This window comes from Polypterus senegalus, chromosome 5, assembly GCF_016835505.1.
Source record: "Polypterus senegalus isolate Bchr_013 chromosome 5, ASM1683550v1, whole genome shotgun sequence".
Classification (NCBI taxonomy): Eukaryota; Metazoa; Chordata; class Cladistia; order Polypteriformes; family Polypteridae; genus Polypterus; species Polypterus senegalus.
The window spans coordinates 3104241-3376872 of NC_053158.1; the positions used below are offsets into that span (position 1 = coordinate 3104241).

The 272632-nt window shown below is 43.2% G+C and overlaps 5 protein-coding genes and 2 long non-coding RNA genes across 14 annotated transcripts in view; 3 read left to right on the forward strand and 4 right to left on the reverse strand.

The window, feature by feature from the left end:
• Nucleotides 1–54516: 54516 nt before the first annotated feature.
• On the reverse strand, nucleotides 54517–84721 carry LOC120530109. 4 transcript variants are annotated; one of them, XM_039754279.1, is made up of 6 exons: nucleotides 74908–75042; nucleotides 74538–74683; nucleotides 66552–66657; nucleotides 60105–60224; nucleotides 58280–58358; nucleotides 54517–54770 (listed from the first exon to the last, which is right to left on the reverse strand). In XM_039754279.1, the coding sequence occupies exons 1-6, from the start codon at nucleotides 74995–74997 to the stop codon at nucleotides 54679–54681; spliced, it is 633 nt and encodes a 210-aa protein (XP_039610213.1). In that variant the 5' UTR covers nucleotides 74998–75042; the 3' UTR covers nucleotides 54517–54678. The 4 variants fall into 4 exon arrangements, with proteins under 4 accessions (XP_039610213.1, XP_039610216.1, XP_039610217.1 ...); XM_039754282.1 differs by lacking the exons at nucleotides 74538–74683; nucleotides 74908–75042 and adding an exon at nucleotides 84629–84721; XM_039754283.1 differs by lacking the exons at nucleotides 74538–74683; nucleotides 74908–75042 and adding an exon at nucleotides 84070–84199.
• Nucleotides 84722–85835: 1114 nt separating this feature from the next.
• Nucleotides 85836–88062, reverse strand: LOC120529951. 2 transcript variants are annotated; one of them, XR_005633823.1, is made up of 5 exons: nucleotides 87999–88062; nucleotides 87794–87916; nucleotides 87642–87683; nucleotides 86742–86911; nucleotides 85836–85906 (listed from the first exon to the last, which is right to left on the reverse strand). It is a non-coding gene; the product is annotated as an uncharacterized LOC120529951 (long non-coding RNA). The 2 variants fall into 2 exon arrangements; XR_005633824.1 differs by lacking the exon at nucleotides 85836–85906 and adding an exon at nucleotides 86363–86377.
• A 3026-nt stretch (nucleotides 88063–91088) lies between these two features.
• On the forward strand, nucleotides 91089–127273 carry LOC120530110 (metalloreductase STEAP1-like). Of its 2 annotated transcripts, none has more exons than XM_039754284.1 (5): nucleotides 91089–91513; nucleotides 101177–101266; nucleotides 113820–114335; nucleotides 123936–124100; nucleotides 126314–127273. In XM_039754284.1, exons 2-5 carry the CDS (start codon nucleotides 101183–101185, stop codon nucleotides 126560–126562), a joined length of 1014 nt encoding a protein of 337 aa, XP_039610218.1. In that variant the 5' UTR covers nucleotides 91089–91513; nucleotides 101177–101182; the 3' UTR covers nucleotides 126563–127273. The 2 variants fall into 2 exon arrangements, with proteins under 2 accessions (XP_039610218.1, XP_039610219.1); XM_039754285.1 differs by having other exon boundaries at nucleotides 91089–91235.
• Nucleotides 127274–131422: 4149 nt separating this feature from the next.
• LOC120530111 (metalloreductase STEAP2-like) lies at nucleotides 131423–180697 on the forward strand. The gene is made up of 5 exons (XM_039754287.1): nucleotides 131423–131529; nucleotides 143435–143953; nucleotides 153089–153616; nucleotides 158396–158560; nucleotides 179610–180697. Exons 2-5 carry the CDS (start codon nucleotides 143459–143461, stop codon nucleotides 179892–179894), a joined length of 1473 nt encoding a protein of 490 aa, XP_039610221.1. The 5' UTR covers nucleotides 131423–131529; nucleotides 143435–143458; the 3' UTR covers nucleotides 179895–180697.
• A 508-nt stretch (nucleotides 180698–181205) lies between these two features.
• On the reverse strand, nucleotides 181206–236142 carry LOC120530112 (Y+L amino acid transporter 2-like). Of its 3 annotated transcripts, none has more exons than XM_039754289.1 (10): nucleotides 235993–236142; nucleotides 225177–225718; nucleotides 218046–218171; nucleotides 213109–213253; nucleotides 209861–209984; nucleotides 205108–205211; nucleotides 201336–201432; nucleotides 201088–201237; nucleotides 194627–194810; nucleotides 181206–181385 (listed from the first exon to the last, which is right to left on the reverse strand). In XM_039754289.1, the coding sequence occupies exons 1-10, from the start codon at nucleotides 236031–236033 to the stop codon at nucleotides 181321–181323; spliced, it is 1578 nt and encodes a 525-aa protein (XP_039610223.1). In that variant the 5' UTR covers nucleotides 236034–236142; the 3' UTR covers nucleotides 181206–181320. The 3 variants fall into 3 exon arrangements, with proteins under 3 accessions (XP_039610223.1, XP_039610222.1, XP_039610224.1); XM_039754288.1 differs by lacking the exon at nucleotides 181206–181385 and adding an exon at nucleotides 188912–189173; XM_039754290.1 differs by lacking the exons at nucleotides 181206–181385; nucleotides 235993–236142 and adding exons at nucleotides 188912–189173; nucleotides 235915–235937.
• A 2-nt stretch (nucleotides 236143–236144) lies between these two features.
• On the forward strand, nucleotides 236145–238235 carry LOC120530114. The gene is made up of 2 exons (XR_005633906.1): nucleotides 236145–236372; nucleotides 237942–238235. It is a non-coding gene; the product is annotated as an uncharacterized LOC120530114 (long non-coding RNA).
• A 27913-nt stretch (nucleotides 238236–266148) lies between these two features.
• Nucleotides 266149–272632, reverse strand: part of ripk2 (receptor-interacting serine-threonine kinase 2) — an 86312-nt gene continuing 79828 nt past the window's right edge. Inside the window, exon 12 of the mRNA XM_039754291.1 lies at nucleotides 266149–266728. Within this exon, the coding sequence (XP_039610225.1) occupies nucleotides 266361–266728 (368 nt within the window). The 3' untranslated portion in view covers nucleotides 266149–266360. The remainder of the gene's footprint in view (nucleotides 266729–272632) is intronic.

Sequence of the window (272632 nt, forward strand, 5' to 3'; positions counted from 1 at the left end):
AACTCTTCTCACTGTGACTCTGCAAAATAAAGCTGCTTTATAACCACACCTGCTGTCTGGTCTTCGTCCACAAGCCTTATCTTCATCTTAGGAAATAAAAAAAAAATCAGACAGCGAGGGTGGGGAATGGCAGTAAACTTTGTAGAAGCCAAACATTTGTGCACAATCAGGGATTTGTGAGCTGGTGCATTGTCGTGATGCAAAAGAAATGACTTGTCAGCCCACATCTGAGGATATGTTCGGCGAATTCGATTTCGCAAATGCCTTAGAACATCCCAGTAGAATGCTCCATTCATCTTCTGTCCTTGTGGCACAAATTCCTTGTGGATGACACCCTTCACATAAGAGAAACAAATGAGCAATGACTTGGTGCTGCTGTGAACTTGCCGAGCTTTTCTGGGTCTTTCAAATCACTCATTATCACGAACAACCCTTCACAGACACAACCGAAGTTTAAACGACTTGAGAAACAACTACGCTGACGTTATAAAGCGTGATAACAGCTCTCAAGGACAACTTGAACTGCTATCTAGCGGCGATTGATATAACCAAACCCTTCTGGCTGCAGAATAAATGCATTCCGGGAACTTTTGGATCGCACATCGTATATATATATATATTGTAAAAAGACAAGAAACAATCATAAAGGTTTAGGGTTTCCGCCCCGTATACTGTAGAAATATAGCTTTGTTTGCAAAATATATCCACAACGTCAAATATAACAGCACGTCAGTTTTGACCGCCCAAAGATGGCGGAGGAGGAACATTTATGGAGGAGGGACCAGAAGAAGAGGGGTATGCTGGGTAGGAGCCGAGTTGAATGGTGGGATTGCTGACGCCATGGGTTGAATACTGAGGAAGGGCGGAAGTAACGTGAAGCGGGTAGTGGTGCAGGCAGATTCATGGCGGTGCGTCTTTCTTTCTGTGGAAAATAAAGAGAGAAAGGTTAGTACCCGCCACTCCCTCCTGGCATATGATTTTGCGATATCACTTGGGTCCGTCCGCTGCCCCCCACTCACACGCGCGTTACAATATATATATACTGTGGCATCCGGCCGGGCTGGAGCCTGGCCGGGACACCCAGGAGGACCGGAGGAGGTTTGTGCCTCCTCCAGACCGAGGCGTCCGCCCTGGTTATGTTGGGGCCTCGGGTAAAGGGCTTGGAAGCCCAGCCCTGTAGGGACCCGTGGCCACCGCCAGCGCCGCACCGGTGCCTGTAGAAGTCTGGAGCCCAGCAGGAAGTGCTGGGGAGAAGACTTGGGACACCCGGAGGGCTTCCGGTGCGCAGCCGGCATTTCCGCCACACTGGGGCGTGTCTTTAGAGGAATGCCGGGAAGCAGCTGGAGCCCATCCGGGTTCCTATTTAAGGGGCCGCCTCCCTCCAGTCATTGGTGAATGTCGGGTGGAAGAGGACAGAGCTAGAGTGAGGACTGGAGGCGGCCAGGAGAGAGGCACGGAGAACTGTGAGGCCTGGACTTTGGGGGATCGGTGCAAGAGGCACTGGGGTTTGAGAGCACGTTAAAACTGTAAATATTGTGTGAATAAAGAGTGTGTGGTGGAACTAACGATGTCCATCTGTGTGTGTCCGGCTAGCGTCCACAATATATATATATATATAGTGAGAATAATGACCAAAAACATCATGAAGGTTTGGGGCAGCCACCAAGATAATATATCCTGGCTGGAAAATGGGTTTAAATAATTGTTATATGTTCACGAGTCGGAGTCCTAAACAGAACTGAAGTCTTTGAGTTAAGATGGCAGCTTTAAAGGCCGGTTAAGGAAGTGACATCATTTCTAGGACCAGACCGGAAATGATGCAATCTCCAGGGCTGAAACCTGGTGGGAGTTCCCAAGAGTGGCCTGCAAGGAATTGAGAGAGACAGTCAGTGTACCCCGCCTCCCAGGTCTGTCATGGAATTACTATTACATACTGTAGGCCCTTTAGCTGCCTCCTAATCGCACGTGTGACAATATATATATATCCCCCATCAAACCCCCTCCCCACCTAATTTTGCTATATATTGCCTTTGATTCTTGCATGTCTAATCATTATCCTTGATGACGGCTCCTGCCAGGAGCTGAAAGCTCATGAATAGAAACTACTTTATGATACGTGATTCATTTTCTCCCTTTGTGGATCTCCAGCTGCTAATATGCAAACCGTATCACAGACCTTTGCTTCCAAGGTGGAGTGGTGGCTCTGAGGCCAGGGATCTGCACTGGCAATGGAAGGTTGCCGGTTTGAATCCCGTAAATGCCAATAGGGACTCTGTTGGGCCCTTGGCGAGGCCCTTAACCTGCTATTGCTGAGCGCTTTGAGTAGTGAGAAAAGCGCTATATAAATACAAAGAATTATTATTATTCCATCTATATATATAATATATGCATCTGCCAAATAATGCAAAGAGTACACAACATATTCACCCTTAGTGGCGCTCGTCCCCTTACAGGGATCAAACCTGGGATGTCAGCACCTGAGCCCCAATTTGGGTGAAACATATGTCATGTACTCTTTGTATTTTTTGGCAGATACTGCAACACGTACAGTATCTAAAAGTTGCTTCTCACAACTGAGAGGATGTTTCTGGTGTTTGCTGACTGGCCGACCAACCACAAGTGTTGCCAGGTAGGTAACCACCTAATAATCAGATGCCACTTCAGACTTAAAAAAGGACATAAATTATCGTCTGCTTTTCACTACGCCTCACCATTTTATTGTCAGTTAAGATGAAACACAAAAGCGTATTGCATTTTAATTCACGTCCATACATTGTGTGTTATAACTAAAAACAAAGCAGACGTACCGCATTTCACATGCTTGCAATTTTAACAAGTACAATGAACATGTGAGTGATGTGTGCTATAAAACTGAACATGTGAGTGGGGCGTGCTGTTATTAAAAATGCAGGTAAATATGGGGAAAGAAAGGGAAAAACATGGAGACATGATTATGAAAATGAAAATGAACATGTGAGTAATGCAGAGTGTTATAAAACGAACCTATGAAGGGAATAAGCTATTGTAAAAATGAGCACGTGAGTGGCTGGTGTTATAAAAGTGAACGTGGTAGTGATGTTTGTCAATATAAAAATAAACAGGAACATTGAGTGGCGTGTGCTGTAAAGATGAACATATCTGTGCTGCATGTTATACATACAAAGATGTGCGTGTTGTGTTATGAAAATGAAAATGTGAGTGACATGTATTCTAAGAGTTATCATGTTAGTGCCGTGTGCTACCTAAAATTAACCTAAACCTAATACCTGGGAGTGCAGCTGGATGATAAACTGGACTGGACTGCCAACACTGATGGTCTGTGTAAGAGAGGACAGAGCCGACTATACTTCATTAGAAGGTCGGCGTCCTTCAACATCTGCAATAAGATGCTGCAGATGTTCTACCAGACGGTTGTGGCAGCGCCTCTTCTATGCGGTGGTGTGCTGGGGAGGCAGCATAAAGAAGAAGGACGCCTCACACCTGGACAAACTGGTGAGGAAGGCAGGCTCTATTGTAGGCACAGAGCTGGACAGTCTGACATCCGTGGCAGAGCGACGGGCACTGAGCAGACTCCTGTCAATCATGGAGAATCCACTGCATCCACTGAACAGGATCATCTCCAGACAGAGGAGCAGCTTCAGCAACAGACTGCTGTCACCGTCCTGCTCCACTGACAGACTGAGGAGACCCCACACTATAAGACTCTTCAATTCCACCTGGGGGTAAATGTTAACATTATACAAAGTTATTGTCTGTTATACCTGCATTGTTATCGCTTTTAATTTAATATTGTGTTTTATCAGTATGCTGCTGCTGGAGTATGGGAATTTCCACTTGGGATTAATAAAGGGTGAGCTAAACTGAAGTAGTGGGTCTTTAGCCGGGATTTAAAAGCTGAGACCGAAGGGGCATCTCTTATAGTAGCAGGCAGACCAGTCCACAGTTTAGGGGGTCCTGTAACTAAAAGCTTGACCGGCATCTTGAGATCTTAATGTGCGCTCAGGTTTGTAGGTCATGATAAGTTCAGACAAGAAATGTGAATTTCCCCTTGGGATTAATAAAGTATCTATCTATCTATCTATCTATCTATCTATCTATCTATCTATCTATCTATCTATCATATAGTGCCTTTACACTATCTATCTATCTATCTATCTATCTATCTATCTATCTATCTATCTATCTATCTATCTATCATATAGTGCCTTTCACACTATCTATCTATCTATCTATCTATCTATCTATCTATCTATATATAGTGCCTTTCACACTATCTATCTATCTATCTATCTATCTATCTATCTATCTATCTATCTATCATATTGTGCCTTTCATCTATCTATCTATCTATCTATCTATCTATCAGGACTCAAGGTCTGAGCATTCCACACATGAGTCTGCCTTATCACGTTGTCCCTTAGCTTACATCTGAACGCCATAACAAAAGGGGCCAAGAAATCAAGTTGCCCAAGGGGCGTTGAAGGGGCTCAAGGATTGTGTATAATAAAGTGTTGACTGTTACATTTTATAATGATATTAAATCACAAATTCTAGAGGTATAAAAACTGGACCCCACCCAACAGACGGGGTTCAGAAGAGCCCTGACGCTGTCATGTATGTTTTATTGTCTGCTTTTCTGAAACTCTTCTCACTGTGATTCTGCAAAATAAAGCTGCTTTATAACCACACCTGCTGTCTGGTCTTCGTCCACAAGCCTTATCTTCATCTTAGGAAATAAAAAAAAAATCAGACAGCGAGGGTGGGGAATGGCAGTAAACTTTGTAGAAGCCAAACATTTGTGCACAATCAGGGATTTGTGAGCTGGTGCATTGTCGTGATGCAAAAGAAATGACTTGTCAGCCCACATCTGAGGATATGTTCGGCGAATTCGATTTCGCAAATGCCTTAGAACATCCCAGTAGAATGCTCCATTCATCTTCTGTCCTTGTGGCACAAATTCCTTGTGGATGACACCCTTCACATAAGAGAAACAAATGAGCAATGACTTGGTGTTGCTGTGAACTTGCCGAGCTTTTCTGGGTCTTTCAAATCACTCGTTATCACGAACAACCCTTCACAGACACAACCGAAGTTTAAACGACTTGAGAAACAACTACGCTGACGTTATAAAGCGTGATAACAGCTCTCAAGGACAACTTGAACTGCTATCTAGCGGCGATTGATATAACCAAACCCTTCTGGCTGCAGAATAAAGGCATTCCAGGAACTTTTGGATCGCACATCGTATATATATATATATATATATATATATTGTAAAAAAGACAAGAAACAATCATAAAGGTTTTGGGTTTCCGGCCCCGTATACTGTGGAAATACAGCTTTGTTTGCAAAATATATCCACAACGGTCAAATATAACAGCACGTCAGTTTTTGACCGCCCAAAGATGGCGGAGGAGGAACATTTATGGAGGAGGGACCGGAAGAAGAGGGGTATGCTGGGTAGGAGCCGAGTTAAATGGTGGGATTGCTGACATCATGGGTTGAATACTGAGGAAGGGCGGAAGTAACATTTTCATGGCGGCGGTGCGTCTTTCTTTCTGTGGAAAATAAAGAGAGAAAGGTTAGTACCCCGCCACTTCCTCCTGGCATATGATTTTGCGATATCACTTGGGTCTGTCCGCGGCCCCCCACTCACACGTGTGTTACAATATATATATACTGTGGCATCCAGCCGGGGCTAGAGCCTGGCAGAGACGCCCAGGAGGACCGGAGGAGGGCTTGTGCCTCCTCCAGACCGCGAGGGGGAGTCCACCCTGGTTATGTTGGGGACCTCGGAAGCCCAGCCCTGTAGGGACCCGTGGACACCGCCAGGCGGTGCCCCGGTGCCTGTAGAAGTCTGGAGCCCAGCACTTCCGCCACACCAGGAAGTGCTGAGGGGAAGAAGACAGGAGACACTTGGAGGGCTTCCGGGTGCGCGGTCGGCATTTCCGCCACACTGGGGCGTGTCTTCAGAGGAATGCCGGGAAGCAGCTGGGGCCCATCTGATTTCCTATTTAAGGGGCAGCCTCCCTCCAGTCATTGGTGGATGTCGGGTGGAAGAGGACGGAGCTAGAGTGAGGACTGGAGGCGGCCAGGAGAGAGGCACGGAGAACTGTGAGGCCTGGACTTTGGGGGATCGGTACTGGAGGCACTGGGGTTTGAGAGCACGTTAAAACTGTAAATATTGTGTGAATAAAGAGTGTGTAGTGGAACTTACGATGTCCATCTGTGTGTGTCCGGGCCAGCGTCCACAATATATATATATATATATATAGTGAGAATAATGACCAAAAAACATCATGAAGGTTTGGGGCAGCCACCAAGATAATATACCCTGGCTGGAAAATGGGTTTAAATAATTGTTATATGTTCACAAGTCGGAGTCCTAAACAGAACTGAAGTCTTTTGAGTTAAGATGGCAGCTTTAAAGGCCGGTTAAGGAAGTGACATCATTTCTAGGGCCAGACTCGGAAATGATGCAATCTCCAGGGCTGAAACCTGGTGGGAGTTCCCAAGAGTGGCCTGCAAGGAATTGAGAGAGACAGTCGGTGTATCCCGCCTCCCAGGTCTGTCATGGAATTACTACTACATAGGCCCTTTAGCTGCCTCCTAATCGCACGTGTGTGACAATATATATATATCCCCCCACCAAACCCCCCTCTCCCCACCTAATTTTGCTATATATTGCCTTTGATTCTTGTACGTCTAATCATTATTCTTGATGACGGCTCCTGCCAGGAGCTGCAAGCTCATGAATAGAAACTACTTTATGATACGTGATTCATTTTCTCCCTTTGTGAATCTCCTGCTGCTAATATGCAAACCGTATCACAGACCTTTGCTTCCAAGGTGGAGTGGTGGCTCTGAGGCTAAGGATCTGCACTGGCAATGGGAAGGTTGCCGGTTCGAATCCCGTAAATGCCAATAGGGACTCTGCTCTGTTGGGCCCTTGAGCGAGGCCTTTAACCTGCAATTGCTGAGCGCTTTGAGTAGTGAGAAAAGCACTATATAAATGCAAAGAATTATTATTATTCCATCTATATATATATATATATATATATATATATATATATATATATATATATATATATATGCATCTGCAAATAATGCAAAGAGTACACAACATATTCACCCTTAGTGGCGCTCGTCCCCTTACAGGGATCAAACCTGGGATGTCAGCACCTGAGCCCCAATTTGGGTGAAACATATGTCATGTACTCTTTGTATTTTTTGGCAGATACTGCAACACGTATCTAAAAGCTGCTTCTCACAACTGAGAGGATGTTTCTGGTGTTTGCTGACTGGCCGACCAACCACAAGTGTTGCCAGGTAGGTAACCACCTAATAATCAGATGCCACTTCAGACTTAAAAAAGGACATAAATTATCGTCTGCTTTTCACTACGCCTCACCATTTTATTGTCAGTTAAGATGAAACACAAAAGCGTATTGCATTTTAATTCACGTCCATACATTGTGTGTTATAACTAAAAACAAAGCAGACGTACCGCATTTCACATGCTTGCAATTTTAACAAGTACAATGAACATGTGAGTGATGTGTGCTATAAAACTGAACATGTGAGTGGGGCGTGCTGTTATTAAAAAATGCAGGTAAATATGGGGAAAGAAAGGGAAAAACATGGAGACATGATTATGAAAATGAAAATGAACGTGTGAGTAATGCAGAGTGTTAAAAAAATGAACATATGAAGGGAATATGCTATTGTAAAAATGAGCACGTGAGTGGCTGGTGTTATAAAAGTGAACGTGGTAGTGATGTTTGTCAATATAAAAATAAACAGGAACATTGAGTGGCGTGTGCTGTAAAGATGAACATATCTGTGCTGCATGTTATACATACAAAGATGTGCGTGTTGTGTTATGAAAATGAAAATGAACATGTGAGTGACATGTATTCTAAGTTACCATGTTAGTGCCGTGTGCTACCTAAACATTAACCTAAACCTAATACCTGGGAGTGCAGCAGGATGATAAACTGGACTGGACTGCCAATACTGATGGTCTGTGTAAGAAAGGACAGAGTCGACTATACTTCATCAGAAGGCTGGCGTCCTTCAACATCTGCAATAAGATGCTGCAGATGTTCTATCAGACAGTTGTGGTGAGCGTCTTCTTCTACGCGGTGGTGTGCTGGGGAGGCAGCATAAAGAAGAAGGACACCTCACGCGTGGACAAACTGGTGAGGAAGGCAGGCTCTATTGTAGGCACGGAGCTGGGCAGTTTGACATCCGTGGCAGAGCGACGGGCGCTGAGCAGACTCCTGTCAATCATGGAGAATCCACTGCATCCACTGAACAGGATCATCTCCAGACAGAGGAGCAGCTTCAGCGACAGACTGCTGTCACCGTCCTGCTCCACTGACAGACTGAGGAGACCCCACACTATGAGACTCTTCAATTCCACCTGGGGGGTAAACGTTAACATTATACAAAGTTATTGTCTGTTATACCTGCATTGTTATCACTCTTTAATTTAATATTGTTTTTTGTATCAGTATGCTGCTGCTGGAGTATGTGAATTTCCCCTTGGGATTAATAAAGGGTGAGCTAAACTGAAGTAGTGGGTCTTTAGCCGGGATTTAAAAGCTGAGACCGAAGGGGCATCTCTTATAGTAGCAGGCAGACCAGTCCACAGTTTAGGGGGTCCTGTAACTAAAAGCTTGACCGGCATCTTGAGATCTTAATGTGCGCTCAGGTTTGTAGGTCATGATAAGTTCAGACAAGAAATGTGAATTTCCCCTTGGGATTAATAAAGTATCTATCTATCTATCTATCTATCTATCTATCTATCTATCTATCTATCTATCTATCTATCTATCTATCTATCTATCTATCTATCTATCTATCTATCTATCTATCATAGAGAGCCTTTCATATCTATCTATCTATCTATCTATCTATCTATCTATTATAAAGTGCCTTTCACATCTATCTATCTATCTATCTATCTATCTATCTATCTATCTATCTATCTATCTATCTATCTATCTATCTATCATAGAGAGCCTTTCACTCTATCTATCTATCTATCTATCTATCTATCTATCTATCTATCTATCTATCTATCTATCTATCATATAGTGCCTTTCATCTATCTATCTATCTATCTATCTATCTATCTATCTATCTATCTATCTATCTATCTATCTATCTATCTATCTATTATATAGTGCCTTTCACATCTATCTATCTATCTATCTATCTATCTATCTATCATATAGTGCCTTTCACATCTATCTATCTATCTATCTATCTATCTATCTATCTATCTATCTATCTATCTATCTATCTATCTATCTATCTATCTATCTAAACCTGTGAGTGGTGCGTGTTATACCTAGGAGTGGGAGTGTCATGTTACTAAAATGAAGATTAACACGTGAGTTATAAAAGTGAACGTGGTTGTGGTGTGTGTTATTCTAAAAACGACCATGTCATGACATGTGAGTGGTGCTTGTTAGACAAATGAACACATGATTGCCGTGTGCGTCATAGACATGAACCTGTGATTTTTGTGTGCCATCGTAAATGGGCCCCACGAGTGCTGCGTGTTTTCACTTCCTCATCACACACAACTCGACGTCCCCCCTTTTCTTCATGTTGGTGGGCACAGGTGAAGCCGCTCTGTCTTGTCAGCTTAGCTGCTGGATTTTAATTTCCAGGCATTTATGGATGGATTTTAATTTCGAAGCCCTTTAAGACACTTGCTCTTCTTAATTTTCTTCAGCGGAGGCCCACTTTAGGACGGCAATAATGATATTCAAATATTAATGTAAGCAAGAAATGAACGCAAAGGATGAGTAATGGTCGTATATTTTGAAACTGTCTGACCGGTCATATTAAAATGACAAATAATTGCAATTTCTTTCCAGAGAAACTGTGTGAGTCTCCCCGCCGAAAAGCACATTAGGGACCAACTGCGTCCATTTGTTATCCTTTGTCAGGGAAACATGGGGCTTAATGAAAGTGAATGAAAGGCCTCAGATGGAGGACGGTGACACCGGAGCTCAGGCATGACGTGCGTATCAATAAGCAGATTGGGAGCTTTAGCCTCTGCTCCGACGACAGGACAAAGCGGGGGGATTTTAAAGAGCGCGGCTTCCAGGCTAATGAAATGTCACAGACGGGAGGGCCGCGCGACTCAGCTTATTATCCACACAAGGCCACCGCGCCGCGCAGGAAGGCCAGCCTCTCGTTGAACGCTATAAAAGCTCTTCGATCCCAAAAAGCAAATACCATCTCAATAAAAAGATGAAATGCGCCATTTCATTTATGGGTGTAATGGGCAGCGCTGGGCTTGAAAATAAAAGCTGTGGTTTTACTTTTACGCTCTACGGTGACGGTGACTTGTGTCTGCCATAAGCCACAAGCCATTCGCATCATAAAACTTTATCATATCTCCATCCATTTTCTGATGCAAAGTTATTCAGTGGAAGCTGCCGTCAATCCCGAAACAAACGCTGAACGGCATGCCAATACTCTGAAAGGCACTGGAGGGTCATTTAGAGACCGAAGGGCACAAACATTTGACAAATCAGAACCAGTGTGCCACCCCAAGCTTAAAAGGGTCTGATCAAACATTGCATCCATCCATTCATTTTGTAAACCTGCTTATCAAGAGTAGAGTCTTAGGGAAGCTGGAGTCTCTCCCAGTAGGCATCAGGCACAAGGCAGGAATGATACCTGGACAGGGTGCCAGTCCATCGCAGAGTGAAGACACACACGAAGTGAGCACCATTTTAGCAGTGCCAATCCACACATCTTTAGGAGGAAACCCTGACAGACACGGGCTTATAACGTGCAAACACACAATATGAGTGCTGGCAAGTGAAGTGACTCAGGCAGAGTCACGAGGGAATTTATCCTTTAAAATTTTATATAGCGCCTTTCATAATGAACTCCATCACTGAGTACTTTGATGTTACCATGCAGATGTTTCCATATTAATACAATATGAGGGACTGGAGGTAAACTGAGCCATACAGTGAGTTAATAAAGGGGATTTACCTTTTCAAAATTGTATATAGCGCCTTTCATATTGTATTCCAGCACAAGGAGCTTTAAAGACAATATACAGGACATGTGGGATGGATCATTTAAAATTGTATGTAGCACCTTTCATACTGCTCTTTTACAGATGGTCCCATATTTATACAGTATGAACGCTGGTAAGTGAAGTGACTCAGTCAGAGTCACATGGGGATTTGTAATTTCAAATTTTATATAGGGCCTTTCAGATTAAACTCCATCATGGGGTGCTTTATAGTTACCATCCAGATGTTTCCACAGTAATACAATGTGAGGGACTGAAGGTAAATTGAGCCACACAGTGAGTTAATAAAGGGGATTTATCTTTTAAAATTTTATATAGCGCCTTTCATATTGTATTCCACCACAAGGGGCTTTAAAGCCACTCTATAGGTCATATACAGTGGTGTGAAAAACTATTTGCCCCCTTCCTGCTTTCTTATTCTTTTGCATGTTTGTCACACAAAATGTTTCTGATCATCAAACACATTTAACCATTAGTCAAATATAACACAAGTAAACACAAAATGCAGTTTTTAAATGTTGGTTTTATTATTTAGGGAGAAAAAATCCAAACCTACATGGCCCTGTGTGAAAAAGTAATTGTCCCCTGAACCTAATAACTGGTTGGGCCACCCTTAGCAGCAATAACTGCAATCAAGCTGCTTATGATAACTTGCAATGAGTCTTTTACAGGCTCTGGAGGAATTTTGGCCCACTCATCTTTGCAGAATTGTTGTAATTCAGCTTTATTTGAGGGTTTTCTAGCATGAAGCGCCTTTTTAAGGTCATGCCATAGCATCTCAATTGATTCAGGTCAGGACTTTGACTAGGCCACCCAAAGTCTTCATTTTGTTTTTCTTCAGCCATTCAGAGGTGGATTTGCTGGTGTGTTTTGGGTCATTGTCCTGTTGCAGCACCCAAGATCGCTTCAGCTTGAGTTGACGAACAGATGGCCGGACATTCTCCTTCAGGATTTTTGGTAGACAGTAGAATTCATGGTTCCATCTATCACAGCAAGCCTTCCAGGTCCTGAAGCAGCAAACAACCCCAGACCATCACACTACCACCACCATATTTTACTGTTGGTATGATGTTCTCTTTCTGAAATGCTGTGTTCCTTTGACGCCAGATGTAACGGGACATTTGCCTTCCAAAAAGTTCAACTTTTATCTCATCAGTCCACAAGGTATTTTCCCAAAAGTCTTGGCAATCATTGAGATGTTTCTTAGCACAATTGAGACGAGCCCTAATGTTCTTTTGCTTAACAGTGGTTTGCGCCTTGGAAATCTGCCATGCAGGCCGTTTTGCCCAGTCTCTTTCTTTATGGTGGAGTCGTGAACACTGACCTTAATTGAGGCAAGTGAGGCCTGCAGTTCTTTAGACGTTGTCCTGGGGTCTTTTGTGACCTCTCGGATGAGTCGCCTCTGCGCCTTGGGGTCATTTTGGTCGGCCGCCACTCCTGGGAAGGTTCACCACTGTTCCATGTTTTTGCCATTTGTGGATAATGGCTCTCACTGTGGTTCGCTGGAGTCCCAAAGCTTTAGAAATGGCTTTATAATCTTTACCAGACTGATAGATCTCAATTACTTCTGTTCTCATTTGTTCCTGAATTTCTTTGGATCTTGGCATGATGTCTAGCTTTTGAGGTGCTTTTGGTCTACTTCTCTGTGTCAGGCAGCTCCTATTGAAGTGATTTCTTGATTGAAACAGGTGTGGCAGTAATCAGGAAATTGAACTCAGGTGTGATACACCACAGTTAGGTTAGTTTTTAATAAGGGGGCAATTACTTTTTCACACAGGGTCATGTAGGTTTGGATTTTTTTTCTCCCTAAATAATAAAAACCATCATTTAAAAACTGCATTTTGTGTTTACTTGTGTTATATTTGACTGATGGTTAAATGTGTTTGATGATCAGAAACATTTTGTGTGACAAACATGCAAAAGAATAAGAAATCAGGAAGGGGGCAAATAGTTTTTCACACCACTGTATATAAAATGAGGATTGATCGTTTAATATTGTATGTAGCACCTTTCATATTGCTCTTTTACAGATGTTCCCATAGTTATACAATATAAGCGCTGGTCAGGCAGAGTCACATGGGGATTTCATCCATCCATCCATCCATTTTCTAACCCGCTGAATCCGAACACAGGTTCACAGAGGTCTGCTGGAGCCAATCCCAGCGAACACAGGGCACAAGGCAGGAACCAATCCCGAGCTGGGTGCCAACCCACCGCAGGACACTCACAAACAGGCCAATTGAGAATCGCCAACCCACCTAACCTGCATGTCTTTGGACTGTGGGAGGAAACCCACGCAGACACGGGGAGAACATGCAAACTCCACGCAGGGAGGACCCGGGAAGTGAACGCATGGGGATTTATATTTTCAAATGTTGTATAGCGCCTTTCATATTGAACTCCATCACAGGGTGTATACAGATATTTCCATATTTTCACAATATAACAGGTTAAGTGTGTCCCACAGTGAGTTAGCAAAGGGAATTCATCCTTTCACAATGCACTCCACCACAGGGTGCCGTAAAAGTCGCTGTACAGGTGATAGAAAGTAAACTGACTCATGCTAAGGCACATGAGGATTAAAAACTTTTATAAAGCACCTTTTGCTTTGCACAGGGAATTGTAAAACCACTGTATGTAAAGTGAGTCTTGCTGAGTCACATGGGGATTTATTCTTTAAACTTATATAGTGCCTTTCATATTGCACCCCACCACAGAGTGCTTTACTGCTGTTATACAGATGTTTCCATATTTGTGGAGTATAAAGATTGGTATGGAAAATAAGTCATGCAGGCTCACATGGAGGTTTATCCTTTAAAGTTTTCTATAGAGCACTTTTCATATTGCACTCCAACAAAGGGCGCTGGTATGTAATGCGGATTCATGCAGAGTCACCTGAGGATTTCTTTTTCTAAATTGTATGTAGTGTCTTTCATATCACAGCCCACCACAGATCGCTGGTCCCTGCAGCTCAGTCAGGCTCATCTCAACAGTCACTGGTGGTGATTTTTTCAGACCCTTTTAACACCAAGTAGTCCAGTGGGTTTAACTGGTAGGCTGCAGTCAAGGAGGTCCAATTTGTGTATCCAATCTTGTGATCTCCTCATTTCAGCTTCTCCATTTCAAATGGCCCAGACCTGCCAGTTCCTTTCTTCTCTCATTTTTCACTTTCCCAGCTTCACACTCATTGGATTTGTCACATACTTCAAACTAAGGATTGCCTCATTTATGGTGGCAAAACAGAAGCGAAGCTGCCACAGCAGATACAGAGGCGCCCGTCTCTTTTAAGTACCGAGGAACATCTTGACGGGAAAAAAAAAAACACAATTTCAGGAACAATTAAGGTGTTGGAAGGAGAAAGTGCCCCCTACAGGTCAGTCAAGCAGGTGTTTGGCTGTGGATGGGTAGGGCTGCTTGTTCTTCTGCCTCACTTCTCCACACTCTACTGACCTCCCTAAGGCAGGTAAATCATGTCAATGGAAAACGGCTGTGTACTCTGGATTGAAAGAGGAAATGCAGCAGAACACGACGTCTCAGGCAAACTTAATGGGAGTCCCACTATGGTGGTGCAGCTAAGCCTGGGAACTTCAGATTCACAAAGCACTAGCAGTGAGGACCCCAAACAAGTCACTTGACCCGCCCGTGTGCTCCAATTGAAAAAGAAAGAAGGAAGTAAACAAATGAAGCACATGTTGAGTGGTGTGAAAAAGTACGTGCACCTCATGGACTATATCAGCATATGTGAAGAAGCAAACATGAGGTCTTCATGCCAACTGTGCATACAGATACAGGTGATCTGCCTGAAAAAATGACATGATGTATCCATTCTCGTGATCTGAATTGGCAAAAATGCAGATTGGTCACGTGGAAAAAAGTAAGTCGGCCCCTCATTCATCATCACTTCAAATTCATCAGATTAGAACTCGATGTCCCTGATGAGGTGTCAATGATTAGAACCTCCTCAGGGAGTCTACAGGTTGTCACACATGTGTGACTGGGAGACAGTTTCTTCTTCTTCTTTTGGCTGCGCCCGCTAGAGGCTGCCACAGCAAATCATATTCTTCCATATTTTCCTGTCCTAGCCATCTTGTTCTGTCACACCCGTCACCTTCATGTCTTCTTTCAGCACATCCATAAACCTTCTCTTAGGCCTTCCTCTTCTCCTCTTCCCTGGCAGCTCTATCCTTAGTACCCTTCTCCCAATATACCCCTCATCTCTCTTCCTCACATGTCCAAACCAACACAATCTCGCCTCTCTGACTTTGTCTCCCAACCATCCAACCTGAGCTGACCCTCCAATGTCCTCATTTCTAATCCTGTCCATCCTCGTCACACCCAATGTACATCTTATCATCTTTAACTCTGCCACCTCCAGCTCTGTCTCCTGTGCCACCGTCTCCAGCCCATATAACATAGCTGGTCTCACTACCATCCTGTAGACCTTCCCTTTCACTCTTGCTGATACCCGTCTTTCACAAATCACTCCTGACTCTTTTTCTCCACCCACTCCACCCCACCTGCACTCTCTTCTTCACTTCTCTTCCACACTCCCCATTACTCTGTACTGTTAATCCCAAGTATTCAAACTCCTCCACCTTCGCCAACTCTACTCCCATCATCCTCACCATTCCTCTAACCTCCTTCTCATTCACACACATTTATTCTGTCTTGGTGGTCCTACTGACCTTCATTCCTCTCCTCTCCACTCATATCTCCACCACTCCAGGGTCTCCTTAACCTGTTCCCCACTCTCACTACAGATCACAATGTCATCACCAAACATCACAGTCCACGGGGACTCCTGTCTAATCTCGTCTGTCAGCCTGTCCATCACCATTGCAAATAAGAAAGGGCTCAGAGTCGATCCCTGATGTAATCCCACCTCCGTCACTCCTACCGCAGTCCTCACCACTGTCACACTTCCCTATGTGATTGGGAGACAGCTGAAGGGCCTAAATGATAGTAATTCCATGCCAGACCAGGGGGCGGCGGAGTACGCTGACTGCCTCTCTCAATTTCTTGCATACCATCCACGGAAAATCCCACAAGGTACCGGCGCCACTGAAGACTTCACTTCCTGTCCTGAGTATATCACTTCTGGTTCCGGCCCTGATGAAATAATTTACTTTACTGGCCTTTAAAGCCACCATCTTACCTCAGTAACATCAGTTCTGTTTTGGACTTGAATCTGTGAACATCTCTGTTCAATTTAACTCATTTTTGCAACCTTGGAACAATATATGGGTGGTTGCCCCAAACCTTCATGATGTCTGTGACTCTTTCTTGTGACAAGGTGGACCTGACTTTCTTCTTCTTCTTCTTCTTTCCATTGCTCCCTTTAGGGCTTGCCACAGCAGATCATCTTCTTCCATATCTTCCTGTCTTCGTCATCTTGTTCTGTCACCCCCATCACCTGCATGTCCTCTTTCACCACATCCATAAACTTCCTCATAGGCCTTCCTCTTCTCTTCTTACCTGGCAGCTCTATCCTTAGCGCCCTTCTTCCAATATACCCAGCATCTCTCCTCTGCACATGTCCAAACCAATTCCACCTCGCTTCTCTGACTTTGTCTCCCAACCGTCCCACCTGAGCTGACCCTCTAATGTCCTCATTTCTAATCCTGTCCATCTTCATCACACTCAATGCAAATCTTAGCATCTTTAACTCTGCCACCTCCAGCTCTGTCTCCTGTGCCACCGTCTCCAGCCCATATACCATAGCTGGTCTCATTACCGTCCTGTAGACCTTCCCTGTCACTCTTGCTGATACCTGTCTGTCATCAATCCCTCATGTCAGTCCTCTCCTGACTGACTGTCCATCCATGCTCTTCTCCTGACTGTCTTATTTCAATCACACCTGACGAGGGTCTGCTGTCCTCTCTGGCATTGACGTATGAGGTCTCGTCAGGCCATGAGCGGGATAGCTGACTGACTTTTTAAAGAACTCACCAATTCAAGCCTGAGGAGGACATTTTAAAGATGTGAACTTTCATTGGACATTTATTTTTTGGTGGTCTTACAATTTATTTTAAAGGTTCTTATTTTTTAATGTCCTGTTTTCACAAAAGGGGCTTGGGTTGGGTTTTAGAAATGGGTTGTTTTAGTGCTTTTATTATTTATTGGTTTTAGTGCAGAATAGGGCCTGGCTGCAGACATGGCTGGGGCTTCCTGTGCAAATGGGGTCTTGTAGAGGGTGGCAGAGTGTGTGTGTGTGTGAAGAGTGGTCCGGGGCGTTGTGCTGATTTTAAATATTCATGCCCCATAAGGTGCAGGCTCTGTTTGGGTGGGGTGCTAACAGGGTGCCTGGCTGATTGTGAGTGTCAGTCAGAGGCCTCATTGATTCCATTGAGGATGCAGGGTGGACAGAAAAAAAAAAAAAAACTCCAAAAGCTGGAGCTGTAGGGGTTCACACCTGTTCCTGATTTGAAGCGATAGTATATGAGGAGTCCATCAATGTCAGTATATGAGGACAGGACAGGAAGGTGGAAAAAAATAAATGGAAAGAAGAATGGAGATTAAAGAAGAAAGGTGAGGCACTTCTCACGGGTTAGCACAACGTGACAAAGATGGGTGTATGAGAAGGGAATTGATTGTTGATTCCACAGTTTGAGAGGGCGGCTCGCTACAACGTCAAATTGAATCAAGGGCCTGTTTGTCCGAAGGGTTGACATATTTATTTTGCTAAAGCCAAAGTGAGACATTCTGAAGGGGCTCCTCTGTGGTCCCAAGTGACATCCGTCCAACCTGCTTATTCCGTTCCATGTCGTGGGGGTCGGTGCTAAGCGTAGCGCCATTGAGGACAAGGGGCAGGATGGCCAATTAAGAAATCAATGTGGCTTGGTGGCTTGAATTAAGTCAGGATTGTAGAATTCATTCTATTTAAATTTACTCCTTTACCTGATTCATTGTCATTAATGCAATATAAATGAAAACTATATATATATATATATATATATATATATATATATATATATATATATATATATATATATATATATATATATATATATATATATATATATGCTGGTGGGCTGGTGGTTTGTTTCCTGCCTTGCGCCTGTGTTGGGTGGAATTGGCTCTAGCAGACCCCCGTGACCCTGTAGTTAGGATATAGTGGGTTGGATAATGGATGGATAGATGGATATATATATATATATATATATATATATAGTCGGAGATGGCTGGGGTGACGCCTAGGAATACCGGAAGAGGGTTTATGACTTCCCCAGACCATGTGGGGGTGACCGCCCTGGTTCCTTTGGGGCCCATGGGTACAGATCTTAGAGGTTCAACCCTGTAGGGGTCCGTGGTCACTGCCCGGGGGCGCCCGCATGCCTTTGGAGCCCTGGACCTTGTCACTTCCGTCACACCCAGAAGGGCCGGGGGGGAAGAAGACTGGGGACACCCGGATTGCTTTCAGGTACGCAGCCGGTGTTCTAACGAAACATCCTACCCATCGAAATGATCTACTCACTGATACTACGCATGCGCAGACCAAAATTACGCAACTTAGGCTTACTACATTAATGCATTTATTACAGTTTACTGCATAGGTATTTATTGTCAACATTTTATAAGTTGTATATTTTGCAAGTGTGACTTTTAATCTTGTACAGGCCATTGTATCCATGCACGAGTAATGACCGTCTTGTGAAACCTTTGCATCATGTGTCTCTTTCGGGCATTAAATGATGCATATAGATGAAATTGAGAAATGTTAACATTTCCATAAATTTGACAGACAACTTCTAAATACAACATGTTAAATGATGATATGGTATAACGTTATAAGTTTAATGTTACGACTTACAATAAACTACGGTAGGATACTTCAACAAAGTAGGACAAATCGTCAGAACACCGGCACTTCCGCCACACTGGGGCGTGTTGGTGGGAGATTGCCTGGAAGCACCTGGAGCACATCCGGGTGTGTATAAAAGGGGCCGCCCCCCTCCGTACGATGGCAAGAGTCGGGAGGTGGAGTGGACGGAGCTCTGGAGGAGAGAAAGAGGCGGCCTGAAGAAGTGAGGCACAGTGTTGTGGCCAGGACTTTGGGGTTTGTGTGGCACTTTTGTAAATATGGCACTTCGTAATAGACGTGTTGTGGGTGACATTGGCGTGTCTGCCTGTCTGTGTCCGGGCCAGCTTCCACAATATATATATATATATATATATATATATAAATAGCTATCCCCTGCGGTTTCGCCCACGTATTAGTGAAACAGGACAGTGAGGAGGCCTCGCCCACCCAGCTCTCTACTCCTGATGTCACTCCTCCCCCCGGCCCCCCACAGCCTCTGTCATGGATTAGCATGAATATCTCGCCCCTGCAAGTGAGCTCTGATTCTTAGCACAATTACAGAAGTCACAAAATCAACCGGAATGTTCAAGCAAATTCTAGAAAAAAAAAGATCTAAACCCGTGAAGTAGTTCTCTCGTTTGCTAACTAGGCGGAGTTAAGGTTACGCCCCGATGCAGACGCGTGAGTGAGGAGGGCCCCGCCCCCCTCCCTGTAGCCCGATGAGTCTCTCTCGGATTCACGCTAATAAATTGGTACCGCAAGCAAACTACGATACTTGACACAATGAGAAAGTCGCAAAATCAATGGAGCGTTCATGCAAATTATAGGAAATAAACAGTCTAAATCTGTGAAGTCGTTCTCTCGTGAAAAGCAGGCAGACATACAAACGGGTCTAAAAAACTATAAGAAATTACACGCCTGGACCATGAAATTTTTAAAACCGTTTCTTAGCGAACACCTATGGGCCAAGGGTAACCTACACTCCAAATTTCAAGTCCCAAGTCCTCCTGGTTCAGGAGATTTTGTGACGAGTGAGTCAGTGCTGTTTGGCTTTTATATAGATATTGATTAAAAAAAAAAAAGGATGAAAGGTAAATGAAAATAAAGCAGACGGACAGGTTTGGGGAGGATTGATCCTGCTGAGGTGGGGGTTCCCTCGGGTTTACATTCAGTAACGGCCCCAATTATATGCATAGTCTAAGCACCAGGAGAGTTCCCCTCAATGTCTGACGTGTGAACCTCTTCAGATCCAGAAATGGCACCCCTTTGTGTACATGTGTACAATGATATCATATTTCTGTAACCCAGGGGTGTGGGTTTCCCTCGGCGGCCAGAGAGCTCGGCCCTTAACTTTCATAAATGGCGCTGCACTTATACCACCTAATGGATTGACCGGCTCTACTCCAAGGTAGGGCCATTCCAAGGAGTCATTCTGAGACACTCAGCCAAGAGAGGCACTGAGCTCGTTATCACAGTGTTGGGTGTAAAGTAATAAGAAGCCCGCCAGGGGGCGCTGATGCAGGCTCTACACATTGTCACACACGTGCGCTTAGGAGGCAGCCGACAAGCCCAGAGGTGAGTGGAAGTTCACGGAACAAAAGGGTTGTTTTAGGTATTAACGCCTCTCTCATTTTTCTATTAGAATTCAAGAAGGACTCACCGGGTATTCTGGATTCCCAAAATGGCTCCTCTTCCGATACATCATCTGCACTTCCGACTCCCACAGATGACATCACTTCCGGGTGCCCTCTGATGACAACACTTTTCGGTCGCACCCTGATGACGTCACTTCCGGGCTCATCCCGACAACATTAATTCCGGTATCCTTCTGATGTTGTCATTTCCAGTCCCACAGTTATGATGTCATTTCCACTAACACTTCCTTCCGGTTGCCATTTTGTATAAATACCACCTTTCAATGTATTGTATCATCACCTGTTATGCCTTTGATTCTCATTTTTTCAAACATTTAAAAAGAAGATCACTGGATATTATACGGGGACAATTCCCCAACTCTTATTGTTGTCTCTGAGACTAACTATTCCTACAACATCTACACTCACTGAGCGCAGCAGGCCAGTCAGACCCAGCAGCTTGTATTCAGATTGTGGAAGAACTTAAACAGGAGCACCAGGAGAACATCGAAACAGATGCCCCACTCCCACCATTTCATATTTCGTAAAGCAATTCCATTTTTGTTCCTTTTTAATTTCTTTCATTCCTTTTCCTCAAGTTTAGTTTAACACAATTCAAATAAGTCATCGATACCAAACGAAACAAGTTCAGTTTTGAAGAGTAGCAACTTGGCCAGCGGCTGCCCTTGGCACGATGGGGAAATTTTAATGAAGATCTGTGAGTCGGACTTGAAGTGGAAACCCTGCTGGGAATTCCATTTGGAGGAATGATGGTGTGTTGTATGTGAATGACCCCTGGTGCCGAGTGGCCACTTGACGCAGTATGGTGTCCCTGACAGCCACATGCCGCAGTGTGTCTTAAACAGAGATAAGCTGAACATGTCTTAGGGGACGAGCCCTTCAGGGTGGCACACTTATGTGAGCCCAAGCGCCAGGGAACACTTCTGTATCTCAATTATTTCTGCAGATTGAACTACGGGGTTTACAAAAATCACTCTTTCTAAACCAATTATGCCAGTTTACCCCCTGTGGAACTGGCCAGCACAACAGAGGCAAGAAGGTCAGCATCGGGCATCAATGAGGACAGCCGCTTAGGCCCTCCTGTCAGGAAACCTCTCAGCTTTCAAGGACACTCACGTCTTCATATTCTACTCTGTAGTTAAACTGAAATAATATTTGAATTATAAAAGGGGCATGCAAAAGAAGGGCACTGTCGTGGCAGAGAAATCTCTAGAACATTAGAACACTCTGGATGTGAACAGGACAATCAGCCCTGCAAAGCTTGCCGGTCCTGGTCACTTCATTCTTCTAAAATAACATCAAGTCAGGTTTTGGGGGTCACTAAAGTCCTCCTGTCCATCGCACTACTTTGTCGCTTATTCCAAATGTCTGTCGTTCTCTGTGAGAAGAAAAACTTTGTAATGTTTGTGTGAAATTTACCCTTCACAAGTTTCCAACTGTGTCCCCGTGTCCTTGATGAACTCATTTTAAACTCATCGTCTCGATCCACTGGACTAATTCACTTATTTTAAACACTTCAGTCAGGTCTCCTCTTCATCTTCTTTTCCTTAAACTGTAAATTCTCAGCTCTTTTAATCTTTCCTCATAACTCATCCCCTGTAGCCTTGAATCAGCCTCGTCGCTCTTCTCTGGACCTTCTCTTGTGATGTTATGTCCTTTTTGTAGTCTTTTGACCAAAACTGCACACAGGACTCCAGATGAGGCCTCACCAGTGTGTTATAAAGCTTGAGCAGAACCTCCTGTGACTTGCACTCCACACATTAAGGCGCTATATATCCTGAAATTCTGTTAGCCTTATTAATGGCTTCTGAACACTGTCTGGAAGTCGATAGCTTAGAGTCCACTATGACTCCTAAAACCTTCTCATAAGGTGGACTCTCGATTTCCAGACCGCCCATTGTGTATTCAAACCTCACATTTTTACTTCCTGTGTGTAATTCTTTACATTTACTGACATTCAATTTCATCTGCCCAAGCCTGTCTGCTGTCCATGTCCTTCTGTAATACATTACAATACAATACAATTTATTTTTGTATAGCCCAAAATCACACAAGAAGTGCCGCAATGGGCTTTAACAGACCCTGCCTCTTGACAGCCCCCCAGCCTTGACTCTCTAAGAAGACAAGGAAAAACTCCCAAAAAAACCCTTGTAGGGAAAAATGGAAGAAACCTTAGGAAAGGCAGTTTAAAGAGAGACCTCTTTCCAGGTAGGTTGGGCGTGCAGTGGGTGTCAAAAAGTAAAAAGGGGGTCAATACAATACACAGAACAGAACAAATCCTCAATACAGTATAAAAAATAAAAAATGTACGGAGCAGAATTTAACAGTAGATGATATCCCATAATATGATTTGGATTTGATCAGAGTCCTGGAGACCTCAGCCATCAAGCTGCCTCCCCCATTTGGCCATTCCATAGATAGACAGATCTTTATTGTCATTGTCACTTTTACAAAGGAACAACGACATTGAAGGTGCAGTCGACTCAGTGTGAGACATAAGAGTTAAAAAGACAAGAAGAGAGAAAACAATAACAAACAGAATAGCACTGGGCCAGCCAATCCGATGACAGGACCCCTCTACCCGATGATTCCTACAATCCTCCATCAGAGATGACTTTACCACAGGCAGGCAAAACAACTTGGCAGGTGGGCCGTGGCACCGAGTGGCACATTGGAGTACTGAGAAGAGAAACAGAATAGGTGAGCGTTAGTAACAAATTCTAACTATCATGTTACTTCTGTTTTAGTGCTAATGACTAACAACTGAGATGAAGTCTGTACAGTTAATCAGCAGCTCTAGTCAGGGTGTGCTAAACTGAAGTCGTGAGATTTGAAAGCTGTGACTGAAGGGGCATCTCTTATAGTAGCAGGCAGACCAGTCCACAGTTTAGGGGCCCTGTAACTAAAAGCTCGACCTCCCACTGTTATTTTATTAATTCTTGGAATCCTAAGCAGACTGGCATCTTGAGATCTTAATGTGCGCTCAGGTTTGTAAGTCATGATGAGTTCAGATAAGTAAGCCCGACCTCGGCCATTTAATGCTTTATATATTAAAAGGAGGATTTTGAAATCTGCCCTGAACTTAACCGGGAGTCAGTTAAGAATTTAAGAACTGGAGTTATGTGTTCGTATTTCCTTGTTCTTGTAATAATTCTTACAGCAGCATTTTGATTTAACTGGAGGCTGAATAAAGAACAGTTTGAACATCCAGTGAACACCGCATTGCAGTAGTCAATCCTACTAGAGATAAATGCAGGAATTAATTTCTCAGAATCCTGTTTATTTAGAAAGCGCCTTCATTTCCCAGCATGTTTAAGATGGAAGACGCCTGATTTGGACAACTTTGTAATGTGCACTTTAAATGACATGCTAGAGTCAAAGAGAACTCCGAGATTGCGGGCTGATTTAGTAAAATTAATGATGGATTCCAAATTATCTGCCAATCCAATTATCTTGGTATCCAAGTTATTTATTGTGCTGGTCACCACTCTTAACGTTACCCAATTCTGATGAGGTTCCTCACACCATCACCCTCTTCTTCCTCTGTCTGAGCCAATTCTGCGCCCATCTAAAAACATCACTCTTAACTCCCACTTCTTTTAATTTGATGCCCACCCTCTCATGTGGCACCTCATCAAATGCTTTCTGAAAGTCCACATCAATAATCTCTTCTGGTTGTATCCTTTTGTTTCTCCTCATAGAATTCCAGCCTGTTAGTAAAACACGACCTCCCTCTTCTGACCCCATGCTGACTGTTCCTAACAACTCCTGTCCTTGCCAGGAGGTTGCTCAACCTTATCCTTAATAATTCCATTCATCCATCCATCCATTGTCCTCCACTTATCCGAGGTAAGGTCGTTGGGGCAGCAGCCTAAGCTGGGAAGCCCAGACCTCCCTCTTCCCGGCCACCTCCTCCAGCTCCACTGGGAGGACAACGAGGTGTTCCCAGGCCAGACGGGAGATATAATCACTCCAGTGTGTCCAGTGGGGCACCCCCCAGGAAGGCATCCAGGGGGCATCCTGACCAGATGCCTGAACCACCTCAACTGACTCCTCTCAATGCGGAGGAGCAGCGACTCTACTCCGAGTCTCTCCCAGATAACTGAACTCCTCGTCCTATCTCTAAGGGAAAGTCCAGCAATCCTGCAGAGAAAACTCATTTTGGCTGCTTGTATCCGCGATCATACTCTTTCGTTCACTACTCAAAGCTCGTGGCCATAGGTGAGGGTAGGAGCGTAGATCGACTGGTAAATCGACAGCCTCGCCTTTTGGCTCAGCTCTCTGTTCACCACGACGGACCGTTACAGAGCCTGCATTACTGCGGATGCCGCACCAATCCGTCTGTCAACCTTCTGCTCCATTCTTCTCTCACTCATGAACAAGACCCCGAGATACTTGAACTCCTCCACTCAAAGCAGTAATGTGTTCCCAACCCGGAGAGAGCATTCCACCCTTTTCCGGCTGAGAACCATGGCCTCGGATTTAGAGGTGCTGACTCTCATCCCCGCCACTTCACACTCGACTGCAAACCGCTCCAGTGAGATAATTAATAATTTCTTCTATTCATTTTCCTGTGATGCACGTTAAGCTTCCTGGCCCACAGTTACTTGGATCTGCCCGGTCACCCTTTATATAATACCAGCAGGAGTACCCTGCGTCGCCCGGGAATGTATAACTGGTGAATTTCATAAATGAAAGAAACAGAACATAGAAATAGAACAAACAGTTTTCTGATTGACATTTTATTGTAAGTTCCTCCACTCTGGATTCTGTCTGCTGTGGCGTTTCAGACGCCCTTGAAATAGACTTTGTTGTGGCATCTGAAGTGGACCTTCCAATTCTACGTCTTTTTTTCGGTGACATGGGTATATTAGAGAAAAGCAGGACAATTATAATGTGTTACATGGTATTACGTATGGAATAAGCACCAGAGTGAGATGAATTTACGTTATTTACAATACATCGGAAAGCGAACAAATAACACTAGTCAGTCAGAAAGAGCATCACTGAAATTGTACTGTGAGTCGGAAAGTGAGCAAATAGCACCACAAATACGAAAAGCCAGTGAGAAAGAGTAGCTCTGAAACCATACTGGGAAAAATGGCGCGGAGGGATGCTCTGTTCGTAAGGGGTATCTGTGTTGAACTGTGATGCCATCTAACGGACATTGGCAATGGTAACTACAGAGAGAAGTGACATTCAACTGGTGCTGCATTTGGCAAAAAATAGTGGGGAAGGATGCTGTCTATTTAAGGCGAGACTCGGTTCAAACGTGCTTGCACATAACAAACGTTGGCGAATGAAATACAGCACTATCAGTGCATGTGGGAGTGTGACCCATGGAAACGCATCTGTGTTAGCCGGTCACGCGCACTGGGGTCATTCACGTTTTACATCCATATGGCAGCACCTCTTCACCCAATGAAAGCAGTTGGCCTTCTCATACTTGGACACTTCCGCCATCTCTTGGCAATTTAAAGAAACATGGGTAAAGAGCGAAGCACAGAGACCCAAGCTGCAGCTAGATGGCACTGCGGTGAAGTTCTGTTGCAAAGTGCGGCCATCTTAAGTATGGGGACGTGTGTTTATTGTAAGTTCCTCCACTCTGGATTCTGTCTGCTGTGGCGTTTCAGATGCCTTTGAAACAGACTTTCTTCTGGCATCTGCAATGGACCTTAAAATTCTACACCTTTTTTTGGTGGCATGGGTATATTAGCGAAAAGCAGGACAATTATAATGTGTTACATGGTATTACGTATGGAATAAGCACCAGAGTGAGATGAATTTACGTTATTTACAATATGACGGAAAGTGAACAGATAGCACCAGTCAGTCAGAAAGAGCAACGCTGAAATCGCACTGTGAGTCGGAAAGCGAGCAAATACCACCACAAATACGGAAAGCCAGTGAGAAAGAGTAGCACTGAAACCATACTGGGAAAAATGGCGGCACACCCGCGAAAAGCACCTGTTTCAGCCAGTCACGCACACTGGGTCGTTCACGTTTTACATCCATGCGGCAGTTCCCTTTCACCTGATCAAAGCAGTCGGCCTTCTCATACTTGGATACTTCCGCCATCTCTTGGCAATTTAAAGAAACATGAGTAAGGAGCGAAGCACAGAGGCCAAAGCTGCTGCTAGATGACACCGCGGTGAAGTTCTGTTGCAACGTGTGGCCATCTTAAGTATGGGGACTTGTGCCGAACGTTGTATCGGTGAAAAGGTGCCCTGCGCTTCGCCACGAACATTTTTCCCAACCAAATATACCCCATGACCTCCTCCTTGTCACAAAGGAGCCCCATCCACAGTTTGGTGGCAATCGGACACCCGGTGCAGATTTGTATGGTGGACAAACAAACATACACACGCACATACACATATCGACTCTGCTTTCTAGTCCTTCAGAACTTCCTCAGTGTGAAGTGACTTCCTAAAAATGTGCCTCACGAGTTATCACGAGACTTATCTGTCCTCGCTAACCTTCCTAAGAACTCGAGGATAAAAATGATCAGGCCCCGGTGTTCATTTTATTTCAGCCTATTTAATCTCAGCAGCTCTTCTCTGTCTCTACAGTTTTCAAATCCTCCTTAGTTGTTACAGCAGACAACACAGGAGAGGCTTAGGGACAACTCTGGGAATGCCCTTGCTTTGCTTAGCCAGAGCCCCGACTTGAAACCCAATCAAGATGTGAAAACAGCTGTCCACTGATGTTCTCCATCCAGCCTGAGAGAGCTTGAGAGCATCTGCAGAGAGAGAAGAAGGGCAGAATATGTCCCAATCCAGGTGTGCAAAGCTTGTCATGTCAAACACAAGACGATTCCAGGCTGGTGTAGCTGCCAGAGGGGTTTCAGCCACTGTATCTCCCAAAAATGAAGGAGGATCTCCAATGCTCCAGGTTACCTTTTGCTGTCTTTTGAATTATGGATAACTGCTTGCTTTATGGCTGCTGTTTTTTATTTCATTCCTTTATTTTATACCTGACCGCCTGCCTGTTTTGTGGATTATGATGGGTCAAAATTGTATTGATCTCCTGGCACCGACCTTGGCCTTATTCCTTCATCCCTCTGCCTAAAGTGCATTTCTGAATCCACCATTAACATTCATATCAAAGCTCCCTCTTATGCTCCCAAAGGTGTTCACCACTGGCTGGTCTCTGCTTTAGTGGGGAGCCACTCCAAGTGCAATTGTGTGTGTGTGTGGCATGCCTGATTACTGCTAAGGTGGCAGCAATCCTAGCGAATTCCCACGAGACCTTCGTCCAGCAGCGAAATAAAATCCCTGCAGCATGTCCTGCAGCTGAAGTCTTCTCTCAAAAGGGATGTCATCTCCAGATTCCCAAACTACGTCATTTCTTTCTGGTCAGCCTGGAGGCACATCAGCTTAACTCACACAGTTACAACATGTGACCATGGGACTTGGACAATGTCAGCACGGTGGACATTCTGATACAGTAAATGGGGAAGAACAACTCAGCAGCAGAATAAGAGACATGAAATGGAGCTCAGGAGTCCTTACGCTTGCCTGCCATGAAGGCTGCCACCCAGTACGATCTGCTAACATTGCCAGTAATTGGGGACCAGGAGGAGAACGCAGGTCTTGTACACTTTCAAGTTAATGCTTTGAATGTTCTTAGATGGCATTTGAGCTGCAGTGCAGCTGGGAGCCACTGGGGTGCAAAATAAGAAATGGCCACCAGGAACCTGTAGAAGGCCAGCATGACTCCTAATGACAGATAGGTGGCAGCAGCGAGTTTTCATGGTGCGTATGTGGAGCTTTCCAGAACCCCACAAGGGATCCAAAGAAGATTCACCGCCAGTAGCTGCGAGGCCCACTCCATTCTACAAGCACACTCAGCCGGGATTGTCTTTAATTGAATTTATCTTCTACCTTTAGTATTTTTACATGGGTTTGGTATATATATATATATATACTGTATATTATAAAAAAGAAACACAAAACCAGGATTAAGGGTTGGGGGTTCCGTCTCCGTATTCTGTAGTATCTTCTCAAAATGCAAATTCTAATGGTCAGTTTTGTAGAGTGTACAACACATAGAACATTAACGGCAACACGGACAATTTATGCAGTGGGAACGGAAATGGGGAAACAGTGCACTGAGGGATGTGGGATGGTGACGTCATCACTGGTGGACCGGAGGAAGCGGAGGAACCCGGAAGTGACCTGGACGTCTGGCGAAGAAGTCAAGGGACTGTTATCTCGTCTTTCCTGCCAAAATAAAGAGAGATCGATTAGTACATTATGGTAGTCCCCTGCCTTTGAGGTTTCATGCTGCTCATCGGGTCCGTAAGCTGCTCCCTAATCGCTCATGTGTGACAATATATATATTTATGTATATATATATATATATATATATATATATATATATATATATATATATATATATATATATATATTCTGAATGCTTTTGAGTTATTTGTTGTTTCTGAGATCCATCCATCAATCTATCCATCCATTTTCTTAATCCTGTCATTCTGGGAAAGGGTCAATGGGAAGGTGGAGGAAACAGAATTGTTTTTATTTCTACACAAATAGATATGAAAGACATGATACAATAGATATATAGATATGGAAGACAATGTACTGTATAGTAGATAGATATGAAAGGCACTATATAATAGACAGACATGATAGATAACTTGACAGCCCCGCTAGATTGCAACAGCCCCTCGGATTCCCACAGGGCTGTATGGGAATTATTATTTGTCGGCACTGCCCTGTTGGGTTCTGTGGATGCTGCCAGGAGAAGAGGGACAAGGCTTGCCTATGGAGGAGTTGAGGTGAAGGAAGGAAGGAAGGAGAGAGAAAGAGACAGAGAGAGAAAGAAGAAGTGCTGTGTGCTGTATTCTTGGGCTATACTGTGATTGGTGCTAGTGGGAAACAACTGGAAAATGTTTCCCATGGAATAAAAGTCTTTATTACGGCATTTGTATCTGTGTCTGTCGTGTTGATTGTTTGGGTGGCTGGTGCACCCCGTGGTGGTCCACAATATTATATATATATATATATATATATATATAGAGAACGATAGCGCTTTTGCCTATGAACCCCTATCCACGACTCCAGACACCAGGTAAAAGTCAAATGTTGACTTTATTTTTCTCCCACAGTGCACAAAGCACACTCTTCTCCACAATACTCATATAATTACAATAATAACCAATAAACCAATCCTCCCCCCAGACGGGTTGCCACCCTTCCACCCAGCTCAGCTCATTGTTCTGTGAGTTCCCATAGTCCTTTTATACCTCCTGACCCGGAAGTGTTTCTGCCCAATAGTCCACAAGTCCTTATTCCTTCTGGGTCAGGGTAAATAGTCCTTTTCTTCAACCCGGAAGTCCGTCACTCTTCCTGTGACGAACCTCCGGGTCACAGGGCACGAAGAAGCCCTCGGTCCTCCCTGCAGCTCCCTCCTGTGGCCCCACGGCATCCAGCAGGGCTTTGCATAAAACTCCAATGTCCATGATGCCCTGCTGGTCTTCTGGGGACCTCCACGCTGCAAGGAGGGCTCCACCTGGCTTGGGGGTATTGGCGGGATAAATGGCGGCCATCCATCACAATATATATATATATATATATATATATATATATATATATATATATATATATATATATATATATATATATATATATATATATATATATATATATATATATATATTATATACAGTGCATTTGGAAAGTATTCACAGCGCATCACTTTTTTCACATTTTATGTTACAGCCTTATTCCAAAATGGATTAAATTCATTTTTTTCCTCAGAATTCTACACACAACACCCCATAATGACAACATGAAAAAGTTTACTTGAGATTTTTGCAAATTTATTAAAAATAAAAAAACTGAGAAAGCACATGTCCATAAGTATTCACAGTCTTTGCCATGAAGTGCCAAATTAAGCTCAGGTCCATCCTATTTCCCCTGATCATCCTTGAGATGTTTCTGCAGCTTACTTGGAGTCCACCTGTGGTCAATTCAGTTGACTGGACATGATTTGGAAAGGCACACACCTGTCTATAGAAGGTCCCACAGTTGACAGTTCATGTCAGAGCACAAACCAAGCATGAAGTCAAAGGAATTGTCTGTAGACCTCCGAGACAGGATTGTCTCGAGGCACAAATCTGGGGAAGGTTACAGAAAATTTCTGCTGCTTTGAAGGTCCCAATGAGCACAGTGGCCTCCATCATCCGTAAGTGGAAGAAGTTCAAACCACCAGGACTCTTTCTAGAGCTGGCCGGCCATCTAAACTGCATGATCGGGGGAGAAGGGCCTTAGTCAGGGAGGTGACCAAGAACCCGATGGTCACTCTGTCAGAGCTCCAGAGGTCCTCTGTGGAGAGAGGAGAACCGTCCAAAGGACAACCATCTCTGCAGCAATCCACCAATCAGGCCTGTATGGTAGAGTGGCCAGACGGAAGCCACTCCTTAGTAAAAGGCACATGGCAGCCCGCCTGGAGTTTGCCAAAAGGCACCTGAAGGACTCTCAGACCATGAGAAACAAAATTCTCTGGTCTGATGAGACAAAGATTGAACTCTTTGGTGTGAATGCCAGGTGTCACGTTTGGAGGAAACCAGGCACCGCTCATCACCAGGCCAATACCATCCCTACAGTGAAGCATGGTGGTGGCAGCATCAGGAACTGGGAGACTAGTCAGGATAAAGGGAAAGATGACTGCAGCAATGTACAGAGACATCCTGGATGAAAACCTGCTCCAGAGCGCTCTTGACCTCAGACTGGGGCGACGGTTCATCTTTCAGCAGGACAACGACCCTAAGCACACAGCCAAGATATCAAAGGAGTGGCTTCAGGACAACTCTGTGAATGTCCTTGAGTGGCCCAGCCAGAGCCCAGACTTGAATCGATTGAACATCTCTGGAGAGATCTTAAAATGGCTGTGCACCGACGCTTCCCATCCAACCTGATGGAGCTTGAGAGGTGCTGCAAAGAGGAATGGGCGAAACTGGCCAAGGATAGGTGTGCCAAGCTTGTGGCATCATATTCAAAAAGACTTGAGGCTGGAATTGCTGCCAAAGGTGCATCGACAAAGTATTGAGCAAAGGCTGTGAATACTTATGGACATGGATTTCTCAGTTTTTGTATTTTTAATAAATTTGCAAAAACCTCAAGTAAACTTTTTTCATGTTGTCATTATGGGGTGTTGTGTGTAGAATTTTGAGGAACAAAATAAATTTAATCCATTTTGGAATAAGGCTGTAACATAAAATGTTAAAAAACTGGTGCGCTGTGAATACTTTCCGGATTAACTGTGTATACTGTAATATATATCTATGTAAGGAACTATAGAATAGATACAGAAATAGAAGATACTATTTAATATACTGTATCTAAACAATACCTGATGATATACAGAGATGTATAAATGGTACTAGAAAACAAATATATAGATATAAAAGGCCCTGTATGATAGATAGATAGAGTGAGTGAAAGGCACTATATAATAGATAGATAGATAGATAGATAGATAGATAGATAGATAGATAGATAGATAGATAGATAGATAGATAGATAGATAGATAGATAGATGTGGAAGGCACTATATAATAGATAGATAGATAGATAGATAGATAGATAGATAGATAGATAGATAGATAGATAGATGTGGAAGGCACTATATAATAGATAGATATGTTTTTAAGGCACTGTACATTAGATACATAGATATAAGTGAAACTATATAGTAGACAAATAGACTTGAAATGCACTACATAATAGCTAAAGAGACAATAACAGACTATACAATCGATATACAGATATGAACAGAAGGATATAGTAGACAAAGATATGAAAGGCTCTTTACAACAGACAGCTAAGATGGGGGATACAGATGTGTAAGTTGCTATATAATTCAAGGATTTTATTCTTTTTTTTAATTTAAAATTCTGATGTTTGCAGCTTTGGAAGGACTAAACCTAAAAGTAAAGAAAGTCCCAGAATGTCTGCCTGAACACAAACGTCTCCTTTGCTTTGTGTGTGGCCCCCTCTGGTTTACTTGACGTCTGTGTTAACGCCAAAGCTCATTCTCTAATTACTGATTCCTTCAGCAGCATTGGTGTCGCTCACAGCTGTGCCACGCAGACTTTTCTTCTCTTGTATTTTGTCACTTGTGAAGGACCTTCTTTTCCTAGCTGGGATCTGAACTCCAATGCCCTGTTCCTGTGTAACTGGCACTTCATTTCTCCTTTTGTGATTTGTCCTCCGGCCCCCCGGCTGCCACCCTTTCATGTTGTCTCCAGAAGTGGCTGCCAAGTGACAAGCAACTTAAACAGTAAACAGGATCACTCCGAGTCAGAGCAGGCAGACGAAATGAAAGATTTCACTTGCTCCTGCTGAACCTGTGTCTTCATGTGCCAGCGAAGTGACAGAACTCTCAGAGCTGGCATGGCGAGTTGTTTTTCTCGCTTGGCCAGTGAAGTGCAGTATTTAGATCGGCATGTGGCTCACCTACAGGAGAACATCAGTGAACAACAGTTTGCTTCACATAGGTGGCAGGTACTGTGGTGCAGTAAGGTGCGTGTTGAGGGCACTGCTTACATGCGCAGGTGGCACATCATTCCAACAGCAGTGCCTTTACACATGTCTACTGTGTTCACAAACATGGCCTGCTGCAGTTCCCTATGGTTCTGATTCTAGTTGTTGACACACTGGGTAGCTGGCATCCTGGGTCTGAGTACCACTTCAAGTCTCTCAGTATGTGTGTTACTTTTTCAGCAGGTACTCTAGTTTTATTCCCTCATGCCAAGAAAATAAGCAGGATTTACAATTAATATGAATCAGAAATTAACAACCAAGTTAGTAGAGCAAATCAACCATTTGTCTTGCTGAAGAACATCTGGAGATATAGCAATGTGAGCGTCCTCACTAACATCAAGACTTTTAAGGGGAACGTCCTCACCATCCTCCTGTATGACTAAGATAGTTGGAAGATCATCACCGCAAATGAATGAAACATAAGGTATTCTAAACTAAGTGCCTGTGATGAATATTGTGGATCCTCTGGCCAAACGCCATCACAAACGAGGACCTCAGGAGCAGGACTGGAATGGGAACCATCTTCAGAGATCATGATAGAAATGTCCGGGCCATGTGTGCCAAATGCCATCCAATTTGCTGTGAAGGTCAGTCCTCCATTGGACACCACAAAGGAAAAGAAACTGAACTCCAGAGAGTCCCCGATAGACATAAGTGGTGCTCCATTTCCATCACCATAATTACTAGAACGGTCAGAATGAGCTATGGAACGTCAGGGTGCTGCCACCAGGGCAAAGGGCATCTGTACTGTGTGATTAGGGCCACCAAGGTTCATATGCAACAAGGGGTGTGTGGGCAACGGTTAACAGATACCAATGGGCCAACCTGATGGCGAACCAGAAGAGAAAATGAGATTTTAAGTAGTTGTGTTAGTGAGATAAAGGAGTGGATGGATGAGAACTACTTATCGTTAAAGACCAGTAAAACAGAGATGTTGATTATTGGAGGGAATGATACTATAATAATATTCTGTCATCATTTAACTCAGTTGGAATCTCCATTAATTTTACTGAATCAGCCCGCAATCTTGGAGTTCTCTTTGACTCTAGCACGTCATTTAAAGGGCATATTACAAAGTTGTCCAAATCAGGTTTCTTCCATCTTAAAAATGTTAGGAAATTCAGGTGCTTTCTAAATAAACAGGATTCTGAGAAATTAATTCCTGCATTTACTTCTAGTAGGATTGACTACTGCATTCTTCTCTCACTCATGAACAAGACCCCGAGATACTTGAACTCCTCCACTCAAAGCAGTAATGTGTTCCCAACCCAGAGAGAGCATTCCATCCTTTTCCGGCTGAGAACCATGGCCTCGGATTTAGAGGTGCTGACTCTCATCCCCGCCACTTCACACTCGACTGCGAACCGCTCCAGTGAGATAATTAATAATTTCTTCTATTCATTTTCCTGTGATGCACGTTAAGCTTCCTGGCCCACAGTTACTTGGATCTGCCCGGTCACCCTTTATATAATACCAGCAGGAGTACCCTGCGTTGCCCGGGAATGTATAACTGGTGAATTTCATAAATGAAAGAAACAGAACATAGAAATAGAACAAACAGTTTTCTGATTGACATTTTATTGTAAGTTCCTCCACTCTGGATTCTGTCTGCTGTGGCGTTTCTGACGCCCTTGAAATAGACTTTGTTGTGGCATCTGAAGTGGACCTTCCAATTCTACGTCTTTTTTTCGGTGGCATGGGTATATTAGAGAAAAGCAGGACAATTATATTGTGTTACATGGTATTACGTATGGAATAAGCACCAGAGTGAGATGAATTTACGTTATTTACAATACGTTGGAAAGCGAACAAATAACACCAGTCAGTCAGAAAGAGTAACACTGAAATCATACTTGGAAAAATGGCGCGGAGGGATGCTCTGTTTGTAAGGGGTATCTGTGTTGAACTGTGATGCCATCTAACGGACATTGGCAATGGTAACTACAGAGAGAAGTGACATTCAACTGGTGCTGCATTTGGGGAAAATAGTGGGGAAGGATGCTGACTATTTAAGGCGAGACTCGGTTCAAACGTGCTTGCACATAACAAACGTTGGCAAATGAAATACAGCACTATCAGTGCATGTGGGAGTGTGACCCGCGGAAACTCATCTGTGTCAGCCAGTCACGCACACTGGGTCGTTCACGTTTTACATCCATGCGGCAGTTCCCTTTCACCCGATCAAAGCAGTCGGCCTTCTCATACTTGGACACTTCCGCCATCTCTTGGCAATTTAAAGAAACATGGGTAAGGAGCGAAGCACAGAGGCCAAAGCTGCTGCTAGATGACACCGCGGTGAAGTTCTGTTGCAACGTGTGGCCATCTTAAGTATGGGGACTTGTGCCGAACGTTGTATCGGTGAAAAGGTGCCCTGCGCTTCACCACAAACATTTTTCCCAACCAAACATACCCCATGACCTCCTCTTTGTCACAAAGGAACCCCATCCACAGTTTGGTGGCAATTGGACACCCGGTGCAGATTTGTATGGTGGACAAACAAACATACACACACACATACACATATCGACTCTGCTTTCTAGTCCTTCAGAACCTCCTCAGTGTGAAGTGACTTCCTAAAACTGTGCCTCACGAGTTATCACGAGATTTATCTGTCCTCGCTAACCTTCCTAAGAACTCGAGGATAAAAATGATCAGGCCCCGGTGTTCATTTTTATTTCAGCCTATTTAATCTGAGCAGCTCTTCTCTCTCTCTTTCATGTAGACATGAATCTGAAATTAACAACCAAGTTAGTAGAGCAAATCAACCATTTGTCTTGCTGAAGAACATCTGGAGATATAGCAATGTGAGCGTCCTCACTAACATCAAGACTTTTAAGGGGAACGTCCTCACCATCCTCCTGTATGACTAAGATAGTTGGAAGATCATCACCGCAAATGAATGAAACATAAGGTATTCTAAACTAAGTGCCTGTGATGAATATTGTGGATCCTCTGGCCAAACACCATCACAAACGAGGACCTCAGGAGCAGGACTGGAATGGGAACCATCTTCAGAGATCATGATAGAAATGTCTGGGCCATGTGTGCCAAATGCCATCCAATTTGCTGTGAAGGTCATTCCTCCATTGGACACCACAAAGGAAAAGAAACTGAACTCCAGAGAGTTCCCGATAGACATAAGTGGTGCTCCATTTCCATCACCATAATTACTAGAACGGTCAGAATGAGCTATGGAACGTCAGGGTGCTGCCACCGGGGCAAAGGGCATCTGTACTGTGTGATTAGGGCCACCAAGGTTCATATGCAACAAGGGGTGTGTGGGCAACGGTTAACAGATACCAATGGGCCAACCTGATGGCGAACCAGAAGAGAAAATGAGATTTTAAGTAGTTGTGTTAGTGAGATAAAGGAGTGGATGGATGAGAACTACTTATCGTTAAAGACCAGTAAAACAGAGATATTGATTATTGGAGAGAATGATACTATAATAATATTCTGTCATCATTTAACTCAGTTGGAATCTCCATTAATTTTACTGAATCAGCCCGCAATCTTGGAGTTCTCTTTGACTCTAGCAGGTCATTTAAAGCGCACATTACAAAGTTGTCCAAATCAGGTTTCTTCCATCTTAAAAATGTTAGAAAATTCAGGTGCTTTCTAAATAAACAGGATTCTGAGAAATTAATTCCTGCATTTACTTCAAGTAGGATTGACTACTGCAATGCGGTGTTCACTGGATGTTCAAACTGTTTTTTAGTCAGCCTCCAGTTAATCCAAAATGCTGCTGCAAAAATTATTACAAGAACTAGAAAATACGAACACATAACTCCAGTCCTAAAGTCCTTACAGTGGCACCCGGTTAAGTTTAGGGCAGATTTCAAAATCCTCCTTTTAACACGTAAAGCATTAAATGGCCGAGGTCCGACTTACGATAGATAGATAGATAGATAGATAGATAGATAGATAGATAGATAGATAGATAGATAGATAGATAGATAGATAGATAATGAAAGGTGCTATATGATAGATTGATAGATAGATAGATAGATAGATAGATAGATAGATAGATAGATAGATAGATAGATAGATATGAAAGGCACTATATAATAGATAGATAGATAGATAGATAGATAGATAGATAGATAGATAGATAGATAGATAGATAGATAGATAAGGCACTATATAATAGATAAATAGATAGGTTGACGGCTGAGTTCTCCAGGACTCTGAACAAATCCAAGTCATATTATAGGATGTCATTTACTGTTGAATTCTCCTTCATACTTGTACATTTTTTATTTTTATACTGTATAGAGGATTTCTTGTGTTATGTGTATTGTACTGAATTGTATTGACCCCCCTTTTTCTTTTTGACAGCCACTGCTCGGCCAACCTACCTGACAGGGGTCTCTTTTTGAACTGCCTTTCCCAAGGTTTCTTCCAGTTTTTCCTTGTCCTCTTAGAGAGTCGAGGCTGGGGGGCTGTCATGAGGCAGGGTCTGTTAAAGCCCATTGTGACACTTCTTTTATGATTTTGGGCTATACATAAAATAAATTGTATTGTATTGTATCGTATTTTGGTACCTTGACTTGCTAGGACTGGAACACCCCCAAAAATAAAAAGAACAGTCCATACAGCTTCTAAAATCATTGAGGCTGACCTTCCACCGCTTCATACCATCTGCTCCACCAGCTGCCTGAGGAAGGCCGATTCCATCATCTCAGGTCATAGCCACCCAGGTCATCTTCTGGTGAATGCTATACTGGAGTCTCCTCACATGCTCTACCCCCGTCATGGACACCTTCTCACAGCGTTTGTGGCAATAAAGATCTCTAATCCAGAATCTAATCTTCAAAAATTTCAACCAGTGGAGGAGACAGAAGGTGGCATGGAAACAATCAACTGAAAATGATGAGTATCAGATATGAAATAAGTGAACTACGTACAGCAGGGGTGTGGCCAAAAGTGAGAAAGGGGTGGAGCCTACCCAGTGGAGAGTCACTTACTGTAAGTGCGTTTTAGCTTACTTTGGTATTTATTTGCCCTCTCTGCATATCTGAATGCCCATCTCAGGGTGACATAAGTGCAATCCACCAGTGAATATCAAATATCTACAGACCCTCATTCAGATTTCCACCCTTATAGCTGTAAATGAGACAAATCACAACAGCAGATAGAATTCTCAAATTTGCTTGATTCAAATCAGAGTCATCTGGTGCCCGGGACTATTCAGTAGACACAGGGCACAAGGCTGGATGGGACACTGGTTCATAGCACACCCACTGGGCCAGGCTGGAGTTGACTGGGACACCTACCTTTGGGCTAATGTATCTGGTCAGATCACGTTTGTGACATTTAGCGGAGACCTGCATGTTTGAGATAAAGCAATGCAAGAATATGGTGGGGGAGAAATTAAAAAAGGGCATTTTTAAGAGTTCTGCTGGGAGCCAGTGCCACCTAGTGGTCATTGTTTTAAACCTGAGAGTCTGAAAAATAAATCCAAACATAGAAATGTTACTTGGATCACTAAACTGCAACAATGCAAAAAATAAATTCAAAGAATTGTGCATTGATGGATGACGTTTGCCTAAAGCATCTATCCTTGTCCAAATAATCCATTGGCAGTCAGGCTTACTTGCTTGTTTTCTAGATTTTAGGGGAAAATCCGCTTATGGTGTTTGTGTATTATTTTTGGTCTTCCATCCACGTTATCTGTTTTATCCTACAAAAAGAATTTCAAGGAGCTGCGGAAAGTTCTAGAAAGCCTGTGGTAACCTGTGCCTCAGAAGGGTGCTGGAACATGGCGTTTTGGGTTTTACTTCATAGGTGAGCAAATATACTGTATCTGTTGATGCTTCTGGACCCATCTTCAGTGATATTCCTGGAGTCACTGGTCATTCAACATCATACACCCTCCTCCAGTTGACCCAGATGAAGATGATCAGTTTGTGTACAGGTGGCTAGTTGGCTACATTGCCCCAGTGGTTCTCCTCTTTTGATCCACAGCCATCTAGAAGCTTTCTCTTTGGTGGCATCTGCCTTTCCATGCCCGGTGCCCTGAAAGCTCTGGCCAAAGATCACACAACGAAGCCCCTGCAACTGATTCTTTTTGGGTAGCCCCCTGCCTTCCACCCAACTTCGCCACACACATGATTGCAATATTTCCTTTCAAAGACCTCATACAGAGTGATCTACCCACAGGACTGTAAACTCCAATGAGATGACATGCTTAGTGGATTCAGTCTCAAAGGGCTGACCATAATGTGCAGCTGGAATGCGAGCTGCTTCTCCAGGTATGCCCATACTGAGGCTGATTCATACAGATGTTTTTCCTGATGGTCTTGGTTGCTCCACAGCTCTAATAAATGTGATTAATAGTTTCATGGGGTGATAAATCTTCCTCCACTTGACTCCTTCTCTAATAGTTTTCACCACTTCCTTAAGGAATTTGCTTAGATAGATAGATAGATAGATAGATAGATAGATAGATAGATAGATAGATAGATAGATAGATAGATAGATAGATAGATAGATAGATAGATAGATAGATATGAAGGGCACTATATGATAGATAGATAGATAGATAGATAGATAGATAGATAGATAGATAGATAGATAGATAGATAGATAGATAGATAGTGTCAGGGATGCCAGGGGCAACGACCCGGCCGGGATTCCGTGAGGGACCGGATATGGGTCTGCGCCCTCCCTGGATCATGTGGGGGCCGCCATCCTGGTTGCTTTGGGGGCGACGGGTTGAGGGCATGGAAGCCCCACCCTGTAGGGGCCCGTGGTCACCGCCAGGAGGCGCCCCAATGCCTTAGGGACCTGTTACCTCAGCACTTACGCCACACCAGTAAGTGCTGGGGGGAAGATTAAGGAGGACACCCGGTGAGCTGCCGGGAGAACAGCCGGCACTTCCGCCATGCTGGGGCGTGGCCAACGGGGGAGTGTCGGAAACCACCTGGAGCTCATTCGGGAGTGTATAAAAGGGTCCGTCTCCCTTCATTCAGGGCTGGAGTCGGGTGGAAGCAGGACGAGGCAGAAGAGAGTGTGGAGGCGGCCCAAAGAGAAGGCATTTGTGGCCAGGACTGTGTGTGCACGGGACTGGGTCTAAGTGACCATAAATATTGTAAATATTTGTAAATAAACATGTGGTGGTGAGTAACAACATGTGGTGGTGAGTAACAACATGTCCGCCTGTCTGTGTCCGGGTCGGCTCCACAATAGATAGATAGATAAATAGATAGATAGATAGAGTGAAAGGCACTATATAATAGATAGATAGATAAGGCACTATATAATAGATAGATAGATAGATAGATAGATAGATAGATAGATAGATAGATATGAAAGGCACTATATGATAGATAGATAGATAGATAGATAGATAGATAGATAGATAGATAGATAGATAGATAGATAGATAGAGTGAAAGGCACTATATAATATATAGATAGATAGATAGATAGATAGATAGATAGATAGATAGATAGATAGATAGATAGACTCCATCTAACCCAACAGAACATGGGAGGGTCTGCAGAGAAGAACCAAAATTCCAAACTGCACAAGAGTAATGACCAGGTATGGTATTATAATCCAGAATGCTGGATCTGGGTGGTGGCACCAGAACATTGCTGTGACTTTGCGGAAGCCCCATAAGTAAAGACAATATATTAAAAATAATTGTGGCTTAATAAACCAAGTGTTTTCTCCATTCTATAAGAACTAAATTCCTTCAGATATGAGGTCTCGATGATTTGTAGTCATCACCACAAATGGAATGAATAAAACGATGCAGCTGAATTTTTTCTATAAAACGCTGTCTAATCGCTGAATCCAGGGACATATTGAAAGATAAAATCCGTATCTCTCCTTTATGATGCACTGGACAATAAACCCAGATATGCGTCACATATTTGATCTGCCACAAACAGACGACACTTGCATGTTTAGATTGGGCCACAGAGGAGGAGAGACAGAGACGGCTGCAGGACACCATATTATAGTAGACGGCTCCTGTAGCAGAATTCAGGAAAGTTACGAAGATGATTCAAAATTCTTCAAAGAGAGTTTGAAGTTGTTCAGAATTGCAACTCCGTATTTTACCTTGTGGACCACCAGGGGGAGCATCGCTGCCCAAACCCAACACAGACAAGCGTGGGATACAAGTTCAAGGCACGCGCATTTCTCATTTTTCTTTATCTTCGTGGGAAACGCCTTCCCCTGTTTCCCACAAGCACAGCACAACCCAAATTTTCTTTTTTTCCCCCTCCACTACTCCAGACAAGCTTCGTCTCCGTCCTCCACTCCTCCAGACGGCTCACGGAGTACTGTCTGCTGGCTGGCTTTATAAGACACCCGGAAGTGCTCCAGGTGTTTGTTGACACGTTTCTCACGTCCTGAGAAGGGCTCAGCAGCAGCTGCAGCACCCTCTGACAGCGCCCACGGATCCCAACAGGGCTGTTTCAAACTCCAACTCCCATGGAGCCCTGCAGGAGTCCAAGGCACCACTGAAACCCAGGGGTGGCTGCCACCTAGTGCTCGGGGGAAGGTAATGCTCTGGATACACTCCCTCCCATGGTCTTTCAGCGTGGAGGTGTCCTGGTCCGGCCGTACGCCACAGCCTATAATCAGATCTGCCTCGTCATGTAATGGATTCAGATATCTACCAACAAATAATTACTCCATGACGCTCTCCTTAATTGTTCACGCTCTACCATATTCTGAACAAAAGTGAGCCTGAAGCAAACCAGGAATTGGTGTGTGGAGTTTCAATTCAATTTATTGAAGGATAACTCTGTCCTATTATGGTCAACATAGACATTTACAAACTTTAATTCCATAAGTTATGATGTTAAAATAATCAGAAACAGAAAAGTTAACGTTTGTCTTTATTTAATGGATCACATTTTCAGTGGTTTTCCATACACGTTGTTGGTGTTTGGTAGCATTGCCAAACACCAAATGTGACAATGTGGGTTCGGCTCCTTGCTCCCATCGCTGTTTGGGAGCCCTTGAACCCAACACCGTCGGTAATGTCACCGATGAGCTAGACAGTTGAGGCAATGCCAATTGAGCAAGGGGATGGTAAAGATGTGCAAAATTGCTTTTATTAAAAATTCAACAAAAACAAAGTGTCCATAAAGAGCAGTGATTCAAAAAGAGTCATTAAATAAATAATCCCATAAAAGAAATGTGGAGGTTAAAAACATACCAAAAAAACAATCCTTTTAAAACGAGGTTAAAAAGTTCATACTTGAAGCAATCTTTAAAAACAAGCTCGGTGCTTCTTCTATGCTGGCGTCTCACCTGCTTCTCCCGACTAGGCTTTGCAGCTGCACTTTTCCATAACACATCCACACAAGACTGGAAACCTCCCGATCCCTGGCTTTGAGATGGCACTCATCCCAGCTCCGAGACTTGGTTCGCACCAACGGCCAGGACGCACACATTGGGGAATCCACCACCAAGCCTCACGACTCCCGCTGCCTTTCCAGCCTTCCGCGACCAGTCGTCTTTCCCTGGTCACTCCTGCTACCTGTTCGCTCATCAACTACAACCCCTGAGTGCAGGCCTAACACCCAGGCTTCCTCGCAGCTGCCCGCGAGCGCTCGTTCGCTCGTTCACCCACACGCTCTTTGTGGCTCTCTCTCTTGCTCCGACATGCTTCCCTGTAAGCTCCGGCTCCTTCTCTTTTCTTTTCTCTCGTTCTTTCTCATCTCCCTCCCAACCGACTCGCGCTTCTTTTATACAGCGAGGGGCCATAGCAGCTGCAGCACATTAGCCACGGGAACAATCACGGATGTGGGCAGTCCCTCACCTGTGCACTCGGTGAGAAATGCCCACACCGCAGATCGCCCCGCGGCTTGCTACGACTGCTACACCCTCTCACAAAGCCGCGAGCACGGTGATTATTTAAAAACTGATCCTTGCTGAGAGCGCTGTGGACCCGCTATACCACGCCAACCCGCTACATCCTATCTACAGGGTCACGGGTGTCTGATGGAGCCAATCCCAGCCAACACAGGGTGCAAGGCAGGAAACAAACCCCAGGCAGGGCGCCAGCCCACCACAGGGCACACACACACACATTAGGGACAATTTGGTCTGTGGGAGGAAACCGGACAGCACGTTGGACTGTGGGAGGAAACCGGAGCAGACACGGGGAGAACATGCAAACTCCACATGGGGAGGACCCGGGAAGCGAACCTGGGTCTCCTAATTGCGAGGCAGCAGCGCTACCCACTGCACCACCGTGCCACCCAGTATCAGAATGTAGTTTAAGTTAATTTGTTTTGGTTTCAATAGATGTATTTTTCATATTTTTGATTCCTGTTTTCTTTTTTTCACATCTTCGTGCCCCCCTTTTTGTTACTTCGCGCCCCCCTAGAGGGGCTCGCCCCACAGATTGAAAACCACTGCACTAAACCAATATAGCACTGGCGCAGAGTCCCAGAATGGATTCTCTTGCCCTTTACATGGCTTTCCTTAGAAGTACATTGTGCCATTGCCACAGTAAATGGAATTCTGTTTGGCACATATTGACAGGGGTGAGGGTGGGGGGGTATGGGATGGCAGGGTGTTAGTTTCTGTGCTTACACAGCCCCTTTTACTGCATTACTTTTCCATTTTATCAATACAAATTTGGTCACAAAATTATAAGAAAAAGAATTCTGTGTGTGACATTGCAGGCTTTCTGGTTTTATAGGTGCACCTGCTGCTGGTTTTGAAGCTGCTAATTGGCATCATTGAATGCCAGCTCATACTACAGGTGACTCATCCCTGGCAGCACCATTACAATGTATAGCATATGTGAAAAGGCGCTATATAGGTGCCCGACCCGACACAGATGGACACGGAGATACACGTAAGAATAAAACACAAATTTATTTTTCTTCAGCTTGGGGAACATCTTCCCCGTGTTCCCCAGCCACAGCACAGTCCCAAAAACAGTAACACAAAAACCACACTAATTCTGTTCTTCTTCCTCCACCACTCCTCCCAGGCAACCTCCTCCTCCTCCTCCTCTTGATTCTGGCTCCCGGAGTGGTGGCTGCTGATAGTTCACCCAGAAGTGCTCCAGGTGCTTGATTGCCGAGTTCTGGCCACACTTCCGGTTGTGGTGAATACGCTGCCCATACGGGCTCAGGAGTCCCAGCTGCAGCACCCCCTGGCACAACCCAACAGGGCTGCACCCAACTCCAATCCCCATGGAGCCCTGTGGGAAACCAAGGCACCGCTCCTACTCAGAGGGGTGGCCATCTAGCGTCCAGGGGGAGGTATTGCACTGCCCAGGGCTGTTACCCCTGAATACAGAGTGCAGGGGCGTTTTGGCCAGGCATGGACCCCCGTCCGCCTGCCACACATGCCTAAAATTTATTCACATATGTGATTTTACATCATAATGTCCCAGTTGCCACGTTGACTCTTATAGTGCCCAGTGGCACTGAGTAATGGACCACCCTCGGCAGTACAGTTAAGGTAAGGGGGACACCATGTTCCAGGTCTTTTTATGAGTCTTGAATTGGGACTTTTCAGGAGGAGAAGGAAGCGCGGCAGCTTCGTCCCAACCATAAACATTAATAAAAGTTTAAATGGACTGCACGCGGTACTAAGCGACTGCCCGCTCTGCCTTAGCCTGAAGTGTCGGATCTGATTAAGCCTCTACTCAATAGTGCAGCCACAGGATATTCTCAAGTGGAAATGCAAAACATATTAGGTGTCATGAAAGGGGCTGCGCGGTAACGACGGCAGGGCAGCTCTACTGCCAAGACAAATGAGGGGCTCTTAAAAAGGCTGGCAACGTGGCGCAATATACAGAGTGGGGACTGTAATAATTAGAATAATTGGAATAATTATCCTGGTTTTAGAAATACCAGCATGAAGATAAATTTAAGTGGGCAAAAATACAATGAGAACAATGAAGTGTACAGCGGTGCACACGGTGGCGTACGAAGTCCGGGTTCAACAATAAAGGCAGCAGAGCTGCCGGCGTTCACTTCGGCAGACTAATATTAAAAATGATCTTGGAGTTGTAATTAAGCAGTCTGGGATTAACGGCAGAAAGTCACCTTTTATTTTTGGAACATAAAGAAAAGAAGCGACTCAGACTGCCGCCTTCTCCTTATGGTAAACCTGCCGCTGTATCGCTGACAACAGCCTGCAGCACGACATTAGACAATCCCAGGAATTCGTGAAATGAGCAACGAGGAGACAAGCTGACAGGCTGGACATGCTGGGTGAAAATAGCGACACCTTATTAAACTTGGGACAACACCGTTAAAGGAATATGGGGATACATAAGACTGGACATTGATCTTTCCTCTATTGTATGAACTGTCACAGGGGTAGGGTGGAAAATCCAACTCATCGCACAAAGACTCACCCTCTGGGTCAGCGTGTGGTGAACGTTTATTGCGTGTTTTGGTTTTGTAAATCTTCAATTATAAGTGGCCACCAAGCTGGTACCCCAACTCTTTATCGGGATCTTGTCCTTCTCTAACGATTGTTACCATGAGTGTTGTCAAGTGCATGCTCATTGGGGCAGCTTAAAGGCTCAGATAATGATAAATAACCGACAAATCACAAGAGGGCGCTGTTAACTGGTACCTTACCTCTTCCTCTCTCTGTAGACCGGAGGATTGACGGCTTTAACACTAGAATCCCTGGAGCCGACGAAAAAAGTCGTAATCCCTGGCAACCTTAAATTCCCTCGTAGTCTTCATCAGCATCTCTGATTTGCAAATGTGTCGATCAAGCAGCCTGCTATTCCATCCCTCGCCGAGGAAGCTGAAGTCAGTCGCAAAATTCACAGAGCTCAAGTGTGTTTATCTGGGTGTGAGGTGCCTGGAGTTGTAGAGGGTAAATAATATCTCGTATACAGAACACATACATTTCACGTGTGTTCCATGTCTACAATGATCAGGGTAAGTGTAGGATGACAGGAAATGCAGAACACATAACCAGAACAGAAATTTTTTCAAGTTATACTAACAATTGACCAAATATGTGAAGCCCAAATATCAAATACAGTGGATCCTTGGATTGCGAGAATAATTCCTTCCGGAAATGTGCTTGTAATCCAAAGCACTCGTATATCAAAGCAAATTTCCCCCTAAGCAATAATGGAAACTCAGATGATTCGTTCCATAACCCAAAACTATTAATATAAAAATGATTAATACAAAATCTAAAGTAAAAATACATCAAAGAAATTAATCTGTGTGACAGGTAGGGGGCGCTGTCGTCCCCTTGAACCCTCAGACCAGACGACAGACAACAGATAAAAGTCCAAAAGTTGACTTTATTATAATTAATATGTGCACAAAGCACCCTACACTCCACAATACTCATACTTTTACAATTAATAATCAAACAATAATCAATCCTCCACTCTCCCAGACGCATTGTCCCTCTGCCACCCGACTCATCTCGCCCATCTGGGATCTCTCACAGTCTTTTATAGTCCAGGACCCGGAAGTGCTTCTGATCCCTCAGGTCATGTGATTACCCAGCACTTCCGGGTCAGCTGAAAACTCTGCTATCTGTCGGCTCACTGGAATCTTCTTCTTTTTTTGCGACTTTAACAAGATAACGTTTCCAATGACAGTTGCTTTTGCCTGAAGAGACACTAAATAAAAAAATGCTCTTCGCACTGTAAGGTTTCTAAACTCTTTTGGGATTCCATCTAACGGGACGACACGCGGAAGAGCATCCCGAAGCAACTGTAAAGGCTCCCAGCGCTGTAGCAGTTTGCCATAAAAGTGAATCCGAAAAGATCGTGGTTATAAAGCGCCTGCCGTTGGTGGGTGATACGAGGAACATTATAAATGCAGGGCACAGGATTACTTGGCCACTTGGCCCTGCCTGATTGCTGTGTCTGTGTATAGGAGGCCGGTAGATCCCGCTACAATAAATAACCGTGCTGTTCCTGTTTCAAGCTGAATAAAGCTGGTGTCACTAAAGTACTGAGACTCAGCTTCGTGTTTTGGGGTGCAAGACAGGGACTCGCACGTTACAACACACACACGTTGTCACAATGCTATAGTAAACAGTATACGCTCGTCCGGATGTTAACTATACGAGTGAGGCACACTGACTGAGCCTGAGAATGGGAGACGATTACCCACAATCCCGCAGTGAGAGAGAGAAGAACCCTCAATTCAGTTGTGATCACGTGACCCTCGGTAGACAAAGCGTATACGGATTACTCATATTGCAAGACCTCGCTCGTTTATCAAATTTTAGCTCGTCTTGCAAAACACTCGCAGACCAAGTTACTCGCAATCCAAGGTTTTACTGTTAAACTTTCTCAAAAGGCACAGTATAACAAAACAAGCACGCCTTCATTCAAGAATATATATTGTCACCGATGGCCAGGGTCCTTACAGTACAGAACAGTACCTCCCCCAGGAAGCTAAATGGCAGACCCCCACGGGTTGCAGTGGTGCCTCGGACTCCAGCAGGGCTTCATGGGAGATGGAGTTATCTACAGCCCTGTTGGGATCCAGGGGTGTGGCTAGGGGGCGCTGCAGCTGTTCCAGAACCCATGTGGGCGGTTCTTCCGCCACACCCGAAAGTGCAGCCGGAAGTGGGGCAACGAGCACCTGGAACACTTCTGGGTGGCTTATATAAAAGGAGCTAGCAGACACCACCCTCTACATCTCCAGGCACCTCACACCATGTGAAAAAGGCTCCTGTGCCGTGGCGTGTGCAGTGAGCATGTGCGTTTGTTAGATGTACCTCGTGAAAGCCGGAACTACTGGAGCCACTAGAGAAAGTTTAAGTTTGTGCGTTGTTGACCAAATGTAAGTTCTTATGTACATATTTAGAAGTTAAGTGTTAAAGTTAGAGAGAAAACTGTTCTGAATTAGTAGTTAGGTTAATATTTTACGTTACCACAGAGAAACATTGCAAACACTTTACGTTGAAAGTGTGAAGCTATAGTGCCACCTATTGGACATTTGTGTATAGCATAGTGAGATAACATGTACTGTATATATGTACTAAATGTCTTATTTTGTTGTTTGCCTGTTAGAACCACACATACACCTACTCACCTACCTGTACAGTTGTTCTACTTCATGTGAAATTTTGGCATCTCAACATTTAAGAGTTATGTTCCTGAAATGGTTGGATTAGTTCCTGTGTTCTAACCGACACACCACAGCGACTACAGCGTATTGCAAGTCTGCCTTCTGCCTTTCTTCATAACACACCACGATAAAGAGACTTGAGCTGGGAGAACTTCAGCTGCGTTGGTTGGTGTCGGTGAGCTGATCGGCACTTTTGCAAAACAAAGACGCTGATGAGGAGGTGCAAGGGAATTTAAGGTGGCCCGGAATTGTGACTTTTTTCGTAGGCTTCAGGGATTCTAGTGTTAACACCTTTGACGTCACTTCCAGTGTATGCCTGCCTGGACCCGCTCCCTTCCTGCTGGAAGACCTTATAACCGGAAACTCCGCCATCTTGAGGCAGACTATTTTGAAGACTCGCATCAATGCAGAATTTCTTTTTCTTTTCAATGTTGTCACACATGTGGGAGTAGGAGGCAGCTAAAGCGTCTGAGTAATAAATGTAATAAAACATCCGACCAGGGGGCAGCGGAGTGCGCTGACTGTCTTTCTCAGTTCCCTACAGACCTTTCCTGGGACATCCTGCAAAGTTACGGCACCTCAGAAGACATCACTTCCAGTACCGGCCCCACTGCTGACATCACTTCCAGTGCCGGTCCCCTTGCTGACATCACTTCTGGCACTGGGCCCTTATGATGATGTCACTGATTCTGGCCCTTATGATGACGTCACTTCCTGTATGGGCCTCCATCTTTGTCTCGTGTGATCAGTTCTGTTTTGGACTCTGTTCTATGCACATCATGCTACTTATTTCGACTTTTACAGCCGGGAAAAACAATTTATGGGTGGCTGCCCCAAATGTTTATGATGTCTTGGACTCTTTATTGTCACAGTGTCTTTATAACCCACGTCTTCTTTATATTACACGGGATTTGCCTATACTGTAGGTCCCCCAGTTCTTCATAATTGTTGGTGTTTGTCCTTACAGTCGTTAACCGTTTTTGTGCTCAGTGCTTGTCAGGTGTTTGCGCATCACCATCAGAGTGATTAGAGGGGGCTTTTGTATACATTTTACTTGTCTATTAATTGTTTTTTTTTTCTTCTTTATTTGTTTACCATATACCTTATCATCAATTCATTTGATCCTCTTTATATGTGTGTGCGTGTGTGTGTGAGTGTCAGGTTGAGGCTGGGTTTGTTCCTGGGGTCCCCTTAATTAAATAAAACAATTGCCATTTTCAAACGGTGAGAGTCTTCGAGTTTCGTAACATCCTACACCCTAATGTGCGTCAAGGTGCACCCGTCACTTCTTTTCATGGCCGATTGTTACAAGGTGACCTCACCTGTGTGCTGTTTGGAGATGTTGGAGTAAAACCCCCACTCTGTCACAGGAAGAACCTGCAGAGGCCACCCAGATGAAGATCAGCTAATGGATTTGAACTCAGGATGCTGGAACTGTGCGGCAGCAGACGGTACCACCTCACTGTGCCAGCATAAGAAGATGTTGTTCCTGTGCCAGTGTGGCTGTTCTAACTATCTAGGGAGTCCTGGTGCAGTTGGATGGCAGCAGAGACCATCCTAGCACACTGTGGTGGGCTCAGCCAGTGACTAAAGGTGCTCAAGGATGACACATCGTTGGGAGGATGGCCAGCCCTTCTCATAACTTTGCTATCATCTTCTTCTTTGTCACCATCTCTGGTGACATCGGGATAACTGCATTATGTCCAGTAGCTTTTTCAAGGTAAGGTTTAAGCCAGTGCAGTCCATACTTTTTTCCAGCCACTCCTCCAAGGTTATTCCTGCAATTAATGGAGAGCACACTGGGATGGAGCAGTGACTCTCACCTCACCAGAAGGCCAGTATAAGGGAAGGACTAGGGGGAGATGTTGCCTGGTGAATACTGGAGACACTCAATGGCAGCATCCCTAAGTTTCACTACCCATTCTGTTCCGCACAGGGCATGCTGGGAACTGGAGTCCCTGTTGTGTCCTGTGGGTGCCACCAGGGGGTTCTGCAGGTGGGTTACTGACCCAGAAGTGCTTCCAATAGACCGTGTCCTAGCACCAGAAGTACTCCCGGGTCTGAGATTAAAGGAGCCACACCGACTCACCTCGATGAGGAGACAGTGGACAGCAATCATCAGATGGATGACAGGTGGGAGAAAATCTTTAATTAAATATGTCGCTCCCTCTCACTATGAGTAGTGAGAAAAGTGCTATATAAATGTAAAGAATTATTATTTGTGTCAAAAGACAAAACTGAGTGACATTATGAACAATGGTGCCCTTCCTCTCGGTAACAGACCAGCATTGAAGACTTTCACCTAATGAATCACTCAGTAGACTTGTGTCTTGAAATGCTAGCTGGCCTGCCTTTAGAGAGCCTCGGTGGGACTGCTCTCTTATCAAGACAGGCATTTTAACTTCTTTATGGAATATTTTTCTTTTTATTTGGGATGGAGGGGTAGGGGTGATTGTTGTTGACTCCTAAATCCTTCTTATTACTCTCGATTTTTTTAATAATATTTCTGTAAAAAGAGAAGAGCCCAGCTGATCCTTTTTTTGGTGTTTGATGTTTTGCTATGGTGAACTGCAGGTCTTTCACGTATCCCACTTCTGACACCAATCTGGCACTGCACAGTGCTTGCCAGTGCACACTCTATGGTTTATTATTCACTTTACTCCTCTTTTAAGTAGCTATGGTGGCAAAATGGTAGCACTGCTATCTCACAGTAAGTAGACCAGGGTTCGTGTCCCCGGTCCTCCCTGCATGAAATTTGCTTGTTCTCCCTGTGTTTGTGGGGTTTTTCTCCAGATGTTTACTTCCATAGTCCAAAGACATGCTAAATTAGCCCAAGTGTGTGTTTGCTGTGTGTGTGTGTTTGTCCTGGTACGGACTGGTGTGCTGTCCAGGGTTTGTTTTGCCTTATGCCCTATGCTAGATACCCTATACCCACAAATAATCACCTTTTTGTATTGATTTGTTTTAAAATATGAACTGATCTTCATCTAAGGTACAATAATGAACAAACTCAGTTGGTGTTAACTAATAACACACAAATTCTCGTATTGTTCATGTACAGTAGGTATGGAATACGTCATTCAAACATACACAGTGAAGACTGGAAAACGTTTGTGAAGCCCTTGGCTGAAGAGTCAGCAGTTACCAAATCTGGAGTGCAGCCAATGAAACTAGATTGGAGGTGTGGCTTCGAGATGCATTGACCAATAAAAAAAGACTCCGACTTTTAGAGTTGTGTATTCACAAGAAGAATCTGCTGATGTGCAGCAACCCTCACTGAGAAGAGACCTCAGAAGACCTCCAGTCAAGAATTGCTGACTTGTATGAAGCTGGAAACGAGTACAAAGTCATTTCACAGACTGGGATGTTTGCTGATGACATCATGATTTGTAACTAGAGAAGGAGATGCTCGATGAAACCCTGGAGTGGTGGAGATCTGCTCTATAGAGGAGAGGAATGAAGGTCAGTAGGACCATCAAGACAGAATACATGAGTGTGAATGAGAGGGTGGTCAGTTGGGAGTGGCAGAGAAGTACGTAAGAGTGGCACAGGATATGAAGGAGGGAAGTGTAACCGTGGTGAGGTCTGCGGTAGGAGTGACGGAGGTGGGATTACATCAGGGATCGGCTCTGAGCCCTTTCTTATTTGCAATGCTGATGGACAGGCTGACAAACGAGATTAGACAGGATTCCCCGTGGACTGTGATGTTTGCTGATGACATTGTGATCTGTAGTGAGAGTAGGAAGCAGATTGAGGAGACCCTGGAGAGGTGGAGATATGAGAGGAGAGGAATGAAGGTCAGTAGGACCACCAAGACAGAATACATGTGTGTGAATGAGAGGGTGGACAGGGGAATGGTGAGGATGAGGGGAGTAGAGTTAGCGAAGGTGGAGGAGTTTAAATACTTGGGATCAACAGAACAGAGTAACGGGGATTGTGGAAGAAAAGTGAAAAAGAGAGTGCAGGCAGGGTGGAGTGGGTGGAGAAGAGTGTCAGGAGTGATTTGTAACAGACGGGTATCAGCAAGAGTGACAGGGAAGGTCTACAGGACGGTAGTGAGACCAGCTATGTTATATGGGCTGGAGACGGTGGCACAGGAGACAGAGCTGGAAGTGGCAGAGCTAAAGATGCTAAGATTGGCATTGGATGTGACGAGGATGGACAGGATTAGAAACGAGGACACTAGAGGGTCAGCTCAACTTGGATGGTTGGGAGACAAAATCAGAGAGGCGAGATTGTATTGGTTTGGACATGTGCAGAGGAGAGATGCTGAGTATATTGGGAGAAGGATGTTAAGGATAGAGCTGACAGGGAAGAGGAGAAGAGGAAAGCTTAAAAGAGAAGGTTTATAGGAGGTGGAGAAAGAGGACTTGCAGGTGACGGGTGAGACAGAACAAGATGACAAGGACAGAAAGAGACGGGAAAAGATGATTCATTATGGTGACCCATAACGGGAGCAGTCAAAGGAAGAAGAAAATGAAAAAGATGAGGTTCCTCAATCCACAGTTTGACAAACAGTGCATCAAAGGAGATGATTGTATATGTTGGTTACTCTCCCTGGAAGTGGACTCCAAGCCAAGATGACTCGAAAGACACAACTCAGAGTGATGAGTGAAGCAAAAAAGAAACCCAGCGGAACAGCTGAAGGCATGAAAGAATCCTTGGAAGAGGTGAACATCTCGGTTCAAGAGTCCACCATACACATCTCTTGAATAGGCATGGTGTCCATGGCAAAACATGGAAGCCAATGCTCTCTAAAAAAAACAAAGTATCACCAGATTCCTAACATTGGCCCAAGACCACCTTGACACTCCACCATGCTACTGGAAAACATTTATGAGGACTGATGAAACTAAAGTTTAATTGTTCAAGAAGTAGCAGCAGTACATATAACATGAAATGGGCACCGCATACCAACATGATGAAGTCCAGTAGGGGAACATCATGATTTGGGGCTGCTACAATACCTTGAAGCCTGGACAGTTTGCTATGTTCTGAGACAAATTCATTTCTCAAATTATCCTACAGAATAATATCTGGGTGGCTGTCAACCAGTTGAAGTTCAGTAGAAGTTGGGTGATACCCTAAACATTAAAGTAACTCTTCTAAAAAATGGCTTTGAAAGAAGATAATCCACGTTTTGGAGCAGCCCAGTAAGAGCTCAGATCTTAACCCAATGGAGATGCTGTGGAAGACCTCAAGAGAGTCGTTCACACTAGAAATATGGCTGAACTGAAGCGGTTCTGTAACCAAGAATGGTCCAAAGTTCCCCCGAATGTTGATCTGCAGCCACCAGAAGCTCTTGTTTGAGGTTATTGTTGCCAAAGGAGGTTCTAGCAGTTATTAAATCTAAGGGTTGTGGGTGACATGAGGGGTCCCGGTGAGCCGTTTGCCTTCTCCTTCCATTATAGCCTCCTGGCTGGGCATGGATCCTTCTTTTATCCTTGCCAGGAGGCCATAATGGAAGGAGCAGGTAAACAGGCTCACCTTGGAGCAGTTCATTCCCCGACAGGTGGCAGGGTTCCTCGAAGCTGGACCAGTTTAAAAGACTCGCAGGGTGGCATGAGAGTTGGAGTCCAGAAAGGCAGTCCTTTTGGGATCTTTGTAGAGGGCACTGATGTGGAGGACCCGGAAATAATCAGGACGACCTGGCCAGGGAGCAGTCACTGGGTCTAGTTTAAAAGGAAGCTTAAATTGAGTCCGAGTCGGGAGGCAGCGGGCAACGCTCTTTAGGAGGAAAATTATTTATTTAAACCTGGAGTTGTGTTGGGTATTACTGTGTGTGTGTGTGTTGTGGGGCTCAGTGGTGCCCCCTAGTGGTTGCAGGGTCCACATATATTTTCACAACACACTGTGAGTATTTGATGGGTTAAAGACATGAGAGCTTAGAGCTGTTTGTGTGTTATTAGCGTAAGTGTATGGTGTTTACCTAGAATTGTGACCTATGTGAAGATCTGACCCAGTTTTATCAACGGGTAATGCAGAACACCCAGGGTCATTCCTAGGAGCTCCCATACTTTTTCTTGCCTCTGCACATGCAGTTTCGTGGACTGTTGTCAGTGTCACTTTCTGCCCACTATGTGCAACCCCACAGCTTATCACCTGTCTGTTTGCCTTTCGGGGTCAGCCGTGTGTGGTGAGCTGTTGCTCTTGTGGTCCAGGAGCTGGAGGACCTCAGAGGTCAGTCGCTGTGTCTATCAGATATAAAGCAAAGGATCCTGTGGCTGCCCACTCCCTCCCACAGTATGTGTGTGTGACACAATTTGTGAGTCTCACATCTGGTGCCCACCGTCACACATCATCACAATAATAACAGCTGCAGCTGTGGCCTGACACACACTGACTTCTACTTCAGACATTTGAGAGAGCTCAGCCTTCATTTCTGCTAATAAGTAATTTATAAATGTGCCATCAAAGCAAAAAGATCAGCAGACGCAAGAAGCAGATGAGAGCCGAGGTTAATGATTAAGGGCAGCGCCAGGCAGGGAGATGTGCTGATGGGCCATCCGCCGGTGAAACCTCAGAAAATGGTGCAATTAGCCGAGGAGTGCTGAGTGCAGATGAAGTCGTTGGTCATCTCCTTGTATCCCGGGACCGTGTTCAGCCCGCTGCCTGCAAGAAAATAAAGCAGGTTTAAAATGAAGCGTATGGTGAGGAGCCATGAAAACTCTTAAGGATGACATGAGGGCAGAAGGACGGCGAGGTACAACAAAGAGCCTGGCCTGCCCCCTGCTGGCCAACCAGACCTGGAACTGATAATAAGACCACCACTCTGTCCAAGAAGGCCTACGCAGTGCTAAGTACGGAAGATACGATCTGCTCATCACAAACAGAGTGCCGTATGGGGAACTTAGTCGTTAATTCATATAGCGCCTTTCATAGTAAAATCTCTAATAATGCCATTGGACTCATTTTGTTTTACTGTGAGTTAACAAAATATTAATATTGTCCATTAATTTATATGTAGAACTCCTAAGTTGCTTTCACTCTTAGTGTTTAAGAGAGGTAACTCCATATAACTGCTAAGCCTGAACTTAGTGAATGAATCAAACTGAATCTAACTTAATTTTATAATGTGCTTTTAGTAATGAGTACCATCCATCCAGGGCTTTAAACAACAATCTGACTTTCACAAAGTGTCCTACAAAGTAATCAGTCATAGCAAAATGCCTGTTCATTAAAATGGGCATAATGGTATTAATAATAATAATAATAATAATACATTTTATTTATATAGTGCCTTTCCCATGCTCAAGGTACAATGGCAGGTATGTCTGTTTTGATCACGTCCGGTGTTTAGTAACCTCTGTTCACTGGATATGCTAGCCCTTACATCCCTTTTACTTTCTGCTTCTTGTTGGCTTTTTTAGCGAGTGGCTGGGGCTGCTACCCAGCCGGGACGCCCAGGAGGACCGGAGGAGGGCTTGCGCCTCATCCTGACCACGAGGGGGCGACCGCCCAGGTTGCTTGGAAGCTCAACCCTGTAGGGGCCCGTGTTCACCGCCAGGGGGCAACACCAATGCCTGGAGAGGCCTGGAGCTCAGTACTTCCGCCACACCCGGAAGTGCTGGGGGGAAGAGGAGCAGGGACACCCGGCGTGCTTCCGGGTGCACAGCCGGTACTTCCGCCACACAGGGGAGTGTCAGCGGAAGATTACTGGAGGACACCTGGAGCACATCCGGGTGGAAATAAAAGGGGCCGCCTCCCTCGATTCGATGGCTGGAGTCGGGTGGAAGAGGACAGAGCTCGGAGGAGAGGAGTGGAGGCGGACCAGAGACGGTGAAAGGCATTGTGAAAGGCCAGGACTTAAGGGGTGATTGGTGCTGCGGCACTGGGTTTGTGCACTTTGATTCTTGTATAATATTGTAAATAAACGTGTGTGGTGCTAAAACATCATGTCTACCTGTCATCAGACATTGACGTCCACTTGGATGACCTTATGCCCAGGCATGGATGCCAGCCACCAGACACCACACATGTTGTCATTTCATATAGAAAGACTAGTTGTGCTAGACATCTAAGATGGGATGAAATCTAAATAATCATCACAGACCTCAATGCTAACATTTGCAGTTCACCATCTTTTGGAATGCATTTTGTAATACACATAGTAAGGTGGAAAATTGGCCCATTTCAATTGTTGGCTGGGATTGGCTCCAGCAGACTCCAGATGGCACATCACAAACAGTTGTAGAAATAGAATGCTTAACTGCAAATATTTGTGATGCACCATCTGAAAGACAATTTAGATGTCAGAATGAGGTATGCAAAGACTATGTCTCTGTTATGTGCCATTTGGGATGGGATTCATAAAAGCAGCGTTAACATTTGTGATGTGCCATTTGTTGAAATAACAAATGCAATGCATATGTCTCTTTATGTACCATTTGGTCTGGGATTCGTTAAAGCAGTGTTAACGTTGCTGATGGGCCACCTGTTGGAAATACAGAGGAGATATAGCACTTGAACAGACATACAGATACACAGACACAAAAGACAATAATTTTTTTATTAAGGTGGACTAGCTATGCTGTGTCTGAGACAGGTTGGAATCTATGTAATCAAGGTATAGGTAGACCTCAGCATTAACGTTTGCAGTGCGCCATCTATTGTGATATATTTTGTAATACAATTAGTCATAAAACGCATTGCATTTGTCAATCCAACAGAGGGTGCATCATAAACATTTGTAGAAATAAAATGCATTGCTGCAAATGTTAGCAATGCACCTTCTGTTGGAGTGACAATTTCAATGCATGTGTCTCGGTTACATACAATTTGATACAGATTCATAAAAGCATTGTTAACAAGGCGATGCACCATCTGTTGGAATGACAGAGACATAGATCCCAGATGGACATACAGGTACACAGGCACACAGACACGTGTTCTTTTATTAAGGTGAGCTAGTGGTGCTATTTGTCTGAGAAGGGTTGAAATCCAAGTAATCAAGGTCGACCTCAGCCTTAATGTTTGCAGTACACCATCTATTGAGATTATTTTGTAATACATGTAGTATAAAAAGCGCATTGCAATTTTCATTCCAACCGATGGCGCATCACAAATATTTTCAGAAACAGAATGCATTATAGCAGATGTTTGTAATGCACCATCTGTTGAAATGACCAATGCAATGCAAATGTCTCCGTTATGCACCATTTCATACAGGATTCATAAAAGCAGTGCTAATATCTGTGGTCCGCCATCTGTTGGAAAGACAAATGTACTGCATTTTGGTGCTACAAATGTTATGATGCACCCTCTGTTGGAATGAATGAGAGGTTACAACTGGACGGACACACAGACAGGCACACAGACGCTTATCCTTTTATTAAGAATGGATATCATAGTGAGTCCTACAATGAAGTCATATACTGTAAATGACAATCAATCTTTATGTACAATATTACTTTTCATCACATGCATTTCTACAACACGTCCTTCGTGCTCTTGATTTCACATAAAGAGCGTTTTCTTTATTTTATAGAGTGCCTGTCTTAATAGGCGCTATAATAAATTGTTACAAATGAAAGTCAATCTTTGTTATGGCGCACACATTTATGAATTTCAATGAATTCTGCATGTGTGACATTAATGACCCGGTAAAAGTACATCATTTACATTGTCTTTCATAATGTGCAATTTTATATCCTGTCATCAGAACAAAATGCCATAAACAGGAATCTTTGTTTTATGTTTGCTCTTTACATTCTTAGGAGTTGATATCAATATGAAGACATAGGTTTGTAGTTTTTAATTCTGGTAGCATGTGCCTGATAAAATAAAGATTGTGCTCTTCCTGAAAGTCGCTATATACAAGTAAGACTGGGAAAAACATATATACAAATAAAGAGTGCTGTTTATAGCATTTTACTACGAGAAGCACCTCACCCTGTGAGGCACAAGGGTACTTCTAACCAAAGACCACCCAAAAGCTCCTTCTCCAATCATCCATCCATATCCTGCACTCAGCTTGTCCTGTTAGAGAAAAGCTGTATCTGTATTTGTATCGCCACAGACTCCATCTCCTCCACGGCATTCCCAGCTGATCCCACACAAACAGTGACACATAAGCCCTCCATCGGCTGCCAAAAGTCTGGGTGGTCTCCGGCGGGACTTACCTTCAATCAGGTTGTACAGGTTGCAGTAGTTGGTGCCGTAATCCACGAGGGTGTACCACGCTTCAGAGACAGAAAAGGCCTTTTATAAATGTAAAAAAGAAGAAAAAAATTAAATTGAAAGTCCACTCGCTCCACTCACAATATTCTTTTTTTATGAACACGGCCTAAAATGTCCATCTTGGACTGATCAAGTGAGAGGAGGACTTAGCAAAAAATGGTTGTGCAAAACTGAGTTATCCTCACTGTTGAATCAGCATTTAAGCCAAGGAGGCACTGACCGCCTCATCATGACCATCCAGCAGATGGCGATGTTGTGCCAAACTTAAATACATTTTATAATTTTGTAATCAGGCGGCATGGTGGCATTAGTATAGTATCTCAGTCTTTCCTGAATTCAACTGCAGGTAATTACTACTGAGCCAGTCGTTAACCTGAGACAGACAATCAACCAGTGTGACCAAAGTATTAACTTGGTTAGGTTTAAATGAAAAGTAAAGCTGTATATCATCTGCATAGAGATGGTCCGCGATGTCCTTAAAAGAGTTAAGATTCTGTGATAGGAGACGAATATATAAAGAGTAAAGTCCAGGTCCAAGAACCGAGCGCTGTGGCACTCCACATGTCAAAGGAGCAGAGTTGGATGAAAAGCCAGCCACACCGACAGAGAAACTCCTATTTGACAAATAAGAGGAGAACCGGTCCAAAGCAGAGCCAGAGACACCTAACAGCTCTGATCTATTAATTAAGATCCGATGGTCAACCATATCAAAAGCTGCGGTAAGATCTTCTTTGTTCTTTTTTTGTCTTATACGATTTCTTGTATTAGGAATTTGTTAGTTTTCGCATACCCCTTGGGGTCAGAGCGCAGGGTCAGTCAGGAGCAATTACAGGTTAAGGGTCTTGCTCAAGGGCCCAGCAGAGTAGGATCTCTTTTGGTAGTGACGGGGATTCAAACCGGCAACCTTCGGGATACCAGCGCAGACCCTTAGCCTCAGAGCCACCACTCCACCCAACAGGACAAGCACAGGGCACCGGCCTGCATTAGCAGCAATTAAAAGATCATTACAAACTTTTAGAAGAGGTGTTTCTGTAGAATGTTGTCTCCGAAAACAAGACTGAAAAGAATCCAAGAACCGCCGCTCCCCTAAGAAGGCACAGAGTTGCTGTTCAACCACCTTTTCCAAAACTTTGGCAATAAAAGGTAGCCCAAGTTAATGCCAGGAGATCATGCCAGGATTGTTATTCCATATAAAACAAGCCAAAATTGATTTAAAAGTTGTACATGGGAGGCAGCTGAAGGGCTCAAAAGAAAGTAATTCCATGACAGGCCAGGGGGTGGCAGAGTGCAATAATCTTTTATCCCTGTAGATCAAACGCGGGACATTCTGCCTGGACCCGATGACATCACTTCAGTTTCTGGACCTGATGACATCACTTCCAGTTCTGGGCCTGATGACATCACTTCCAGTTCTGGGCCTGATGACATCACTTCCCCTGACCCCGCCATCTTCCCTCTGTTAATCAGTTCTGTTTTGGACTCAAATCTGTAAACACGTAGTTGCCTATTCTTGCAGCCGTATTTCAAGTATATGGTGGCAGCCCCAAACCTTTTTCTTGTGTCAAGGCGTATTCTTCCACAAACTAAACATAATGGGAGTTATTTGATTTAAGTGATGTCTTATTGCATAGCAACAGCAAAATAAATGTTCATTTATTTATGGAGGAATATGAGCCCCAAAGTCGGCAGGCAAGGATGGGCACAGCACTAGCAAGAAACACATTTCAGTTAATTCAGAAATTAAATGCATTTTTAAAACAGACTTACGGGAACATGACACCCAATGTCCAGCAGGTATGGGATGAGTCTGAAGTTCAGGTCCTCAATGTACTTCTTCACTGGTGTAGTATGCTTGGCTTTTATGAAGTGGGCATTAGCAGATTCCAGCTGAAGATAAATAAATTAATAAATACATTAATATATTCACAGTAGCCAAAGTATTTGTCATTGCCTAGGTATATTTGTAAAATGAATTCAGGTAAGAAAGCAAATATTGATTTTATTTTCATATTTATATATATATATATATATATATATATCTTCTGCACTCTGAAGTAGTAAGCAGTTCCACCCTGAGACAAGACGGGCCGCTGATGCCAACAGTATCTCCTCTTTCTCTCATAACACTGAAAAGCTGCTCAAGATGATTGCCTAGTCCCGCCCACAGTGCCCAGAGAAGGCTCCACCCCTTCTAAAACTGACACCATAAAACAGAGCCAATCCTGGAAGATGGCATCAGATACTGACATGGTGTTTGAGGAGGGCAGCGCGCCAGCTCTTTGCTGTTTTGTTTTATTTGACTGAGGTCGCCTTTTGTGTTCTAAGTAAATAGGGGTGACCCAGTTGGTACCCCTAACTTTTTCTCTGTGTACTTTGGTCTGCTTCCCGGCTACATTCCATGACCCTTTTGTCACTGCTGGCTGTCCCATCTGTCATCTCCACTGCTTCTCCGTTAATGCCTCTGCTCTCAGGAGTCGAGAGTTTAAGTATAAGTGGGTCATAAAATGAACTTGAATAAATGTCTACCAACAAGAACATTCTGTGTTATAGTCACCAACTTCAAGTAAACTGTAAACAAAATCAAAAATCAGAAGTGAAAACTGAGATGAAAACTGGAGAAGGCAAAAACAAAAGGCTTTGAAAAATTTTCAACCATAAGATGTATCTGCAAACTCGGATACAAAATGGCCGCCGAGACGATCTTTAAACCCCTCACCTAACTGACTGCTCAGTGTTGTGACTTTTGAGGCCACACCCCTGATACCCGGGATCTGCGCCACAACGACGACCACAGTAAAAACAAAATGGTGTCACGACCAACTGCTAATGAGGGATACGTTCTTCAAAAACATGTTAAGTATCAAATTTGGATACCTGAGCTTCGAAACCCCAGAAGTGACACACGGACAGTCAGAATCCATTCAGGACAAAGCACAAAAATCTTAATGAAGAATATCCTTTACGAGAGCCGCAAAGCCTGCTTCTTGAGTTTGGGGCCTCCCTCCTCTGTGAATTTTGTGAGCGGGCGAAATCGTACAAAGCAGGCTGTTATGATTAGGTCACTTTTAAAATTTTTACAATATTTCTTCTAATCGGTGCCAGAAGTAGAAACACACAAGTGCCGACACCCTAAGTAATCGCTAGCTTTGTGATCCAGCAAATAAAATGTGAGTTTTAAGCGACGCGACAGAGTAGAAGTCTGCCGTGATTTGATTCCGTGTTGCATATCTGTAATGTTCTTGTTTTGTTTTGCAACATCGTGTACGCCATTTTCAGTCCTCAAATGCCGCCATCTTGATTTCTGTTGTTAGGGCCACTTCCTGCATTTCTAGGGGTGTGGCCTCCAAGGTCCGTGACTGTTGACGTGATAGGATGAAAGGATGGCTTTGAGCTCATTTCTTTATTCAATCTGCTTTTACCGAAGACCGTTATAAAAAAGAAGAAGAATCAACCTTGTAAACCCTCATCTCGTGTGTTAGTTTCGTCTTTGTCCCTTTATGATCTTTCAAATTCGAATTTTTAATTCTCGTTTTGGGCTTCGGTTTTATTTTGCTGTTAACCTTTTATTTGTTTGCCTTTGTTTTTTGTAGCTTATCTGTCATTGTGGTGACAGAACAAAGTCGAGTGAAGATTGAGTGTCTTTGATCCCTAGCAGGTGTTTGGTTTGGATTGGCTCCTAAATCCGTACACTGCTGTGGGTGCCAATTGTTGTCGGATTTCCATGCCCGGTGGTCTATGACCATGTTTCTGGCCTCCTCGATGTTAAGTCTACAATTTCTCACGTCTTCTTCGACTTGTTGATCCAGGATTTCTTTGTTGCTGATTGTTGGACTTTCCACTGGATGGATTGATTTCGCCAGGGCAGTTTGTGAGCTAGTCAGTTGTGGTTCATTCATCACACGTGACCAAACCAATGTAGTTGGCACTTCTGGATCTGCTCATCGATGCTTGGCAATTTCTCGCACACCAGTGTCCAATTAATCCATTTTGGATGTGATCACATAGAGAGACACATTGAATCTGGTGTAGACAACGCAATTGGAAGATATTGAGCTTCTCTAAATCTGATTTGAGTAGGATCCATTCACAAGGATTGGCAGAATCAGAGTCCGGAATAGGCGAACTTTAATCTTGGTTGAGATCTTGGTTCGCTTCCACAGACACGACTTCTGGGAGGCAAACGCTGCGGCTGCTTGTCCAATTCAGCAGTGGATTTCTGCTGTTGACGCAATTTTCTTTCCCTGCACCAACGACGGCAAGTATTTGAACCCTTGGAACTGCTCTGGATGCCATAGAGTTGATCAATGATTGGTGATCCATCGATTGCCAGTACTTTCTTATCAAGTGCTGTAACCCATGCTTAAAAGGCTTTGGTGATGAAAATTACCCACCGGGCCAGGTGGCGCTGTGTGTTAATGCCTTCTCTGCTCCTCCAGCCACTCCATTGCTGACATCACACTTGTCTATTCACCTGGGCCCGCCCGCCACTTTCTGCCTCATGACCTCATAACCCGAGAACCCATAGATATGAAATTACTAGATGCCACACGACCAGCAGCATCGTGCGTCAATGTCACCACCATATTGTGAGTGGCACTGCTGAGGAGTGAAGTAATGAATTATGTGCTGCTTGGGATTGTACAAACCGCTGTACGCTCCAAACCAGATCCCGGGGGATTACATCTCATAGGTAAGGCTGAGCAAGTGTTTTGGTTATATTGGGCCATTAGAAAATCCTGTTTTATAATCTTAGCACTCAAGGTCACCTTACAATAAAATTACACAACATTAGTAAAATTAAAACAAGAGAATAATAAATCAAAAAGCAATGATTAGCAAACCAACAAAGAGAACTGGCAGTAACAGCGCAGAATTCACAATTGACATGCCAGTTTAAAAAGATAAGTTTTGAGGGCAGTTTTTAAATGTGTTATTGAATCGAGCTGACGGATATGAGAGGGAAGAGAATTCGAGAATTGAGGAGCACCAGGAGAGACGCTCGAGTTTGATGTGTGGTACAGAAAGTCGAGCAAGTCGAGCTGCAGAGGAGGAGGATCTGAGTGAGCGAGAGGAGTGCCAGTCTGGAGGAGATCAGTGAGGTTGTGGAGAGCTTTAAATGTTCAGAGCGGGATTTAGTATTGTATTCTGTAGTGAACAACGAGCCAGTGACGTTGAGAAAGAATCGGTGTGATATGTTCAGTGGATTTACAACAGCAGGTTATTATCCTGGCAGCAGAATTTGAAGAAGTTGTAAGCGATGGGTACGTTTTTGTGGGATGCCAGATAGAATAGCATTACAGTAATCTATAGGTGAGGTGACTCGGGCATTAACTGATACTTCAGTACTGTGTTGTGTAAGAACAGGACGGCGTCTGGAAATGTTTCAGAGATGGAAGAAGGCAGTCCGAGAAATGTTACATATACGAGAGGAATTATTTAATAATAATTATTATTATCTATATACAGGGTGTCCCACAACTTTAAAAATGTGAATTACTCTGCAATGCGTGCATGTATCATCATGCAACAAGGTTCAAAATATTCCTTATTTAATGAAGAATTGATTCTGTGTCATAAAGAGGCAGGCACTATAGTGGGCGCCGCTACGGTGGCCCCAGATGTGGCAGCGGGCGGGCTGCGCCACGGCTGTCTAGCCCCAGACACCAACCCTGCAGAGTGGCGAAAGCAAGCATGCAATACGTGTCCATATTTGATGAATTTGTGAAACAACTTACGACTACGAACTTCAAGTAGGTTACTTCCAACAGGACGGGGCAACGTGCCATACCTCTCATGCCAGTATGGAAGAGATCCGATCGTTTTTTGGAGGAAGGGTGATCTCGAAAGGTTTGTGGCCACCTCGATCGCCCGATTTAACTCCCCCAGATTTTTTTTTCTATGGGGATATTTAAAGGGCAAGGTTTATGCAAGCAAACCCAGGACCATCGAACAATTGAAAGCAAACATCGAGCGTGAAATTGCTGCCATCGACAGTGACATGTTGCAGAGGACATTCTCAAATATGGAGCGTCGTGTTTCCTTGTCTTGGACGCGTTGGGGAGGATATTTTCAGCACCTTTTGTAATGTGGGCTTGTTTTCCACTAAATACAGGTATGTTCAGTTCTTACAGCTCGCCTTTACGTTCACGCATTCGTGAGTAATTCACATTTTTAAAGTTGTACTCCCGAGTGGGACACCCTGTATATAATTCACTAAGGGCACGCAAGACAGGGAGCGCAAGCAAGACAGAGCCCCGCCCGCCAACTCTAAGACCATGGGATACGCTCGACAGAGCCCCGCCCACCATCTCTAAGACCATGGGATACGCTTGACAGAGCCCCGCCCACCATTGCTAACCCTCCTACCGCGTCATGGGAAACGCACGACACAGCCATGCACGCCAACTGTAACCGTCCTCTCGAGTCCAGCGTCGCTCTCGAGGCACGCAACAACTCACCAAACACAGTCTAAGTCACTTTCGTCTGTGCAAAAGTCCACATGCACCTCTGAGCCACTTTGACTTTACACCGCATGCATGACAAGCAAGACAGAGAGACACGCCCACAAGACAGAGAGCCACGCCTGCCAACTCACAGAGCCCCACCCGCCAACTCTAACTAAGGGCAAGCAAGACAGAGAGCCACACCCGCCAACTCACAGAGCCCCGCTCGCCAACTCTAAGACCATGGGATAGAGAGCCCCGCCCACCATGCCTGCCAACTCACAGAGCCCCACCCGCCAACTCTAACTAAGGGCAAGACAGAAGACAGAGAGCCACGCCTGCCAACTCACAGAGCCCCGCCCACCAACTCTAAGACCATGGGATACACATGCATTTAGTGTATAAATGGATATAAATAATTGCATGTAAACAGCTCGCCAAAATCTATTGTATGTAAACGATACTGTTTTCAACGTTATTGTTTTTCACGTCTACCTGTATTAATTTAAATGGCACTTTTGCCACTCGCAATGTGACGGATGCGCTGACGTATCGTGTCAACGGGGCAACACAGTGAATGTGGCGTCTGTCTATATATGTCTATGTAAAAACCAGCCATTTTGTTTTCCAGTTCCAGATTAACCTCCCATCTGAAAAGATGACTCTATAATTATTGTGTGTTTTCTGTTATTGTTTCATTAGGTTATAGGGGCTTACCAAGGTGGTGCCCCTACTTGTCGCAACTTTAACAGTGGACATTTAAAGATCTGGGGGGATTGGGGGGGGGTTTCAGATCTGAACGATTCAAATTGGTACACTCAAAAACACTACCAGTACATAACTGCTAAAAACAGAGACATGCCAGTTATCCATACTGGTGGGTGCTGGGCCACTTCGAGCCCTGCCTGGAGTGGTCATTTAGTGGTCATTTTAATCTCAGAAAAGTCAAATCAAATCTTGCTTCGGAGAACAGCCAGGGGTGCGTGGCACGTGACGTCAAACGACACAAGGACCAGCGCCGTGCACTTCCCGGGTTATCAAAGCAAATCTACTCACTGGTGTGCATATGTGTGTGTGTGTGTGTGTGCGCCTAGCTTTTCAAACTTGTCTCACGGTTTGAGGACGTAGTGCTGTGACCACGACCAGGGTAACCGATTTGACGTTTGGGCACTGGATTTCGGCTCAGTGCTTGGTAACGTTTTCTCATCTGGTCATCACCATTAAAACCAAACTCTGCCTTATTGTTCCAAATGTATAAAATGGTTGAGCCGCCGCCACACCAGGCAGCTAGAAGATGGCAGGCTTTGGTTTTGGAGGCCAGAATGTCTTTTCCAAAATGATGTTCCGTGTTTTTCCATATAATATTTCTAATTAAATTGCAGCGTGTGGGGCTTGCATGTGGAGATGCGCTCGATAAGAATACATGGAATTGAGTTGATGACTTGGGGATCTCCCTCCTCATGCCTACAATGGCACTGTCTTTAGCTCCTTTTTTTTTTTTGCCGATTTATTTCATTTATTCTCCATGACATCTTTTCCATTGCAGGACTGCAGGTACATACAAACACAAGGCCAGAGGTGACCACTCAGTCCAGCAAGCTCACCACAGCCTATGCTGGCAGCGTTGGGCACACAGCCAAAACCTGTCCTGTATATGGCACCCTCACTCAGTAAAGCTGTGCCAGCCTCACTGGCCTTGAATGAGACCGGGTCGATACCAGGACTGGCTGGCAGGACGGACCTTAAACTGACAGATACTTCAGGTACTTACTTTGTACATGCACTTCTCTCCTCCATCGACGCAGTCTGCCTTGCTCCACTTCTTTATTTGGCTGACCAGTGCTTCATAGACATCATGGCATGGAATTCCAAAGTACCTGAAAAACAGACACATGGGCACAGTCCACACTGTCTGCTATCTGAGCCTTTAATGCGAGTCCGGTTTTTGTTTCTTTTGCTTTTTACTGCACATTTCAGTTTGTACTTCATTACCCAGTAGGAAGATTGTCCTACAGCACCATCTAGTGGGACTGCCGAGGAAAGTGCAGCCTTTATCCTAGTTGGATTAAAAAAAATCAAAGTTCAAGTTTGTCATGTGTTCAGAGTATCGACATAATTAAATAAGAGTTTGACAAACACGGAACACGTCCAGCACTGGCAAGATCTAGGAGTCAAAGATGGACCCCCACCTTCAAATCTCGGGGGTCTCCATTTCCTAAATGTGATCTGTTCAAAGGGTAATTAAAGGAAAACACTTTATTTATACTATCAGTTTATTATTTGGTGCCCTTCATATCAGACATATAGTTTCTTTCATATGTATTTATCTATTTCTTTCATAAATGTCTATCTAGGCAACTACCATATAGTGGTTCTCATATTGTCACACACGCACGATTAGGGGGCAGCCCAAAGGTCCAATGGAGCGCGAAAACTCACGGGATGAGGATATCAGACAGCGTACTAACGCTGCTCTCCTTTTTTCATCGGAAAGGGCGAAGAGCAAACGAATGCCGATATGTGACATCTCCGCTAAAAAACGAACATAAACAAGGAAGACCTTCCACATTCCAGCAGTCCCCACATGACACTTCAACCCGGTCGCCCTCTGATGACATCTTCTCCATCCCATCCCATCCACATTATTTCACCTGTACTCCAATTTCCGGTAAAATCAGCCGCATTTCCAATGTTTTGCTGAATGTGTGTGCTAATTCTTACACTGAATTCTAATTCTGGAAAAGAAGCAGCAAATATTCTGGTTCGCGACAGTATATGGGGATGGTTCCCCAACCCTTTATCTGTCTCTTTGGTCTCTTTATCACAATATCTGTTTATTATTTACACTTTCTATACATCTGTCTACTGTCTAGCACATTTCATATTAATCTGTCATACAGTTATTTAGTTCTCTTTATATTGATCTGTCTCTTATATAGTGCCTTTCATTTGTGTTGTGAACGTTACCCGGGCACAGGCAGGCAGACATGTTCTTTTCCACCACCACTTGTTTATTTACAAGGATTTTTACAAGGACAGTGCACACAAACCCCAAGTCCCCAAAGTCCTGGCCAACACACAATGCCTCCTCTCTCCTCTGCTTAGTCCTTCTTCCACCCAACTCCAGCCTCGAATGAAGGGAGGCGGCCGCTTTTATCCGTACCCGGATGTGTTCCAGGTGCTCCCCGGCAATCTCCCGCTGACACGCCCCAGTGTGTCGGAAGTGCCAGCTGTTCTTCCGGAAGCTCCCTGGGTGTCCCTGCTTCTCTTCCTGGTGTGGCGGAAGTGCTGAGGTCCAGGGTACCCAAGGCATTGGGGCGCCCCCTTGGCAGTGACCACGGGCCCCTACAGGGTTGGGCTTCCAAGCCCTCAACCCGTGGCCTCCAAAGCAACCAGGGTGGTGGCCCCATGTGATCCAGGGTCGGCATAGACCCTCTTCCGGTCCTTCAGGGCGTCCCTGACAGTGTCCATCTCTTGAATAACGCTTTTCATATTGCTCTTCCTAGTTTCTATTATACAGTGGCCTCTACATCTGTCTACTGTGTCACAAATTTAGTATCTACCTAATATTTAGTATAGTGCTCTTCATGTCAATCTACAGTTTGTGTGTTTCTATTATACAATAGAGTGTTATTTACTACCTACCTGTTACATATTATATCTATTACAAAGTGATTTTTATATGTACTCCTGCCATCCAAAAACAAACCAACATATATACATATACACATATATATATATATATATATATATATATATATATATATATATATATATATATATATATATATATATATATATATATATGTGTATATATACAAACCAGATTCCAAAAAAGTTGGGACACTATACAAATCGTGAATAAAAACTGAATGCAATGATGTGGAGGTGCCAACTTCTAATATTTTATTCAGAATAGAACATAAATCACGGAACAAAAGTTTAAACTGAGAAAATGTATCATTTTAAGGGAAAAATATGTTGATTCAGAATTTCATGGTGTCAACAAATCGGCCGTTTTCACCACTGTGTGGCATCTCCCTTCTTCTTACAACACTCAACAGACGTCTGGGGACCGAGGAGACCAGTTTCTCAAGTTTAGAAATAGGAATGCTCTCCCATTCTTGTCTAATACAGGCCTCGAACTGTTCAATCGTCTTGGGCCTTCTTTGTCGCACCTTCCTCTTTATGATGCGCCAAATGTTCTCTATAGGTGAAAGATCTGGACTGCAGACTGGCCATTTCAGTACCGGATCCTTCTCCTCACGCAGCCATGATGTTGTGATTGATGCAGAATGTGGTCTGGCATTATCTTGTTGAAAAATGCAGGGTCTTCCCTGAAAGAGATGACGCCTGGATGGGAGCATATGTTGTTCTAGAACCTGAATATATTTTTCTACATTGATGGTGCCTTTCCAGACATGCAAGCTGCCCATGCCACACGCACTCATGCAACCCCATACCATCAGAGATGCAGGCTTCTGAACTGAGCGTTGATAACAACGTGGGTTGTCCTTGTCCTCTTTGGTCCGGATGACATGGCGTCCCAGATTTCCAAAAAGAACTTTGAATCGTGACTCGTCTGACCACAGAACAGTCTTCCATTTTGCCACACTCCATTTTAAATGATCCCTGGCCAAGTGACAACGCCTGAGCTTGTGGATCTTGCTTAGAAATGGCTTCTTCTTTGCACTGTAGAGTTTCAGCTGGCAACGGCGGATGGCACGGTGGATTGTGTGATTTCCTTTACAGTAGCATTCCTGTTTGTGGTGCAGTGTCGTTTAAGGACCCGGAGATCACGGGCATCCAGTATGGTTTTACGGCCTTGACCCTTACGCACAGAGATTGTTCCAGATTCTCTGAATCTTCGGATGATGTTATGCACAGTTGATGATGATAGATGAAAAGTCTTTGCAATTTTTCGCTGGGTAACACCTTTCTGATATTGCTCCACTATCTTTCTGCACAACATTGTGGGAATTGGTGATCCTCTACCCATCTTGGCTTCTGAGAGACACTGCCACTCTGAGAAGCTCTTTTTATACCCAATCATGTTGCCAATTGACCTAATTAGTGTTTATTGGTCTTCCAGCTCTTCGTTATGCTCAAATTTACTTTTCCAGCCTCTTATTGCTACTTGTCCCAACTTTTTTGGAATTTGTTGACACCGTGAAATTTTGAATCAACATATTTTTCCTTTAAAGCGATACATTTACTCGGATTAAGCGTTTGATCTGTCATCTACGTTCTATTACAAATAAAATATTGACATTTGCCATCTCCACATCATTGCATTCAGTTTTTATTCACAATTTGTTTAGTGTCCCAACTTTTTGGAATCCGGTTTGTATATATGTATATGGATAATATATATATATATATATATATATATATATGTTGGTTTGTTTTTGGGTGGCAGGAGTACATATAAAAATCACTTTGTAATAGATATAATATGTAACAGGTAGGTAGTAAATAACACTCTATTGTATAATAGAAACACACAAACTGTAGATTGACATGAAAGGCACTATACTAAATATTAGGTAGATACTAAATTTGTGACACAGTAGACAGATGTAGAGGCCACTGTATAATAGAAACTAGGAAGAGCAATATGAAAAGCGTTATTCAAGAGATGGACACTGTCAGGGATGCCAGGGGCAACGACCCGGCCGGGACGGCGTGAGGGACCGGATGTTGGTCTACGCCCACCCTGGATCACGTGGGGCCGCCTTCCTGGTTGCTTTGGGGTCACGGGTTGAGGGCATGGAAGCCCCACCCTGTAGGGGCCCGTGGTCACCGCCAGGGCGCCCAATGCCTTGGGACCTGTTACCTCAGCACTTCCGCCACACCAGGAAGTGCTGGGGGGAAGAATTAAAAGGGCGCCCGGAGAGCTGCCGGGAGAACAGCCGGCACTTCCGCCACGCTGGGGCGTGGCCAATGAAGGAGTGTCGGGAATCACCTGGAGCTCATCCGGGAGAATATAAAAGGGGCCGTCTCCCTTCATTCAGGGCTAGAGTCGGGTGGAAGCAGGACGAGGCAGAAGAGAGTGTGGAGCGGCATATACATATATATACACATATATACATATATATACATATATATATGCCCTACATCAGTGACTTTCTCCATCACTATGCTCCTGTTCGCCTACTAAGCCCCTCTGATTCTGTGCCCCACACTAACCTACACTCCATGGGTGACAGCAGGGCCTTCAGCTGTATAGCGAGTGCCCAGACTCTGGAATGACCAACGAAATGAATCAGGTCAGCTGACTCCATGAATTCTTTTAAAACTCATCTGTTCAGGAAGGCGCTCAGCTCTACCTGACTTTATTACCCTTCTTTCAGTTTACCTCTCTTGTCAAGATGCTCATGTAACCTGTATGTGTGAGTGTGTGTGTGTGTGTGTGTGTGCCAGGCCATCAATTATGTTGTCTGTTAGGCTTTTCTTTGAATCTACTATCTTACTCTTCTTTATTCATTTACAGTCATATGAAAAAGTTTGTGAACCCTCTTAATTCTTTTGGATTTTTGTTTCTCATTGGCTGAGCTTTCAAAGCAGCAACTTCCTTTAATATCTGACATGCCTTATGGAGACAGTACAGGGTGGTCCAGATCTAATTATGCAGATCCAGATCATCTGGATGACTTTGATTTATGCGGGACGATTCCAGTTCGGCTCTAAGACGATTCTTCATGTCGTGAGTTTGCACACTTCTCGATGGTCTGGGATTATTCAGGTGATTTTCTATGTAATAAACTTAATAAGTTTTAGTGTAATGAAAATTTCCATAATTAGATCTGGACCACCCTATAGTATTTCAGCAGTGACATTAAGTGTATTGGATTAACAGAAAATATTCAATATGCATCATAACAAAATTAGACAGGTGTATAAATGTGGGCACCCAACAGAAATATGACATCAATACTTAGTTGAGCCTCCTTTTGCTCCTTTGAGCCTCTCAACGCTGTCCTCCTATAGCCTGTGATGAGTGTCTGGATTCTGGATGGAGGTATTTCTGACCATTCTTCATACAAAATCTCTCCAGTTCAGTTCAATGTGATGGACAGCCTGCTTCAAATCATGATATTCAAGTCAGGGGACTGTGACGGCCATTCCAGAACATTGTACTTCTCCCTCTGCATGAATGCCTTTGGAGATTTCCAACTGTGTTTTGGGTCGTTGTCTTGTTGGAATATCGGTATACTGGTATCTGATCCTTTTGGCAAGGAGGAACAGGATGGGCACTGGCAGAGCCTACAAAATGACCTCTAGCAGGCGGGCGCTGGTGTGAATGTCTCTGACCAAACAATCAGAAACAGACTTCATGAGGGTAGCCTGAGGGCCCGACGACCTCTAGTGGGCACCTTGGAGCTCGATTGGCATTTGCCATTGAATACCAGAATTGGAAGGTGCACCACTGGTGTCCTGTGCTTTTCATAGATGAGAGCAGGTTCACCCTGAGCACATGTGACAGACATGAAAGGGTCTAGAGAAGCCATGGAGACCATTATGCTGCCTGTAACATCATTCTGCATCACCGCTTTGCTGGTGGGTCAGTGATGGTCTGCGGAGGCATATTCATGGAGGGACGCTCAGACCTCTACAGGCTAGACAACGGCACCTTGACTGCCATTAGGTATCGGAATGAAATCCTTGGACCCATTGTCAGACCCTATGCTGGGTCCTCCTGGTGCACGACAATGCCCGGCCTCATGTGGCAAGAGGATGGAGGAGTTCATATATTTGACATATATATTGTGACGGATGGCCAGGGCGCCTGCAACATATGTACCAGGGGACAAGGATGGGAATCCCAGTATCTCCCTGGACACTAGATGGCAGCCTCGCTAGGTTGCATCGGTGCCTCAGACTCCCCAAAGCTTCATGGGTGTTGGAGTTCTGTGCAGCCCTGTTGGGTTCCAGGCACTGCCAGTGGGTACTGCAGCAGGAGCTGCTGGCCCTTTGGGCACTGGTTTCGCTACACCCAGAAGTGCAGCCGGATATTGGCAATCAAGCACCTTGAGCAGTTCCGGTACCCAATAAAGGAGGTAACGACCACCACTCAGTGGCCAGAGTCGGGCAGAGGAGGACAAGGTTGTCTGGGAGGAGTGGTGGTAGGAGAGGAGTGTTTTGGTTGGTGAATTGTGCTTTTTATGAATGTGTTGTGCCTGGGGTTCACGGGAAGATGTGCCCCACAGGTGAAGAAAAGAAATATTTGTTTAATTTTTATACATGCCTCCATGTGAATCTGTGTTGGGTCAGGCACTATATAGCACCTTTCTTACAATATATATATATATATATATATATAAATTTAAATGTCATTCAGTCAGTCATCTTCCAACCCACTATATCCTAACTATAGGGTCACGGGGGTCTGCTGGAGCCAATCCCAGCTAGCACAGGGTGCAAGGCAGGAACAAATCCCGGCAGTAAATTTAAATGTATGTACTGTATATCTATTTATGTATGTGTCTCTCTATTATAAAGGAAAATCTTGAGACGAGACGAGACTTTGGCCATGAGATTTTTTCACTTCATGCCCTCCTCTCAAACATATCCGGTTCACGGCCCACTCACACGGTCCTCTCACCTCTCATTCATGTGAATGCTTTTGTCAGACACAGTTCCCGCGCTCTCAGCTCGTTTTCCTCACTTTAAGTTCCCAATAAAAGAAGATTGATGTCCAAATCTAATTGAAGAATTTTATCCAATAGGTTTATCAACAGAAGAAATGAGTACACGAGCAATCCTAGCACCAAGAAACGATGGAGTCAAACAAATTAACATGAAAACTGTCGATTGGTAACACGTCAAATTGGTTAAATGCGTATCAATAGAATCTGCTGACACAGTTGGTGGTGATGGTGCGGAAGATGACAACATCAACTTACAGCATCACGAAAAATATCTACAACCTTTAACACCTCCTGGAGTACTGTTGAAAGAAGGATGTATCGTATATGACAATTAACAAATCACAGGGACAAACAGTCAAAATATTTGGTTTATTTATTAGAGAGAAAGAAACGAAATTCACTCATGGGCTGGCGTTGTCACGATGAGAGTCCAAAAACAGAATCAAACTTCAATGCAATATTGAGGAAAAGTTAATTCCAAATATTGTTTTTGCTTAAGTTTTACAGTAAAAGTGTAAGCTTAAAAAGTATTTGCATCTTAATTTCAAAGCCAAACAGAACAAAAACATACAACGCAAACAAATAACTGTAACGCATAACATGAAACATAATAATATTCTTTCAATTCATTACGTGTTACTATTTTTTACTATGGTTAATTACTTGCTGTAATGTAAAATAGTTCTATTATGCATATGTAACAATTCCCATGAAAATAACAATCTGTTTAAATTGTACATCCGCTTCACCACATGCGAGCAGCAGAGCCATAAAGAGGCTAACGTGTTGTGCCAGCCTGGGGGTTGGCGAGTGAAGATCATTTAAAAGAACTTCTGTAAAATGCCAAATGTCTTTGTGTGGACACTATCTATCTATCTATCAATCATATCGTGCCTTTCATATCTATCTATCTATCTATTATATAGTGCCTTTCACATCTATCTATCTATCTATCTATCTATCTATCTATCTATCTATTATATAGTGCCTTTCATATCTATCTATCTATCTATCTATCTATCTATCTATCTATGTGAAGCCTGTTACTGATCTAAAGCAAGAAATAAAGGGATCAATAAAGTAAATAATAAAACAAGAAATCAAACCTTCCTGTGACTGTTTCTTTAAAGAACCCAATCTGGTTGCCCTGTGGTGTCGCTCTGGCACTTTTATTTTTCAGACTGTGGGTGCAGACCAGGGGTGCCTGTCCTAAGAATACCATGCGATGTCCATGGGCACTGCCCGTCATAAACTGAGAGGTGTTAAAAACAAATTATAGGTTACAGCATACATAATAATCTAAGCAACAACGACAGGAATGATAATACCACTTAACTTGCCACGGCATAGGAGACACAGACGTGACAAAGTAAAATGAAATGATCCACACGGCAACACGATAACATCAAGAGATTATGAATGTATTTATTGTTAAAGATTTAGCTCCAGATACGAGCATTTCTCAAATGGGCTTACATTAAAACTCGTGTCAAAACTCCGCACATCTCGTCCTCTTTTCACCACCATCACGACTTTTCTCTTGCGCTGTTCTGGTATTTCTCGCATTTTTTAAGTTAGTATATAAAGGAGGCCCTCGATGTTCATGCAGTCCGTAGCGTTCACATTTTGTTTTGTTTTATCACTTTTCAAACAAATTAAAATGTAATGACCTCAAGGTGGCGCTAAGTCACAACGCCGCTATCATGACGATCACTGAGGTGAACTGTGACGGTCACGCGAAGCGCCGCACCTCAATGACAGCTAAACGGGAGTTTCTCAACCTTTTAAGCGATCGAGCGGGTTATTTAATCGACCGTCTGAATTGTTTGAATGTCCCTCGCGCCGCGTTGTTGAGGGGTCCCCTCTTTTTCCGCGAGAATGGATTTCTGCAATGCGAGATTATACTACTTGGGAAGGGGTCGCCTTTTCCCGTATTTACTAAACGTGTGTACACTTATTTATGAGAATTTCACCGCCCGCACATCCGCCATTTCCGAGCCCTTATTATTACTATTTTTTTTCTTAACACTTTAATGGAGGAGAAAATTGCGACATGTTCATTTAGCAAAGCATTTCAAGATTGCCACGGGTGTGCTCGTCATTTTCAGGGTAAACGGATCCCCTCAGTGTGGTCCTGCATTACAATTAAAGATTAACCTCCCATTTATCATGGAAACGTACAGCTTAAACAGCTTTACACACATTAAAGAAAGAAAACCACAATGGCCCCCCATCTTTAAATAAGTCACTTCCGTAACATTTATCTGGCATGTCAGTACCAGGCAATCTCAAAATAGCCGCCCTCTTTACTCAGTAAATCAGAAAGCTTTTTTTTATAATAAGCGGCCTCCTCGAAGAGCTCTTAATTGGTGTTGTGCTTCTTTGAGTTGGATCGTAGGCTGCCATTAAAGCTGGTGCTGCTTATTATCTCTGCCTTATGTTGAAAGTGCCCCCCTACTTATTTATGTTTTCACCGGCGTGTGAACGCGGCTCTTTCCCACCTATTTTCCTTTTTGGAAGGACGCCCAAGTGTGAGAGGCTGTTGAAGCCCACCTGCTTATAATGTCCACCTGTCCATTTTAGAATCATTTCTCTCAAGACCCTCGTCGGACATGCTAAGACCCTCGATTTTACGTTTAAACATTACTTCCAATTAATTTTGTATTGCACCTCTGTAATTTATTGAATCTACTTCGATCGGTAAATCACGATTATATGGTGCGCTTTTATTCGATCGGTAAATCACGATTATATGGTGCGCTTTTATTCTATCTATATAAAAGCCAAATACAGTATGTCTCGCTTGTCCAATATTCCGTATTATCCGACGTCCCACCGCAAAAAACAAACAAAAAAAAAAAAAAGAAATACGCATCAATCAGCAACAAGAACTACGGAAGCGTATTAGGGCCACGTGAAAAAAATACTGACACAGCGAAAAAAAAGACTAAATGTCGAGATTAAAGTCGACATGCTGACTTTATTCTCGACATTTCCACTTTATTCTATTGTTTATTTTGTCAGTAGAATGTCGCAAACTAAACTTCATCTTTAAATGAATGTTCAATTTACTAGATTTTCTCAAACCCCTTCATTAATTAATGTAGCACATTAAATGCTTTATATTAAGTGTTCCCCGACCCAGTTTTTAATCTCTATGCGCTTCTTCAACTGACTTCCTCTTGCACTGTGAGGCGCAGACAGCGATCGCCGCACATTGACTTCATGATGTTCCTGCTCTAAGAACATTCAGAATACTAAGAGAAATACTTGATATCTTCTTCACGATGAAATGCACTAAAGCATGTATTAAACATGGGTGGCGGGGCACGGTGGCGTGGCTATAGAGCTGCTCCCTTGCATTAAGGGGTCCCCAGTTGTATGTTCAATGTAGTACAAAGTCCCACAAACTGAATATATGAATGGGTGTCGCACAGGTTTAACTTAAATATTGTGTAAATATTGGGCTTGGTGGGTCGGAGACACGAACACAGGATTAAATGGATGTTCTTCTGAGCGGGCTTTCTTTATTGCATGCGTGCTGTCTCTATCTGACGTACTAAACCTCCAGTTTCTATCCTTGCTTTTTCTTTCTGCACATAACCAATCACCACAAGATAAACGTCTTTGTGAAATTAAAACAAGTTATAAACTTAGACCTCGGAGTTTTCAGAACTTTAAATTATTAAAGCATGTGGGGGCACGGTGCTTGCTGGGATGGAGTTTTCAGAAATTAAAAAAATCTTCATTATACATGTTAATTATGCCATCCATTCAGGGTTGCGCCCATCCCAGCAAGCATCTTGTGCGAGGCAGGAGTAAATCCTGAATGAGGCGCCAACACATCGCAGGGTGAATATGAGCAACATATAAAGTAGCAGGGTCAATAATACATAACAAAACCCCACATCCTACATGTCTTTGAAAGGAAACTGAAACACGCCGAGTAGACCCACCAGAAAAACATGCAAACTCAAGGCAGGGAACACCCGGGACCCCCTTGCTGCTGCGAAGCAGCAGTGCAACCACCACGCCACCGTGCCCCCATATGCTTTAATACATTTTAAGTTCTGTACATTTTAAGTTTTGAAAACTCTGGGGTCTAGGTTTATAACTTGTTTTAATTTCACAAAGACGTTTATCGTGTGGTGATTGGTTATGTGCAGAAAGAAAAAACAAGGATTGGAACTGGAAGTTTAGTACGCTAGATAGAGACAGCGCGCATGTAATAAAGAAAGCCCGCTCAGAAGAACATCCATTGAATTCTGCGTTCGTGTCTCCGACCACCACATCACGAACCCAACATTTACACGATATTCCAGTTAAACCTGTGCGATACCCATTTATATATCCAGTTTTTTGGAGCCTCGTCACACTTGCCATAAAGTTCACTACACAGAACATACAACTAGGAACCCCTTAATGCAAGGGATCAGCTCTATAGCCACGCCACCGTGCCCCCCGCCAACCTTGTTTAATACATGCTTTAATGCATTTCATCGTGAAGAAGATATCAAGTATTTCTTTTAGTATTCTGAATGTTCTTAGAGCAGGAACATCATGAAGTCAATGTGCGGCGATCGCTGTCTGCGCCTCACAGTGCAAGAGGAAGTCAGTTGAAGAAGCGCATAGAGATTAAAAACTGGGTCGGGGAACACTTAATATAAAGCATTTAATGTGCTACATTAATTAATGAAGGGTTTGAGAAAATCTAGTAAATTGAACATTCATTTAAAGATGAAGTTTAGTTTGCGACATTCTACTGACAAAATAAACAATAGAATAAAGTGTAAATGTCGACTTTAATCTCGACATAAATGGCGAGAATAAAGTGGAAATGTCGAGAATAAAGTCAACATGTCGACTTTAATCTCGACATTTAGACTTTTTTTTTCTTCGCTGTGTCCGTATTTTTTTTTTCACCGTGGCCCTAATACGCTTCCGTAAAAAACTGCAAGTTGTGAGCGTGAGCGTAGTCTATTTTTGTTGCTCCCGACTCTGCCGCAGCTAATTACAGTGGAACCTCGGCTTTGCGAGCATAATTCGTTCTGGAAAAGTGCTTGCAGTCCAAAGCACTCGTACAGTATATCAAAACGAATTTCCCCATAAGAAATAATGGAAACTCAGATAATTCATTTCACATCCCAAAACTATTCATATAAAAATGATTAATACAAAATATAAAGTAAAAATACATCCATCCATCCATTTTCTAACCCGCTGAATCCGAATACAGGGTCACGGGGTCTGCTGGAGCCAATCCCAGCCAACACAGGGCACAAGGCAGGAACCAATCCTGGGCAGGGTGCCAACCCACCGCAGAAAGTAAAAATACATAAAGCAATTTAACCTGCACTTTACCATTGAAAAGAATCATGGCTGGTGTGAGTGAGTTTCTAAACTCTTGTGGGATTCCACCCAACGGGCGACACGCGGAAGAGCGTCCCAAAGCAATCGTATTCTCCCAGCGCTAGCGGACATGCTATAAGCGCCTGCCGTTGATGGGTGATGCAAGGAACAAGGGACATTATAAATGCGCTGGGCTCAGTATTACTTTCCCCCCGACCCTGCCTGACTGCTGTGTCTGTGTATAGGAGAATGAAAGATCCGGCTACATTAAATAACCTCGCTGTTGCTGTTTCAAGCTTAATAAAGCTGGTGTTGCTAAAAGTACTGAGACTCAGCTTCGAGTTTTCGGGTGCAAGACGGGGACTCGCACGTCACAGCACAAACACACACACACACACACACACACACACGCAGTCACAATGCTGTAGTAAACAGTATACGCTCGTACGGATGTTGACTATATTAGTGACGGAGTTAAGGCTAGAAACTGCAATTAATTACATTGAGCAACAAGAAGAAGCTACAGGAATCGACATAATGATGCTGCAAAGATGGCGAGACTTCACAGCGAAGAAACGGCACTCGTCAGGAAAGCAGACTATGATCAAAAATGTCTTTAAATCATCACAAGACTGAACTTTTTAAGTACAGTACATACTGTAGCCTATTTAACGTCAGACAATTCTATATCTGTAAGTTCAATTTTTCAGTTAATTTATTCTGTTGTTTAGTTTTAAAACATGATTATTAGGTTCGTAATGTGTAAAATTATAACATAGTTTGACGTTTAATAATGTTTTTCTTAACACCTGCCATTATCCAACATTTTCGCTTATCCAACGTTCGGCCGACCCGTTTATGTCGGATAAGCAAGACTCTACTGTACCACTGACTCATTCATCACGAAATCTCCCGAACCGTGAGGACTTGGGACTTGAAATTTGGAATGATGGTTACTCTTGGCCAATAGGTGCTCTGTAAGAAACAGCTTTTAAAATTTTGTGGTCCAAGTGCGAAATTGCTTATACTATTTTAGACCTGTTTGTATGCCTGTCCGCTTTTCACGAGAGAACTACTCAGCGGATTTAGATCGGGTTGTTTTGCTATAATTTGCTTGAAAGTTCCGTTGATTATGATAATTTCTCATCGCGCTAAGTATCACTATTACGGTACCGATTTGTTGGCGCGAATCCCAGAGGGACTCATCTGGCTGCTGGGCCCTCCTCACTCACGTGTCTGCCTCGGTGTATAACCTTGACTCCGCTTAGTTGGCGAACGAGAGAACTACTTAACAGATTTAGATCTTTTTTTATATAATTTGCTGGAACATTCCAGTTGATTTTGCGACTTCTCTCATTGCGCTAAGAATCTTAGTTCACTTGGAGGAGCGATATTATCACACTAATCTGAGAAAGCAGGGGCGGGCCGCAGGGAGTGGGTAGAGTGACGTCAGGAGTAGAGAGCTGGGCGGGGCCTCCTCACTGTCCTGTTTCACTAATACACGGGTGAAGCCACAGGGGATTGGCTAGTAAATCATATGCGGCAGCACCGAGCGGGAGGCAGGAACCAAACCAAGACAGGACGCCAGTCCAGTGTAGAGCCCACATAGGCACACACCCAGACTGGCCCGATTTAATATTATCACTTAACATAGCCAATACATGTTTGCTGTTGTGAAGGAATAATAATAATAATAATAATAATAATAATAATAATAATAATAAACTAAGCAATTTGGGATGAGAACCAAGCAGACACACAGAGAACGTGTGGACTTCACAATGAGTGCGGTTTGATATGGCAATCTGTTCTAACATTTAATTCCTTTAATTTGATATCTGCTTTTAAAATGTGGATATCATGAGTTTTACTTTTGATATCAGCACTTAGAAATTTGATACTGAGCATACAAAATTTTTATATCATGCTTTTAAAATTTGATATCGAGCTTTTGAATTTTGATGTCACTTTTTTAATTTGATTTGTTTTTAAAATCTGATTTTGCATTTTTGAAATTTGATATGATTGCTTAAATGCTAATATACTGTATATGCATTTTAAACTCTCATATCTATTTTGTCATTTTGAGATCATGTTTGTAATTTTTGCTATTAGGCTTATAAAATTTGTGTTTAAAATGTGAAATTGTGCTTTGGAAATTAGAAATTTTTCATACAAAGGATAAATAGGATTAAATGTTAAAACGGCCTGCCATAATACATTAGCATTTAATTTCTCTTTTTCGAAATTTCAAAAGCATGTTATCAAATTTTAAAATCTTAATGTCAAATTTTAAAAACTGGATATCAAATTTCAAAACGTCTCTACCAAATTTTAAAAACTTATTTGAACCTAGTTTTGTAAAATGTGACTTGCTTGTATGGAATGTTGTTTGATTTTAATAAATTCAATAAAATTGTGAAAAATAAAAACCGTTAAACTTGATATCAAATTTAAAATCGACATTATCAGTGTTCTAACTACTGATATCAAGGAAGACTGATTAAATGTTAAAATGGCCTGCCATAGTCTGATGTAGTAGTGAGACCACTGGATGGACCGTATGTGGTTATTGTTGGACTTGTGAGGCAGGAGCGGTAGGCACTGTGCCAACGTGATATGATAAACTGAGGAATAAAAGTGTTAGTTGTCTTCATATCACAAAATGTTTAAAATGACAACTGGCATCTGAATCTGAAATTACATTTTCATCAAATGGAACAAGAACAGTTCACCACATAGAGTCATTGTATATTCATATTAATTATCTGTGTGGTTCAACAGCAGCCAGCAACAAACACCATCAGATTGAATCAGCACAAAACAAAACATGATAGATAGATAGATAGATAGATAGATAGATAGATATGAAAGGCACTATATAATAGATAGATAGATAGATAGATAGATAGATAGATATGAAAGACACTATATGATCAACAGAGAGCCAGATATGAAAGATGAACCCTGGTCTCCTTACTTCAAGGCACAGGTTGGTTGTGTGAACATTTCAATAGCACATTTCTAGCTACTCAAACACTTTTACACACTGAGTGCAGAGCCATTAATGTGTAGCATCCACCAGGATGATGCGAGGGCAGCCATTTTTGTGCCAGTATGCTCACCACACATGAGCTGTTAGGTGGTGAAGTGGCAAGAGAGAGATAGCCAATTAGAGACAGGGTATGATTTAGGTGGCAGAATGACCAGGGCATGGTGGGCAATTTAGCCAGGATACCTGGATACACACTACTGTTTACAAAGGATGCCAAGAGATCTTTTATGACCACAGAGAGTCAGGACCTCACTTATATGTCTTATCTGAAGGATGGCGGCATCATTACAGCACTGTGTCCTCCTCACTGAGCTGGGGAATTGACATGCACTTTCACACCACAGGGTAAGCGCCCCCTGTTGGCCTCATCAACACCTCTTCCAGCAGCAACCAAGTTTATTCCTAGTACTGCCTGCCCCCCAACATGCTTAGCGTCAGGTGGATGACATCTTCTGCAGTGCATGTACGATTGATTTCATAAAGAGATAAGCAACAATAAGTATTTTTCGTGACACGTTCTATGTATGCTAACATTTCATGATGATGTTATTCACAGTGCTTGCACTTCTATTAATTTGCATATTGATTTTTCCATCCATCCATTATCCAACCCGTTGAATCCGAACATAGGGTCACGGGGGTCTGCTGGAGCCAATCCCAGCCCACACAGGGTGCAAGGCAGGAACCAATCCCGGGTAGGGTGCAAACCCAACGCAGATTTTGAAATATGTATGTATTTAATTTTGTAAGAAAAATACCTCCATGCGTAAGGAGGACCCGGGACGCGAGCCTTGGTCTCCTTACTGCGCCACCGTGCCTCCCCAATCTATCCCGCCCGGCTTTGCTCGCTCCTGCGCCCTTAGCTGTAACCCTGTGCTGGTTCAGATGAGAAGGAAAGACTACCATTTGCGGGATGATCTCCCTCACAATTACAATACAACAACTGCTAAATTATCCAATGAATGAAAGAGTAAATGAACACGTCCATACCAGTCCACTTTGCACTGGGCGTGAAGCGGTCCCGCCGCGGCACAAGCGAAAAGCCCGAAGGTGATTATAGCGCCCCACTTGAGCTCCATGTCCTCCGCTTGAACTCGAACGAGCGGCCACAGCGCACTCAGAATCCGGTGGGTCGACTGAGGAGGGAGGGCGCCTTTTAAATTCATTTATAAGGAGGAAACGGAGCGCATTGCGTGATCTCCTTTGCGATCACAGGACTTGCTCGAGTCCACCATAAGTGGAGCGGCGTGAAAGCAATTTGCACGGGCAATCGCCCGATCCGCACCGGTACGCGCCTCAGCGGCCGTCAAATGAAGAAAGCGAAACACGACGGTGAGGCGGCGCTGCTTTCGGAAAAGTCGTTCATGGAGCCGAAAGTGAAATAAAAAAATCGGGACTGCCCACTCCCCCCATCGCCCCCCAAACCCACCCGTCGACTTTCTAGCACACTGAGAATGGAGGAAACGGTCATCAGAAGCACTTTCAGTTGGCAGTATTTCTAAAATATCACATCTCTTTGTTTCTCATCATAACTAATTGATAATATCGATACAAAGTCATTTATCTCTATTTATGATCAAACTTTATATTAAAATGATATTTTCGCACTTAGGGAGGTCGAAAAAGGTGGTGATATTTTTTTCATGATTACATATTATAGTTATAGGGAGCCTCAGAGTTATACTTACATAAAATATAGAAAAAGTGTTAGTGTATTTGTTGCAGTGAATTGCTATAGGTAAAACTGCATTTAGCTAAATTAATTATGAAAATGATGGCGGAAATAATGAAAAAAAAATCATAAAATAAAATGTATTAGCAGGAACATGACGGGGACGTAGCAGCTTATTATTCCCATTACATCTTTATATTTATTTACATGGCATGTTCAGTGTTTACACGTTATTATTAAACTGAAGATGTATACATTAAAATAAAATGAACAATAGTTGTTGAAAGAATATGCGTTATATTGAATACAGTTTTTAATATCGTGTACACATTTATATTTCCGTGAAACAAAAAAGTTGGAGTTTAAATAAAATATTACTTCCGGTGGAGCATTTTTTTTCTCAAATGTCATATCTGCTTGCTTTTTATCGTTGTAAATATTTATACAAAATTTTGAATCATCTATCTAATTATAACCATCGTTTATTCACGAAAGTATTCAGTTTAAAGTTGATAGGATTCCTTATTTGTGATATAAAGCGGATTTAGAAAATCTCACTCACTGACTCACTGAATTGTCAGCCATGGTGTGCCCACCAGGCAGATGGCGCTTCAGTCGCTAAGGTCCCAGCCTCGCCTACAGTATGGTGCTCTTCATCCAAGACTTCGATATCCACAAACTGTGTGTTTGAATTTCCGCTTACCAGACACGAGGATCTCCAGCCTTAGCATTTCCATTGCCTTTTGCTGACTGAGCAGAGGCTTTTATCCAAAACGACTTACAAAAAAGTTCAACATAATCGAGTAAACATCAGTCTGGGGACGGTTTAAGAACAAATGTGACAGGAGAAGGTGACAGAATTGATCATCACCCCTGAAAAGCCTGCAGAGCAAAATACACGTCGGCTACAATTCCTTTACAAGAAGAACCAATCAAAGCCACCACCAGTTAGACAGAAATTCACAAAGCAAGGGGGTCGTCGAAAGCTGAACCACACATACACACGCACACACACATACTGGGGGACTCTGCGATTGCAATGAAGGTGGGCAACTCATTGCAACAGCTAGGGGGCTACACAGGAGAGGAGTCTGCATTGAGATTTGATCGCATCACCAGACCTGAGTGGTCGAGAAGGAGCAGAGGACCTCAGGAGTGTCTCCATATATGACGACTCTGTAGGCAGGCGACAAGGATTTGAAATGAAGACGTTCGATCGCCATTCCACGATCTGCTTACTGCACTTTTCACACTGCAGTGGACGTGAAGGCAGGTTTAAAGTCCCTAGTGATCTGGGACACGCTGGAGTGAATAATTAACAACTCGGAAAAATCAGAAACCCTCTAAAGCCAAGGGAGAAGTTTGTCTTCTTCGCTATTCTGATGTAAGCTTGAGAGGGACTCTGTTGATCGTCATAATATAATAATTATTTACTTATATACACTGTAAAATTTTTGTTGTAATTTAACAGTAAAATACCGGGCAGCAGAGTTGCCCAGCCACTTACTGTATGTTTACAGAGAAGCTGCTGTAGTTAACATTTACAGTATTACACTGTAATTTCATAATACAGTATGAGAGAAGCTGCTGTAGTTAACATTTACAGTATTACACTGTAATTTCATAATACAGTATGAGAAAGTGCTGTAGTTAACATGTATAGTATTACACTGTAATTTCATAATATAGTATGATACTGTAATATGAAATTACAGTGTAATACTGTAAATGTTAACTACAGCAGCTTCTCTGTAAACATACAGTAAGTGGCTGGCAACTCTGCTGCCAGTATTTTACTGTAAAATTACATGAGAAAATGTTAGAACTGTATTTTCTATAGTTATGTATTGTATTTTTACATTGGGCATGCTGTGAATACCATTTTATAGTGTCACTACAGCATTGATAAGGACATTATTCTGCAATATTTACTTACAGATTAATTTAAACAAATAATGCTTCTTTCATTTGAAACATTCCAATAAACATTTATTTTTATGGTCTTGATTAGCTTTTTACATTACCAGTTTTTTTAATTGTTAGCAGTCTTTCATTATTTCAGATAAACACAAATGGTTGCAACAGAGGTGGGAAACACTGGCAATAAACATAGTGCAGCATTCAATACTAAATTTAAAAGTATAACACCAATGTTGACTTTCACATTAAAATAGAATAAGAACACCATGTTAGACAAAAATTGCCTAAACTGTCAAAATTAAAAGTGAACAAAGTGGTCTTGAATGAATTCCGTTCAAAGTCCATTATCTTACAAAGTGGATAGGAAAAATGAGGGTTTACTGTTCTTCTTGTTATGGACTACTTGGCTAGTCTTCTTGGATGTAGCTTTTCCTTGATTGGCCTTGAACATTTGTTCAGGGTTGATGTCAATATATCATCTAAATGACAAAAAGAAAGAAAAACACATGTACTTAATTATTTATAAAATAAAAAAAAATCATTCACTTTGTCATGACTACAATGGTTCCTCTTCAGGTTCATGTGGGAAAGTGAAGCCATAACACATCTTCAGAACAGTTCCTTAGTTCCTGCACTCTCAACAATTTGCATTCTCTTAAAAAGATTCAAGCACATAACTGAATTTGCCAATATTTACTTTTAACCAATTTAATTTATAGAAAAAATATCATGGTGTGTGTCAGGGTGGTTAATAGTGTGTCACAAAAATTTAATAGGGTATGAGAAGGAGAATAAGCTTACTGTATGTCTAAGAGGAAGGTGCAAACAGGTGCAGGCAGTGTGTAATAAAGTCTGATGGAAGTGTAAGCCAGTTTTAATGAAAATGTATGTATGGAAAATAAGCCAATGTTTTACCTTTGAACAAAATCGAGGGTGCTTGCAGTCTCTTCCTATATTGGAGGTTAAAAATAATAAAAAATACCAGTCAATAACTTGTGCTTGACAAATCTGATGTATGTGACAGAAAGCATGTTCTATGGGGTGTGTGGTAGGAGTCATGCAGACCCTGCATGTTTACAGTGTACAAAAACAAGTGCTGCTTCTTGGGCGTCTAACGGGTGTGGACTTATCAGGCCCCAACAGATGTACTCCACCCTTAGATTATTTGATAATGTTTATGTAACTAAAGTCTTAAAGCCCTACACGAATGGGGGACACGGGCCCCTCGGTGCAGATGAAGGGCAGTGTCCTAGGGCTGTGTTTCTCTGTCATTTAACCTTTGCCTGGTGTGTATGAATAAAGAATATTTCTAACTTTAATTTTGCTTTCTCTGTCTTCAGTCACAAGAAACGACACCAAAGAAAAAGTGTCCACACATGAAGCAAACACAGCAGTACGGCCACAGACAAAGCTGAGTTGTGTTCCCTCACATACAACGTGACCTTCAATGCTCACCATCCACTGCTGGTTGCTTAGAGTTTGACCTGAAAATAAAAATTACAAAATGACATTCATTAAAGAGTACTCTGAAACATGAGAAACTTTTATCAGGTACAATTAGATATCTGCACTATTATGTCTACATACCATTACCGCCAGGATTTAATTCAGGGGTGCATAAAGAGATTTTTTCTTTCTACGCCCCCGCAACAAAAACTTTTTGTATATGTATGTGCCCATTAAATACCTGCCAATACAGTCGCTAAGATGTGGAAAAATAAAAACATTGCAAACGAAATTACCGATTGCATGAGTTTAATTGAAGAGGCTACGAAGTTTTATCCGGCTGTTTCCGAGGCACTCAAGACTGGCATGACACTTCCTGCAACAACCTGCAGTATTGAAAGATCTTTTAGCACATTACGGCGTCAAAACTTGGAACCGATCTACAATGAGTGACGATAGATTAAGTGGATTATGTATGCTTAGTGTACACAAAAAGAATAAATAATTGTCCAAAATTTATCGACAAAGTTGTAGACAAGTTTGGACAACAAAAAAGAAGGCTTGAGATGCTCTTTTAGAAACAAAGTGAATGATTGTTTATGTATAGTTGTAAAATGTAAACGTCTAATTGTAATTTAAAAATTTAAAATAAAAACTATTTTTTCGCGTTTTTCTTATTATTGAAAGATTTATTTTTTCTCCATTTCCTTTTTTCAAAGCTAGGGGTGCACGTGCACCTACTTGCACCCTGCCGCCCATGCTACATACCAAGAATTATAATGCAAGGACTGTCAGGCAAGTTGAGTGTTCCTTGGACATAAAAGTAAAAGAAAAAAATGGACACAGCATGTAAACAGACATTACAACATATAAGTCACGCATGCAATAATACATATGATTTTCAAAAATATTTAACTCACATCTGCTTGAAGCGTGAGCCCATCCATTTTCTTACTGAGGAGCCTGAGGAGCTCATTTGTGGTGAATTTTGAGGAGACCTATAGGTCAAACTAATTACTGAACCAAAATGCTGTTTCTTTGTTCTGAAAAATGTAATGAGATATCAGTTCTAGAGTGTCACAACAAACAATGTGCACAACATAATTAGCTTATTGTCTGACTTACCATGTGAACAGTTTGGCACTGAACAGGTTGTATGAACTCTTAAGATGTCCTCTTCTTTCACGTACATTAAGTCTTCTACTCCTCCGCCTACACATTTCTCAACTGACTGATTGAGTGGCTCGTCAGGAAGGCCTGGTATTACCCACAGTAAGGTTTGCTTAATCTCTTTTGTAACTCAGACATCATTCTAGTAATAGAAAATAATGACGAAGAACCATTACAGTCAGACTACACAAGGCAGGCAGATTATTTTGATTAATGCATAAGTGACCAACATTTTGTGATGTCAATCAGTGAACTCCCTGGTCTACAAGAAAGTTATTTCTTTGTGACAACATGTACTGTACATTGGAATTGCTGTGAATGAGAATCGACTGAATTTTCCCAGATACAACACCTTCGTCATTTCTGTCCAGAACAACACGCTTGTTCTTTTGTAAAGTGTTTCCTGACTGGAATGTTTGACCGTCACAATATCTGCAAAAGTTGCTACTCCTACTAAAATTTGCAACAGATCCACCAATGTAGTGTGAGCTGAGACTGTCTCCTGCTCTGGCACTTGACCCAAGTATTTAAAATCCTGCACAACTAAACTAACGGCATGTGCTCAATGCTTGACCTACAGAAAAGTAACGGATTGCACGCATGACACAAACAACAAGAATCTCAGGTTTTTTTCTTTTTTGATCCAAGTCAATTGGCAACTTGATATAAGATTAAACCTAACGATTCTGAATCAGTATTAACACACTGTTCTCATAAATGTATCTACCATTGGAAAAATCAGAGAATATATTTTGTTCTGATTTCAGCTTTTGTTTCCTTATATTGTTTCCTGAATAATAAAACAGTGCTTCTAAAGTTTGTTTAATAGGAATGTACTGAGAAAAGTTTTCCTTGCGTGATTCATTTTTTCTAAGGTAGATGGATACATGATCTATAAAATAACAGGAACATAACTATAAATTTTAATGTGCTGACAAAACGGCAATATTGTTTCAAAATCATGATCACAAAATTGACGCTGCAGCATTTTAGGTCAGTTGGTTAATCTATTTAAGTCAGAAAAATATGCAATAACTCATTGCTTTAAGCAGGTTCCTTAGCTGACACTAACTGGTAACCAAATAGCTAAGCTGCCACAACTGCTTTGACTAACTTTAAAGGTTACTGAGTTAAAAGAGTTTGGAACTTGTGTACTTTGTGCAAAATCACTTTGTCCTTATATGTAAAATGATAGCACGGTAACATCTGTTATTTTATAATGCCAGGATGTCTAACTGACATTTTACTTTAGAATGAATGTATGTGGTCTAATGACACACTGAGCAAAAACGTATACTGTATGCAGAGTACTTTGTGATAATTTAAAAATAAAGATATTGTTTAAACATTAACTGGACGAAATGACTTTCCACTACAAGCAAGGCAAAATAGTTGTGGGCTATACAGGCTATTTGATACTTTAAGTACAAACTAACTAATAAAGTTATGCAATTATACACACATACAAACACAAATGCTGAGGATGTGAAACGACTGTCAAATGAATAACTAATGAACTCACTCACATAGACAAAAAAAATGCACAAAAATAAAAGAGACAGAGGCTCACCAAGTCAAAACGGTAATGAATTGTTTCTGGAACTTTCAATTCTCCGCCTCACACTCTGTTCCCAGTCTCACTCAGCAATGGAAAGTGCAAAACGAATAATATTAAAAATAAATAACTGAATAGGCGGAGTGATAAAAAGATAAATAATTATAAGCTATAACATAATTAACAGGACGTAAGAGAAGTTCTAAAAGTTTTAATGTGGTTTTCTGAACCAAAACCTCTGCTCAGCTTGCACCGTTCTTACTTCCTCGTTCAAACCAATCCCAGAATGCCTTGCTTGTACAGTATGTTACTGTACCTTAACTAGTTTACAGTATGTTACTGTATTTTGATATATTACTGTATTAAGTTTTGAAAACAGCTCTTTGCTGTAGATGTACAGCCATTCTTTAAAATATTACAGCATGTTACTGTGTAAATAAAATACAGGAAAATACTGTAGGAAACTTGCTGTAAATTTACAGCAATCCTTTACAGTGTATTTCTTTATTGCGCTTCTGTAAAAGACATTTCCCAGGGGCAACAAAAATATCTATTAGATAGAAGGCACTATCTATCCGTTAATTATCCAACCCGCTGAATCCGAACACAGGGTCACGGGGTCTGCTGGAGCCAATCCCAGCCAATACAGGGCACAAGGCAGGGTGCCAACCCACCACAGGACACACACTAACACACCAAGCACACACTAGGGCCAATTTAGAATCACCAATCCACCTAACCAGCATGTCTTTGGACTGTGGGAGGAAACCCACGCAGACACGGGAGAACATGCAAACTCCACGCAGGGAGGACCGGGAAGCGGTGGCGCCACCGTGCGCCCTATCTATCTATCTATCTATCTATCTATCTATCATATAGTGCCTTTAATATCTATCTATCTATCTATCTATCTATTAGTTCCATTCATGCCTCTCTATCAATCATTTGCTAAAATGGCCTTTCTCTAGCTCAGCCACCCTAAGTTGGCATAAGTGGGTTCATAAAATGGTCAGTGTGCTATAGAAAACAAATCAATTAATGGATCCCTTGAACAGCTCCTTGACAAACCAACTTGGAAAGTTACTTCCTTAATTAAAGGTGAGGACCCTGGGGAGCAGACCCCTATCCCTTGCCATTACCATACTATGTCATGAACCAACCCTGGAGTGGGCCGTCCTCTGTAATGATTATAGTGGCATGGTGACACAGTGATTAGTCCCACTGCCACATGCACGGTCTCTTTGTCCAGGTGCTGATATTTTAGATTTACCCCTCGTGGGTTGTGCAGGTTGGATTAGCTGGTGACGCATGTTAGTGGGTGTGAGTTTCAGGTTGCCCTGTCATGCAATGGCCATCAGTCTGGTGCTTTCTGTCGATATCACTATAGATCGATGACTAGGCTCTGTTGTTTGTGTACCTTGACAGCCACTGTAGTTATGGAAATAGGAGGGCGGTATTAAGGAAGGTTTGAATGGGTGTGCAGATTTTTTTTTTTTTTTTTTTGGGTGTACAATAAACTGCTACTAACTTTCAATATCTGTGATCACTCGCCATTCAACAAACACTACACCTAGCCTGGCCCCGAATTTGGTTTTGCTGGCACTAAAGTCGGTCCTGGCAGGCAGCATCAGCCACAGGTACGGCACCAAGTCTGGACAGCCAGCCAGATCCCTTTAGCGCGTGCGAAATGGATTAGAAAGTGGAGTGTGTAGCCATCGTTTGGACGAATTTTTCTTTTAGTTTATGTATAACCTGCGACCGATGGCGCTCCCTGGTGCTCCGAATCGCCGCGCTCCTCAGGTATGCAGGCTGCGTCCTCCTCCGTTCAAGCCTGCAGGCCGGCGGGTCCGAGCACGAGCTTCTCAGAGGGCAGGAGTGGTCGAGCACGAGCACGAGCACGGCGTGCGGCTTCAGGGTGAGTTTATCTCTCTCTCCCTCTCTCTCTTACGGTCTAACCGGCTTTTTGGATTAATCTTGTTATTTTTGCGCACATTTATTTTCGTTTTGCGCAGTCGTTTGCCCCGACTACCCGAGCGGCTTTTGTCCGGGGCTGGTCCGCACGATTTGTCGTCCCTCGATTCTCTTTCTCCAACCAGTCCACGCCGTTCTACTGCTTTAACGGTCAGCACAAAATTCATGAAAAGTACATGGATTACCCGGTCGGCTCGAGTTATTTGGCGCTCGGACGAAACCGGCGGGTATTCGGGCGCTCGGGAGAATTGTGGAGGAAAGAAATAGAAAAGTGTGACACGTGGAGCGCGCGTGACACACGGAAGGAGTAGCGCGACAGGCAGCAGGGTCACGGGCGACACTTCTGTGAGTCATTGGGGCACCGGAGTCCACCGAAGAAGCCATCACAACATTATAACGAGACAATTTGACATTCGTTCTCTGTCCACTGTGCGCTTAATTGATTTTTAAATGAGAGCCATCGAGCCAGGCTGGGATCTTCATGCAGATGCGTAAAGCGCCCCTCAAAGCCGCGACACGCATATCAGAAATCATCACTGAGGGACTGCCAGATGAGTCGAACTGGTTTGTTGCCTTTGTGTTTATTTATTATATAGTGCCTTTCCATCTGTCTACCGTGTTGACGGGCATTCACTGGTATAGCGCGTTGCTGCACCCAGTTGGTGACCCCCAGGCAGACACATGGTCCCATCCCACCCTCTATCTACCGCAGCCTGGTGTTACTGTATATGGAAGTTCCCTTGCCCTGGTCCAGCCACTCGGGTCTTCAGCAGTGAGGGTCTTGTGAGCCTGGTAACCCTCAGGCAGTCACACCACATGGCCGTAGTGCCATAACTGAGGCTCCCTCACAATGCAGGTAATGTGCCTCATTGAGGACTCCATGAGCAACACAAAGCAACACAAAGTCAAACCAGCGGGCCCATTGATTCTCAGAAGAGACACAGTACTGAAGAAACCATATTGTGCAGTAACTATTATCAGTATCACTTTATTACACAGTAAGTACAAGGTAATAAGACCTTGTTACTCTAATTATACAGGTAATTAATTACATGGTAAGCACATCATATTAGGGACACCTAATCTGAAGTGATACCTTATTATCTGTTATTATAGTACCTGAGATCCAATTGGTTACACGTCTTTTGTTTTTCCATTTGAAGTACAGGCAGTTGAAGTGACCTCCTCATGGCAGGATTAGGACCCTGACCTCAGGGTCCAGAGACCACAGCCTAACCGATCTGCCACACTGCCTGCCAACACAGTATCTACTGCATCTTACATGTCTGTTGGTTATTTTAGTGCCTTTATGTTTTATATCACTTATTCTATCCATTATGTCATTTATTCAACAACTACTCATCTATCAGTACATCTGCACATTACTGTATTTTATTCCTTTTATAACTATCTATTATATAGTGCCTTTCACACCTGTCAAACTCCTTATTATATAGTGTCTTTCACATTACTTCTCCAACTTATCAAGCTGTATGTATTTCATGGTGACATTTACATCTAGTTTTTATTAGATAAATGTGAAAAGCACCATAAATCTAACCATTATATGACACCTTTCATATCTGTCCATCTATCAATCCAGCTATCCATTATATAGTGCATTTAACATCTGTCCATCTACATATTTTTACTCCTTGTATGAGATGCTTCCCAGTATCCAAAAACAACAACCTTTGTTTCTATAGCACATGTTCATATGCAGGATGGAGCTCAAAGTGCTTTAGAAAAGATCAGAGAAATAGAAAAATACATTATAATCAGATAAGAATAACAGTGAATAAATACAAAAGATACATTATAATCAAATAAGAATAATAATGAATAAATGACATTCAAAAACAAATCAATATACACTTACATAACGCAGATATATAATTAACTAGCCTTAGAAGGGATGAAATCTAAGTAATCAATGGATACCTCAGTGGGCTCAGTATTAATGTGTTGCAGTGCATCACCTCTTGGAATGTACTTTGTAATGCATGTAGTAGAGTAATGCATTTCATTTGTCATTCCAACAGATGGCACTTCACAAAAATTTGAAGTAATAAAATGCATTTCAACAGATGGTGCACCACAAACATTTGCAGTAATAACAGTAATTGAATTTTTCATTCCAACAGATGGCACCTAAAAACATTTGCACTAATAAAATGCCTTGCATTTGTTATTCTAACAGATGGCACTTCACAAACATTTGAAGTAATGCATTTCAAAAGATGGTGCACCACAAAAATTTGAAGTAATAAAATGCATTTCAACAGATGGTGCACCACAAACATTTGCAGTAATAAAATGCATTGCATTTTTCATTCCAACAGATGGCACATCACAAACATTGGGACTGTTTTTATGAATCTCTTGCAAAGTTGTATTTAACAGAGACAGACAAAGGGGACAGACATCCACAAAGACATGGACACTTGTCCTTTTATTAATATGGATACATAAGTAGAGTTTTTATGTAAAGAATCGATTTCTAAGTCTCTAAAGATGCATCAAATAATGTCTGGGGAGGACAGAAAAAATAAAAAGTAAACTCCAGATAAGCTGGTGAAAAAACATAATCTGCAGGGGTTTAAAGCCAACTGATCAGCCAGCCACCATTGGACATTCTACCTAACATAAATGTACTGAAGCTGTCCCTGAATTATTTAGGCTTTGTCCTTGAAGATTCAATGTAGTGGGTCTTGCAGATAGTCGGGGCCTCACTTTCATCTGAGCATCTGAGAGGGCTGCACAGGGACTTTGTTCAGGTGGTGGTGTCACAAAACTGCACCACAGAAAACCTGGAAAAGAATGCAGAGAAAAGAATCATGGAGAATATGATAAGGCTGTGCATGTCTAGTTTATTAGGTGTAGATCTAGAACAGGGGTCTCCAGCTCCGGTCCTCAAGTGCTGCTGTGGCTGCAGATTTTCATTCTAACCATTTTCTAAATTGGTGACCCGTTTTGCTGCTAATTAACTCTTTTGTCTTCATTGAGACTCAGACCACTTAATTATTTCTTTTTTCTGTAATTAGCAACCATAGAATAATGAGACACAACAGGAGCCAAACCATGACCGGCTAACCTGTGTCTATCATACAATATCTGAAAATAAAGAATGGCGAAGGTCTCAGTAATAACATTTTTCAGTGCTCTTAGAAAAATGAAAACCAACAGTTTTGGGGAAAAAAACCGTTTTGGCAGAATGAGAGCACCAAAAAAAAAACTGCAAACATTCACTGACGACATGGCTATGGTGGGCTGCATCAGGAGTGGGCAGGAGGAGGAGTATAGGAACCTAATCAAGGACTTTGTTAAATGGTGCGACTCAAACCACCTACACCTGAACACCAGCAAAACCAAGGAGCTGGTGGTGGATTTTAGGAGGCCCAGGCCCCTCATGGACCTCATGATCATCAGAGGTGACTGTGCAGAGGGTGCAGACCTATAAATACCTGGGAGTGCAGCTGGATGACAAATTGGACTGGACTGCCAATACTGATGCTCTATGCAAGAGAGGACGGAGACCACTATACTTTATTAGAAGGCTGGCGTCCTTCAACATCTGCAATAAGATGCTGCAGATGTTCTATCAGACGGTTGTGGCGAGCGCCCTCTTCTACACGGTGGTGTGCTGGGGAGGCAGCATAAAGAAGAGGGACAAACTGGTGAGGAAGGCAGGCTCTATTGTAGGCACGGAGCTGGACAGTTTGACATCCGTGGCAGAGCGACGGGCGCTGAGCAGACTCCTGTCAATCATGGAGAGTCCACTGAACAGGATCATCTCCAGACAGAGGAGCAGCTTCAGAGACAGACTGCTGTCACCGTCCTGCTCCACTGACAGACTGAGGAGACCGTACGCTATGCGACTCTTCAGTTTCACCTGGGGTAAACGTTAACATTATACAAAGTTATTGTCTGTTATACCTGCATTGTTATCACTCTTTAATTTAATATTGTTTCTTTGTATCAGTATGCTGCTGCTGGAGTATGGGAATTTATAAAGTATCTATCTATCTATCTATCTATCTATCTATCTATCTATCTATCTATCTATCTATCTATCTATCTATCTATCTATCTATCTATCTATCTATCTATCTATCTATCTATCTATCTATCTATCTATCTATCTATCTATCAGCAAGCTATGGAATTAAACAATGGGTTTAATTAACAAAATAATCTAATTAAGAAACTGGTTGGAATGAAAAGAAGGTCATCTGTTGGCTTGCTTCACACCTCATTTCTGTTTGGGTGCCGATTAAGGAATAAAATGAAGCAATTCAGAGAACCAAATCTTAAAAAAAAAACAAGACAATTAAAATGAAGGGAACATAAGTTAATTAGCACCAAAAACTGGTCACAAATTAACAAAAGAGTTAGAATGAAAACCAGCAGCTTCAGTAGCTCTCCAGGACTGGAGTGAAAGACCCCTGTACTAGAATGTAGCTATGAAAAAGCTAAGGTGGTTTCTAGTTTTTTGTTATTTTAACGATTCACGGTATTAGCCTGACATATTTCTACTGTTGAAGTTTTCCAGATTGTCGGTGAATAAAAGCAAAGGTCACCTTTTCACTTTTTTTATGCGCTTAGTGTTTGGAATAATAAGCAGACCACCACTAGAAGATCTAAGGTTACAACTTAGAATGTTAGGGAACAGGCACTCCAAAATGCAGTAAGTAGCGAGATTATCAAAAGCTTTATCAACCATTCATACTATTTCAAAGTCAGGTCTATAGGACACGGGTAACCAATGTAATAATGCTAAGGCTGGTGTGATTTGCTCAAATGTTCCCTTTTTGGTTAAGATTCTTGGCGACGCATTCTTTGGGCTGTATTATGAACTCACTTGGGAAAAATTCCCACTCGTACATTCAGTAATAGATTGGGTCAGAGATTCCAGAGTGTCTGGATCATCAAGTAATATGGAGAAGTAAAGCTGTGTGTCATCTGCAGAGCTCTGATAGTTCACTTTGGGTTGTCAGATCATCTGACCTAATGGGAGTGTGGAGACTGAAAACAATGGTGGGCCCAGAACAGATTCTTGTGGTACATTGTGTTCTCTGAACTACGATCACCACAACTGATAAAGATTTGTCTGTCTGTTAAACAAAACTGAAACCAATTTAAGCCACTGCCTGGGAAACCAACCCGATGTTTTAGATAGATAGATAGGCACTTTATTAATCCCAAGGGGAAATTCACAAAATTCACATTCAGATGATTCATGCCGCACGGCCTGTGGCCGTGATTCTCAACCACTGGGTCATAGGCTGCAACCACTGGGTGTGTGAGTGGGTCATGGTGGGTGGCAAGAGGTCACTCAATGCAACTGACCTCACTGCGTGACAACAAGGGCTCTTATGGTTTGTCCTTGTCTCCCATAGGTTTGAATCTGCCCCACTCCCTGCTGTTATGATGGCACTCGTTTCATCGATTGAGGACCCCACCGCTTATGGGTGGTCAATGAACATGATAAGTGTGATAGACAGCCCAAGCACAGACAAACAGACACCGGATGTCACTGCCACAGACGTTTATTAAACTATTTGTTCTCCACAAATGTCCCACACGGCACACAGTGCTCCCACACTAAACACCCCTCAACACGGGCTTCTTCAATGTCCGTGGGCCATCTTTCTTACTCCTGTCCCGAGAGCTTCGTCCTGCTCCCGCACCTGACTGTAGGAAGGTGGCCCCTTTTATGTTCACCCGGACGTGCTCCAGGTGCCTGATGACGCACTTCCTGGTGTGGCGGAAGTGCTGCCCTTGCACCCGGAAGCACCCTGGGTGTCGCTAGAAGGATCTTCCCCCACCTTTCCTGGTGTGGTGGAAGTGCAAAGCTTTAGGAGACTTGGGGCACCCCCTAGCAGAAGCCATGGGCTCCCATGGGTTTGTGCCTCCTTGCTCCATCCATCCATCCATCCTTGCTTATCCAGGGTGGTTGGCCCCCTTCGCGGTCCAGGGGACGTACTGACTGCCTCCCCGTCCTTCCAGGCATCCCAGCTGGGTCTGGCCCCCAGCCTCCTGTGACATAAGGTAAAACCGGGTTGTGATACCATCAAAGCTGAAAAACGCTGGTCTGTGGTGTCAAATGCTAAGCTCAGGTCTAACGGAATGAGAAGAGTCCTGTGGCCTGTGTCCGCATTAACCCACAAGTCATGTTTTATCTTACTGGCGCAGCTTCTGTACTGTGATTTGTACTAAAACCAGACCAAATGTTTATTTAGACATCCATTTAATTGCTGAAAAATTACTTTTCCGGATTTTTACATAAGAAAGACAGGTTAGAAATCAGTCTCGAGTCATCAAGTACAGAGGAGTCGCAGTGGTATAGCAAGATCTAGGAAGACCCCTGTGTCTAATGAGCTCACCATGACAGGTACACCATCTGTTACTGGTGCATCTGGGACTTCTTTACAAAAGCCTGTTTGGAATGGTCAAGGGCACAAGTGGGGGGCTTTACTTGAGAAATTCTTGTACGCAGTTCAGGTAAACCTGCGTGGGTGAAGGAATTTAGTTTGCTAAAAAGGGCATGCTGGGCATTCATCTTAAACGCACTTCCATTAGTCTCCACTAGGTGTCTTTGACCACTTGATTCACTATTTCCTAGCGTTTGACCCGCCTTTGCCAGTTGATCACGCCAGTCTCGTCTAATTCTGGCCTAGGGTGATGTCATCTTTCAGCTGGTTGAGCCACCATGTCATTTGGGCCTGTAGGGCCATGCCATTCGGAGGCATCTTCTCTGCCATTAACGCAACATTTGTGATCATCCCCACGTCTTTGAGAGTGGACAGTCTGCCGCTTCCTGTCTTTTGTTCATGATGTGGTTGAGTCGAGAGAGGCCTAGTGACCACTGGAGCCTGCACATCTCCATGACACGTGGCATTTGTTTGTGCTTTACAGATGCCAGCCAGTACTCCTTTCTATACAGTTGTGCTTGAAAGTTTGTGAACCCTTTAGAATTTTCTATATTTCTGCATAAATATGACCTAAAACATCATCAGATCTTCACTCAAGTCCTAAAAGTAGATAAAGAGAAACCAGTTAAACAAATGAGACAAAAATATTATACTTGGTCATTTATTTATTGAGGAAAATCATCGAATCTATACTAATAAAAGGCAAAGCCCTCACTGACTGACAGTCTGACTCACTCACTCACTGACGGACGGACTGACTGACTGACTCATCACTAATTCTCCAACTTCCCGTGTAGGTAGAAAGCTGAAATTTGGCAGGCTCATTCCTTACAGCTTACTTACAAAAGTTAAGCAGGTTTCATTTCGAAATTCTACACGTACGGTTATAACGTTCAACAACGCCCGCCATGTTGAACTTTCTTATTTATGGCCCCATCTTCACGAAATTTGGTAGGTGGCTTCCCTGCGTTAACCAAAACCGATGTACGTACAGTAATCCCTCGCTATATCGCGCTTCGACTTTCGGCTTCACTCCATCTGGATTTTAAATGTAAGCATATCTAAATATATATCACGGATTTTTCTGTGGTTCGTGGATTTCTGCATACAATGGGTCTTTTAATTTATGGTACATGCTTCCTCAGTTTGATTGCCCAGTTGATTTCATACAAGGGACGCTATTGGCGGATGGCTTAGAAGCTACCCAATCAGAGCATGTATTACATATTAACTAAAACTCCTCAATGATATACGATGTGCTTCCCGAGCGGTGCTTGATTGTTTGCTTTTCTCTGTCTCTCTCACTCTCTCTGCCTGACGGAGGAGGTGTGAGCAGAGGGGCTGTTTGCACAGAGGATATGGACGCTCCTCTACAAAATGGCGCTTTATTGCGGTGCTTCTGTATACTTAAAAGCACGTATTGATTTTTGATTGTTTGCTTTTCTCTCTCTCTCTCTCTCTCTCTCTTGGACATTCTCTGCTCCTGGCGCTCCTTTGAAGAGAAGATATGTTTGCATTCTTTTAATTGTGAGAAAGAACTGTCATCTCTGTCTTGTCATGGAGCACAGTTTAAACGTTTGGCTAAAGGGTGTTATTTCATGTCTAGAGGGCTCTAATAATATTAACAGTGTGGGAGAGTTTATAAGGGCTTAAAATATATAAAAATAACTACACAAACATATGGTTTCTACTTGTGGATTTTCACCTATAGCGGGGGTCTGGAAGCAACCCCGCGATCGAGGAGGGATTACTGTATATAAAATCTAACATCTGTCAGTCAGTCTGTCTGTCCACTTTTTACGAGAAAACTACTTAACGAATTTAGATTGGGTTTTTTTTCTATAATCTGCTTGAACATTCTGGTTGATTTTGTAACTTCTCTCATCATGCTAAAAATCATAGTTTGGTGGCGGCACTGTCACCGAGATGAGCTGACATATAGGGACAAATCTCTCAAGGCCAGGGGATATTCCATAAAATGCTTTTATTTAAAAGCAATACTCAAATCTAAAAGTGCAAAGTCAAAGTTCAATAAATAATTCCATAAAATCAAGTGTCCAGTGGGGTTAAAATCAACAATAAATAAATCCTTTAAAACGCAAGATTAATATATGCAGCAATTAAAACGCAGTCTCTCTCTCCGTTTACTCTCCAGCTCAGCTCCATCTTTTTCTCCCCGGCTCTCCATTATTCGCGGCCAGCGGAGACCAACAACCACGAGCTCCTTCAGTTAACCTCCGTCTTGGCCTTCATCGGGAAGTCACTGCCAGACCGGCGAGTTCAACTCTCCTCCCTCGATCCTTTGCGCACCCGCAGTCGCTCCTCAGATGCTTCGGGAGGGCACCTCTCCTGCTCACCCCACTCACTGGTACATTCAGTGGGGCAAACTAGCCCCTAGAGCGCAACAGAATAACGCTCCTTTGCGGGACCCCAGCTCACAGAGTTTCCACCTTCCAGGTTGCCAGATCGTCTCCACCTGACTGCTGTTTTCCGACCTCTTACTGCATCTGCTTTTTTTCTCTCCGTCAGCCTTTCGCCTTTCTCTCTCTTCCTCTCCGATTTCTCTTATCTTTTTCAACGATTTATCTTCTCTTTCTGGTGTACCTTCATTTATATATACACACATATACACCTCTGCCTCCGTGAGCACAGTGTATTAATTACACACCGCAGGAAGCCAATGAGGCAAACAAGAACGACCGCACCCTCACGTGCAGGTGCGACTTGCTCCAATCACCCCATTAACTCCCGCGGTTGTGCAATCGCCCCACGGAGAACGACACGGCTATACGGATTTAAAAAACCTTTTTTCGGAAGCCGCTGACCCGCTACACCACAGGCACCAATTTATGAGAGATTGGCTCTGGGCCAAGGGGAGGGGGAAGCGTGACGTCAGGAGTGGGGAGCCAGGTGGGCGGGGCCCGCCTCACTCAACGTTGCCAGCCTCCATTGGAGTCACTCTACCTCTCGTCACATGTTGGATCGTACCTCGCCTCCGCTTAGCTATCGATACCTGTTTGCTCAGTAGACATTATCATCAAGAGATTATTAAGGAGTAACGTATGACGTTTTTGAGAGAGAGATCAGAGCTCCATGTGTTTTAGAGGGAGAGTTCCCACTGTCAAACCCCATATGTGAGTAAGCTAAACCAACCTCTGCTCTGTTTCACCTAGGAACCGATGGCTGGGATCACAGAAGAGCTTTGTGAAGATCACTGCAGGGACAGTCGGAGAATGAGGAGCATGGAGTCCACTTGTCATATGGTAAAGTGCAGCATCACAGCCGGCTTAACTAAGGCACAGAGACCCTTTAATGGCAGGCTAACTCCTCAGAAGGGCATTGAATAAATGAGACAGACAATAGTCACACAAACGTCTACTGCCTTATCAGAAGCTTTGGTCTAAAAATAAAATGACTGTGTGTGATGATTAGTGTGAAGTATGAGGACAGAAAAATATAAAGACAAGCTGGGATAGGTGAAACGAAATAGGACACCGAAAATTGAGGTGTAAATGAAATAGAAACACAGAGTGGGACTGATTGGAGATGTCTCACTCCCCAACCTCAGGATGTATTTACAGATTCAGTCAGATTTGGTGCCCGGGGATCAGTCTGCCAAGGCACTTGCCTCTGAGTACCACCTAAGCCACAATGCACTGGACCCTTGCAGCTCCTCCTACAGGTGGTGGGCTCACTGGATATCAGACCCATGTTGCTCTTTTGGGCCGTGCCCAGCTGGGTTCCATGGGTAAATGCCTGACCACCAGGCGCTCGCCAATGAGAAGGCTTGGCTCTGTATGAACCGCTCTTTGTCTGATCCATCACCTAGGACCAGTTTTCCTCAGGTGACCCCAGCAGGAGGCAACTGCCCCGAACAACATATCTCTTAGGGTCATTGGAACACACAGACCTGTCCACCATTATAAGGTGACAATTCATAAAGAGACTTCTCCGCATTGAAAGGATCCTGTTGAGGTGGTCCGGATATCTGATTCCTCCTGGATGCTTTCCTGGGGAGGGGTTTTGGGCATATCCAACCTGGAGTAGACCTCTGGGCAGACACAGGGTATGCTGGAGAGAATATATTTTTGGGCTGCCCTTGGAATGCCTCAGTTATCCCCCAAGAGGAGTTAGAGGAGGTGGTGGGGTAAAGGGATGTCTGGGCCTTACTGCTTCAAGTGCTGCCCCCGTGACCCGGACCCAGATAACTGTCAGAAAATGGACAGGTGGATTCTGAAACTCCTAGGACCTCTCCATTTTCTGCACACTTTATTGTGTTGCAAATTTCATTTTAAATGAATACATTCAGTACCCCATAATAACAAGGACATTCAGTACCCCATAATAACAAGGTGAACATGTGTTTTCAGAAAGGTTTGCAAATTGATTAAAAATCAAAACTGAAATATTCAGACCCTTCATTCACTACTTTTCAATAGCGTCTTTGTTAGGAATTCCTGCTTTTAGTCCTCTTGGGTGAGTCTCTACAAGCTTGGCATACCAGGCTTTAAGGCATCTTATCCCCATCTAATCCTGCCAGGCTCATCAGAATAGATAGGAGGCATCTGTAACACTGCCATCTTCTGGCCTCTCCTCGTATGTCCTATGGAGTTTACGTCTGGGCTTTGGTTGGGCCACTCATGTACACTCAGAGAGACTTGTCCCCAGGTCAGTCTAGCATTGTCATGGCTGTGTGTTTCAGGTCATTGTTGTACTGAAAAGTGAACTGTTGCCCCGGTTTGAGGTGACATGCACTCTGGAGTAGATTTCCTTCAAAGACCTCTCTGTATTTGGTAGAATTCATTCTTCCCTTAATGCTGACCAGTCCTCCTGTCCCCATAGCACAATGCCGCCGCCACCACCATGCGTCACCAAAGGGGTGATATTAGGCAGGTGTTGAGCAGTGCCAGGTCTCAGATCTTCCTTTAGGCTGTAACATGTGTTTTTCTCAAGAGTAAGTTCGGTTAAAATATCTGATTGATGGAGTGCTACTGAGATGGTCTTTCTTCCAACAGGTTCTCCCATCTCAGTAGGGGACTTCTGAAGTTCTGTTAAATTGACCATTGAGTTCTTGGTCACCTCACTTAGCTCGGCCCTTCTTGCTCGATTACTCAGTTTAGACAAGGCGGACAACTCTAAGAAGAGTTCTGGTGGTTGCAGACTTTGGTAGCACTTTAGTTGAGGTTCTGCATCTGTTACTCATTTACTGCTATGTAACAAAGAGTTCTTTTGGTCTTAATGACACTTATAAGACACTTATAAAGTGTAACTGAATGGATACACTGGTAAAATTGTTTATGAATGTGAAGGATTCACACATCTCATACTGAAGAATGCAATATCAAGAGAAACAGATCTGAGTTAAGCCACCTCTAACCATTCCACAGTCAAGTTACTTTACTAGGCCATATTGCACTGGTGAATAACAGCTTTACTGATGCTTTGTAAGCATTATGAAGACCAAAAGAAAGCTTTAAGATCTTGGTAAGTAAGAGTAAATGAACAATAGAGGCATTTTTCAGTACCTAAACTGAAGTGCTACTCAGACTGCTGCCTGTCTCCCAGCTCATCCTTTCCCACATTCATCTGGGGTCAATGTTTCTGATGAACCTTCTCCGAACAGCTTGGTCCTGCATCTCCTCGCCAGTCAGGCCCTTTTCCTTCAGATCTTCTTCTACTTTATTTGTTCACCTTTGCTTTGAGCCTCCTTGAATTTTTCTCTTCCCCTGGACTTCCACTCCCATCACTCTTTGGGCCTGCATCTTTCTTGTCTCTCCTCATCACGTCTCCATACCACTTCATCCTACTTTCCTGTCCTTTCTTAGATATCTCTCCTGCTTTTGTTGTTCCTCTAATGGTCTCATTTGTTATTCAGGACTTTTTTGGAACTCCAAGCATCCATCTTAACGTTCTCATTTCTGCCACATCCAACATCTTCTCCTGCTGTGCTCCCTTTAACTGTCCGTGTCTCAGCTCCATACATCATTGCTGGTCCTACTGATGTTTGAAAAACCTGACCTTGACCTTCATCTTAATCCTTGGATCTCGAGATTCAAGATTCGTTATTCGTCACATTCATAGTTATACAGGACAACACACAGTGAAATGCATCCTGATCCGTTTATCAAAACTGTGCAAAGTTAGAAGAATTTCAGTTAGATTAACAAATGTCCTAAATTGAAAGATAACAATATAGTAGGGCATAAATCAATAAGTAAAATTATGTGAATAAAGTAGAATTAAGTGTTCAGTTGCAACAGTGCAGTGATTATTGTGCAAAACCAAAGTTAGACAGGTGCAAAGTGTTAAAGGACAGACCAATTCCAAAACAAGGTAAGGGTAGACGCGTGGTACAATTACAGTCCAGTCTAAGTATGTGGAGGGTCGTGAATGAGATGGCATCTTCTGATTTCACAGTCTTATGGCTTGAGGATAGAAGCTCCTTCTGAGTCTCTCTGTCCTGGCCTGGATGCTACAAAACCTTTTGCCTGATTTTAACAGATGAAACAGCCTATTGCTGGGATGAGAGGAGTCTTTGATAATCCTGAGAGCTCTGGTCCTACATCTTCTGGTGTAAATGTCCTGCAGAGATGGTAGAGCTGACCTGCAGCAGCGTTACGCTTCACGGATCACTCTCTGTAGGGCTTTACGGTCCTGAACACAGCAGTTTCCAAACCAGGATGTAATGTTCTGTGTCAGGATACTTTCCACAGCGCTAGAGTAGAAAGTCTTTAGAATTCCTGAAGAGACCCCAAACTTCCTAAGCTTTCTGAGATGGTAGAGTCTCCGCTTTGCCCTTTTGGTCTGAACTTGGATGTGTTCAGACTATGTCAGGTCCTCAGAGATGTTATCCCCCAGGTATTTAAAACTGTTCACCCTTTCCACTGGAGTCCTGTTAATGATGAGGGGCTGTTAGTCCCGCTGCTGTCTCCTGCTGAAGTCCACCACCAGCTCCTTGGTTTCGCTGACGTTGAACTGGAGGCAGTTTTCCTGACACCACAATGTCAGGTTCGCAACGTCATCCATGTAGGCCATCTCATCATTGTTCGTGATGAAGCCCAGTACCACCGTGTCATCTGCAAACTTCACGATAGTGTTGGAGGAATGTGTGGCCGTGCAGTCGTGGGTGTAGAGGGAGTACAGCAGGGGGCTAAGAACACACCCTTGTGGAGCTCCTGTGTTGGTGGTGATGCTGTTGGAAACACAGTTAACAACCCTCACTGCCTGTGTTCTACCTGTGAGGAAGTCCAGCACCCACATACACAAGCGGTTGTCGAGTCCACAGTCTACAGGGTGTTATCGTATTGAATGGTGAACTACAGTCAATGAACAACAACCTCACATAGTTCACGTGTTTCTGGTCAACATAGCTGAGGGTGGTGTGCAGTACGTGAGAAATGGCATCCTCCGTCGATCTGTTAGGACGGTAGGCAAACTGGAGTGGGTCAACGTTGCTTAGGATGGAGGATGAGATGATGTCTATCAGTAGTCTCTCGAACACCTTCATGACTACTGATGTCAGTGCAACAGGTCGGTAGTCATTCAGGCACGTGGGCTTATTGTTCTTTTGAGCAGAAACAATTGTGGATCTTTTGAAGCACATTAAAACCACAGGCTGTGTTAGAGACTCGTTGAAGATGGTGGTGAGAACTCCAGCTAGTTGGTCAGCACAGCAACGCAGCAGGTGTCCAGAAATGCCATCTGGTCCCGCTGCCTTCCTGATGTTTATTAGCTTCAGTGCTGCGCGCAATACTGATGCCGTCACCATCCTCCGTAGTGAGGCAGTAGTTAGCGTTAGCTACGTAACCAGCCTCAAAACGAGCGTAAAACGCGTTGAGTTCGTTAGCAAATGCAAATGCAGAGTCTGCGCTTAGCGTCGCGTGAGATTTTCCTTTGTAGTCTGTGATGGTGTGCAGTCCATGCCACATGCTCCGTATGTCGCCCTGTTGAAAGCGCAGCTCTACTCGCTCCTGATACCGGTGTTTGGCTACTTTCACCGCACGTACTTCTGACAGCTTCTTACAATTGTTCCATCCACAATGCACACTATGGGTACAGTAAATGATTTCAATTTGTTCAGAAGCAATTTGTTGGAACACATTATATTGTTTTTGGATGGATTATTGCTTTTATATTTGAAATTTTATTATGGTCCTACATTTGGGGGTTGGTGGCAGGATTTGCACTCCAGCCGCTGTTAAAAACCTGGAGCTGAGGTGTCCCCCAGTTGTACATCTGCACTCGGGTCCTACGCATAATTTGGGATCCTGAGATGGCTCGTCTGTATCAGTGCATGCTCCCGACCCACCTACCCTACGTTTAGGTGTTAATTTACTTAATTTCTTGAAAAAACATGTAAAAAGCATTGGATTTTTTTGGCTTGAAAAATTTTATATTTATTAAATCTCATTCTTCTACCGTAAATTGTGCAAAACACTAAAAGAACAAAGTCAGAAGTGTAGAAAATACAGGGTGGCCCACAAAAAAGTGTCCCGCCTCCACCCAAGACGACTGCATTACATGATGAAGAGAAAAAAAAAGATCAAATTTGGAACTCACATTAGCAGAAGATCTTCTTGGGCATCAATACATCTCACATGTCCCAAAAACCTGTTTAGTCTCGAGCAGAGGAGTCTGAATGAGGACCTCATCCAAATCCTTGAAATCCTCAAAGACATTGATGAAGAAGATCCCACAGAATTCTTTCAGCTTAACAGTGAATCACATTATTGTGGATATCAGGGAAGTGCATTAAGGACTGAAGCCAGGAAGCTCTTCATTATACAAACAGTTGTGGGAATTTGGAACAAACTACAGAGACACAGAGTTGAAGCAGAAACCTTGATGATCTTCGGACGGATCTGGAGGCGATACTGGCACAACTTAGCTAAACACAGGCGTGTGATGGACTAGGAGGGCTCTTCTCACATTTCAAACATCTTATGTTCATAATAAATCTTTGCTGCGCTTTTCCCCTGTCAGAACATTAACAAGAAGAAGTGTCTCTACACCCCCTCTGATAGGACATCCTCTGGCCTGTATCCTATTTTCTGCAGCTCACGCTGAGCTTCTTTATGTTCTTTTATGAGCACAAATGAACCTCTAGGGCAGAGTCACACATTTCATTTAAATTGTCCCATTTCATTAACAACTGTCATGCACACTCGATGCGGTAAAATCTGCTTGGGATTTGGATTTGGAGGTCTCATGAATTCCTTCTGGGTGACAGCCAATTTAGTGGGAGGCAAAAGCTAAAAATGAATGAGATTTCATGTGAATTTTAACACTTTATGGAGATCCTCGTCTGCTGTCCTCCCTCGCAGGTCAGGGCGATGGAGTTCAAGGTGTCCACCATCACTAATATATTTCAAACTAGCCATCCCCTGTGGCTCCGCCCATGTATTAGTGAAACAGGACAGTGAGGAGGGACAGTGAGGAGGGTCCCACCCACCCAGCTCCCCACTCCTGACCTCCCCTCGGCCCGCAGCCTCTGTCTAGGATTAGCGCGTGAATATATCGCTCCTGCAAGCAAACTATGATGAGAAAAGTCACAAAATCAACCGGAATGTTCAAGCAAATTCTAGAAATAAAACCCAATCTAAATCTGTTAAGTAGTTCTCTCATTCTGTAGCTAAATGGATGTAAGATACGCCCTGAGCCTGGTGCATGAGTGAGGAGGGCCCCGCCCCTCTCTACTCAGCTCTCTGCGTCTCTCTTGGATTTGTGTGAATAAATCGGTACTGCAAGCGAACTATAACGAGAGAAGTCGCAAAATCAACCGGAATGTTCACGCAAATTATAGAATAAAACCAGATCTAAATCCATTAAGTAGTTCTCTCATTTGCTAGCTAAGTGGATGTAAGGTACACCCCAAGGCTGGCACGTGAGTGAAGATGGACCCGCCCCCCTCTACTCAGCTCACTGTGTCTCTCTTGGATTTACGTGAATAAATTGTTATTGCAAGAAAACTATGATGAGAGAAGTCACAAAATCAACCGGAATGTTCAAGCAAATTCTAGAAATAAACCCGATCTAAATCCGTTAAGTAGTTCTCTCATTTGCTAGATAAGTGAAGGTAAGGAACGACCCTGAGCCTGGTGCATGAGTGAGGAGGGCCCCGCCCCCCTCTACTTAGCTCAATGCGTCTCTCTTGGCTTTGTGCGAATAATTCGGTAACGCAAGCGAACTATGATACTTAGCACGATGAGGGAAGACGCAAAATCAACCGGAATGTTCAAGCAAATTATAGAATAAAACCAGATCTAAATCCGTTAAGTAGTTCTGTCATTCGCTAGATAAGTGAAGGTAAGGTACGCGCCTGAGGCCCCATCTCCCTCCCCTAGGCTCTCTGCGTCTCTTTCAGATTCACGCAAATAAATCAGTACCGTAAGCGAACTATGATACATAGCAGCAATGAGAGAAGTCGCAAAATCAACCGGAATGTTCAAGCAAATTCTAGAAATAAACCCGATCTAAATCCGTTAAGTAGTTCTCTCATTTGCTAGATAAGTGAAGGTAAGGTACACCTTGAGCCTGGTGCATGAGTGAGGAGGGCCCCGCCCCCCTCTACTTAGCTCAACGCGTCTCTCTTGGATTTGTGCGAATAAATCGGTAACGCAAGCGAACTATGATACTTAGCGATGAGAGAAGTTGCAAAATCAACGGAATGTTCACGCAAATTATAGAATAAAACCAGATCTAAATCCGTTAAGTAGTTCTGTCATTCGCTAGATAAGTGAAGGTAAGGTACGGCCTGAGGCCCCATCTCCCTCCCCTAGGCTCTCTGCGTCTCTTTCAGATTCACGCAAATAAATCAGTACCGTAAGCGAACTATAATACTTAGAGCGATGAGAGAAGTCGCAAAATCAACCGGAATGTTCAAGCAAATTCTAGAAATAAACCCGATCTAAATCCGTTAAGTAGTTCTCTCATTTGCTAGATAAGTGAAGGTAAGTGCATTGAGCCTGGTGCATGAGTGAGGAGGCCCCCCCTCTACTTAGCTCACTGCGTCTCTCTTGGATTTGTGCGAATAAATCGGTAACGCAAGCGAACTATGATACTTAGCACGATGAGGGAAGTCGCAAAATCAACCGGAATGTTCACGCAAATTATAGAATAAAACCAGATCTAAATCCGTTAAGTAGTTCTGTCATTCGCTAGATAAGTGAAGGTAAGGTACGGCCTGAGGCCCCATCTCCCTCCCCTAGGCTCTCTGCGTCTCTTTCAGATTCACGCAAATAAATCAGTACCGTAAGCGAACTATGATACTTAGAGCGATGAGAGAAGTCGCAAAATCAACCGGAATGTTCAAGCAAATTATAGAATAAAACCCGATCTAAATTCATGAAGTAGTTCTCTCGTAAAAAGCGGGCAGACAGGCAGACGTTGGATTTTATATATAGAGAGAGATGGAAAGCCTTTCATGGCCCATCAGCCTCTCTGTCTGTCATGGGTGGGGGTAAAATTGGCACATGGCAAATACCAGACCTTAGGAGGGAGAGTGGAAGAACAACAAGTTGATAAAAGGGCCAGCTAGAGGGCAGGATATCCTGTAAACGTACCAGGAGTGCCCAAAAGGGTATCAGACAGAGAAAGTGGCATCCTGTGTGGCAGTATTCCTGCAGAGAATATTTCAGAGCAAGGAAGCTGTGGGTGACATTAAAAAACAGAACAGTGACACAATGGAGGGTTAGTGACAAGACAAACAACTTCCTGACCAGTAGGGGAATTGAAGACACTTCCCCATCAGGAGAACCTGGACCGCGTCGTTCTTTTGAAGGCGAGTTCTGGTCAAAGGCTAGAAATGAGCCACCCGGGTGTCTTGGGGTGCACAAAGTTCAGAACATTAGAAACATTTTCATGAGAACAGGCCATTCAGCCCAGCCCAGCTCGCCAGGTTACAAAGTTAGAAACTTGTTAAGGGTGAATTTCGCACAAACATTAGGAGGTTTATCTTCACACAGAGAACCACAGACACTTGGAATAAGAAACCAGATAGTGTGGTAGAAAGGAGGAATTCAGGGACTTGATGTTCTTTTGGAAGAGAACTAGCAGTTTGGAAATGAGTAAAATCCGTTTTGTCATTCTGGGGTACTGAGTGTTGCTTGATGTGGAGAGAAATGAATTTATGCGAATGGCTGCAACGTGGTAAATTGTAAAATAAATAAATGTGGAAAGGTCTTTAACTCTCTCAGGGCGGGTGTTGATTTATGTGGACACTTTGGGTTGAGGTGGGTAATCAGCTGTGAATGGCGACAAAACCTGCTGCTCTATTGTAGTTTGATTCTCTTTGCTAGCGGTATGCTACTTGCAGAATGGTGCCGCTGTTTCAGGCATCCATTACTGCAAAATGTTTCTGTTATGCTTCTTTGGCAAGTATGGCAGCAACACTGGGGGTCCATTGCTGTCTGATCTGGGCCAGCTTCTCGATGGCTTCTGGTATTTATCTCAACCTTCACAATGCCCTGCCGTGAATTCCTGGGCTGTCCTCCCTTCAGTTTTGTTGATGGAGCTGCCTTCGCTTCTGATGACCTGGCCAATCCATCATCTCCTTATCTTCATGGTGACCATGCCTACTTGACATCACTGACCAAGCAGTTCTACGCTGGAGAAGATTCTTGCCACAAAATGCGTAGGACTTTTTTTTTTTTGCAGACTTTTATTCTGGAATGTGGTCATCTTAGTCATGTCATCCTCCAACACTGAGAAGACTTCTTAAGGCACAGCTCTGGTCCAGCCTTGGCTTAGCGTGGAGATTTCCACACATCTTTGCCAGTCTGCTCTGGAAGTCGTTATCTGCTCCTCCATCATATTTTACTGTGCTGCCCAGATAAGTGAAGGTGCCAGCCATAGGGTCGGTTTTCTCCATCAACCTGAATAGGTGTCCCTTAGAGATAGGGTGAGGAGTTCAGTTCTCGGGAGAGACTCGGAGTAGAGTCTATCTATCTATCTATCTATCTATCTATCTATCTATCTATCTATCTATCTATCTATCTATCTAGAGTCGCTGCTCCTCCGCACTAAGAGGAGTCAGTTGAGGTGGTTCGGGCATCTGGGCAGGATGCCCCTGGGCGCCTCCTGGGAGAAGGCCACGGGCAGACCCAGGACACGCTAGAGATTATACCTCCCGGATGGCCTGGGAACCCCACGGGATCCACCCAGAGGAGGTGGCCGTGGAGAGGAAGGACTGGGCTTCCCTGCTTAGGCTGCTGCCCCCGCTGACCCGACCTCGGATAAGCGGTGCATAATGGATGGATGGATCCTGAATAGGTGTTGGTCTGTCCACATGAAATGTTAAGACCTCCTTTTAGGTTCAGCTGATCTGTAGTCAAGCCTTCTGTCTGAGTGTGTTGATGGATTAAAGGCCAGAAGTCCACATGACCGTCATCATCACCAAGTTCTTCCATGTGAACCCTGAATACAATGAGGACTGATTGAGGTCATTTATGTTAGGTAGAATGAGGGGCTGGGTGGTCTCGGCCTCTGAACCTCTGCAGATTTTATTTTTTCTCCAGCCGTCTGGAGTTTTTTTTGTTTTTCTGTCCTCCTGGCCATTGGACCTTACTTTTATACTATGTTAATTGGTGTCCCCTAATTCGATTTTCTTATTTATTTTGTCTTTTTCTCTTTCTTCATCATGTAAAGTACTTTGAGCTCCAGCATTTGTATGAAAATGTGCAATAGAAATAAATGTTGTTGTTGAGACAATTTATTATTTTCTTACACATGATGGTGCAAGGCAAGGCATATCAACAAAATCGAGGTCTTCGTTATATCGTTACAGAAGGACTTGGATAGCATACAAACTTGGGCAGATTGGTGGCAGATGAAACTTAATGTTAGTAAATGTAAAGAATTACACATAGGAAGTAAAAATGTGAGGTTTAACTACACAATGGGGTGGTCGGAAAATCGAGAGTCCGCCTTATGAGAAGGATTTAGGAGTCATAGTGGAGGATGAACCCCAATTGGGGACAATTGTGCATGGGTACACTAGATAAGAGTATTAAAATTAAGAAGGATTTAGGAGTCATAGTGGACTCTAAGCTATCGACTTCCAGACAGTGTTCAGAAGTCATTAAAAGGCTAACAGAATGTCAGGTTATATAGCGCCTTGATGTGTGGAGTACAAGCACAGGAGGTTCTGCTCAAGCTTTATAACACACGGGTGAGGCCTCATCTGGAGTCCTGGGTGCAGTTTTAGTCTACAGGCTACAAAAAGGACATAACAGCACTAGAGAAGGTCCAGAGAAGAGCGACAAGGCTGATTCAGGGCTACAGGGGATGAGTTATGAGGAAAGATTAAAAGAGCTGAGCCTTTACAGTTTAAGTAAAAGAAGATTAAAAGGTCACCTGAATGAAGTGTTTAAAATTATGAAGGGAATTAGTCCAGTGGATCGAGACTTGTATTTTAAAATGAGTTCATCAAGAACACGGGGACACAGTTGGAAACTTGTTAAGGGTAAATTTCACACAAACATTAGGAAGTTTTCAATGACACAAAGAACAATAGACACTTGGAATAAGCGACCAAGTAGTGTGGTGGACAGTAAGACTTTAGGGACTTCAAAACTGTGTGAGGGACGGCCGGTGTTTCAGTCTGGCCGGGACGTCCCTCAACCAAAAGAAAGAGCCTTTTTTGGGCAGTACATCCCCCGGGACATTAGATGGCAGCTCCCCTGGACAGAAATGGTTCCCCATATTCCCGCAGGGCAGCATGGGACATTGCGTCCAGTTCTTCAGCCCTGTTGGGTGCCACCAGGGGGAGCTCACCAAGAACCCAGGGACTATTATGGTGATGTTAACCCGGAAGTACTTAGGAGTCAAGAGGATGAAAACCCGCCATACTTCCGGGACACCTGAAGAATGAGTTTGACCCAGAGATGGAATACTTCCAGGTCAGAGACTTTAAATGGACTATGGGAAACCCTAGCAGATAGAGCCGAGTTGGGAGGAAGGGTAATTGACCTGCTGGGAGTGGAGGATTAGGAATTGTGTATTGATTGTTTATTGAGTATTGTGGAGTGTAGGTGCTTTGTGCACATTGTTATCATAATAAATAATAATATTGGACTTTTACCTGGTGTCAGAATGTGTTGTCTGAGGGTTTAAGGGGACGACAGCGCCCCCTATCTGTCACAACTGTTTTTTTGGAAGAAATAAGTGGATAGGACTGGCGAGCTTTGTTGGGCTGAATGTCCTGTTCTCATCTCGAGTGTTCTAATGTTCTAATGTTCTTCAGAGGTGGAAAAGAGCGTCCACTTGGTGCCTGTTGGTTCACCCTCAGCCTCGTTGGGTCAATGACACAGCTGAAGAGCAAAGCAGGCATCACACAGCGTCTCCTAAGCCCGGCCTTCACTTTGAAGGAAATATCTCTGCTCCATGTTCTGCTACGTGAGCCCATGCTACACACAAGTGAAATCAATTTTAATCTTCACATAGATAGTTAAGATTACTCACTATTTGGTTTATATAGTGCCTTTTGCATAGTCACAAGTCTTCCCAAAGCAGTGAGCACCACAAAGCCCCTTCATTCCATAGTAGATGGCTGCCTTGAGCGGAGCCACGGCCAATCCATTCATTTTTATTTCATGGCCGTGTAACGGCACAGCAACATCCGTCATATTCAAGCCTCCTGGCAGATGAGTGGTGTTGCCATTTGTGCTCAGCGTCTCCCAGTGATTCGTCACGCTAGCTGGGAAGCTAAATGAAGTTTTAAATGGGAGGAACTGCATGGCCGCTTGCCACTCTCATTAGACACACACGTCTCTGCGCCTCACTTCTAACCTTTCGGTTTTCGCTTCTTTTCTCTTTCAGGATGGAGATGTGCAGAGGTCCTCTTTGCCCTCGCAGTCCCTCCAGACCTTTGATCCCCCGACCTTTGCTTTTGAAGAATGGGAGTGCCCTCCGAGTGCGACCAGATCTGGTGGTGTGCTGTTTCCACAGTGGCGTTTGCCCCTGAAAGTGGCCGCCGGACTTTTTTCAGCCGTGTTCCTTTACACCTTTGTACGAGACGTCCTCCATGCGCGGCTGATTCAGAGTAAGGACAAGTTCTACACGATGCCTGTTTTAGTCATGAACAAGGCTTTGCCCGTCACAGCTATCACCCTTCTCGCTCTGGTTTATCTGCCTGGAATATTGGCAGCCGTGATTCAGCTGCATAGAGGAACAAAATATGGCGACTTTCCTGCGTGGTTACACCGCTGGCTGCTCGGCCGAAAACAGCTCGGTCTTCTCAGCTTCTTCTTCGCCACGCTGCATGCTGCCTACAGTCTGTGCTACCCGATGAGACGCTCCTATGAGTACAAGGTGATGAACTGGGCATATCAACAGGTAAGATGAGGCAACACAGGGAACGGCGTATTACACGAGAACTCGAGGAGTCTCATTCCTGTGGTTTGGATTTTGAGTTGGCTCAGCTTTATTAATCATTCAAAATGTAATTAGATTGACTCAACTGTGTGGGTGTGTGTGCCCTGTGGTGGGCTGGCACCCTGTCCGGGGTTTGTTTCTTGCCTTGCGCCCTGTGTTGGCTGGGATTGGCTCCAGCAGACCCCAGTGACCCAGTAGTTAGGATACAGTGGGTTTGATAATGGATGGATGGATGACTCGACATTCAGTTTTCAGGTGACCCCAACTTTACAATTTTCCCCCGGGTTAAATTTTTGCAATGCCATAAATTGGACCAACGGCAGCCTACGTGCGAAATTTCATGAAAGTCAGTTCATCCATTTTTTGCGTGATTGGCAGACAAACAGACAGACAAAATGCATTCTGAGATAGAATGAGGTCCTCAGTGTAGAAAATGGATAACTAACTTAGGCGAACTTAGCTGTGTGGCGCATTGGGCACCAAGTGATCGCAGTCGAGCTTGGTCATCAGCAGCACCCTCAGTTTCTTCCCTTGTCAAGTTGACTGCATGAGAAAGGCACTCCACCAGGTTTGCCTCGGTCACCCTTGCTTCCGTTTCCCATGCCATGGCATCTACAGCATGGCCATGTATGGTAGGCATTCTGGAAGCATGCATAGAATGTGGCCCGCAAACCAATACTGGCGTTCAGTGACAATATCGGCTAGAGGGTGAGTAGCGCTTCAACGATATACTTCTTCATTTCTGACATGGTCACGGTATGAGATATGAAGGATCTGTTGGAGGTACCGCTGTTGGAACACTTTCAGGCGTTTCACGGTGGTTGCAGTTGCTTTCCATGTTTCACTCGCAAAGATAGAGGTAGGAATTACAATCAGATTCAGAAAGTGAATTTTATTTGATGAGGTGATGCTGTTGGATTTCCAGATAGGCCTCAAATGGCACATAACTGTCATCGCCTTCCCAATCCAACATAAGGTGTCTTGGTCAAACAGACCTTCTGTTGCCACAATGCTACCATGGTAGGTGAGGTGATCCATTTCCTCTTGGCGCTGTTGTAGATGAGGCTGCTGACTTTGGAATACACTAGACGTAGAATCTTGCTTTTCAATGGTTTTCTGCCACCTCATGCACCAACTCCACTGTGTACCCACTGAGCGCTCGATCGGTGACTCTGAACAAGGTGATAGCGTCTGCAAAATCCAATTCTGCAAGCTTCAGCCCATCTTGTTGTGGCAGGCCAAAGTCACTGTGAACAAGAGAGTGTCATGTGGTGAAATCCATGGCCAGGAAGAAGAGGAACGATGATAGCACACACCCTTGGCTCACGCCTGTATCGATCTGGAAGAAATTGAAGATGCCTTGGTCAGTGCGAATACAGCAGCTCGACTGGTTGTAGATATTCTGGAAGATGCCAACGAATCATTGAGGGATACCGTATGAGTGTTCAGTATTCCATAACGTTCCTCGATGGATACTATCGAAAGCCTTAATAAAGTCGATGAAATTGAACGACAACTTTTGTTGCAGTTCAATACTTGGTACCTGAAAATGGATAAGTAACATTAAATGAAGCGGAGAAAATCGAGAGATAGACGGTACAGTACAGTAATCCCATGTGCCCGTAGCAACCATTAATGTGAAAATCCTCAAATACATTTTGGGCCCCTGTGAGCAGACACAGTTGTGTAAAGTTTTGACCTACCGTGATGATGATAGATAGATAGACTGAAAGGCACTGTATGATAGATAGATAGAGTGAAAGGCACTATATGATAGATAGATAGATAGATAGATAGAGTGAAAGGCACTATATAATAGATAGATAGATAGATGGGTGTGAAAGCCACTATATGATAGATAGATAGATACTTTATAAATTCACATAGTCCAGCAGCAGCATACTGATAAAGAACAATATTAAATTAAAGAGTGATAACAATGCAGGTATAACAGACAATAACTTTGTAGAATGTTAACGTTTACCCCCCCGGGTGGAATTGAAGAGTCGCATAGTGTGGGGTCTCCTCAGTCTGTCAGTGGAGCAGGACGGTGACAGCAGTCTGTCGCAGAAACTGCTCCTCTGTCTGGAGATGATCCTGTTCAGTTGGATTCTCCATGATTCTCCAGGAGTCTGACAGCCCATCGCTCTACCATGGATGTCAGACTGTCCAGCTCCGTGCCTACAATAGAGCCTGCCTTCTTCACCAGTTTGTCCAGGCGTGAGGCGTTCCTGTTCTTTATGCTGCCTCCCGCATAGAAGAGGGCACTCTCCACAACCGTCTGACAGAACATCTGCAGCATCTTATTGCAGATGTTGAAGGATGCCAGTCTTCTAAGGAAGTATAGTCAGCTCTGTCCTCTCTTACACAGACCATCAGTATTGGCAGTCCATTCCAATTTATCATCCAGCTGCACTCCCAGGTATTTATAGGTCTGTACCATCTGAACAGTCACCTCTGATGATCACGGGGTCCATGGTGGGCCTGGTCCTCCTAAAATCCACCACTAGCTCCATGGTTTTGCTGGTGTTTAGATGTAAGTAGTTTGAGTCGCACCATTTAATAAAGTCCTTGATTAGGTTCCTATACTCCTCCTCCTGCCCACTCCTGATGCAGCCCACCATAGCAGTGTCGTCAGTGAACTTTTGTATGTGGCAGGACTCTAAGTTGTATTGGAAGTCTGATGTATGTTGGCTGAACAGGACCAGAGAAAGTCCAGTCCCCTGCAGCGCTCCTGTGCTGCTGACCACAATGTCAGACCTGCAGTTCCCGAGATGCACATACTGAGGTCTGTCTGTAAGATAATCCACGATCCATGCCACCAGGTATGAATCTACTCCCATCTCAGTCAGCTTGTCCCAAGGAGCAGAGGTTGGATGGTGTTGAAGGCGCTAGAGAAGTCCAGAAACATAATTCTTACAGCACCACTGCCTCTGTCCAAGTGGGAGAGGGGTCGGTGTAGCATATAGATGATGGCATCCTCCACTCCCACATTCTCCTGGTATGCAAACTGCAGAGGGTCGAGGGCATGGCGGACCTGTGGCCTCAGGTGGTAAAGCAGCAGGCGTTCCATGGTCTTCATCACATGTGACGTCAGAGCGACAGGCCGGAAGTCATTCAGCTCACTAGGACGTGATACCTTTGGGACTGGGGTGATGCAAGATGTTTTCCAAAGCCTCGGGACTCTCCCCTGTTCCAGGCTCAGGTTGAAGATGCGCTGTAGAGGACTGCCCAGCTCCAATGCACAGGAGTCATGGCGATACTCCATCTGTACCCACTGCTTTGCTGGCACGGAGTCTCCTCAGCTCTCTGCTTACCTGGGCTGCTGTAATTGTGGGTGGGGATGTCTCTCCTATGCTGGTGGGTGGAGGGTGCAGCACTCTGAGATGAGAGTGGGTTATGGTGGTCAAACCTATTAAAGAAGTTGTTCATTTGGTTTGCTCTCCCCACGTCTCTCTTGATGGTGGCACCCCACTTCGAGCTGCAGCCAGTGATGATCTTCATCCCATCCCACACTTCCTTCATGCTGTTATTCTGCAACTTCTGCTCCAGCTTTCTCCTGTACTGCTCTTTTGCCGCCCTGAGCTGGACTCGGAGTTCCTTCTGCACGCACTTGAGCTCATGCTGATCACCGCCTTTAAAAGCCCTTTTCTTCTGGTTCAAAAGGCCTTTGATGTCACTTGTAATCCATGGCTTGTTGTTAGCATAGCGGCGTACTGTTCTTACTGGAACTACAATGTCCATACAGAAGTTGATGTAGTCAGTAGTGCAGTCAACAACCTCCTCAGTGTTCTCACTATAAGATCCCTGCAGGATATCCCAGCCTCTCAGAGCCTGCTCTGCCTCAGGGGGCTACTTCCTGAATGAGCGTGTGGTTGTAGGTAGCTCTCTCAGTCTTGGTTTGTAGTGAGGCTGAAGTAGGACCAGGTTATGATCTGTTTTCCCAAGATTTGTAGATTTGAAGATTTGTAGAAGTTGAGATCGCTCCCAGATGAAGATGTTTCCTAGACAGAATCACACGAACAAGCGGGCACAGGACGAGAACAAAACTGTAATCTGATGGGCGGAATTGTAATCCAGTTGTACAGTAGTGATGGGTCGTTCTTGAACGATTCGTTCATTTTGAACGAATCTTTAATGTGACTAGATCTTGGGAGTGATTGTTCAAGATTTGTAACTTTCTATAGTTTCTGTATTGGAATTGATTCAAGTCTTCGGTTTTTCGAGCTCTCCAGACTGCCCCATAAGCTTAACCAACTCAGTCTGAACTGGAAACAGAATTGATTAGTTCATCTCTCGAGTCTTCAGGTTCGAGTCGTTCATCACATGACAGCCCCATAAGCTTAACCTATGCAGTCTGAGCCGGAAACAGAATTGAACGAAATGATTCGAAAAATGATTCTTTCATTTTGCTGAACGAGACTCAAAGGTCCGAGTCGGTAAAATGATCCGAACTTCCCATCACTATTGTACAGTGCATTACTTTTAAAGCCAACACCCTCATTCCAGCATCACCAGGGCTGCTGGGATGTACAGTCCATTTAAGGATGAATTGAAAGAGGAACCCCTAAGGAGCTGCATCTGCACTGTATCACATAACCCCATGAGAGCCATAAACATGATGTCACGGGTCGCTAATGACCCAAGGTGTGTGTATACAAAGGTTAAGAGTTGAATATTGTGGCTTCTTGAAACATCTCTCTATTATAAAATAAAATCTTGGGCGGGAGACAAGACGTGATCTTCTCGGAAGACAATTTGACGTCCCGCGAGACGAGGCAGTGAGACAAAATGACAGCTACTGTACAGGCTTTTAAATGATTGATGCGCAGCACAACAAGCAGAACACGCACCTCGGCAGCAGCAGCTGATCCGTCCGCATCCCCTAAGTGAGTGTTCAGCTCCCCCCATTTCATAACGCGAGCAGGAGAGACACGAAGTGGCAGGACCGTAGCGCGCCTCCATTGAGCGAAGCGATCGAGACGTGATCATCTCTGAGAGACACTTTGACGTAACGCGAAACTAGACATTACAACTTTAGGAAGTAAAACCCGTGAGACGGTGACTTTTGCATGTCACAACCTACAAACAATTTAAAAAATGTTCACGGGCATCCAACCTAGCAGTGGTTGGAATGCTTTTGGCAGACACACTTCATGTGCTCCCAGCTCTTGAAACAACGACAAGCAGAACACATGTTTATTGGGGTTTGTTTACTGTGTGTGCTTTGGAAAAGAAGAATAACCATGTGTGGTTTTGGATTTGTGAATCTGTGTGTCTGTCTGGATCGGGCTGGTCTTCTACAATGGAAATTCAGAACCAGAACAGTGAAGAAAATCTCACAAACACTTAAATCACTAAAAGTCCTGTATTTTAAGCACAAAGCCAAACAAAATCAAATAGTAAATTTTAGAAAAACACAGCTCAAAACAATTGTGGAACACAGTTTGCTTTAAGAAGACAGTAACAAGTGCCTGAATGTTGAAATACGATCATTTGTTTAACAGATAAACCTGCTTCAGCAATATCATAGAATCAGCTGACAGGAAAGCAGAATGTTTCCAGGCTATCAAAGTGGTGGGGCACATTCTAGAAAATCGCTAGTTCTGTGTAAAAAAGATACAGACAAATCTGATGCCCGTAAAAACGTCAATCCTACGAGGCAATAAACCTTTATTAAACCAGATGTGTCCCAATGATCCATACCAACTGTTGGAAGTAGACTTCTGTGTGCTAACTCGAGTTAGTTATTTTGTGAAGGGCATTGATGAGTGCCAGTTTGCCAGTTTTTTGTAAAGCACCACACGTAAAGCATAAAAAATCTTAGGTAAAGTAGAGACCACTTCTGGTTGTCCGATTATAATGAAACGTCATATCTGTGTGTTTCTTACAAAATTTCAATCACTTATCTTTGTTTATTATGCAGGTTTGCATGGCAAAGAACTGCTTCTGGTAATCTGATCAAACTGAAATTTCAAATCTGATTGTTTTTTGTGGTCAGTAATATACCAATTACGGTCACCTGATCAAGATCAAATTTTATATCTAACAATAAGTAATGATCATACAAATTTTAAATTATTTATCTCTACAGTGGAACCTTGGGTCACGACCGTAACTCTGGTCGCAACCCGATTTGGTTGTGACCCGAACTAATTTCCTCCATAGGATTGTATGTAAATACAATTAATCCGTTGCAGACCGTACAAAATGTATGTAAATATATACTCAGCAAAAAGAAACGTCCTCTGACTTTCAACTGTTTTACTTTCAGTAAACTTAATGTGTAAATATTTGTATGAACACTAAAAGAGTCAACACCATAAGACATAAACTAAAAATGTTTCACAATGTGTCCCTGAATGAAGGAAGGGAGGCTCAAAATCAAAGTACCAGTCAGTATGTATCTGGTGTGGCCACCAGCTGCTTGAAGTACTGCAGTGCATCTCCTCCTCATGGACTGGACCAGATTTGTCAGTTCTTGCTGTGAGATGTTACCCCACTCTTCCACCAAGGCACCTGCAAGTTCCTGGACATTTCTGGGGGAATGGCTAGCCCTCACCCTGCGATCCAACAGGTCCCAGACGTGCTCAATGGGATTGAGATCCGGGCTCTTCCACTGCGAGGATGATCAGCTGTCCTTCCTGTCTCCCTGTAGCTGTCTTAGGCGTCTCACAGTGCGGACATGGCAATTTATTGCCCTAGCCACATCAGCAGTCCTCATGCCTCCCTGCAGCATGCCTAATGCACGTTCACGCAGATGAGCAGGGACCCTGGGCATCTTTCTTTGGGTGTTTTCACAGTCTCTTTAGTGTCCTGCGTTTTAGAACTGTGACCTTAAATGTCTACTTTCTGTAAGCTGTTAAGGTCTTCACGACCATTCCACAGGTGCATGTTAATTCATTGATTATGGTTAATTGAACATGCATGGAAAACATTGTTTAAACCCTTCACAATGAAGATCTGTAAAGTTATTTGGATTTTAAAACATTATTGTTGAAATACACAGTCCTGAAAAAGGGACGTTTCTTTTTGCTGAGTATATATATATTTTTTAAAGATTTTTAAGCACAAAAATAGTTAATTATACCATAGAATGCACAGTGTAATAGTAAACTAAATGTAAAAACATTGAATAACACTGAGAAAACCTTGAAACAGAGAAAAGTAACATTGCAAGAATTCACGCTACAGCCTTACGAACCTCTCGCTGCAAGCACAGGGGAAAAAAAAAAAAAATTGAAAAATCCTTAATTTATACAAAAACTAACCATAAACAACCAAGAAAACTAACCTTGCAGCAAATCGCCATGAATCATCCTGGCTTTCTCACATAAAATCGCCTCACTTACGCTATCCCCTGCAAGTTGCTTCTCGTTCAGCCACACTAACTACAGTTTTTCCACCTCTTCCAGCACTTGAGGACTCTGCTCAGTTAACACTGTAACTCCTTTTGCAACATCAGCTGCTTTAATGGCCTCTTTCTGCTTTAGAATAGTCGAAATCATAGATTTTGACTTCTTGTACTCGGCGGCAAGATCAGTAACACAAATGCCACGCTCATACTATTGAATAATTTCTTTCTTTAATTCGATTTCAGTTTTCTTTGAACCTTTCTTCTCACCAACACTACCACTCTTCACTTGCTTAGAGGTCATGGTTAATTGCAAAATTAATGCAAAAGCACACGAAATAGAGCACAAAGAGTTCACAGCGAATGCACGCACGTCATGACCGAGAACAATGTATAACACGTGCGGAAATCAGCGGCTTGTACGAACCAGAAGGGAAACTGGCTTGTTCGTCACCCGAGTGTGTGGTCGTGAACAGATGCAAAAGTTTGGCAAACTCTTTGGTCGTAACCTGATTTGTACGTGTTCCGAGACGCTCATGACCCGAGGTTCTACGGTATTTATATAATGGTAGTAATGCATATGTAATAGTGCTAATACCTGTTAAGATATCATTTACGATTATCCGATTAAGGTGAAACTCTAAATTTATGCTTTTCTTACCCTAACTAACGATGATATCAAATTTTGACTTAAGATGCAACTTCACATGAAAACTACTATACAAAATTTCAATGAATTGTTTATTTAAACTATGTACCAGATTATTTTTGAAGAATTTTGAAAAGTGTTTAGGTAAAATAACACTTCCGGTTGACGTATGTTGCCAAAAAGTTGATAGAAAAGTAACATTTTGATAGAACACCCATGTGCCAAGTTTCATTCATCTAGCTCAAAGCGTTCTCAAGTTATCGTGTTTCCATACTGTGAGGTTTCTGAACTCCTTTAGGACCTTCCGCAAACCAACAGAAGTGGAAGACTGCTTGTCCATTGCCGAGGCAACCACAAGTTTGCAGCGCAGCAGCAGAGCACCTCAGAAACAAATCCGAGCTGATCGAGATCACGCTATCTGTGCCCGTCGCCGATGGGTGACACAAGGGACATCATAAATTCAGGGAACAGCATAACTTGACCACTGACCTGGCCCCGACTCTACTCGTTTGCTGAGTGGTAGCTCCCTCTTCAAAAAATAACCATGCAGTTCCTATTTAAAGTTGAACAAAGCTGGTTTTTCTAAAGTACTGAGACTCATCGTTGTGTTTTGGGGTGCAAAACAGGGACTCACGTGTCACAGTACACACACACACACACACACAGACATAATTGCTAAAATAGTCAAAACGTGTTCAGGAGCGCATGAAATGTAGAGATTCATCAAAATCTCGAGGTCAGATTTTTTCATGATTACTATGCTTTCTCTATACTAACTAGAAGATAAAGAACGCAAGGCTCTATTTAATAACATTGTTTTAACTGACAATAGAAATCTAAAGTATTTGGGGGTGACCCTGGATAGAACCTTGAGCTATAAATATAAATGCTGCTAAACTCCAAGCTAGGAATAACATTCTTCAAAACCTCAGAGTGCACATTATTCCGGTCCCATGGCTTGTCTTTTTAGACCCCTTGTATACCATCAGACCTTTCAGTTGATCCGTGAGAGCCTTTGAAGGCCCAACCATTTCCAGTTTTTGTTATACCCAGAGGAGATGCAGATATGTGGATACAGATGTCCGTGTCAACTCCAACTGGGTGACCAGTGCCAACAACTGAATCACAAATCGTCTACCAGGCTAGCGTAGACATCATATGTCATCACCTCACATCGTTGCCTGGGGTGTCCTGGAGCTTGCATGTATTCCCAATTTTTGTTGTGGGTTGACCTTTCTTGGAATTCTACTTTCCACAAAAAGTCCAGTGACACACACTCAGGTTGATTTTTGACTAAAATTGTGTGTGAACTTAATTGTGCTGTGTGGAGTGCTGACTCTGCCCCCCGTATACGTCAAGTTTGAATGTTCCTCGCATGTTCTCATTTGTTTGATTAACCTTTACTTCTAAACTGATGTGGAGGTAGTGAGTGCTGCCTGTGATAGACTGGAAACCCCATACTACCAGGAAAGGACCCCCAAAATGACATTGTGAACCCATATTGAATTGAACAGATGAATGCAGTTCCTAATGATTTCCTAATCCCTTCTTCTTTCAGGTGAAGGAGAATAAGGAAAACGCCTGGGTGGAGGATGACGTTTGGAGAATGGAAATCTACGTGTGCTTTGGGATTCTCGCTTTGGCCATCCTCTCTCTGTTAGCCATCAGCTCCATTCCTTCTGTTCGCAACTCCTTAACATGGAAAGAAATTCACTGTCTTCAGGTAAAGGCTTTCTGGAAATGTTATATTCTCATTGGAACTGGAAGACTAACTCCATGTTGTCCCACAGATTTCCTGTGTGTGGCCTCCTCAGTTGTCTTCTCACTTTGTCACCAATTATGGGCAGACTGTGCCGATTGGTCAGAGGTGGACTCATCAACAACCATACCAGTTAAAACCAGTTCAGCCTGTCTTTGATGTAGACCATTCCCCAAGAACATGTATCAGTTGACCAACTCTACATCCACTCCCTTAATTGTGACTGGACATGGAGGCTCTTTGGTGCGGCAGTTCCATGACTTGGCTGAGGTTTAGTTGCAGACAGTTCTCAAAGTTCTCCCCCCAACTCCTCCCTGCTGTCTCATCCCCTTTATTGATACCCCCCATAAGTGCAGAAACAACTCAGCCTTTCTGCAAGTCACATGACCTGCAGTTATTACATTTATGAAAATGTTTTAAAAAATAAATTAATTATTGGTGTTGCTGAGTTTACACTTCCGATGGGAGAAATATATACATTAAGGACGGTGTAACCCACCTCACTCGGTAGAAAACGTGAAAAGATTACAAATTTTATTTTGTTGTACACCACTTCTCATTCTCATACAGTCGTGGCCAAAAGTTTTGAGAATGACCCAAGTGTTGGTTTTCACAAAGTCTGCTTCTTCAGTCTTTTTAGATCTTTGTGTCAGATGTGTCTCTGGGATACTGAAGTAGAATTACAAGCAGTTCAGAAGTTTCAAAGGCTTTTATTGACAATGACATGAAGTTTATGTGCAGAGTCCATATTTTCAGTGTTGGCCTTTCTGTCTTTTTCAAGACTTCTGCAGTTTGCCCTGGCAGGCTGATGGCCACCGGCCATTCTTGCAGAATCAATGTCAGAATTGGTGGGTTTGTGTTTGTCCACCCGCCTTTCGAGGATTGACCACAAGTTCTCAATGGGATTAAGGTCTGGGGAGTTTCCTGGCCATAGACCCCAAATTTTGATGTTTTGTTTCGATGTGCTCCATCATGTTGGTCACCAAACTGTTGTTGGATGGTTGGGAGAAGTTCCTCTCAAAGGATGTTTTGGTTAGATTCTTTATTCATGGCTGTGTTCTTAGGCCACATTGCGAGCAAGAAGCATCCCCATGTGACATGAATAGTCTCAGGATGCTTTACAGTTGGCATGACACAGGACTGATGGTAGCGCCGCTCACCTTTTCTTTTTTCCAGATGCCCCAAACAATCGGAAAGGGGATTCATCAGAAAAAATGACTTGACCCCAGCAGTCCAATCCCAGAATATTAGTCAGTCCCTGATGTTTTTCTTGGCTTCTTTGCTGCCCTTCTTGACACCCACCAGGCCATCCTCCAAAGATCTTCGCCTCACTCACACCTGCGTGCTGCCATTCCTGAACAAGCTCTGCACTGGTGGTGCCCCAATCCCGATCCATGAATAAAGATCGGGACCAAAACATCCTCCGAGAGCAACTTCTCCCAACCATCCAAAAACAGTTTGGTGACCAACATGATGGAGCACTGGGCCATAAGGCAAAAGTGAGAACTAAGTGGCTTGGGGAACATAACATCAACATTTGGGGTCCATGGCCAGGAAACTCCCCAGACCTTAATCTTATTGAGAACTTGTGGTCAATCCTCGAAAGGCGGGTGGACAAACAAAAACCCACAAATTCTGACAAACTCCAAGCATTAATTCTGCAAGAATGGGCTGCCATCGTCAAGATTGGGCCCACAAGTTGATTGACAGACAGCAGGTCAGGTTGAATTGAGGAGGTCTTGAAAAAGAAAGAAGGGCCAACACTGCAAATACTGTATTGACTATTTGCATAAACTTCATGTCATTGTCCATGAAAGCCCTTCAAACTTCTGAAATGCTTGTAATTCTACTTCAGTATACCAGAGAAACATCTGACACAAAGATCTTAAAACACTGAAGCAGCAAACATTGTGAAAACCAACACTTGTTGTCTTTCTCCAAACCTTTGGTCATAACTGTAGATGCCCAGACACCCTTTTTTTCCGCATCACATTGGCTCTCTGTCTGCACAAATAGAAATTGTGGAAGTTTACTGTGGTTATAAAGTGGACAATATCCAAACAGAAGGTCTCAAATTCACCTGCTCAGCACTCCTGCCCTCATCTTGTCCTGCTGATGCGTTGTCTCCTCGTCCGTATCCCATAATCCCGTTTTCTTTTTTTTTTTTTCTTTTGCAGAGTCAGATGGGATATTGTGCCTTGCTGCTGTGCACTGCGCACACGCTGGTGTTTGCGTGGAGGAAGTGGGTGGAGCCTCAGCATTACGTGTGGTACACCCCGCCATCTTTCATTCTCGCTCTGCTGCTCCCTCTTTTGGTGCTGGTGTGTAAGTTCATGTTGGTCCTGCCCTGCTTAAACAAGCAGCTCCAGAGGATTCGGCGTGGCTGGGAAGCGAGAAGGACCCAAGCAGAGAGCGTGTATTTGTAAATTATTCCTGGAACACGTGCAATTTGTTAAGGGTGCTGCTTAACTAAACAGGAATGGATGCTGAATTTGAACGTATGACAAGATCACTTGACGCCATTCAAAATAGACACGAAAAAGCAGTAACAGTGGGAGTCAAGTCGTGATTCCTGGCTTGAGACTAGACTCTATGATAAACGTCTGTATTATTGCGTTCTCTATGACTTCTTCAAGATTTTTCTACGGCCTTCCCTTTTCTGGACCACAAATGGAATGTCATCAGTGGTAGGGTCTCAACCATGAATAAAAACGTCTTCCGCACAGACACACATTTCAAATGGCTGTTCAGTTTTTGCTTTCTCCGTATGTTGTACAAGAAGAGGCCTGCAATGCGGTTAAAATTTTGACGTTGAGTTTTTCGGCAGACTTGAACGTTTTGGGCGTCTCTAAATTCAGGATGAGCTCCGATGGTCTACTGGGATGAAGAGTGTGCAGCAGCTCAGCTGAGGGTTTACGATTACTTGGGAACAAGCAGATTCTCCAAAAAATTAAATAGCAGGTACAATGGCTTCAGACCCCGCACCTGTTTTCACATTTTGTTATGTTGCAAGTTTGTGCTCAAGTGTTGTAAATTAATTTTCCCCCCATCAACCAACACTCAAGGCCCCAGAAATGCAAAGTGGAAGCGGGATTTTTAGAAGTTTTTGCAAATTTGTTAAAAATAAAATACGGAAACATTCCATTGACACAAATGTTCAGACTCTTTCCTTTCACTCGGGTGCATTCCATTCTATTGCCCATCACTGAGATGTTTCTAGTCCTTGTTTGGAGTCCACCTGTGGTCCATTCAATTCATTGGACTGATCAGGAAAGGCACACACCTGTGTATAGAAAGGCCCACAAGCCATGAGGTTGAAGGAATGGCCTGCAGAGCTCAGAGATGGGATTGTGTTGAGGCTCAGATCTCGAGGAGACTGCAACACTGAAGATTCCCAAGACCAGAGTGACCTCCATAGTTCTGAAATGAAGGAAGCTGTCCACTCAGCCAAATTACACAATGGGAGGGAGAAGAGGGGTTACCACAAACCCAGTGGTTACTCTGGCTAAGCTCCAAAGAACCTTTGTAGAGGTGGGACGACCATCATGCAACACTCCACTGATCTTGGCTTTATGACAAATTGGCCAGGAGGAAAGTCTCTCCCCGGTAAAAAATTACGAGGGACGTTCAAAACATTTCTGCATTTTATTTTTAGCTCTATTAAGAATTTCAAAAACAAACTCCATCACTTTTCTACATTGTCACCTTCCTTTTTTCCCCAGTGTTGCACCAAATTTTGAATGCCCAATTACTACTCCTCTCACCTTCACCGTTTCCCACGAAACTATAAAAGTGTGGAAACTTTGTGAACATCCCTCGTACATGGAATTCCACTTGAAGATTGCAAAAAGGCACCCAAAGGACAACAACAACATTTATTTCTATAGCACATTTTCATACAAAAAGTAGCTCAAAGTGCTTTACATAATGAAGAATAGAAAAATAAAAGACACAGTAAGAAAATAAAATAAGTCAACATTAATTAACATAGAATAAGAGTGAGGTCCAATGGCCAGGGTGGACAGAAAAAACGAAAAAAAAACTCCAGACGGCTGGAGAAAAAAATAAAATCTGCAGGGATTCCAGACCATGAGACCACCCAGTCCCCTCTGGACATTCTACCTAACATAAATGAAACAGTCCTCTTTGGATTTAGGGTTTTCACGGAAGGACTTGATGATGATGGTCACGTAGACTTCTGGCTTTGGATCCATCCATCATTTTTGGAGCATCATGATGCTTTGAGTAGGTGGTGGTGGCGCATCGATCTGTGCGGAAAGAAGATTCTCTGATCTGATGAACCCAAGATTAGCATCATGCCTGGAGGAAACCAGGCACCACACATCATCTACACAATACCATTCCTACTGAGAGGGGTGGTGGAGGCAGCATCATGCTGTGGCGTTGTTTTCACGGATCACGGACTGGGAGACTGGATGGGGTTGAGGGGAAGCTGAACGGAGCAAAGTACAGTGTCACAAACTCAACAATGAGCCACAAAAACGTTTGGGGCGGCCACCCGTATGTTATTTCCCTGCTGCAAATTTAGAAAATAATTGTACTGAAGTGTACAGGTTGGAGTCCAGAACAGAACTGATTCGAGATGGTCAAAATGGCGGTTTTAAAGGCATACAGAGAATGGTGTCAACGGGCCTGAGACCAGAAGTGACGTCATCAGTGGGGCCAGAACCAGGAGTGGTGTCAACAGGCCCGAGACCAGAACTGAGATCTAAGTGACTCGGGGAACAAAACAGCTAAATTTGGGGTCCATGGCCAGGAATCTCCCCATCAAGAACTTGAGGTCAATCCTCAAGAGGTGGGCGGACAAACAAAAACCCACCAATTCTGACAAACTCCAAGCATTGATTCTACAAGAATGGGCTGCAGCCATCAGTCAGGATTTGGCCCAGAAGTTGATTGACAGACAGCCTGCTGGGGTGAATTGCAGAGGTCTTGAAAAAGAAAGAAGGGCCAACATTGCCAATATGGACTCTTTGCATCAACTTCATGTCATTGTCAATAAAAGACTTTGAAACTTCTGAACTGCTTGTAATTCTACTTCATTCTACGAGAGAAACATCTGACAAAAAGATCTAAAAACACTGAAGCAGCAGACTTTGTGAAAACCAACACTTGCGTCATTCTCAAAACTTTTGGTCACAACTGATTGCTGTCCAAGTCCTTCTGTGATGATTCAAAGGATTTTAGATTATCTTCTAAATCCTCCTAGCTTGGTATCATCTGCTAACTCAACCAGCTTCTTACTTTTATTTCTCAGACTGTTTGTCCATTCATATTCTAATCTTGTCAGATCTAATACATGAAAAAATCTGATTACGATTCTAAAAGAATGATCTAAAAGCTACAGGTTTCAAGTCAGTAAAGATATCTCTCTATCATATAAAAAAAAAACCTGGGATGAGACGAGACTTTTTCAGAGAGACACTTTTACATCAAGCAGGACCAAGAGATTTAACTAGGCCCGGGGCCGGAAATAAAACACAAAGAGTAGAAGACAAAGTAGAACGTCATAAAGTATTCAAAAACATTGGCACGATACACATACAGAGCTGGTTAGAGATAATTGAAGTACGAAAATTTTAAATTCTCAAAGATCACATTAGCGCAAACAAACAGAAAATATGACTCGGTGAAATAACGGAACAGCGAAAAGGACATAGGTGATATGACTGAAGTATGTAGATACTGTTTGGAGACTTGTAGAACGTCTAATTCATGTTGCCATCAGGGAAAAGTTGTGTTTCTTCCCAATGAAGAGGCGAATCCGCAAGAATTAGAAGATTTGTTATTTGGTGAAAATGAAATCCTCATACGCGAGCGGCAGAGACGTGAAGTGGCAGGTGTCTACCACAGGCCGTGGGGTTGGCAAGTGAAGCAAGCGGGGGACAAAGCCCCCTAGTAGAATTAAAAATCAATCTCTGCCAGTCATTTATAAATATACACTCGTCTCCAGAGTTTCAAGTTTTAGGAGACTCCGTTTATCTGAAGTCCAAAGGCTCAGGTCTTCTAATGGCTGCCTGTTTCCTCCATTGTCCACAGTTCACATTTTGTATTTGCAGTCCAAGTTCTTATTTTATATATTGTTTAAAGCAGTGGTTCTCAACCTGGGGGGTGAAGTAACAAAAAGGGGGCCGCGAAGATGTGAAAAAAAGAAAACAAGAATCAAAAATATGAAAAAAAAACAAAACTTAAACTACATTCTGATACTAGAACAATAAATATAGAGTTAGATAAATGTCGATAAAAGTTAATTAGGTATAATAAAATATGCATCTACATTTCAAAAAAATGTTAGGGGGGACGCGATTAAAACTGTTATGAAAACTCAGGTCGCAAATACTTAAAGGTTGAGAAATGCTGGTTTAAAGGTTTTGAACTTTAAAATCTTCATTTGGCTTATTCTTATGCCAGTATGGCTGCAAACCAATCCATTTTCCATCCATCCATAAACCAACCCGCTATATCCCAACTACAGGGTCACGGGGGTCTGCTGGAGCCAATCCCAGCCAACACAGGGCACAAAGCAGGAAACAAACCCTGGGCAGGGTGCCAGCCCACCGCAGGGCACACATACACACACATCAAGCACACACAAGGGACAATTTAGGATCGCCAATGCACCTAACCTGTCGGAAGAAACCCACGCAGACACGGGGAGAACATTCAAGCTCCACACAGGGAGGACCCGGGAAGCGTAACCAGGTCTCCTTACTGCGAGGTAGCAGCGCTACCCACTGTGCCACCATGCCGCCCCCAGTCCATTTTACTTCTGATTTTTGCAGTAAAGTTAAAATGCTTTATATTCTTTATACTCACGATGCCAAACCAACATATTAGTGCAAATGTGACAACAGATTCAATCAAGGACTTACAAAACAGCGTCACTATGGTGTTGTCAACTTTAAAACTTTTGAGCTTCCTCAGAAAAAAGACACATCTGCCCCTTTCTACAAATCGGTTCTCCGTGTTAAGATCAAAGTTTAGTCTGTTAACACTGAATGTCACCAGATATTCCACCAGGACACCATTCAGTCAGTTAAGCTCAGTTTGGTGTATTATGGAGGAGCCAAGTAAATCCCGCCGGCACGCACTCACTTTCGCGAGCACGTTCGTCATTTCTGTCGCGGGTCACTTTGACTTTGGGCGCCCTGATTTCCGAGCCCAAGCAGCTGCGCTCCCGCCCTCGTAGCCCAGCGCGCTCCGTTCTCTCCAGATACATCACGCGCTCACGCGAGCTCGCGCACGGGGCCTGAGCGGCAGCAGCCACCAGTGTGGTGTGGGGGGCGGGACGACGACAAGTGCGGCGATGTTCTGCTGCTGCTGAGGAAAAGCTGCAAAGGCAGCGTCAGGCTGGGCGACGGATACGTGCAAGGTAACGCAATTATTCAGCTCGGACTTTATTCGCTTTGCATGTGCAAGCGTTTGTTTTTTGTGTGGCTAGCGCTTTGATTTGTGACCGTTGCACTGTAAGGATGCCGCGGCTGTGTGTTTGTGCGTGTCTCCGCTTCAGCGCCGTTTGTCTCGTCTTATGTCGATCTTTTTGATTGCCCTGTTTCTAGATGCCCTAACAGTTATCGGTTGTGTCATTTACACCTGAGCGGTCTGAATCGTTTCAGGTAGTAGAAATTGTAATTCGGACGCCGAATAGCTTCCTCCTGTCGGGTTGGTTTTTCGATACTGAGGTGTCATTAGGAGGGCAATAGCGCAAGATCGATATGTGGATGGAAGCACGCACGGAAAAAAATAAATATATATATATATATATATTTTTTTTAAAGAGCAAGCTTTATCATGGAGCGCACTTTATCATGGAAACCATTTATGTAATCACAGTCGTTTTATTTTCGAAATGACCTGCTGTCCCCTTTTTCTAACTCTGTCATTAGTCTTTCATCCGCAGTACTCCGATCGATGTATTGTGTTGATCAAGTAAGCTTTGCTTTGAGCAATTCTGCGTTTCTAAATCGATCACGGGAATAAAAAACAAAACAAAAAGGACAATCTTTTTCCTTGTCCCCGTGACACATCCTCCGAAACGAAACGGCGAGTCACCTCGTTTAAGATGTGCTTACTGGCAGCTCGGCAGACTCTTTGCAGACAAGACGGAAGATGGTGGCCTAGAGGACAGGGGTCTGCACTTTAACCCAAAGTGTGCCCTGCTCCATCCTGACCTTCGATTCACTGTGTGGACCTGATGTAGTCATTGGCTCTGTCTTTGCTCCAGCTGATAAGGTTTTGTGCTTTTTTCACACCTCACAATAAAAACATGCAGAATTAGATGGTCACACACTTCAGTGAATTCACTTCTAAAAAAGGATATTTAAGCTATAAACTCACTGAGTGAATGATTAGGAGCACCTGTGCACCTGCTTATTTATGCAATTATCCAATCAGCCAATCATGAAGCAGCAGAGCAAAGCATACAATGCTGCAGAAACAGGTCAGGAGCTTCAGTTAATGTCTACATCAAACTCCAGAATAGGGGAAAAAAGGTGATCTGCATGATTGTTGGTGCCTTAGGATCTCCCTGGATTTTCACGCACAACAGTCTCTAGAGTTTCCTCTGAATGGTGGCAAAAAACATCCAGTGAGTGTCAGTTTTGCACATGGACAAGAGGGGTCAGAGAAGAATGGTACGAGCTAATGGAAAGATTTGGCAACCCAGATGACTACTCTGTTCAACTGTGGTGAGCGGACAGAATGACAAGTCGGACCTTGAGGTGGATGGGCTAGAACAGGAAAAGAACATGTCAAGGTCCACTCCTGTCAGCCAAGAACAGAAACCACTCAGGCTGTAGAGGGCACAGGCTCACCCTAACTAGACAGTCGAAGACTGGAAAAACATACCCTGGTCTGATGAATCTCAACAACTGCTGAAGCACACCAAGAGCGTGGCTCCATGCAACCAACCTGCCTTGTGCCAATAGTCCAGGCTGGTGGTAGTGCTGGCATGATGACCTGTGAGGAATGTCTTCTTGGCACACTTTGCGCCCCTTGATAGCAATGAATCACCGCTTGAATGTCAAAGCCTATTTGAATATTGTTGCTGACCATCTGCATCCCTTAATGGCCACAGTCTTCTAATGGCTGCTTCCAGCATGATAATACACCACGTCACAAAGGAAACTGGTTTAATGAACATGACAATGAGTCCCATGTTCTTTAGTGGTCTTCTGAATCCAGCAGGACACCTTTGGGATATGGTGGAATGGGAGATGAATGTGTGGCTGGCAAATCTGCAAAAGTTGTGTGACGCCATCATGTCAACCTGAACTAGAATCTTGAAGGAACGTGTCCAACATCTTGTGGAATCCATGCTATGAAGAACTGAGGCTGTTTTCAGAGCCAAAGGAGGTTCTGCCCAGTATTGGGTGTAAAGAGGAGTGGTGGCTCTCAGGCTAATGATCTGTGCTGGAATCTGGAAGGTTGTCGTTACTGCTAGAAGGGATCCCACTCCGCTGGGCCCTTGAGCAAGACCCTTAACCTAAAAAAAAAAGATCCAGGAATTCTGAACATTGGCTTACCTTGTGTTCTGACCCCTAAAGGTCATGCAAAAATACAAAATCCCATTAGGGATTAATCCTCTTCTTCATCTTCTTCTTTCGGCTGCAGAGTTAAAGATGCTAAGATTTGCATTGGGTGTAATGAGGATGGACAGGATGAGAAATGAGGACATTAGAGGGTCAACTCAAGTTGGACGGGTGGGAGACAAAGTCAGAGAGGCGAGATGGCATTGGTTTGGACATGTGCAGAGGAGAGATGCTGGGTATATTGGGAGAAGGGTGCAAAGGATAGAGCTGCCAGGGAAGAGGAGAAGAGGAAGGCCTAAGTGAAGGTTTATGGATGTGGTGAGAGAGGAAATGCAGGTGATGGGGGTGACAGATCAAGATGACGAGAACATAAAGTATATAAAAACAATCAAAAAAACAACACCAAAGTGTTGGGGCACCACCCTAAAAATAAGGCAACAATTAAAAAACACGCAACAAGTTGCAGATAGACGGGAGCTCAGAATCAAACTCAAAATGGCTGACCTTCCTGTCACATGCTTTCCAGGCAGGAAGCGGTGGGTCCAGAAGTGCAGATAATGGAAGTGAAGTCAAGTGGTGGAACAGCTGTCAGTCTTCTGTTCTGAAGGGGGATTAGGAAAGAAGTCATTAGGACACAGCGCCAACCCCTGGAGCGGCGGGTACTTAACGTCACCAGAGCCCTTAGGCTGCCACCCATGTGCACTCTTTGCATGAGACAATGGGATAGATAACGTTACTAATCATTTGCTCAGTGAGTGGAGAAAACCTTTTTAGCATTCAGTCCTCTTTTTTTATATTAAAATTCAAATCACTGATATCGCATATTTTTAAATTTAATATCAATATGCCAGAATTTTAAGAAAAAGTGGGTAACACTTTACATTTAGTGTCCATAATTACTACTACTACTACTAATAACTACTGCGTAATTACCGGTATAAGTACAGTGTAACTATGAGTTATTACTCTGTACTTACTGTGTAATACAAAGTAACGTTATAGTTAATTACTCAGTTGTCATTGTTATTCCACAGTGTATATAATTACAATGTAACAATTTATCACTGATCCAAAAACAAGTGTACTTATATAGTTACATTGTTATTTGTACTTTCAAAATGTAATAAACACATTAGGGCATGTAACTACAACTATGTGACAGACGTTTCATGGTCTGGGCAACTGTAATGGAGAATTACAGTGATTATGATACTTCAAGATCTTTTTTAAATGGTGAAAACATCTTTGCAAAATGGTTACCACTTTTTCCCAAAATCTAGAGGGGCACCTCCTTGACATGTTTTGCTTAAACAAACATTTGTCACATTCTTGTAGTTGTCTTACACTATTTATTGTTGAATTTTTTGGGCTATTATTATACCCATCCCTAACATAATACTGCCCAACTTGCATGATTCAATCAATTTACACAGGGCTGCAGATCCATTCCAAGCATCACCGGACACAAGGCAGGAAACAGCCCAGGATGGGGAGCCAACCCATGGCAAGGCCCACTGACAAACATACCAGCAGTCACATTGTCACACATGTGGCCACTTAACCCAACCTACATGTTCATGGGATGTGGCAGTAAAACCCATGAAGAAGACATAGGGAGACATGAGTGGGATGTACAAATTTTACACACATATCTCCAGACAGGATTCCATCTCAGGATAATGGAGGCAAAACCGTTAACCATTTTGCAAATGTGTTTTCAACATTTAGATAAATAGATAGATAGGAAAGGTGCTATATAATGATAGATAGATAGATAGATAGATAGATAGATAGATAGATAGATAGATAGATAGATAGATAGATAGATAGATAGATAGAAAGGCACTTTATTAATCCCAAGGGGAAATTCACAATTTATATTTAAAACAGATCTTGAAATATCATCAAAAACCTATGCAGTTATCACTGCAATTCTCCATTATTATTGCCCAGACCATGGAACGTCTGTCACATAGTTGTAGTTACATACCGTAATGTGTTTATTACATTTTGAAAGTACAGATACATCATAAATATGTAGGTACACTTGTTTTTGGATCAGTGATAAATTGTTACATTGTAATTATATACACTGTGGAATAACAATGACAACTGAGTAATTAACTATAGCGTTAGGAGTAATAACTCGTAGTTACACCGTACTTATACAGGTAATTACATAGTAGTTACAGTGAAATTATTCAGATTTGATGTCAGTTTTTTGAATTTTGATGTTGAGCACAACTTTTCCAGCTAAAATGTTAGATACTCACTTCAATGAATTGTGGGAAAGGATCATTTACTTGCTCCCTCTTTTAAAGACTGGGAGCGCGCGTCCCAGTATGCACTGAGTTTGTCGTTTAAGTTGATTTCACAGTTCAGAAAATTGATGTTGTTTTTTAACAAATTGATATTGCACTTTTAAAATTCCGTATCTCCTTTTAGTGAGAAGTCAAGCAAAACAACCCCTTTTATTGGCTAACTAGAAAGATTACAATATGCGGGCTGTTGATAGAACTCAGGTCCCTTCTTCAGGCAGGATGTAATACAGAAGGGGACTGAGTGGTGGCCAGTTTATTAGGTGGCATCTCCATTTTTAAAAGTTAATGGGTGCACGCATGGGCACCAAGGGCTGTTGTTTATGTGATTTTAGCTGCGCTCAGTCTAGAAAGTCTGCATTATGGACACCGAGGGGTGCTGTTTTAGTAACTAAGGGGCCTCATGCTGTGGACACAAAGGGGTACCCCAAATCCCCCAGACCTCGAGGCCTAATAATACTGACTGAGCGCTATGGATGCAGATATGAAAGATTTACATCAGTATTTCACCAATTCTGTATTTTGTTAAAAAAAAAAATCACCACTTAGGTTCCTGTGATTGGTCTCTTGGTTTATCTGAACATTGCTCATTTTTTGGTGTTGACATTTAATACTGTGTCTATAAAATGTATTCACCCACCCCTTGGAGGTTTATTAAATAATAACATTGAAGCTGTGGATTTAATTTGCCCTTTTTAGCCATTGATTAACAGAAGAACACTCTTTAATTAAAGTCAGATCTCTGCATAGTGGTCTCAAATTTTCATCCTCTTCAAGTTGGTATCTAGTGGGTGGTAGCCATGACCACTAAGCCGCAAATTACAGACATAACTGACACACGCAAACAGAGTTATGGGTTCAATTATAATGGATTTTATTCCTCCAAGTCCTTTATATCTCTATATATTGTGGCGGACGGCTGGGGATCCTGCCTAGTTGGGACGCCTGGAAGGAGGAAGGACCAGGAGATGGACAATACCTCCACCAGGCCATGAGAGGGCAGCCGCCCTGGTCTGCATAGGGGCCACGGGATCAGAGCTTAGAAGCTCAACCCTGTTGGAGCCCATGGCCACTGCCAGGGGATGCCCGGAGGATGATTATAGAGCCTTGGACTGCAGCATTTCCGCCACACCCGGAAGTGCTGCCAGAAGAGATTCCAGGCATACCTGCAGTGTTTCCGGGTGCTCATGCGTCACTTCAACCACACCAGGAAGTGCCGCCGGAAGATTGTCACGCAGCACCTGAAACACATCCGGGGCATTATAACAGGGGCCGCCTCACTCCATTAGTCGAGCTGGAGTTGGGTGGAAGAAGACGGAGCTTGTGAGTGGAGGAGTGAGGGCGGCAGAGGAGAAGGAAAAGAGGAGAAACAAGGGAATTGTGAGCTAATTATAGCTGTTTAGAGCATTGTGTGGTGCTGTAAGAAAAGAAGAATATTAAACGTGTGTGTTTTGGACATCTGGTGTCGCGTCTGTCTGTGTTAAAGGGCTGAACTTCCCTAACTTGAACTACTTAACCGATTTAGATCGGGTTTTTTTCTAGAATTTTCTTGAACATTCCGGTTAATTTTGCGACCTCTTTCATCGTGCTAAGTATCATAATTCGCTTGCTGTACCGATTTATTTGAGAGAGACGCAGCAAGGCCCTCCTCACTCATGCGCCAGCCTCGGGGAGTATCTTACCTCCGCTTAGCTAGTGAATGAGAGAACAACTTCAAATATTTAGATCGGCCTTTTTCCTATAATTCTATAACTTTCCAGTTGATGTTTGCGACTTCTAATAATAATAATAATAGGTGACATTTATTGAGCGCCTTTCACAAACCCAAGGTCGCTTTACATACAGAGTAAAAAAAAAGAAAAAAATGACACAGATGACAAAAGTTTGTAGAAGAGGACATTTTTCAGTTGAGATTTAAAAATGCAGAAAGAGGAGCAAACTCGGAGAGACTGAGGAAGAGAGTTCCAGAGTTGAGGTGCTATAGCACTGAAGGACCTGCCTGCCCTCCCAAAGTGGAGAGTCTGGTGGTGGGACTGGTAGGATTTGACTGCTCGAGGACCTGAGAGCTGAGTGAGGTAGAGGAGGGCAAAGGTTATGGAGGGCTTTGAAGGTGAGAAGCAGAATCATGAATTTAATCCTTGATGGAACCGGTGACCAGTGAAGCTGGGAGAGAACAGGGGAGATGTGAGCAAAACGCTTTGTGTGGCTGAGGAGCTCTGAATATACTGGAGCTTCTCTATAGATATTGCAGGGAGGCCAAATGAAGAGGGAAAAAATGAACCAGAGTTTGAGCATCAGACAAGGACTGAAATGGACGGAGGCGGGCAACGTTACGGAGATGATCGAATGAAACCTTGGAAAGAAGACCTAATGTGTAACTCAAAGTGAGTGAAGAATCAAACAAAACACTGAGATTTCTGACAACAGGAGCAGGTTTGACAAGTGGACCATCAACAGAAATAGAGAAATTGAATGCCATAGTAAGTTGGACCTACCAGTAACACTTCAGTTTTATTGGCATTGAGTTTGAGAAAGTGATTTTCCATCCATAGCTTAAGATCAGTGGTGCATTCCGTGAGTGTGCTGAGTCTGTAGGGGAGTCTGTACTGAGATATAACTGTATATGGTCTGCATAACAGTGGAAGTTAAGGCCATGTCTGCGAATAATCTGACCCATTGCAAGGATATAAAGTAGAAAAAGTAACGGCCTAAGGACTGAACCCTGAGGGACACCATGCGACACCAGGTGAGGTGGAGGATTTCTATCGGCCGAGTGTGACAAACTGTTGCCTATTAGAAAAATTAAATGTGAGCCATTGAAGGGCTAAGCCAGAGATGTCTACAGCAGAGAGACGGGACAGGAGGACTTCGCTCATCGCGGTAAGAATCATAGTTCACTTGCAGGAGTGATGTATTCGCGGTAATCCGAGACAGAGACTGCGGGTGGAGGAGAGGGAGAAGCGTGACGTCAGGAGTCGGGAGTCATTCTACCTCTGCACTTTGGAGTGTAACTTGCCTCCGCTTAGCTGCTGATACCCTTTTATTTATTAATTTTTTTAAAGTCTGTCCCGTTTCACTAATATGGGGTGAGAGTTGCAGGGGACGGCTAGTATGATATAATACGTATTAGGACGATGAATCCTTCCGTTCTTCTCCTCATCCTCTCACAAGTGTTGTCCTCTGCCTCCTGACTCCAAGCTTTGAACCTAACTGTTCAGGTTCTTCTTTGTCAGCTCTGCCATATTCCTCCTCTTCTTCCTTCTCCTTCTTCTTCTTCACGTCATAGACATTGTGAGTGGAGAGGCCTTTTCAAGTCCAGCCACAAATTCTCCATTAGACTGAGATCTGGACTCTTGACTCGGCCGCTACAAGACGTTCACATTGTTGTTTTGAAGCCATTCCTGTGTTGATTTCGCTTTATACTTGAGCTGATTTTATTTTCCCAAGCAGATTTCTTGCAGATTGTTGTAGTGTGAAATGTTTTATATTCAGTTGTGCTTGAAAGTTTGTGAACCCTTCAGAATTTTCTATATTTCTGCATAAATATGACCTAAAACATCAGCAGATTTTCACTCAAGTCCTAAAAGTAGATAAAGAGAAACCAGTTAAACAAATGAGACAAAAATATTATACTTGGTCATTTATTTATTGAGGAAAATGATCGAATATTACATATTTGTGAGTGGCAAAAGTATGTGAACCTCACGGATGATCAGTTAGTTTGAAGGTGAAATTCGAGTCAATGGGATGCCAATCAGGTGTGAGTGGGCACCCTGTGTTATTTAAAGAACAGGATCTATCAAAGTCTGCTCTTCACAACACATGTTTGTGGAAGTGTATCATGGCACCAACAAAGGAGATTTCTGAGGACCTCACAAAAAGAGTTGTTGATGCTCATCAGGCTGGAAAAGGTTACCAAACCATCTCTAAAGAGTTTGGACTCCACCAATCCACAGTCAGACAGATTGTGTACAAATGGAGGAAATTCAAGACCATTGTTACCCTCCCCAGGAGTGGTCGACCAACAAAGATCACTCCAAGAGCAAGGCACACGTGTAATAGTCGGCGAGGTCACAAAGGACCCCAGGGTAACTTCTAAGCAACTGAAGGCCTCTCTCACATTGGCTAATGTTCATGTTCATGAGTCCACCATCAGGAGAACACTGAACAACAATGGTGTGCATGGCAGGGTTGCAAGGAGAAAGCCACTGCTCTCCAAAAAACATTGCTGCTCGTCTGCAGTTTGCTAAAGATCACGTGGACAAACCAGAAGGCTATTGGAAGAATGTTTTGTGGACGGATGAGACCAAAATAGAACTTTTGGTTTAAATGAAAAGCGTTATGTTTGGAGAAAGGAAAACACTGCATTCCAGCATAAGAACCTCATCCCATCTGTGAAACATGGTGGTGGTAGTATCATGGTTTGGGCCTGTTTTGCTGCATCTGGGCCAGGACGGCTTGCCTTCATTGATGGAACAATGAATTCTGAATTATATCAGAGAATTCTAAAGGAAAATGTCAGGACATCTGTCCATGAACTGAATCTCAAGAGAAGGTGGGTCATGCAGCAAGACAACGACCCTAAGCACACAAGTCGTTCTACCAAAGAATGGTTAAAGAAGAATAAAGTGAATGTTCTGGAATGGCCAAGTCAAAGTCCTGACCTTAATCCAATCGAAATGTTGTGGAAGGACCTGAAGCGAGCAGTTCATGTGAGGAAACCCACCAACATCCCAGAGTTGAAGCCGTTCTGTACGGAGGAATGGGAAAATTCCTCCAAGCCGTGTGCAGGAATGATCAAAGTTACGGAAACGTTTAGTTGCAGTTATTGGGGGTCACACCAGATACTGAAAGCAAAGGTTCACATACTTTTGCCACTCACAAATATCTAATATTCGATCATTTTCCTTAATAAATAAATGACCAATATAATATTTGTGTCTCATTTGTTTAACTGGTTTCTCTTTATCTACTTTTAGGACTTGAGTGAAAATCTGAAGATGTTTGAGGTCATATTTATGCAGAAATATAGAATCTTCTGAAGGGTTCACAAACTTTCAAGCACAACTTGTAATTTGATAAATATTGTGTATGTCTTTATTTGTAACTTAGACAAATCAATGTAATATTAGTGTCTAATTGGTGAGAAGCTTTCATGTTTAATGAACCCCCTTTAGGTCAGACTGGAGAATTTTATTTCATGGTTGGTGGAGGGGCCTAAAACCAGTCTGACAAATCTCAAGCCTCTTTTTCAATCAATCAACCCCCCCAACAGGAAGCCAAACTACCCAGCTGGCAAGCTTCACTTAACACATGTTTTTTTGGGGGGGCAGGTGTGAAAATAAGCCAGTAACTGGGGAACATGTCAGACCAGAATTCTGTTGGTCTAAAGTTGTCTCTTTGGGATTGGTTTGAATCCGAAGCTATCAGTGATACCAAGACACCCCATTGGCTGTAGGATCTGAACAGAGAATGTATACCTTTGGTTGCTTTATCCCTCCCTCACTCTCTCGGACACCATCACAATGAATGAGAATCTCTCACACTGAAAAGAAGACAACACTGAGAAGCACAAGTCAGCAACCATGTTGAGACAGGCATGCGGCCTGTCCTGAAGAACGCTGACCAGAAATGATGATTTGACTTGAAACATTTTAAGTAACAAACAAGTCCGTGTGCAGCCTGAAACTACATACAGTGGTACCTCAGTATACGTCCGCTTCAGAATAAGTCCAACTTGGTATACGTCCTGTTTGGACGTGAAAAATTTTATTTGGTATACGGCCTTTGTTTGGAATACAACCCGCGTGCTAGAACACCGCATGTGCGCTACCCTTGTTTACCTCTCTTGAGACAAAGCCACGACTGTCCACGAGCGTCAGTACACCAGTTGCTAGCATTCAGTGAAAAACCCGCCTTATAATTCTCTGTGAATTTTCACATGATTTTGTGTTTTTTCGCGTAAATTTTAATTGGTTGTTGAAAAGTGTGAAGGTGTGATGCGTATCCGGGACTTGGCTGCTGCATACCGAACGACGGTATCTACGACTGTGAATTAAAAAATAAAGTGAGGTTCAATTTTCATTTTGTTTCATCTAATTGCTTTTGTATTTATGCATTTTAGTATTAAGCAGTGTTTAAATTATTTTATACAACCCCATCAATGCATAATATGCCAATAACAATAGAATTTTTTTTCATAGGAGCGGATTAATCATTTTCCCATTGTTTCTTATGGGAAAAAATTGTTTGGTATACGTCCTGTTTGGTATAAGTGCAAGGATCAGGAACGGATTAAGGACGTATACCGAGGTACCACTGTATCAGCATTTATCAGGTTGTATGGTTGCCAGTGTTCACTTGTACTTAATTTTTTGTTATTACGTATGAATATTATCAGTAATACATTATTTAAAGTGTAACTTAACTCCTGCTTGTCTTTTATTCTATGTAATTGCCTGAGGTTATAGATGTAGAAGGGAAGGTGGAGAGAAGTTATAAAGTACAATACCTTAGAAACAGTATGGATACATAGAACTAATACGTGCTTCGAAATCAGAACGAGACAAAAAACAACGGAAAAAGATCTCCTCATACTGATGGAGTGATGGACTGAGTATAAGAATGTTTTTTATTTACTTTTTAATGCATTCAAGAACGGAAAACACTTCATTCTAAAATTCCGTAACATCAATTTGACGCCCCCTGGATGCTGTGACCAGGGGACAGATGTCCCCCCTTGCCACCCCTTAGCTACGCCCAATTTTCGCTGCATTCATGTTACCTTCACAAGCCCACCTGAGCTTTCTGCAGAGAAATGTCCCCACAGTCTGTGGCTGCCACACCAGCATGGGTCACGCGCCATGGTGTGTTTTTTGTAAACTTGAAGATGTGACATGGTGAGTAGTCTGATGGATCCATTTTGGTCTCATCAGACCTCAGAACCTTCTTCCTGATGATTCCAGAGTCCCTCACGTGCCTTCTGCTGAGATGTCCTGTGAGTTTTTTCCTCCTTTCAACTCTTCCATAAAGCTGTGAAGCTCCTGAGTAACCGTTGCGGTCCGCACAATTTTCTCAAACTTAGTCTTGAAATTTTGAATAAAATGCGAAACTCTTTGCTAAGCTCCTTGAAAAAGTAAAACGGACTCAGCTAGGGAATTTGAACTTTATAACATTCCATCCATCCATCCATCCATCCATCCATCCAGGGTAAGGTCACGGGGAGCTTGAGCCTTTCCCAGTGTTTATGAGGCACAGGGCAGGAACGGCCTCTGTAGTGGACTGCAGCCCATCATGGACATTGTGAATTCGTTTTTTAAATCCTATGGTTATGCCTTTGTGTTTCAGTTGTATATTATTGTGTATTTGTACAGTCCACGAGTCTCATAAGCGGATTGATTTATTTGTTCTTCTTTTGTTTTTTTGCCAGGAGAAACCTGGAATTTAAGGAAGTATGGAGACCATTTCCATGATGGGAAGTCCTCGGAACAACAGTAAAGCGGTTTTCTTACCAAATGGCATGAATGGTATTAAAGAGATAAGCAAGTCGACCATTGGCATCCTAGGATCTGGAGACTTTGCCAAATGCTTGACTATACGGCTCCTCAAATGTGGATACCACGTGGTGGTCGGCAGTCGAAACCCTAAGAGAGCCGCCGAGTTTTTTCCGCACGTCGTCGATGTGACCCATCACGAAGATGCGGTAGCAAAATCCAATTTCATTTTTGTCGCCATCCATCGAGAACATTACGCCTCCTTATGGGACCTCAAGCACCTTTTAGTCGGCAAGATCCTTGTGGACGTCAGCAATAACAGCCGAATGGACCAGTACCCCGAGTCCAACGCCGAGTACCTGGCGTCATTGTTCCCGGAATCAATTGTGGTTAAAGGATTCAATGTCATCTCCGCCTGGGCTATGCAGTCTGGGCCTAAGGATGCAAGCAGACAGGTAACGGAGATCTTGCCTTTTCTAACAAGTGGTTGCTTCCTTTATCCCTTGCTGTCTAATTTTAAACTGTGCATTTTTTTAATGAAACATGTGTGCTGATTCACTTTCTTAATTACTTGTGAGGAATAAAAGGACGTTGTCCTTGTTCAGACAAATGAAAATCCTTCCCCACCAAAACCTAAAGTCACCGTCTGGAGGTCACACAGACCACAGCATGCTTTTTCCTTAGCAGTTATCAGAAACAATCCCACAATTCATTGGAGCTAAATTCTATTCTAAGGCTTCACAAGAAGGCTTTTGTCTTTTTCACTGACTAAAGAGGGCGTCTATTGTTCTATATCTTATCTCAGAAATGTAGAATGCGCATCACATTTCACATACTTGGGATCAACAGTACAGAGTAACGGGGAGTGCAGAAGAGAGGTGAGGAAGAGCGTGCAGGCAGGGTGGAGAAGAGTGTCAGGAGTGATTTGTGACAGACGGGTATCAGCAGGAATGAAAGTGAAGGTCTACAGGACGGTAGTGAGACCAGCTATGTTATATGGGCTGGAGATGGTGGCACAGGAGACAGAGCCGGAGGTGGCAAAGTTAAAGATGTTAAGATTTGCATTGGGTGTGATGAAGATGAGGACATTAGATAGATAGATAGATAGATAGATAGATAGATAGATAGATAGATAGATAGAGTGAAAGGCACTATATAATGAATAGTTATTAGTTTTGTAATATGCTCTGGTGTCATAGATAGATAGAGTAAAAATAGATAGATAGAGTGAAAGGCACTGTATAATAGATAGATAGATAGATAGATAGATAGATAGATAGATAGATAGATAGATAGATAGATAGATAGATAGATAGATAGATAGAGTGAAAGACACAGCAGCATAAGAAAGGGACTGATAAAACACAATATTAAATTAGAAGAGTGATAACAATGCAGGTAGTGAAAGGCACAGACAATAACTTTGTATAATGTTAATCCCAAGTGGAAATTCACATATTACCCCCAGTTGCAGGTATAACAGAATTGAAGAGTCCCCCGAATTGAAGAGTCGCATAGTGTGGGGTCTCCTCAGTCTGTCAGTGGAGTAGGATGGTGACAGCAGTCTGTTGCTGAAGCTGCTCCTCTGTCTGGAGATGATCCTGTTCAGTGGATTCTCCATGATTGACAGGAGTTTGCTCAGCGCCCGTCGCTCTGCCACGGATGTCAGACTGTCCAGCTCCATTCCTACAATAGAGCCTGCCTTTCTCACCAGTTTGTCCAGGCGTGAGGCGTCCCTCTTCTTTATGCTGCCTCCCCAGCACACCACCGCTTAGAAGAGGGCACTCGCCACAACCGTCTAGTAGAACATCTGCAGCATCTTACTGCAGATGTTAAAGGACGCCAGCCTTCTCAAAAAGTATAGTCGGCTCTGTCCTCTCTTACACAGACCATCAGTATTGCCAGTCCAGTCCAGTTTATCATCCAGCTGCACTCCCAGGTATTTATAGGTCTGTACCCTCTGCACAGTCACCTCCGATGATCACGAGGTCCATGAGGGGCCTGGTCCTCCTAAAATCCACCACCAGCTCCTTGGTTTTGCTGGTGTTCAGGTGTAAGTGGTTTGAGTCGCACCATTTAACAAAGTTCTTGATTAGCTTCCTGTACTCCTCCTCTTGCCCACTTCTGATGCAGCCCACCATAGCAGTGTCATCAGTGAACTTTTGCACGTGGCGGGACTCCGAGTTGTATTGGAAGTCTGATGTATGTTGGCTGAACAGGACCGGTGAAAGTCCAGTCCCCTGCGGCGCTGTTGTTACAAATGCAGAATGTGGCTTCGCATTGTCCTGCTGAAATAAGCAGGGACGTCCCTCAAAAAGACGTCGCTTGGATGGCAGCATATGTTGCTCCAAAACCTGTATGTACCTTTCAGCATTAATGGTGCCTTCACAGATGTGCAAGTTACCCATGCCATGGGCACTAACACACCTCGTACCATCACAGATGCTGGCTTTTGAACTTTGCGCTGATAACAATCCGGATGGTCCTTTTCCTCTTTGGCCTGGAGGACACGACGTCCATGATTTCCAAAAACAATTTGAAATGTGGACTCGTCAGACCACAGCACACTTTTCCTCTTTGCGTCAATCCATCTCAGATGAGCTCAGGCCCAGAGAAGCCAGCGGCGTTTCTGGGTGTTATTGATAAATGGCTTTTGCTTTGCATGGTAGAGTTTTAACTTGCACTTGTAGATGTAGCGACGAACTGTCTTAACTGACAATGGTTTTCTGAAGTATTCCTGAGCCCACGTGGTAATATCCTTTACAGAATGATATCGGTTTTTAATGCAGTGCCGCCTGAGGGATCGAAGGTCATGGGCATCCAGTTTTGGTATTCGGCCTTGCAGCTTACGTGCAGAGATTTCTCCAGATTCTCTGAATCTTTTGATGATATTATGGACAGGAGATGATGAAATCCCTCGATTCCTTGCAATTGTACGTTGAGGAACGTTGTTCTTAAACTGTTGGACTATTTGCCCATGCAGTTGTTCACAAAGTGGTGAACTTCGCCCCATCCTTGCTTGTGAACGACTGAGCCTTTTGGGGATGCTCCTTTTATACCCAATCATGACAAACACCTGTTTCCAATGAACCTGTTCACCTGTGGAATGTTCAAAACTTTCCCAGTCTTTTGCTGCCCCGTCCCAGCTTTTTTGGAACGTGTTGCAGGCATCAAATTCAAAATGAGTGAAGATTTGCAAAACAGCAATAAAGTTTATCAGTTTGAACATTCGATATCTTGTCTTCGTAGTGTATTCAATTGAATATAGGTTGAAAAGGATTTGCAAATCATTGTATTCTGTTTTTATTTATGTTTTACCCAACGTCCCAACTTCATTGGAATTGGGGTTGTAATTGCAGCGTTTTAAGTAACACAATACTATATAGATATAATGTAAAAAAGGCGATATCCCTCCCATAGTGATACGGCGGTAAAAATCACATAAGAGAAAATAACTTAGCTTTTAATGATGATTTACGCGGCATAACAAACGAGGAAGCGATGACAAAACTTTGTGTATAGTTTGTCATCTTTGTCAGGATTTTCAGGACAGATGACGTTATTACCCATCCGTCCATTGGCTTCAAAGTATTTGGCTGATGTCCAAGTCTTTTATACTGGTTCCTCCACATGCAGGCTCCCAATTAGGTTCCAAACAAGTCAAGGAGAGGATTCCATTTCATCTCTAACATACAGAAGTAGTACAAGGCCCATTTTCATAGTTGTACCTTCTCTCTTCAAATACTTGCCTAGCAGTTCTAAATGCTGAAAGCCCATGTGTGCTAACTTTGGCCTGGCCTGTACATGTGAGTCGATTTATAAAATAATTATTGTACAGAGCACAGTGACATTCAATTTATATTCTTATTACAGATAGATAGATAGATAGATAGATAGATAGATAGATAGATAGATAGATAGATAGATAGATAGATAGATAGATAGATAGATAGATAGATAGATAGATAGATAGATAGATAGATAGATAGATAGATAGATAGATAGATAGATAGAGTGAAAGGCACTGTATAATAGATAGATAGATAGATAGATAGATAGAGTGAAAGGCACTATATAATGAATAGTTATTAGTTTTGTAATATGCTCTGGTGTCAGATAGATAGATAGATAGATACTTTATTAATCCCAAGTGGAAATTCCCATACTCCAGCAGCAGCATACTGATAAAACACAATATTAAATTAAAGAGTGATAACAATGCAGGTATAACAGACAATAACTTTGTATAATGTTAACGTTTACCCCCCCAGTTGGAATTGAAGAGTCGCATAGTGTGGGTCTCCTCAGTCTGTCACTAGCTGCTCCTCTGTCTGGATGTGATCCTGTTCAGTGGATTCTCCATGATTGACAGGAGTTTGCTCAGCGCCCGTCGCTCTGCCACGGATGTCAAACTGTCCAGCTCCGTGCCTACAATAGAGCCTGCCTTCCTCACCAGTTTGTCCAGGGGTGAGGTGTCCCTCTTCTTTATGCTGCCTCCCCAGCACACCACCCGTAGAAGAGGGCACTCGCCACAACCGTCTGGTAGAACATCTGCAGCATCTTATTACAGATGTTGAAGGACGCCAGCCTTCTAAGGAAGTATAGTCGGCTCTGTCCTCTCTTACACAGACCATCAGTATTGCCAGTCCATTCCAGTTTATCATCCAGCTGCACTCCCAGGTATTTATAGGTCTGTACCCTCTGCACAGTCACCTCCGATGATCACGCAGGTCCATGAGGGGCCTGGTCCTCCTAAAATCCACCACCAGCTCCTTGGTTTTGCTGGTGTTCAGGTGTAGGTGGTTTGAGTCGCACCATTTAACAAAGTTCTTGATTAGCTTCCTGTACTCCTCCTCTTGCCCACTTCTGATGCAGCCCACCATAGCAGTGTCACCAGTGAACTTTTGCACGTTACAGAACTCCGAGAGTTGTATTGGAAGTCTGATGTATGTTGGCTGAACAGGACCGAGAAAGTCCAGTCCTTCGCGCTGTTGTTACACATGCAGAATGTGGCTTCGCATTGTCCTGCTGAAATAAGCAGGACGCCCTCAAAAAGACGCCGCTTGGATGGCAGCATATGTTGCTCCAAACCTGTATGTACCTTTCAACATTAATGGAGCCTTCACAGATGTGCAAGTTACCCATGCCATGGGCACTAACACACCCGTACTCATCACAGATGCTGGCTTTTGAACTTTGCTGATAACAATCCGATGGTCCTTTTCCTCTTTGGCCTGCAGGACACGACGCCCATGATTTCCAAAAACAATTTGAAATGTGGACTCGCCAGACCACAGCACACTTTTCCTCTTTAAGGCCAGTCCATCTCAGATGAGCTCAGGCCCAGAGAAGCCAGCAGCGCTTCTGGGTGTTATTGATAAATGGCTTTTGCTTTGCATGGTAGAGTTTTAACTTGCACATGTAGATGTAGCGACGAACTGTCTTAACTGACAATGGTTTTCTGAAGTATTCCTGAGCCCACGTGGTAATATCCTTACAGAATGATATCGGTTTTAATGCAGTGCCTCCTAAGGGATCGAAGGTCACGGGCATCCAGTTTTGGTATTCGGCCTTGCAGCTTACGTGCAGAGATTTCTCCAGATTCTCTGAATCTTTTGATGATATTATGGACAGGAGATGATGAAATCCCTCGATTCCTTGCAATTGTACGTTGAGGAACGTTGTTCTTAAACTGTTGGACTATTTGCCCATGCAGTTGTTCACAAAGTGGTAAACCTCACCATCCTTGCTTGTGAACGACTGAGCCTTTTGGGGATGCTCCTTTTATACCCAATCATGACAAACACCTGTTTCCAATGAACCTGTTCACCTGTGGAATGTTCAAAACTTTCCCAGTCTTTTGCTGCCCCGTCCCAGCTTTTTTGGAACGTGTTGCAGGCATCAAATTCAAAATGAGTGAAGATTTGCAAAACAGCAATAAAGTTTATCAGTTTGAACATTCGATATCTTGTCTTCGTAGTGTATTCAATTGAATATAGGTTGAAAAGGATTTGCAAATCATTGTATTCTGTTTTTATTTATGTTTTACCCAACGTCCCAACTTCATTGGAATTGGGGTTGTAATTGCACAGCGTTTTAAGTAACACAATACTATATAGATATAATGTAAAAGGCGATATCCTCCCATAGTGATACGGGCGGTAAAAATCACATAAGAGAAAATAACTTAGCTTTAATGACGATTTACGCATAACAACGAGGAAGCGATGACAAAACTTTGTGTATAGTTTGTCATCTTTGTCAGATTTTCAGGACGGATGACGTTATACCCATCCGTCCATTGGCTTCAAAGTATTTGGCTGATGTCCAAGTCTTTTATACTGGTTCCTCCACATGCAGGCCCCCAATTAGGTTCCAAACAAGGCAAGGAGAGGATTCCATTTCATCTCTAACATACAGAAGTAGTACAAGGCCCATTTTCATAGTTGTACCTTCTCTCTTCAAATACTTGCCTAGCAGTTCTAAATGCTGAAAGCCCATGTGTGCTAACTTTGGCCTGGCCTGTACATATGAGTCATTTATAAAATAATTATTGTACAGAGCACAGTTCAATTTATATTCTTATTACAGATAGATAGATATGAAAGGCACTATATAATAGATAGATAGATAGATAGATAGATAGATAGATAGATAGATAGATAGATAGATAGATAGATAGATAGATATGAAAGGCACTATATAATAGATAGATAGATAGATAGATAGATAGATAGATAGATAGATAGATAGATAGATAGATAGATATAGGAAAGTCACTATATAATAGATAGATAGATAGATAGATAGATAGATAGATGTGAAAGGACCGGATGCCCAGAAGGACCGGAGGAGGGCTTATGCTTCCTCCAGACCATGAGGGGCCAACCGCCGTGGTGGCTTTGGGGACCACAGGAACAGAGCTTAGAAGCTCAACCCTATAGGGGCCCGTGGTCACCACCAGGGGGCGCCCAGATGCCTGAAGAGCCCTGGCCCTCAGCACTTCCATCACACCCAGACGTGCTGGGGGGAAGAAGACCAGGGACACCTGGTGTGCTTCTGGGTGCATAGCTGGCACTTCCGCCACACCAGGGAGTGCTGGCAGTCGCTCATTGGGAGACACCTGGAGCACATCTGGGTGGGTATAAGATGGTCGCCTCCATTCGATGGCTGGAGTCAGAAGGAAGAGGACAGAGCACAGAAGGAGAGGAGAGGAGTGGAGGCGGTCAGCAAGAGAGAAAAGGCATTATGAGAGGCCTGGACGTGAAGGGTGATTGGTACGGGGTACTGGGTTGTGTGTGCACTTTGTAAATAAACGTGTGTTGGGTGCTTCAACGGTGTCTACCTGTCTGTGTCCGGGCTCTTCCACACAATAGATAGATAGATAGATAGATAGATAGATAGATAGATAGATATGAAAGTCACTATATAATAGATAGATAGATAGATAGATAGATAGATAGATAGATAGATAGATAGATAGATAGATAGATAGATATGAAAGTCACTATATAATAGATAGATAGATAGATAGATAGATAGATAGATAGATAGATAGATAGATAGATAGATAGATAGATAGATAGATGTGAAAGGGTCTATTGTTCTTTGTGTAAACAAAAACTTCCTAATGTTTATGCACAATTTCCCCTTCACAAGTTTCCAACTGTGTCCCCGTGTTCTTGATGAGCTCATTTTAAAATTCAAGTCTTGATCCACTATACTAATTCCCTTCATAATTTTAAACACTCAATTATGTCACCTCTTAATCTCCTTTTGCTCAAACTGTAAAGGCTCAGCTCTTTTAATCTTTCCTCATAACTCAACCCCTGTAGCCCTGAATCAGCCTAGTCGCTCTTCTCTGGACCTTTTCTTGTGCTGTTATGTCCTTTTTGTAGCCTGGAGACCAAAACTTCACACAGGACTCCAGATGAGGCCTCACCAGTGTGTTATAAAGCTTGAGCTTTTACAAAATTTCAGATCTAAGAAGCATGAAAAAATCCTAAACTCCCTTTACTGATTCTGACAATAACTTTATGCACCAACAGCAAAACACACAAACCCAGAACATTGAAGTAATTTTAAAAAAAGTGTGCCACCATCTTAAATAATCTTCAAGTGATCACATCATTTTATACAGCTTTCAGTTGTCAGTTGATAGATATGGATCCCCATTTCCAACAACATTATGGACACTGGCAACCGTAGGAATGTTCATGAAAACTACTTAATAAATGAAGAAGAGTCTTCAGTCATCGTTATATATGAACTCCAAACATGGATGACCTTTATTTACACCTAGAGTTAGAGTCCCACATGCTCTTATAAATGCAGCACACCAGAGTGAACACCTCTAACTGAGCACTTCCTTTAATCAGCTAGGTTCATTTATATAACACATCTGAATTAGAGCATTAGAACAATCGGGACGAGAACAGGCCATTCAGCCCCAATGAAGCTCACCAGTCCTGTCCACTTAATTCTTCTAAAATAACATCAAGTCATATTTTGAAAGTCCCTAAAGTTCTTCTGTCTATCACACTACCTGACCACTTATTCCATGTGTCTGTGGTTCTCTGTGTGAAGAACTTCCTGATGTTTGTGTGAAATTTCCTTTTCACAAGTTTCCAAACGTGTCCACATGTTCTTGGTGAATTCATTTTAAAGTCACTGTCTTGATTCACTGGACTGATTCCCTTCATCATTTTAAACACTTCAGTCATGTCACCTCTTAATCTCCTTTTGCTTAAGCTGTAAATGCTCAGCTCTTTTAATCTTTTCCTCATAACTCATCCCCTGTAGCCCTGAATCAGCCTAGTTGCTCTTCTCTGACCTTCTCTTGTGCTGCTATGTCCTTTATGTGGCCTGGAGACCAAAACTGCACCAGGACTCCAGATGAGGCCTCACCAGTGCGTTATAAAGCTTGAGCAGAACCTCCTTGGACTTGCACTCCACACGTCAGGGCGCTATATAACCTGACATTCTGTTAATGGCTTCTGAACACCATCTGATAGCGTAGATTCCACTTACAACTTCAAAATCCTTCTCATAAGGTGGACTTTTGATTTTCAGATCTCCCATTGTGTATTCAAATGTAACATTTTTACTTCCTACGTGTAATACTTTACATTTACTGACATTAAATTTCATCAGCTACAAATCTTCCCAAGCCTCTCTGCTGTCCAAGTCCCTCTGTGATGAGTCAACGGAGTCTCGATTATCTACCAACCCACCTTTCTTGGTATCATCTGCAAACTTAACCAGCTTGTTACTTATTTTCTTATCCAAATCATTTATGTATATTAAAAATAGCAGCAGTGACCCCTGCTGGACACCACTCTTAACATTACCTAATTCTGATAAGGGTCATTGCACCATCACCCTCTGCCTCCTGTGCTTTTACATTTCATCTTGGCCGTATGTTTTATTGTAAAATTCGATAAACCAAATTTTGTCTCACGCCTAGAACTGTGATTTTGGATCCACGCTACTTCTGGTTGCCTTGTGTGTGTTCTGCCGTTTTTTGGTTTTTCTTAACCCCTCGAGCTCTATAAAGGTGTGACTAAGCACTGGTGTTGTTTCTCCTACAGGTGTATGTTTGCAGTAACTCGGTGGAAGCCCGTCATCAAGTTCTGGAAGTTGCCCGCCAGTTAAACTTCATTCCTGTGGATCTGGGCACTCTGTCTTCTGCCCGTGAGATTGAAAGCATCCCACTTCACCTGTTTACTCTGTGGAAGGGTCCCGTGCTTGCGTCTGTCAGTCTGTCAATCTTGTTCTTCATTTACTCTTTCATTAGAGACATCATACATCCTTATATAAAGAATCAGCAAAGCGACTTCTACAAGATCCCCATTGAGATTGTCAACAAGACTCTGCCAGTTGTAGCAATCAGTCTTCTGTCTTTGGTGTACCTGGCCGGCCTGTTGGCAGCAGCTTACCAGATCTTTTATGGCACCAAATATCGAAGGTTCCCTCACTGGCTGGACGGTTGGCTTCAATGCAGGAAGCAGCTGGGACTGCTCAGCTTTTTTTTCGCCTCGGTTCATGTGATGTACAGCCTGTGTTTGCCCATGCGCAGATCGGAGCGTTACCTCTTCCTCAACATGGCTTTTCAGCAGGTAAAGTACAAGGCCTTCACGTTTGCTTTTATTACTGTGTGAAGATGCTTTGGTGAGTAAAATGATCAGCAAAGCAATTTTAGGGTCATCTTTTAAAACACATTATTAAAATGGTGTCCAGAAGCTTGGAGGTGTTTAGGAGAGATGGCAGTGGAGTTTTTAACCAGATTGTTTAATGGAATCTTGGAAAGTGAGAGGATGACCTGAGGAGTGGAGAAGAAGTGGACTGGTGGGCCGATATTTAAAAATAAAGGGGATGTACAGGACTGCAGTAACAACAGGGGGATAAAATTGATGAGCCACAGCATGAAGTTATGGGAAAGAGTAGTGGAAGCTCAGTTAAGAAGTGAGGTGATGATTAGTGAGCAGCAGGATGGTTTCATGCCAAGAAAGAGCACCACAGATGTGATGTTTGCTCTGGAGGATGTGGATGGAGAAGATTAGAGAAGGTCAGAAGGAGTTGCATTGCGTCTTTGTGGACCTGAAGAAAGCATATGACAGGGTGACTGAGAGGAGCTGTGGTATTGTATGAGGAAGTTGGGAGTGGCAGAGAAGTATGTAAAAGTTGTACAGGATATGTATGAGGGAAGAGTGACAGTGGTGAGGTCTGCGGTAGGAGTGACGGAGGTGGGATTACATCAGGGATCGGCTCTGAGCCTTTCTTATTTACAATGGTGATGGACAGGCTGACAGACGAGATTAGACAGGAGTCCTCGTGGACTGTGATGTCTGCTGATGACATTGTGATCTGTAGTGAGAGTAGGGAGCAGGTTGAGGAGACCCCGGAGAGGTGGAGATATAAGAGGAGAGGAATGAAGGTCAGTAGGACCACCAAGACAGAATACATGTGTGTGAATGAGAGGAGGAATGGTGAGGATGAGGGAGTAGAGTTGGCGAAGGTGGAGGAGTTTAAATACTTGGGATGAATAGTACAGAGTAACAGGGATTGTGGAAAAAAAGTGAAAAAGAGTGTGCAGGCAGGGTGGAGTGGGTGGAGAAGAGTGTCAGGAGTGATTTGTGACAGACGGTATCAGCAAGAGTGAAAGGGAAGGTCTACAGGACGGTGGTAAGACCAGCTCTGTCATATGGGCTGGAGACGGTGGCCCAGGAGACAGAGCTGGAGGTGGCAGAGTTAAAAATGTGAAGATTGGCATTGGATGTGACGAGGATGGACAGGATTAGAAATGAGGACATTAGAAGGTCAGCTCAGGTGGAATGGTTGGGAGACAAAGTCAGAGAGGCGAGATTGTGTTGGTTTGGACATGTGCAGAGGAGAGATGAGGGGATATTGGGAGAAGGATGCTAAGGATAGAGCTGCCAGGGAAGAGGAGAAGAGGAAGGCCTTAATGAAGGCCTATGGATGAGGTAAGAGAGGACATGCAGGTGACGGGGTGACAGAACAAGATGACGAGGACAGAAAGATATGAGAGAAGATGATCTGCTGTGGTAACCCCTAACGGGAGCAGCTGAAAGAAGAAGAAGAAGATGACTGATTCTAGCAATAACGTTATGCAGCAACAGCAAAACACACCAACTCAGAACCTTAAAGTAATTTAAAAAGTTTGCCAACATCTTAAATAGTCTTCAGGTGATCGTATCACGTTATACAGCTTTCAGTTGTCATGTGATAGATATGGATCCCCATTTCCAATAACATTATGGTCACTGTCAACAGTAGGAATTTTTGTGGAAAATACTTAATAAATAAAGAGGAGTCTTCGGTCATCATTACATAAGAACAGACAAAATGGACATCCTTTATTTACACCTATAGGTGGAGTCCCACATGCACTTGTAGATGCAGCACGGCAGACTGAACACCTCTGACAGAGCACTTCCTTTAATCTACTAGGTTCATTTGCAAAACACATTTGAATTAGAACTTTAGAACAATCTGGACGAGAACAGGCCATTCAGCCCAACAAAGCTCGCCGGTCCTGTCCACTTAATTCTTCTAAAATAACATCAGGTTGAGTTTTGAAAGTCCCTAAAGTCCTACTATCATATTACTCAGTCACTTATCCCATGTGTCTGTGGTTGTCTGTGTGAGAAACAGCGTCCTAATGTTTGTGAGAAATTTCATCTTCATGAGTTTCCAGCTATGTGTCCCCATGTTCTTGATGAACTTATTTTAAAGTCACAGTCTCGGTCCAATGGACTAATTCCCTTCATAATTTTAAACACTTCAATCAGGTCACTGCATCAGTAAGAGTGAAAGGGAAGGTCTACTGGACGGTAATGAGACCAGCAATGTTATATGGGCTGGAGACGGTGGCACAGGAGCTGGAAGTGGCAGAGTTAAAGATGTTAAGATTTGGTGTGACGAGGATGGACAGAATTAGAAATGAGAACATTAGAGGGTCACCTCAGGTTGGACAGTTGGGAGACAAAGTCATGTTGGTGTGGACATGTGCAGAGGATAGATGCTGGTTATATTGGGAAAGGGATGTTAAGGATGGAGCTGTCAGGCAAGAGGAGAAGAGGAAGGACTAAGGGGAAGGTTTATGGATGTGGTGAGAGGAGACATGCAGGTGGTGGGTGTGACAGAGCAAGATGACGAAGACAGGAAGATATGGAAGAAGATGATCTGCTGTGGCAACCCCTAAACGGGGCATTCAAAAAATGAAGGAGAAGAAGGCATTAAGAAATGGAAAGAGTATGGCAGAGTTGTAAATTGGTTGGAGGAGGCTATCCACAAAAACTGAAGAAGACGAGCAAGGAAGGCCACCAGGAGACCTCTGAGAACTCTGAAGGAGTCACAATCTATAGTTGATGATCTTGGAGAGACTGTAGACAACAGCTTGTAGCTTTATGGGAGGTTCTGCAAAGAGAAAAAACCCACTGGACATCTCAGCAGAAGGCACACGGGAGACTCTGAAGTGAGCTAGAAGAAGGTCCTACAGTCTGATGAGACCAAAATGGAGCTTTTTTTTAGCCAGCAAACAAAAACCCACATAATGTGTGCATAATTACAAGCCCACCATCCTTGCAGTGAAGGGATGGCAACATAAGGCCGTGGGTGATACTTGTCTGCAGCAGGCCTTGGAAAGCTTTTAAGGGGAAAGTGCAATGCAGCAAAATACGCCTGCAAGTAACCTGCATTTTGAAAGAACATTTGGTGTCCAGGAAGACAACGGGTGTTTACATAAAGCCAAAGCTACACGGGGGTGGTCTCCAAATAGCAATGTGAATGTTCTCGAATGACCGAATCCAGATTGAGAATTTTTGGTGGGACTTGACAAAGACTCTTCACTTGTGATCCAGATGTCACCTGACAAAACAAAGAAGAATGGAGAGAAAGGGCTGTGGTGATAGACTGAGGCCTGTCATGGCTTCCGTCTACTAAATGCTGACTTGAATGTTTAAGCAATCAATAGTGTTGTGTTTTATATTTGTAATTCATTTGGAGCAGTTTGTTTTCACTTTGTCATTAGAGAGTCTTTTTCTGTGTCAAAAAGTCCTTTTAAATCCACTCTGACTCAGTGGTTTATTCCTGTGACCCAATGTTGCCTGTTTTGTGTCTTCATGATAGTTAAGGCCTGGATCTTGGTTTTTTATCCAGGCTCTGATCGGGGCTCTTGAGAGACTGAGTGAGGAGTCTGAGGGTCTGGGCTTGTGACGGTCCTGATAAAAACCAACATCCAGGCCTTTAGTGACCTCTTAGGCACAGCCATCAGCACTGTGAGTGTCTGCGGAGAGAGTGTCGACCTCATCGAGAGGTTTACTTACCTCAGCAGTGACATTCATGTCTCTGGTGACTCTTCCTATGAAGTCAGTAGATGGACTAGAAGAGTATGGGGGAGACATTAGGTCACTGGAAAGGGGTGTGTGGTGCTCCCAATATCTCTGCAAAAGGACGAAGGTCCAAGTCTTTAGAGTCCTGGTGCTTCCTGTCTAGCTATATGTTTGCAAGATATGGATGTTATCCAGTGACCTGAGACGAAGACTGGACTTCTTCATGTGTGTCTCTTCAGAGAATCCTTGGGTACCGCTGGTTTGACTTTGTGCCAAATGAGTGGTTGCTCATGGAGTCCCGAATGAGGAACATTACCTGTATTGTGACGGAGTGTCAGTTATGGCACTATGGCCATGTGGTGTGATTCCTCGACGGTGATCAAGGTTGTAAGATCCTCATCGTTAGGGACCCGAGTGGCTGGACCAGGCCAAGGGGACTTCCATGTAACACCTGCCTGCAGCAGATAGATGGTCATTTCTGGAGCTGAAGACTGGACCACGTGTTTGCTTGGGGGGTTCCCAACCAGGATCCCAAGCTGTTTCATTGTGTCGTGGGTGCGGCAACACGCTGTACTAGTGCATGCTCCTCAACCTGACCTGACCTGACGATGGTTGTCCCGGTTCCCCCTTTTTAGATTTACCGGCGATCTTCATCCCGAGGTTCCCTGTAAAGAATCTCTTGGGGTTGGGAGTAGGTGACAGTTCAGCCTGGCCCACAACGACCCATTGCCAGGCGTTTCACAAACTTTTCATGACCCTTTCCCATTCAGCACTTCTGATTCACGACTCCCAAGTTCAGACATGACTTGACCCAAAATGGATTGGAACCCATGGCCCATGGGGTAAGAAACACTGTTGTATATTAATAGAGGTGGTAAACATTTACTACAGGCACTCTGAGGTCATTTCTGATTTGAAATGTCTGGTAGCTTCTTCTGTTTGCTTAGTTTTCCCGGTGCTCCCTCTTAAGTTTTACTTGTCTTTTCCTGGATGCTGAAGCAGAAATTCAGGGACAAACCTGACACTTTGAGTTCTTCATTGCAGGTTCACGCTAATATTGAGAATTCCTGGAATGAAGAAGAGGTTTGGAGAGTTGAAATGTACATATCCTTTGGAATTATGAGCCTTGGGCTACTTTCACTCCTGGCTGTGACATCCATTCCATCTGTCAATAGTGCCCTCAATTGGAGGGAATTCAGCTTCATTCAGGTGAGTTTTGCTTCATTTTTGCATACATTTAGTCAAAATTATGGTTCTCTCTCCTTCATCTGTTCTTGACACAGTTTTTGGAGTCGGTTTAGACAGTCGCTGTATCAAAGCATGATGGGAGACTGTAGGGATTTGGGACAGTTTGTTCCTGACAGTGGTATCCATCAGGTGGGCTTCTCCCAGAGAATATACACTCACCGGCCACTTTATTAGGTACACCTGTTCAGCTGCTTGTTAACACAAATATCTAATCAGCCAATTACATGGCAGCAACTCAATGCATTTTGGCCTGTACAAATCGTTGAGGCGACCTGCTGAAGTTCAAACCGAGCATCAGAATGGGGTAGAAAGGCGATTGAAGTGACTTTGAACGTGACATGGTGGCTGGTGCCAGGCGGCCAGGTCTGAATATTTCATAAACTGCTGAGCTTCTAGGATTTTCAGACACAATCATTTCTAGGGTTTACAGAAGATGGTCCGAAAAAGGGAAAATATCCAGTAAGGGCGAAAATGCCTTGTTAATGCAAGAGGTCTGAGCAGAATGGCCAGACTGGTTTGAACTGATAGAAAGGCAACAGTAACTCAAGTAAGCACTCGTTACAACCGAGGTGTGCAGAAGAGCATCTCTTAACCTTGAAGCAAATGGGGGGCTACAGCAGCAGGAGACCACAGCGGGTGATACTCCTGTCAGCTAATAGGCCAATGAGGCCATAATTCACACAGACTCAGCAAAATTGGACAATAGAAGATTGGAAAAACGTTGCCTGGTCTGATGAGTCTTGATTTCTGCTGCGACATTCGGATGGTCGGGTCAACAACATGAAAGCAGGGATCCATCCTGCCTTGTATCAATGGTTCAGGCTGGTTCTGGTGGTGGTGTAATGTTCTGGGGGATATTTTCATGGCACACTTTGGGCCCCTTAGTACCAACTGAGCATCGTTTAAATGCCACAGCCTGCCCGAGTCCTGTTGCTGATCATGTCCATCCCTTTATGACCGCAGTGTCCCCATCTTCTGATGGCTACTTCCAGCTGGATAGCCCGCCATGTCACAAAGTCCCAGATCATCTCAGACTGGTTTCTTGAACATGACAAGGAGTTCACTGGACTCAAATGGCCTTCACAGTCACCAGATCTCAATCTAGCAGGATGTGATGAAACAGGAGATTCACATCATGGATGTACGGCTGACAAATGTGCAGCAACTGTGTCATGCTGTCATGTCAATGTGGACCAAAATCCCTGAGGAATGTTTCCAGCAGCTTGTTGAATCTGTGCCATGAAGAATGACGGCAGAATGAAGGCAAAAGGGGGTCAACCCGCTACTGGCCAGGTGTACCTTATATAGTAGGAAATTGCAGCTTTACTAAACCAAAAAAAAAGGGGGAGCCACTGAGCCCCAATCCTCCAGACACAATTACACCTAACACAGTCACGGGTTCCAGTAAATGTTATTTGCACAGCACCGTCATTAAACAGACAATCACAGCCCAAGGCATCATCACCACAGTTTCTTTCCTTTCCTTCCACTGCTGTGGTGAGTTTTGTCCCCAGATGGTGTCTTTTATGTTAAACCTGGGAGTACTTCCAATGACACAACACAGTATGGCGGGAGCACTTCCAGGTCATGCGGAAGTTCCTCAAAACAGGGAGACCTTCTCCCAGCAGTGCCCAGGGATCCAGACAGGGTTGCCTTTCTAAATTACATGTCCTATGAAACCCTGTGGGAGTCCAAACTGGGACTGTAGCAGAGCAGCAAAGCCACCTTTTGACCTGGGGGGATAAACTCTCCCTCTGATAACCGGTCTACCCCTGTCCATTCATTATATGATTGCCCTGACTGAACCAAGTGCCATTCCATCTGGGTTGTACCTTCTCTTACATAGTCTCTCCATTATGGCCTCCCAGCCGGGTAAGACATCGCTTTCCATTCCAGTGAGGATGCCAGTCCAGCATTTTTAATATATATATAAATTAAATAAAATATACTGTACATGTCCTTCCCCTGTGACATGGCAGCAAGTCTTACATGTAAAAAGAGTAAAAATAGCACCAAAGAAAGGATACACTTGGCTTCTTTTAATATGGGCTTACACATTGATAAATAATCAGTTGAAGGAAGCTCCTGGCAAAGCATGACGCAGTAGTGGGGTTCCTGGTCTTCAGCTCTGACCACTTTGAGAGTTCGAGAGGCCTGGTCCCAGACATACAGTAGGCATGCAGAAATGTCTTCTATCTGTCCATGGCTTTCAGTCACACTTGGGAGGGATTTAAACCGTTTTTTTTTAACAGTCTTTGTTTGCAAAATAACAATATATCATTGACAGACATGACAGTCATTCTTTGCTGACACAGAGCAGTTTTAAACAGCACACAATAACCACTGACCATGAATCACCAAATAAGGAGCTGTGGCCAAGTGCAACAATGACAGCTCCACGAAATGGAAAAATTTGGGTCGGCAACTGGGTCGTTCCACTTATTATCCAAAACAAGAGCAACAATAACACTCTTCGGTATGTGTGTCGCACAGAGCAGGACTGAAATGTCAACCAGAGTAATTAGGCTGGGTAGCCACATGCAAGGTCACTTCCATATTGGAGCTCCATCTGCTGGGAAGCTCTTGCCAGAAATGATGCCTCCTTCTGGGAAGCTTGGGCTTTTATAGGGGATGAACCAGAAGGGGCGGAGTCAGTTTCCCCTCACTGACACTAACACTGTGGAGAGAGAAGAAAACGAAGGCATTGTTAGTGATAGTGCCACCTCTTGTACTAGTGGGTTATTATATACCTCAGCAGAGCCTGTAAGGAGATTCTCTGAGGTGCATGTGTGACAGAGTGCACACCAGCTCACTTTTAATGGCCATCTTCTTGAGGTGGTCCATTTGTCTCTCAATATCTGTTTTTCACCCTATAGATAGATAGATAGATAGTGTGGCAAGTGGCTGGGGTTGGTACCCAGCCGAGATGCCCAGAAGGACCGGAGGAGGGCTTATGCTTCCTCCAGACCATGAGGGGCCAACCGCCGTGGTGGCTTTGGGGACCACAGGAACAGAGCTTAGAAGCTCAACCCTATAGGGGCCCGTGGTCACCGCCAGGGGGCGCCCAGATGCCTGAGGAGCCCTGGCCCTCAGCACTTCCATCACACCCAGACGTGCTGGGGGGAAGAAGACCAGGGACACCTGGTGTGCTTCTGGGTGCATAGCTGGCACTTCCGCCACACCAGGGAGTGCTGGCAGTCGCTCATTGGGAGACACCTGGAGCACATCTGGGTGGGTATAAGATGGGCCGCCTCCCTCCATTCGATGGCTGGAGTCAGAAGGAAGAGGACAGAGCACAGAAGGAGAGGAGAGGAGTGGAGGCGGTCAGCAAGAGAGAAAAGGCATTATGAGAGGCCTGGACGTGAAGGGTGATTGGTACGGGGTACTGGGTTGTGTGTGCACTTTGTAAATAAACGTGTGTTGGGTGCTTCAACGGTGTCTACCTGTCTGTGTCCAGGCTGTTCCCCACAATAGATAGATAGATAGATAGATAGATAGATAGATAGATAGATAGATAGATAGATAGAGTGCATCCGGAAAGTATTCACAGCGCATCACTTTTTCCACATTTTGTTATGTTACAGCCTTATTCCAAAATGGATTAAATTCATTTTTCCTCAGAATTCTACACACAACACCCCATAATGACAACGTGAAAAAAAGTTTACTTGAGGTTTTGCAAATTTATTAAAAATAATAAAATTGAAGAAAGCACATGTACATAAGTATTCACAGCCATTGCAATGAAGCCAAATTGAGCTCAGGTGCATCCTGTTTCCCCTGATGATCCTTGAGATGTTTCTGCAGCTTCATTGGAGTCCACCTGGTAAATTCAGTTGACTGGACCTGATTTGGAAAGGCACACACCTGTCTATAGAAGGTCCCACAGTTGACAGTTCATGTCAGAGCACAAACCAAGCATGAAGTCAAAGGAATTGTCTGTAGACCTCTGAGACAGGATTGTCTCGAGGCACAAATCTGGGGAAGGTTACAGAAAACGTTCTGCTGCTTTGAAGGTCCCAATGAGCACAGTGGCCTCCATCATCCGTAAATGGAAGAAGTTCAAAACCACCAGGACTCTTCCTAGAGCTGGCCGGCCATCTAAACTGAGCGATCTGGGGAGAAGGGCCTTAGTCAGGGAGGTGACCAAGAACCCAATGGTCACTCTGTCAGAGCTCCAGAGGTCCTCTGTGGAGAGAGGAGAACCTTCCAGAAGGACAACCATCTCTTCAGCAATCCACCAATCAGGCCTGTATGGTAGAGTGGCCAGACGGAAGCCACTCCTTAGTAAAGGCACATGGCAGCCCACCTGGAGTTTGACAAAAAGCACCTGAAGGACTCTCAGACCATGAGAAACAAAATTCTCTGGTCTGATGAGACAAAGATTGAACTCTTTGGTGTGAATGCCAGGCGTCATGTTTGGAGGAAACCAGGCACCGCTCATCACCAGGCCAATACCATCCCTACAGTGAAGCATGGTGGTGGCAGCATCATGAACTGGGAGACTAGTCAGGATAAAGGGAAAGACGACTGCAGCAATGTACAGAGACATCCTGGATGAAAACCTGCTCCAGAGCGCTCTTGACCTCAGACTGGGGTGACGGTTCATCTTTCAGCAGGACAACGACCCTAAGCACACAGCCAAGACATCAAAGGAGTGGCTTCCAGGACAATTCTATGAATGTCCTTGAGTGGCCCAGCCTGAGCCCAGACTTGAATCCGATTGAACATCTCTGGAGAGATCTTAAAATGGCTGTGCACCGCGCCTTCCCATCCAACCTGATGGAGCTTGAGAGGTGCTGCAAAGAGGAATGGGCGAAACTGGCCAAGGATAGGTGTGCCAAGCTTGTGGCATCATATTTAAAAAGACTTGAGACTGGAATTGCTGCCAAAGGTGCATCGACAAAGTATTGAGCAAAGGCTGTGAATACTTATGGACATGTGATTTCTCAGTTTTTTTATTTTTAATAAATTTGCAAAAACCTCAAGTAAACTTTTTTCACGTTGTCATTATGGGGTGTTGTGTGTAGAATTCTGAGGAAAAAACGAATTTAATCCATTTTGGAATAAGGCTGTAACATAACAAAATGTGGAAAAGTGATGCGCTGTGAATACTCCGGATGCACTGTAATAGATAGGTAGATAATTTTAATTTTTAAAATGGCCTTTTTTTGTGAATATAAATAGAAAAATATTAAAAATATACGCAGTCAAATGGCAAACAAGCCCAATATTCAGAATAAAACAAAAGAGCCATATATCAGACTACCACTACTCCCCCTTTACACTCTTCCTACTCCGCACAATAATAAGAACATGTTGTTGATGCCCATCAATACTTTTCATTCCCAGAAGAGCACCAGTTTGCCCCCCTCCAAAGCCCAGATTACCTGTAGTGTCCCCCACATGTTGCTGAACATTTCTAAATTGTTTGTTAGCTTGGGGTACATAAATTCGAGTTTCAGTCGACTTTTAATTAAAACTTTGAAGAGCAGCAGAGCGTCGGTCCTCATGAGTTTTTTTCTCTTTATTTCTCCTCGTTTTTAAGATTGCCAGTATGGCCTGTCCTAAGAGGAAATTCCCAATAACACAGATAGATAGACACGGTAGGAGTTATTGCTGTAGTAGGATTGGTGTGGGATGGCTGGTCACTGGAAGAAGGTGGCAGTGGGAGGGAAAATTTATTAAAGAATTGCTTCATGGCGTTAGCTTTGTCCACATCCTTGAGCACTTGAGCCCTGGACTGCTCGAGTCCAGTAATGATGCCCAGTTCATTCCCAACACCCTCCATGTTATTCTGAGTGAGTTTGTTTTCTATTTTAGCTCATTAAGCTTCCTTTCCCTTCACTCGGCTTTTTATTCAGCATCAGAGTCAGCAGTTTTCTGGATTGCATTTCATCTCTTTTGTTACTGGCTAAGCTCCACTGAACAGGAACGAGTCACAATTTGTCACAGTCACTGGTTCTAGTTTACTGTCCTTCAAGTATCAAAGGTTGTTGTAAATGGTACCGTTTCATAGCTAACAGTGCAGGGTCTCAAAGTGTCTTCCTGGTGCACTGCAATCGTTTTCCTATTTCTGTAAACAGCCCACTGACCCTTTAAGTCACGTGCCCAAAGGAACACAGTGAGTTAGTGGCAGAGTTTAAATTGGCAACCCAGTGCCTTAGGCCGGGGGCACACGACACGACATTCAGGCAGAGAGCATCTCAAATCTTAACAATTGTAGTCGCTGGATCTCATCTCCTTGATGTCAGATGACATAAACAGGAATCACAGAGAAAGAAACTTCTCAGTGTGGCTTAAAATTTCAAAAGTATCACAAATTAGCTGCATTTCCACAACCAAGTGGCTGATGAGGCCAATGGCTGTATAAATATTTTCCAGATAATGTGACTTCAGCCACTGTCTCCATCTTTCTTTTACTTTTACGATAAAATGAAACTTTAGAATCACCAAGCTGTCTTCTGTTTCTGTTGTCCAAAACACCCATTGATCTTCTCTCCTTGTGGCCAAATTGTCTGCACTGAACATCCAGCTGAACCCCCACTGCTTGTAAGATCTCACTTACTCAACAGGAGCCCATCTCTAGGACTTTTGTCACAGATCAATAAGAAGACTAAATCACTGGGAATGTCACACTAAACGATTTAATGTCACAAATATGAGACACGACTGTAAACAGGTGGCTAAGATTATGCAAATGAAGGCTAAGACAGAAAATTTGTGGGAAAGTCATGTAGTGTGACAGAGGCTTTGGTCACCAGAGCATACTGCCAAAAAGTGTGTCCTGTCATAATAGTAGTCTGTTCCAGCATCATGTTCCTGGATCTCACTCTGGAAGTAAAGTTCAGGACTTTAGAACATTAGAATGTTGGAAATATTTTGACGAGAACAGGCCATTCAGCAAAAGATCACCAGTCATGGACATTGATTAGTCCTGATTATATTACTGCTCGTATCTATCTATCTATCTATCTATTATATAGTGCCTTTCATATCTATCTATCTATCTATCTATCTATCTATCTATCTATCTATCTATCTATCTATCTATCTATTATATAGTGCCTTTCATATCTATCTATCTATCTATCTATCTATCTATCTATCTATCTATCTATCTATCTATCTATCTATCATATAGCACCTTTTCTATCTATCTATCTATCTATCTATCTATCTATCTATCTATCTGTCTATCTATCTATCTATCTATCTATCTATCTATCACACAGAGCAGTGGTTTGTCGATTAGACACAATATGGACCCTAACAATTCAGGACACGTCTGGCTGGCATGGCGCCCAGGCGTTTGTGCCATTTCCTGTCTGTTGCACGTGTTATGAAGTTTGAACATGCCATTGGATTGCAAGTTTTTCACACTTCTTCAGATGTGTTGAAATTTTTTGACGCAGAGGCTGCTGTTAGTGCTGCTTTGATTTTATGAGCAAGTCAATCAAGAGAGGGTGGAAGGAGAAAATAAATTCATTCATACAGGCATTTTAACTTCAAAATGCAGAGCATATCATTGCAACACATTGAAATGAACATTTTATCTTCTTTAATGACTAGGAGTGACATCTTCCTGTTATATGAGTGCTTGTTTTTATACCGTAATTTTCAGTACCTTCACAGAAAATTTCTATAACAGCCCATTCTTAATACATTTGGTCTGCTACATCTTATTAAATGTTTTGCTCATTTGCTAATCTGATGTCACTAAGCTCACATGCTTTGGCCCTGGTGATGTGCCTTGTGATAAGAAGTGTGAGCTTTGCCATTGTACTTGCATATCACATGAATATTTACAGTCTAGTTCTCTTACTTTACTGAACTAATTTCATCATTGCTCCCCTATACTCCCCCCAGATTTGAGATGACTAACACCAGTATTGTACTTGAAATATTTTGTGTGGAGCTCATCAATCCATTAGGTGACATAGTTGGTAGCTGTCATCTGAGGAGCACCATTTATGACAGTTAAGGGACTGCAAAGGGTTGTAGAAGTATAATAATAATGTACAGTATATATAAATATATATATATATATATATATATATATATATATATATATATATATATATATATATATACATATATATATACATACACACACACACACGCACACACATATATAGTATGTATATAGTGGTCCACAGGAGATGCTAAAGTTCTCCAAACTCCCAACACAAAGGCTTGGACAGAAGTTCACTATCTATAAAGAGTTTTTATTGTGTGAAACTCTTACTGAGGTAATCATTTCCCACATCACAACCAGCTCTAATTATCTATACAGCACTGTCGCCTCTCCTACTCTTCTCCAGCAAGCTTTGTCTTCCTCCTTCTCCTCCTGACTGGCTCTCTGTGTTGCGGTGGTCAGCTCCTTTTATGTAACACTCGGGAACACATTCGGTGTACCGAAACTGTGGCTTGAAAGCACTTCTGACTGAGGATGGAGCTTGACAAAATAGGCCTTGCTAGTACCCTCAGCACCCCCTGGTGGCACCCACGGAACACAACATGGCTGATTCAATGCACTCAAATTCCCAGTGTGCCCTGTGGGAATCTGGGGTGGTACTGAAACCCAGAGGGACTGCCATCTAGCATTTCAGGAGAGACAATGCCTCATGTGAACTGTCTTTCCTGGTCCTTTTACGCCATGGGCATCCCAGCCAGGTAAGGATCTTGGTTCAGTTTTGGCAGTCCTTGTATGGCATCCCTCACTATTGTATATATTATATCTTTCCGGGGGTTTCTGCAGTCAGCTCAGGCCCTTTTGAGAGTGCAGGAGGAATATTTCTTAGCAATGTCTTCCATCTGTTTGTAGGTGAACTCTAATGTTCAGTGCATTTGCCGGAGCTTTACACTTTTCAGGTTCCAAAATAAGAACACACATTTGCCAATCATGGATCCATTTACAGGGACGCTGTAAAGAGTAGATGGTGGCCCCTGGCCATATATTGATTGTCACCCAACAGGGAGCACATCAGCACTTTTTAAATAGCCTGCTTGAGTCGTCTTCCACTTCTCTCTTTCTATCACCCTATCAGCTGGTACACATGACTTCAGCTCTATTTATTTATGGTCTCAATTACCAGTTTTAATAAAGTAAAGTCTATGGAATAAACCTCACAAATCACAGTGGCACACTTCAAACCTCTGCCTACAGCCATTGATGAAAATAAACCCGAGGAGTGGGAAACCCTTCCTCACCCCACCTGCAGTCATCATACTACAATGTTACTGAGTGAGCACCATTACCCGCTGAGTGACATTTATGAAAGTGAAAGTACAGGCACTGTGTACACCAAGCGGGCGCGTGCCACTTAAACTTGGCCCAACATTTAGCTTAATTCCATCCAGCTGTCCCTTATTTTACAAGCTACACAAATTTGTTGCCACCCCCCAAGATGTTGGGGTTTGCTGCAGTGTTTGCTTTTGTCCAGGTCACCATCCATACCTGTTCCATCATAGAATACTGTATGTTATCTCTTTTCTGAATTAGATAACACACCATCACTACAAACTTCATGGAATAAGTTATACCAGCCTTACTTAAAATGGTCTACATCTCCCAGCAGTCCCATTGGTATAAACTTATTGGGCAGATTCAGAGGGTGCAGGGGTTGCTGGGAAAAAAATTAATCAGGTGCGGTCTTTGAATAGGAATCATAAAGATGCCAAGGAATCGCGATCATCTGTAAGTTTTGTTTCTACTCATCACACACACCATTGGATTACAAACGGCCACTACTATGGATTTCAGTTTCGTCTGGACGTATGTGCTGCCCTGTGCCTGCTTCTCCTCATGTTTCATCCAGCATTTCCCCCCTGGCTGGGGTTCAAAGTCATGTTTCTGGTCTTTTGCTTCTAATTTTGTATCATTTATTTGTGTAAATGCTGGTGACGGGGAGTGTTTCTTGTGTTTCTGTACCATGCTATTGCTTTCTATGTTTCCTGGATATTCTCGACCCTGTGCTCTGTTTTTTTAACTACGATTTTGGATTCTGTATTGGGAGTTTGTTTACTTTGAATTACTTTTGCTTTTCAGGCAATTCGTTTGTGCTCTCTTAAAGAGCTTTTGTTAAAATAAAACTTTTATTTTATAAAGATCTGTCACTGCCCTTTGGCCGTCTAGTCGGGGTTTTGACGTTGATCCACCCCTCCCCCCTCTATTTTTTAAAGTGTTTTGGGACTCCCGCATGTTACAAAGTTTTTCAGTGTAGATTTATCTTGGTTGGTTTGTTTTTATCTGAGGGAATGCTCCCAATCACCACCAATCCTTACAGGAACCTGGTAGGACAAAACTTGATGTTTCTTTTATAGGGCTGCTCACAGGGATTTCATTTCACAAATCATTATCTGCTTCTGTTGTACTGGACTGTGTTGACTTTGTGTTAATTACTATGTAGTGTATATACAGTGGTGCTTGAAAGTTTGTGAACCCTTTAGAATTTTCTATATTTCTCATAAATGTGACCTAAAACATCATCAGATTTTCACTCAAGTCCTAAAAGTAGATAAAGAGAAACCAGTTAAACAAATGAGACAAAAATATTATACTTGGTCATTTATTTATAAAGGGAAATGGTCAAATATCACATATTTGTGAGTGGCAAAAGTATTTGAACCTTTGCTTTCAGTATCTGGTGTGACCCCCCAATAACTGCAACTAAACGTTTCCGGTAACTTCTGCTCATTCCTGCACACCGGCTTAGAGGAATTTTCTCCCATTCCTCCGTACAGAACAGCTTCAACCCTGGGATGTTGGTGGGTTTCCTCACATAAACTGCTCACTTCAGGTCCTTCACAACATTTCAACTGGATTAAGGTCAGGACTTTGACTTGGCCATTCCTGACCATTCACTTTATTCTTCTTTAGCCATTCTTTGGTAGAACGACTTGTGTGCTTAGGGTCGTTGTCTTGCTGCATTCATACGTAATAACAAAAAATTAAGTACAAGTGAACACTGGCAACCATACAACCTGATAAATGCTGATACAGTGGTACCTCGGTATACGTCCTTAATCCGTTCCTGATCCTTGCACTTATACCAAACAGGACGTATACCAAACAATTTTTTCCCATAAGAAACAATGGGAAAATGATTAATCCGCTCCTATGAAAAAAATTCTATTGTTATTGGCATATTATGCATTGATGGGGTTGTATAAAATAATTTAAACACTGCTTAATACCAAAATACATAAATACAAAAGCAATTAGATGAAATAAATGAAAATTTAACCTCACTTTATTTTTTAATTCACAGTCGTAGATACCGTCGTTCGGTATGCAGCAGCCAAGTCCCGGATACGCATCACACCTTCACACTTTTCAACAACCAATTTAAATTTACGCGAAAAAACACAAAATCATGTGAAAATTCACAGAGAATTATAGTGCGGGTTTTTCACTGAATGCTAGCAACTGGTGTACTGACGCTCGTGGACAGTCGTGGCTTTGTCTCAAGAGGAGTAAACAAGGGTAGCGCACATGCGGTGTTCTAGCGCTGGTTGTATTCCAAACAAAGGCCGTATACCAAATAAAATTTTTCGCGTCCAAACAGGACGTATACCAAGTTGGACTTATTCTGAAGCGGACGTATACCGAGGTACCACTGTATGTAGTTTCAGGCTGCACACGGACTTGTTTGTTACTTAAAATGTTTCAAGTCAAATCATCATTTCTGGTCAGCGTTCTTCAGGACAGGCCGCATGCCTGTCTCAACATGGTTGCTGACTTGTGCTTCTCAGTGTTGTCTTCTTTTCAGTGTGAGAGATTCTCATTCATTGTGATGGTGTCCGAGAGAGTGAGGGAGGGATAAAGCAACCAAAGGTATACATTCTCTGTTCAGATCCTACAGCCAATGGGGCGTCTTGGTATCACTGATAGCTTCGGATTCAAACCAATCCCAAAGAGACAACTTTAGACCAACAGAATTCTGGTCTGACATGTTCCCCAGTTACTGGCTTATTTTCACACCTGCCCCCCCCCCCAAAAAAAAAAAAAACATGTGTTGAGTGAAGCTTGCCAGCTGGGTAGTTTGGCTTCCTGTTGGGGGGGTTGATTGATTGAAAAAGAGGCTTGAGATTTGTCACACTGGTTTTAGGCCCCTCCACCAACCATGCAATAAAATTCTCCAGTCTGTCCTAAAGGGGGGTCATTAAACATGAAAGCTTCTCACCAATTAGACACTAATATTACATTGAATTGTCTAAGTTACAAATAAAGACATACACAATATTTATCAAATTACAAGTTGTGCTTGAAAGTTTGTGAACCCTTCAGAATTTTCTATATTTCTGCATAAATACGACCTAAAACATCATCAGATGTTCTAAAAATAGATAAAGAGAAACCAGTTAAACAAATGAGACAAAAATATTATACTTGGTCATTTATTTATTAAGGAAAATGATCAATATTACATATTTGTGAGTGGCAAAAGTATGTGAACCTTTGCTTTCAGTATCTGGTGTGACCCCCAATAACTGCAACTAAAGCGCTTTCGGTAACTTCTGATCATTCCTGCACATCGGCTTGGAGGAATTTTCACCCATTCCTCCATACAGAACAGCTTCAACTCTGGGATGTTGGTGGGTTTCCTCACATGAACTGCTCGCTTCAGGTCCTTCCACAACATTTCGATTGGATTAAGGTCAGGACTTTGACTTGGCCATTCCAGAACATTCACTTTATTCTTCTTTAACCATTCTTTGGTAGAATGACTTGTGTGCTTAGGGTCGTTGTCTTGCTGCATGACCCACCTTCTCTTGAGATTCAGTTCATGGACAGATGTCCTGACATTTTCCTTTAGAATTCTCTGATATAATTCAGAATTCATTGTTCCATCAATGAAGGCAAGCCGTCCTGGCCCAGATGCAGCAAAACAGGCCCAAACCATGATACTACCACCACCATGTTTCACAGATGGGATGAGGTTCTTATGCTGGAATGCAGTGTTTTCCTTTCTCCAAACATAACGCTTTTCATTTAAACCAAAAAGTTCTATTTTGGTCTCATCCGTCCACAAAACATTCTTCCAATAGCCTTCTGGTTTGTCCACGTGATCTTTAGCAAACTGCAGACGAGCAGCAATGTTTTTTTTGGAGAGCAGTGGCTTTCTCCTTGCAACCCTGCCATGCACACCATTGTTGTTCAGTGTTCTCCTGATGGTGGACTCATGAACATGAACATTAGCCAATGTGAGAGAGGCCTTCAGTTGCTTAGAAGTTACCCTGGGGTCCTTTGTGACCTGCCAACTATTACACGTGTGCCTTGCTCTTGGAGTGATCTTTGTTGGTCGACCACTCCTGAGGAGGGTAACAATGGTCTTGAATTTCCTCCATTTGTACACAATCTGTCTGACTGTGGATTGGTGGAGTCCAAACTCTTTAGAGATGGTTTTGTAACCTTTTCCAGCCTGATGAGCATCAACAACTCTTTTTGTGAGGTCCTCAGAAATCTCCTTTGTTCGTGCCATGATACACTTCCACAAACATGTGTTGTGAAGAGCAGACTTTGATAGATCCTGTTCTTTAAATAACACAGGGTGCCCACTCACACCTGATTGGCATCCCATTGATTCGAATTTCACCTTCAAACTAACTGATCATCCGTGAGGTTCACATACTTTTGCCACTCACAAATATGTAATATTCGATCATTTTCCTCAATAAATAAATGACCAAGTATAATATTTTTGTCTCATTTGTTTAACTGGTTTCTCTTTATCTACTTTTAGGACTTGAGTGAAAATCTGATGATGTTTTAGGTCATATTTATGCAGAAATATAGAAAATTCTAAAGGGTTCCTAAACTTTCAAGCACCACTGTAGATGTAATGTTTTCTTGTGGGTCAGATATACAGTGGAACCTCGGTTTACGAGTGTTTTGCAAGACGAGCTAAATTTTTTAATTAATTTTGACTTGATAAATGAGCGATTTCATATTAGCTGATCTAAATTGTTTTCCACGTTTACATTTGATGTTAACTGATCTAAATGGTTTTCCACAATTACACTCGACTTACTCAAGGTATCTATAAATTTTGAAGCAGAATTACAATCTAGATGTCGCACTGTCTTTGTTTTAATCTGCGAGTGCGCTGGCATGGGCAGAACTAAATCAAACGTAATTAAGAAGTGATCGGAAATAACTACATTTAATGGAGTAATATTTAAATTTTGAATTTCAACTTTGTAAGTTATAATTAAATCTAATGTATGGTTATGATTATGAGTTGGACCTTTGACAATCTGACAAAATCCTACTGAATTTAACAAATAAGTAAAACATTTGCTAAAAGTGTCAGTTTCCACACCAATGTGTACATTAAAATCCCCCATCAGAACTACGTGATCATAATTTATAGCCAAATCAGACAGAAGGTTGCTAAATTCAGTCATGAACAATGAATATGGCCCTGGTGGTCTGTAGACTAGCACTATAATTGTGTTGGAATCTGTTTTAATATTTAAAATGAATGCCTCAAAGGATGTAAAGTTGCCTAAATTTTTAGGAGTGATTTGCATTTTGTTACAATGAATTATTCCAAGGCCTCCTCCTCGACCAGAATCTCTAGACTTATGAAGGAACAGTATCCATCTGGTGACGCCTCAGCTAGGGAACAGTGTCACATTTACTAAGCCAGGTTTCAGTAAGAAGACACAGATCAGATTTTGTACTTAATATTATATCATTTACCAAAACAGCTTTAGTGCCAAGAGAGCGAATGTTCAATAAACAGCATTTAAAACTGCATGGTTCTTTCTGAACTGCTGATATATTTTTGTTTTAATTTGAATTAAATTTCTATTACAGATGCCCCTGGTAGAGTGTCTGGTTTTAAATGTTTCTTTTAAGTATTATGTACATCTTTCTGTGTTTATTCCCAAGTGGTACTGACCTAGGTTAAGTCGCATGTATTTTGTGGGTGGTTCCCCAAGGGGCGGGGCCACCTGCCAATCACTGTCAGGAATGACCCTACACCCTATTTATGGGAGGGCCTTCCATAGTTCCTGGTGGTTCATTACAAATGTGCTGGTGACGGGGAGTGTTTCTTGTGTTTCTGTACCATGCTATTGCTTTCTATGTTTCCTGGATATTCTCGACCCTGTGCTCTGTTTTTAACTACGATTTTGGATTCTGTATTGGAACTTTGTTTACTTTGAATTACTTTTTGCTTTTCAGGCAATTTGTTTGTGCTCTTTGTTTAAAGAGTTTTATTAAAATAAAACTTTTATTTTATAAAGATCTGTCACTGCCCTTTGGCCGTTTAGTTGGGGTTTTGACGCTGATCCCCCTCTATTTTTAAAGTGTTTTGGGACTCCGCGTATGTTACGAAGTTTTCAGTGTAGATTTATCTTGGTTGGTTTGTCTTTATCTGAGGGAATCATCACCAATCCTCACAGGAACCTGGTAGGACAAAATTTGATGTTTCTTTTACAGGGCTGCTCACAGGGATTTCATTTCACAAATCATTATCTGCTTCTGTTGTACTGGACTGTGTTGACTTTGTGTTAATTACTATGTAGTGTATATACAGTGGTGCTTGAAAGTTTGTGAACCCTTTAGAATTTTCTATATTTCTGCATAAATATGACCTAAAACATCATCAGATTTTCACTCAAGTCCTAAAAGTAGATAAAGAGAAACCAGTTAAACAAATGAGACAAAAATATTATACTTGGTCATTTGATTATAAAGGAAAATGGTCAAATATCACATATTTGTGAGTGGCAAAAGTATGTGAACCTTTGCTTTCAGTATCTGCTGTGACCCCCCAATAACTCAACTAAACGTTTCCAGTAACTTCTGATCATTCCTGCACACCGGCTTGGAGGAATTTTCACCCATTCCTCCGTACAGAACAGCTTCAACTCTGGGATGTTGGTGGGTTTCCTCACATGAACTGCTCGCTTCAGGTCCTTCACAACATTTCGACTGGATTAAGGTCAGGACTTTGACTTGGCCATTCCAGAACATTCACTTTATTCTTCTTTAGCCATTCTTTGGTAGAACGACTTGTGTGCTTAGGGTCGTTGTCTTGCTGCATGACCCACCTTCTCTTGAGATTCAGTTCATGGACAGATGTCCTGACATTTTCCTTTAGAATTCTCTGATATAATTCAGAATTCATTGTTCCATCAATGAAGGCAAGCCGCCCTGGCCCAGATGCAGCAAAACAGGCCCAAACCATGATACTACCACCACCATGTTTCACAGATGGGATAAGGTTCTTATTCTGGAATGCAGTGTTTTCCTTTCTCCAAACATAACGCTTTTCATTTAAACCAGAAAGTTCTATTTTGGTCTCATCTGTCCACAAAACATTCTTCCAATAGCCTTCTGGTTTGTCCACGTGATCTTTAGCAAACTGCAGACGAGCAGCAATGTTTTTGGAGAGCAGTGGCTTTCTCCTTGCAACCCTGCCATGTACACCATTGTTGTTCAGTGTTCTCCTGATGGTGGACTCATGAACATGAACATCAGCCAATGTGAGAGAGGCCTTCAGTTGCTTAGAAGTTACCCTGGGGTCCTTTGTGACCTCGCTGACTATTACACGTGTGCCTTGCTCTTGGAGTGATCTTTGTTGGTCGACCACTCCTGGGGAGGGTAACAATGGTCTTGAATTTCCTCCACTTGTACACAATCTGTCTGACTGTGGATTGGTGGAGTCCGAACTCTTTAGAGATGGTTTTGTAACCTTTTCCAGCCTGATGAGCATCAACAACTCTTTTGGGAGGTCCTCAGAAATCTCCTTTGTTCGTGCCATGATACACTTCCACAGACATGTGTTGTGAAGAGCAGACTTTGATAGATCCTGTTCTTTAAATAACACAGGGTGCCCACTTACACCTGATTGGCATCCCATTGACTCGAATTTCACCTTCAAACTAACTGATCATCCGTGAGGTTCACATACTTTTGCCACTCACAGATATGTAATATTCTATCATTTTCCTTAATAAATAAATGACCAAGTATAATATTTTTGTCTCATTTGTTTAACTGGTTTCTCTTTATCTACTTGTAGGACTTGAGTGAAAATCTGATGATGTTTTAAGTCATATTTATGCAGAAATACAGAAAATTCTAAAGGGTTCCTAAACTTTCAAGCACCACTGTAGATGTAATGTTTTCTTGTGGGTCAGATATACAGTGGAACCTCGGTTTACGAGTGTTTTGCAAGACGAGCTAAATTTTTTAATTAATTTTGACTTGATAAATGAGCGATTTCTTGCAATACGAGTAGTATGGATACACTTTGTCTGCTGAGCGTCATGTGATCACAACTGAGCTGATGGTTCTTCTCTCTCTCTCTCTCTCTCTCTCTTCTCTTGAGGGCAATCGTCTCCTATTCTCCGTCTGAGTCTGTGTGCCTCACTCATATAGTCAACATCCGTAACGGCGTATACTGTTTACTACAGCATAGTGACTGTGTGTGTGTGCGTGCACGCGTACGTGTGTGCTGTGAAGTGCGAGTCCCCATCTTGCGCCCCAAAACACAAAGCTCAGTCTCAGTACTTTAACAACACCAACTTTATTCAGCTTGAAACAGCAACAGCGCTGTTATTTATTGTAGCGGGATCTTTATAATGTTCCTTGTAACACCCATCGACAGCAGCGCTTATAGCATTTCTGCGATCTTTTGGATGTGCTTATACGGCTTAACTGCTACAGCGTTGGGAGACTGCGATTGCTTTGGGGCGCTCTTCGCGTGTCATCCTGTTGGGTGGAATCCCACATGAGTTTAGAAACTCACTCACACCAGCCATGATTATTTGTAAAGGTAAAGTGCAGGTTAATTTGTTTTATGTATTTTTACTTTATATTTTGTATTAATCATTTTTATATGAATAGTTTTGGGTTGTGGAACGAATCCTCTGAGTTTCCATTATTTCTTATGGGGAAATTCATTTTGATATACGAGTGCTTTGGACTGCGAGCATGTTTCCAGAACGAATTATGCTCGCAAACCGAGGTTCCACTGTATATAGTTCCATGTCATCTGCATATAGCGATATTTTCTGTTCAAGACCTTCTCTGAAAATCCCTGGAATACTGTTATTAATACAAACTGGTGCTTTTGGACTGGCATACAGTAGTCTAATCAATGCACATACTGTATGTTCAGGCCAAGCCCAAATTTATGTAAAGTGGTGAACAGGTAATTCCATTCGACCATATCAAATGCTTTTTCTGCATCCAAAGATAATAAGATCCCCAGAGTGTTAGAATTCATGGGTGATTATATTACATTAAATAGGCATTGAAGATTGCAAACCAAATGTCTACCTTTAACAAATCCCGTTTGGTCTTGTAATACCTACCCCATAAATAAGCCCTAGTCAAGATCGTCAGCTGAAAAGTAAGGCTCCTAAGGCCGGGTTTATACTTCACGTGATGCGCCGCGTGTGCCCGAAACATCCATTAAATTCCGAGAACACCTTGCCACAATATCTCTGAAAAGGATGTTTAATGATTACATCCATCAATTAAGGAATGTGCCCATTCCAGCAGCATCGGCACGAGACAGAAACAAAATCTCTGGATGGGGCATCAGCGCATCGCAAGGTGAACACAAGCACACACACACACTAACGTCATTGTAGATTCACCAAATCTCTAAACCTTCATGTCTTTGGATTGGAAACTGAGCACGCTGTGGAAACCCACCAGGAAAACATGCAACCTCCAGGCAGGGATCACAAGGGACGTGACTCCCTGCGAGACAGCAGTGCTACTGCTCTGCCACCGTGCCACCCCATATGAGTTATTATTAACAGTATTCATTATTTAAACCAAGTTAACGATTTATCTGTAAAATGTAACATACAGTACTTATTTTAATGCATTTCATCGTGAAAGTGCTATCAAGTATAAATCTAAGAATTCTAAATGTGCAGAGAGCTGGGATCTCGTAAATTTAATGTGTTCTGTGTGGCGATGCTGCTTGCCACTGCTGTCAGGTCCAGAGGAAGCCCCATAAGCGCGTAGCGATTTAACAACTGGGTCGGTTTTAAGATGACGTTTACGACGGTCTGCTTTAATGATAAAGTAAACTACGAGGTTAAAGTGGACATTTAGAGTTTAAAGCTGAAATTTCCACTTTAATCATAAAATAGACATTTTCATTATGTATGTTGACGTACGTCAAGTACGCTGCTGTACATTCTGATGGTATTGTGAAGGTGCAAAAAAAGACGGCGCAGGAGATGGTATGTGAGACTTTTATAACGTATCATGTCATTACTTTGGGGAATATGCGATGCTTGAATATCAAAGCAAAATGAATGCATTTGTACGTCGGCACTTTGCTTCACTACATCGAACCGTTCATCAAACATCGAAGCGCGCACATCGATCCTGGAGGATCCTAAAAGCGGCTGGAGTAGCAAGAAATTCAGGCTGGAATTCAGGGTTTGAATGTGGAGAGTTATGACGATATTCCAGAAGAAGATGACATGACTGTATTTGTATAAATATATATTGTTGTACATGAATAAATATAAGATATCCCCTGAAAATAAGCCAGAGAGCATCTTTTGGAGATAAAATGAATATAAGATCCGGTCTTATTTTCGAAGAAACACAGTAATACCGAAGGAAGCACTTTCTCAATCCTTCTAGCTAGGACTTTGGAGAGTATCTTAACATCATTATTCAGAAGTGAAATTGGTCTGTATGATGCACATTGTAATAAGTCCTTATTAAATGGTAATTAATGCTTGGAGAAACGTTTGAGGTACAATGTTTTGTCTCTAGCCTTGATAAATGTTGCTAATAAGAGGGGAGCTAACTTAACTGAATTTTTTTTTATAAAATTCAGCAGGGTAGCCATCGGGACCTGCTGCTTTCTCACTCTGAAGTGAGTTTATAGTGTCTAGTAATTCAGATAATGTCAGAGGATTATTCACTTCCTCTGCACTTAGAGTATCTAGCTGTGGTATCCATAATGTATCAAAAGCGCATTTGATTGAGTCTTGTGTTCTTTAAACTGAGTAGAATATAATGACTTATAGTAATCTCTAAATCTGTGCATTATATTTTCATGTACATTTTTCTTTGTGTTCACTTGTTCTTGGTTATCTCCCTTGTGTTTTGTAGGTGGCTCCCCAAGGGGCGGGGCCACCTGCCAATTAATGCCAGGAACAGCCGTGCACCTTAAGGGAAGGTATTTCATTGAACGCCCTTGGCAGTGGAGTGTTTTCGTGTGTTTTGCTATTGCATTGTGATTTTCCAGATATTGAACCCTTGCTCTGTTTTTGACCTTGCCTCAGGATTTTGTATCAGGATGGTGTTTATTAATATTTTTTTAAACTTCCATTCTGTTTTGACCAATACCTTGACATTCTGTTTTGGGACTTGCTTGCTGTGTCTACCTCGCCTCTTCAGGTATCTCCTTTGGACTCTGTTAATTTTTGTTAAAATAAACCTTTTATTTTTATGAACACTTCCCGCGGGCATTTAGGTGTCTAATCAGGGTATTTGACGGTGTTATCCCCTTCTAGTGGGCCACTTTGGAAAGTGCTTTGGCACCTGCGCCTCCAGGACTTCTCAGATGAACACAATAGATAATCATCGTGGTTGGGGAACTGGGGTGGCTTTCATGTACACGTTTTTGTGTAATATTGTTTGTTCTTTTTTGTTATTTGATTAATATATTCATTGTTATTCATCGGTTTATTGTGCTGCGTATCAGTGTCTCTGTGCGTGCCGGGTGAAGGCTGGATGTGCTCCTGGGGTCCCTGTAATAAAATAAGTAAATCAGCGTCTTTGGATGGTGTGAATCTTAGTGTCCGCTACCGCTACATAGTAACATAAAAAATATCATTTCGAGTGACGTATGTCTGTAAAGGGAAAATTCTATTACAATAAACAGCATGTTGTACACTGCAGAAACGTAGATTTGGTGCTCACGTGGCACAAATGTGATCACAAAAATGGCCGCCAGCTAATGAGACTAAGCGCTAATGCTCTGTTTTTGTTTTGTTTTCACAGTCGACCCTTGGATATGTGGCTCTGCTCATAAGCACGTTTCACGTCCTCATATTCGGCTGGAAGCGGGCCTTTGAGGTCGAATGCTACAAGTTCTACATGCCCCCCACGTTTATCTTGGCCCTGGTTTTACCCGTCACGGTCATATTAGGTAAAATATTCCTGTTACTGCCTTGTATGAACAGACGGCTTCGAAGGATTCGCCGAGGCTGGGAGAACAGTCACTGCAGAGAGGATCTTTCTGGGACTGCGGCGCAAGTCTCTCCAGAAAGAGTTACCATCATGTGAGAAGAAATAAAATTGAACAACAACAACAACTTGTAGTCAACCCAGTTAACATACTGTGTAAATGTAACCCGACGTGCTCAAACACTCAATTGCCACCCCGGCCCATTGAAGACATCGAGCTGTTAAATCAGACAGACGTGTGTTACGTTTGCTTTGTGCCATGTAGACGTAATCATCAGGTAAATCTGAAGCAAACACAACTCCTTGTACTTCCCATAGTGCTATTTTTGTACATGTTTTCTTTCTGGTAGGTTTGCTTTATGTCAGTTTTAGGTTAACTGAATCAGTGTCTGAAGGAAATCATGGAGGTGAAAGACAAAACATGCAAACTGCTTGGTTTTGGTGCAACCTGTGGTGGTCTTTAAAAAATCTGATTAGCCTGACTGAGCAATTAGCCGCAGGACTCCCACCTTACGTGACAAATCTACTGCTGCAAACGTCATTCTGATTCGTTTCAGAAATTAAGAAGAGCTTGAAAACTAGCAGAAAATGTTAAATACGTCTTCGGTCTGAGCTGCTTTGAGGTTGTATCTGCAGTCTTCCTCGGTGGCTGGCACCAGCACACTCACCCGCAGCCCTTTGTGTTAAAATTGTATAACAAAAAAGAAAAGGATTTGCCATATAGACAATAGAATTGGATTCAAATATGTGAACAGTAAATGTATGCAGATATGTTTCACTGCCTAAAGAGTACTCAGTTCTTGGACATTTTTACATTTTATTGTTATGCTTGAAACAACATTGGATTTAAGTTGGCATTTTTGTCTCGAATCAACTGAACAACACGCTTTAATGTTGACGTTCAAAAGAGATCTCTGTAAGGTGGTCTAAATTAATGACAAATATTAAACACTGAATAACTGATCACATAAATCTTAAATGTGACACCCGTAATCATCACAAGGGGCAGCCCATTGCTTTTACAATACAATACAATAAAATGCAGTTTATTTTTTGAATAGCCCAAAATCACACAAGTAATGCCACAATGAGCTTTAACAGACCCTGCCTTTGGATAGCCCCCCAGCCTTGACTCACTAAAATGACAAGAAAAACTCCCAAAAAAAAAATGGAAGAAACCTCCGGAAAGGCCATTCAAGAAAGGCCATTCAAAGAGAAACCCCATTCCAGGTAGGTTGCAGTGGGTGTCAAAGAGAAGGGGGTCACGGCAACACAATACAAAGAACAGAACACAAGTAATCCTCAATACAATAGTGCACTAGTAATATTACAAGTGCAGAGCAGAATTCAACGGGAGATGATATCCCATAATACAATTTGTATTTGTTTAGAGTCCTGGAGTCCTTGGCCATCAAGCTGCCTCCCCCTATTGGCCATTCCACAGCTGAGACAGCGCTGGGCCAGCCAATCCGATGACAGGACCCCACTACTTGATGATCCCTGCAATCCTCCGTCAGAGATGACTTTATCTTAGGCAGGCAGAACAACTTGGCATGTGGGCCGTGGGCACCAAGTGGCACATTTGAGTACCTAGAAGAGAAACAGAAGAGGTGAGGGTTAGTATCCAATTCTAACTATCATGTTATTTATGTTTTAGTGCTAATGACTAACAACAGAGATGAAGTCTGCACAGTTAATCAGCAGCTCTAGTCAGGGTGTGCTAAACTGAAGTCGTGAGTCTTCAGCCGGGATGTGAAAGCTGAGACCGAAGGGGCATCTCTTATAGTAGCAGGCAGACCAGTCCAGAGGTCATCGAATTAGTTCAGTGGAGGTCACCTGTCGGGGATTTCTACAAAGTTCAACTTGTGGTGAGTCAGTATGAGTGCAGCAAAATCCTGGAGGGAAACCTGATGGAGTCTGCAAGCACCCTGCGCCTTGGAAGAAGACAACAAGCTCAAGCATGAAACTAAAGTTAAACAGGAATGGCTTCAAAACCACAATGTGAATGTTCTCTAGTGGCCAAGTCAGAGTCCAGACCTCAATCCAGTGGAGAGTTTGTGGTTGTTCACTCAGGAGCTCCGTGACACCTGACGGAGGTGGAGCAGAAGAATGGAGAAAATAACAGAGCTGATAAAGAGAGAGCCCTAAGCGCATGGACTCAAGGCTGTCATGGCGGCCATTCTCTAAATCGGCGGTTCTCAACCTGTAGGGCGTGAAGTAACAAAAAAGGGGCCACAAAGATGTGAAAAAATGAAAACAAGAATCGAAAATATGAAAAATACATCTATTGAAACCAAAACAAATGAACTTAAACTACATTCTGATACTAGAAAAATAAATATAGAGTTAGATAAATGTCGTAAAAAAGTAGGTATAATAAAACTTTTAGTGCTGTATCGGCAGCAAAAAATATAGGAATACATTTTATTAGGGTTTCAAAAAAATGTTAGGGGACACAATTAAAACTGTTATGAAAAATCGGGTCGCAAATACTTAAAGGTTGAGAAACGCTGCTCTAAATACTGACATGAAGGGGGTGAATGCGTGTGAGATCGATCACATATATATATATACAGTATAATATACAGTATATATATATATATATATATATATATGTAATAAACTGAGACCACTTTGCAGAGATCTGTTTTCACTTTGACCTCAAAGAGTTTTTTATTTCTATTGGCCAGTGTCAAAAATGGCAAATTAAAACCACTTTGACCCAATGCTGTATAACAAACAAGAAAACCTCCAAAGGGAGTTAAAACTTTCATTGATGCTGCATATCAGTGCACATGGATAATAATGGAACTTACTTTCTTACTTTATGTACAGTATATACACATCCATCCACCCATCCATCTAATATAACACCCTTCACATCTATCTACCTATCTATCTATCTATCTATCTATCTATCTACTGCATAGAGAGCAGCAGTTTCCAAATTCAGTCCTCAGAGACCTCTGTGGCTGATGATTTTTACTCCTTACCAATTTAAACATTATAATTGGCTGATGTTATGAATGATGTCCAGCAGGGGTCAGTGCTGTTTTTAACATGTATAAATGATTTAGCAAGTGAAGGGGACAGGCAGATAATCGAGAATCCATTGAATCATCACAGAGGGACTTGAACAGCAGACAGGCTTGGCAGATTTGTGGATAATGAAATTTAATGTCAGTAAATGTAAAAATTACACATAGGAAGTAAAATGTTAGGTTTGAGTACACAATGGGTGGTCAGAAAATCGAGAGTCCACCTTATGAGAAGGATTTAGGAGTCGTTGGAGACTCTAAACTATTGACTTCCAGACAGTGTTCAGAAGCCATTAAGAAGGCTAACAGACTGTCAGGTTATATAGCGCCTTGATGTGTGGAGTACAAGTCACAGGAGGTTCTGCTCAAGCTTTATAACACACTGGTGAGGCCTCATCTGGAGTCCTGGGTGCAGTTTTGGTCTCCAGACTACTAAAAGGACATAACAGCACAAGAGAAGGTCCAGAGAAGAGCGACTAGGCCAGGGGTCCCCAACTCCGGTCCTGGAGGGCCCCAGTGGCTGCAGGTTTTCATTCTAACCCTTATCTTAATTAGTGCACTGTTTTTGCTGTTAATTAACTTCTTTTGTGTTCATTTTAATTGACTTGGTTTTTTTTTTTAAGATTTATTCCTCTGAATAGCTTCTTTCCTTAAATGGCACCCAAACAGAAATCAAATGTGAAGTGAATGAGCCAACAGAAGACCATTTAAGCCAGGGCCTCAAACTCCAACCAATTTCACTCCAACCAGTTGCTTAATTAGGTTCAGATTTGTGTTGTTAATTAAACTCGCTCTTTAATTCCATGGCTTGTTGCTGCTCTCATTGTGTAATTGCACACATTTCTGAAATTGTTGGTTTTCTCTTTTCTAAGAGCACTGTTAAAATGTTTTGGTGACCTGAGCAGATAGATAGATAGATAGTTAGATATGAAAGGCACTATATGATAGATAGATAGATAGATAAAAAGGCACTATATGATAGATAGATAGATAGATAGATAAAAAGGCACTATATGATAGATAGATAGATAGATAGATAGATAGATAGATAGATAGATAGATAGATAGATAGATAGATAGATAATCAGATCAGCATCCCTGAGACCTTCACCTTTCTTTATTTTCAGATATTGTATGATCGACACAGTTTGCTGGTCATGTTTTGGTTCATTTTATATCTCATTATTGTTTGGCTGCTAATTAAGGAAAAAGAAACAATTAAGGGGTCTGAGTCTTCAAGAGCAAGTCAAATAAAATTAATTCAATAGAAGTTAATTAGCAGTTAAAACAGGTCACTAATTAAGAAAAAGGGTTAGAATGAAAACCTGCAGCCACTGGGGTCCTCCAGGACCGGAGTTGGGGACCCCTGGACTAGGCTGAGTCCAGGGCTACAGGGGATGAGTTACGAGGAAAGATTAAAAGAGCTGAACCTTTAAAGGAGATTAAGAGGAGACCTGAGTGAAGTGTTTAAAATGATGAATAGAATCAGTCCAGTGGATCGAGACAGTGACTTTAAATGAGTTTAACAAGAACAAGGGGGCACAGTTGGAAACTTCTGAAGGGTAAATTTCCCTCAAGCTTTAGACACATAGAATAAGTGACCAAGTAGTTTGGTGGACAGGGCGACTTTAGGGACCTTCTAATTTAAAAAATACTTGATGACCAAAATTCACCAGTCACATGCGAGTCCATAACTGCACAAAATCTTTCGTTAGACATGTGTTTGTAAATGTGAATATATTGTTTTTCTGGTCTCTCTCTCAACCCTACCTATTTATCTAAAATACGCCTGCCTTTTTAAGTTGGAGAGTTGAGCAAAATTTTGAAAGTCATTACCCTGGAAAATGTTTTGGGAAGCACTGGACCTTTCCATACTTCTACAAGTGGAGCCATGGCAGCATCAGTTGGCCCTTCCAAGTAACACATGGAGTCAGCGGTGGGATCTTTGTAGTCTAACTTCTTACTTACCAGGAGCAAACCCCTTTATGTTATCTATAAGGCACATTTCAAACAAACAAGAGGATCTAACAGGAGCACAAACGCCCTGCAGGGTATTATTTCATGAATACAAACACTTCATACAAGCTAACCTCTAAGGTAGTAGAGACAAGTAGTGAATGACATGCCTGAGGACACCATTGAAAGTTGTGGAGACAGAAACTAAGAAGCCTTTTGTTACACAGGGAGTCAGTAGAATCCAGAACAAATCACGGAATGATGGAGATCAGGAGGAAGCCCTGACCATTTTCAAGAAGTTCCTACGTGACGTACAACATTAGGACAACTCAGCTATGGGCGATGGGCTGAATGGTCTCCTCCTGTGCTGACAAGGTGGACATTTCATTTTAGGTTGGTGTGGACTCATCGAAGATCAAACCCGTGTGATGCGTCAGCCCATCGGATCTTCAGGCGGCTTCATTCCCATCTCAAGGACAATGTTGTGGAATTGTTTGGTGGCTGGGATGACAAATTGAATTTGATTATGAAATGGAACGTGTGCTTTGTTGAATTTCATTGAATGTTAATGTTATAATATTTTATTAAACAAGTGAACAATGAAGGAATTGGCACAAAACGAAATGAATCACAAAACGAAGTAGTTGATCGTTTTTTTAAAGTACAACGGCTGTGGTTTAATTAAACGACTTGTCCATGTCTGTCTTCATCATCATAGCATCATAAGCTGACACTCCGTACTTCAGATATGTTCTGCAGCAATATAGAAAAGGAGATGTGCATTAGTTTTATTTTTCAAATGAAATAACTAATATTTTTATACACGTAGTTGTACTAAAACGTAAATGGATAAGGTGTAAGCCAAATGTATTTATGATTCAAATTGTACTGTAAAGGATAAATGATTAGCATTTACTTAATGGACAGTAATGTAGAACTGAGCCGTCCTGTACGTGTCAAAGGCATTTATGTCCACGTGTGGTTATTTGAAACCAAAAATTGTAACTTGTGTCCGATTCCTACTTGGTGTGGTTGGACTCTTCATTAAATAAAACTCTTCATTCGTGTGAAACATTGTTGGGTAAATGTGGAGTGCAGCTTCCTACGATTGTGTTAGGAACAGCAAATGATTTTCAGCTCCGACTTCACGTGAATGTTTTTGCTTATTCTAAAATGAAGGGTGCAGCGTAATGAGCACATAAGCTTTTTTGTTTCTTCCGTTAATTGAATTAAAATGACGAGAAGTGAACTTGAAAGCCTTGAGGCTGTGGAAGCCATTCAGGACTAATATTAATATTCCCTTTTTTAGGTTACGAAATGAATAAAATATGTGACCGCATGTTTGTTTCTGCATATGCTAGGCTTACACACATAAGGCAAAGATTAAATAAGGTGTCCCGCAGGTCGCAGATGAGCTCCATACCTGACGATGTTCATAACTTGATTTGGCTACCTACACTATTCAAAATGCCGATTCTTTAATGACACTTTATGGTTTCTTTGCTGGGTTTCTTTGCTCTTCGGAGAATTCTTGCTTGACAAAGCACCATAATATTTTGGGATGGGATCTTTGCAAATGAAGTTGGTTCACTGTGCGTTGAAAAATTTTCTAAAATATAGAAAAACAAAGTGAAATTTTGAATATATGGTAGATTACCTAGCAGGACACTAATAGATTATTAACCTGTGTTATCGTATGTAGGAAGAGTCCTTTTAAATTCATGGCTGATGGGTATTTCACAAATCTGTTACCGTCTGTTTGTGCTTATTTACTGAATGGAGTCTGTCACAGATCGAAATAAATCATCATGGGGATGGGTTCATAGGGGAGCAAGAATGGATCTTCACTCTGAAGATCCACTCTGGCACCTTCATTTTTGGAGAGTGTAAAGTAGATTGAGAAACGCTTCAGTTACCCTCACTCTCTGCGCACCTCATTGTGTTGTAGATTTCATTTTAAATTGATAAATTGGTCTTTTCTGCACTGTAATCTACATGTGATGACACATAGGCTTTGGAAAACATCTGCATCACCCCAGTCCCAAAGGTGTCACGTCCTAGTGAGCTGAATGACTTCCGGCCTGTCACTCTGACGTCACATGTGATGAAGACCATGGTGCGGCTGCTGCTTCACCACCTGAGGCCACAGGTCCACCACACCCTCAACCCTCTGCAGTTCACATACCAGGAGAAGGTGGGAGTGGAGGATGCCATTATCTACATGCTACACCGATCCCTCTCCCACTTGGACAGAGGCAGTGGTGCTGTAAGAATTATGTTTCTGGACTTCTCTAGCGCCTTCAACACCATCCAACCTCTGCTCCTTAGGGACAAGCTGACAGAGATGGCAGTAGATTCATACCTGGTGCCATGGATCGTGGACTATCTTACAGACAGACCTCAGTATGTGCGTCTTGGGAACTGCAGGTCTGACATTGTGGTCAGCAACACAGGAGCGCCGCAGTGGACTGGACTTTCTCCGGTCCTGTTCAGCCAACATACATCAGACTTCCAATACAACTCGGAGTCCTGCCACGTGCAAAAGTTCGCTGATGACACTGCTATGGTGGGCTACATCAGGAGTGGGCAGGAGGAGGAGTATAGGAACCTAATCAAGGACTTTGTTAAATGGTGCGACTCAAACCACCTACACCTGAACACCAGCAAAACCAAAGAGCTGGTGGTGGATTTTAGGAGGACCAGGCCCCTCATGGACCCGTAATCATCAGAGGGGACTGAGCAGAGGGGGCAGACCTATAAATACCTGGGAGTGCAGCTGGATGATAAACTGGACTGGACTGCCAATACTGATGCGCTGTGTAAGAGAGGACAGAGCCGACTAGACTTCATCAGAAGGCTGGCGTCCTTCAACATCTGCAATAAGATGCTGCAGATGTTCTATCAGACGGTTGTGGCGTCCTCTTCTACACGGTGGTGTGCTGGGAGACAGCATAAGAAGAAGGACACCTCATGCCTGGACAAACTGGCAAGGAAGGCAGACTCTATTGTAGGCACGGAGCTGGACAGTTTGACATCTGTGGCAGAAGCGGCGCTGAGCAGACTCCTGTCAGTCATGGAGAATCCACAGAACAGGATCATCTCCAGACAGAGGAGCAGCTTCAGCGACAGACAGACTGCTGTCACCGTCCTGCTCCACTGACACACTGAGGAGACCCCACACTATGTGACTCTTCAATTCTACCTGCATTGGGAGGTAAACGTTAACATTATACAAAGTTATTGTCTGTTATACCTGCATTGTCATCACTCTTTAATATTGTTTTAAATTATCTTTGTTTTTGATCAGTATGCTGCTGCTGGAGTATGCAAATTTCCCCTTGGGATTAATAAAGTATCTATCTATCTACATAGTGACAGTAAAAACATATAAAAAATATTAAAAACTGGAATCTCTCAGTGTGCACAGGGCTTTATCTCTCCCGGACCGCTAGATGACAGCCCTCGGGTTGCTGCAGCACTAGATAGATAGATAGATAGATACTTTATTAATCCCACTACAGATTCCCACAGGGCTTCATGGGAGATGGAGTACTGTTACTCAGCCCTATTGTGTCCGATGGGTGCCACCAGGGGGTGCTGCAAGGATTGGGGAGCCCCTACTTTGCCAGACTTTGAAGTGTTCCCAGACCACCCTAACGGGCCACCAGAAGTACTCCTGGGTGTTACAACAAAGATGCTCAATGCCAAAGTTCCAGGATCCAGAGTCGGGAAGTAGAAGACAAAACTTGCTTGATGAGGATTGGTGGCAGAGAGAAAAAGCGAAAGACGGGAAGAAAAAGACGACAAAGGGCCGAGTACTTTTATTGTACTGTGCTGTGTGCTTCGGTGTTGTGGAAAAGAACTGGGAAGTGTTTCCACAGAATAAAAAGCCTGTGTTGTGCTGGACTTGTCACTCCGTGTCAGGTTTGTGTAGCTGGAGCTCCCCCTACAGGCCATACACAATATATAAATAGTGCTTTTGTGTTACAGTAAATTCTGAGTTCATTAATGTTCTTATTAACGGAAAACTTAAGATGGATTCTTATAAACTTTTTCCCTACTGCCTTTTTGTTGCAGTTGCCTCTGCTCGTTTTGCTCCACATGAAAAAATAGAAGCCAAGGTTCATAAAATGCATTTGTGTATTTCTGTGGTTCCAAATATACAAAATAGAAAAAGAACACGAGGACGTTGTAAAGTTTTATGTGCAACACAAAGCAGTTTTGAGATTTCCAAAAGTCCCCAAGCGCCCAGAGTTCTCTTCATGTCAAAGCCAGTTCTTTGTTTTATTTTATTTGACTTTATTCTCTGACGTTGTCTCCTCTTCTACATCCAGTTCAGTAAGGCAGCAGTTGAAGAGCGTCTGGGTGAACCTTGTGAGGATCCCTAAATCAGATGAAGAGAAGACATGTGAGGGTCTTTAAAGCGGGGCTCAGATCATAAACAGACATGGCCGACAGTATTGATAACCCTTCCGTTTTAGTCAAATCCTGGACCATTCTTCGGAAAAGAATTGAAATTTAAAGATCTTATGTCATCCATACATTCATTTCTTTGGTTTGCAGTGGACCAAAACAAAACATCTGTGAAAAGAACTCGATCACTGCTTATTCCACCAAGATGTCCCAAAATGTCCGGGACAAAACTATTGGAGCCCTTTAGAAGATCTAGGACATTAATCGTCTTGTAGTGATCCCCCGTGTCTAATGGGAAGTATGCCTGCCTATGAAGGACTAACATCCAGTGTGGAAAATGTTTTGACGTAAGTCGACCAGACCCGGTTTGTAATTCCTGCCAACTTTCAACCCGGCAGCGGCCTGCACAGGCAGCCATAATGGAGGAAAATAAAGCTGAAGTCCATGAACTCACCTTGAAAAGATTGTGGCGTGACCATCAGCATGAGTGCTGGGCAGGTGGCACCATCCAAGGAACCTGATGAGCACGTCATCCACATGGGGCTGCACATGACAAAGCTGTCCATGAACTGGATGCACCGCAACCTCATGCCAGGTCAGAAACAAGTGCAAGCCATGTTGTCTCAGGCCAAGGCAGCGTCTTTGGCACAGTAGGGACGAGTTTGTCAACTGGAGATACAGACACCAGGATTGAAAGTTGGTGGAAATTCAAAACAAGGTGTAGGCCCATGTTTGTCAAGCGTCTTGGAATGACTCTACGGAATTACACTACAGTGATTAAAAATTTGTCCGACCTCAGAGTCACACATAAAAAAAATTAAAAAAAATAAAAAATTATGAAGCTAATCCTACACGCACGTCCCGCTAGGGTGAGAGAAGGAATGTTAAAGAATGGATGACGTCACGACTTCACAACACCCCTGGACGCAAACTGCAGGTCATGAGGTGGCTTTGTACTGTTACTATCAATAAGACTGCTCCACAAACATTAAAATAATAACAATAATAATAATGATAATAATAATGATATTCAAAGTAGTAGAAGAAGAAGGAAAACATAATAAGGTAGGAGAGTGTACTAAACTGCTTGTAATTGTTGCCAATTCACTACAACATCAAAAACAAGTTCTACAAGTACTTGGAGGTCCACATCAATGACAGGGTGGAGTGGTTGAGAGGAACCGAGAGGAACTACAGAAGAAAGGGCAGAGCAGACTCTCTCTATAAAGAAAAATGGGTCACTGTAATACGGGTAGGGACATCCTTCACGTCTTCTACACCTCTGTGGCGTCCAGCGTTGTGTGCTGGGCTGGTAACATCATGTCAAGAGACGACCACTGAATTAACAAGCAAATCAATTCTTTTATTTAATTTTCTTCCTTTTCAGCTGTTCTGGTGGGTGTGCATACTATAATCTATATATTTGATCCTGTCTACTATACTAAAATTAAATTCTTTCATATCTATATACAGTATCCATCTATCAATCATATAGTGCCTTTCACATCCATCTATCTATCTATCTATTATATACTGCCTTTCATAACTATCTATCCATTAAATAGTGACATTTCTATCTATCTATCCATTTATTGATCTATTATATAGTGCCTTTCATATCTATCTATCTATCTCTTCACATCTATCTATCTATCAGGGAGGGCCCAGGAGGCATCCTGATCAGATGCCCGAGCCACCTCATCTGACTCCTCTCGATGCGGAGGAGCAGCGCTCTACTCTGAGCCCTCCCGGATGACTGAGCTTCTCACCCTATCTTTAAGGGAAAGCCCAGACACCCTGCGGAGGAAACTCATTTCAGCCGCTTGTATTCGCGATCTCGCTCTTTTCGTCACTACCCATAGCTCATGACCATAGGTGAGGGTAGGAGCGTAGATCGACTGGTAAATAGAGAGCTTTGCCTTACGGCTCAGCTCCTTTTTCACCACGACAGACCGATGCAGAGCCCGCATCACTGCGGATGCCGCACCGATCCGCCTGTCGATCTCACGCTCCATTCTTCCCTCACTCGTGAACAAGACCCCGAGATACTTGAACTCCTCCACTTGGGGCAGGATCTCTCCCCAACCCTGAGAGGGCACTCCACCCTTTCCGCTGAGGACCATGCTCGGATTTGGAGGTGCTGATTCTCATCCCAGCCGCTTCACACTCAGCTGCTAACCGATCCAGAGAGAGCTGAAGATCACGGCCTGATGAAGCAAACAGGACAACATCATCTGCAAAAGCAGTGACCCAATCCTGAGTCCACCAAACCGACCCCTTCAACACCCTGGTTGCGCCTAGAAATTCTGTCCATAAAAGTTATGAACAGAATCGGTGACAAAGGGCAGCCCTGGCGGAGTCCAACTCTCACTGGAAACGGGCTCGACTTACTGCCGCAATGCGGACCAAGCTCTGACACCGTTGTACAGAGACCAACAGCTCTTATCAGGGGTCCGTACCCCATACTCCCGAGCACCCCCACAGGATTCCCGAGGGACACGGTCAATGCCTTTCCAAGTCCACAAAACACATGTAGACCGGTGGGCAAACTCCCATGCACCCTCCAGGACTCTGCTAAGGGTGAAGAGCTGGTCCACTGTTCCGCGACCAGGACTAAAACCACACTGTTCCTCCTGAATCCGAGGTTCACTATCCGACGGACCCTCCTCTCCAGAACCCCTAATAGACTTTTCCAGGGAGGCTGAGGAGTGTGATCCCTCTATAGTTGGAACACACCCTCCGTCCCCTTTTAAAGAGGGGACCACCACCCCGGTCTGCCAATCCAGAGGCACTGTCCTCGATGTCCATGCGATGTTGCAGAGACGGTCAACCAAGACAGTCCTACAACATCCAGAGCCTTAAGGAACTCGGCGATCTCATCCACCCCGGGCCCTGCCACCAAGGAGTTTTTGACCACCTCGGTGACTTCAGTCCCAGAGATGGGAGAGCCCACCTCAGAGTCCCCAGGCTCTGCTTCCTCATTGGAAGGCATGTTAGTGGGATTGAGGAGGTCTTCAAGTACTCCTCCCACACCCATAACGCCCGAAGTCGAGGTCAGCAGCGCACCATCCCCACCATATACGGTGTTGACACTGCACTGCTTCCCTCCTGAGACGCCGGACGGTGGACCAGAATCTCCTCGCCGTCCAAAGTCGCTCTCCATGGCCTCCAAACTCCTCCCATGCCCGAAGTTTTGCCTCAGCAACAACCGCCGCTCCGCTTGGCCTGCCGGTACCTATCAGCTGCCTCCAGAGACCCACAGGACAAAAAGTCCTATAGGACTCTTCTTCAGCTTGACGGCATCCTCACCGCCGTGTCCACCAACGGGTTCGGGATTGCCGCCACGACAGGCACCACCACCTTGCGCCACAGCTCCGTCAGCCGCTCAACAATAGAGGCACGGAACATGGCCCATTCGACTCAATGTCCCCACCTCCCTCGGACGGGTTGAAGTTCTGCCGAGGTGGGAGTTGAAGCTACTTCTGACAGGGGACTCTGCCAGCCGCTCCCAGCAGACCCTCACAACACGCTTGGGCCTACCAGGTCTGACCGCATCTTCCCCACCATCGGCCAACTCACCACCAGGTGGTGATCAGTTGACAGCTCGCCTCTCTTCACCCAAGTGTCCAAGACATATGGCCGCAAGTCCATACACACCACAAAGTCGATCATCGACCTGAGGCCTAGGGTGTCCTGGTGCCAAGTGCACATATGAACACCCTTATGCTTGAACATGGTGTTCGTTATGGACAATCCATGACGAGCACAGAAGTCCAATAACAAAACACCGCCGGGTTCAGATCGGGGCCATTCCTCCCAATCACGCCCTTCCAGGTCTCACTGTCATTGCCCACGTGAGCATTGAAGTCTCCCAGCAAAACGAGGGAATCCCCAGAAGGTATGCCCTCTAGCAACCCTCCAGAGACTCCAAAAGGGTGGATACTCCAAACTGCTGTTCGCATATGCACAAACAACAGTCAGGACCCTTCCCCACCCGGCGGAGGGAGGCCACCCTCGCCCACCGGGTAAACCCCAATGCACAGGCTCCAAGTGGGGCAATAAGTATGCCCACACCTGCTCGGCGCCTCACCGGGGCAACTCCAGAGTGGTAGAGAGTCCAGCCCTCTCAAGGAGATTGGTTCCAGAGTCCAAGCTGTGCGCCGAGGTGAGTCCACTATATCTAGCCGAACCTCTCACCTCGCGCTAGCTCAGGCTCCTTCCCTTCAGAGAGGTGACATTCCACGCCCCAAGAGCCAGTTTCTGTAGCCGAGGATCAGACCGCCAAGGTCCCCGCCGCCACCACCCAACTCACACTGCACCCAACCTCCTTGGCCCCTCCCATAGGTGGTGAGCCCATGGGGAGGAGGACCCACGTTACCTCTTCGGCTGTGCCCGCCGAGCCCCATGGGTGCAGGCCCGCCACCAGGCGCCGCCATCGAGCCCCACCTCCAGGCCTGGCTCCAGAGGGGGCCCGTGACCAGGCCCGGCAAGGGAAAACGCTGTCCAAAGTTTTTTCTTCATTGGAGGTTTGTTGAACCGCTTTGTCTCATCCCTCACCTAGGACCAGTTTGCCTTGGTGGTTCTACCAGGCATAAAGCCCCGGACAACATAGCTCCTAGGATCATTGGGACACGCAAACCCTCCACCACGATAAATCTATCTATCTATCAATCATATAGTGCCTTTCACATCTATCTATCATATAGTGCCTTTCACATCTATCTATCTATCTATTATATAGTGCCTTTCATCTATCTATCTATCTATCATACAGTGCCTTTCACATCTATCTATCATATATGCCTTCCTATCTATCTATCTATCTATCTATTATATAGTGCCTTTCATAACTATCTATCTGTCTATCTATCTGACCCTGCGTACTATACTAAAATTAAATGATTTCAAATATATTGATCTATTATATAGTGCCTTTCATATCTATCTGATCTTGCCTACTATACTAAAATTAAATTATTTCCTATCTATCTATCTATCAAACACAGTACTCACAACAGCCCACCCTCTCAGCTTTGACAAGATGCAGTGACCTTTTTCATTTCAAGACGTATTTCATATTATGTGTTTCTTTCCAGGCAGTGGTTTTCCCTGTGGTGACGTGTGCCTTAAGGGGACACAATTCCTTGTTTACTACCCCCCTCCCCCCTCAAAAAAAAAAAATCAAGTCTCAAAACCCCCTTTAGTGAGCTCTGTGTTTCACAATAGCAAGGAGCTTCCTTCTCCTGCTCGACATTTACACCATTTTTGCTCTCCACTGAAGGTCTCGTACCGACCCGGTCTGATTTACGCCAACAATTTTCAAGTTGCTTTAACAGGGTGAATGAGGACAACAATGATTGTTTTTTTGACAACACTCACTGTCATTGTTCTCTCAAGTCCATCATGATACTCATGATTGCTCACCGTTTAGATGACAAATGATCCTCGGCCTCTTCTCGACTGGTAAATAGATGCCAACGAGGTACACTGGCACACCAGACAAGGCGATTGCCACTCCAATCATCGAGTTGATGGTGTCTTCATAGAGGGGGACAACTACCAGGAAGAGGGAGCAGATGCAGTAAATCACAGGGAAGACGAGGCTCAGCTGAAAGAGAAAAAAACAGTGGGGGACCCCTGCTTAGGAAGCCATGGAGAGCTGATGTTTGAAAGAAGACTTGCAGTATTTAGTTTACCATTATTGTCCACAAGAGTCCATCTACTTTGGTCCAGTCAGTAGCATACAAAAGCACATTACATCATACAAGACATGCAATAAAGTACAAATGAATGACATATTTAAAAACATTAAATAACAGAATTCTAGAATAGTTACTTAATTTAACAAAACTGAGTTTGGCACATTAAAAAGTTCTATTACCATCAGTATTAAACTATTTCAACTTCTGCTTGTTTTGAATTTTGACAGCAACTAATGTCTCCCAGAAGATACATGGCATGTCATTTAATAACCAGATTATTCCAGACCAGGCTCATGAGTTTTTTATTTTTTATTTTTGGGGGTAATTTGGGTGGCTTGCGCTTATTCCAGATTGAAAATGGCACAAGGCAGAAACAAACCCTGTAGAGGGCGCCAGTCCATCACAGCCCAGAAGGTCAAATGTGTAAACATCTTTGTAAGCAGGGTGTCTGGTCATTTCTTATCTTCTCCACTTGATGTTTTCTTGAAACCCTAGTTGTGACTGTCCACAGAAAGCAGACCCCAGGTGGGTTATTTTCATAAGTTTATCTTTATTAGTCACAGACAGACCATAAAACCAGGCCAGGAATGAGAAAGTCTGTTCGGTGTCAACACGACATGTGCGGTAGTTCCATAGGGTGCTATCTGAGAAGTTAATTTTCCTCAGCTTTCTTAGCAGGTGGCTGCACTTTTGGCATTTTCTGCAGATGTATTGCATGTTTTCATTCAAGTTCAAGCTGTTATCCAATGTTGCACCCAGGGACTTAAAGCTACTCAGCTTGTTCTCCATTGAGGACCAGTGGTTCAACCTCAAGTAAATGAGCAGCACTTTTATATTTGTATAGATAGATAGATAGATAGATAGATGTGAAAGGCACTATATAATGATAGATAGATAGATAGATAGATAGATGTGAAAGGCACTATATAATGATAGATAGATAGATAGATAGATAGATAGATAGATAGATAGATAGAAAGGCACTATATGATAGATAGATAGATAGATAGATAGATAGATAGATAGATGATAGATAGATAGATAGATAGATACTATAGTACATTAGAACAATAGAACACTTTAGATGAGGACAGGCCATTCAGGCCAATAAAGCTCGCCAGTGCTCTGCATTTATTTCTTCCAATAAAAAATAAAGTCGAGTTTTGAAAGTCCCTAACATCTTAATGTCCACCACACTAATTGGTCACTTATTCCAAGTGTTTATTGTTCTTTGTGTAAAGAAAAACTTCTTAATGTTTGTTCAAAATTTACACTTTACAAGTTTCTAACTGTATCCCGTGTTCTTGATGAACTCATTTTAAAGTCACTATCTCAGACCACTGGACTAATACCCATCATTATTTTGAATACTTTAATCAGGTCTCCTCTTAATCTTCTTTTACTTAAACTGTGAAGGCTCAGCTCTTTTAATCTTTCCTCATAACTCATCCCCTGTAGTCCCTGAATCAGCCTCATCGCTCTTCTGTGGACCTTCTCTTGTGCTGCTATGTCCTTTTTGTAGCCTGGAGACCAAAACTGATGAGACCTCACCAGTGTGATATAAAGCTTGAGCAGAACCTCCTGTGACTTGTGCTCCACACATCAAGGCGCTATATAACCTGACATTCTGTTAGCCTTCTTAATGGCTTCTGAACACTGTCTGGAAGTCGATAGCTTAGAGTCCACTATGACTCCTAAATCCTTCTCATAAGGTGGACTCTCGATTTTCTGACCGCCCATTGTGTATTCAAACCTCACATTTTTACTTCCTATGTGTAATTCTTTACATTTACTGACATTAAATTTCATCTGACACAAATCTGCCCAAGCCTGTCTGCTGTCCAAGTCCCTCTGTGATGATAATTTGGAATCCATTATATCTGCTAATCCACCTATCTTGGTATCATCTGCAAACTTCACCAGCTTGCTCCTTATATTCCTTTCTAAATTATTTATAAATATTAAAAACAGCACCGGTCCTCCCTGCGTGGAGTTTGCATGTTCTCCCCGTGTCTGCTTGGGTTTTTTCCGGGTGCTCTGGTTTCCCGCAGATGCAGATCTGGTGCATTGGTGATTCTAAATTGTCCCTAGTGTGTGCTTGGTGTGTGTGTGTGTGTGCCCTGCAGTGGGCTGGCACACTGCCCGGGGTTTGTTTCCTGCCTTGTGCCCTGTGTTGGTTGGGATTGGCTACAGCAGACCCCCATGACCCTGTAGTTAGGATATAGCAGGGTTGGATAATGGATGGATGGATGGAAAAAATAGCAGCAGCCCTAGCACTGACCCCTGCTGGTCACCACTCTTAACATCACCCAGTTCTGATGAGGTTCCTCACACCATCACCCTCTGCTTCCTGTGTCTGAGCCAATTCTGCACCCATCTGAAAACATCACCCTGAACTCCCACTTCTTTTAATTTGATGCCCACCCTCTCATGTGGCACCTCATCAAATGCTTTCTGAAAGTCCAGATAAATAATCTCATCTGCTCCACTCTGGTCACATCCTTTTGAATCCCACCCAGAGAGTAACAGCCTGTTAGTAAAACACGACCTCCCTCTTCTGAACCCACGCTGACTGTTCCTAATAACTCCTGTCCTTGCCATGTGCTGCTTAATCTTATCCTTAATAATTCCTTTCATTTATTTTTGTGTGATGCCCGTTAAGCTTACTGGCCTATAGATGCTTGGATTTGCTCTGTCACCCTTTTTATATAATGGGATGATTTTTGTCATTTTCCAGTTCTTCAGAATCTCTCCAGTGCGCAGTGACTTCCTAAAATCTGTGTCAAGGGTTTCTATCTGCACTCGGCAGCCTCCTTAAGAACTCTGTGATAAATCTGATCTGGTCCTGGTGATTTGTTTGATTTCATCTTATCTAATCTAAGCAGCTCTTCTCTCTCTCTACAATTTCCAAATCCTTCAGAACCTCCTTAGTAGTCCCTGTTACCGTTGGGAGGTTATCCACTTCCTCACATGTGAAGACCTCATTAAATTAAAATGTGACTTGAAACAATCCGCTATTTCATTGTCTGCATCTTTTAATTCCACTTTGCTATTCCTGATGCACTTCACCTCCTCCTTGACTGTTCTCCCATCACAAGAACTATATTTTCAGGAGTTCCTGGACGATGTAGACCCAGGGCCACCTTTGTGTGTTGTGTTTCCATCGCCCAACAGGTGCTACAAGAATGATATAAAATACGTGGCATGCAAAGAAGAGTGATGTGCTGTAAAGTGAGGTATGTTTGTGAGTTCACGGGACCCCTTCACCCTTGTTGTTTCAACGTACGCTGGGCTTGTCTGGGTTGAGTATTATTTCTGTTTGCTGCATGGGAAACGGTTATGAAGTGTAATGTGGTACAAAGTGTTGCTCTCCATCACTGATAACACTTTAGAGACCGAATTACTAACAAACAGATTTATGTGCTTGTAGTCAGTGGCGGTTTTTGATATGGGCGACATGGGCCATTGCATTGACATCATACCGGTGCATTTTTGGGATTGCATGGGCACCGATCGGTTTTCTATTGCCCATTTGCGGGGAGTAAGGGTGCCCTCCATTTGCGAGGTGCGCCTGCTGCTGGCCGCACAGGGAGGAGAGGGACGGGGCGGCGGGGGGATTCTCCTGTGTGAAGCTGACGCCAGCTCAATGCCTGTGCTCTCTCTCTTCTTTGTCACAGGTTAGTAAATTCGCCATAATCGGAGTGCACATTACAGGATTTAAAACGGTAAAATATCGTCAATGAGATTTTGAACATGTTGATAAAATGATTTGAGCTAGTAAAACTTTTTTTGTATGGATATATATATATGTTTGCGTGCTAACCTACTAATGCAAATGACACACGTAGTGGAGAGCGGCAGGCGGGGAAATTGAACCCGAAATAATAAACTGACTGCAGCTCTGAGAGAAAAGCTTTATATAGTTATGAGTGACCTGGTGAACTGACGACTGGAGCGCCAGAGGGGTGTGGGGGCACAGGGCACCAAACAGGCTAGGAGTGGGTGTTAAGCCAGTGCACCAAACAGGCTAGGATCGCCCCTGCTTGTAGTCCACCAATCCGCACAATTTACTCCACAAGCCCCACCCATTGATAGCTCCTGGTTGAACAAGGTGTATCTGCCCTGGAGGAGGAGCTAAAAAAAAATACCAGAATCTACAAATGGAAGGAGTTCCTGCAGTGGGAACACAACCAAAGTTCCTAAGTTTCTAATAAGTCTCTGCTTCCTGAAAAAGTTCCTGCTGTGGCAATGCACCTCATGGGGCAGGCGTGAGTAACAAGTAAATGTCACTAAATGTCTCCTTCAGATCAGGAATTCTACACAAGTGGAGTGTAGCTTGGGACAGGAAGCACAGCACAGATCAGGACAGCTGTGATAACTGAAATCATCTACACTCAGTGTCCATTGGCCGCTGGTTGAAGTGAACAACCGATCAGGTGGCAGCATGTCACACTTTGTTGTATCCAGACACATGTGGGAGATTTACTAGTTGCTGGGCCATTAGAATGGCCAACATATGAGATTAATCCTACCTTGACGGCTACGGCTCTGACGATAAACACCGGACCCCAGTGTAATAATTTGGAGTCTTTAAATGGAGTCTAAAAGCACACAAGAGCAGCTCTAAAGAAGACGTCTTTGAAATTTGAGACACAAGCAGAGTCGACTTCTCGCTGAAGACGTGATACAGAGCGTCCGTGGCTCTAAAGAGATGGCCAGGTTTTTAAATAAATGATAAGGAGGAGGTGTGGTAGTGTGGCAGGAGTAGTTCCCAGGCGCACTGCGGGCGTTTCCTCACTGAAGTGCACAGGTGCGGGATCGTCCGTGTCCGTACATGACGCTGCGAGTTGCTAATCGCCAAACCCGTGCCATTATTAAAAGGAGAAGTGTGAGTGTGGAGGGGGAGAACAAAAGAGGAAAAAGAAAGATTGAAAAACAGAGAATGGAGGGTAGTGGAGAGAAAAAAAAGCCGGTGTGGGAGTGAGCGAGCGAGCGAGTGAACGAGAGCAGGCAGATGGGAGGAGAGCCCCTCAGAAGGAGTGCTGGGTCGACGCTCATGGAGGCGTAGGAAGCGGTCGCTCCAGCTGAGTCATCTCAAGGAGCTGGAGTGTCCCAGACGGTGGCAGGCTCGCCACGGAAAGGAAGGGGGAGTCAGGGAGGCTTGGGAGAGTGAGCCCCTGCGTGAGCGCCCTGGTCATTGGGGGGAACCCGAGTCTCGGTCCGACGGTGGCTGAGCGTAGCCAGGGGACCTGGAAGAGAGTCAGCGTCCGATAGGGTGACTCCTGTGTTGCACAGCTCATATGGGAAAAGCAGGGGAGCCGCCAGCTATAAGAAGAAGGCCCCGGGCTTTTACAAAAGGACAACATCCTGTCGTGGTTTTAACAGCTTTGCTTTGATTTTTAACCTCCACTTTTATCATATTGTTTGTTTTTATGAATTTTTATTTATTGAAATATTTGGACACTGGTTTGGTTTTGTTGGGCTTTGTTTTTAATAAAAGTACACTTTTTATACCATCCCCTTGCTCCCGGTGTGATTTTTCCTCATTGCACAGCTCATCCCATTACATTACCGACGGTGTTGGGTTCAAGAGGCTCCCAGGGGAGAGGTGGGCGCATGGAGCAGGACCCTCACCGTCACAGAAGATTTCCTTCGATTTCTTGAGGGCTTTTAAATTCTATTTAAAGACCTCAAGATTTTTCCTAAAAAGATTAGAATCAAATGTGCTTTTGTAAAGGACTCTTGATTTGTACACCGCAGAGCCGAGATTGCAACAATGGACAGACATGTAGCAGACCCCTTCTGTTCCATCCTGACCTCAAAGCATTCAAAGTTGGGACGTTTATAGGGGTGTGACGCTAAGTCAGATGGCTGGCCAGACTTGGTGTGGTGGGATGTGGAGGGGAGACAGAAGTTGGTCCCAGCAGAGTTTCCTCATTTCGCTATGACAAAGCTAAGACCAGAGAGGATACCCTAGGGGGCGCTATCATACCTGTGCAGACTCCGTGCCCTTTGAGAGTTTTTCTAAGCCATATTTGCTCTCTCACTGACCAGAGGTTCTCCTCATTTGCTCTTGAACACAGTTACCAGATCTATTATGGAGTTGTGATGCTTGGTGTTCTCCTAAATCCACGTGCTTTGCCTGCCTAAGGCAGGATTTGGGTCCATGAGTTATTACCGTACCTTCACAGGTCTCGGCCGGTCAGGCTGCGTGACTCTTAGACGAATTTGTCCCACCACTGACAAGCCCACAAAGAGCCAGTAGCTGAAGCTGAAGTAGTTGATTAAAAGGAATATGTCTTCTACACAGAGATACACCAGCGCCATTAATCCCTAAATAAATAACAAAAGAATAACACAGATAACATGGCAGAGACAAGGGCATCAGTGCTAAATGAAACATCTAAACACTGGTCAGAGTGGACACTTACATTGAAAACGAGAGCAGGGACGGGCGTGTAGCGCTCAATGTGGATTAAACTTAAGCTGTCTGGAAGATGGCCTTCTCTCGCTCCAACATAGAAGAGTCTGAAAACAAAGAAATTCTGGAGTTACAAAACCAGCTCTCAGATAACTCATAACTTGTAAGGTCTCATCAGGAGTACTGTGTGAAGGTTTGGCCTTCATGTTATAAAGAGAACATAGCGAGACTTGAGAAAGTCTAAAGGAGAGCAATTAGACCAGGCTGAGGACAACTGACAGTGAAAATGGAGGAAAGACTGAAGGAATCATGTGAACAGGACCACTCTGGGACACTCAGTGGATTGTCCCTAAGCCACTTCAGCGTTGTTTTGGCTGTATGCTTCAGGTCATTGAATCGTTGTCCCAGTCTGAGATGATGTGCACGCTGGAGTAGGTTTTCTTCAAGGACCTCTCAGTATTTGGCTGCATTCATCCTTCCCTCAATTTCTACCAACCTCCGTGTCCCTGCATCCCTTTGGCGTGATGCCGCCACCACCATGTTTCACCGTATGGCAGGTTTTAGGTCGTTGATGAGCAGTGTCTGGTCCAAGCCAGACATAAAGCTTGGAGTTCTGCCCAAGGAGTTCACTTTCTCTTTATTCCAACCAAAGAATCGTTTCCCTCATGCATTCAGAATCCTTGAAATTCCATTTGGCAAACTCCAAGCAGGCTTTCATACGAGTTGCTGCGGAGATGGTTTACCCCACTCAGGTCTTCTGAGACCATTGGGTTCCTGTTCTTCACCTTCTTGACCAAGACAAGTTTTGTCTGTTTTCTCTGTTTTGCTGGATGGATAATTCTAGGAAGGCTCTTGGTGATGCCGTGCTTCTACCATTTAATAATTCTTGAGGTCACTGGAAATGGCTTTTTATCCCTTATCTTTGTCTCATCACAATTTGATCATGGAGGTCTACAGAGAGTTCCTTGGATTTGTTAGCTTGGTTTCTGACTTTGTGTGACCTTCTCCACACAGCACCACGTGTGCCTCTCAAACCAGCAGTTTTCTACTTTTTTGACCTGTGGACTGTTAAAAGACCGAGACGATCCTTGTGGGAGATGGAAAACAAAAGAAACTTATATAGTCTGTATCGTAATTTGTCCTGAAGTTGAAAAAAATTAGTGCTGGTACTTATTTTGTACCATCCTGATTTAGTAACATTAGATCTGGTAGCGGGGATCCCTCTGGGAGTTCAGAGCACAGGTCTTCTTTCAAGTTTTGAGTGGCCAGGTTTATTTAGAATAAATTCTAGAGTAGGTCCTCCTTTGTGTTTTGAACATCTGACTTACATTAGATTGGAAAGAAGGTCATCCTTCCAGTTTCGAATGTCTATATTTCCTTACATTAAATCAGAGAGTGGTCCTTTTTGAGCTTCTAGATTTCTTACATTAGATTGTAGAGTGCGTCGACCTCTGTGTTTCAAGCATCTGGATTAATTTATATTAGACCAGACAGCGGGTTCTGTTTCTGTGTTCTAGCTGCCAGATTTGCTTATATTACATCGGAGTGAGGGTCATCTTTCCAGTTTCGAACACCTATATTTATTTATGTTAGATCAGAGAGTGGCTCCTCTTTCGAGTTTTGAGGGACCAAATTTACTTACATTAGATCACAGAGTGGGTCATCATTCCAGTTTCAATCGGTCATATTTACTCATGTTAGTTCAGAGAGCGGGTCCTCTATTGAGTTTTGAGCACTTGGATTAATTTACGTTAGATTGGACAGCAGGTCCTCTATTGATTTTTGAGCATCCAGATTTACTTACATCAGATTGGAGAGAAGGTCCTGTTTCGATGTTCTAGTGGCCAGATTTACTCACATTAGATTAGAGAGTGGGTCCTCCTTCGTGTTTCGAGCACTTGTAATAATTTACGTTAGATTGGAGAGCGGGTCCTCTTTACGGTTTCGAACGTTTACATGTACTTACATTAGATCTTAGAGTGGGTCCTCTATTGATGTTTCGAGCACTTGAATTAATTTACGTTGGATCGGAGAGCGGGTCCTATTTACAGTTTCAAATGTCCATATTTACTTAGATTAGATCAGAGAGGGCTTCCTGTTTGAGCCTTAGATTTCTTATATTAGATTGTAGAGTGACTCTTCCTTTAGATCGGAGAGAAGGTCCTCTATTGAGTTTTGAGCAGCCAGGTTTACTTATATTATTTACTAGCTGTACCCCGTGGCTGTGCCCACATAGTAATGAAACAGGACAAACTTTAAAAATCAATAGACGTCGGCACTGTATCTGATCGTGTTCAGCTCTGACGGTAGTGCATTTCCCTCATGGGAAGAAAATCACATTGCCGTGATATCTCTGACAATCAGCAGCTACCCTCTAAAACACACGTAGCTCTGATCTCTCTCTCAAAAACGTCAAACGTTACTCCTTAACAGTCTGTAGATGATAATGTCTGCTGAATAAACAGGTATCGCTAGCTAAGCAGAGGCGAGGTGCGCGACAACACGTGGTGTGACGTTAACCAACTCGAACAGAGGCTGGCGAATGAATAGAGAAGGCCCCGCCCCCCTGCTCTCGGCCCACAGCCACTCTGTTGGATTTGCATAAATGCATCGGTACTGCAAGTGAACTCTGGTACTTAGCGCTATTAGAGAAGTTGCAAAATCAACCGGAAAGATTAAGCAAATTATAGAAAACAACCCGATCTAAATCCGTTAAGTAATTCTCTCGTGAAAAGCGGACAGACATTCAGACAGAACACGCTTGGACCACAAAATTTTTAAAACCGTTTCTTAGCGAGCACCTATGGCCCAAGGGTAACCCTACATTCCAAATGTCAAGTTCCAAGTTCTCAAGGTGCGGGAGATTTCGTGATGAGTAAGTCAGTGCTATTTGGCTTTTATATATACTGTGTATATATATATATATATAGATAGATATATATAGATAGATAGATTGGACAGTGTGTCCTCTCTTGATTTCAAATGGCCATATTTACTTACATTAGATCAGAGAGCGGGTCTTCCTTCGTGTTTCAAACGTGCACATTTACAAGCTGTATTGTGGGATCCTCCTTGGCATTTCAGACGTCCAGACAGAACATGACATCATTTTTCATTTCAAATGTAACGTGAAAAGCGTTCACTTTGGTTTCTCTGATCCTGACTTGAATGGCAAACGTATTCTACGGAGCAGTACTGGCCTGCAGATCAGTGACTGGGAAACACCGTTCTAAATGACGCCCATTAAGTTCAATTGGCCCCAGGTGGACTCCAATCAAGTTCTGGACACGTCTCAAGGAAAATTCGAGCAAACGGGAGGCACCTGAGCAAAGAGCAAGGGGTCTGAATACTTCAAGGAGCGAGAGATTTCAATTTGTTTTCACTTTGGCATTGTGGGTTATTGAGTGTAAATTGATAGGCAACAATGGCAGATTTCTCCATTTAGAATCAAGTCCACGACACAATGAAGTGTGAAGAAAGTGAGGAGGTTTGAAGACTTTCAGGACCCACCGTAGTCATGCTAAGGGTAAATTTCTGTCTTCTCGCAGCAGACCCCAGACCCACTGAATAAGCGACCGAGCAGTGCAGTAGAGAGTCGGACTTTAGGGACCTTCAGAAAACAACTTGATGCTATTTTGGAGGTTAACAGGATTAGCCAGCTTGTTGGGCTTAATGGCGTCTTCACTGCAAAATTGTTCTCCTGTTGCCAAAGTTAACTAAAGCGTAAGGTAGGCAACGTTAAAACAATTATACAAAGCAAAACAAAGCAAGCTTCACAATACCTGGAGGCCGCAATTATCGAGGAGTTTAATCCACCGTAACAGGACATGGCCACCGCCACTGGGATGATCCATTTTGCATATCCCAGAACTTCATTACCAAAGCTCTGAAACAAATGACACAGAATATGGAATAAGAAGAAGATCTGCACATCTCGTTCCTCAGAGCTTGGCTGTAATTAGTCGTAAGGTGTAGGACAAAGTTGGCATAAGAGCCATTCGAAGTGAGTCAAGTTAACATTAAACTCATTGAAGTGCTCCGTTAAAATAAAAGGTCTGTGTTTGTGTTGCTATGTTGGCCTCATACTTGAGGGAGTTACTTTAAGTAATGAAGACAGAAGCTTCGAGGTCAGGCTGTTGTGTTCACTAATCCTGGATGGACTGAAAGCCAGAAGTCTCGTGACCATCATCATCAGGTCCTTCCATGAAATCCCTAAATACAAAGAGGACTGTTTGACTTATGTTAGGTAGATTGCCCAGAGGGACTGGGCGGTCTCTTGGTCTGGAACCCCTACAGATTTTATTTTTTCTCCAGCTTTTGGAGTTATTTTTTTCTGTCCACCCTGGCCATCGGACCTTACTCTTATTCTATGTTAATTAATGTTGACTTATGTTTATCTTTTATTGTGTCTTCTATTTCTCTATTCATTTTGTAAAGCACTTTGAGCTACATTTTTTTGTATGAATATGTGCTATATAAATAAATGTTGATTGATTGATTGATTGATAATCCTGGAGTCAAAGAATGGCGACACGTCACATGTTAAGTAGCACAGGGGAGTAAGAATCTCACTGCACTCTCACAATAATCCAGCCTAATATAAGGATAGGTGTCTGTGTTTCCATCCACTTGCTATGTCTCTGTCATTCCAACAGATGGCACATTCAAAACATTTCTAGCAATAAAATGCATTGCATTTTTCATTCCAACACATGGTGCATCACAAACATTTTTGGTAATGTGTGTTATTGCTATAAATCAGGGGTGGCCAATGCCGGTAGATCGCAATGGTAGTGCAGGTAGATTGTGTTGCCGTATGGCATTTGCCACTTGATTGACATACGGGGCGGCCAGTCTGAGGTCTCTTTTCTTCTAACACACTGGTCATCCCGCACGCACGATCAAATGCACGAGCTTCTCCAAAACTCCGGCTATCTAAGTGATCTAGTTACCCTTCCAATTTATATCGACTAAAGAAGGGATTTGAATAAAAAAATGGTTTGGGGAGGGTATGGGCTGGATGTGGAATTGGAAGAGGATTTTTTTCTGATAATATCACAATCGAAGTGCATTTGTCTGATCTGTCAATCTATCATTGCTATTCCAAAGAAGGGAAATGTGGAAAGGCACTTTCGAACTGTTCATAAAACTACAAAACTGGCGTCCTTCCAAAAAGCGATCTGAGAAAGAGAAAGGAGAGGGAACTAAAATCGACAGCTGTCATTTCTCACTCGGCTGAATTCTGGGCACCCCTGCTATAAATGTTTGTCATGCGCCATCTGTTGGAATTCAGTTTCATTACTACATGCAATAGCCGGTGCACTGCAGCCGTTAACGCCGAGGTCTACGCTGATTGCTTAGGTTTCAATATGTCTTAGTCGGATAGCACAGCTTGCCAATATATAACTTATAATGATTTATTTTCTTTCATTTTTCCTGCTTTCTCTGTGGTTGTTGGGTACTTGGTTTACATGGATTCTGGGGTTCTGAAAGCTGAGGAATATGAATTTCATATTGGTTTGGTAAAATCTGTAACAGTAAAAAGAAATAGCTTTATAGGTTCTTATCACAATGCCCTTTTGTTTGTTTACCTTTTGTTGACTTAGCTTCGGTTGTTGTCATGGCGATCAATCTGAACAGCTCCCAGGGGTGTGTGACACGTGGTGTGTGACATGTGGTGTCATCCAGAGAGCCATTATAAAAGTCAACCTAAAGTTTCCAGAACATCCAATACTGGGATTCTCTCTTTGATTTCTTTCACGTAGTTTCCCACTAACTGACTTAATCGTTTTCTTGAATGAAATAACAAACATCACAAACATGAACACTGTCTTGTGTAAGAGATAGGCCACCCCTGATATGGAAGGCAGCTTTTGTAGGACACTACCTCCCCCAAGACACTAAATGGCAGCTCCCCTGGATAGTAGTGGTGCCCCAGATGCCCACAGGGCATCCTGGGAATTGGAGTTCAGTATCTTAGCTCTGTTTGGTGCCATAGGTGCCACCAAGGGGTGCTATGGAAGGACCTGAGAAATCATGCTTCCCTTATAGCCACGGAAGTACTAGGAAGTCATGAAGTTCTTCAGGGCTGATTAAAGAACTTGAATTCTCCATCTGACCCGGAAGTGTGGCAACTCATGTGGAAGGAAGAACGAAAACACTTCCGGGTCGAGGACAATATAAAGGACTGCTGTGAGCCAAGAAAGTGAGCCAGAGTCGGGTGGAGGTGGACAAAGCTTGCTTGGAGGTGTGGAGGAGAAAGAGAAAGAGAACTGTATTGTGTTTGTGCTTAATTTATTATTAATTGCCTGTATTATTGTGGCTGGGGTGCTTAAGGAGCACTGTTTAAAGAAGAAAATGAAAAGAAAGATCTTTCTGTAGATTTCTTGTTTGTTAATTTTATTCTTATTTTGTAGCACTTTGAGATTGTTAAATATAAAGCGATATAAATAAAATCTATTATTATTATTATTATGTGCTTTTAACCTGTGCCCTGCATGTCCGTCGGTTGGGTTTAAGGGGCAACAGTGCCACCTAGCGTTCACATTTGAGTAAGCCCATACCAGTTAGCGTTTAATACAGACTTATACATTGCATTTGTCATTCCAACAGATGGCACATCACAAACATTTGTAGCAATGCTTTTTATTACCTCTCACATTTGTGACGCACCATCTGTTGGAATGATAAGTTTATTACTACAAGTAATACAAAACACATTCCAATACAGTAGAGCAGGGGTCTCCAACTCCGGTCCTGGAGGGCCCCAGTGGCTGCAGGTTTTCATTCTAACCCTTTTCTTAATTAGTGAACTGTTTTTGCTGCTAATTAACTTCTTTTGAATCAATTTTAATTGACTTGTTTTTAAAAGATTTTTTCCCCTGAAGTTCTTCATTGATCCTCTGAATTGTTTCATTTCTTTCCTTAAACAGAAATAAAATGTGAAGTGAGTGAGCCAACTAAGTCAGGGCCTCAAACACCAACCAATTTCCGCCAACCAGTTGCTTAATTAGATGCGTTAATTGAACCCGTTCTTTAATTCCATGGCTTGTTGCTGCTCTCATTATGCAAAGGCTTACATTTCTTGAAATTGTTGATTTTCTTTTTTCGAAGAGCACTGTTAAAATGTTTTGGGGACCTGAGCAGATCGACATCCTTGAGACCTTCATCTTTCTCCATTTTCAGATATACTTTGTTGGTCATGTTTTGGCTCATTTTGTATCTCATTATTGTTTGGCAACTAATTAAGGAAAAAGAAACAATTAAGGGGTCTAATTCTTCGAAAGCAGGCTGATTAAAATGAATTCAAAAGAAGTTAATTAGGAGCAAAAACAGGTCACTAATTAAGAAAAGGGTTAGAATGAAAACCTGCAGCCAGTGGGGCCCTCCAGGACCGGAGTTGGGGACCCCTGCAGTAGATGGTGCACTGCAAATGTTAATGCTGAGATATACGGTGATTATTTGAATTTCAAACTGTTTTAGACCAGTAGCACAGCTGATGACCTTATGTGAAGTTTCAAATCGGAGAGCACTAGACATCTATGTAGAAAGAAAGAAATCCAGAACTGGAACCAGTTCCCATATTTGGCCTAACTTGCATCCCAATGCCAGGCCATCGCTGCCCCATGGGCACCTAGAGAACACATTTTTAGGGTCACTGCCAAGTCGTTTAGGCTGGAGAGATGTGATCTTAGGAATGACAAATATCGATGTTGTACAGTTCAGAAAGACCCCTTTGCTTGTTTCACAATTGTGCTAAAATCATTTTCAATTCACTTCTTCCCTCATTAAACATCCACATTAAGAGGATACGTGTCTGTGTGCCTCTGTTTGTGTGTGCCCATCGTGTTGCTATGTCTCTGTCATTCCAACAGATGGCACATCACAAACATTAACACTGCTTTTTTCGAATCCCATGTCAAATCCCACACAACAGAGACAGGTACATTGCATTTGTCACTCCACTGTCACTTAGGAATGATTTTGTCACCTTCCCCAGATCCGGGCCTCGACACTGTCCTTCCTATGGGCTCTGCAGGCCACTCCTATGACCTCATGGCTTGGTTTTTGCCCAGATGTGGGGGGCATTTCTATAGACGGCTGTGTATGCCTTCCCTAATCGCTGTAGTCAATTGTACTGACCACAGGTGGACTCCAAACAAGGTGAAGAAACATCTCAGTAGAATGGGACGGACCTGAGACCAGATTCAAGTGACACGTCAAATGGCTTATGTGATATTTCAGTTTTTTATTTGCAAACATTTCTGAAATCCTGTTTCCTCTTTGTCACTCTGGGGTCTTGAGGTTTACTTGATGAGGGACAAAAACAATTCTACCACAAGGTGGTGCTCTGAAATTGAACTGAATTGAATTAGGGTTAGGGTTAGGGTGAATTGTGATGGGAGATCCGTCTGTGCAATGAGACCCGGGTCATAACATATGGAACCAAACATTTGTTCTGTCACTGTCGGATTTTTTGATATTTTTTCATGCATATTTAGAAATATTATATTAAATATGGGCATCCAGGCTTACCACTGCCACTGCGTCACTGGCCAGGAGTGCCGGCATATCAAGGACAACATAGTAGGCCACATTAGTGAGGAGGTAGATGATGGTGACAACCGGCATGGATATGATGATTGCAAGAGGAAGGTTCCTGAGGAGAAAATGGAAAAACACACACATTAATTTAATTCTATTGTTTTCAATATTTGCTGTTCAAATACTTAAATTTTAGCTTTTGGTATTTCATTTGTGGACTACAGGGGCGCACTTGAGTCATTCCCTGGACTTTAAGGAGAAGCATCCAATTGCACGTCTACACCAGAAGAAGTGACATCACTGCACGTGTGTGCTATACGCTAATGTCACTAATCCGTAATCTGAAGTTACGCCTAATCTGAACCGTTTCTACTACACGCTGACGTCACTAATCCTGAACCTTAACTTCCAATACAAAACGTAAAAATCTAATCACGTGATGTACGGTGCTGTGGCTCTGCAGTTTGATATTATTAGCTAAAAGGAGACTCAAGGGGGTCAACAGTACAGTAGACCCCCCCATCCATATGAGATACTGTACATGCCTCGCTCCTCATGGATGAATGAATGAAATCCACGGATAATACCAAACCCCATATATACAGGCAATCCACAGGAGTTACATTCCTAGAAAAATCCCACAGACACAGAAACCACCCGTGTTTACTGTTATTTTGTAATTCATGTAGTAGTAAAATGCACTGCACTTTTCATTCCAACAGAAGGTGCATTGGAAACACAGGGTGACACAGAAAAAAGGGAACTTTTGAAAAACCCAATAAAAAATTTTATTGGCAGCAACTGAACCACTACAACTCACCAACTGAACCACTACAACTCGCCTTTTAAGAGACAGTAATCCAAATTATCAATGTCTGAAAATTACGTCCTGTAGATGGCGTCCTCCTGCACGTACGCATTCTTTCAATCTGCTGTTGAGGTTCCCCATTGATCGCTGCAACATCTCAGCTGGGATACCACAAATTTCGTCTTGAATTCTTTGTTTTAATTCATTTGGTGTCCTTGGCTGAGTCGTGTAGACCCGACTCTTAAGGTAGCCCCACAAGAAAAATCACAAGCGGACAAATCTGGTGATCTTGAGGGCCAGGGAATGTCACCGAATCTTGAGATGACACGGTTACCGAACAATTCTCACACAGCTGCCATTGATTGCCTTGCAATTGATTATTAAATTACTAAATGGCGAGATGGTTTACAGCTCAAGGTCCCTGTTCCGCAGTGCTTCCAACTGTACATGGCTGCCACTACGCATTTCAAAAGTTCCCGTTTTTCTGTGTCACCCTGTATATTCCAATAGATGAATAACTGCAAACAAATACTGAGGTCAGATTTGGACCCGTCTTAGTTAAATATAAGCAAGCAGCTGCACGTTGTTGGCTCTATCGGTTCTTTCATTCAGCTTTATGCTAAAAAATGCACCTGACTACCCTGTGGTTTCATTGTTTTGGAGTTCAGGGTCTAAGCTCCCAATTTCTTTCATCCAACAATAGCTGTTTCTTGAGCAAATTTTCATGCAAATGCTGGGCGTAAAGTGCTTTACAGAATAAAGAAAGAAAAGTTTATAAAAAAAATAGAAATATAACAATAAGATTAGGCAATACTAAATAGCAACGAATAAAGTAAGGTCTGATGTCTGGGAGGACAGATAAAACACAACAACAAAAAAAAAAAACGCCAGAGGGCTGGAAAAAAAAAAAAAAAAAATCTGCAGGGATTTCCGAGGCCACCGAGTCCCCACTGGGCATTCAACCTAACATGACCCTTGGAGAGACACTCCCTCCATGCCCCCATACCCAACATCCAAGTACTACTTCCACAGTAATCAGACCGGGGGGCTAACCCCATGATATCTGCTAAAACTCACGAGACCCCTGCTCTGACCTTTTAATGAACTTGATGCGGCACATCCTCAGCCATCTCAATAATACGTCTCTGCCGGGATGGTCCTCAGTTCCTTACCAGGCCGGGAGGCCAAGGTAGTAAATGGCCAGGAAGATAGGCAGTGTCTCATTAGCAGTTTAGTGCCAATATGAAAATGGCCGTGGGTATGCTGGCATCTTGGTGGGCCCTGGCTGAAGATCTTTACACTGGAGGAAGGCCAGTATGATGAAGGAACAGAGGATGGTGGCAGCCTGGCAGGATTGTAGGCTCCCGCAACATGCTAGAGCTGTGGTTCTCAACCTGTGGGCGGCCCCCCCTATGGGGGGCGCGAAGTAACAAAAAACGGGGCCGTGAAGATGTGAAAAAAAGAAAACAAGAAAAAAATCTGTTGAAACCAAAACAAATTAGCTTAAACTACATTCTGATACTAGAACAATAAATATAGAGTTAGATAAATGTCGATAAAAGTTAAGTAGGTATAATAAAATATGCATCTACGTTTCAAAAAAATGTTAGGGGTGCGATTAAAACTGTTATGAAAACTCGGGTCACAAATACTTAAAGATTAAGAAACGCTGTGCTAGAGTACAGAATATCTGGGCAGGGGTACCCAGACACACACCTGCAGAGCATGCTGGGAATTGTAGTCCCGCATTGCAGCTTTGCTGGGTTCCATGGGTGCCACCAAGGAGGGAGCTGCAGGGATTGGCAGTCTCATTGTTTCTGGGCTTCCACCTGACCCAAAAGTGTTTCCTACACTCAGTGTCCTGCATGAAAGGAGCCACTCGGCCTCACCCACAAAGGTCACATGGGAGAAGTGAATGAAGAGAGAGAAGAACAACAAAGAAGCCTCAGTTGTGGTCTCTCGCTAAATAAATAGACTTAGTTGAACCAGGAGTCATGTCTGTGAGGTTGTGTCTGGGATTTGGGGCTCTGTGGCTCCCCTAAGAGGCTGCAAAATAAAGTTGTCGTAATATTAATTTGCTGTAGTGTCTTGAATTTTTCTAGTCTCAAAGGTTCATGTGGAGGGGGTTTCATTTAATTGTTAAGATGGGTCAGGGTCAACAGAACGTCAGGGACTTCATACCTAAAACAGGTGACCGAACCTCTAAAAGCCCCATCATCGGGTGGTACAACCAGAGGTCCGGTAACCATAAGGGCCGCAAGGTCACCATGGCCTGGGGATCTTTCACTGCTTAGTCTGAGAGAGAGGGATGGGCAGCCTGGGTGCCCCCCCAGACCCGACTTTAGACAGAAGGTCTGAAACTCTGCTGTGCGCATTTGGACTGGAGACGCAGTCGGCTCCCCATCCACCACTTGGACCCTACAAGTCGTACCTTTGGGGGTTCTTAATTTCTTCTGTCACAAAGTTCAGAGTGTCCCAGCCGCTGTAGGAGTAAAGCGCAGAGTAGAGCGCCAGGGCGATGCTCCCCATCTGAGTTGAAGATCCATGAAAGGCGGCGTGAAGGTTCTGCGTGTGACCTGCCAAAGAACAATTCAAACAGGTTAGCTCAGCTGGCCGTCAATGGCTTCATTATTGGTCCTTCTACGCAGTTTTCTTTGTTCATTTATGAGGCTGAGCACTCGTCTTGGGTGTTCTCGGGAGCCCCGTAACTCCAAATCTCTTGGATTGAAGCTTTTATTTGTCGTTGTCAGTTATTTTCTACCAGTTTCACCACCATTTTGGTCATTCTGTCGTTATTACCAGAGGATGTGACCTCAGAGGTTGTGAATTGCCGCTAATGACATGACAGGTTAAAAGGCTATTGTGTTAGGCACCTCGGAGTTTACAGATTTGATGATCAGTAGAATATCAATCCAAAAAGGACATTTTTCTTTACCAAATGTAGTTTGTGGGGATGGTACAATGTCTGCTCTGAGGATGTTGAAGGAGAAGTAGAGAGAAGGAGATGCATTGTGTCTTTGTGGACTTGGAGAAAGCATCTGATAGGGTGACTGAGAGGAGTTGTGGTATTGTATGAGGAAGTCGGGAATGGCAGAGAAGTACATAAGAGTGGTACGGGATATGAAGTGTGACGGTGGTGAGGTCTGTGGTAGGAGTGAGGGAGGTGGGATTACATCAGGGATCGACTCTGAGTCCTTTCTTATTTGTAATGGTGATGGACAGGCTGACAGACGAGATCAGACAGGAGTCCTCATGGACTGTGATGTTTGTTGATGACATTGTGATCTGTAGTGAGAGTAGGGAGCAGTTTGAGGAGACCCTGGAGAGGTGGAGATATGAGGAGGAGTGAGGAATGAAGGTCAGTAGGACCACCAAGACAGAATACATGTGTTTGAATGAGTGGGAGATCAGAGGAATGGTGAGGATGAGGGAGTAGAGATGGTGAAGATGGAGGAGTTTAAATACTTGGGATCAACAGTACAGAGTAATGGGGAGTGTGAAGGAGAAGTAAAGAAGAGAGTCCAGTCAGGGTGGAGTGGAGAAGAGTGTCAGGAGTGATTTGAGACAGACGAGTATCAGCAAGAGTGACAGTGAAGGTCTACAGGACGGTAGTGAGACCAGCTATGTTATATGGGCTGGAGACGGTTGCACAGGAGACAGAGCGGGAGGTGGCAGAGTTACAGTTGTTAAGATTTGCATTGAGTGTGACGAGGATGGACAGGATTAGAAATGAGGACATTAGAGGGTCAGCTCAGGGTGGGACGGTTGGGAGACAAAGTCAGAGAGACGAGATTGTGTTGGTTTGGACATGTGCAGAGGTAGAGATGCTGGGGTATATTGGGAGGAGGGTGCTAAGGATAGAGATGCCAGGTAAGAGGAGAAGAGGAAGACCTAAGAGGAGGTTTATGGATGTGGTGAGAGAGGACATGCAGGTGATGGGGGTGACAGAACAAGATGATGAGGACAGAAAGATATGGAAGAAGATGATCTGCTGTGGTGACCCCTAAAGGGAGCAGCCAAAAGAAAAAGAAGAAGTACAGCCAGATAACTATAATGATCTTCACCAAACAGCTCTGAAAATGTCTGCTCTGTTTGGGTCTCCATACCTCTGTGAGTCCGACATGAATGTCATGAAATCAAAGTTCAGAACAAGACTGACAGACGAACATTGAAATGACTCCATAAGAGTGAACCTGAGTGGCTCCACTCCACCATACACCTCAGTGCCAGTCATCTGACTAACTAAAAAACACATCACACGTGCAACTGGACATGTGAATAAAGTGACACAGTGACATGGAACACAATGACAAATGAATAAGTCAGAGCTGTGGGTTTGGAATTGTTTTGTTTTTTTTTGGACAGCATTCATGTTTTAATTCAATAGTGTGAGATCCACGAGAAAATACATACAGACTGTGGCAGACAGCCAGGGATCTTGCCCCACTGGGACGCCTTGAACCCAGAAGGACCGGAAGAGGGGCAATATATTCCCCTGTATGCAAGAGGGAAGAATCCCTGGATTCCATCAGGGCCACAGATACAGAGCTGGGAAGTTCATCCCTGTGGGGGTCTGTGGCTGCCATCAGGGGGTGCCCCGATGGTTCCTGAGCCATGGATTGAAGCACTTCCACCACACCAGGAAATGCTGCCAGAAGATCATCAGGAAGCACCTGGATTTTATGGTTTTATGGCCATAAAAAGGGCCGCCTCACTCCATTCGAGGAGCCAGAGATGGGTGGAAGAGGACGGAGCTTGCAAAACAGGAGTGAAGGCGGCCAAAGGACCAAGGACAGAGCAAAACCTGTAAATAGTGTGAAAGAAACGTGTGTGTTTTGGACATTGTGGTGTCGTGTCTGTTTGTGGCCGGGCTATCTTTTACAAGACATACGTAATGCACTTGCAGGTTAACTAAATATTTTTTGTGATGTTTTAATGCAAAATGTGATTTGTGGACACCCAACACTGTGTAAATGTTCAGGCAAAACAAGCGTATTCAGTTGGTTTGGGTTGAAATAAGCGATGAGAAGAAACACTAGAAAACATGAGAAGCTCTCGGCCATTTTCATTTTGTTAAAGGAGCTCTCAGGGGAAAAAAGGTTCGAGACCCCAACTCTTGAGTGCCTCTTTCTCTTTCATGGTTTGGCTCAAAAACTAATCAGCACATTGTCATCTCATAACAGGCGGAATTTTCGAGTTTGGTATTATTCTGTCCTGCCATTTTAGCTTGAGACCGTCCTCAAGAAACTGTGACACACAGACTGACAGACACAAACAGGCAGACACGCACCCGTCATCGACATATCAATGTTTTTGGTACCAAGAGATTCGCCAAAGACAGGAGATCAAACTTTTTGACGGATCTAAAGCTTTCAGTCATTCACTCACTAATTCAGCAGTGCGACCGATGTATAAAAACACATTCAAATGTGCATCTCAGGAGCACCACTGGACTCGACAAAAAGTTAAAACTCTCAGTAGGTGAGAAAACCAGCAGTTTAGTACAAACATTACAGTCGGTCAGTCTGTCAGTCAGTCAGTCAGTCAGTCAGTCAGTCGGTCAGTCGGTCATCGTCTAACACACTGAGTCCTAAACAGGAGAATAAAGGGCACGTTACAGTTTAGTCCATTTGAAAAATGTGCTGCACACAAAGATAACAATCACAATACACAGGATCATCACTCAAAGGGAGATTCATCTGACAAACAATACAGTTTCACAAAGTTAAAAATATTTATGTTAAAATAAAGTTCTTAATGCCAATACAAATACACATCACTGAAACTCAAAAAACCCTTTGACTTTGTTTTTAAGAATTGGACTTGCAGAAACATAGATAGATAGATAGATAGATAGATAGATAGATAGATAGAAGTGAAAGGCACTATATAATGATAGATAGATAGATAGATAGATAGATAGATAGATAGATAGATAGATAGATAGATAGATAGATGGAAGTGAAAGGCACTATATAATGATAGATAGATAGATAGATAGATAGATAGATAGATAGATAGATAGATAGATAGATAGATAGATAGATAGATAGATATGAAAGGTACTATAAAATAGATAGATAGATAGATAGATAGATAGATAGATAGATAGATAGATAGAAGTGAAAGGCACTATATAATAGATAGATAGATAGATAGATAGATAGATAGAAGTGAAAGGCACTATATAATGATAGATAGATAGATAGATAGATAGATAGATAGAAGTGAAAGGCACTATATGATAGATAGATAGATAGATAGAAGTGAAAGGCACTATATGATAGATAGATAGATAGATAGATAGATAGATAGATATATAGTTAGATAGAAGTAAAAGGCACTATATGATAGATAGATAGATGGAAGTGAAAGGCACTATATGATAGATAGATAGATAGATATGAAAAGTACTATAAAATAGATAGAAGTGAAAGGCACTATATCATAGATAGATAGATAGATATGAAAAGTACTATAAAATAGATAGAAGTGAAAGGCACTATATCATAGATAGATAGATAGATAGATAGATAGATAGATAGATAGATAGATAAAAGTGAAAGGCACTATATCATAGATAGATAGATAGATAGATGAAGTGAAAGGCACTATATGATTGATAGATAGATAGATAAAAGTGAAAGGCACTATATCATAGATAGATAGATAGATAGATAGATAGATAGAAGTGAAAGGCACTATATGATAGACAGATAGATAGATAGATAGATAGATAGATAGATAGTGTGACAGGTGGCTGGTGTCCATACCCAGCCAGGACGCTCCTGCACATGATATTCAGGGGGAACAGCCCTGGACACTGCAGTACCTTCCCCCTGGATGCTAGATGGCCGCCTCCCTGGGATGGAGAAGTGCCTCGGGTTCCTGCAGGGCATCCTGGGAATTGGAGTTGGGTGCAGCCCTGTTGGGTCCCGCATGCACCACCAGGGGGTGCTGTGTTTGGGACTCCTGAGCCCGTATGGGCAACATATTCCTCACACCTGGAAGTTCAACCGGAACTCAGGGATCAAGCACCTGGAGCACTTCCGGGTGAACTATAAAAGGGGCCAGCAACCACCGCTCAGGAGCGAGATGGGTGGAAGAGGACACTCCTGGGGGGAGTGCTGGTGCCAAGGAGGAAGAGAAAGTGCTTGTGTTACTTGTGTGCTTGGGACTGTGTTGTGTCTGTGGGTACGGGGAAGGCGTAGCCCACAGACGAAGAAAAATAAAAGTATTTGTTTTATTTTACACGTGCCTCCAGTGTCCAATCTGTTTCGGGTCAGGCGCTATATAATGTCAATCTTACAATAGATAGATAGATAGATGTGAAAGGCGCTTTACAATCAATGGCCGTTCCTTTCTTACCTTGGTTGATCTTCACAATCCCCACAGAGATAATCAGAATGAGGGCGAAGACTTTGGCGTACGTGAAGAGGTCCTGTATGAGGGTCCCCCACTTGACATGCGCACAGTTTATGAAGACCAGGGTACCTGAGTGTCAGGAGGAAAGACAGAAGCAGAAGGCACATTAAAATGACTCCGGCCCTTTCATTCACTGAGGTGTTATTTTTTTTGTGTCATATGGTAACAGAGTTTCCATTTTGTTCCCCTCGTTCGTCTCAGCTGTTTCTGCTTCTTTAGCAAAGGATTTAGTAACAGCTGATGGATTCCATGCATAAAGACAAAGATCAAAATGGGACAAAGGGAATTAGCAGTGACAAAGGAGGCTGCCAGGCTCTGCCCACATCTGTGCCCTGCTTATTGTCATTCAAACTTAGTAGACATCTGCTTCTATATTCTAAGTAATGTGTGATTTCATTTTTATTTTTGTGTTTTTCTTCTCCTTTCTCATTGAATTCTTCTACAGTTTGTAATGTTTCTTCTGATGCTGCCCTATGAGAAACAGACTCAATCCTGATTTATTGATTCAGTGATTCAAAGTGGAAGCAAAGCCTAGAAATGTATGCCAGCATGAGACGCCTCCCATACTAAGAGCTGCTCATTAAACTCTAAATGGTTAAAAATGTCGGGCTGCGTGAGCACAGAGTGTCCACAGACGCCAGCCGGGTGAGACGGGGGGTTGTGCCACACAGACAAGGACACTGAAAGGCAGACTCGGGACGTTTCTACTGCACATTTATTAATAGCCTCAGCAACACGGTCAGCCGTGACGTGGCTCAGCAGCAGCAGCCGGCCGCCTCCGTCGTGTTGGCAGACGGTGGAATGTGCTTTGCTGGTCCCGACTTCCCTGAAATTGTTGGCTGAACATTTTGTTTTCTCAGGTTTTGCAAATATTGATCGAGCCTGCTGTTCCCTTCAAAGAGATGGAAACGCTTCATTCATTAATTCATTCATTTTTTTTTTATGTTAAAGTCAAACTATAAACGAGAAGCTCTATAAATAAATCACCCAGAGCAGAAATAGCCATCATTTACATGCAGCCGGCTGACATTTTAGTGATGTTCAATGATATTGTCATGTGGCCACAATGCAAGGACATTCTTACCTGTATGTCTGTGATAGACGAGGGAGTGCCGCACGATACGTACAACAGCAAACACCGAGTGCAATACACACATGGACCGTAAATGTATACAGACAGTAGATATTGTCATGCGTGTGTGCAGCTTAAGGGCTCTGGTGATGGTAATTACCCTCCAAACCAGGGGTTGGCGCTGAGGTCTAACGCCTTCTCCCTCCCTCCCTCTTCAGAACTGACAGCCTCTGCACCGCTGACATCACTTCCATTGCCTGCCCTCCTGCCTGCCGAGTGACTACATAACCCGTGAATCGACCACCTTGTTCTCAGTTCTGTTCTGAACTTTCATCTGGGTAGAAGACTCCTTCTTCTTCTTCTTCTTTCAGCTGCGCCCGTTTGAGGTTGCCACAGTGGGTCATCTTGTTCCATATCTTCCTGTCCTCGTCATCTTACTCTGTCACACCATCACCTGCATGTCCTCTCTCACCACATCCATAAACCTCCTCTCAGGCCTTTCTCTTCTCCTCTTTCCTAGCAGCTCTATCCTTAGCACCCTTCTCCCATTATACCCCTCATCTCTCCTCTGCACATGTCCAAACCAACGCAATCTCACCTCTTTGACTTTGTCTCCCAACTGTCCCACCTGAGCTGACCCTCGAATGTCCTCATTTCTAATCCTCTCCATCCTCGTCACACCCAATGCAAATCTTAGCATCTTTAACTCTGCCACCTCCAGCTCTGTCTCCTGTGCCACCGTCTCCAGCCCATATAAAATAGCTGGTCGCAATACTGTCCTGTAGACCTTCCCTTTCACTCATGCTGATACCCGTCTGTCACCAATCTTTCCTGGCACTCTTCGCCACCCACTCCACCCTGCCTGCACTCTGTTCTTCACCTTCTCTTCCACAATCCACATTACTCTGTACTGTTGATCCCAAGTATTTAAACTCATCCACCTTCACCAACTCTACTCCCTCATCCTCACCATTCCCCTGACCACCCTCTCATTCACACATGTATTCTGTCTTGGTGGTCCTACTGACCTTCATTCCTCTCTGCTCCTCCTCATATCTCCACCACTCCAGGGTCTCCTCAACTTGCTCCCTACTCTTACCACAGATCACAATGTCATCAGCAAACATCACAGTCCACGGGGACTCCTGTCTAATCTCGTCTGTCAGCCTGTCCATCACCATTGTAAATAAGAAAGGGCTCAGAGCCGATCCCTGATGTAATCCCACCTCCGTCACTCCTACCAAAGACCTCACCACGGTCACACTTCCCTCGTTCATATCCTTACCTCTTATGTACTTCTCTGCCACTCCCGACTTCCTCACATACCACAGCTCCTCTCAGTCACCTTGTCATTTGCTTTCTCCAGATCTACAAAGACGCAATGCGACTCCTTCTGTCCTTCTCTAATCTTCTCCATCAACATCCTCAGAGCAAACATCACATCTCTGGTGCTCTTTCTTGGCATGAAACCATCCTGCTGCTCACTAATCATCACCAAACTTCTTAACTGAGCTTCCACTACTCTTTCCCATAACTTCATGCTGTGGCTCATCAATTTTATCCTCCTGTAGTTACTGCAGTCCTGTACATCCCCCTTATTCTTAAATATCGGCCCACCAGTACACTTCTTCTCCACTCCTCAGGTATCCTCTCACTTTCCAAGATTCCATTAAACAATCTGGTTAAAAACTCCACTGCCATCTCTCCTAAACACCTCTGTGCTTCCACAGGTATGTCATCTGGACCAACGGCCTTTCCATTCTTCATCCTCTTCATAGCTGTCCTTACTTCCTCCTTGCTAATCCGTTGCACTTCCTGATTCACTATCTCCACATCATCCAACCTCTTCTCTCTCTCATCCTCTTCATTCATCAGCCTCTCAAAGTCCTCTTTCCATCTGCTCAACACACTCTCCTCTCTTGTGAATACGTTTCCATCTTTATCCTTTATCACCCTAACCTGCTGCTCATCTTTCCCAGCTCAGTCCCTCTCTGTAGCCCACCGGTCCTTTTCTCCCTCTTTAGTGTCCAATCTCTCATACAACTCATCATATACCTTTTCTATAGTCTTTGCCATCTCTCTCTTCACCTCACACCTTATCTCCTTGTACTCTTGTCTACTTTCTGCATCTCTCTGACTATCCCTCTTCTTCTTCGCCATCCTCTTCCTCTGTATTCTCTCCTGTACTTCCCCATTCCACCACCAAGTTTCCTTTTTAGTTACCACCAATATTTAGTAACTCAGAAAGACAGAGAAAGGAGAAGAATGACGCACAGAAACTGCCCGAGGTCAGAGAAGGGGAACGCCTGTTGTTTGAAGGCCAGTTAGGAAATACGGGAAGCCAAGAATGAAGACAAGTGATAAGCTGAGAACAATACTGGTGGCCAAGAAAGGGCCCGTGAGAAGCCAGCTGGAGTAAGGAGTCAGAATAGACAGCAAAGGCATTGTTACGAGCGAGGTCAAGATGATAAGAGATGATTAGAGAAACTGTGATTTTCGGCATGTTCGGGGTTCAACTCAGTTTGGCCTAATTGATCGGTTGTTGCAATAAACCTAATTACTGTTTGCCTCTCCTCTGACTGCTAGAGCCTTCTTTCAAGGTGAGAATCTTCAGCATGTTTTATGTTCCCACAGTTATGATGAACCTGGAGAGGTGGAGATATGCCCTGGAGAGAAGAAGAAGGAGAGTCAGTAGGAGTAAGACGGGGTACATGTGCGTGAATGAGAGGAAAGGTGGTGGAAAGGTGCGACTGCAAGGGGTAAAGGTGGTGAAGGTCGACCAATTTAAATATTTGGGCTCAACGGGCCAAAGCAACAGAGAGTGCGACAGACAGGTGAAGAAGGCAGGGTGGACTAGGTGGAGAAGAGTGTTAGGAGTGATTTATGGTAGAAGAGTACCTACAAGAGTCAAAGGAAAGGCTTTGACCATGTTGTATGGTTTGGAGACAGCGGCACGGACGAGAAGACAAGATGGAGAGCTGAAAATGGTGGTGTTGAAGATGCTACAATTTTCACTCGGAGTAACGATGGTAGACAGGATTAGGAATGAGTATATTGGAGGGACAACACAAGTACGACAGATGGGTGGCCAAGTCAGAGAGGTGAGATTGCGTTGGTTTGGACATGTGCAGAGGAGAGATGCTGGGTATATTGGGATAAGGGTGCTAAGGATAGAGCTGCCAGGGAAGAGGAGAAGAGGAAGGTCTAAGAGAAGGTTTATGGATGTGGTGAGAGAAGACATACAGGTGATGGGTGTGACAGAGCAAGATGACGGGGACAGGAAGATATGGAAGAAGATGATCCGCTGTGGCAAACACTAATGGGAGAAGCCAAAAGAAGAAGAAGAAGATGATATTGGAGGGACAACACAAGTACGACAGATTGGTGGCCAAGTGAGAGAGGTGAGATTGAGATGGTTTGGGCACGTGTAGAGGAGAGATGAGGGGTACACCAAGAAAAGGGAAGAGGAAAAGAGGAGGTCAAGGAGGAGATATATGGATCTGACAGGAAGGCACAAAATGATATCAAAGACCCCTAGATGGAGCAGCTGAAAGAAGATGATGATGAAGAAGAAGTTGTAGCAGGGCTACATAATGAGAAGTATTTGGTTTTTTTTTTTTTGTCTGTGCCGAGTGAGTTTTGTTTTCATCATCCCATTTGTGTCTATCAGTAAATGTTGTCCCCATAAGTTAAAAGGGGAAGGATGATGAAGGGAGACCCCAACCCCAAGACAGAAATTACCTGTTGAATCCACCAGTTACATCAGGGACATTCTGTATTTAAACAAGAGGAGCAAAAGGCAAAAGAAGGAGGAGAGAGAGAATCATTTATGCATCCATATTTCAACTCATTTCTGTTCGTCGTACACGTCCATTCCTTGCTTCTGAAGGATCCGGATCATTATCACGACTGCCAGCACCGAGAAACCCCGGGGTTTGGATTCTTATCAATCATTGCTGAGGACACTTACGGTGAGGTCGATTTTTTTGTATTGTCAGTATACAAAGTACAGTACAAGGTACATGGTGCCTGCCTGCTCTTTAAATAAAATTTACGCAGGTCAGTGATGGAGGCTGAGGGTCTGGGAGGCACGCTAGACACTACACTAGACTATAACTCTAGACACCACTAGAGGGAGCTCTAGGATGATGTGCCTGTTAATGTGAGCAGGAATGCGCCTGGTACTGTAGATTGGCACCCCATCCAGGCTGATGCCTTACACTGGCATTAGAGAAAGAATGGATGGATTATGATGGAAGGCACTATAAAGACATTTACAGTGCTATGTGTTGCTGGATGATGGATAGAAATCACTAACTGTGTGTGTGTGTGTTTATGAATGTGGCACCCCATCCAGGCTTACACTTTGCGCTTTCAATTAAAAACAGATGGATGGATTATAATGAAAGGCGCTATAAAGACTAATATGGTACTATGCATTGTTGAATGAATGATAGACTAGATGGCAGATTCACTAGCCCTGACCTAAGTGAGTGACCTCCCATATGTGGACTTGAACCTGAATGAATAATAATCACCTGCACTGATGGTGAGTGACGTGAAAGGCACTATATATTAAATACTCTTCTTTATGTGGCACACTCCCTTAGTTCCTCAAGCTGCCTGGCTGCCCTTTAAATAAAGTTTACGCAGGTCAGTGATGGAGGCTGAGGGTCTGGGAGGCACGCTAGACACTACACTAGACTATAACTCTAGACACCACTAGAGGGAGCTCTAGGATGATGTGCCTGTTAATGTGAGCAGGAATGTGCCCTGTGACTGTAGACTGGCACCCCATCCAGGCTGATGCCTTAGGCTGCCATTAGAAAAATGAAGTATGGATTATGATGAAAGGCACTATAAAGACTTTTACGGTACTATGTGCTGTTACATGATGGATAGAAGTCACTAGATGGCGGACTCACACTCACTAGCCATGACATAGTTAAGTAAATTCACATATGTGGACTTGAACCTTGATAAATAATAATTATCTGCACCGATGGTGATTGACGTGAAAGGCGCTATATAAAATACAAGATGTGTTCATCAATTCATTTAATCAGTGGATGTCAGCATGAATGTGCCCTGTGGTGGACTGGCAACCCATCCAGGCTGATTCCTTATGTTACCATTTGAAAAAGGATGGACAGATTATGTTGAAAGGCACTATAAAGACTCACATGGTACTCTGTGTTGCTGCATCATGAATCGAAATCAATAAATGACACAGACTCACTAGTCCTGTCCTAAGGGAGTCAACTCAAAAATATGGGCTTGTGCCTGGATGAATAATAATCAATGAAAGACGCTATATAATAAACAAGGTGCTTTTGTCTCATTATTTAGTCTGTGTGTGTGTGTGTGTGTTTATGAATGTGGCACCCCATCTAGGCTTACAGTACACTTTACGCTTTCAAATGAAAACAGATGGATGGATTATAATGAAAGGCGCTATAAAGACTAATATGGTACTATGCATTGTTGAATGAATGATGGCAGGTTCACAGGCCCTGACCTAAATGTGTAAACTCACATATGTGGACTTAAACTGGCATGAAAGGCGCTATATAAAGTACTGTTCTTTATTTAGTTTGTGTGGCACACTGCCTTAGTCCCTCAACTATATAAATTACTGCTCTTTGAATGATGAAGGCTGTGGGTCAGGACAGTAAAGACACCACTAGAGGGAGCTGCATAATAATTATCTTCACTGATGGTGTATGATGTGAAAGGCGCTATATAAAACACAAGATGCTTTCATCTCTTTATTTAGTGCATGAATGTGCCCCATGCAGGTTTGTGCCCTATGCTGATATTCGAAAGATGAATGGACGGAGTGCAATGAAAGGCGCTATACACATTAATGATTCTGCATGGCCTGCACACACTTTTCATATGCAGGCGTCACGGTGTCTGCTGTTGTTCACTGTGATGTTGACCTTACAACCCCCCCACCCCCACCCTGAGTCGCCACAGATCATCTAGAAGGTTCTACTCACAGATGCACGCAGCTGCAATCAGCCGCACGGCTTCATAAGGCGGCTCACAGGACGGGAAGATGGCCTGCACCACGTAATTGGCGAATGTGATGGCGATGATGGCCTGCGATGAAGGCTCGATGATTAGGATGGACGACCAAAGTCGGATGAAGGCAGTGAACCCACCAAATGCCTCCAGGATGTACGAGTAGCTGGCCCCCGACTTTGGGATGGTCGTCCCAAGTTCAGCATAGCAAAGGGCCCCAATCAGAGAGAAGATTCCTCCGAGCGCCCAGATAACCAGCGACAGTCCGTAGGAGGCGCTATATATCAGGACGCCCTTGGGCGAGACAAATATCCCCGAGCCAATCATGTTGCCCACAATCAGGCAGATGCCGTTGATTAAGGTGATTTCCTTTTTCATTTGCATTTTATCTTCTCTGGTCTCTTGCTCGGCCACCTTTGAGGGGTCATCGCTTCTCCTGTCCACGTGGGCACAGCAAGCGTCCCTGCACATGCCCATGCTGGCCCAGGCCTTCAGTTTCATTGAAAAGCTGTGGGAGCTCAAAAAGGAAAGAAAAATGAGAGATTAGCAATTAGCACTGCCCTCTGTTTGGGGCAGCCACTCAGTCAGTGGGCACATTGTATGCTTATATAGCGCCTTTCAAAACAGACTGAAGCAAAGCCCAGATACATGGAAAGGATTCCTTAAAGACCATTAGTGTACTGAAAAGGGACAAAGGAAGACGAGTCAGTGGGGCAACAGGGCAGGGCAGAGCCACTGAGCGGGCATTGGCAGGAGGTGCCAAGAAGTTGAGGGCAGGGGTGGCCTGTCACAGATCTGATGACCTGGGATCAAACCTCACTTACTGCCTGCAGGACTGGTGGTGGAGTAATGGAGGAAGGTGGGCCTTCTATACTTCTTAATAGGGGGGCTTTCTAAATGATGTCCAATAAATTCAGTTGGCTACCGGTGGACTCCACTCAAGTTCTAGAAACATCTCAAGGTGGCACAGTGGTGGCACTGCTGCTTTGCAATAAGAAGGTTGTGAGTTTGCTTCCTGGGTCTTTCTTGCATGGAGAGTAGTGAGAAAAGTGGTACATAAATGTAAAGAATTATTTATTATTATTAAATAAAGCGAACAGGAGGGTCACAGCAAAAGGGGTCTGAACACTTCAAGGAAGGACAGATTTCAGTTTGAGATTTTCAATTAACTGGCAGACCTTCCAGAAAACGTGTTGTCACTTTGTCACTGTGGGTTAGTGAGTGATGGGCATAAATGGCAAAAATCTCCAGTTTAAAGTTCAATCGACCACACAAGGAATAAAGTGTGCAGAAAGTGAAGGGGGCCGAATACGCAAAGAATCAGCGGCAAATATCACGAGAGTAAATCACAAAGTAAAAATGACGTGGTGACCGCAACGGGGAGAAGTCGACGCGATACGACATGTCTGCAAAGGCTTATGGGTAATCTGAACACACACACACAACGCAACACCCTGCTGTTGAAGTCAAAGGAAGATGGACACTCTGCTGCGGGCTCACACCATTGCAGGGACGTGCGGTCAGGGGAGGTGTCATCATGAAAAGTAAAAAAATCTAATAATGATTCCACTGGTCTGTAATAATTTTGATCATTTTTATAGTCATAATCGCTGAATTTATGCATTTCTTGTTCAAATACAGGAGAGAAACGTGAGGTGTGGCAGCAACGATGAGCCTCACCTCCCCTTGGACTGCGCTCTCCTCACACACTGACGGGGTTGATGCCTGCGATTGCCGCGTGCCTGTCGCTGTCTCTCTGTGTGTCGCCAATATAATGTAAGTAGACACGTTTATTATACAACCTGACTCTCCACAGTCTGGCTAATATCTTTAATGAATGTGTGTGACATATTTAGTCTTGCTGATCGGACATAAAACAGCAGTGAGAAGGCACAAGGCGAGTGAGGCAGACAGTACTGTGCCGCCCTGAAGGGGGCGCATGTGAGCCCAACTAGGTGCTCGTTGCTGCTGACAAAGAGGCGCCAATAAGTTAGCGACATCAGAAAGTCAAGTGCGCTGCAGCGGGCCGTTTAGTTTTATTTTTTGTTCTGACTGACTGCCAAAATGGAAGATGAAGACTTTTAAAGCTAAAGGAAAGTAAGGAGGACTTTTACAAGAAAGTGACGGAGATTTTTGCGGAGAAGGATAGGCGCATGGACTTTACAGATAGATAGATAGATAGATAGATAGATAAGAAAGGCACTACATGATAGATAGATAGATAGATAGATAGATAGATAGATAGATAGATAGATAGATAGATAGATAGATAGATAGATAGATAGATAGATAGATAGATAGATAGATAGATAGGTATCTGTACCGACGTGTCTTGCGTAAGCATTAGAACCGAGAATCACTTGGGCTGTAAAGGTGCTGTCAATGCTGACGTTCTTCAGAGTGATTGCGTCTGAGTGCAGGTTTTCACTAATTATGAAATATCTGCACTTTACCATCAATGAAGACTTTGATGAGAATACCCATCCAGCACCCAAAATGAAGACAGTCTTGTAGATATACCAGGCCATTGTAATACAATTTCAGACAGCGATGTCGGCATCAATGAAAGTCTCATGGCTTATAAGAGCAGACTGTCATGGATACAGAACATCGAGTCATAAAGATCAAGACTTGGCATGAAGCTTTATGGGCTTTGTGAATCTAAAATGGCATACATTTGGAATTCGGTTCTATACACAGGGAAAGGGACGATGTTTGATCCAAACAAACAATCAGTCCGGTGTTGCTACGTCATCAGTGCCGACTTTGATAGACGCTCTGACAGATTAGGGTGACTGAGTAACCAGGGACAGATTTTATACTTCGTCAGAGCTATTTGACATCCGGCTGCAAAGAAAGACTGACACAAATAGAACGGTGCATCCCGACAATCGTGGCCTGAAGACTCTGGGAGAGCAAAATGACAGTGAGGTACGCTTGGCAAAAGGGTAAAGTGCTGGCGCTAAAATGGAACGAGAAGACAGGTGTTTGTCTTCTTAGCACCGTACATAATGCAGTTAAAGGTAACAAGCAGGTCACGAAGCCTTGTGCTGTGCTCGACTACAATGGCACGATGGGTGGCGGAGATCGTGAGGAACAAGAATTTACTTTTTATCCCGTTATGCGGAAGCAACAAAAGAAAAACTACAAAAAGATATGTCGTCATCTGGTGGAACAGCTCATTTGTGATATACAAATGAAAAGCTGGCGAAACCGAGTCTGATGCAAACTTTACATGCCAGTGTAAGAGCCATTTGCTAGTTATTTAGGTTACGTCAAGTCGATAGTTAAGTTAAATGTTTGCCTAAAAAGAAGTGCATCGTCTAAGAGAGTTTCTAATAAGCCGAATCGAGTTAGATCTTGAGGCTGATCCTCCAATTAGCTGTGAACCCCCCAGTCTCACTGAGATGGCACAGGTGGTGAACCAGCTAAGGGTAGGGAAGGCTGCAGGGATCTGTGGTATCCAGGGGGTGAACTTCTCCAGGCTGGTGGTCAGGCTGTCCTCCTGGCATTGCAAGCTATCTTTGCTTCCTTTAGAGAGACGGGCATCATCCCAACTGACTGGAAAACGGAACTCGTTGTCCCTATCTGGAAGGAAGGGTGATCGCCTGTGACCTCATATATAAATGTTGCATACGGCCGTTTCTACGCGCACATTGCGATGTATGAAAACTAAACTCGGTGTAAAGCCATGCGAATTTTCACACCAGCTCAATGTCTAGCATCGCAAAGTCTCCCCTCGGTACCCAACGTCAAAGCAGTGCTACTGTTCCAGTGTGGTTTCCCTTTCTTTTTTAGATGCACATCCTTGAAGCGGCTTTATCAAATACAGTGGAACCTTGGTTCACGACCATAATTTGTTCCAAAACTTGATTTGGTCTTGAACCGAAGTCATTTCCCCATAGGATTGTATGTAAATACAATTTATCCGTTCCAGACCGTATGAACTCTATGTAAATATAGATTTTTTAAAGTTTTTAAGCACAAATGTAGTTAATTATACCATAGAATGCACAGTGTAATAGTAAACTAAATGTAAAAACATTGAATAACACTGAGAAAACCTTGAAACAGAGAAAACTAACACTGCAAGAGTTCGCGCTACAGCCTTACGAACCGCTCGCTAAAAACACTTTTTTTAAGCACAGGGAAAAAAAAATGAACATTTGAAAAATCCGTAATTTTATAAACCACTAAGAAAAGTAACATTGCAACAATTCACGCTACGAGCCGATCGCTGTAAACAGAAGTGAAAACAAAAACAAGGCCAGTAACTGCCTTCTCTGCCTTATGCGTCCAGCCCTCTCTCTCGCTCGCTCTCTTATGTGTGTGTGTGTGTGTGTCTCGTGTCTGTCTGTCTGTCTGTCTCTCTGCACAGGGAGAGACTGAACACGTGCGGAAATCAATGGCGCACACAAACCGAAAGGAAAACCGGCTTGTTCGTATATCGAGTGTGTGGTCGTGAACAGATGCAAAAGTATGGCAAACTTTGTGGTCGTAAACCGATTTGTACGTGTTCCGAGATGTTTGTGAACCGAGGTTCCACTGTACACTGAAATTAACCGCATATTGCTTACTAGTTTAAGGCATCCGATTGTAATCAACCCATAACCATATAATGGTCCACAGGATGGCCAAACTATTCTAAATACCACAGCTGCTTTAGCGTTGTTACTCTCAGTGCACCACTCGGAGTATTTTAACCCACTGTATCTGAATGTAGAATCACAGCTGTATAGCTCTACGGAAGATTTTGTCAAGAGTGGCAAGAATTATCGGGATACAACATCTAGTACACGCTGCCTCAGCCATACACACAGTCTATTTGAACATCTGCCATACGATAAACGCTTCAGAGCCTTTCCTGTACGGACCTCGTGATTAAGAAACAGTTTCATCCCAAGAGCTCTAAACACACTCAATCAGTCCATCAAGTGCTCCTTGTAGACCTGTTAGGAATTATAAGTACAATCACCTCACTGGAAACTTGAACTACAGTTTAATATTGCACAACCTGAGCCACTTATGCTTTCAAATTGTATATTTTTCACTGTTTTTTTATCCAATGATTATTATTATTATTAATATTGTTGTTGTTATTTTACCAGTTTTTAGGAAAATAAGTTTATGGAGGATTTGCATATTGAATCTCATTTTACCATACAATAACAATAAAGGAATTCAATTCAATAGAAGAGAACGCGTTTTTACAGATAATGACGACTGGCTTCTAAGTCAATTTAGATTTCCAGGTGCTATCTTATTGGAGCTCTTGATATCATTTTTAAGATGAAATGCAGTAATATGATAAATTTTAACTTCATTTAAATAATATATATTGTTAATGATTAAATATGTGAGGACTCTGTGGGCAGCGGTAGCGATGAGTTGGTGCCCCATTCAGGGATTGTTCCTGCCTCGCGTTGTATGCTTCCTGGGATTGGCGCGACACTGGAAGGATAGATGGATGGAATAATTAAACATATACTATGAAGATATTTCAATGTGCCTTAAAAGTTTCGAAGAATCGGAGTTCTAAGTTTACAGATGGCTTAACGTCTATTACAGAGCTGATTGTGTGGTGATTGGTTATTTGGAGAAAGTAAATGAAGGACAGGAATCGGGGGTCAATACGTTTTAAAGAGACAGGACTCCTGTGATAAAGTATGTAATCGAAGGTCACGCAGGGCGCAGCAAGCATCTTGAGGGAGGGAGGAACAATCTCTGGACGGGGCGCCAGCTCGTCACTATCACTGTGCCACTGTGCCTCAATGTTTTATACATGCTTTAATTTCTATCATCATGAAAATACATCTCAGTATTTAAATTATTCAGAGAGCTGTAATATCACGAATGTCATGGATTCTGTGTCCTTATGGAGGAAGAGAAAGCCGGTTTAAGAAGCACGTAGTGATTCACACCCATAGAGCACATAGAAGATCACATACAAAACAAAGCATTTAACATGCAACTTTAGTTACGATGGGATCTGAGAAACTAGTAAGTTAAACGATTTAAATTTATGATGTTCTACTTTAATGACAAAATAAAGTACATGATTAAAGTTGACATTTTGACCTTTTTTTCTCACTGTGTGCCTATTTTTCTTTTCTCTGTACCTTAATAAGCTTTCATATGACACTCAGATGGTGGGCTACGACTCACCTTTTCACGGTGACTTTGATATCTGACCATTTCTCATTTATTTCGGCCACTGTGCAACTTTATGAACGTGAGCTTTCAAGTTTCTCCGACACGCTATGTCACTCGATCAGCTTCCTTTTGTTGTCTATACCTCTGTTTAAACCAACAAATAGGACGTTTTTTTTTTTTGCCTCTACTTGGTATTCGCTGAAATTCTTCTTTGTCTTTTCACAGAATGCAAAACATAAGAGCCACTTTCGGCAACCGAGGGTCAGAATGCCACAGTTCCCCCCTTTGGCTACCACCCATATCGCATTGTACCCGACCCCTATGGCCTCTCTTGCACGTGGTGGGCCCACAAGAGAGTGGAACCACATTTCTCCTTCCGGCTGAGCCTGGCTGGTCCCGTGGTCAGAGGTCCACCCATCAGTCGATCACCAGTGAGCCCCTTCCCCAGGCCTGGCTCCAGGGTGGGGCCCCGTGTACCCTTTCCTGGGCAAGGGAAATGCTGATCCTTGGTTTAACTCCATGTGGGGTCTCAGGATTGAGTTAGGTTTGGGCATCTGGTTAGGATGCTCCCTGGACGCCTCTCTGGTGTTCCAGGCATGCCCCACTAGGAGAAGGTCATGGGGCAGACCCAGGACATGCAGGAGGGGTTCTATCTCCCGGCTGGCCTGGGAACACCTCAGGGTCCTCCCAGAGGAGCTGGAGGAGGTGGCCAGGGAGAGGGTGGTCTGGACTTCCCTGCTTAAGCTGCTGCCCCCGCAACCCAACCTCGGATGAGTGGTGGATAATGGATGGCAAAATATAAGGGACTATTTACATTAATTTGCATATTCAAAGAGGCATAATTCTGGGAAGAGTCAGGGTGGGACGTCAGACACGTGCATGAGCGTTACTTTTCATGCTGACTGGGATTTATAGAGCGGAAGAATGTGGAAGTTAACGAATGCACTGATTTATGCATCTGGATTATTTTTGTGCATACACACATTTCTGTTTTTGTCTGTACGCCATGTTTTAGTGGGAATTCTACGCACGGCGTTATATATGATGCCCCAGGATTGTGGCAGCTACAGGGGCATAGCACTGCTCTCGGTGCCGGGTAAAGTCCTTGCTAAGGTCATCCTCAATAGGATCTGTGACCACCTGCTCACCTACCAGTGACCGGAACAGTCTGGTTTTACACCTAAGAAGTCCACCGTTGACCACATCCTGGCACTGAGGGTCCTCATGGAGCGCAAACGAGAATATCGGCAGAGTTTCTTTGCAGCCTTTGTCGATTTTCACAAAGCGTTCAACTCAGTTGATTGAATTGTGGCCCTGTGGGACATCCTGAGGGTTCGCGAGATACCCTGTAGGTTGCTGGATATCACGGCCGCCCTGTCCACTGGTAGTGTGAGTGCTGTGCAGAGTGGAGGCAGACCCTCTGTGTTTATCTCAGTTGATTCTGGGGTCCGTCAGCAGTGTGCTCTGCCCCTACTCTGTTCATTCCTTGCATGGATTGGGTTGGTGGGCAGGGTTGTGGGGTATCTGTTGTTGAAGAGAGAATCATGGATCTTGAGTCCGCTGATGATGCTGTGATCTTCACTGAGTTAATTGAGGCTCTGATTGGGGGTCTCGACAGACTGAGTGAGGAGTCTGAGTGTCTGGGCTTGTGAGTGTCCAACCAAGATGGAGGCCTTTAATGACCTCTTGGCCATCATCAGTGTGTCTGTCTGCGGAGAGAGTGTCGACCTTGTCATCGAGAGGTTTACGGACCTCGGCAGTGACATTCATGTGACTCTGGTGACTCTTCCCATGAAGTCAGTAGACGGATTGGGAGAGCATGGGGGGTCATGAGGTCACTGGAAAGGGTGTGTGGCTCTCCTGATATCAGCAAAAGGACGAAGGTCCAAGTCTTTAGAGTCCAATTGCTCCCTGTTTGACAGACATGGATGCTATCCAGTGACCTGAGATGAAGACTGGACTCCTTCATGTGGGTCTCTTCAGAGGGTCCTTGGGTACCACTGGTTTGACTTTGTGTTGCTCACGGAGTCCTGAATGAGGCACATGACCTGCATTGTGAGGGAGCATCAGTTACGGCACTACAGCCATGTGGCGCGATTACACGAGGGTCATCCGGCTCATTGTTGAGCCGGCCAAGGGGATGTCCACCTAACACCTGGCCACAGCAGATAGAGGGTCATTTCAAGAGGGTGGGACTGGGCCGTGTGTCTCCCTGTGGGGTTGCCAAACTGGACCCTGAGCTGTTCCATCGTGTGGTGGGTGTAGCAATGCGCTGTACCAGTGCAAGCTCCCCAACCTGACCTGATTGTTCATTTCATATTATTATCTTTATTCATCATTACTATTATCATTTGTATCATTATTATACTTTTGAGATTTAATAAAAATTTAATTTTTTATGCAACACTAAGCAGTTTAAGGAGGATTAAGTGGATCGGACTGGTGGGCTTTGTTGGTCTGAATGGCCTCTTCTCGTCCCGATTGTTCAAACGTTCTCATGGAATTCACTGCAGCATGTCGGCTCGGCACGGAAGTGAAAACAACGAGACCTCACTGAAAAGTTTATGAATGGCTTAGTGAGATTTACAGAAGGAAGAACAAGCGTAATCGACGAATCTCAAGCTCATCAACCTTTGACGTGGCACAAACACAAGCACACGCGGACATGGCGGATGCCTTCATCAGAGAAGACCAATGGATCCGCTGTTGCTGCACATCTGGATATCGGCTCTGATTCCGCACCTGCCTTCTAGCACTAAAACAGAAGTAACATCCATCCATCCGTCCATTATCCAGCCTGCTATATCCTAACTACAGGGTCACAGGGGTCTGCTGGAGCCAATCCCAGCCAACACAGGGCACAAAGCAGGAAACAAACCCCGGGCAGGGCGCCAGCCCATCGCAGGGCACACACACACACACCAAGCACAATTTAGGATCACCAATCCACCTAAACCTGCATGTCTTTGGACTGTGGGAGGAAACCCAGGGAGACACGGGGAGAACATGCAAACTCCACGCAGGGAGGACCCGGGAAACTAACTCGGGCCTCCTAACTGCGAGGCAGCAGCGCTACCCACTGCGCCACCGTGCCGCCCAGAAGTAACATGACAGTTAGAATTTGTTACTAACCCTCACCAATTCTGTTTCTCTTCTCAGTACTCAAATGTGCCACTTGGTGCCACGGCCCACCTGCCAAGTTGTTTGTCTGCCTAAGGTAAAGTCATCCCTGATGGAGGATCGCAGGAATCATCAGGTAGAGGATTGGCTGGCCCAGCGCTGACTCAGCTGTGGAATGGCCAATAGGGGGAGGTGGCTTGATGGCCGAGGTCTGCAGGACTCTTATTATGGGATATCATCTACTGTTGAATTCTGCTCTGTACTTGTAATAATTCTATTGCACTATTCTATTGTATTAATGATGACTTGTGTTCTGTTCTGTGTATTGTGTGTATTGTATTGACCCCCTTCTTTTTGACACCCACTGCACGCCAAGCATACCAGGACAGGGGTCTCTCTTTGAACTGCCTTTCCCAAGGTTTCTTCCATTTTTTTTCCATACAAGGATTTGTTTTATTCGGTCTTCTTAGAAACTCAAGGCAAGTCTTAATAAAATGAATTAAATCCAAACATATTTTTAAAAAAGTCTATGAAAAGCACTATATAAGATCATAAGGGTCAAATCAAAGAAAGGTGATGCCACCCACCTGTACTCACCTTAGATAGATAGATAGATAGATAGATAGATAGATAGATAGATAGATAGATAGATAGATAGATAGATAGAAAGAATCATTTGCCAAATGCCCAGCAGACAGCAGAACTGATGTTATATAAAGCTATTAAAATGATAATAATTTTATCTGCAGACAAACAAGAAAGAAAGTTATACAGTACACAGACAGATTGACAGAAAAAAATAAATTATAAAATAGATAGATGGGAAAAGGCACTACATAGAAATAGACATATATGAAAGGTGTTACACACCTAAATAAAACTGACATGCACTATGCTGTAGATTATTTGACTGATAGTTACTATATAGATCAATATGTAGGAAAAGGCAAAATGTAACAAAACGAAAATTTAATGTGTGAAATATATGAAATGCATTAAATGATAAAAGTCAGAGATACATAGACAGTTAAAATGAAAGGCTTTATATAATAGTAATAAACAGGCACATTAAAAGATAGCATAATAATCAGAAATGGAAGACAGTAATACAGTATACAGAGAGAAATAAAATGAACTATAAAATAGATAGGAGAAGGCACCAAATAACAGACTGACGTGAAAAGTTTTATACACATAAACAAACATAGAAAACACTGTGCTCTAGACACATTGACATGAAAGGTGCTATAAAGATTTATATGTAAGGCTCCATATTTAACAAATACACTTGTATAAATGCAATGTATAAAAGATGGATATGAAATGCCTTAAATGATAGATAGATAGATAGATAGATAGATAGATAGATAGATAGATAGATAGATAGATAGATAGATAGATAGATAGATAGATAGATAGATAGATAGATAAGAAAGGCACCTCATGTTTTCAAGCACATGGCGGAGATTTAAACGGACGCGAAGACTAAACTCTCCCGACCGAACGACGAGGACTTACCTCAAGGACGCGGTACCGAATGAGGCCGACGCGGCGGTCATCAGGGAGTCAGACACACAAATGACATTCGCGTGGCGGCAGCTGGACGACACGTGCGCCCGGCTGCTCAAGTAAAAATAGACCCCCGGGGGGCTTTTCTAATTCCGTCTGCAAAAGCAGCCTGGCAAGCTTAAAGGAGACTCAGTACGCGGCAGCGATTGCGTATGTAACCGAGTTCGATGTAAACATCAACCGAGCGGTGCCAGCAAGTGCCAAGAAACAGTCGATGAAAGAATCAGTCAATAAAAAGTGTGCCCAAGTAACTGAAAGTGCGTCCACCAACAGGCTGTCAACGGGTTAAAGCGGACCAGAGTAGACAGAAACAAACCCAGGACATTGAGGTACTTCCTGCAGTGCGACAGGGCGACGATGTATTAAAAAATACCCAACAAAATCTGTGGAAATCCGATTCTTTGTGTGGTATATGCGCATGCGTACAGCGTCTACTCTTTATTATTCTGCTAACGGTATGATAAGTTTCAAAAGCACTGCGCATGGACACGGGATTCCGCTATTCATGAGCTCTGAAGTTTTCACCGCACCTTCACACGTCTGCTCTTCAAGGACAAGGGATGAATGATCCTCTGTGGAGCAGCTGTGACAAACAACACAGACTGCAAGGGGTCAGAGCTACCTGGGACATTATCAGCGCCACAAGCCTTCTGTATTCATTCAAACGGACCGCCTTTATCTTCTTCTAATTGTCCCTCTTGAAGCGGGCAGGCTACCACAGAAAACCTCTCAGGAAAATATTAAGCTTATGTCGGTGAAGATGTCACTTCACTGATCGGTACAGTTTTGTAAAAATAGCCTTGAAATTCCACCTGGACAGGATACCTTTCTGATATCAACTCATTTTAAGGTCTTCCCATATGCAACTTGTTGGTGGGCATTTTTTTAGTGGAGGAGTGCACTTAGATAGATAGATAGATAGATAGATAGATAGATAGATAGATAATCTGCCTTTCATATCTGTCATATAGTGCCTTTCATCTATCTATTAATATTGTTTTAAGAAGTGTGTGGTTATAAACAAATGTAGGACCCCCAACAGAAGATAGTTGCGATGTTATTATTCTTCCTGATCCTGGTCTACCAATATCTGTAAAAACGAGATGAAGACGTGTGTAGCCACTCCATAGAGACTTAGTGAACGGATGGCAGTTCTTTCTAGTCGATGTGCTTCATTACTTCACTGTTCATTTCTGCCTTGAAAAACACAACACTTACGTCCTGGCCAGAAACAACACAACAACCTGCTGCTCATTTCTTTGGATGGTGAGCCTGATCCATTATCATCACATGCTTTCCCACTGCAGGACCTCTTTTCAGGAAGCAGGGGCTTTTTAGAACCTCAGGAACTTTTGTAACATTCCCACCACAGGAATGCGGGACATTTGTAGTTCCTGGTATTTTTTTTTTAGCCCCTCCTCCTCCTCCAAGGCAGTTACATTTCATTCTAGCAGGAACTATAAGTGGGTGGGGCTTGAGTGATGAATTGTGCTGATTGGTCGACCACAAGCATTGGCACCATCTTACAAATTCTGTTAGAAGTTTGGACTTTGGAGATTTGTTTTCAGGATCCAATGAGTTCAGGACGATGAAGGCCCTGGGCCACGTTTCATGTGTTACGTTCCCACCACACAACAGGAGCTGTAACTTTAATGTAGAACATGCGACGTGCAGAGAAGAGTGATACGGTGCGTAGTGGGGTGTGCTCGGGACTTCACAGGGAACTCACTCCTTGCTTTGAAATGATTGCAATGTCACAGGGAAAGAATGCATATATGCATATTGTCACACACGAGCGATTAGGTGGCAGTCAATGAGCCTGGAGGTGAGTGAAAAATTGTGAGACAAAGGGTTAATCTGCGGTACTTACGCCTCTCTCTCTCTCTCTCTTTCTTCAGCCAAAAAGAAGAAAATTAAAAACACGCACCTTACTTCCGGGTTCCAAGATGGTCACCGAAGCGTCACCTCCGACATTCTCTGATGACGTCGCTTCCGGCTCAGACCCGTGACAACCCTTCCGGTCTCCCGAAGACGATGTCACTTCCGGTCCCCTTTTGATGACGTCGTATCCATCTGCCTGTTTTGACATCATCTCCTGCCAACTATTATCCATCCATCATTTTTTGTAGTGTTTAAAAGCCACCATTTGTAAAACTTCCGTGTGATGTGCTGTAAAGTATTTTGATCACCAATTTTTGACCAGTCATTTTGATTTCTGTCCGTTGGACATTATACAGGGATGGTCCCCAAATCTGTTTCCGTTGTGGAAATTCTCTTTCTTATTACAATATATATTATGCATATATAAATACACACTCATATAGAGAATATATATTTATATATATATTGTGCTTGCCTAGAGGGCAGTCAATGGGTCATCACCTGTGCATATTGTCACACATGGGTGTCCCAGAATCACCTTCCAAGCTCAGATGAGGTATACAATACCACAGCGGGACAAGAGGAGGTGCTGTCATTAACAGTATCATCTCATTTTTTTTTCCTTCGCAGTGCCAAGAAGATGCCCAATTAGGGCAGTTAATCCCCGCCCACTACACCCCAATAAGCTCCGCCTCTTCTAGCTGGGATGAAGCCGATGCAGGGTGCTGTACAATGGCTGACCCTGCGCTCAGAAATCCAAAGGTCATGCAAAAGAGAATTCCCCATTTAGGATTAATACAGTGAGCCAAAAAATAAGACTGGGAGCTCATGGGAAGATGGTGGCTCAGTTTGGGAAAGTGACAGATAGATAGATAGATAGATATAGATAGATAGATAGATAGATTGAAAGGCACTATATAATAGATAGATAGATAGATAGATAGATAGATAGATTGGCCTGCTCATGAGAGACGATCATTTTGACAAGCCTGATAGGCATTTATTATACCTAGATAGATAGATTCTGTTGTGCCATTATGCTATACTCATGACAAGCCTGATAGGATTTGTTTTCTTTTGCCAATGACTGAGGCAATAAACAAGGATGCCCAGTTGGCACCCTAAGTATCATTTGAGTATCCTCAGATTCCCATGACACCCATGAAGTCTGATTCTTCTCCTCACCTACTTGGTTCCGCTGATAAATGCCATCTAGTCATGCCACCTCTGCCTGTCATCAAATCTTAATTCATGTGTAGCTCCTACCTGGTGGAAGGAGCTTCCCAGCTTCATCCAAACTGCTGCATCCCTGTGGATGAGAATTGGCTCCTCCACACCTAAAGCCATGAGAAGACTTCTTCATGAGAAGAGTGGTTTCATCCCCCAGGGAGGAAAATGAAAAGGCTGTCCCAAGAAGAAGAGTCCAAAGAGTGTGGGGTCTTCTTCATGTGTACTGGCAGATGAGATTCCAAGGTTGACTAGCAGCCATTGTGAGGAATAAAATTGCTGAAGTAAGGCGGGCACTCAATTTCATTGTCTATCGTCATCCTCAATCTTTACCTACATGGGATTAAATCACAACAGATTGACAGTACCAGTGGCTGAACAGGATTTTCATGATGGATATGCATGAGTGAGGCAACAAATGTGACAATCTGGTGGAGACCTCAGAGTTGAGCTGATTGTCTGGACTAAGAGGAAGCGGAGGAGGCACTTTGAAGTGGCCATGACCTAACAAGGAGGACAAAATCTACCAGTGGACCTTAAGATTGCTTGGAATTTACATTTAGAAGTTGAAGAGTCTGGTCAGGGAACATGAAGTGTGGTGTGGAGTGATCAGTTTGCGACCAACACTGTAGTCACCAGAACAAAGCATAGCAGACAATGTCCCATTAGTAAACTATAGGGTGGTCCAGATCTAATTATGCAATTTTCATTACGCTATAACTTATTAAGTTTATTACATAGAAAATGACCTGAAAAATCCCAGACCATCGAGAAGTGTGCAACCCGACGACATGAAGAATCGTCTTTGCGCCGAACTGGAATCGTTCCCACATAAATCAAAGTCATCCAGACGATCTGGATCTGCATAATTAGATCTGGACCACCCTGTACTGATTCACAGGTTCATGGAGTATGTTTCAGTTTCGAGTTGTCACACACAAGTAGTTTGGTTAGCTCTTATGAGGTAAGACAACCATCCACAGAGTCAGGGTGAAAACGATCCCGAATGACCCCTTCTGACTTCCCTGCAGACCCGAGGACAAGTTCTGTGACGGACCGTGATGCCACTTCCACTAAAGCTCTTGCTGTCCTGCTTCTTCTGGTGCCTTCACTGTGTGAGTATCTTCTGAGACAGAAGTCGGTGGCCATTTAGATCACACTCACCTGGCGAATACACCTCCATGATGGAAAAAGACCTTTCCTCAAAGTCGGGAAACACACAACATGCCAGATGTCCATTCCTTTGCATCTTCTACTTTCATTTTGAGTTCTACAAATTAAAAAGGGTACCCAACTGGTCCCCAATGCCCCAATGTTTCTTTTATTAGCAGAGTTACAAAGTTTTTTGCCATGTGTTCGGTATAAAGTGAAATTCCTACCAGTGTGATGTTTTCAAAATGAGGAGTTTGGCTTGAAGACCCTAAGGAGGTGAGCTGGGCACAGTTCTAGGATTTGTGATTAGTTCACATACATTTGACGGCTTGGGTGGCACAGTTTCAGAGACCTGAGTTGTAATTGTGGAGTTAATCATCATCTCCTGGTGGTCCAATAAGTTTTCCTGAAGGATGACTGTTGGGTTTGATGGTCCCGTTTACCGTGTTGAACAGAAGGTGAGCTGATGATACATCACTATCCTCTGCAGTGCCCTGTGACCCTGGACTGAGCAGGTGCCACAGCAGGATGTTATACTGCTAGTGAGGGTGAACTCCACTGTGCACACATGGAAACTTCAGAACTTTCCCGTAACATATCAAAGGAAATTATGAAGTTAGTAAGCCTGGGTGAGTTAAGGTGTGTTGTCAGCTCAAAAATGGCCCAGGTGGGTGACTGCAGGTGTGTCTGTACTGACCACAAGAAGAAAGGAGGCTGAAGATTTTATTTAAGAGTTTAGAAGGATCATCAAAAGAAACAGCCAGGGTCGTGAGCAGAATGTAAGAAAATCTTTTCAAACACAGCCATGGACGTGAGACAGGAATCAACGCAGAATTTGAATGTAGTGAGAGGGACAGTAACCAGAATCGACGACGCAACCAAAGTCAAAATCAAGGGCACAAATCAGTCAGGAAGAGAACGGATTCATAACCGAGAAATCAAAATTTCAAATTCAAAGGCTAAAAATTGTGAAGGTATGTTTGAACTTGGACACTCAGGAAATGTGCAACGTTGACCTTAATGCCACTGCGGTAACGATGTTACGCGTCACAAACTCTTTAACTAAACTAGCAACGGCCGAAAACAAAACACAAAATGGCAGCACCAAAAACAAAACTAAATGTTAGTAGTTTATTTTTAAACTTTGTTAAAAAACAGATTCCAACAAAAAATAAATGTAACTAATGAATCAGTTTGTCTCAAACCCCAGAAAGAAATCCAAATCATTATTTAAAGACCAAGGAATTATGTAAAATAAAACTCAGATCATGACAGCGTTGTGATTTGGTATACTGTAGCAGTTTTTTCATCCACCCCTCTATTATTTTGTCACTTGTCCAGGTCCGGGTTGTGGGGGCAGCAGACTAAGCAAAAATGACCAGACATCCCTTGTATCTGCCAACTCCTACAATTCCTCCAGGTGAGATACCAAGGTGATCCCAGGCAGTCCGAGAGGTATCATCTCTCCAGCTTGTCATTAAGAAGCTTCTAGGTGCCAGGGCTCCAGGGGTGGATGATACTCGCCATGAGACCTTCAAGGCTCTGGATGATGTTGGGCTGTCTTGGCCACACGCCTCTTCAGTATTACGTGGAGGCTGGGGATAGTGCCCCTGAATTGGCAAACTGGGGTGGTGCTTCCCATCTTTAGGAAATGGCACTGGAGGGTGTGTGGAGTGCGGACATTCGAGAGGAGTTCAAAGTGGAGCCGCTGCCAGCCAGTTCAGGTGGTTCTGGCATAGGATTAGGACACTTACTGGATGGACCTGCTGATGGAGACCTCAGAGGCCCAGAACATGCTGGAGAGATTATATTAATATAAATATATAAATAAAATGTAGCATTATTATTATTAAACATGGTTATATTTCACCACAAATATTTGTATCCAACTGAGGGAAAATGATGTATTTCTTTGTCATTTTTTTTTTTTTATTTAAATTGGCACCACCATTTGTTGAGTTGCTGTCATGGTAACGACTGAGCCGTTCTCTTGTGTGAGGTCGTCTGCGCCGTGGGGTAAAAGGGATTACAGTGATCCCTCGCTATATCGCAACCGACTTTCGGCTTCACTCCAATCGCGGATTTTAAATGTAAGCATATCTAAATATATATCACGGATTTTTCGCTGGTTCGCGGATTTCTGCGGACAATGGGTCTTTTAATTTATGGTACATGCTTCCTCAGTTTGTTTGCCCAGTTGATTTCATACAAGGGACGCTATTGGTGGATGGCTGAGAAGCTACCCAATCAGAGCACGTATTACGTATTAAATAAAACTCCTCAATGATATACGGTATGCTTCCTGTGCCGCATACTTAAAAGCTCTAACAGCACCTACTGATTTTTGATTGTTTGCTTTTCTCTGTCTCTCTCGCTCTCTCTGCCTGACGGAGGGGGTGTGAGCAGAGGGGCTGTTTGCTTAGAAGATACGGACACTCTGTGGTGTTATGGGTCCACAGCTCACTCAGCAAAGGCCGTTTCTTTTTAAATAAATAATCACCGAACTCACGGAGGCTTCGTGAGGGGACGTAGTAGTCGTGATCTGCGGTGTGGGCATTTCTCACCTAGTGCACAGGTGAGGGACTGCCCACATCTGTGATTGTTCCTGTGGCTAATGTGCTGCAGCTGCTATGGTCCCTCACAATAAAAAAAAAAAACACGAGTCGGTTAAGAGGACAGAAAAGATCAGAGATGAAAAATGAAACGAAAAGGACGGATGTTACAGGGAGCGAGAGAGGAAAGAGACAGAGACAAGTGGCGAGGTGCGAGCAGCTGCGAGAGTTGGGTGTTAGGCCGACACCCAGGTGTTAAGAGTGATGTCGGCTGGCGATCAGGTAGCAGGAGTGACCAGCGACTGGCGTGAAGGCGGAAAGGCAGCGGAGTCGTGAGGCTTGGTGATGGTTGGTGTGTCCTGGCGTTGGTGTGGTCTCTGGACGACACCCAGGATCGGGAGTTCTCCAGAGTTGATGTCGCTGCCGCTGGCGATCAGGTAGTAAGAAGCAGGTGACCATGCTAACAGGAAAAAGCACCGAGCTTGGCACTTGTTTTGATTTTAAAGATTGCTCCTGTATGAACGTTTAAACCTCGTTTTTAAGGATTGTTTTTTTCTATTGATTTTAACCTCCATGTTTTTCTTTAATTGGATTATTTATTGAACTTTGAATGAAAGCACTGCACTTTATTTGAACACTGTTTTTGTTGACTGTTTTAAATAAAAGCACTTCTACACTTTTTGAACCATCCCCTTGCTCGATTGTTATTGCCTCCACTGTCTAGCTCACCTCGGTTATATCTATCATGTTTGTCACACAAAATTTTTCTGGTGTTGCAGTTTTTAAATGATGGTTCAAGGGCTCCCTGTGTGAAAAACAGCTTGTTCAAAAAGAACCTAATGGGAGCATGGAGTCGAACCCGCATCGTCACACGCTCCTCTAAAAAATGCTGAAAGACTACCTTCACATTGATCCCTTCCTTGCAGCCGCTTTATCGAACCTTGGTGCTTCCACTCATCCGAGAGGTCACAAAAAGGCCAACAGCATGTATTGATTTTTGATTGTTTGCATTTTCTCTTTCTCTGACACTTTTGGGAAAATACCTTGTCTGAGACTGAACTGACAAATGTCCGTTACATCTGGCGTCTTTGAAGAGTAAAATAGATATGTTTGCATTCTTTTAATTGTGAGAAAGAACTGCCATCTCTGTCTTGTCATGGAGCACAGTTTAAACTATTTGACTAAAGGGTGTTATTTCATGTCTAGAGGGCTCTAATAATGTTAAAAAGGTTCGCAATTATTTAGAAGGTCGTAAACAGGTTTTCTATGTTCATTTTGTGTGACAAACATGCAAAAGAATAAGAAATCAGGAAGGCAATAGTTTTTCACACCACTGTATATTATCGACGGTGTTAGTTCAAGGGCTCTAACAGCGATGGGACATGGAGTCGAACCTGTGATCACACTGACAAACATGCAAAAGAATAAGAAATGAAAATATCAGATTTATAAATAAAGAATCCTACGTTGCGCTCCTGGAAATTCATTTATCGCGGTATTGTCTGGAATGGATTAACCGCGATAAACGACGGTTTACTGTATTCGACTATTTCAGAATGCGGATATACCAAAGATTTCTCCCCATATTTTCTTTGCTTTGCCGATTTTCCAGTTCTTGCGTTTCTAACTTTGATTTTTAGTTTCGATGACGGTTAAATTGCTTCTACTGGTTTTGATCGTTGCTTTCCTTCTGACTACACCTTGTCTGCTGATGATGTATCCCATCTTACCTTGTAAAGCTGTTCTTAAATTATGGGCCACTGTGGATTTTGAACCTCAGTGACTCTACTAGGATGATTGTTTGTTTCATACGCTAGCTGTAGAATCGACTTATTTTTGTTTCACGTTTTGTGGTTACTGCATTGTCAATTTGTTTTTCACAAAACAGCAAAGTCAAAAAAGAGGATCAAAAACAAGACAAACCTAACACTTGGACAGCTTGAAAGAAAACTAACTGGCACTAAGAGATTTGGCGTCTACAGTGCATCCAGAAAGTATTCACAGCGCATCACTTTTTCCACATTTTGTTATGTTACAGCCTTATTCCAAAATGGATTAAATTCATTTTTTTCCTCAGAATTCTACACACAACACCCCATAATGACAACGTGAAAAAAGTTTACTTGCAAATTTATTAAAAATAAACAAACTAAGAACTCCCATGTCCATAAGTATTCACAGCCTTTGCTCAATACTTTGTCGATGCCCCTTTGGCAGCAATTCCAGCCTCAAGTCTTTTTGAATATGATGCCACAAGCTTGGCACACCTATCCTTGGCCAGTTCCGCCCATTCCTCTTTTCAGCACCTCTCAAGCTCCATCAGGTTGGATGGGAAGCGTCAGTGCACAGCCATTTTAAGATCTCCAGAGATGTTCAATCGGATTCAAGTCTGGGCCACTCAAGGACATTCACAGAGTTGTCCTGAAGCCACTCCTTTGATATCTTGGCTGTGTGCTGAGGGTCGTTGTCCTGCTGAACGATGAACCGTCGCCCCAGTCTGAGGTCAAGAGCGCTCTGGAGCAGGTTTTCATCCAGGATGTCTCTGTACGTTGCTGCAGTCATCTTTCCCTTTATCCTGACTAGTCTCCCAGTTGCTGATGCTGCCACCACCATGCTTCACTGTAGGGATGGTATTGGCCTGGTGATGAGCGGTGCCTGGTTTCCTCCAAACGTGACGCTTGGCATTCACACCAAAGAGTTCAATCTTTGTCTCATCAGACCAGAGAATTTTGTTTCTCATGGTCTGAGAGTCCTTCCGGTGCCTTTTGGTAAAATCCAGGCAGGCTGCCATGTGCCTTTTACTAAGGAGTGGCTTCCGTCTGGCCACTCTACCATACAGGCCTGATTGGTGGATTGGTGCAGAGATGGTTGTCCTTCTTGAAGGTTCTCCTCTCTCCACAGAGGACCTCTGGAGCTCTGACAGAGTGACCATCGGGTTCTTGGTCACCGCCCTGACTGAGGCCCTTCTCCCCCGATCGCTCAGTTTAGATGGCCGGCCAGCTCTAGGAAGAGTCCTGGTGGTTTCAAACTTCTTCCACTTACTGATGATGGAGGCCACTGTGCTCATTGGGACCTTCAAAGCAGCAGACATTTTTCTGTAACCTTCCCCAGATTTGTGCCTCGAGACAATCCTGTCTCAGAGGTCTACAGACAATTCCTTTGACTTCATGCTTGGTTTGTGCTCTGACATGAACTGTCAACTGTGGGACCTTCTATAGACAGGTGTGTGCCTTTCCAAATCATGTCACATCAACTGAATCTACCACAAGTGGACTCCAATGAAGGTGCAGAAACATCTCAAGGATGATCAGGGGAAACAGGATGCACCTGAGCTCAATTTGTAGCTTCATGGAAAAGGCTGTGAATACTTATGAACATGTGCTTTCTCAGTTTGTTTATCTATACTAATAAACGGCAAAGCCCTCACTGACTGACTGACTGACTGACTGACTGACTGACTCATCACTAATTCTCCAACTTCCCGTGTAGGTAGAAGGCTGAAATTTGGCAGGTTCATTCCTTACAGCTTCCTTACAAAAGTTGGGCAGGTTTTATATCGAAATTCTACGCGTAATGGTCATAACTGGAAGCAGTTTTTCTCCATTTACTGTAATGGAGATGAGCTTCAACGCCGTGGGGGCGGAGTTTCGTGTGACATCATCACGCCTCCCACGTAATCACGCAGTACATAGAAAACCAGGAAGACCTCAAAAAGCGCTGAAGAAAACATGCATTATATAATTGAGAAGGCAGCGAAACAATAAGAAGCGAGCGAGTGACATATACAACCATATTCATGAGTTCTGCTACTTCGGAAACAAAGCACGATGTAAACCTACACTTTAAATTAAGTTCATAGACAGGCTGCCGCTGGCGTTTGTAATTTAGTGCCTGCCCATATAAGGCCGTCCGTCAGCGGCAATCCAATAGCAAACTGCCACTAAATATTCACGGGTGAAGGACTGTGCTTATGGAGAGGAAGATGAGATGGTCAGGGTGGTGTTTGGCACAAACTCAGCGAAACTGCGAGAGAAAGTTTTAAGTGCCAGGACTAAGGTAACATTAAATACAGCCATGGACATAGCACGAGATGGCACCAGCACAGCTGGGAACCCGATGCATGTACACGAGTGGCTCACGTGAACTGGCGCAGTGCACAGATAAAAGCAACAGTTCCAAAGCTGAACAAAACCGAATTACACAATTGAAAAGGCAGCAAAAATATGAAGCGTCTGATACAGCATATTCATAAATCCAGCTACTGCGGAAACAAAGCACCGCGGTGGAAAAAGTCAATGTCCGCTAAAGGAAGACAGTGTAAAAAAACCCGTGCATGCAGTGTGTCAGGTCTCAGATAAAGAAGAAGGCGAGCTGTTTATTGATGCAGTAAGAAGCGAATCGATGAATGAAACCTGTCATCTTTACAGCGATTGACAAACACGGAATGTAACTTGAACACAACACATCCTACAAATACGAACCTGATTGAAAGAAATAATGATAATCAAATCCTTGATGACAGCAACACTCAGTAACACTCACAAAACAAATACTGTATATTGACAGTCATGTTACGTTATTTTAAAATGTTCCCTTTTCTTTTTCTAGCTTTTTTAACACACTACTTCTCCGCTGCGATACGCGGGTATATATATATGTATATATATATCCCGATCTACATACTCGAATAATGGATACTTTATTTGCCATCAATGATTGTTTTGGTAAAGCCATACTCAGTGTATTCATTAGATGAGCGGTAAAAAGTAAGGCGAGGGAGGATGACTTATTGAGGCATGCAGGCTGTAGTGTGCGTCAACTCTATCTGAATTGCGATCACATTTGAAAAAATATCTTTTCAAGTTCTATTTAGTCCATATGTGTCAAACTCAAGGGCCGTGGGCCACATCCGGCCCGGCGTGTAATTATATCCGCCCGCGAGATCATTTTATATACTGTATTATTGTTATTAATGGCCGGGTATATGAAGCGCTGGTAACACAATAAACTACAGATCCCATAATGCAGCGCTTCAGCTGCCTTAAACACTTACGCGTTAATCAAGTCTACTTATGATGCTGCAAGTTATTGCGAAGCTAGCTCACACGATGCTGAAGAGAAAAGTTGATTCTGAAAATAGAGCCTTTAAAACCGATGGGAGGCTGAGTATATGTTTACTGAACCCGTGTGTCTCATTTGTGGAGCTAATGTGGCTGTAATTACAGAATTTAATCTAAGGCGGCACTATGAGACAAAACATCAGGGAGTTCTGTGTTGTGGAGATTCTCAGGATGGATTGCAGGTGCTCATCAGTGAGGCTGAAAGACCTGAATGCAATGCAGAAGATACAGAAAGCAGAAGAATTAAATAAGAATCTGACACTTCAGCGGACGTTTTTACCTGTGCACAATCACAAAGTGATTTCAAGTGAAGCTGCTTTTATGGGAGACACAAATGCACCAGTGCACTTGCCCCACTTTCCCTGTTGCCAAGTAATGTTAAACCAAGTCGTCACTACGGTGTTCCCAAATCGCACTTTGCTGATAAACTGGCGCACTGAGTTTGCACGGCGCTTTGGTGACTTTGAAGAACAAAAAAAGTCCGTCTACATGCGGCTCGAACCTTGTGCATGTTTGGTAGCACATATCTGTGTGAGAAGCTCTTCTCAGTGATAAAGACTAACAAAACAGCACACAGGAGTCGCCTCACTGATGAGCACCTGCAATCCATCCTGAGAATCTCCACAACACAGAACCTCACACCAAACAGAAACGAACCTGTGCCAAAAAAGATGCCAGGCGTCCAGCTCTAAAATGACATATGAGCAAAGACAACTGAATGATTTGATTTGTTATTGCTGAAACGAACACATTTCATTTATATTTCCAGGTTTTGTTATGCAGCATGTTCATATTTGAATTTGTATAATTTTGACAGGATATATTTTTATGGAGAGCAAAATATTATAAGTTGTTTAAGGTTTGAGTTGATTTATTCACTGAATAATATTCCTGTCTGTTTTACCATTCCTACCAAAGATATTTCTGTCGACTAAATAAAAATTCCTTCTATTTAAAATTTAAATAGAACTTGAACAAATACGATAACTCATAATATCCACGCAGACTTGCGTAAGGCGGAGTTATCCGTTTTAACAAACAGCGTATTGCACTGATACGAAATAGCTGTGTGTGTATATATGTAGATATGTATGTATATGTATATATATGTTTATATATGTGTGTGTGTATGTATGTATGTGTGTATATGTAGATATATATATATATATATGTATGTATTTATGTGTGTGTGTAAATATATATATATATATATATATATATATATATATATATATATTTATATATATATATATGACAACAACACTCATCACTCACAACAGTGACAAAACAATTACATTCACAATCATGTTACGTTATTTTTAAAATGTTTCCTTTTCTTTTTCATTGCTTCTTTAACACACTACTTCTCCGCTGTGAAGTGCGGGTATTTTGCTAGTTTTTAATAAATGTGCAAAATCCTCAAGTAAACTTTTTTCACGTTGTCATTATGGGGTGTTGTGAGCAGAATTTTGAGGAAAAAAATGAATTTTAATCCATTTTGGAATAAGGCTGTGACATAACAAAATGTGGAAAAAGTGATGCGCTGTGAATACTTTCCAGATGCACTCTATCTAACTGAGGGATGCTTTGCACTAGCGCTGCGTCCATAACTATACAAAGCATCTGGTGACATCATCGACATGACAAAGCACTGTCATGTGACCCATAAATCGTGATGTATAAATAAGAAACAAAATGAAATAAAATACACTGATATGCCGTGTATAGCAACAGGATCTCTGCAATTGCTTCAGGAGTGCTGTACAAATAGCTGGCCTGCGCTCAGAACCCAAGCTTCTCTCTTCCGCTCTGTACAGTAAGTTGGTGTATATGAAAAATGACCAATTCCTAACTGAAGAAATTGTATATCTCAAGTAAAGTGAATTCTCATTATTATTAATTACCATCCTGTGGTAGTCTGGCACCTTGCGCTCAATTTCTTCTGGGGTAGTCCCATTGACCCTTAACTGACGTAAAAGGGTTTGTTAGGTTCACTGTGTCCGCTCGATACTAGTGTTGGATCGCTACTAAAATATTGACTTTGGTATCGATGCCAGCTTTGGACCCGAGTACGGGTACTGAAATAGTTCTCAAGTAAATAACCGATAACTCCATGACCCCTGTCTTACTCCAGCCTCCCTGATGCTCCACACAATTGATCGCCTCCCTGGTGCACCGTGTCATCGTGTTGCACTATAAACCGCTTAAAGTTCAGATTTCGATTCCACGGAAGCAATAAACGAGGAGGTCCTCTATCACTTTCCGATTACACCCAAGCAATAAAGGGGTAGTTCTCTGTGAAGTTCCGATCACGCCAAAGTGTGTAGTTTTGTTTTGTGCCGTCTACAAAATGTTGACGTTTTTCTACAACTACAATAGCGCGTTTCAAGGGAAGCGGGTAGAGGAGGATCAAGAGGAATGCTGCCCTTTTCTTCTGGTCCGGAAAAATCCTAAAATTCCAAATACCCTACCGTTGTTAAATGTGGGGTTTTGGGTACCGTCCAACCCTACTCAACACACAAAGCGTTTTTGTGTACTACGGTCTGCAGAGACCATCGAATACTGGACCTAACACATTCATTCAGGAAGAAATGGGGTCTCAAAGAAAGCAACGGAAACACACTTTAAATTTATAAAGCCCCCACACTCCTTAATCTAAAAAAAAGAAGGATAAACAACAAGCGTGTAACTTAATAGACTTTTATTAGTTTGTGTATCTATTGCACAATTGGATTTTTTTTTGTGTATGTCATACACATGAAGAGTTCATGTACTTGAAACAGGTTTAGCTGCCATTTCTTCTGTGTGTATACGCTATGCTATACATCTACGGTAGGTGTATAAAGTGCTCAAAGAACAAATCGTGCCAAATGCATTTTAGAAATTTCAAATCGTGATACCCTGTTTTCCATTGTGTTACAGTGTTCTACGTATTAAGCACAACCCATTGAGCCGACGGACACGTGCCTTTATTTACAGCGGACACAATATACCAGTTATAATAAGGACTTACAGTTGAAGATTTTCACAAGCATACAGTCGTCCAAGCATATTACACAGGTAGGTTTCTTGCGTCACATTTAAAATGGCACAGCTCCTGGCACAGAAGACAGACATGATCACTACATTACAAAAGAGCAAAAAATCAAAAAACATCAAAGAGCATACAAAGTCTACAAGGAACACAGAGAAACTATGAGGTGACATTGGCTGTTACTCCTTTACTTGTCTTATAATTCATAACAGCTTTGCTGTGAATGCTGCACCAAGCGCGTAACTAACTACTCTTTTAACCTCGACTGAACCGAGCGGTCACATCTTAGCCAGGGTTCAAGTTCATATTTTATGTCTGTTATATTAATGCTACTCTTTTGTTGATTATGTGCATCATTCTTGGTTTTCATTTATGTATGCAAGACGCCTGTGATTTGTTCCATGTGTTGTAGTGGGAGGCGGAGCACACCTGCCAATCACCTGCCAGTCACCGCCCTCCACCCTATAAATCCAGAGGGTCCCCCACGGTTCATTTTGATCTGATTGTGTTCTGCGGGTGTGGAGTTTTCTTGCACCTTCTTCTGGATTTTTGACCTCTTTGCTCTGTTTGTGTCCTTGCAGTGGATTTCTGCGTTGGGGCCTCATTTACCCAAAATGCTCATTCACCCCTTGTCAGTGTCAGTGTGTCACCGTGTCACCCGCGTCGATGCGCTCTACTGTTTGGTTCACTTAGGATTTTTGATTTTACATGACAACAAGGGCTGCACAGAAAAACCACACAAGATTTCTGTTACAGGCAATCTTCATGCCATCAGAACAGCACTTTTATATCTTGAACAGCAGGAAGACCCAATAACGGCCGACATTTTGGTGCTGAGGCCACTGAGGCAAAGAACATTAAATTCACTTGGGTATGAAAAGAGACCTAAAAGTGATTCTGCATCCTATAAATTGGCAAAACTGTCATTCTTAATCCAAAATGGCCGTGGCTATCTGTTTAATCCGAGTTTTCAGATATTCGAGGTAACATCAGTCCACATCATCTCAGATAATTGGGGTTCTGCTGTATATGGCTTGTTTGTGCTTTCATTTGTCGGAGACAAATTCTAATTACATTGTAGAGCAGAATCCTCCCTCACTTCAATCAAGCTCTTAATTAGAACCCACTTATTTACTACTACAGCAATGAACTTTTGGGGCTTAATTTTAGTTAACTCACTTGTTGCGATTCAGGGCCCTTAGCTGCCTCTTTTAGTTTTAAGTAGCTGCATTTTGGTTTGAATTGTTTCACGTCTTCTTAACCAGACCTCAATTCATAATGAGGTGTCAATGATAAAGAAGCCACCATCTCTCTGGCTAACGAGCTTCTGTTCACATCGGTGAATGTGCATCATGAAGTATCGGAGTTGATAAAACGTTTAGAAATAAATGACAGCGAAAAGGGGACGATCGTGAAGTGCAAACCTGTTCTGGTCCTCAAAACGTATGGCTAAAGTTCTCAGAAAGGGAAATTCTACAATGTCATTACAATTTGATGGACGTATGACAGCACTAACAAGCCATAGAGTTAGACACCATCAGCAAGGACTGAGTTCAAATTAGGAAAATGGGTGGGAACGAAAACCTGCTGCCACCGAGGCCCACCAAGACTGTGAGAGAAGATCCTTGGACTAGCATGGAGAGCAGAGACAAGGAGGAATGACTGAAGTTTGACCAACTTTTGGATCATGGAGAATGGTCAGGGAGGAATGATGGAAACAGCCGAAGGTGTTCAGTTTGAGCAAACGGGCATCACGAGGGGAGAAGAGCGACACGGCTCATTCTGGGACTGAGAGGGCCGAGCTGTGAGGAGACACTGAAGGAGCTGAACCTTTTTCAGTTTAAGCAAACGGAGTCTAAGAGGAGCCATGATTGAAGTGTTTACTAAATATGGAGGACATCAGTACAGCGGATTTCCAGCCGTTAGTTCAAAATGAACACGGGGGGCACATTGGAAACTTGGTAAGGGCAGATTTTGCACAAATGTTAGAAAGTTTGTCTTCACCCAAAGATTCAAAGACACATGGAATCAGTGACCAGGCAGTGTGGTGGACAGCAGGACTTTAGGGACCTTCCTATCTTCTGAATGGCCTTTACTTATCACAACTGTACTAAAATTGTAAATATATGTGAGCACTCCATGAAGGGCACTACAGTATACAAACACGACCCGAGTTCAAAATTCAAGAGCAATTCAGGTACGCCTAGCTATGGCGGGAATGTACGACACAAAAAAAACGAACAATTATGAGCTTTCAGACCAACGTATATTGATTTACATTTCATACAAACTTGAACACACAATAAAACATGGCTGACACACCACTTAGTTCCATTGAGTTGCTCAGCTATTTACAGTATGACATGTGCTTACCTCGAGTTTTCAAACTTATTTTATTTGACGCTTATCGAGGGTTTAGCACCATCAGAAGGCATTAACTAAAACAGTACATAGGAGCAGACACGGGACTCGCCCGTTTGGTGTCACTTTGTTCATTAATTAGCCTTTCGTAAAACCTTCCAATTAATATCAGTAAGGTGTCTCAAAAACATTTTTTGGAAAACACACACAAGACAATACAGACCCCCAGAAAACATTTTTTTTTAAAGACTGGCATTTGGCACATGATGGCATTTGCTTCTAGCTACTGCTAAAGTGGCGCCCGGTGTACCTGCTGCCATTACAGTGTTTGTTTTAATTGGCGTTATGGGTAGCAGCCTCGCCTTAACGACAGACCCCCATATCTTTTATCTTCATAGTGCAACTCACTCATTTTATAAATCTGCTGATTCTAAGACAGACTCATAAACGTACGAAGGAAAGTCAATAATTATCCGCACTTCTGTGATCGTTTTGTTTGGGTGGGCCATACAGATTCCTCCGCACACATGTGGGTGCTGCCGTGTCTGTTCAAACATGTCGCACAGTGGTCAAGTTTCGACTTTTGATGGGTCAGTTTATCTTGTTGTAAAACACAGTCGCTCCGCTCACCGTTTACACCAAAGAAGAGCGGCCTGAAGGCGTACCAGGGGCCAGAATCCACAGAGGGCTTTCTGCACAATATGGTGAGAAACAGAGTGACTTGCAGATTCCTAAGAATAGCTGGGATGCCAGCCTGGCCACCCTGTTTAATTGTGAGGCAACAGAAAAGACGAGAAACGTTCAAACAGGTTCATGGAAGACGCTAGGACACAAATAGCTGCATTTCCACAATGAGTGAAGCGACTGGCAGTGCCAACATGGTGACACATTTGAGACACTTCCTTCCGGGGATGGCCGCTTTTATATGTGGGCCTGGACTTTTGGAGCTGATGAGGACATGATCAGTTGAGCCTCTTGGGACATCTTCTCTGAACTACAATGGAAAGACACAGAACAGTTAGCGATAGCAGCCCCTCTCACATCAGGGTGGTACGGCACACCAGATCAGAGCAGTCAAGGTGGCTCTCAGACACACACTGTGTGACAATGGAGACAGTGCTTTACCACGGTGGAGTGTTCACGAATGGATCGAGAAGTTCAACAGTGGTTGGAAGAAGGAGCGGGATGCTTGTCCATGTCCACAAAAATGACGACAAAATCGAGCAAATCTGTACCGTGATTCTGAAGAACCGACGAGAATTTTAGGCCCAAGTACACCTTCAGCCCATAAAGAAAAGCGGATTTGTGATCAGTGATGTTCTTTGGTGCAAATGGAGAGCGGAGTGGCCATGTTCATCTCCTAGAAAACAAGAAGAGAAACTGGCTGATCAAGATGGGAACTTTACCACTGTGACCACAGATACTCCACGTTTCCTACATGTGACGGGGAAAGCTGTACAGCCCACCCAAACAAACGTATCACAAAAGTGTGGACAAATCATTTAGGATGGGGTTGTTATTAAATGTGCCTTTCCTTAACTTTTGGTGTGTAATTCTTCCTTTTTTCTAAAGTTTTGGACCCAATTTTTATTGTTTTCTAAATTATGAATCTGATCTTAGTTTGGTGGTTGCCTGCTTGATTTTGAATGCATACGTTTATTCCAGACTTAGCCTCATACATCTTATTTTATCTAAATGTACTCATGATTCACTAATGTAGGCGGTATGGCCGTCACTGTGAACAGTAGCCAGAAGCAAACCATTGACAATATTCATCAAACACTTTCATTCCAAGACACTGATAAATCATAAGAGCTTACAGACAGACACACAAGTGTCCGATCTCCATCATTGTATCTGCATATGCAAGTTAGCCTGTTGAACAGTTGGGCAAATTCGCCACACATCACAAACGATTACGCTTTTGGTATTTACAGATGCATTCCGTAGACTCAGTGAGGTCTCTACAATGCGTGAACACCACTGTCAGACACAACGTACAGCACACATTACGTATCTAACAATACACAGCTTGGCTTTGGGCTGGAGAGTCTCAGGCGTTTTACGTCAATAGGGACGAATTGGGATTTGGCTTAGTAACAGCTAATGAATAATGACTGAAAAACAAGAAATGTCTAGTAAACGTTTAATATTTTGAGCTTAAAAAATAAGTTTAAACACTTCAGGTAACCTACGGCATCTCGTTCTCAGCCAAGTGCCAACAATGCAATTCGACCGTTAAGTGCTGCCTGTCCACGTGCACAAAGCAACTGTCAGCTTCCAGAATGGTTTCACACTACAAACACTTAAGTTATTTTCTAATTCTTATACTGTAATTTTGATAAGACCCGGAGTTCAGATTCCATTCTGGCTGGTCCATCAGACCTCCATCATTGCCCCCATTCAAAAGCAGGACAGCATAGCCAAGCCTTCATAACCATAGGCCAGACGCGTTAACATCAGTAGTTATGAAATGTGTTGAACTGTCATCTTAAGTCCACCACCACCAACCCCATCCTCGAACCTCTACAGTTTGCTTAGAGGGAAAGCCGTGCAGTAACCCTAATTCTACAACATTACTTGCTATTGTAATCTTGCATACATTTTTTCCTTCAGCTTTAGATCAGAGTTTCTTAAAATGTGGGTTGAGAACGGTTTTTGCGGAAAGCTTTGCAATGTGTTGCCACAGGCATGGCTGAAACAAACCCTCCAGATGCCATTCATCAGCGATTATTCAAGGGGGACACCGGGCGATGTTTGGTGGCGATTTGCCCAGCTACTCCACATTTATAGTACAATTTCAGACAATCTGTTGCCCTCTGCAAAGCACCCACATGTTTTAAGACCTCCATTGAAAGCAGGCCAGCTTAGCCAGCCTTCATGACTATAGTAGTTATGAAATGTTTTGAACCGTCATCTTAAGTTCTCCGCCAACTCCATCCTTGAACCCCTACAGCTTGCTTACAGGGGAAACCACCGACCGTTTTTACTCGTGCACCATGCGCCCTCGTGTAAGACGCGCACCCTAATTTTTACAAAGAAAATCGTGAAAATCGTTTTGCCCCATGTACGATGCATGTTGTGATTGTATAGGAACGTTTTCCGCGGAATGTTCGAGAGTGAGAGAGAGAGGGCGCGAGTGAGCGAGAGAGCCCAAGCAGAAGCAGAAGCTCGCACTTACATTTCCTTGCGTATGACGCACACCTGATTTTCTAAAGCTAATTCTCTGGAATAAATGTGCGCGTAGTACACGCGTAAATACGGTAATTCTACAACATATCCTTACGCTTCTGCACACTTCGGAGAGCCGTTTGTAGGTTTCACTTCTGCCTTTAACACTATGGGCTAAGAATGGCAAACTGTGTGAGCGTCGGGAGTGTTTTACAGGTCTGTAGTACACAAATCCCGAGGAGTTATATGCGGCACTGCCATGGATATCTGCCCCAGGTCACAAAGCCACATATTTGGCAAAATTTAGTTGTGAGGTACAAAGGCTTAAAAACCACTGCTTTAGAGAATTCTTTTTCTAATATGTTTCATTTTGGAAGGTTTTGTTCATTGGAGATCATGTTGAAATGAGAATAATATTGTAATTAACTTCTGGAATTATGTAAATATATTTTTGCTTTAGTGCATTTTGTTGTTCCAGTGAAAGCTACTGTTTTGTGGATCTGCTGTTACGGCGGTTTATTGGGGGCGTCACTCCAGAGCCATCATGCCATCGGTGTGACACTTAAAATTGCTGCTGCCACTGTGTCTTATGTGTTATGATCTCCAATTTTTTTTTGCAGAAGTCATTGTGTCCTTTTTGGACTTTTACGCATCCATTTAACTTTTTTACTTTCTATGCAAGAAATAGATTTTTGATATTAGTTTGTTTGTAGAAGTCTGCTGTTATCAAAATTAGCATTTTTTTTTATCATCATTCTCCTGAGAAGTTATTTAGGATTGGTTTGTTATTAAATGTGCCTTTCCCTAACTTTTGATGTGTAATTCTTCTCTATTTCCGAAGTTTTGGACCCAATTTTTTGTTTTCTAAATTATGAATCTGATGTTAGTTTGGTGATTGGTTGCTTGATTTTGAATGTATATTTATTTGGGCCACTGGAAAACATACCGCGTTGTTAGGGCTGTGTCCATGAAGGATGTGACCTTTTGTCATGACACCACAGGTATAAAGCGGCATCAAAAAGTTCACTTCTTATTCACATTTGTGAGTTTTTGCTTTTATCTCCTTCCTGGTTTTCTACTTGGCTTGTCTCACGATTTGGCTTTTGGCAGCAGTGCGTATTTCCTTCCGGTTTCGACTTCTTTTCTGATTTCTGACTACACCTGTTCTCTTAGTTACTTTACAGATACCTTAGGAATTTGTTAGTTTTTGCATACCACTTGGGGTCAGAGCGCAGGGTCAGCCATTGTACAGCAAGCACCCCTGGAGCAACTGCAGGTTAAGGGCCTTGCTGAAGGGCCCAGCAGAGTAGGATCTCTTTTGGCAGTAACAGGGATTCAATCTGGCAACCTTCCGGACACCAACGCAGATCCTTAGCCTCAGAGTTACCACTCCGCTACCTTGCTAGTTTTCCTAGCAGAATAGCGCTAATTGTGCAATCCATCTTTACATTAAAAAAAGAAAAAAACTCTTTGTGAATAGGAAATTGAACAAACGTTTGTTTAGGAATTATGGTTTTTAACAGCTCTTGACAATGATTTCTGTTTTTGTGCTGTATTGTGAAGATTTGTCCAATCAATCAGCACCCTGCTTGTCTTACAGTTACTGTCCCAAGTGACTGTGCTGTAAGCTTTATTAGCTGAGATTTTAAAAGAGATAAATCTATCAGTGATAGCTCATTTTATATGAATGTTTGTTGGCTTAGAGAAAGTGTACAACATGGTGTCAAGAGAGGAGTTATGGTATTGTATGAAGAAATCGGGAGTAGCAGTAAAGTATGTGAGACTGGTGCAGGATATTTGACTGTGGTGAGGTGTGCGGTGGGAATGACAGCCTGGTTCAAAGTGAGGGTGGGATTACATCAAGGATCGGCTCTGAGCCCGTTCCCGTTTGCAGTGGTGATGGACAGGTTGACAGATGAGGGCAGACAGGAGTCTCCGAGGACTATGCTGTTCACAGATGACATTGTGGTCTGTAGTGAGAGTAGACAGAAGGTTGAGATGAACCTGGAGAAGTGGAGGTACACACTGGAAAGAAGGGGAATGAGAGTCAGAAAAAGTAAGACGGAGTCCTTTTGCATGAATGACAGGTGTGACTACAAGGAACAGAGATGGTGATGGTCGGATTTAAATACTTGGGTTGAACAGGCCAAAGCAACGAAAAGAGAGTGGTACAGAGGAGAAGGAGAAGAAGAGAGTGCAGGCTGGGTGGACGGAGTGGCAGGAGTGATTTGTGATAGAAGAGTATTTACAAAAGTGAAAGGGAAGGTCTATAAGACAGTAGGGAGACCAGCTATGTTGTATGGTTTGGAAATGGTGGTACTGACTAAAAGACAGGAGGCAGAGCTGGAAGTGGCAGAGTTGAAGATGCTACGATTGTTACTCACATTAACGAGGGTAGACAGGATTACGAATGAGAATATTAGAGGGACAACACAAGTATGACAGTTTGAGTACCAAGTGAGATGGTTTGGGCACGTGCAGAGGAAAGATGAGGAGAATATCAGGAATAGCATGTTGAGGATGGAACCGACAGGAAAGAGGAGAAGAGGAAGACACAGAGGAAGTCAGTGTCACAGAAAGTGAAGAAGAAGAAGGAGAAGGAGAAGAAGAAGGTTTTAGGTGAAAACTTGTACTCATTGGTCGCATACGATAGGAAAAGTAAACTAGCCTAGCAAAATGGATATTTCTGTCTTGATGTAAAAAACATTAAACGGTAAACATTTTATAAATAATAAAGACAGTTATAATGAAAGAATGCTAAATGTTATGTCATGATTTCAGTTTATTTCATAGTCAGAGGATCTGGCAGTTTTGTAGTGTCATAAAGTGCCAATGGGCTCAAAACAGTCAATGCACTTGCAGCAGATATGTGTACTGGCACGTAGACATTAAACTTAGAGAGCACTGGACAAATAATCAACTTGCATATAGCAAAATACCCGCTGCAAAGTACTGCCCTAAAAAGTTTTATTAAGAAGAAAATTAAACCTTTTTAAACTGGGGGACAATATACCAATAATTATTTGTTAAGGATCTCTTTGTATACCACATTGTGAATTCGCCCTCCAGTTGTAATATGACCAAGCTGTCCGCTGAGCTTACTCTTGAGCATGTAACGCATACAGTTGGCCATGTGAACAGTAATCTTGTCTCAAATCTCACAGCTTGGATTGCTGCTGTCATAATCGGTTTGAGTTTCATGGTTTGTTTCAATTACGACAGTATTTGTAGGACTTGTGTTGAAGTGACATTCAGCATCTGTCAAGCTGTAAGTATACAACCGGTTTCATCGATAACTTCACATCCAGCTTTTGAGAGTTTAAACATTCATAAACATCAAAGTGTCCACTACTGAAATCGTCACCTGTCAATCTAAGATGTTTAAGAGGCATTGGCGGTTGTCGAAATGTATAAAATATTTGGCCATTTCGGTACACTTGAAAGCGACAACTGAACAATTCAGCGGCAGCCATCAACTCACATGCAGAACCACAGGTGAAGGGCTTAAGCATTTCACTCTTCTAGTGCTCCTGTGTAGTCTAATTATCTCCTGTACCGTCATCAGTCCACACCTTGAACCTGTCCCAGTCATTCAATACATAAGACACAATGTTCCTCCGGATATCAAGAGTGAGCCTGATATGGCCGTGCAATATGTAACACAGAGAATGGAAAAGGCAGGTGCCATCTCCGGCATGGAAACCACTCAGTAAGTGAAAGTTCTTTGATCAATGGTGATCACCTCGATAGACATGTTAATGGGGGTACAGTTGGAATGATAAAGGAAATGGGTACCTGAACAATGTAAAGTAAGTCTAAAATACCTACACAATAACTATAATCGTAATAAATGAACAATAAAACAGCAGAGAAGCCGTGAATTAAATAAAAAGGCTGTAGTTATCAGCAGGAAGACGTGAATCCCGTGGTGAAGCAAGGAAGGGAATGTAGAGACCGGAGCGACGGACGGCCTTATATAGGAAGGCAGCCAACAACGGGAGGCGTTGGGATGGGGGACCCAACGCCGCCTCACACGGTGACCGAGCTGCAGGCTATGGACGTATATATATGTATGTAAGTAGGATTCAGTTAGCGTTGGGAACCCGCGTACCAAATTTATTGAAGATGGGCCCATATGTAACAAAGACTGTTGAAAAGTTCAATATGGCGGCCGACAGTGGCGCCATACCATCGAAATAAGTATGCACATAGGTTTTGGTTAGCGCAGGGAAGCCGCCTACTAAATTTCGTGAAGATGGGGCCATAAATAAGAAAGTTCAACATGGCGGACGTTGTCAACTGTTATCGACTGTTATGACTGTTACGTGTAAAATTTTTAAATGAAGCCCGCTTAACTTCTATAAGTAAACTGTAAGGAATAAGCCTGCCAAATTTCAGCCTTCTACCTACACGGAAGTTGGAGAATTAGTGATGAGTCAGTCAGTCAGTCAGTCAGTCAGTGAGGGCTTTGCCTTTTATTATTATAGATGATGCATGAGTAATCCCAGCTTACACACACAGACAGCAAATTATTGCACTAAGCTGCCAGCTTCACCCATGGTTCTTTAGGTTTAAGTTCAAAATATTACCCACCAGGCAACACAGTACAGTACTTTATGTGTTTATCTACCTTTCCTGCATTTTCCTTGCCTTTGCCATACTGCATTTGCACATAACACTTGGTTTTACTGTAAAAAAAAATATAATAATAATAATAATAATAATTAATAATAATTTAAAGGCAACTTATCAACATCTTAATACAGATTTCAGAAAATGTTAAATATCATTTCTTGTCAATATACATAATTAAAGGAATACCCTACTCAAAAATTATCTTTTTGTTTTTTTTGTAAATTACTCAGCCCATGCTATTTATATGGATAGCGGTTTCATACAGAATGAAGATAAGAACATTCCTGCTAGAATCTGCGACTACGGAGACCAACACCCCAATCAAAATCATCTCGTATCACTCGTGTCGCATGACCCACACGTCAAGTCGCCCAGTGGTGGGCTAATAACGTCCCAAACACATGCATTGTTTACAATCTCCAGAAAATGGAAAGGGCTGAGATGCAAACAAGTATTCGAATGGTAAACTCACCTTCCTTTGCTATTTTTATATTCCTAATTACCTCAAGGCTATTTAGTGTCTGTTTGTGAAACTGACAGGTGAATAGACCCTCTGCCTGTTGGGATATCTTGAATATAAGCATGAGACAGATTCTCTTCCTGATATAACATTTTCACTCACTTTACTATAACTTTTAATCTTTAGCTTTACATGTCTCTCAACGCATTTTTTTTTGTTGATATCACATGAGTACAACATTAGCCAATAGAATAAGCTGTTACTATACTGGACCAATAATATCCAACTGCAGAGCCAGAGCACCATATGTCACTGCAGGTCTACGCCAGCAGTTATAGGATGGAAGTTAAGGTTAGGGTTTGGTGTGGTTTGTATATACGATTAATGTTAGGGGTTAGGTTCGTTAAGGTTAGGGTTAGGGTTTGGTGTGGTTAGCGTGTCAATCAAATTGATTTGAGATGAACAATAAATATTTATTACCAAACACTGGGTCTAAACATGCGGTGATGTCATTTCCTCCCTAAAACTGCTGCCGTAAACTTGCAGTGACGTATGGTGTTGTGTCTCTGCAGGTCGATACATCGTGGCTGGACTCCTGCCCAATGAATGGGGGACAGCTCTTCATTCTAATGCTTAGGAGCTTTCTCCAGAAGTGATTTATTTAACAATTTTTCTAAAAATACAAGCATACACACAATATGAGCATACAACTGCACTGTTGTGGAATATGCAACACAGAGTAACACTTTACATTAAGTGTCCATAATTACACTGCAACTACTATGTAATTACATGTATAAGTACAGTGTAACTATGAGTTATTACTCCACTGCACTTACTGTGTAATACAAAGCAACACTATAGTTAAGTACTCAGTTGTCATTCTTATTCCACAGTTAATATAATTACAATGTAACAATTTAACACTGACCCAAAAACAAGTGTACTTACAAAGTTACACTGTATCTAAAACATTAGGGTATGTAACTACAACTATGTAACAAATGTTTCATGGTCTGGGCAATTTTAATGGAAAATTGCAGTGATAACTGCATTGCTATTGATGATGTATTAAGATCCTTTTAAAAGGTGGAATAACAATGACAACTGAGTAATTATCTATAACGCTACTTTGTTTTACACAGTAAGTGAGTAATAACTCATAGTTACACTGTACTTATACAGGTAATTACATAGTGGTTACAGTATTATTATGGATGCAATGTAAAGTGTTACCGATTTTTCATGGAACATTTTGATGTTCTTTGCTGCTGTCCAGCATTGGCCATTAAACACCCTAATTATATAACAAACTGTTATCTCAGTTCTCTTCTGCTTAAGCTAGACTGGAAAGATTTTTCAAAAGGATCGGAAGAGAAAACATTGTCTGAGATGCCCAAAGTTCATTAACTCCTATCTTTCACAAAACAAAGAAGTTCAAAACTGAAATCGTAGTCTAAAGGTAGAATGAAAGCAGTCTATAAAAGCCAGAAAATGCAAAGAAATGATCAACAAGGAGTTGAATGATTTGTAGCCAATCTCAAATACTATAGAACTAAAAGGGGACCCTTAAATAGTCACATCAATGATGTCATCATCACACCATCCCAGAGAACTGTAGGAAATGTTACCTAGGTAACAAACAAAGTGAAATCCACAAAATAGCAACACAAGGTATTCAAATAAAATTATTAGAATTAGAATTAGAATTAGAATTAGAACAATCTAGACGAGAACAGGCCATTCAGCCCAACAAAGCTCGCCAGTCCTATCCACTTGCTTCCTCCAAGAAAACATCAAGTCGAAGTTTTGAAAGTCCCTAACGCCTTGCTGTCTACCACACTACTTGGTAGCTTATTCCAAGTGTCTATCGCTCTTTGTGTAAAGAAAAACTTCCTAATGTTTGTGCTAAATTTACCCTTAACAAGTTTCCAACTGTGTCCCCGTGTTCTTGATGAGCTCATTTTAAAATACAAGTCTCGATCCACTGTACTAATTCCCTTCATAATTTTAAACACTTCAATCATGTCACCTCTTAATCTTCTTTTGCTTAAACTGTAAAGGCTCAGCTCTTTTAATCTTTCCTCATAATTCAACCCCTGTAGACCTGGAATCAGCCTAGCTCTTCTCTGACCTTTTCTAGTGCTGCTATGTCCTTTTGTAGCCTGGAGACCAAAACTGCACACAGTACTCAAGATGAGGCCTCACCAGTGCATTATGTCAAAACATCCATCCATTCATCCATCCATTTTCCAACCTGTTGAATCCAAACACAGGGTCACGGGGTCTGCTGGAGCCAATCCCAGCCAACACAGGACATAGCGTAAAAATGATTTACTTTTTTATAAAGCCTTCAGGGAAAGAAAACAACCTGTAGAAATGGATTCCTTGTTTAGTGCCCCTACTAGCTGGATGTAACAGTAAACTTAATAGGATCTTTCAGGGAAAAAAAAAACAGGAGCAGAGAGACGTGATTGGTGCTCTTTACCTCCAATCAAGATAGAGTGCACCGCTAGCTCTACAATGAGATTCTTTCATTTTTCAGTGACGAGAGAAGAAAAAAAAAGGAATGAGGTCTATGGCATGGAGGCAGAGAGATGGTGTAGAGTGTTAAACGAGGGCATTAGAAAAAGAGAGAGAAAGAAAACAAAAATAAAAAAAAATCAAAAGCACAATAAAGAAAGTTGAGAGTGGCAGAGCGCTAGCTTTGAAAAAAGAGAAGTTTATGTTCTCTTCAGTTAATGTTACCCTCTTGTCTCTTGAGCGTGGGTTTAATAAAGGTTTACTTTTTTTTTACTTAGCCATACTTGCACACCCATTGTGTGGTTGCACAGACATAAGTGAACATTTGTGTATGTGTATATTATACAGCATATATATATATGTATATATATATATATATATATATATATATATATATATATATATATATATATATATATATATATACAGTATATATATATATATGCATAAAAGGAAATGGCCAAATTGTGTAATTAACTAAAGTGTGTGGGATCACAAAGCATTATTTTGCCACATTATAACACCAGGCATATATTTAAAGAATTTACTGGACCCAGTTCAGGTCTGTTTTAACATAATCGGCATTGGCTGGGGGCCCCAGGGGCATGGAAGTCCACAATGTTTTTGATGCCTCGTGGGTTAATAAAGCATTATTTTGCCACATTATAACACAGGCATACATTTAATGAATTCATTTGACCCAGTTCAGGGCTGTTTTAACATATGGGCACTGGCCAGGGGCACCAGGGGGCATAGGGGCCCACAATGTTTCTGATGCCTATGTATATTTCTGTTTTGATATCAAAACAGGGGACCCTGTGCACTACTTTGTCCAGGGGCCTATATTGCTGGTAAGACGGCCCTGGAGATTGTGTTTAATGTGCATCCCACCAGTTAAGCCTCAGCCTATGAACTAAATAACGTGCCAGTTTAATGGTGGGAGAGCTACATTTGAGTCAGAAAACCTTGAAAAGACATCTGGAAGACCATGATCACTGAGGGAAAAAAAAAGAGCACAAAAAATTCAAGAAAGATCCAATCATAAGACATTCTGCCTGTAAATGTGAGATTACAAATTTTTCTCATCCATTACTACTGTACAAACTACATGGGGTAAGTAACATATAAAAAGAGGTCATTTTTGAGTGGAGTATTCTATTAAGCCTGCAACAGTAACACAACCGTAAATAAGTGTAGAAAATAATTAAAAACCCCAGCCCGTAGCCGAGATGTGTGCTAGTGCACAGTAACTCAAACTGTTAATAAATTAAAAAGCATGTACATGTCCAAGTCATGTACGCTTTTGCACATGGGGAACACTGTACAATGATTTTCCCTCCTCAGAATTGTGAAGTACTCATTTAAAAGTTTAAAAATAACCGGTTCTGTGTTTAAACTTTGTGATTAAAGTATATTTTATTGTGCATCCAGTTTACTGGAGTATTTGTGGATAGCTTTCTACACAAATGAAAGGCTAAGTAATAAAATCTGCTACAAGTAAATACTGTAAACTGAACTGTTATTCTGTCAATTCTTTAGGAAAACTGTGTAAGCTGGGATTGTACTTTGAGATCAAACAAAATGCTACTACTGTATTTACATGAACTGAAAGTGATGTCAAATTAGAAAAAAATATATATATATATATTCTTACTGTATAGAATCTCACATACAATGCAGAAATTCTATTACTCCTCTGATTCTGAGAACAGGCCACGCCGTTTCTTTTTCTTCTTAAACGAGACAAAAGTCTAACTCTCCGGATGTTCTGTACAGATGGAGAAGTGGAAGCCAGGAGTACATTTTGGCATATGATTAGAAAAAGTACAGCTGAAGGCATTATTACCTAAATTGAGGCTGAAAAATACATAAAGCTCACATCTAAAAAGTGGGCGCTAAGTTCTTCTCTAAAAAACTACAAAAAATCTAGACTACTACAGTTGTAGCAGCTACATTAAAATATAACAAAAATAAATTTGCATACAGTGGTAATAGTATGCTTAGTTATTTATTTAGATTAAAATGCTAAAGTCAACACAAAATAAAGTATTTCTATTATTATTGAGATATGTGAGTAAAACAGCCATTCACGTTACTGGAGTCAAACATTCAAGATAAACTCCCCTTCTGAATGACAGCAGGAGCTTTTTCCAGTTGTACATGTTTAAGAATTTCACATAGCAACAGGCTTGGTCGAAATGTTAAAAATTCTTTCTGATTTCGCCCATGCTATTCAACAAAGACATGTTGGAAGTTGGAGAGCAGGATTCTGGATAGGGCTGCAGACCCATTTGTTTATTGTCTTTGAGCTTTTGAACAATTATCCTGGCAAAGTCCTCACCCTGGCTCTCACAGACATCTAAGAGCTGTCTCACTTTTGCAGTCCGTGTTGGTCTGGAATTAATAAGCTCGTAATCCTCTCTCATAAGCAGGTCCTTGGAAAGGAGGGCATCTAAACACTGATTTGTGCAGGCCTCTGTCATCTGAGAAATGATATCCTCTCTCTTCATTTGGATCCACTGCAACAACTCACCAAGCTGGGCCTGCTGTGCATACTGTGGAATAAAACCTAAATAAAAGAAACACATATTAAGGCAAAATCCTGGCTAATGTTAAGATTATATAAAATCTGATACATCCATCGATACACACACACACACACACACGACGATTCAAATGTTTGGAGAGACACAAGAATGTTCATGTTTTTTGATAGAATTATCAAGATACTATTAAATTGATTTAAAAATATAGCAGAGGCATTCCTAGTGTTTATAATGGCTATTACTGCTTTAAAATACTAGTTTCTAATTTATTATGCACATATGGCTGCAAAGCCCCATTATCAGCAATCCTTTCGTTCAGTGTCTCAATGGTCAGCTCCCTTAGCTTATCATTAATTAGCCAAATTTACATGCTAAATGGTTATTAGAGAAACCTGTGCCATTGCATTAGCACCACTGAAACCTGTTACTCTGTTCACTTGTATTGCAAGCTATTGACATTCCTAATTTTTAGTTCTGGGTTCAGAAATAGCCAAAATGAAGCAGCTTTCTCAAGAAATATGTCTGTCTTTTTTTTTTTTTTTTTGCAGAATGAAGGCGATTCCATGTGGCAGATTGCCAAGAACTTCCCATGGGCTCACCACCTATGGGAGGGGCCAAGGAGGTCAGGTGCAGTGTGAGTTGGGTGGTGGCCAAGGCGGGACCTTGGCGGTCTGATCCTCGGCTACAGAAACTGGCTCTTGGGACGTGAAAGAGGTAAAGAGCCTGAGCTAGTGCGCAAGGTCGAGAGGTTCCGGCTAGATATAGTTGAACTCACCTCGACGCACAGCTTGGACTCTGGAACCAATCTCCTTGAGAGGGGCTGGACTCTCTACCACTCTGGAGTTGCCCCCGGTGAAAGGTGCCGAACAGGTGTGGGCATACTTATTGCCCCCCGACTGTGTATTGGGGTTTACCCCGGTGGATGAGAGGGTGGCCTCCCTCCGCCTTCGGGTGGGGGGAAGGGTCCTGACTGTTCTTTGTGCGTATGCACCAACAGCAGTTTGGAGTACCCACCCTTTTTGAAGTCTCTGGAGGGGGTGCTAGAGGGCATACCTTCTGGGATTCCCTCGTTTTGCTGGGAGACTTCAATGCTCACGTGGGCAATGACAGTGAGACCTGAAAGGGCGTGATTGGGAGGAACGGCCCCCCCCGATCTGAACCTGAGTGGTGTTTTGTTATTGGACTTCTGTGCTCGTCACGGATTGTCCATAACAACACCATGTTCAAGCATAAGGGTGTTCATATGTGCACTTGGCACCAGGACACCCTAGGCCTCAGGTCGATGATCGACTTTGTGGTCGTGTCACCGGACTTGCGCCATATGTCTTGGACACTCGGGTGAAGAGAGGGGCGGAGCTGTCAACTGATCACCACCTGGTGGTGAGTTGGCCGATGGTGGGGAAGATGCGGTCAGACCTGGTAGGCCCAAACGTGTTGTGAGGGTCTGCTGGGAACGGCTGGCAGAGTCCCCTGTCAGAAGTAGCTTCAACTCCCACCTCCGCAGAACTTCAACCACGCCCCGAGGGAGGTGGGGACATTGAGTCGAATGGGCCATGTTCCGTGCCTCTATTGTTGAGGCGGCTGACCGGAGCTGTGGCCGCAAGGTGGTCGGTGCCTGTCGTGGCGGCAATCCCCAACCCGTTGGTGGACACCGCGTGAGGGATGCCGTCAAGCTGAAGAAGGAGTCCTATAGGACTTTTTGTCCTGTGGGTCTCTGGAGGCAGCTGATAGGTACCGCAGGCCAAGCGGAAGCGGCTTCGTTGTTGCTGAGGCAAAACTCGGGCATGGGAGGAGTTTGGAGAGGCCATGGAGAACACTTTGGACGGCTTCGAGGAGATTCTGGTCCACCGTCCGGCGCTCAGGAGGGGAAGCAGTGCAGTGTCAACACCGTATATGGTGGGGATGGTGCGCTGCTGACCTCACTCGGACGTTAGGGTCGGTGGGGGAGTACTTCAAGACCTCCTCAATCCCTCTAACATGCCTTCAATGAGGAAGCAGAGCCTGGGGACTCTGAGGTGGGCTCTCCCATCTCTGGGACTGAAGTCACCGAGGTGGTCAAAAACTCCTTGGTGGCAGGGCCCGGGGTGGATGAGATCGCCGGAGTTCCTTAAGGCTCTGGATGTTGTAGGACTGTCTTGGTTGACACGCCTCTGCAACATCGCATGGACATCGGGACAGTGCCTCTGGATTGGCAGACCGGGGTGGTGGTCCCCTCTTTAAAAGGGGACCGGAGGGTGTGTTCCAACTATAGAGGGATCACACTCCTCAGCCTCCCTGGAAAAGTCTATTCGGGGTTCTGGAGAGGAGGGTCCGCCGGATAGTGAACCTCGGATTCAGGAGGAACAGTGTGGTTTTCATCCTGGTGCGGAACAGTGGACCAGCTCTTCACCCTTAGCAGAGTCCTGGAGGGTGCATGGGAGTTTGCCCGACCAGTCTACATGTGTTTTGTGGACTTGGAAAAGGCATTCGACCGTGTCCCTCGGGAATCCTGTGGGGGTGCTCGGGAGTATGGGGTACCGGACCCCTGATAAGAGCTGTTCGGTCTCTGTACAACGGTGTCAGAGCTTGGTCCGCATTGCCGCAGTAAGTCGAGCCCGTTTCCAGTGAGAGTTGGACTCCGCCAGGGCTGCCCTTTGTCACCGATTCTGTTCATAACTTTTATGGACAGAATTTCTAGGCGCAGCCAGGGTGTTGAAGGGGTCCGGTTTGGTGGACTCAGGATTGGGTCACTGCTTTTTGCAGATGATGTTGTCCTGTTTGCTTCATCAGGCCGTGATCTTCAGCTCTCTGGATCGGTTTGCAGCTGAGTGTGAAGGGCTGGGATGAGAATCAGCACCTCCAAATCCGAGAGCATGGTCCTCAGCCGGAAAAAGGGTGGAGTGCCCTCTCAGGGTTGGGGGAGAGATCCTGCCAGTGAAGGAGTTCAAGTTTCTTGGGGTCTTGTTCACGACTGAGGGAAGAATGGAGCGTGAGATCGACAGGCGGATCAGTGGGCATCCGCAGTGATGGGACTCTGCATCGGTCTGTCGTGGTGAAAAAGGAGCTGAGCCGTAAGGCAAAGCTCTCAATTTACCAGTCGATCTACGCTCCTACCCTCACCTATGGTCATGAGCTATGGGTAGTGACCGAAAGAACGAGATCGAATACAAGCGGCTGAAATGAGTTTCCTCTGCAGGGTGTCTGGGCTTTCCCTTAAAGATAGGGTGAGAAGCTCAGTCATCCGGGAGGGGCTCAGAGTAGAGCCGCTGCTCCTCCGCATCGAGAGGAGTCAGATGAGGTGGCTCGGGCATCTGATCAGGATGCCTCCTGGACCCCTCCCTGGTGAGGTGTTCCGGGCACATCCAACCGGGAGGAGGTCCCGGGGAAGACCCAGGACACGCTGGAGGGACTATGTCTCCCGGCTGGCCTGGGAACGCCTTTGGGATTCTCCGGAAGAGCTGGAAGAAGTGGCCAGGGAGAGGGAAGTCTGGGCCTCTCTTCTCAAGCTACTGCCCCCGCGATCCGACCTCGGATAAGTGGAAGAGAATGGATGGATGGATGGATGGAGATTGTCAAGAAACTGGAAATGTTACAGAAATGTGTCTGTTACTGTCTTGAGAGAAGAGTACAAAGGATCGAACCAGGACAGAAAAGGAAGGGAATGACCAGATGGGCAACTGCATAAGAGGACAAGGAGAGAAGGACATCAGAGTCTGTAGCTTGAGAAACAATGCCTTACACTTCCTCAGTAGTCTTCTTCACTAAATACCAGTGTCATCTATGACTGATAAATGACTGATAAATTAGGTTTATTTTTGTGTGTGTTTATATACAGTACATAGACATATGTATATGTGTATATACACTGTGTATATATATATATATATATATATATATATATATAAATTCTTTTCGCGTTTGAAACGGAAATTGCGTATGACCACGCGAAACAGAATTACGTATGACCATAGAACATATTACAATACAGGAACTAATCATTTTCTTTGTGGACGCCATTTTTATATCGTCTTTATGAATTGTTATTATTTGTGTGAGAGTTATTTTACGGATATTGAAAAGAAGTAAACACAAACACGTCGATCTATCCCATAGAAGTGCACTCCGCGTTGCCCTCTCCCAGCCCACCTCTCTGGACTCCAGCATTGAGCCGTCCGCCGCCAGGCGTGTTCTGACAGAGAAGTTTTAGTTATTCGTCCAAGTGACTGTCGCGGAAACTGCTACACTCAAACTTTTTTTAATTGGCAGTACTTGATAGTAGAAGAGATGAAGAAAAACGCTTTGTGTCTTTCAACTTTTTAACTGTGCCGAGCTGTAGAAGACCGCTTTCAGTGGTGATGTTGGGCTGCTCTGCCGGGTCAACAGCTTTGCAGTTTCAGGCAGCATCCTCTCTTCTCGCACTGTTTGTGATACTTCAAGTGCCCCGTCGGCTCCTTGGACAGTGGAAATCTTTTTTGCGAATGAGTGTAATCGGCGCCATCCAAGCGAGACTCTCTTGGTAAATTGCTGTGCACGGCTACTTACTGTCCCTTAAGGTGAGTTCAGGTCACTAAAGCCCCGCAACATTCAAGGTTTCATTTACATCTAAGGATATGTACCGACCTCTTCATGTAAAGTATTGGACTTGACAATTGTTTGGACCTTCTGCCCGTTAAGCACGGAAGGGCAGCGTCCACATTTCTCAGAATAACTTTTCTCTTAAATCACAGGCACGTAGTGCAAGTTTGTCAAGCAGGTAGTTTACCCGAAACCACTGCAGTAGTACACAATGTATCTTTACTTCTTAAATGATAATGTTTTACTGTTTAATAATTTATACGCTTCTTATAGGTTCTTCAAATTCTTTTATCAAAATGTTTTACTACTTAATAACTTATTTAAATATAAATACTATATTTTATTTTTTTCCCTTGCACTCAGTGAGCGAAGCAACTGGGTAATCAGCTAGTGTATATATACATATTATATATATATACATATTATACATATATATATACATATATATATATATATATATATATATATATATATATATATGGCTAGTGGATGGCACCCAGCTGGGATGCCCGGAAGGGCTGAAGGAGGGACTACGCCTCCTCCTGACCACGAGGGGACAACCGCCCTTGGTGGCTATCGGGACCACGGGAAAGAAGAATGGAAGCTCAACCTTATAGGGGCCTGTGGTCACCATCAGGGGGCGCCCAGATGCCTGGAGATCCCTGGTTCTCAGCACTTCTGCCACACCCGGAAGTGCATGGGGGCACAAAGACCAGGGACATACCAAGAAGTGCCAGCAGAAATTCATCGGGAGGCACCTGGAGGACCCATCCATTTGAGTAGGGTGGAACAGGACGAAGCCTGGAGGAGAGGAATGGAGGCGCTGAACAGGATTAAAGGCACAGAGAGAGGCCAGGACTTGAGAGTGATTGGGGCAGGCAATAAGCACCTGCCATTGATGGGTAATACAGGAACATTATAAATGCGCAGGGCACAGTATTACTTGGCCCCAACTCTGCCTGACTACTGTGTCTGTGTATAGTTAGTGGCAGATCCTGCTATAATAAATAACCATGCTGTTCCTGTTTCATGCTGAATAAAGCTGGTTTTGCTAAAGTACTGAGACTCAGCTTCGTGTTTTGGGGTGCAAGACAGGGACTCACACAATACAACACACACACGTGGTCACCATGCTATAGTAAACAGTATACACTCATACGGATGTTGACTATATGAGTAAGGCATGCCGACTCAGACAGAGAACTGGAGATGGTTACCCACAATCTTACAGCGAGAGAGAGAAGAACCATCAGCTCATTTGTGACTACGTGGCGCTTGCCAGACAAAGCATATACATACTACTCATATTGCAAGACATCGCCCGTTTATCAATTCAAAATTTATCAAAAATTTTAGCTTGTCTTGCAAAACAC

Coding starts and splice junctions, on each gene's coding strand:
- LOC120530111 (XM_039754287.1), top strand. CDS start 143,459: ATGGAGACCATTTCCATGATGGGAAGTCCTCGGAACAACAGTAAAGCG. Junction 143,954..153,088: donor CTAAGGATGCAAGCAGACAG/GTAACGGAGATC, acceptor TTTCTCCTACAG/GTGTATGTTTGCAGTAACTC. Junction 153,617..158,395: donor TCAACATGGCTTTTCAGCAG/GTAAAGTACAAG, acceptor TCTTCATTGCAG/GTTCACGCTAATATTGAGAA.
- LOC120530109 (XM_039754279.1), bottom strand. CDS start 74,997: ATGCGAGAAATACCAGAACAGCGCAAGAGAAAAGTCGTGATGGTGGTG. Junction 74,684..74,907: donor GTTTTGACACGAGTTTTAAT/GTAAGCCCATTT, acceptor AACACCTCTCAG/TTTATGACGGGCAGTGCCCA. Junction 66,658..74,537: donor AAAGAAACAGTCACAGGAAG/GTTTGATTTCTT, acceptor TCTGTTTTTCAG/GTACTTTGGAATTCCATGCC.
- LOC120530110 (XM_039754284.1), top strand. CDS start 101,183: ATGGCTGGGATCACAGAAGAGCTTTGTGAAGATCACTGCAGGGACAGT. Junction 114,336..123,935: donor TGAACTGGGCATATCAACAG/GTAAGATGAGGC, acceptor TTCTTCTTTCAG/GTGAAGGAGAATAAGGAAAA. Junction 124,101..126,313: donor AAGAAATTCACTGTCTTCAG/GTAAAGGCTTTC, acceptor TTTCTTTTGCAG/AGTCAGATGGGATATTGTGC.
- LOC120530112 (XM_039754288.1), bottom strand. CDS start 236,033: ATGACCGCCGCGTCGGCCTCATTCGGTACCGCGTCCTTGAG. Junction 205,212..209,860: donor CCAGTGACGCAGTGGCAGTG/GTAAGCCTGGAT, acceptor CATTTGTTTCAG/AGCTTTGGTAATGAAGTTCT. Junction 194,811..201,087: donor ACCGGCCGAGACCTGTGAAG/GTACGGTAATAA, acceptor TTTCTCTTTCAG/CTGAGCCTCGTCTTCCCTGT.